A 288,358-nucleotide genomic window follows, 5' to 3' on the forward strand; every position below is an offset into this window, starting at 1 on the left:
TTTTAGCAAAATACTGTTTCTTCAGAACTTTTAGTGACCTGTACCATTTGCATCTGCTTGCCTTCATACTGCAGCACCACAGAGATTGTATTCACTCTTATGCCCTCAAATTGACCACTTCAAACCAATCTACACTCTGCTATGTATAGTTAAGTGACATATAGGAATTGCAGCTGATACATTAAAGGCCTGTTAAACTGGCTGTTGCATTAACTGATATATCTCCTACCTGATGCAGTTGTCTTGAAATCTGGAAAGGTTTCATAGTGCTCTGATACCTTGTGCACCTTCCACCTGAGAATCTCCATACTCTGTGAACTCCACAAAAGATTAAATATCTATATTCTCTAACCAGGCATGTTAAACCACTTCTCATCTGTCTCAACAGCTAGACAGGAACTTCTGGGGAGGAGACTTGTTACTTACCTGCATTCAGCATCAAAAACCACCCTGACTTCCCCTGCCATACCTTGAGCTAAGCTCTGTCACCAGCTGAAGGCATTTGCTGCTGCTGCTGCTTTGGCAGCAGCAAGCCAGCCTCAGTGGGGAAGATTTTCAGCAGCTGAGCTGTCACTTTGTTACCTGATAATGAACTCAGTTTTTCTATCAGCCTTTTAAATACACTTCCAATGGGGGGGAGCCCCCAAACCAGGTTAAGCATTTTCTAAGGTCACAGAGAATCAGTAATAAACTAAGAGCAGAATCAGCTTTTCAAAACTTTAATCACTCCCCCTTGTTCGCATTCCTTTGGAAAGAGAAGCTGATGAAATTTTTGGCCAGAGGACCAGAAAAATTGTTTTAAAGAATATTTAATCCACAAAGCTTCAACTTGCAGTACAAAAAAAGAAATATGTCTGTTTAGAAGGCTGATATCCAGCTGTAGTCCATTTTTCTTATTTTTCGTAGCTCCTTTTCCTGGGATTTAGACAGTTTACATGTCATCTCTCCTAATAATTCCACATGGCTTGTATCTTCTTGTTCCATTGCTGTGACATCTTCCTCATCTGACTCATCCTCTGCTTTTTCACTTTCCATTTCTACTTCATCAGCAACTTCTTCAGCACTGGAAGATGGTTGGAAACAACCCAATTAATAGGTACTCTCACATACTACAGTACTATAGGGGAGAAGTGTCATGCAAACAACTGAGTAAACAAGATTTCATCTTTTTTTTTTTCATTTCAGTCTACCTTTTTCCTTTCAGTCTACCACTATACTTCTCTTGCCATCTCAATTTCAAGCCATTTTTCAAATAGCTCTCCTCTAAGTAAACTTAAAATAGTTTTCTTTCTTGAAATACAGTAGGTAACTGCAGAGCAGGCAGGTCAGCATTATGACAAATGTTACAACATTGCAGTCCTACAGGATCAGAAACATTGGATATACTGGTAGATGGAACAGTATTCAAGAAGGTCATTCTTTTCTTTCAAATCTGAAAAGGGTCACTTGGTCTTAAATCTGCTGCAATACCTAGAGTGTTACTAGGAAAGAAAAAAATTCTTTGGTTGTTTGGGTTTTTTTCTCTAAACATAGAGAGATGTTAAAAGTGTCTGTTCCCTTCTGAGTTCAAAAGTTTTAAGCCTGTTCTGAAGTAGAAAGCACAATTCCAACAAATTATATGGAACTGTTATAATTTCAAATGCATTAATTAATAGTATTAATGCAAGTGTCTGTTGTATAAATATTCCAGATCTATTAAGAGTGAACTGCATGGCAAAACAGTACTGATCTTCTAAAAATCATCTGTTCTAACACAAACTATTCATCACTCACAAATGTAAATGGAGAAGCACACAGTAGTATCATACTGCAATGAAAATAGAAGCATTTAATGCTAATAATACATCCACTGTATAATATATACACGATACAGTGATAAATTGTGGTCAATCTTCAAGGGCCCAATGCTTACAATTACATGTACCTTTAAATGCACAGCCACAGCAGTCACTGCTGTCAAAGTACAAGCTCTGCAAGTGCAAATATTTACCCAGGTCACTGAACTCTCACATTCTTCAGGACTGAAACTAGATGCAAGTTCCCATGTATGAGATTTCTGCCACTGTTCTGTGGCTGTTCTGTTGTGCCATGCAGTCAGAGATCTTGCAGCAGTGGCCAGCACAAGGGGGCAGAAGCCAGGACACATAAGAGGCTGTTAGGGCAGAACCAGGGCACACTCAGGAGCTGGGATAGTTCCTGGGTGAGCTCTGGCCCTGTGAACCACCCACTCGCCTGTGTGGCAAATCCACACCAACAGCTGACTGCAAGGACAGGCTTTCATCCCTGGCCTGGCAGAGTTTAATGAAGCACTTTAAAGAACAGATGGCACAAAAATGCAATCCCTGAACTGGCTTCAGTGTAAGTGACAAGATATTAATCCTAATAGAAGACACTGTCATAATCCCTGTGCCTGCATTCCTTTGATCCCAAAGGAGAAAGCTACAATTTTATATACCTACCAAACTACTCTATTAAATTGGCATTAATGCACTGTAAGCCAAACTCAGATGTGCTTACAGTATACACTTGTATGTTGTAGCTTAATTAGAAATGACATCTGAGTTCTATACAAATTCTTAAGATCAAGCTTCTAACTTACTGGTGTATCTAGAAACTGAAACCAATAATTATGCAGCAAGCCATAGTAATTTCAAATAAAGTTGAGAATCTACTATTTAACCAAAAATAACTAAAAAGCCATTAAATCCCTGGAATAAAGTTAAATTCATATAGAACATTTGAGTGTAAAAGGCAGTGTTTTGCATATAAGCACATTATGAAAACCCAGCAAAAATAACAGCAACAAAAATAGCCAATCAATACACTAAACAGCCGGACCATTACCACACTGAAGTAGTCTACTAAATTACTGAATAGATAAAGAGTTGGAAAACTGCTTTTGCACTTCAAACAAAGATTGACATAATTTAAAGTAACTCTGATAACCAAGGAGAGTTCTTGAACTTTTCTTACCTTTTGTTCTCTTTGGAGATGAGCAATGAGTTAATAAATATAGTGCAGAGGAAGGAAGCAGATGGCAAAACGTGTGCTGGAGTGTGCAAAAGCTGCAAAGATAAAACAAAAACTTTATGAAAGGCTTTGTTTGTCGTGATTTTGCTTATAATTACTTCAACTGTAATTACTCCTACCTCTTTGACAGCAGGTGAAGCTTGCTCCTGCTTATTATGAACAACTGGTTTTCCAAGGTCTGTATCCTCCTGTGCTTGCTGACGTCTGTGCTTTCCCAGCAGCACACTAAATGGTGTCATAGGAAGACTTTCTTCTACTGCCAGCTTGAAAAAATGTAAGTAGAATTTTAGTGTCACAAATCTATTTCCTTTTAAGTTACCAAAATTCAGAATAAACCCCAGTGAGAAAAACCTACCCTCAAATTTAACTCAACTGAGCTATGTGGCTCTTTGTACTCATTCTCTGTCAGGTGTCTGGAAAGAATCCTGCACAGAGGGTTACAAAACTCTCCAGAATCTGGCCCCAAGAACAATGGATTTTAGTTTGCTGATCTACCTATTAACTTCCAAGTATGGAAGGTGGTGCCTGTGCCATAAAACCAAAGGATGGGTTTTCTGATTTCACAGAACCAAAAGATCATTTATACTCCAGCATCATCTGCAGAGGGATGCAAATGGGAAGCAAAACATGGCACCCTGACTTTTGGCATTTTCCTGCATCAATATACATTAATCTGAACACCAGATTATTTCCCCACTCTCTAAAGAAACTGCTTATGCCCACAGTCACACAGCATTTTGTATTAGAAAGATACTAACTTCTACTTTGATCTACTTTATCTGACCAACCAAATCAATCAAATGCTGCTGTTACAGTTTCAACTTCTTAGAAATGAATTTAAAAAAAAAAATCCAATTTCCCAGACTACTTCTCTACATAAATACATACTGGAATTCAATTCTGGAATTCCTTCTCACAGGTAAATCACAATTGACTGACAACTGTTCATCCCCACTAGAAAGCACAGTTCAGACACACTCAAGGTTCCAAGTGTTACAGAAACCAAGATAAGGAAAGAGCTTATTTAAACATTTTGCTTCATTTATGTAAGCTGAATCTTTTAGAAAAGCATTCTTTCTTTTCCCCCAGGGGAAATGGAGAGCATCTCACTGATACTTTAAAAAAAATTTGTACAAACAGCACTTCTTGTCAAAAAATAAACCAATCCAGATTACTGCCCCTTCAGCTAAGTGCCTGGGACTCCAAGTAAGGATCTGGTGAGCATTTTCATGACAAAAAGGAATTTCAATATGACAATATAACCACCACCAAATTTTGAACTGGCCTGCCCATCTCAGTCAGAAGTTCTGTGAGAGGTACCTGTTTGCTTGATGGTGTGAGCCTTTCTTCCAGAGACTTCGTGCTAAGTGTCATTAGCTCCTGAAATACAGAAGGATGTAGCACAGTTATCATATGTGAAACTGCTTTCTATATTTCCACAGCTTGCCTACAGAAGCTTCCAACTGGCCCAAAAGTTTTATCAGTCAAGTGGAAAAGGCAAAACCATCTTTTCCTCTTTTGTAAAGAAACTGAAGAGAAGCAAAAATGGACCTAGAGGTTCTATAGGCTTTTTGGGAAAACAAACAAAAAATCCCACACCCCCATCCAGAAATTACAGGGAAACAAATATCACATAGAACATTTGAATAATCAGCTTCTAGGGGTTTAAATTAAACAGCATAGGCAATGTTCCCATGTTATCTAGTGCCTTGTATCAATGAAGCAGCATAAAATTATTCACAAGAAGAGTAGAAAACCAGTAAATAATTTTGATCTTAGGCTATTTTGGCAGTTAAAAGCTTTCAACAAAGCACAGCTTACAATGACATGAAATCAAAAAAGGAACTCCTAAGCTCATTAGCAGAACTCTGAATTCCTATCAATCCATTTTAAAGAAAACAGTTTTTCCCCAGGAACCACCTACCAATTACTATTCCTTACTTGTGTATCTGTAAGAAAAAACAGTTGGGATTTTCTTAGCCAAAGGTATTTTTCTGAGCTTATAATTTCGGGTTCATCTCTTGGAACGAAGGCAGCAAGCAGGATCTTTTCTTTACAAAGATTTCTCTGGATGTAGATTGGCCATGGCTCACTTGGTTTAAACACAAACACTGCAAAACCAAAAATATCTTCTTTTTAAAATCAGGAAATTCTTACACTCCTGGCCAGCTGTCAAAGCCCTGTGTATCACAGCCAGGAAGGCTGGACAGGACTGCTTCCAAGCACCAGTTCACAGGCATATAACTGGATAACTTTACTCAATAATAGAAGGGACCTTTCACAATACTCCAGTCCAGAGAACACACTTGGAAATTAACATTTCTGTAGGAAGAATTATCTTAATGTCAGAGCTCTAAAATGTAGCGGCACAGTTCTGCATTTACAAGAGAGGGTCAAGAACATTTGAGACCCTCACCCAGAAAGTGTGGTTAATCCTGAGATATATCCTGTACCTTAAACTACCTGCTGGAAGAAAAGGTAACACACTTTATCTGAATGCTGCTGTCAGATATGGCTCAGTTTCCACAGGTGCAAGTGCACACTGAACTCCCTCTCCAGCTTTCATGGTCTGAATTCTAAGAAAACCTTTTCTAGGAATTGTGCTTCCCCAGTTTTAAATTCTGCTGATTATGACTTGTGAAAGAAGGCTTTGTACTTACAGCTGGACTCTTTGGAGAGCCATGAGACTGCAGCAATATGTTCAGAAAGGGGATCAGGCTGCAGAACTACGACGTTGAGGTGGGCACTCCACTCCACTGAAAAGCAAGCACGGCAAGAGGCAGAGGTGAAAAGGAGCCAAACAAAAGGACAAACAAACAACACACAGGGCCTTAGCTGCTGGAAGAGGCAGCTCCACTCATTCCCTGGTGAATAAAAACACACAAATGCTACCAACTCCTACACAAGTGTAAGAAATACTACCTGTTAGTGGGTTATCATTCACTTAACCTAAGATTTATTCTGCACACACAAAGCACGTGCACATGGACAGGATACTATCCTAAGTATGAAAATAATCCTATTTCCACAGAGCATTTTGTAGTGTGTTAAATCTGGAACTGAACTAGAATTATCTCAAGGTTTCACAGTAATTTCAAGTAATAAATTACTCTAGCAGATGTTCAAGCTGATCTTACATGCACAAGTGAGCAGGTTCCAGCAACACAGAAAGCCATAATCAGTGGCACCAATAAGGTACTTGGAACATGTTAGTCTCCCAAAGCAGATGTTCCTACAGAAGTAAAAAGTCAAAACAAATTAGTCACCTTCAGAGTTCATCTTTGTTCTTCTATGTAGCAGTTACTTACAAGTCACAAAAACCATTTAGTTATGATTTAGTTTCAGTATCTAAATCCAAAGTTTGCTTTTTGCATTCACCTCTAGTGGCATGAAACTCCACACACAACTACCACATAAGTCTGATAATTTAAAGTCCTTACACATTTAAAGTGTAAGGATTACATGTTTTACAGCATTCCAATATAAAGGAGGGGTTTAAAACTCTAAAATAAATTACAAATCCATACATAACTGTAAGAATTCACATTGGGATTGGAAAACAATTTCATATTTAAAGAAGCCCTACTATTGTTTAGGAACTAGAATGAGAGAAGTAGTTAAAAAAGGGTTAGAAGCTACTCCAGTTGAAGAAAGCATGTGATTTAATTTCTCAGTCTCTTGTTTGAGAATAACAGAACACCCTTAGGACTTTGCCTCCCACAATTTTCCTCCACACCAGTTTCAGAGTAACATTTCTCAATTTCTAATCTTAGAGGACCAACATAAAACAGATTTCATCACACAAAAGAAAAGCTTATAAACATACACACAGCACATGGAAGGGAGAAACCTCTGTATGCTGCTATGATTCTTTGTGTCAAGAGTCTTTAAAATATTGTGACCATACAATGTTGATGTCTTTTATCATGACAGCATACAATGGAACATTGCTGGGATAGTCTGCCAGGAAAACATGGATTTTTGAACAGAGATTACAAAGGATCAGGATATGTATTTCATAGTACAGGTAAGATCATCATGCATTTATGGTTTATTGATATAATTTCCATTTGCATGCATGCATACACAAATAAAGAACCAACTATTTGCATTTACACTTTTTCAGGACTTTGATGTACCCCTGGATTAATGGGGGAAAAGAGAAGTGCTATCAACACACTACTTGTGTGCCCCATGGTACAGATTTAAGCATGGGAGGTACAAGAGAGATAAGCAAGTAAGAAGGAATTGCAATGCTCAATCTTATTTTAAACCCAACACCTAAAAGTCATTTCAGTCTTTTCTATATATGAATTTAAGACTGATAAATTCAATGTTTATGTGTATATGTTTATGAACATATACAAGGTCTTGGACAGCTATGAATGGATTCTTTCTTTTCTGAGAGTTCAAATGAGACGTAAAAGAGCAGATGAAAAGTGTACCTTATATTTCCAGGTGGATGGCAAAATGTACACTTAAGATCCCAAGTAAGTGAATCCCATACAGTGACAGTTCCTTCAAAGCTAACAGCAAGCAAAGAGCCATCTTCTGAGAAGCAGCAGTTCGTGGCTTGGTAGTTGTGGTAGCTGCCTACAAAGTCACAGCTCCAGCTCACACTCTGGTGTGCTGCATTGAATGAACAAGCCAGTTAATTCAAGTCCATACATGAAGAAAAAATAATTCAATTATTACTGCAAAACAGGCTCAAGGCAAGGCAGTTTTCTTTCACAATTTTTGAAGAGTAGAGTGAATCTGTCCTGTTCTAATATGAGAAACAGCTGGTAGGGTTTTCATTTGTCCTCAGCTTTGCATTTGAACAGAGAACCTTGAGACTGACATGGTACAATATTTATGCTTAGTTTGCCAACTCCATTACCTGTGCTCTCACACAGGCAGAGGTTAGGTAAAATGATATTCAAGTAGTTTCTACACTTACTGTTCTGGAAAAATGGTTCTGTCATAACTCTAGCAAGAACACAGAAGCATTACTCAAAATCTGAACACAGCTTGCATCTCAGTCCAACAAAGCTCATTGTTCGTTTACAGAAGATCTGAGGATCACCAAGTGACCTACCAGCGTGCTTCCTTCTGTTGGTTCACCTGCCACTGCATTCTGTTTGCACACCTTTCCCACTGCTGATAGTTACCAGAAAATAAACTGGAGCAATGTGATGTACTTACCACATTATATACATTTCCCAGTATAAAAATTCCTACAGCATGCTTTTGAAACATTTGAGTAGAATGAGGAAAAAAAGGGAAAATCACCCTATGCTAATTTACCCTTTATATAATGGCTACAAGTTGATGATTAAAAGACCTGCCTGTAAAAAAAAAAAAAAAAAAAAGCTAGAAAAGATTGAGTACTTCCAACTGCTGCATGGCACCATCTAGGGGCCCAGCAAGAGACCTGCTGCAGTTAACACACACCAGGGTGAACTCAACTGAGGAGCTCTTGGCTAAACTAGTATTTGCTGCAGAGAAGCTGCAGCATGTCAAGCCGTCCTACCTGAGCATTCCTACTCTGCCCCACTGGGCAAATACACCACAACACAGCCACCACTAATTGGTACTTTCACATATGCCAAGAAACAGAACCCTGTAGTCACCTAAAATACCAACACCCTGATTGAGGGCAGTCAGCAGATACAAAACTATTTTGTGGAAGGAAAAAAAAAAATCAAGTTTCATCCCCCAACTGACACTATACTCAAGATCAAAGTATCTGCTCATTAAGTTAAGATATAATTTAGCTTCAGAATAATTTATGAAAAAAAGCAAAACCAAACACCCAGATGCCATTGGGGAGATTACTACTTATATAGTAAATGACAAGGTTTTGTCTTTCTTCTCATGAGCAGCCACAGTTGAAGGATAAAGAGCTTGGAAAGAGAAAGTCTGGCAAAGTCTGCCAAATGGAAACCCTAGTAGCTCAAAAGTACTTTTGAACATGTTCTCACCTGCCCATGAAAAGACAAACAGATTACTAAACTGCACACAGTTCAGCAACACCACTATCACAGCTACTTGGGAACATGAAATGACAAGACAGCCAAGTGGCAGGAGAAGTGCCACTTCACTTAAGTGTGCCTGATACTGTAATAACATTTAAATAAAGGGACATTAATATGTTGGAAATCTTCTGTATTTCACATCCAACGGCATACAGAGCAATGAATAAACATACACAAATGGAGTGTTTGAAAGAAGTGAACATCAGTATGTCTTTCAAGAGGTTAAATTTGGTTATTAAAAGTATCTCAGAAATACCTAAATACCCATTCTATGATGTTCAAGTACCTGATGGAAATGAACTCTGAAGTGGTCGATATGTTGAATCGCAGAAGTGCTCTTATTTTACAGTAATTCAGCTCAAACAGTAACTATACCCTGCTCCTTTGAGCAGGAGTCTCAAATGAAAAGCCAATCCAGAGGACTGACAAAAATCTATTTTCTCAGCATGGAAAAAACATTACCACAAACAGTTCTTTAACCAATGAACACAGGCTGCCACTCCCTTCTGCAGCAGCTTGCCAAGGTCTTTGGCTATATCAGGAACCCCCAGACCAAGCTAATACTGTGTAACTACAGCAGAACTCCATCACAGGATCCTCAGGAGAACACAATACTTCATGCAGCAGAAGCAGATCAAAGCAGGGGACTAAGCAAATGAAAGTAAGGTCTTGATTTCTACAGCATGACTTCAAATGGCATTGTAGTTAATTTCCAACTCAGTTTATTCTTATGGTTCTATGTTACAAGATGAAGTGGGTTATTTTTTGGCCATGCTTACCTTCTGGATCAGAGTCTTCTACCATCACCCAGACTTTAAACACACAGTCTCTGCCAGTTGTTACCAGTATGAGAGAGTCATCTCCCAGTTCATCCATGTCACGAAAGCACATGTCTGTGATGTGGTTGTCATGGGGCGTGTTTATTCTGGTGTTCAGTGCAAAGCTATAGGAAAAGAAAGCAAAAGCTTGCCATTCTATTTCATTTGGAACCTGGGGAAGACTTCAGTTCAAGCTGATTCTGGAATGGCTAGGGAGAAGAGCAATCAAAGGAATTTCTAATTAAGACAGCTAAATGGTATTGCATTAAAAGATCAGATTTCCCCAATGGCTTCCATACAGTAGCCCAGCACCAAAAATTATCAGTAGGCAAGCACCTCTGAAATACTCAGCCTGAGCCCCGGGCAGTCTTTCCAGTACTTAGAAAATCAGTGGTTGATCTGTGTAGTAGCTTTCTTTTGCCTTGTTTCTTTAAGAAAATAATTTGTAGTCAAAATGTAATTTTTTTAATAGGAAAATTAAGGAAAGGCTATTAACCAGATGCATATGTTAGCTAAAGACAAAGACCAACAATAAAATTATGATCTTCTGAACCTCTGGAGAAGGACTAATCAATTAATGATGGATTACACAGAGGTGGGAAAACTATATGAGCTACAGAGCCATCCTGTCAGGTCCATGATTTTTAATACCAAGAAAATATGTGAATTTAAGTCCCATGGTTACCCATAGTCTCTAATTACTGTAAGTAAAAGAGATCCAGAGCAATTATTTCCTGTGTGTATTCAGTGCAACTCTGTGCTCTGCTGCAGATGCTGTAGTGTGCATAGTAACTTCCCAGATCTGGAAAAACTCTGCTTTTGCAAGGCACCATCTGTGCAGGGATTTGTGTGACTGACAGTTGGAAGGCCAGCTGTTACCATTACCTCTGTGTTTCTTCACTGTAGAACCACAGTTTCAGCTGCAGCTCGGGGTCAGCCACCTCTTCACTCTCCTCCACCGTGGCCAGCCAGGTGCCCTGAGCGCTGAACGCGACCTTCACCAGGTCCGACTGCTTCAGGCCCGCCTGGTGGATGTACTGGCGCTGCACAATGTCCAGCTGCAAAGCAAGGCCACAGGGTATTGAAAACTCAGGTGGAGCTGGAAGAGATACCACTCATGAAACCACAGAGGAAGGATGTTCTGAGGGCTCCAGGTAGATGTGACTGGGCTGTGGCATGAAGAAGTATGCCAACACGTGGGGAAAGCAGAATTAGAGCACGTGCATTCCACAGTGATGCAAAGTGTAGGAAAGAATGAAAAATAATTTGAAGGTGCTTTACCTACAAATTTTTGACATTTAACAGGATAGCACATTGTTTTAGAGTAGTTTTTTCAGTATCAAGATTTAGATTTGCTTAGCACATGAATAGAGATAAAGCCAAGAACATATCAGCCTGGAATCCAGCCCTGTGGGATAGCTGCAAGGGTTTTTCCCCCATTTGCCATATTAAGTCTTCAAATAAATCCTGATGCACAAGTTACTTGACTGAGTAAGTAAGAGTTTTGGTACAAGCCCATCCAACTTACACTGAACAGCTGTTGGTCACTCTGGAGGGAATAGAACTGCAAGTGGCCTGGCTCTCCATTCAGGACCAAGGCTTTGGTTCGAGGATCAACCACCAGGCCAGTCTTGATATCCCTACCTGGAAACAAAATTCAGGTGACAAATGGCCAAAGCTGTTAAGTGACACATTCCACCCTCTAAGTGGAAGACAAATTTTACTGCACTTACTTTTGATTAGCCCTTGAATGCTTCTGGAAAACCTTAGGTTGCTGTTGATTATTGAAATTCCTGAAAGAGAAAGCAGACCAAGTCTTGCAAAAGGCACACATTTCATGTAACCATCTGTACTGTAAATGTATATTTTCCCAGTTTCCACCAAGGTGGAAAGCCAAGTTACAGCAGTCACCAAGGAAATTCACAGAACTGATCAAATAGCAAAATAATCTGTTTTTTTAGATCGTTAATGAAATTTTATGCAATTCTTAGTTAATTCATCCAAAATCAAGAAAATAAGGCTCACACAGATTTGCATTTCCACTGAAGTGATACTAGGATGTGTTTTGGCTTACTGTTGTCTGTGTGCAGGGTGCAGCAGAGAGTGCCATCAGAGGACATGGAGATGCACTCGATAGGAGACCCCAAACGAGGCAGGAAATCCTTCTGGCATGAAGATTCATTGTGCCACTGGACTACAACAGATTCAACTCCACCACTCAGCAACCTGGTTCCTTTTCCAGCAACAAAATACAGTTAAAAGGTTTTGCTTAAAAAGAAATAAAATCAGCAGCCTGTATCTTTATAATGACAGACAGACATGAGTTTCTCAAAACTTTTTAAACTCAGAATGAGAAGACATGCTTCTCATTATCTCCTGTTACATTGCTAGAGAAACTTGGATTAAGTAACAGGAACTTGTGTCTACAATGAAATTTAAGCAATGCTTTGGGAGCAGTAGATCCATCACTTTCTGAATCAGCTGGATATTTGTGTTAGGATATGCATGAATTGTTCTCCTGTAAAAAGTACTCTGCAGTAAGAAATACCTTAAGAAGAATAGTTCAGATCACACAATTCAGAAAGAAGTGTAGTATTTCTGACAGCAGGTTTGGGCTCAGACAAGACTGGCTTGTTTTATTTGGATGCAAGTAAAACTGGCAAGAATTCATCAGTACTATTAATGAAATGGAAGAGGAGGGAGGAGGAGTGGAGGTGAGGGAGAAGAGGTGAGAGAAGGGATTAGATTTTTCTTTCTACGACAAGAGGAAGATCTTTGACGTTATAAATGCCAATCAAAATGTATATAAAAATAATTAATTTAGTTTTTATTTCAGATCTTTCCTGGATACACTTAAAATTCTAGAAATTAACTTGTTAGTAAACAGAAAAACTTGGAGCTTCTACAGATTCTTCCTTGTCTAATGCAACACTTCAAATTTGCTAAGGTTTTATTTATTTGAGGGAGATTTTTGGGGGTTTTTTGGTAGGGTTTTTTCATTGCCTTGTTTTGGTTTTTATTTTTCTTTTACTCACCCTCCAAAGAATAAGCCAGATCCATAACAATATCATGATGCCAGTGCAGTGCAGAATATGTGTACGCTTTCTTGTGGTGGAAATTCCTCCTGTGTGGAGAGGAACAAAACAATTCTTTACTCACAACATCAACAACAAAGCAAACCAAAGGAAATACTGAACTGAATCAATTATATCATCCTGTCCTCTAACTTCTAGACTAGTTTATCCTACACTCAAGTGATGCAGAAGGAGGGAAGGAACCACACTACAGGTTTTCACAAGCCTCCTGGTCCACACCTCATATTTTCGATGTACTGAGCAATTCAGCCCTGGAAGCAACTTAACCATGTAGTGTTTTTAATCACATATTCCACTGATGTGCTCTCTTTAGGACTCTACTAGCCCATAAAGAGTTATTTCAGCTGTTCTTGCATTACCTTTTACACCTAAGTTTAGATTTAATGGAGCAAGACTTAACACAGGCATTTTTTCCACCTGACATATACACTGTCAGCACTGCAAGTTCATTGCTCATTCTGACTTCGGAAAATGGCAATGCGAAGGACAAATTAGAGTGCTTTGCTCAGGTTTGACTTAATTCCCACAATCAGAGGAGTTCATGGGATACACAGTTAACCAAAATGCACATACCAGAGGCGAATTTTTCCATCAGCATGGCCAGTTGCAATGCAATCCTCTGTAGGATGGCACACAACACAACTGAAGCGATTGTCTCCTCCTTTTGTCTTCGCTGTACTTAAAGAAAACCTTTAAAAGTTAAGAAAGGAAATTTCATTGTAACAGTTACGTTGGTTTTTCTAAAACAGATCTTCAAAAGGATCAGCTAGTGCACATAAAAAATAATTCTGATTAGAAAAATCAAACATTTTCAAGTTGTTATGGCTACATGCACTCTCAAAAAATAATGACAGACTTATTTTCCTCTTGATTTCCTTAATTCTTCACCTTCAATCAAGGTGAAAGAGTTTTTGCTTCTCTTTCTCTCCCTCTCCTTTTCTCCTGCTTCCCTGCCACTACCTGGGCCCTATCCAAACAATGTCACTTATTTCAGGTCAGCCTCAATTAACTATTTAACTGAAAAAATACATTCCTGAGCTGCAAAGGTAAGGTACCACTGCCACTGATCTGCTCACTGTTCACTTCTACAGGAAGCTTCTCATATAGTAACTACATCCCCTCCAGCACACATCATGAGTTAAAAACCATTTAGGATATATCAGACTGAATGAATACTTGACATTTTCATTCTTATTCTTACCTGTTCAACAATTTCCGTTTAAAAAAGTAAACTTGGAGATTCACATCCTTCACTGATACCACATATGAATCCTGTTAAAGTAAAGCCATTTAGGACATATAGATTATATTTTCACACAAGGAAAAAATAAAGCACATTTCACTACAAAATACTTTACTCTGGAGACAACATATAAGCTGACGTTGAGTAAATACTTTCCCATTATAAGTGTCAAAGTTTCTTTTTTGTTTTTGTAATGTTAAAAAAAGTATAGTTCTTACACTGATTCATTTACTTCCAGTTTTGTTTCAGTGCTGCTGTGCTTTTTATAAAGGCATAAACAGCATAGAGTTCATTTGAGAGGAACTAAAAACCACAACCAACCAACACCCAGAGAAGAAAAAAACCCAGATGTGAACATACTTCTCTTCCAAATGCAATTTGCTTCGGTGACACACCAACACCATCCAGAACCACTGAGAGCTCCTTGCCTTCCAGATCCTGGCCTGCTCCTTTTGTCAGCTTAACTGAGACCAGCTGGTATGTATCTGACCAAAGAAAAAACAATCTGCCTGAAACCAACGGCAGTACTGAAGAACAAGGACCAGACAGCGGGTATCAGTGCAAGTGTAAGCAGAAGAATCCAAGGGAGGCTGTACAGTATTTGCTCTTGCTCTGAAGTAGCAATATATTATAGTACACAGTAAGGCCAAGCTGCATTTATTGCAGACAAAATTCCATTTAAAAATACCTAGGAATGCTGTGAATAGGACAAGTACATTTGTGGTAATAAATGCCTAAGGTGGAAGAATAATCCCCAGCACTCATACCCAACTTCAGTAGTGTAACCTGAACCTTGGTGAGCACTGCTCAAAGATGAACTGCATCTATGAGACTACATCCATGCAGTACATGCTTCAGAAGCAAACACAAGCACTCTTCTAGGCAATACTGGAATGACAGATGTCACAGAATGAGAATGAAAGAGGTACAAACTGCAGTACTAGACACCTGCCACAGGATTTAAAAAAGATTTCAGAATTAACTTATTAAAGCCCATTCTTGCAGCACACTGCTCACTGCTGGGACAGTAGCACAGACACAGAATGAGATGACATGGATGATGATGTATTTATTGCAAACAAAATCTCATTAAAAATGCCTAGGCATGCTGTGAATGTTTATGGTATTACTGCCTAAGGTGGGAGACTAATCTCACAGACACAGAATGGCTGAGATGACATGGATGATACTGCCTGTACCGTACCTCGTTCACCCTTCTTTGGAATGACAACAAACACCGAGTCCTCAGCACTAGCAAGTGCATACAGTGCCAGAAGTTTGGATCCTACAGTGAAAGTCTGAAGAAAAAAAACCAGAAGGAAATCAACAATTAGTACATTTGTGTGTATGTCTTTAAAATAAGGAAATCATGTCTTACAGAAAGGTTCATGGATTAATTAAAATTCTCAATTCTAAGACAAATACAGCTTTATTCTATCAAGGACTGATACAAATGTTAAAACAGTACTAATAAAATATGAGACATCAGATTTACTGAAAAGCCTCAGGACACCTTATCCCTAACACAAAGGCACACCCAGAGGTGGGTATTTAGCAGAAAATATGAGCAAGAGTAAGCAGCCCACATCTCAAGCCATTGGACCAATTCCTACTGGTGTACCCCAAACTGCAGAACATTTCCCAGAACTACCCTGGACTCAAAACTGCAGCAGGTAGCAAGGTCAGTATGTCAGTACATCTCCCACCTTCTTCCCTGAAAGGATCTGCATCATTATCATCATCATCATACATTCTTTTACTGCCATAATTAGATGGGTTTTAGTTGTATTCATAGTAGAATCTCAGACTGATTTGTGCCCATGCTCTTAACAGGAATAACTCAACATACTTTAATGGGAATGCCATCCATGAAGTCCCACAGCTTAATGGTGCCATCGAGAGAGGAAGAATAGAGCTGAAGAAGAAAAACCCAAAACCAACTGTATAAGTAATAGCAATATATCAAAGCCAGATTCCACATAAAATCACAACCAGGTAACTGAATAATAAAAAATTCAGGACAGAGACCAGCTCTGTGCTGACTTCAAATAAAGTGCAAACACAACACCATTACTCTAGTTCAAAATGTACATTGTCACAAAGAGTGAATGCACACATACCCACCATGTGAATATGTAATTTTACAAAGCTAATATGTAGATCTGTCCCTCTTGGTAAATAAGTCTGATTTATATCCAGACACCAAAAAAGCCCAAGCAAACTATGAGCAGGGAAAGCAGCTGGGGGCAGAGGGAGCCACTGGGCAAGTTAAAGGGATTTAGTCACATGTGCATCACTACCAGAAAATACAGAAGGGTATTTCTAATCTTCTCACACGCTTCTTTTACTCTTTCAATCAATTTCAACCGGAAATTGTGCTGTATTTCCGTTATGTTGTCATTCCATTCAAGGAGTGCAATCCAGGTGACATTTCACGTTTGTGTTTGTCGGAAACTGACATAGCTCTACCCTTCTTGTCAGATTTCAGCGAAACATCAGCTCGACGATGCCCTAATCACTCCCGGCCCCTTCCCAAACTCCAGCCAGCCCCGGGACAGTCCCCGCGGTGGCACATAAGGGTCAGGGGCAGCCCGGCCACCCCCACCGGACCTCCCCCCGCAAACCTGCATGTGGTTGTGCGGGTTGAGCTGGATGCAGGTCACCAGGTCGGCATGGCCGCACAGGAGCAGCAGGGTCTCCTCGGTGTTCACGCTGTGCACTTTCACGAAGTCCCCCGAGGCGTACAGCAGGTACCTGCAGGGGGGAAACGCTGTTACCCCGGCCCAAGGGGCCCGGGCGCCCCGCGGCAGCCGCAGGCCGCGGGGACACCGGCGGGGAGAGCCCCGCCCGGAGCTCAGGAGCCCTCCCGATCGCGGCAGCCCCGGCTCCCCGTCCCACTTGCTTGGAGTCGGCGGAGAACACGGCCCTGGCGCCGCGCTGCCCGCCGCCGCCGCACCGCACCACGCGGAGCGCGCCCGGCGACACCATCTTGTCCCGCCGGCACCCGCGCGCCGGCCCCGCCCCGCGCCGATTGGCCCCGCCGCCGCCGCGTGCCGCGGACGGGCTGCACGCGCGCCCCCTCACGGAGACACTGGGGAGGCGCAGGAGGGGAGCGGCCCCAAAATCGCCTCATCCATCAGACGGAGCGTGGCGCCCAGCGTCCAGACTCTCCCTAAACACCTCTAGGAGCTGCCACCTCCCTGGGTAGCTCGTTCCAAACACTTTCTCTGAAGAAATTTTTCCTAATGTCCGACCTGAACCCCCGCTGACACAGCTTGAGACTGTGTCCTCCCGCCGGTTTCCGGGGAGCAGGGCTCGCCCCTCACCTGGCCACGGCCGCCCACCAGGTGATTTTTACGGGGCGCTCCGCCCTTCATTAGTGCCCCTGCCGAGCCCCCCTCAGAGCTCCGGCGACGGCGGGGAGTTGTGGAGCTTGTGGGCTTGCTGCCCGTGCCCCACTACCTCAGGGTTTTCATCCGAAACCTCCCCTGGCTGCTCTCCGCGGCCATTCCCAGGATAAAAGGCGGCCGGAGAGATGGGCAGGGCTGTGCCGGCCCGTGAGGGGCTCTGCCCCTCTCACTCCCCCCGCGCACTCCGGTCCCTTCTGGCCGCAGCGCCTGGCACGGGCTGCCCGGGCACTGCAAGGGAGAGTCCTTGCAGTCCTGGAATTGCGCCTGTCTGAGGAGAAAAATGCGCTAACTCCCTTGTTTAAGTGAGCAGAAAGGCTGAGCAGAGGAAACCGATGGGTAAGCTTTGCTAAAACCCCCCTTGTTTGTCGACTTGGACGAGCTGTGGGTTTGCTGAGTTACTGAGCACATCGTGTTCTCGTATCTGGAGGAAAACCGCTGTCAGAATCAATGCGAATGTCTGGAGTACAGTGTGATTTATGGTGTCTGCGCCCTTCACTGCTGCTCCGGAATAGCTATTGCAGTTCTTGCACAGCTGTGTAGTTTTGGCGGCTGTTTAGGCGATTGAAGGTATCTCTGGTATGCCTGTAATTGGTTTTTAAACAGTCGCCCTTCACAGACAATAAGAGGGACAGGTGCGTTATGAGCGGGTAGTAGTGATCATCCCGCTGTGTGTCCCCCTTTTCTTCCCTGCTGACTGAATCCAGAGGATTGTGCAGGGACAGTAGCACACACCGTGGAATGTTGTGGTCATAGGGAGCTGGGGATGGGTGTGAGAGGGCATAGTACGCCTAGAAACCTGGCTGCCATTCTCAGATGCTTTGACAATTAATCAGTGCACTCTCTCCAGAGCTGAGAGCAGAATTTACTAGTGCTGCCTAAGTTGCAGTTGGCTGCAACAGTTGTGTCGTGCTCTCATTTTGGTGAACATTTTAGAACCCAAAGGTAGATGCAACCTGGTGCCCCTCCTGTGTGGGGCATCGTGTCCAGATCCTCAGTCACAGGCACTGAGTAAAGCCAGAGTTCTGTCAAAGGGGGAAAACACGAGGTATCCAGGAAAAGCCAGTCCCTTTAATTCAAATTATTATGTGAATGGGACTCTTTTGTCAGGTCTACACTAAATGTAGTCAAGTTTTGATAAAACACAGGAACTTGGCATGTTCATCCTTTCCCTTGATGAATGAGAAAGGCAAATACCTTGTGCATCTTAATGCATATGTTTTTGTAATGCACACCTTTTTATCATTCTTGGAAATCTGCCATAAGCTTTGAAGCTGATAAACCATGTAGAGATCAAGACTATCCCCAAACATATATCCTAGAGCAGAAGCACAGAGTGATAAAACAAACCTTATACTGCCAGCATCATGCAGAGCACTGTTCCCCCACAGGACAGCCACTGCTTTCAGCACTGGCTTTCTCTGCTTCCAGCAGCACAATTAATTCGATTTTCCTTCCCACACTTCAGCAGAAAACCCAGTAATGCAGCCACAGTTAATGTGATTTCAGTATCAATTTCACTTGTTAGTTATTATATACAGGGTTTTTTGAACTATAGATGCTCTGTGTAATTGTTCCAAGTAAAGCTGCCCAAAGTTTTTAGTAGTGCTATTCTAAATATGAAACATTTCTGTGAATTAGATTGGGTCACTCTGGCAGAGTTTAAAATACTTTTGTATTAAAAGTTAAAATTGTTGCCATAAATTTGTTAGGAAAAAATGAATAATAGTTGTAAATAATAATATATAATATAGAATTATTATTAAATAGTAAACACACACACATGGTATGTTAAAAAAAAAAAAAGGTTTTTTAGATGCACTCAGCCTTTTAGTTCATTGTCACAACCTATATTTTAAGTGTGGTTTGATGCACAGGTGTATAAAAAACCAAAACATACCTGTACCTGTTTTTGGAATTTGAGGTAGTAGAAGATACTGAAAGTATCAGGTTTGTGGTGTTCAATGGAGAAAGGAGCAAGACTAATCTAACCTGTTTGATTTTATTTGTTTGAAGTGGTGGCCTTGTATGCTTTTCCTAATTTATTTGTTTAAATCTACATTTCCAGTATACAAAATTCATAGGTTTGTCTGTCTGCAGAAAGTTGCGTTTGTCTCTCCCAAAGTAGTGACTTGATTCAGTAAGGATTCTAGTGTATTCAGTTTGTGGTTCTTTAGGAGCAATCAATCAATAGAATGTAATTGTAAATAATACAAGGTATATTTTTGCAAATTTTTGAAAAAACATATTGCAATGAATTGAGAAAATAGTTCAGAAATCATAGCAAATAGTATTGGCCAAAGATTTGTTTGCATTTAGAATTCACTGTGTGACTGTGTAAGTAATTACAGGTAATTGTGTTAAGTAATTACTAGTTGGAGAGAATGCAGCTGTAGTTCTGAGACATCTATTTTTAATGTTGTAAATAAAAATAGAATAACTTTAAATATGTTACCAACTTAGATGGAAATCCTTCCAGGCCAAGAGGTGAGTTCTTTCTAAACAAGTGTTACTAGTGAGGTTTATGTAGTCTGCCTAGTCTGTGAATTTCTAAACTGTCCCATCACTTGTGTAATCCCATGTAAATAATACAGTGTAAGAGTGATTAAGGGAAAAAACCATTGTTGGCATTTCAAGGAAGCAGAATGACTGTCCTTAAGGAAGGGACTGTCCTTAAGAACAACAGTGCCACTGCAGTTCGTTAGGTCAGTAGTACAACACAGGACAGATACCTGATTTAAGATGCTAACTACATTTCATATTTGATTTGGTTTTCAGTGAGTTTCTTACTTTCCTGTATCCTATTTGATCTCAGCCTTGCTCCTTAATAGAATATCCAGCTCTGTATCCCTGTCTGGAGCCTGGGAGCTGTGATCTATCACTCCCCACACTCTGCTTTCACACTGGGATGTTGACTGGCCAGCATTTCAGCATGGGGCAAAGGATCTGGTACATTTCAAAATCTGTTCTGGTTGTAAGCTCCACCACTGGTCTTGAATGGCTTTTTGTCTTCCATTTTGTGCCCTTCTCAACCAGCTTGTGCCTGCAAAGAGGGTTCTGAAATACATGCCTTCTCTAAGGAAATCAGGGATAAGAAGGCTGCTTGTTTAACAATGCCTTCGTTTAGGAGGTGATGTGACTGACTCAAATAATTATTACTAATTTGCCTAAGTAAACAACACAACGACAATGTACTCATATGTTGACTTCAGTTCAGGGGATATATTTATTTGAAGGGAAATTACACTGTTTTCTTTGTGGTAACCAATTTTCCTTTGCTGAAAGAAAAATTAACGTGACAGAGATGAGAACAGAGTGCGCGGCAGGAAGGCGTGGTGCTGTGGGAAGCTCCTGCAGCGGGGCACATCCATAGTGTTCAAGCTGGCAAAGCAGCTCTGCGGGGAGGGGAGGCTTGGTTTATGGAGAGATGGTACTTATAGTAACCCATTATAGTAACGAGTCAAAGCCGCCGCCGGCGCTAGAGGGTGCTGGAAGAACGACTGCAACATGAACAACTCCGTGTTTGAAGCGCAGAACCCCCGAAAAGGGGAGCTCGCCAAAGGCGCGGTGCCCCTCAGAGCTCTCTGTTCCGAGCCAGCCTTGCCGTAAACAGCACACTGGTGTTCTCCTATTGGATCCGCTGCTGTCAAAGGGAGGGCCGGCACCTTGGAGAGACTGTTGTTCCTGTTTCCTTAGCAGTGCTCAACCGGTGATGGCAAAACAAGTGTAAACACTTCAATCACTTTTTCAAAGTTTTGTTTTGAAACATCTCTAAATAGAGGGACTGAGCATATGGTGAGAATGAGTAGAAGCAAACTTGATAAATAGAAATTTGAATCTTGATAGGGATTCTGAAGTTGGTCTTGAAAATAATTTCATGTCTGTATGTTTTGGTGTCTGATAAATTATGAAGAAGTAAATAGTACAGTTTCAGTTTAATTTAAATAGTTGCTTTTGAAAGTACCTTTTTCTTTTGAAGATTATAAGACTGTTTAATACTACAGAATTCTTGATTATAATGTCGTCCCATACTAGTTTGACTCTACAAGTTCTTTAAGTACTTTGGGAATATTGGCCAATAATTACTGAAGTACATTTAGTTTGATGATAGAGCTGTTTGGAATTTTTGTTACCAATATTTTAAGGTAAGGAGATATCAGTTACCTAATAAGGAAGTAATGACACAGTGAGAAGCCTTGCAAGTAAATAAAATATGAGAATTTGACAACAAGAATTCCACTGAAATTTCTTCTCATTTCATGCATTCCTTTTTTTTTTAATGGTCAAAAGGGAATAGGATTTATTTTCTGACCATTTCTAGTAGTTAGAATAGAAAAAGCTATAGCATATGACCGCAGAAGCCCACCTTAAGGTGGTGTGAATGTACTTGACCTTTTCTTCATTTGTTGGGTTGTGCCTTTCCCTTTGGAAAGGGCATTTTGTGGAGATTTGGTACCAAACATGCCATGCTAGCACAACTGTGCTTTTGTATCCAGGTTGTGAGGAGTCTTTGAGCCTTGCTATGGGAACTCTGTATGGTCCTGTGTATGTGTTGTCCCAGATGGTGGTTTGTACCAGCTGTGCATCAAATGCATTTTCTGCATCTGTGTGTGCCTTACACCAAGGCAGTCACTGAAGAGTCAGGGTTTCATCTGGAGAAACAAGTGCCTGCTAGATAAAGTGCCAAGGGGCTTCCAAATTACCCCAACAGACAGTGTTGATCCATGTGCGTTTTACAGCACTTTTACCTCATTGAAAAGCAGAGATGATGTCTTGTACACATCTGTCATGGCAATGCCAGTCAAATCCCATCACTGTTAACTGCTTATTAATACCCGCCAGGTGTAGAGGTGTGATGCTGATTTTGTATTCTGGTGTATCTCCTCTATTCTGGTAAAGAAAAGAAGCTCTGAAATAAATAATAAGTATTTCCTAATTAGCTGTGACACACACAGACTTTAAGTTACTTTATCAAGAAGGTACTGGCTACTGCTGGATACCTTTTCCTTTTCACAAAATTGCAAATGGAGCAACTCATAACAGCTGAAACAGATGCTGAGTAGTCAAAAGATAACCTGAGAAGCCAAACAGAGCCTGCACCTCTGACTTCCTTCTGAACTGAAACTGTTCAGTGCAAAGTCTCTGCTGTAAAAAGACAGACATACTCTAAGTATATCTTATTGTATGTGGAGGTCTTCCTTCATGGGTTTGTTCTTTAAGCTGTGGCTGTTAGTAAGCAAGAATAGAGTTCAAGGCGAGCAGAGCTAAAATGGGTCTCAATCTTATTTACATCAAGCAGCTGCTGAATCTTAAGTGTCCACTGTCCCATGTCTTTAATTTTTTTTTTTTCCTTACCAATAGCAGGGGAGACAAAGCTTTGTTCAGCTAGGGAAGGTAAGGGCTGCAATAGTTGCAAAAACATTCTGGCTTAAAAGGAGAGACTCTCAGTCTTTTAAAAGCTTTAAGCCTGTAGTCTAACAAATGTTCACAGCCTCTCCTGTGATACAAACCAGCTGTAACCATGCATTACTGTGTGTAAACAGTGTTCTCTTGCTGTAAGTGTTTCCAACAACAAAGCAGGACATACAAGCTTTACTGTTCTCTTCTCAACTTGTGTTAATTCCCTATTACTGAAAATCACCCTATTTTTAAAAATCCTGTCCCATTCTTGAAGCCAGCAAGAGCAGGGGCCAGCGCTGGATTGCATGTCGGCTGGGATTGCATGCCCAGTGACAGGCTGAAAATTGGCCTAGGAGACTGGGGTCTTGGTGCAGCTTTTAGTGTCTTTGGGAAAAGTCTCATTGCAAAATCTTTGAGCTCATGGAAACAATGTACTTTTAATGCATTAGTTCATAACCACGGCCCTACTTTTCAAGAAGCAATTCATTGAGCAGGCATAGACTCTTCTTTTTTTTCTTGTGTTTCATTAATTAACTCTAAAACATTCCTTACTGGAGGTGGTTATCTTTAATGGTAGTTATCTTCTTTCCTCAGAGAACTCTGAGAAGAGCCTCGAGGGTTCACAGATCAGAGTTAGTGATACTTCAGAACTGGTGGGTGTCCTAAGTAATGTAATATAATAGGTCAAGTAAATATCTGCTTTCTCTTTTCTAATACTGCAGTTAGCAGGGTTACTTGTTTTTTTCTTCTCATACAAGAAATGTACCCTCTAATTTTCCTCTGCATTTTGCACTGATGCCTTGGCATTGTAGCATCTCTCTGACACAAAGGGGCTGAATCTAAAGGGCGAGTGCCCTTTACTATTCACACGTCTCCTCTGAGATAAACAATGCCAACAGAACTCTAGTTTATAAGTGTGTTCAAACTGACGTAAAATTAATTTCCCAAATTATTTCCAAGCACCAAGTCCAGATGCCTATTGCTTGGATTTTTCTCTTGCAGCAGCTGCAGAGTGGATTTTGTTTTTTTGGGCGGTTGTATTGAGTTTCATAGCAGGGAAAACAGTTTTGTTGCCAAATGGTTGTTACCATGATTTCTACTGAAAGAAGGATTTTGGAGGGGAGAGTGAGTCCAAACGTGTTGTTTGTTTCATAGTTGTGTGTTATCTTTTAATGCACAGTGTTTTTAGTAGTCTGGGTAAATGCTGCTGCTTTAGCTAACAGGAAAAACCAATACAAACCATGATGTATTCTGAACTGGGACTTCAACTGTTAGAAACAACAGTCAGTCATCATGGAATAGCTTTGTATTGTAAGGCCTATTGAACTGACCGGCATAAATTAACAGGAGACTGTCTCCTAGCTTGCATGCAAGTAACAGGTTGTGTGAAATGTGGTTTAGGCATTATCCCCTCCAAATTTTGTCTTCCCTTACCCACACATGGCTGCTCACTTGTAGTGCTGCATACCTGCTCTTAACATTCTCAATCTGCAGGCACCAATTCTACCTAAGGATCTTCTAAAATGGTATGCACATCTGTTAAATCCTTTACATGCCTTTTTTCTAAATTTACTGGAATTTGGTAGCTGGTGGAGCATGGATTGCTTTTGGGTTAAGGATTATGTTGCCTTTAGCAATTGTTGATATAATCCATATTGCCAATATTCTGTAGCTTCAATTTGAGTGGTTCTTTTTTCTGAAGGTTTCGGGTTCTCCTGGCACAGTGTGCTCCAGATCCGCACAGTGCACTTGGAGGGCCCTGAGAGAGTGAGAGCTCATAATATTGACCTGCCGTTGATTTTGTGACTTAGAAGAAAGGTATTGCTCCAGTGAACTAATAAGGATGGCACTGTGTTTCTGAAGGCAGCAGCAGCAATGTCTTTGCTGTCTTCAAATGATGGCAGGTATTATTGAAGGATCCCAGTCCTTATTGAAGGATCCCAGCATAAGCAGTTCCATGAATTTCTTGTTTCATGATATTCCTGAAATGCATTCTTGTAGCAAGAACGTGGGGTTGCTACAAACCATGCTTTTGGTTCATCTGAAGAGAACACTGTCAAACCCTCCTACTTTTAGAAGTCACAGAAGTGCTGGAGTTTACCAGGTGTTAGATACAGTTTGTAGTTAATTAAATGGAGGTGAGAAAAAAGGGTCTATGCAATGGAAGCATTTATTGGGATTACTTTAGTATTGTTCACTAATACTAAATCAGTCTCCTGTTCCAAATTATGCTTAAGCATAGTTTTGCTCTCTTTCTGTTGGACTAAGAAGTCTTGTTATGAATAAACACCTTAGACTGTATTGTTTTAGGGCACCTTTCTAAGTTTATGCCAATTTAAATTCTTTGTATATTGTGGTAAAAGTAATCTTAATCTGATTACCCTAGGTGTCCATACTTGTTATTTCTCTGAGAGAGACTCTTACTGAGATACCTGTTCTTCTAAATACTTATCCAAAGTTATTTTGGTTGCAATCGTTTGCTTATTTGTCTTGATTCCATTTCTTTTTTCTTTTCATGTAAATACCTTCTCCTGTCTTGACTATGTATTTAATTTGTGGTTTGCTGTGGATAAGTTAATACATCCTCAAGCTATTAGGGTTTCTATGGAAGATTTTAGTTTGGTCTTATTACTTCTATTCTACCCTCTTTGAAGGTAATTCATATAAATTCTTGTGGCATGTTCTGTGTAGTTTCACTTCTAGATTCACAATTGCCTTTCTTTATCTTCAGTGCTATTCTGCTTGTAAACTGCAGTAAAACTATTTCAGGTTTTTTTTGTGAAGATGAGTGTGTTTACTGTGCTACTTTTCATGCTTAACATACTATTTTTTTCAATTTTCAAATTGCTTTCTTCCAAATTCAAATCTTTCACTAGTTTCTTGATCAGTATCTGAGGTAAATAAACTGCCACACCCTGGAAATTTCCTCTGTCTCTGAAGAAAAATGTCCCCAGAACAGTTCACAGACTGGTGTATGGTGTGTCCTGATGTTTTGCTGCCATTATAGGCAGGTGTCTAGGGAGCTAATGCCCTTTAATTTCAGCAAGATCCTGCCATTTGAGCACTTCTGTCAGTCAGATTGACATACCACACAGGTATTTCCCATCGCAGGGATGAATAAATAAGATCATATTTGACATTTGTGGATAAATATTTGGCCTCTACTCTTCCCTGAAACTTACAGGTGTCATAATTTAGGAGAACTCGTAGTTATTGGCTGTGAAAGGCTGGACAGAGCTCCTGCCAGAGCCATGAAAATCTCCTTTGTCAGCCAGCAGACAGGCTGTTGAGCAACTTGAGACCCTCCCTTCCCACTGAGACTGGGTATTGTGTTACTGCAGTGCTTCCAGGCACTCCTGCATGGAGGAGACAAAGCCATCGGAAATGTTTGGTCTCTTACATGATGGTATAGGAGCAACTGCAGAATTTGGCTGGCAAGGCAGAGTTTGATAAGCACTGAATCTCTCTATAAAACAGTTTGTTTGTTAGCCAGTTGATGACTTCTGTGGAGTCTGTGCTGCTCAGTAACTGTCAGGGCTGAGGAGCAGGACCAAAGGTTATAGTTTGCAGGTTAAATAATCCTGTCTTAAAGAATGTGCAGTTTATGAAATACTCAAAATAATCTAGGCTGTCAAAGCGAAATAGCAAAGGTATCAGCAATTGACTTTTTCTGGCTGAATTTTCTTCCTCTGTTGAGCAATATGGTCTGTAGACAAAAAAAAAAAAAAAAAAAAAAATTCTGAGAGCCCCACAAGAGAGTGGCTGCCAAATACAACAAAGGTTTCCTGTGCAAATCTAGAGAGCCAGGCTTCAGTCAGCCTTGTGGCAATTGCTGGAATTTGCTTACCTCTGCATTTTGTTTCACTGGGTGTCTTTCAGGCCCACAGGGGTAACCAGTTTTAACTTTGTGAATTGTGAATTTTCAATTTAGATGGAAAAAAATGCAAATAGTGTTAGAGAAAACCATATTAGATGGTTTGAGCAAAATGTGGTTTCCTTTTACTTGTGCCATTTATTACTAAAAGCCCACAAGCACAAGAACTCTCATGCTGTTGTATTTATAATCTATTTCAATGGGTGGTGCTTCAGGTTCTTCCTGTTTTGTGTTACTTGAAGACTCGAATATTAACTGGTGCAAGGTGATTTCTGGGTATCACTCTTTCATGATGTTGGAACAAGAAGTGTTTTGTTCCCCACTAGCACACCTTCCTAGTGGGCTCTGCTGGGCAGCTACCTGGCACCAGCTGCTTCGTGGTGTCATTTTCCTTGTTGTTCTCTTCCTTGGGTACATGTGCTGATGTGTTAAGAAAGATTTCTCACCTGCTTATCCCCCACACTGTGGGTGTAAGTCTCTTCTGGGTTTGTGCAGGAGCTGTGGTTGCGATACCAGTGTGTGGAAGAAACTGACATGTAAGACAAAATAGAATGGAATAAATAAGAAAGTTCTGTGACAAACTCTTCTGTTTGATATGGACTCATCAACAAAAATATTTTTCTCTACAGCATACTATCTGCACTTCAGTGGTAAGCTAGTCTATTTGCTGCCTGGGAAGTCCAAGTGAAATAAATGTTTTATGCTTACTTTGTCACACTTAAGATTAGACAGCCTTTCAGTGTAGATCCTCCTTTGATCCAGGATGCCCTGATGTCAAAAACACAGTCACATGAAACTAAATTGGAATAATCTTGAAACATAATCACTGATGCTTTAATTTCCTTTTTTATTTGTGGATGCATATGGAATAATAATTTTGCTTCATGACTTCAAGCTGAAAGATAGCTTTTCACATCTATCAAGATTTTCCTTCAAATGCATTTAGTCTTTTATGCTTGATTCCTAAGAGGCACATTAATATTAGGAACAGGGGAATGAAAAAGGACCTCCTCAAGGACAGAGGAATTTTTTTTTTTAATTGCTTAATTTTTTGTCTTTGTGTGACTTTGAAAGCTAGAGGACAGCTGAGTTTTCCAGCAGCAAAAGAAGCAGGAGGCATATATAAAAAATATAGGAGGCAGAGCAGGAGAGTCAAGACAAAGAAGCAAAGTAGTGTGAAAATAGAAATATCAAGTTTTCCTTTTAACAATATTGAAAAGGCAGTAAGTGAACAGAGCATATATTAAGTAAGGGGACAAATCTCAGTGTGATGTTACAGCTTTCTGACTTGTTAAGCACACCAGGAATTTGTAGAAAAGAAGGAAAGACAATGTTCAAAGCTGAATGTTGTGAACTATAATTAGTTTGAAAAGGCAAGTCCCCACATTGAAGCTTTCAGACTTAGCAAAGAGGAGTCTTTCCCTTTGTGCCCCATATGAAAGGATCTGAGAAGACTTAGATCAGGAGACAGAAGAGATATTTATGGAATGTCAACAGCACACCAAGAAGCAGTTTGTACTTGTGCTTGAGGACCATCAGAAGTAGAAAGGACTTAGAAGGGCATGAAACTGAATTACTTTCATTTCACCTTTTTTTGTGGATGGTCACTAGCCCAGAGTTCTGGAAATGTGTGGAGGCAGCTGAAGAGATGCTGTACTGCTGACTGTGTATGCTATGTGTGTGAAATCAGAGATCCTGGTTTTCACCATCCTCTCCCACTTCATTAGCCATAAAATTATATATAGTCTCAAAGAAGAGAACTTTTAAACATGGAGAACTGCCAGCCTGATCTTTCAAAAAATAACAAAATTAGCCTATTTGTGGCAGCAAGAAGAGGGGCCATTTTTATCAGGGGCTTTGTGTCCCTCCCAAAGGTTTTTCACTAGCCGTCTTAGTATAGCACCAAGTAGGAACATCTAACTTTTCAGCTTGCACTGAATAATCACAGAATTGCTTGCAATCACACTGCAATTCCATCAAAATGGACAAATTGCTTAAGTACTTAAAGTCTGTTTAGCTTGAACAGGAGGACAGAAGGACATTTATAGAGGTTTATTTCTATATTTCTTGTGGATGATGCAGCATGCACAGAGTGAAGTGAACTTACCTGAGAGGAGCTTGGTGATAATCTTTTTTTAGGACTTTCAACATCATACAGTCTGGAGGAAAATAGCTCTTTTGGTTTGAGGATAATTTGAAAAGCATCTGTTTTCAGATACTTTCATTAGGTCATTCCATTAGAAATGGAAGTGCTGGAAATATATTTGATGGGAATTATGCAGTGGAAAAAGAATGCAGTTGTAGTTTATCTTTAAAATGGCTTTGTATTTCAAAGAAGTTTACAAAAAAAGGTGGGCTTCTGAGCATGCTGAGCAAGTTTGAAGATCAAATTTGTAAGTGAACTTGGTAATTGCATTTTCAGTTCTGATGTAAAAGTGGCATTTTGATGAGCTCTTTTGTTATTCAGTTTAAATTATTGCATGTGGAACTCATTCTTGTATTAAATTAGAATTTTATCTGGAACTCATATTCCTTGAGACTAATGTAGAAGTGCAATGAGATGTTACCTTGAGATGTGTTTTTAAATGGGATTTTAATCATGATGCTGAGGCCATTCTATTCTTTGAGAGCAATTTTCATAGCTGGAGCCTTCTATGCTGACTTGCTGAATGTGGGTGAAATCATGGTGTCAGTGTCAGAACTGGAGCATTCCCTTGCAGCAGACCTGCAAAGAGGAGACAGAGACAGGTCATTAAACACCACCTGCAGAGGGTATTGCCAAGGTCTGCAGATAGCTGAGACCAGCATCATGATTAATGAGGAAAAGGATAGATTTTACACTGAGAAGGTATTCTGGGTCTCTGCATCAAAAGGGTCATGTCAAATAATGCCTTTTTCTGTCATGTAGATAGAAACATCTGTCACTGGTACAGCACATGAGAACAGGGGCAAATGGTGATTGTCTGTAGGAGCTGGAAGTGATGGATCATCAGGTGACTGTGTTGGAACAGCTGGATATGTCTGTAGCTAAGAGAGCTGCCTGGTGCTTGGATATGTCTGAGGAGGAGATGGTGACTGTGTGTTCTAAAGTACCCTTTCCCTCTCAAGTTTTTCAGTTTAAATGCATACCTTCAGTTTAAAATGGATTAAAGAAATTAAAACTAAGAGCAAGTATGATGTTGGAAAGGCTTATTTTCTTATGTAGCTAGGTCAGTATTACAGAGAAGACCTGTTTGCCCAAATCTTGACAGTAGTGTTTCCAGTTTGCTTTCAAAGGTAAAAGGAAGAAAAAAAGGACAATCCAAAGAAAAATCAATAGACAGAATTTGTGTGGTCTAAATTTTTTAAAATGCTAATTGAGGGAGATGAGATGAGAGAAGGAAGGTGCTGGATACTCTGGCTATTAGGGCTAGTATGAAATGAAATTTGAAAACAAATGAAGACAGGAGGTGGACAAATAACTTCTGTGCAGCTTTTGGGTGGTTCTGTAAGTTGTTTTGGGTTTTTTTTTTGGTGGGGGGTTAGGGTTTGTTTTGGTTTTTGTCTTGGTTGGCTTTAGAAATCTTTGTTTCTGTACAAGCTGTTAAAGGTATGGAGTGCTAAAGCTGGGAATCCAAGTGGGTTGGATGCCGGTTTAATTGCTCTGCAACTGACAAGAGTGTTCGACCCCTTGGCAGCTGCCCTGACTTCTGGCAGCAGGCTGAAGGACAAGCAGGCAGAGGAACAATCTGATCAGTTTTTCCACTGAGCTAACTCGCAAGCACCTAATGTTACACACTGGTGTTTAATAAATCAGCTCTCAGAACATGAGTGGGGAGAAGTTACAATTTATGTTCAGCAATAGAATACATGCTTAAATATACACTGTGTAGATACTGATAGCTGCTCGATAGTCACCCTGGCAGGTGCTAAAGGACATTCCTGTGTTTGAGCTTTGGGGAAGTACCTCTCTGATGTACATTAGGGGATCTGCACCAGATCATACTGTTCCATGGTGTTTATTAGTTCACCTTTGTTTACTTATACTTTCAAAATCCCTTTCTCTGTTTTCTTTGTGCCAGCTCCTGCTTTTGGGTTCAGGAGTCAGCCCTGATTGAATGAGTTAACATGAAGTCAGCTCCTAAGTCATCCTCCCCACACTCTGAGAGGTGCTTTGGCATAGAAAAGAGGAGTGGCTGGGGCCACTAATGAGTCATACCCAGCTAGTAAGTAAGATTTATGTTGATAATAATTAAAAGTTAATTGAAAACAAAATAGTGACATTTTTATTTTGAATGCACTGCGCAGTCAAGCATCCTTCAACTATTTTCTAGCCATGTTTTTTAGTCCCAGGAGATCTTACCATAAGTAAAGAGAAGATTGGAAAGAGCTTGCCCTTTGCTTAAAGGCTTAACCTTGCTTTTAAGTTTGTCCCCTGTCAAACAGAGGATCTGCTTTCCAGAATGTGACTCATAATTTTTAAAGAAAATAAAATACTAATTGCTAACTGACAATGCTAATTGCTAGGATATTTGGGAGAGTTTTCTATAAAATTTAAGTGAATTTGTTTTAGTTCTCTCTACACTAAGAGAAGCCTGAATTGTGTGTTTCCATTTGGCCTTTGGGAGTACAGCTGAGACTTGAAAAGATACACTTGAAGAAAAATGTTTTGTCTGGGAGAGGTAATCACTTGTTCTGAACTGAGACCTGAGTGGCAAAATGTGAATGGTCATAGTCAGGAGAAGGGCAAAGCCTGTATGTCACTCTAAATAAATCAGCTCCTCCTAGGTGTGTAGGAAAAAGATTAGCTTGTTCTAGGGTGAAAGGTACAGCAGTGTTAGAAGGAAAGTAGAAGGAAAGGCATTCAGTAGTTAGGTGTTCTGTAACAGTGAAATTGTTGTGGTCCTTTTTTTAGTTTGTGAATGATAATGAAGTACTTGTGGATTGAAAAGAAGGACCATTCTGCTAGGTGTACCTTGCAGGTAGAATTTTGACATGAACAAAACACTGGGAGTCTAGAGCTACACTGGTTAATGTATGTAGTTATCAACATGAATTCATTCTGTCAGGGGGTTTCTTACTTACATCTGTCATTGCATATCCCACATTCTCCTTGTGGTGAAACTTCTCACTTACCAGTATACTACACATAGATTACTTGAGCTTCTAACTGTTCTTTAATATTTTCAGTTTAGTTATTTTTGAGCATCAAAACAGACAGATTTTCTTTTCAGTGTTTACTTAGAACTGACCCTCCCAGAGAGTAAAAGTATCCAGCCCATGTTATTTTTAAGGTGTTGCCTAAACTCATTCCAAAGCCAGTTCTTCAGAGGAAAGCAGAGACATAATTCATCTGCTGAAAAGGAATAACTTTTTTTTTTTTTCAAACTGTAGCGGAAAAATCATTCCCTCATTATGTTAGACAGCCAAGTAAATCCCTGGCAAGTAATTAATCAAAATAATATATCAACTTTTAGTAAGAAAAAGAGAAGACTTGTATTCCTACTCAAGGAGGTGTGACTGCAGCAATAGGGAGAGAATTTGATTGTTGTATGTTTATTTCTGTGGGTCTATTTGAAAATCAGGGTAAAATTTTTCCTTTGGAATAATTCATACACCTACAGAATACCTTCCTATGTTGAACAGGTGAGAGTCAGCATCTTCCAAGGACTTAACATAATGCCATATCAAATGATACTTGTCTTCCTAATGCTGGGATTTTTTTTTTAACCACCCATTTTCCTGGGAAATTTACATGATCTACTTATTCTGAGAACCAGGTTTTAAAACTTAGGATTGCAAATAGAGAAATATGTATATGTGTTCACTTTTGGCTTTCTTGTGTTCACCTTTCTTGTAGGGGTTTGTTACTAATAAGTATTGTGGATTCCCCCACACAGCTTTTTTGACTTCATTGCACTGTACAGCCGTTAGCAATATAAATTGTGATCCAGGCTGGGCTTGCTACCAGAGATGATGCCACTAAAAGTGGGGATGGGAGAAACTGCAATACTCTAGACTGGGATTTTCCTTTCAGGATGACAACAGTAGTGCTGTACTAAGTGGATTCAGGAGGTAAACTGAAACAAAAGTAATTTGCATGTTGCAAACTTCAGACTAGTTTGGTTCTAAAGGCAGTTTCATGGGCTATGCTTGCAGGCATACACCCAGAAGAGAAAGTTGCAGAGAAGCACCGCAGGACCTTCATGGTGTTGCTTTACTTCATGTTCCTCTGCCCTCTTCACAAGCCATTGGCATTTTGCAGACTCTGTATGAGCACCAAACCTTTTACTTTTGGTAGAGAGGTTTGTGATTTTCCAGCAAAATGCTGTTAACACAAATATTTTTCATTCTTGCTTCCACCTCGCTTTGGTCAGTATTGGGATACTTACCCTACACTAATTTATGAAAATGTGGCATTTTAAAAGGGGCATGTAAGTACTAGATACCTGTATGAACAGCATTGGTTTGTATTCCTGGGATATGAACTAAAAATAAATGCAACCAGATGAGTCTTATTTTGCATTTAAGAATGACTTTTTAAAGCTAAAAATGAAATTATTCTTTGTTTAAGGCTCTCAGGATAAAATACAGAACACAAAATACAGTTGTGCTTGTCACTATTTTCTGTCATATTTGCATAGGCTGGGTGATTGAAAAGGTGATATACTGGAAAAATACCAGTTTATGTTTGACCTTTGTATGTGATTGTTTCCTAGCACCTGCTGTTGGCTGAGGTTGGTGTGCTGCCAAGCAGGTACAGCTAAAGAAGTTTTATACCAGTCCCTCTATCCCCAAGGACAGGTACAGCCAGAGGTAGGAAATGATCTGTTCTTGCTGGTTTGGATATCTTCTGACTATTCTGCTGGTGTCACATGCATCGTTCAAGTAGTTTAAAGGAAATTGCTTCTGTATGTGGCTGTAGTGAAACAAAAATTTTCACTATTGTCTTGGCTATTATTTTTTCCAAAACATGTTTGAGATGAATGGGAAGAAAAGTATATGGCAAGCTTCTACTCTAAGATAAATTAGGTTGGTATGTTTTACAAACACTTGAGAACTTTTGTTAGGAAGTTGACTTACAGATTGATTTGTTTATACAATGCACATCAGCCGTAAATATTTTGAATTTTTAACAAAACCAAAGATGAGTTGATAGTTTTCCCCCCCCCCGCCAAGATCTCTGTTTCTTTTGCTTGTTCATTAGAATGCCTTGTTCAATACACTTCACAGTCTGCCTTAAAGCTGTGTCAGTGGCTGTTTGACCTGGTAGCTGGCCATGTCCAGGTGACTGCTGCATTTTTCTTTAACCTATCACTCACTTTCACTCTACCTGGTGTACTATACATTTTGAGAAAAAACAGAGTTAACTCTGCTGCTTTTTCTGCTATTTACAACTGTGTTGCTTAGCTTCCATCACCTGAGTTCAAAGCACAATTGTCCAGGCTTCTGTATGTTTGGGCAAGATATTGACAGAAATAGCCTTAATGAATGTTTTTTCTAGAATTCTTCTAGCAACTCCTTTTGATGACAGTTTTAGTACCATGTATATAATCTCCCTTTTTGGAAACTCTACTGACCCTATGATTTGTAAATCTAAAGTAAAGTTCTTCTGTATTTATCTGTTCTCTGGCCTTGCTGTGACAAAGTGCAAACCCTCATGTCTATGGCATGTTTTTTTAAGTTTAGGGGGAAGAAAGCATATTCATTAAGCATTTGCCAAAGCATGCCTTTGAATAATTTCTCTTCATCTCTTCTCAGTTATGTATGTGCTGTGAAATGCGTGTTTTGTGCATGAAAATGGATTATTGGCAGCTTGTCTTCTGATCAGTATTGTCAAGGACAAGTTTTTAAAACTTTCTTCCCCTTGGTGCAGCATTCCACAAGAGATTCCATTTTGAAGGAACACTGAAATTTCTCCTGTATTTCAGTCCCAGTTTGTCTTAATTAAGCTTTTTTTTTCCCCAAGCAATGGCCTTCTCACTTTTAAATGTAGTCTTACAGTGAATTCAAACTGAGCAGACATTTTTCTCATGCAGTTCTATTTTTTTTTGTGGAGTTTAAATGCTCCTAAACTGTGCATGCTTTAGAATCTACAGCATTTCTCAGTAAAACTGATGACATACATCAAAATCCATTTATAAGGTGATGTAGCTTGCCTCTGCAATCACAAGTTTCTGGTTTGGGTAACAGCTTAAGTTCTAGGTCTGTATGTTTTTTATTTTTAATGGGTCTGCTGGAGTGGCAGCCATGACATCAGTCCAAAACAGAATTACACAGTCACTGGAAAATGCACACTTTCATTAGCCAGCAGTGAAAGAAAGAAAGAGTGTATTAGACTGTCAGAGTTTATGCTGTGGAACAGATAAAAGGCCAAGTGTAGCAACTGCCAGTTAAATAATTTCTAAAATAAGCCAGTGGATTTTTTTTTCAATTGGGAGATCAGTTTTTCCATAACTCCTCTAATCTTCTAACTACAGTTCCTGCTTTAGAAACACTACTGCAAAGCAGAGGCAGCAATACATAATCCAAGTTTTCTCTTGTTAATGTAGTTTTTATTTGCATATGAATACAAATTATATGTATATAATTTATTTTTTAAAATCACTCTCATTGCAGCATGAGTCACTATTTATTGTCAGTCTGCCTTGGTCTGGTGAATTTATTTTTTAAGCCTCTTTAAAGAGCTTTGAGAAATCTGTGGCATCTCAGATGATGCAATCAGGTAATGAAAATGAGAGTGGGGGTTGTAGAGCTGGAAATAACTTCTAAGTATTGAAGACTTGACTTCTTGCATATCTGAAAGTACTGATGTAGGACAACTGGCAACCTCTCCCCTTCTTTCTCAGTCTGGAGCTATTTTGACCTTTTTTTCAGGAATTTTGGAATATTTCTTCTTCAGTTCTAAAATTTAAATTATTTTACAGGAAAATTATCAAACAGCATCTTAGTTCTGTGTGATCTGTCCTACTGTGATCTGTTCTTGTTGCTTTAGCTTCAGAATTGAGACTAAAAGTGAGCGACCAAGGCATTCAAGAAAACCCCTTTGCATTTGAGTTTGGAGTTGAAATTTACTTCTATCTGAATCAGCTGTGACTTGCTCACATTTTTGTCTGTGTTTACAAAGCTTAGTCCAAGCAGGATAAGAAACCAAAAACCAACATTTTTCATCTCACCAGCCTTTGGAACATTCTGTGCTATTTATTACAGCTCTTTCCATCCACAGTGTATTCAGTGGCAAATGACACATAATAGCTAAAAACCTAGTTCTGGCTTTGTAATCCCACTTCTGGTTCCAACAAAAATCTCAATACAAATGTGAATCCCAACTTTGTCACAGGTTTGTAAGAGATCAGGCATGTGAAAATTAGCTTAATTTAGTAACTGAGTTATTTGTTAATTTAGAACCAGCCTTCAAAGATCTCTTTCAAGTCAGACTTGGGAGCTATATGTTTTAAGTCATAGCCTGCTTTCTTGGGAAGTGAAGGATTTTAGGGTTCAAGATACATTGTATGTTTTGTCTTCCTCAATGCGTTTTTGCTAGTTAAAGAACAAGGCTATGTATAATTGTCTCTGGCTTTTTTCTTTTCTTACTACTTTTTTTTTTTCCCCTCCCAAAATAAAACTAATTGTGCACATGTAAAAAAGATGTTTGGAGCCTGATGGACCCTGGAGTTTCCAATCTTTCAACATTTTAAGTATTCATATGCTGTAGATTTAACTTTATCAGCTTTGCATACATACAAGCAAAACTTGGTTGGATACGTACCAGCAACTTTCCAGGACAGTAAAATGAAACAAACTTTTGAACCTCTTTAATGGGCTGTTACAGAGTAATTTTTCTTTCTATTCTGTTACCCAGTTTCTGGCTCTGTGGAGGATTCATTTTCAAACTAGAGTTGCTTTATCTTACTACTATGGCAATTTCTCTCTGTTTCAGAGTTGCTCCACAAATCATTTGGGTAGATTTAAGGTACAGCAAGACAAAATTTGGAAAAGCTTTGTTGCAAGGGAATGAAAAGTTGAGGTTTTTTCCTCACTTAATAGGAGGTATAAAACTGCAAAAGGAGAATAAACCTGGACAAACTGTAGTAGATATTCCAGAAATTATGTCCAACGGGTTTTGATGCCACAAATAGAAATCCAGGAAACATTTCAAACTCTTGTCAGTCAAACAAAAATACCCTGAAACTAACCTTTGAGCTTCATTGATATTCCTTGGAACTGCATTGACAAAGTACATGGCAGAGCAGCTGCCACTGCTTTTTAAATCAGTAAGAACTTTATTTACCCATTGATTTCAAGCATATAAGAAATTTCCTTTCTGGATCAGTTGAAAGCATGTTCATGGGCCTATGTCTCTCCTCCTATAAATCTATCTTTAATATGCGAGCACTAGCCTATGCTTTGCAGGCATGCTTATTTTTCTTCACATATCACCTTCTCTGCTGTCTCCCTTTGCTGTGTTATGACTTTAATTCCAAGTCTGAGGATTTACTAAGCTGTTTTATTGTATGCTTGCTGTTAACACAACTATTCTACCCCTGCTTATGCTGAATCTGCAACTGAGCTCAGAGTTGCTGGCACTTTGCACAATTCTATCAAAGGACCATTTCCTCCCAAAAATAGATTTACTACCAGAATTTCTGGGGAACTGAATGCTAAACTGCCACTACAATAAATGCTTTAAGAGCAAGGAAAATAATAGGAGACCTTTAGTACATCTTTCTATCTGGTTGTGCTTATGGCCTTTTCTGAGTATGAAATAACACGTAGCGCTGTCACGATACAATTTTCCATGACAAAACCTACTGGCAAAGCCTTGGTTTCTGTTTTTGGAAATTATTACCTAATTCTATTAAGTAGGCCATTTCAGACAGATTTAATATTTCAATGATGTGAATAATTATTGCACTAAGAAATCATCTCTGGAGATGAAATGTTGTAGGAGTTCACTTTTGAGAAGTATAGTCCAAGGAGATCAGTAATTAATAGAACTTAGGTCTGTGGCAGGGCCAAATAGAAAAATGAAGATGTATGAATCGTATCAACAAGTATTTTCTGAACAATTAATATTTTTTTAACTGATATATTCATTATTGATTTCTCTATCCAGCTTATTCCCTGGAAATTATGGAGAGGAGATAAAGTTCTGTTGTATAAAAAAGTAGAAATGCCCTGGCTATAGAAAGCTATCAAAATCTGTATGTGCCTGTGTTGCACATTGGATTTGAGAGTCCTTACAAAACGACACATCACCTTACAGATTCCCTCAAAACACATTTGTGGTAACTGCTATTGTAATAGGCAGAGCTTTCTAATATCGGATGGTCACAGAAATGCAATCCAATTCTCAAAAATCTTTTCTTTTATATTTGTAAATCAAGCCCATTTTTAACAACAATGGCTTCTAAGGAGTACCTCTGAAATATCTCTCCACCCTTAACTCATTTATCCTACATCAGAGGAACCACACAGATCTCCTAATACCCAGCTGAGCAATTTTTGGTCTGAAGTCTCTTTCAAACTCTTTAAGGGATTTGAATAAAGGACCTCAAATATGTATCTAATAAAAAATTCTATCATGGCCAAAGGAAATATCTTTTATCTGTGTTCAAATATTCTGTTCTGACCCACTTTCCTAGGCATCCATTAATTGCAGTATTTTTACAGGTGTTAAAGGGTATGACTTTATTTCAGTTTTTTGCAAGCTCTAAACTGAAAACAAAGAAATAATCAATAGGTTGGTAATTAATGTGGAAATAGAAGTGGAACAGAACACTTAGGAATGTTTAATATGCTCAAAAATAATCAGGAGCTGAACTTGTCTGGCCTTCTCTTGAAATAGTCAATTTTCTGTTGTCCTTTGTCGCCCTTATGTGTGCACATCAATGCCAGGTAGCTTTGTGCTTCTCTATAATTTATAAACTACCCTTCAGGTTGATTTTAAAGATGCCTGCTTGAATTCAATGGTATTGTATTGTTCCCTCATAAAACATATAACTCCTTAACAGTAGAGGATACTACATCTATGTAACAAGAAAAATACCATCTGTGGTAGATCACAGAGTAGAACACACATGGTTCAAATAAGGAAAAAAATCCATTGTTTACTAGAATTTTATAATCTGCAACAAATGCCACATGAAACTTGGGTACTTTTTTCAGGCTGCTGTGTCAAATGTCAGGGAGAAAAGCGGGAAGAATGCATGAATTGTGGTAGAAAATCTAGTGTTACATATCTTACCTCTTGAAATATGCCAGAAATGTGTTTGTTTTCAGAAAGGGCAGCTGTAAAGTGGGAAGGAAGGACAGAAGTACTTTATCTGAATGTCTAGGAAGGCAAGCTTAGGACAGCCCTGGGTATTCTGTGCATGTCACTATGTTCACATGGATGTAATAAAGCTTTCCAGGCATGGATACACTCCAGACTTTCATCCTGACCATGCAGTTTACTACTCAGTGCACCTCCTGTACAGCAGATGAGTTTTCCATTGCTATCAGCAGTGTGGTGACATGTACATGGCCACCATCACCCCACCTATTTCATGGAAAGTAACAAGAAAAATTCTATTACATTTCCCAAACTACTTGAAGCAGCTGTGAGGAATTTTTAAAAATTTGATTAAAGTAGGAAAGCTCCTACCTTTTATTGTAAAAATAAAGGTGCTGTTAAAAAAAAAGATATTTTACATTGTCAGGCATGCTGTGTGTTTGTCTTCAGGGTGAGAAGCTTGCAAGAGCAGCAGATTTGGTTTTGTCTGGTAATTCTGTAGGTTTATATGCACTTGTAACAAACTACCCTTGAGCAGGTGTGTATTAGAGAATGCATGGTCTGTTGAGAGAAGGTTCTGGAGGCATGTATCTGTTTTTTTAGGATTTGTTTTGTGTAAGTAGCCAAAAATTGCTGCTGTTACATGGTGGCTAAGTAAGGAATCAGCAGAGATCTAGGAAACAATGTTGAGAATCTAACTTATAAGTAGTGCTGAGCCAGGTGGGTGATACAGGTAGTTAGTAGAAGTGCAATACCGGCAGCTTCTAAAGGCAGTGTGTGTGGGTTGGAGTTTGACTGTTCTTTATAATCCTCATGGTATCATAAGATGTTCTAAGCTTCCACACTTGCCTGAGGTTCCTGGGTGCCCAGAGCACAAACTGCAGGCAGAGTCATGACCTGACTTGAGGCTTTTGTGAACACATATAAGGTTGGTTTGAAAGCAGACTCCAATCACTCCTTGCGATCTGGGAGCTGCCTTTCTGTATGTACAGCTGGAGCTGTCTTGCTGTAAAACCCATCCAGAATGCCGAGAAATTAACATGTGTGTGTTTTCACACACATTAGTGTGTGGAACAGTTGATACCAAGTGCTACATCTCAGCACTGACTTAAAATCATATCCCAGTGAAAGCAATGGAAGACTAAAAATTGCATTGTGTATATTGATATCACACTTAACTGAAATTGGTAAAACTGCTTAAAAAATAAGCACAGTAGACTGAAGTTGGTCTCAGATTATTATTTTTCCTAGAAACTTTTTTAGTTACTACCTATGTATCTTGTTTAATAACCTCTTATTCAGAAGTCAGCTGTCCCACTGTAGAGACTGCAGAGGGAGAAGCAATCTCTGTGTTGCTTTCACAGTGCCTGTGAAAGGATTCTGGTTGACAGCAGTGGAAACTCAAACCTTTCCTTGGCCAGGCCTTCATGCCAGCAACTGCTGGGAAGGGCAAACTTTTCACTCTGGCGTTGTGCCTTTGCCCAGGAACAAACATGTCCTGGTGCAGACTGCAGTTCCTGGGGCCATCCCATGGCTGTCACCTTTCCTGGAGCTGCTGGTGAGGTGTTTGCTGCACCCGGGAGAGCGGCCAATGCAGGGGGATCAGAGACTGCCAGCTTGGTGTTCCAAGCTATGCTGGATAGGAAAGGTCGCACAAAAGCAAACACTTTGTGTAAATTGCTGTTGGTAAGAGAGCAGTCTCTTGTTTTGTAGCAGACTAAGGAGGAGATACAATATGAGTGAGCAAATGTTTATTCTGCTGGTTGAATATGTGTTACAGTTACTGTGATGAGAAGGTCTGGGAGCAGAAATAAGCTTGGACAGCTTCTTTTAATGGAAATTCTTCAAAGATAGGCACTTGCTGGCATTGTACACAGGAATCAATTTAGAATTCATTAAATTCTTAGCTCTTGTTGTAGAAACCAATTTTTACTAGTTGGATTATTTGAAATCTGAAAACCATGTATTATTAGGCTCTAATGGGCCCCAAAACTGAGTATGTTTTGGAAGTGCCTGTGGGACAATGCCAACCCCTCCCTAGTCCTTACAGTTGTTTTCCAGAGACCTGGGTTTATAAGAGCATGCCAGCAAATCCCTTGTCCTAACTATGGAAAGGGTGGGAGAAGGAGCATGACTGAGAGCTTAAAGTCAGAAATAACTACATTGAAGTTTTACAGTCAGGGAACTATTTATTACAGAGAGACTGCCCAAATCAAAAATTGCATAATGATGGGTCCTGAATTTTCACACACACTGGCAGAAGAAAAATATAAATATCGTATTGCAAGAATATGAAAACAAATATGAATTTGTAGTTCAATGCATTATTATTGTCATGCAATAATGTTGAGTTGTGAAATTGTAAGGCGTCTTGGTTTCCCTGTGCCTGTAGGCTGTATCACAGGGAACCTGGTTTCCCCTTGGCCATACTTAGTAGGAGATGTAAAGATATAGAACTCAATTAGCATTAGTAAAGGCATAATTCAAAAAGATGATCTTTGGCACAGAGTGTAAAAGTGCAATATTCTGCAGTAAGCCAACCTGTAAAGCAGCCACACCAAACTGCTGTTGGTATTTCAGGCCAGTAAATAGGAAAAAAAAATCCATTCTGATTGAGTAAACTCTTAGTCTAATGATGAAAATCTGGATGTGAGACAGAAGATAAACCAAAAAACCCAGTCTTTACTGCACTGTAACATGATTTTAAATTATAAACTGCTGTGGGGACTTTATTTGCCATTATTTCTTGCCCAACTCTCTGCTACTGTGCTTTAATTCCCTTATCCCAGTGAATTCCCTCTGTCTTATCTATTATCTAGAGAAGGAGAGTTTTACCTTGTTTTCCACATTCTTTGCTTTACAGTTATTTTTCAAAAGTAATACACACTCCTAACGTAGGGCTTAGAAACTATCCATGATTTAAGTGCAATTCTTGTAATGGCAAAAGCAGTCAGTAAAGTAAGGTGCTATAAACTGTGTGCCTTCTATATTTGCTCATATTTCCTTAGAGCAGGAGCTGCTGCTTGTTAGGGATCAGAGAACTGAAATGTCCTGGCATCTCCTGCAAGCAGGAAAATCACAGACCTTGGTCATGCATCTGCTGAAGTAGCTGTGGTATTTAAATAAAGGTCTGGAAACCTCAAGTAAGATGAAATGAAAATCAGGAACACTTGGCACTGATCAGGCAAACTGTGCTTCATTTTATTTGTCATGCCATTGCACCTCCTTCCCTGCATGTGCACTCAAAATCCTGAATAGTGTTTTTCCCTATGAAATATAGTCCCTTATATGGCTCTGGGATTTCAGTATTTTTGACTGTCTCAATTATAAAATTAAAAAAAAAAGGAAAAAATAAAACTGAAGGAAAAACACAAGCACAGCTCTGTGTTCCAAAACCTCAAGACTTCACAAAACGAGTGCTTTTCCATTCATGGAACTTGCAGAGTTTATTACTGTTTCCATGTTTTTTAAAGATGTGGGGTTACAAAAGTTATTCAAAGTGCCCTCTTTGGTTGGAGGCTTGGTGTATTTCTCTCAATCAGGCTTTACTTGGATAATCACAGATTTTTGAGGCAGTGTTAAATTGGATTTCTTAAGGTAACAGAAACCTCTTTGTCTGAAACCTTCAATTCTAGAAATACCGAAGTACAGTTTAGAGAAAAGAAATAAGAAACATCTGGTAAGTCAGGATGCTGTCTGCACTGGCACAAAGATGCAATAATAAAAAGCCATTTTTTTCCAAGTCTGTGCTTGCAAATAACATTATTACAAGAGTTTGCTGGCTGCAGAGTGCCTTATGGGAACAAGGACATGTTGTAAAGTATTTTGCTGTATGGAACAGCTACATTTTGGAAATAGTTCTCTGTTGGCTACTTGCATGAGAGAATAGTGAGGTTGGCTTATATTTGGGGCAGGTTTGTGCATCTCCAGTTGCTATTTGAAGTAGCAGCTGGTAGCAGAACTAAGGGCAGTGTAAAATCTTAGTTTCTTCCTAGGTAAGATAGTCATACTCTATTGTAATTGGTTCTTCATAGTCTTGAAAAGTCCTATAAATACCACTGGGATCAACCTCCTTGCTGTGTCAGCCTGTCTCTGATATTTGTGGCAGTGAAAGGCTGTGACTGACACGGAAATGGACATCACATGTGCATGTAAAGATTGCATCCCAAACCCTACCTGTGCTAGACTCATTGATACAGATTGGGCTCAATGCTCCATTGCCTAAGGACAGTTTGTTCTGGGCAAGTAGCCAAAAAGTGCTGGCACAGAGGAATTCTCCTGCCCACAAGATAGGGCATGTAGTAGTTGTAGCCATTAAAGCAAGGCAAGCTCATGCCAGACACAATCCAAGCCCTTGCTTTCAGAATGAAACACTTGTGCTTCTTCTAGTGTGCAAGATCTGCTCATCCTGGCACAGATTATTTTAATACTGTTCTCACAAAAATGAGGATCTCTGTTTTAGCAGCAACTGAAATTATTGTGATATGACAGCCAATAGCACCATTTTGGAAAAGTGCATTACAGAAAAAATATTATTAATGTTCTCTCACTTTCTTCTCTTGGCTTTAAGTATGTCCTTGGCATTTTTATAGTTTCATTTCTTTTCCCTGTAGTCAGACTGCTGTGGTTTGGTGCTGAATGGGAGATGCTGATTTATCTTAGCATCAAACGAGCAGCTCTTCAGTGAGGTGTCAAGTGAGACCTTTGTCCCCGTGCAAGATGGTTCTGCTGGCACCAGATGTCAGTATTGGGCTGTGCTAACCGGGCACAGGGCCGGGCACGTCTGGGTGTCCCCCTCTGCCCCAGGGGCTGCAAGTGCCTCAACAGCCCGGGGGGTAAGAGCCTACTGGTGAGGGGCCGTCACCTGCAACTGAATTAGATATGAGAGCTGCTGTCGGATTAGGGGTTCTTTAAAAATAAAATCATTGCTCAAAACAGCGATTTGATAAATTGCATCAACAAAACAACAGCCATTTTGCTCAGTTGATATGAACTGTTGTTATATAGCCAGTTCTAGCTGTATTTTATCTCTAGCTGTTGTAACTATATTGAAAGTGCAGCCTTGATTTCCAAGTGGAAATCTTGACAGATTGTGCATTTATGTTGTGCTAGTTGTTTACAGGCAAATTATTTTTACTAGATACTGATTACAAAGAGAAGAATAATATAAATGTATTAGGTTTACCAAGATGCCCCATAACTTAAAGAAATAAATGGTCATTATTGTAACTGAATGATAGTCCAGGATGTAATGAATGGCACAAAGAATGCCAACTCAACTCATTGAAGTGTGTCTATGTGGGATAAGGAGTTTGGATAACCTAGCAAAGCAGATGTTTTGAGGCCAGTGACTGAATCAAATTTCTGGGTCAGGTTCTGTGTTTCACCTTTGCAGGACTGTAGAGAATTCTTGGCTTGTTGTGATCTATGGGCTGAAAGAGCTTTTGACATAACTTTGCCAGGGAAAAGTTACTCTGTGTAATGGAAGCAGGCTGGCTTTGCTCTTTATGGCCACAGTGATGTGAAACCTTGTGCCAGCATGTTTGGCCATCACTGCTGGTAAAGGATGGCATTCCTACATAGTAGAGAGTCAGAGTTCAGGGTTAGGGATGCCATTTCTTGACTGACACCTTCAGTTTTGAGGGGAGTACACAAATCTGTTTTGAAGTAATTTTAAGGAACCAAAGTAAATCCTATCTGGGAATTGAATTGCCTCTAGAGGCTCCTGTTATCTCTGATCACTGAGGGGAATACAGCAAGCAGTACCTTGGGTTGTATAGATCAGCTAAGTGTTTAAGATTTAATGTGGTTGCTATCTTGTTGTTTAAGACATCTTGATAAAAGTTTCTACTATTGCCTCTATAAAATTGATATTTTCTACAATCGACTTATACAATAGTATTTTGCATTAGGTCCTCAGAAGAGGGAAAAGGTGAAGAAAAGCAAACCAGTAACTTCAGCTTAATAGTACTGAAAAAAGAAATCTCTTTGCTAAGAGGGAATACTGACTGTGAGAGAATTGGAACATTGCTCTAATTGAAAGGAATGCTGAACTAATGTTTGTATTAGAATAAATTACTGGAAAAAAAAAAGAGAAAGTATGAAAACATATCTAGACCACAGAGTCAAAATAGATTAAATTTTAAGAGAACATAGGAATGAACTGGAAATTTCCTGTTATTCTCCTGAGTTAGATTTGTAATAGAAATAAGAAAGTGGTCTTAGCTAGAAATGTATTTCATTCTTGTCTCTCTTTTTTTCTTATTACCTTGAAAAAACAGGATAATGGGCATCAAAAATAAGAGCTCCATATGCCCTAGCATACATACTTTGCTGGTTTATACTTTTGTTGGAAAAGTTCTAATTAATATTTGCGATGTAAATTAGGGTATGAATGATATGAAAAAAAGCTCCAACTTTTTTCCGTGATTGAGAATAGAGGGTACTCCCCAGACTGCCAGGCCCAGGAGATGAACACAGAGCAAAGGGACATGAAGGAATGGGAACACTTGAACTTTAGAAAATATTGAAGTATTATCATTTGTTGTTTGATGCTGACATCCTCTAAAAGGAGATAGTGGCTAACAATAGATTTTAACCTTTTATGTGAATTTATGTGAATATTTATATCAGGTCTTTTATCTGTGCTTTGTAGTAGTGAGAATTCCTACAAACTTGGGCTTTTTGGCAATTATCAAGATTTCTGTCCTTTTTTGGGGGGGGAGGGGAAGAAGACCAAGGGGAGACCAAGCTCAAAAACAGGCAAGGCAGAATAAGTCTATGTCCTGTTATGGACATCATTACATACCTTTTGCAAAATCACCTCAATGACAGCTCAATTTGTCCTGCACCCAAAAGCCTGTACTTCTGCAAGGAAAGTACAAAGTGTTTTATCAGGGTTAGAGGCTGCTTCGGAGATGTTTGCCTCCAAATTTATCCTACCTGTACTCCACAGTACTAATTTAATTCACTTCTAGTCAGTAAAGGTGTTTTTTCTGACACTCCCTTTTCCAAATGAGTTTCTAGGTTGGAATATGCAGCTATGAGTAAGAAAGGATCTGGATACGTGTATTGTCCATTTAAAAGTTGTATTTCATATACTGTTTCATAAACTATCCTGTCAAGGAAAAGCCCCTTACCCCTGTCCCAAACCCCAACCCCTACCTGGGGCTATCTTTATAATTCCTGTCAACCTGTAGATATCTCAAATACCCAATAGTATTTAGCCAGGAGATTGTTTCTAATTTTACATTGCTTAGTCATCCTATCTGTTTATTACTTTTTAGTTCTGTCTGTGATTTGCAGTCCCATCTCTTACACTCATTTCTCTCTTACTCTTTCCTGTTCTCACCATAATACTGTTACAACATAAACTTTGCCTGGTACTTCTAAGGCCTTCCACAAAATAAAATAAAGTCATCAGTTGTTCAAGTATATTCTGACAGTAGTAATTTAAAATATGTTAAAGCTGTAACAACTTAGTTAATAAATGGAAATACTGGTCTATTTTAGAAACACGTAGAAGCCAAAAAGTAGCCACAGCATATATTATAGCTTCTAAATTTTGAAGAATTACAACCTGTCAGTGTATTTCTAGCTGTGTAGTGTGACTGCTATTTAAATACTCTATTTACTGAAATATTCCTGCTTGGTGGTAGTAAGACCAACTGATGCTATGGAAATGGTATGTTAATAATGTTTTGAGAGACAAAGTAATATTTTGAGTACTTAAAAGGATTGTCTTTCTTTAAGGATTTTTGTCTTGATCTACTGAAAAACTGAAGAGCTTTCATTTGTGTGGATTTTGTGTTTTATCCAGGGGAAAAACGTTGTCATCTTCTAGTTCAGTGACACAGATCCAAATCCTATTGAAGTTCAAGAACTTTCTATCTGTTTCTGTAGTTTTTTGCATCAAGTTAAAAAAGAATATCCTTTTGGCTTTCATGCAAAGTGATCTTCTTGTGTCTCAGATCATAAATCTAACGAGCAGTGGAAGTCAGACAGAAGAATGCCTCTTTGTAGGCACTGAGCCATTGTCTAGGATTTTTACACACACTCTTTCTCTTCTTGTGTGCAAGTAATGACTGAGCAGGACTCAGCTTTCCAGGGGGGAGGGCTGATGAATCTCTCCTTCCCCATTTTTTCCTCAGAGAGCAGACAGATCTCCTCCTTCCCCAAGCTTGCCCAGCGTGGTGTCCTCCTAAGAAAGCAAGAATAAGAAAAATGTTTAGCACAATTCTTTCTCACATTTCTTCCTTTAATAAATTCTGTGCTTTATTTTCCTTGTACTGGATTTACTCCAAATTTTTCATCATGAGCTCAGAGTTTTACTTAAATCGTACATCTGTTAAATTAATCTATTTGTGTGTGGCAGACTGCTACAATGATTAATATTGCCCATCTTGGTGTAGACAGTTGATGCAAAGCACAGGATAATATATTTAAAACTGCACATTTCTAACTAGAATCCTATTAGTCATCTTTTCTAGACACAAATGAAGGGTCATGTCTACACTCAAAGTGAGGTTAGTTTAAAAAGCAGACAGAAAATATCATGTAAAAGCTCACCGCGTTTTCAGACCATGCATTGATATATGTAGCTTAAAAAAATTCCAGGGTGTGAGTTTTTTCATTTCTGGAAGAAAATACACATCTTCAAACTCCAGCATTACCCACAGCACTAGTTATGTTTTCCAGGTTGGCTTCCTAGATGGACTGTGGCTTCCAGTCTTATATCTCTGGGATTCCTCTTCAACTACATCAACATCTGGCACAGTGATTTTAGACAGTTTTGTTATTACTTTCCCCATTTAAAATACATATGCCATGAAAAATATTAAAGATTAGTGACATATGTTATCTTGCAAAGGAAAAAGGTTGTGGCTGCAAAACATCACCTGTGCTTTAATGGTTAAACATGAAGATTTAAGTCATGGGAGGATAGACACCCTGATCATAACTTTGATTTATTTTATTTTTCTTACCTCTGAATAAGAACTTTCATCAAACAATAATCAGTGATAACCTAGGCATCTGAGTCAAGCAGAGAGAGCAGTCTGTGGAGTGGAGACACCAAGGAAGTTCTCAATCACAGCCCAGTGACCTTTAGAGGGCTGCTGTGGTCCAGCAACACTGGAAAATGCTACTGGGAACAGAAGGTTTCAAAGAAGGGAAAGTCAATCATGGATCTTGTTCATTCTACTTAAAGATCGTAAAGCAGGTAAATGACCCATGTGTTGAACAAAATTGAGTTTTGACAATGAAAATAATGCCCAAGGTGAATTTGGGGCAGATGGGATTGTGACAAAATCAGCTGACAAAAGGTGACTTCATAGAATTACAGAGTTGATCACTTTGGATCACTTCTATAAGTCTTTAGTTTGCAGCACCCAAATTGCAGGGTTTTGTCTTCAGCCTTAAATCACTCATAAATCAAAACATTGACATGCTATATTTCCATTGCCTTTCTCAATTCCTCCTTTAAAACTATGGCTTTTATAATTTAATTTTATATGAGGCCTGTGCTTTATGATGTCATAAAAGGTAATTTTTACAATTTCTGCCCAGTTTCTGTCAGAGTTTCCTTAACATGTAGCTCCATGTGCTGCAGATACAATTAGAGCTGCCAGAGCTGTATTTTCCTGTTACCAACATGGCTGAGCTGCACATAAAGTCATCTTGCTGGGGATCAAAGACCAGGGGGTTTGCAGGACTTACTCAGAGTCAGCTTGAACTTGGTGACTTCCAGGGATACTGGTAAATAAAATGTCTCTGCCAGGCAGATTAAAGGTTTCTATTTTAGATTATGGAAGAGGAAGGTAGTAGCTAGCCAAGGTTCTGTGTTTTAGTTTAATTGCAATTTATGTAATTAAATTAAATCATCTAGTGCCTTAGAGGTAGATTTCAGAAATTGATTTAAAATTAATAAGAGAACTATTAATTCTTACATTTAACCTAGTTCAGACTGTTCCATAACCCAAAGCAAAAGGGATGGCTTATATGAAATTTTATCTTCTAAATTTTTCATTTCATCAAGTAGTCCTATGTGTCTTTTTCTATAGTCTGAAAACTGTAGTTGGAATTCACCACTTCTGTTGGAATGAAGGAGGGGAGCTAAATTCTGAGTACAGCAGTAAATGTAACTACCTATATTCCTTCCTAACAAGGAGTACCCACTGCCCTGTAATTCAGAGAGGGGTGTCCAAAGCTGCCTATAAACACTTAGTCATAAAATAGGAGTCCCAAACACAAAACCTTGATCTTTTCTTTGATAAGAATGCATCTGAATAAATCAATTAATAAACACATTTATTCCTCCCAAGCTCTCCTAGCAGTTATGCCATTGTAATGTCTTGCTTCCTGCTCTTCCTGCTTGCATTCTCAAAACTTTCAGTACAGTTTGACTTTCTACTGCAGCTTCTCAAGTTTGCCAGAATTTCTGAACTGCAGTCCTCTTTGTAGCTGCAATCATGGCAAAGTCTCTTGTCTTGTGCTCCCCTGAGAGTGCCTCTTATTGGGATTCTTGGAAAATAAATCAGTGACTGTTTCAGCCCACATTCTAGCGAGTGGCCGACCTCTATATCCCTTTGGATAGCTCTGAAGTGACTCACAAGTCTTGTCCAATCCTGGCTTTCTTAGCATTTTTCCATTCATTTCAGTTGCAGAACAGTGTTTTTCCCTGCACTTCGGCTCTGAGAACATAAGGGAATTCTATTTAGCATACATTCAATTAGCTGACTAAATCTCTGCCCCTTACTAGCTTCTTCACATGGCACTTCATTTCCTTTTCCCTGCCATGAGCTTCTGAGGTCAGGCTCTGAGCAAGCCAGGCGGGCATCTCCTGGCTGGCCCTTGTCTCTGTGTGCCAGCAGTGTGACCTTCTTCTGGCATTTCACAGACTGCTGCCATGCTCAGCCTGATTTAATTTACCCATTCGCACAGATGGTATTTTGGAAGAGAAATCTGGCCACGCTGATATGTGGAACATTGCGTTGACAAAACCTTTGTGCTGCGCTGTGGGAAGTTACTCATCTGTTTGCAAAACTGGATAACCCAAGTAAAGTATGCAGCCAGGACATAAGGTTTTAAAGGTACAAAATCCTACCAGGAATATGGCAGACATTAGACTGAGACTTAGTTCTCACACAGCATTCCCAGTAATACCCCTTGATTGAAAACCAGTTGCAGAAAATAATGTTCCATTACATGTACTCCCTCAGCACAGATAATGAGACCTTGGGGGCTGTGGGTTCACCATGACCAGGTTTCTCTAAGTAGGAAACCATGGCATCAGTATTGGCTCCCCACAGGTAATGGATTTCAGCAATCTGCTTCTGTAAGACAGCTTTGTCTAGTCCACCAACAGAGTTCTTTTCAGAGCTTCCATAAATTCTATCTCAGTTTACAATACCTTGTAATTTACTCTATCAAACCGTATGCTTTCTTGTAAGAAATAAAACTGAATGTTGTAATATTTCATGAACTATGAAAATGTATAATTTTCTTTGTATTTTTCTAGTTTTTGGAATTTATCATAGGTGTCATACTTTGTCAGACAAGCAACCTGAGATTTAGAATCATGGGATGATTAAACCCAGGTTACTGGAAGTATTTATTCATCTTAAGATTCACATCAGATGTCTAAGGGCAGATCTAAAAGACATTTAAACAGCCAACAAAATACTGGTTTTGAATGCTTTTTTTCTGCTCCCTCTGAAAGACTTTATAAAGTGAGCAGTGTCAATTTTAGTTTTGTACAGGTTTTGGACACGGCATGCGTGCAGTTGTTCAGGCTGTACCAGTCCCTTGCTCTTGCGCAGAACCTGCCTGAGTCTGTGTGGGTAGTCAGGCTATGCCTGGGGTTCCACTGATGTCAGGTTTGGGTTTTAGTCCTTAATTGTTTCTGGCTATAGCCCAGCCTCAGTTGCTGAGCTGTCCTGTCCATATTGCAGACAAAATCCTGTCAAATCAAGCCAGATTTAAGATCATACCATGTTCCATGTAAAACACAACATCTATCTGCTGTGACAAAGTTTAGCAATCACAATGATGGATTTACTGTGTCATGTGAAAGGAGCAGGTGTCCTGATCTGAGTCCTGAAAATCATCTTATATGCATAAACATGTTTATGAAACCACCATTACGGAGGGGAAGGCTCAGTTGTTTGAAAATAAAATGTAATTTTTTAAACACAATGTTGTAACTGGGAATTTTTACCAGCAGACTTGATCTACTTGACAAGAAAAGATCTATTTTGATGAAAAAGATTGGATCTGAGTGATGGAATCTTTATTCTAAAGGAGAGATTGTATGCCGTAAGTAGCAGAAATATTTTGTGATTCTTATTATAGTCTCAAAATATTTAAGACTCCAGCATTAGAAACTATTTTATTGAGGCTGAGTTAATGATGCTAATACTACCAGCTTCTGGAATTCAATTTTTGTAGAGTTCAATTTTTGTAAGGGGTTACCTGCTTTACATTGTTAATATTAATCTGGCTTTTTTTCCCCTTGTCCAGTTAAAATGACCTACTTTTACTAATTTAACAAAATACTGCTCTGTGATTTCACTGAGCTGAATCCAAGGGCACCGATGGCTTTCTGTATTTTTGGTACCTACTGCATTCTTCCAACTTTCACCTCCATGTGGTGGGTGAAAGAGAAGAGTCAGTGATCTCAAGAAAAAACAGCTCTCAAAGGCACTTAAAAATAAAGATCTGAATGTTAGATTAAAAATATAAAGCTGCGTTTCATTATAACAGCCAGCATTGCATTTCATGTGTTCCACTATTAAATGGAGCTTTCTGTGCTAAACCCCACCCTTTTAAAATTTGTTCTTATTTAAACACTAGAGGTTACTTGAGAGATTATTTTTTTCAAATTGGGTAATGTTTTAGCAAACCTATGCCAGAAAGGTGTGTCTTTTAAGAATAATTAACTGCTGAGAAAAGACAGCTTTGAAAAGGTATAGCAACCTTGTTGCAAAATGGTAATTAAAAATCTGGCTTTACATCTGAAACTGATTACATTTCTGTGATTATTTTTCACAATAGCCAAGAAATGGGTGCTTACTTGTTAGCAAAAATAAATTTCAATAACAGCTCTGAATCATCCAGGTTTCTAAGAGGTTCATTCACAAACTAGGTGGAGTTGAAAAAATGTGCCAGGCATTGTAGGAGCTTTTCCCCAAGCAGTCAGGAGAAACCTTCTTCAGTAGCAGTTATGGAGCAGCTGTGTCAGCTGGAGGGTCAGGGTAGGTGAATTGTAGCCTTGACAAAGAGCTTGGGCAAGTAACCCTTGAATGCACTGTCTTTGACTTGGACTTCTAAATGTGCAAAACATTAAAGGAAAACCCAAAATGAGTCAACTGCCAAGTGAAGGAGTTGATCTCTGTGTTCCTGAGAAGTGATTCAGGTGGCTTCATTTTTTATGTATTTCACTTGCTTTGAAAGCAGCAACAACAAAAAACCCCAACAAACCAAAATTCCACACCAAATCCTATCCCCTCAAAATCCAAAAAAGCCCCCACCTGAATATACACATTTGTGAACCAGATTTTTGTGATATTTGCCCTCATAGAGCTTATTTGTGACAGAGTATCTGCAGTTTCAACTCTTGCCCTCTTATATTTTCCAGAAAAAAAAAAGATATTAACTAGAGCAGTAATAGAAATTGCTAAAACATGTACTTTTATCGTTTTGAAATAATCATAAAGAGCTTTTTTTTTTTGCAAAATTCTACTTTTTTTTTTGGTGGGATTTCTACTTATGTGATAGGACCTGACCACTTGGTAAAAATTATCAAATCCTCAAGATTCCAGAAATCTAGAGGAATGTGGGTGGTGTTGCCAAGTCCAGATAACTGAAAATATCAGTTCTGACCTTGTTTGTCTTTATAAGAACCAACAGAACTCTTCAGAGAATGCCAGTTTACTGCTGTGATAAATCTTGAGGAGTGGAATTTTTATTGATTTCTGGTAAAGATTTTAAGAACAGGGTCTTGCAGGCCAATTCCTGAAGTTTATGAATTAGAGATATGACACACTAAATCCTACAGGTAAATTCCCTATGCCTCTGGGGCTGGTAAAACATCCAGTATTTAGAATACTAAGGGATCAGTGGTAAAAACTATAAAATCAGTAACTAATAGAGTTTTTTTTTGTATGTGCCAGAATTTTGGCACAAAAAATGTGACCAGTTTTTGAAGGGTTGTTTAAAATACCTCTCTGAGTTTCTTTCTGCAGGCCTGTGTGGTGTCACTGAACTGCGTTTACCCAACAAAATTGATTTTACAGGTGGGATATATTGGATCAAAATGACAATCCTGTTTATATAGAGTTTTGTAAGTTATAAAGACATAATTGGGCTTTTTATATGAGCAGTATCTAAGAATGGTTGTGTTTTATTAATTTGGAAAACAGTAAAGCTTGCACAAATTGTTTGCATTAGCCTTTGAAGTCTGTTGTCTTAGCATCTTGAATTCAGCTTTGGCTTCCTGGCTTTGTGACAGAGATGCTCTCTGGAATGATTAAAGAATGGCAGCAACTACACTTGAGCCCAGCTGCTTCAGTGAATCCAGGCTTTGGTACATGGCTCTTATGGCTTCCAGAAAAACTATAATTTAAAATTGGCCAGAATGAGGAAGTCTTGTTTGTAACATCAGTCGTAGTAACATACTCCTTGCAAGTCTCCTGCCTGCTAGAAGACTTGCAGAGTTAAAATTGTGTGAATTTGTCCTCTATTTCTATGAAGTAGAGCAAAAAAAATCTAAACTTTATGCTTATAATTTTTTTTTGTTCCTTCTCTCTTCTCGTAGGATCTTAGTAGGCACTTAAAGCATTACAGTAAGTTACTACAGGTTTGATGCTCTTCCATCCTGCACAGATGTGTGGGTTTTTTTCTTAGCTGTGATTCTCATCAGGTAGTTTGGACTCTTTACTAAGTTATGCAGCAGAGGAGAAAAGAGAAGAGGCTTGTGAAAAGACAGACATTGGACTTTAAGACCAAAAATTAAATGGGAAAGGAGAAGAGAAACTTTGTTATCTCCAAAGGAAAAAAAAAAGGTGGGTTTTTTTCCTCATTTCCTCCATATTTGTTAGGCTATAATTTGCACATTCTTTCACATAACATTTTATTGAAAAGTCATATAAAACATGATTTTTTTTGTTTTGGGAGCTTTCATTCTAAAACAATTAAGGTTTTGCTGTTTTAACTGGATGACTTCTTTCTAAAGCACTTCTGAATTCTACTGGGTTTTATGAGGAAGACTTTCACAGCTGTATGATGAGGTATTCCCATTCAAATTCAGCTGTCGTTGAACACTGAACTCCTATTCTCTGGAAACTTCCCAGAGTACATTTGAGTACTGGGAAAGGGCTGCATGACTCCCTGCAAGCTTGTGCAATGACTGGAACATTCAGATAGCAGCTTAATTCATGGCTTATAAAATCACTGTTTGTGAAAACGATTAATAAAATGTGCTGAAGGAACTATTTTAAGAATTACACTGATGAAAAATTATGAGAAAGCTTGTAAAGAGAGCAACAGCCAGAAAAACCTAAGCAACAACAAAATTCCAAACCAACTGATATCAGTGGTCTGTGGTTTAAAAACAAATAAATGTGTACACCTCACACCCCCCAAAAATCCAACCCAAAACCAACTCAAACCTGAGGTTCTATAGTGTTCTGAACCCATGATATGCTATTTTTAATGTGAAAACTCAAAGTGACTGAATCATGCATCCCCCCCAGTTTAATAAACATATAAGCCAACAGAATATACTTCCTAAAAATCTGAGTACAATTGCTCTTTTTAGATTAGAATGAAAAACCAAAAATTTTGCCTGTTTTATTAAGGGTTTTGTTTTTGCAGTCGGTTTAAGTGTGAACAGACTGTTTGTCTGAACATCCTTGGAAAAGTGAAATTTAATATATATTCTAGAGTGTATTTTTGGGGTGAAAAAGTTTTATAAATACTGCATTCCTGTAGGACAAGAACTCTGTAAAATTAGAAAGGTGGAGAGGGGAATGCAGTGGAGAACACAATGCCAAATCCCAAAGAAGCAGTGCTTCCCCCGCACCCCTTCTGGGCTGGGTATGGGAACTGTTGTCACCTTGAGCTGCTAATCACTTTCTGGGTGACGTTTGCTGACAACTAACTTTACAGTTATCAGAAGAAAATTATTTAGAAGGCGCTTGTAAATTACTCTAGTTCCCTTCTTATATACTATGTTAGTAATTATACACTTATATACTATATTAGTAATTGAACTCTCAGAGTTAAACTGGGAATTAAGTGCCTTTGATGTAACGCATTGAAAACCCATATGGGCAGTGGTCTCAGGGATTTCTGATGCCTGGCACTTTGCCCTGGCTCATGTTTTCACAGACACTCTAGAGATGAGTAAAAGGACACTTTTCCTTCAGTCTGTAAAACGCTGATGGAGCATTGCTTTGGTAGGAAAGACAAAGACCTGTCTATGAATTATGCAGTGGAAACTATATGGGAGAAATTAATACTATAGGTATGACTCTCCTTCTGCTGGGTCTTGGCAGCAGTTCCAGGTTATTCCTGTGCACAAATGCTGTGCGTTACTGACAGAGGGGAAACTTCAAGGCCCCATGCAGGTCTGGAAAATTGCTTTAGGAAAATTCAGTCATGTCAGACCAAGTAAAACAGTAATGCAGGAACCGTAACAGGAACAGCTAAAACATTTGCAGTGTCTGCCTGCCTGGTCCTCTCTTGCTACTCTTCCCTTTTGCTCCTGAGAGCCTGATAGCTGTCAGAATTTCTTGGTTTTGTTTGTGCAACTGCTGCTCACATTCTGATTGGCTTACTGAGGAAAGAAATTAAAAACAAAAACCTTCAGGAATTAAGATGAACAGTTCCCACGGAAAGTAAGAGTGAACTTTAAAAGTGAGGACTAGAGAGAACTCTGACAATTCCTGTCCTGACCTCCTTAATGCTTTGTCTGAACTTCTGTCCGAGTTTTAGTTCAGCAGTTTGGGCAAAGATTGATTTATGACACATGCAGTTTTCATCTAAAGCTGCACTCAAGTCATGAATGGATAGGATAGGATTTGCTTTTGTGATGGCATTATAAAAATAGCACTGTCTGGAAGCAATTTGAAGAGCCCCCGCAACATGAACAGCGCACTATAAAGGCTTTCTGACTTTTAAAATATTTTCTACGCCATCAGACTTAACTCTTCAGTGACTGTAGATGTGTAGCAGTTGACAAAATATGTACAGTGATGTGATCTAGCAGGAGACATGCCACGAAGGACATAAAGATATTATAAAGTCAGAGGTATGGGTATTCTAAGGATGTGAGAATAATTCATCTAAGTAGCCTCCTGAAGATTAAATGTCCTAAATACTTGTGGTGTTTTACTAAATATTATATAAATATCATATTTACATAGATGCATAGAATTGAAATACATGTGTATTTCATACTTTAGACAGATTTTTCATGAATATTAACTGGGTTTGCAGTCCAGAAAATTTGGACTTAAACTGTTGAGAAAGACTGTCCCAAGGGCACTTTCTTTAGAGAGATTTTTTTGTGGGTTGGAAATGCCTTGCTGTTTATACATAAGTGCATGCACACTATGGACATTACAGGTGGGTGTGTAAAACAGCATCTGCAAGCAGTTTGTGGCCAGCTTGAGCTGCGAACTTCCATCTGTGCCCAAGGATGTCACTTCTTGTAACAACACCGAAAAGTGTTTCGTTTGCTCTAAAACTTTGGTTTCTCAATTGCATTTTTAGTATAAATAAAAGATGTGTCTTGTTTGGAAGTAGCTGATAAGATTATTATTCTTAGCTTCATGTTGTCTGAGTTGCTCCTGAGTTGAAGTCCACTGCAATTTCCCTTTAGCTCTTAAAGAAAACTGAACTGTTGGCTTGTGTTTCCTTAAAATTTTGTGTATCTGTGCCAGATGAGGAGATGATTACTGAATATTCAAGTTGCCCCAGGCAGCTGAGGCCACTGTCTCAGCAATTTTCCCAAGCTAAGTCGTTTGTCTCTGTGGTCAGTGAACTATGGCTTATTTCTCTTTTCCAGTGTATTTTGGACTTTAACATACAGCTTTTTGTATTCCTCTTTTCTTAAAGAATCATGAATTGCAGTGTTACTGTGCTGAGAAAAAGAATGGCTGGTGTCCCAATAAAGGCCTGGTGGCTGAGGCAGGCAGGGCCAGTGTGAGGAAGGGAAGCTGCTGCAATGCAAGTGCTCCAGACAGCGTAGCATAGAGAGGGCTTGGATGGAGAGAAATTGATTGCGTGTCTGCATAATCTACATTGAGGAGAACATCTTTCTCCATTGATATGTTGTTTTCCTGTGTGATTGGATAGATTGTCTTCTCTGGCTGAAAAGCACAAGGCAGAAAAACGCAGTATATTAGAGCAAGCCAGAGGTTTCAGGTTCTATGAGCAGGGAAACACATTTCTGGAGGAGCATATCTTATTGCATAACCTCTGCTTAGCAGCTAAAGGAGAAAGCAAGCACTTTCTCCAGGCTAACAACCACTCATGACACGCCTTTTGCTCCGATCTGAGAAGCTCATGAAATAACCATTTACTTTGTACAAGTTTTCCATGTGAGCTGAAAGAATAGCTAGGCTTTATGATTGCAGCTATTGCTTTCATCCAGCGTCAAAGCTGAGTTCCAAAAGGTCTGTGTTTAGTCTCCAATGAATGAAAAAAAAGTTCCCTACTCCTACTGAAAACTCATCTTTTCCAAATAGTTTCTGTGTGAAACAGAGGATGTGTCTGAGCAGTAGAGGTGGCAGCAGTTATGCTATGCTTTGGCTACAACAGGAATTTGCAGAGTTCTCTCTGTCTGGAATCCAGGCTGAACAACCCTTTACTTGACATGCCCATAAGAAGGCAGGATAACAGAAGGAAACCATGTCCCCTGTGCTCCCTGCTTAGGGATGCACACGAGAGAAGCCCTAAAGGAACAAAGCCTGAGTGAATTTCAAAGTGCTTTCCTTTTATGAAATGTTTGCTGCTTTTCGTATTAGCTGTTCCTCTTTATTTATATACCACTAAACCACTTGATGGAGGATATTGAATTAGGAAAAAAATGAGAAAAAAAACCCCTCAATTTTGATTTTTACTTTAAATTAGTTTCTAAGATTAGAAGTGCAGGCATTTTAGAATAATGATTAAATAAATATTAATTCAGTGGGATCTTTTTTATTTGAAAGGAGTACAGAGACTTACCATATGGTTGTGAAAAGATTTTTAGGTTACTCCAATCTAAAAACCAGAATGAAAACCGCATTGTGTCCTTACTGTTCTTCGTACTTGTACAGGAGCAGTTTATGAACCATTGTCTTAGAGAGGTGGGAGTTTTACACAGACCTCCATCAGGTAGAAATAGGTCTGCAAAGAACAAAGCAGCGGGAATCCGTCTCTGGTTGCTCAGTGCTCTTTAACAGCTTTAGCATATGACAGGCAAGTTCTCCATCTGCATTTCAAAAGAGAGGGGTTGGTTACAGCAGTGCCCTGGCCAGATTCCAGCAGGGAACTCCAGAGCTCCATCTGCCAACTCCCTCCTGCAGTTACAGATGGGTAACTCTTGCCTAAATAAAGCATCCACCCACTGCAAACTTGCTCCTGTGCACAAGTACATGCAGTATGCACAGTTTAAGTGTCTTCATGCCTATGTCTAAATAATCTTCTGGTTGTGATAACACAGCAACTCCTCATTGCTGTGTGTTACATGGCATGGATGTTTGACCCCCACCAAATTTTCTGAAATGCCAAATTATTTTCTTTTTTTTTTCCCTCATTTTTGAGCATGATTTTTGCTTTAGAGAAATTTATTTTACTCTCTATCACGTTCAATATTGAGGAGGAAATTGGCAGAAATTTCTTTTGGAACAATGTCTAGAAGTATCAAGTGCAAAGTGAAGTACTATTATATAGGAGCTGGCAAGCTCTGTGAGGGAAAGCAGAGAAGGCCTGGCATCTCTCAGCCTGAGGATACTGGAAGGAGGGAAACCTCTCTCCATCCAAAAGCAGGATTTAGGTTTTGCAGCGGACTTTGATCTTTGAAGACATGTTTCAAAGAAGCAGTCATTGTAGTTTTACCTACAGGAAATCTACATTGATTGTCAGGGACAAACAAAGATGTGTGTCTTTAGCAGGATGTGACTGAGCATCTTTTCCAGTCCTGCATCTTGTCTTGGCTTATTCCAAACTGGCTCCTTTGAACAAGAGACAATAAGAAAGAAACTATACAACAGCCTCCCAGGAAGGAAAATGTTTGTTTTAGTGAAAAGAGGAAAGGAGATGCAGTTCAACAGAGGCTCCTGATTTGAAAGACATTAGCAGAGAGTGGCACAAGGCAGTGTTAGTCTGACACAAGGAACATCCCGGGCCAACAGTTGTGCTGCCTTTTCATTTTTGCTGTCTACATACCAGAGAAATTAAATCAATTTACCCTGAGCACTAGTGTTATGTATATGGTATATACAGGCATTTTCTGACTCCAAAATAAGTAAGAAACATCTTTATTTGATGCTGAAAGTATATTTAATATTACAGTTTGAATGTATGTTTCTGCTGTTACAGAAAAATAACACTTGTAGAACCATTGCCATGCTGCTGCTTCTACATTATTTGTAGTTGGATGTGAGGGAAAATGAAGTTCCTTATCTCTAGTTTTCAATAGATTTCCCATTTCTCCAAGGTTTAAGAAAGCAATTGCTCTTTGGCAGTCAAATTCACAAACAGATTTCTTTGGCATATGTGCTTCTGGCATGGCTGTATGTTGATAATCAATTTCACAACAGAATGAAAATAAGAAATAGATGATGGTAATTTAATATTTCCTTGATAATAAAAGGATTATTCAGTATGTATTTTTGTACCCTAGCCCCAGACTTACGTTAATTGTTGCTAGACGCCTGCAGAATTCAACTATTTATAAACTCTTGTCATTGTCAGAAAAATGGACAGTAGTTAAAAATCTGGGCATATCAGATGCAAGTAGGACTTTCACAGTGAAAGCATTTCACCCTTGGATTATGCTGAGAGTTCTCACTCAAGAGATGCCTGAAAGCTTAAGCAATTTCTTTTTTTTTTCTACTGGGAAAGAAGTTGTTTCAGGCTTATGTCAGAATTCATCCTACTGGGTATGGGAGCAGGCAAGTTCCAAAATCACTTTAAATTAAAAATCAGGCCAATGATAGTTTACATTCCCTGCAAGCAAAAATTTCTCAGTATCCAAATATAGCTTTAAAATACATGGCCCCAAGGAAGGATTAGTACCATCTTATGATAAATATGATTAAATAGAAGAGTCTATTTGAAGTTCTTCTGGAATTTGCCACTCCTATATTTGCACACCTTTAGCTACTCCTGGAGGAAAGTGAGTGAAAGGAATTTTCCTGGGATTTGTATTTGAAAACTTCTAAGGGCCAAGGAGTCTTAAATTACTCTAAAATTTATTTGGAATATGAGAATGTGAGCCTATTCTCTTTTTTGTATTTTATCATATTGCTGATAAACAAAATATTGTGGTATTTCAACAACAAACCCAAAAAAGCTGTCAGTCTTGTAATGCAGTAGAAGGTTTGGGGAAGTATTGAGTGAATGGTTTCTATTCTGAATGCCTAGTAAAATGAGTGTAAAGAATACACAGATTGAATTTACATTCTGCAACAGAATTTTGTGTTGAAGTGAAGGAAAAAACATGCAAGGGCTATCCTCTAAGCAACAATCACAGAGTAAAACTATGAAAAAAAAAAGAATTCTAAAATGTATCAGTTTAATCTCCAGGTTTTGTGAGATGTAGCAGGCTGTGGATCAGGGTCTTGGCAGAAAATTAATGCATTTAAAACTTAATATGAAAATACAGGAGGGCATGATACAGGCAATGAATGTTCAGGAAGTTGTGTACTGTGGTGGTTTGGTAGATGATGGCACTGTGTGGCTCAGTGGATCTTCTCCCTCCATTTGGTTGATTCCTCATATCCCCAGGACTTTTGTCTGAACAATTATTGTCATGGAAATCACCAGGTGAGCAGTTGTGTAAATGATTGGTACCACAGGGATGGTCTTTGGTACAGAGGTGGCATTTTTGTGGCTGTAAAGCTGTTGTAGCCATAGGCATGCTTAAGGGATCAGGAGGTTGTAAGTGTTTCCTTGTTAGATGCTGCCCTCATACTTCTTTCTGTTTGTATGGATTCTATATGTATGTATAAATATGTGTGTGTTGAGTGTATATATTCATGCAGAGTGAGTGAATTTCATGAATGGAAAATTCTAATTGGGCAGCATATTAGGCAAAATGGTTGGAAATTAAGGAGATTCTGTCAGGACAGTAAGACCTCAGGTTTTTATTTTTTTTTTAATTTAACCAGACATAATACTTGTGAGATATGTCATGTTGATAATACTAAAAAATAAAATTTATCTTTTATGAGAACAGACTCAGTTTGAACAGGTATAGATCAAGCTGTTAATTTACTTGCCCTAATTCAGAGAGACAACTTTAAAGCATGTTTCAGCCTCCAGGGCATCTTTTGATGGATAGTTATGACAGTTTATGTACTAATAACACTTGTTGACTAGAAAATAATTTTGAAACCATAGATTGTCTATGTAGTAATCCCACAATTTAACTATCCATCATTGTTGGAGTCAACTACATTTGAGTCACAAGCCTACCAGTCAAAATTTTTATGTTTCTTTATGAACCCTCTGGTCCCCTTTTCTCCCCAGAATTACTTTATATAGTCACCTAAATAAGCTGACATTTATTTTAACACAATTAGGGTAAATAATATTGGTAACTTAGAAAATCAAACTCAAGTAATCTTGGGCAGGGTTATGAGAGATGAAAGGTCAAGCTGGTGTGTACAAGGTGGGTGGCTTTTACAAAATAGAGCAAATTCATTTAAAAGTATAGCTTTAAAAATTCATGACCTTAAAAATTCATTCAGTTTGTTGGCGTCTCCTTTGCAGATAGGCTGCCTTTGACAGCTGCAGACACCATGATAGCATACAGACCTCATATTTACTGTGAAAAGATTGAATAAAATTTGCAATTCTTTGGCACTTCTGCTACTCTTAACGCTATTATAAGTGCTTCTTCCCTCTTGACTGGCTACAGTGTTCATTTTTTACGGTGGAAAACCATGGCTGATGGTGAATCATCAGACCAGCAACTACTGGCCTTGTCTGTAATGATGTAAGTGGTAGTCAGATGCATGTGAAAAGTAGTCATTATCTGAAGCAATGCTGAAATTACAATATTCTAGGAAAAAAAAAATCAGCTGCCACAGTAAAAAGGTTGCATTTTGAGAAGTATACTTAGGTTACTCAGGATACTCTGAAAATTATCATAGAGTGATGTGTCATTTCTTGTTTGAAGCAGGCAGGGTTGTTCATATGTAAGTCTCCTGAGGAACTTCTGAGGATCTCTAGACATGATGTGTTATATTTGCCCTACAATTTTACTATCATGTGCTATACTGCTGTGCAGTTGACTTTTAAGTTGCAGTTTTAGATGTGTCCCTGATGTGTTAAGCTTAGAGTGATCTATATTTAGCAAGTGCAGTGGTTTTCAGGATAGCATTGCTCAAATGTTTTTTGGCATATAATTCTGTCAAAATGCAGGGCTTGAAAGAGGTTTGTGCAGAATTCAGAATTCAGTGCTTGGTGAATGGAAGTTCATTCTTAGCACCCTGAAATTGCAGCAGGTCCAACAGCGCTGAAGATTCACAGCCTATATATTTTTAAACAATGAAGAACAATTTAAATGGACCACATTTTATTGTCAATAAGGTCCTATTAATACTTTAATTAAGATCTGTTCTTAGTCTGCTCCTCAAATGCTTTTTAGACTCAAACTAGAAATGCAAAGCACTTCAGTGCACTGCTAAAAGACTTATGCTTTCTGTTGAGTCACATCCTGCCCCTTTCTTAAAGGAAATGAACACTGGAGACATTAGATTTTATGCCAGCAATGTTTAATGTGAAACACTTGGCCCTAACAGACCTCATTTTCTTGCTTATGCTGATTTTGCAGATTGGTAACTGCACTTATATCAGTGGCGCTAGTGAGATTTCATCTTGGAGAGCAAAGCTGTGTTCACAAAGGGTAAAATGCAATCTTCAAAATGCATTAACAATGGCTTTGGGAAAAACAAGAGTTTTTCTTTTTTTACTCTACATTAAGGTATCCATAATTTCTACACTAAGCTCTTTATGCTGGCTGGGAAAGGCAGTATGAATTCATTACTGTCTGGATAGAGAAGGTTGTTCTCAAAAGAGAGCTTGGAACAAATGTAATGTAATTTTACTTTATTGACATTGGTAATTAGGCACAATAGTTGCTGTGAAGTTCTGTAGGTGTTTTAGAGACAGAAATAAATTAAATTATATATTTTCTGTTTTTCTGCAAATTATTCTGCAGGGATCTGGTTTTTTTAATGAGACAGAGCTAATAATTTTTCTATCATTAACCACACCAAAATGTCACTTTGTAAGATGACTTTAGTTAAATTCTTGAATAGTTTCATGACTGCCTTGAGATTGCAATTCACTTTTTGTTACATGGAGTACAATGTTATTAATAGCCAAGAGAACAGTGTGCTAACATTGTAACACAAATGTCTTGCTCAAATGGAGAATTAAAAATGGGAAATGTTAATGCTGCAGTGGTCTGTGAAGTGAGTTGTTTATGGTTGATCTGTGCTGATAAAAGTAGTCATCAAAAAAAAAAAAAAAGTGAGGGAGAGGTGCAGTTTTAGGGAATTTGATGATGGATGCCTTGAAGGTGGAGAGATGCTCCCTTAGTCTGGAGAAATTGTTGTAAGCACCCAGAAAAGTCTGTCCAAAAGCAACTTAGGAGCAACAATCAGCAGAGTGCATCCAGTTTGTAGCAGCTGACAGGCAGGAGGTGACTCTGCTTTGCTTCCTTCTTGCAGCAGGACAAGGCTCTCCAGCTCCTCCAGAGAAAGGGGCTGTGCCCAGAAGTTCCAAACTTTTCATTCTGGTCACAGTGCAGCGTCCCTTTAGGTTCAGGTTTCAAACTTTTGAATGAATTTTTTAACAGTATTGAGAGTTTGGACACATAATGTAGAGTTTATACCAATTTACTTTTTAATATGTGTATGAGGTTGAGCTCTTGCCCATGTTTGGTCAGCAAAAGTATTTTATTATTTAGGCAATGAAATATGATTGCCACACCTAGTTTAAAATGTTGTAGGTTCTTTTAAGGTCAAGAGATGTGCAAGATAGAACCTATTCCAATTTATTTTTTCACAGAATCATAGAATGGTTTGGGTTAGAAGGGCCCTTAAAGTTACCTTGTTCCAACACTGCCAACACTTTCCACTATTCCAGGTTGCTCCAAGCTCCATCTAACCTGGCCCTGTGCACTTGCAGGGATGGGGCATTCACAGCTTCTCTGGGCAACCTGTGCCAGGGCCTCACCACCCTCACTGTAAATAATTCCTTCCTGATATCTAATGTAAACCTGCACTCTCTCAGTTTGAATCCATCTCCCATTGTCCTATAACTAAATGCTCTGGTTTTTTCCTATACAAAGCTGTAAACCATATTTATAAATCTTAGAAATTTACATTTCTAAACTAGCAGATTTCAAAAGGGTACCATCTGCACTGTTTCTTGAAAACATATTAAAAAGGTTAGACAAGTGAACTGTTCTTTAAAGAAAAAAGGATATTTTAGAACATCTGGGGCTGCACATGTACAAAATAAGGTGGTTCTTTCCTCATCTTTTTCATTTCCTTCACTTGAACATAGTTGTGGAGAAGATTAACCACTCTGGAATACCAGACTACTTTGGTAGGAACATAAGTGATGACAAATGCAGCTATTTTGGGGACTGAAAGCTGCTAATCCATGTAATTGTAAAAACACATGAAACTCCATAACAGCTTTTTTGTATGCTGAAATTAAGATGTCCACTTGCACTTGTCTTTGAGCTTAATCTTAAGAACTCAAGGCAGTCAGACTTCCAAAGAAAAGGAGGTACCTCAAAAATAAAGTCAAAATTTTGGCAACCCATCTAGCAGTAAGTGGAATAGGCAGATTGTGCTTTCCCTGCAGTGAAAATCCAGCTGTGATCCCTGAGGATGTCAGCAGGCAGGTTTGCATTGGCCCCTAGCTAGGCCTGAAAGGACATCGTTTAAGATCCGCTGCATCACTGCAGTCAGAGAATCACCTCCTATTGTCTGCTCTGAAATGCCAATATTTGATCATTTAGAATCTCCTGTTAGAGGGCACACAGCTGTTTCCTTTTATTATGCTTGGCTGCACCATGTGAAAAGGCATCTCTTCTATAAGCATGAGTTGGAAAAAATTCCATCAGAGAATCAAACCTGTCCAACCTGGAAGCATAGATTCTTGGCATAATCTGTCAGTGATGGGTACAAATCAAATTCATTTGAAGATCAGAACTGTAGAAAAGCCAGTTGGCTTCCAGGTTAAAAATAAGGTGGATTGAAGTGACAGTCTATTTAACAACAATTAGTAATAAATGGGGAACAAGATGATCTACTGAAAAATATCTGTAAAAATGCAAATTATATAAAGGTAAATAAGTACTATATATTAGAAATCCATTACACAGATTTTCAGGAAAGAGAAATTACATCTATTTTTACAGAATTATTTTGTGTAGCAAACAATAGGACACAAATTCAGTGAAATGTCACTATAGAAAACAGCGTTGCACAATTGCTACATTTTGTAGTTACATGACAGGCAGATAAATTTCTCTGTCTGGAAATGGCCTTCATAATTGCTGTCCATGTTTGTGTCACTCAGGTGACACATCCAGCAAAGGGACAAGCATAAAAAGGAAATGTCCATAGGGAAATTCTTCACAGAAGTTGGGTGTGCTGATGGAAGAGCAGCCCACATTACACCCTATGATATGATGGTGGCAGGGCTGGATTGTTCATTGCTGGTTTTAAAGGGCAAGAGTATCATCCAATTGCATTTCTCCTTTCACACTAGGACACCATGAGGTAAAACTGAGGGCTGCCTGAAAGAGTTTTGTTCACTATCAATTAGACTTGCAATGACTGAAAATCATTGAAATAGCAGGCAACTGAGTGGAAAGACTTCCAAAATAAAAAGTCAGTTGCTTGTTTTATACAGTTTCTCAACTTGTGTGTTCCCTGTTCACTTGAGAGCATCCACAGATGCTTGACAGTGCAGGAAATGATGCATAAATCATTACTTCAAGGTCAGTAAATTCACTACTGGAAGTTAAAAGTTACTTGTGTTCAGAGAGAAGCAGTAAAACCTTTTAAATAGAGGCTGAAGAATTGAAATAAAATTTGAACAAACAGGCAAATATTCTAATATTATAAATGTGTTTCTACTTTTCTTTAATAATGGATAATTTAAATTTTTGCATTTAAGGGAAACTGTATCTTTGGCTCTTTGGTCTTTTCTGAAAATGAGAAATATCACCATTAATGTGGAAACCGCTTTTTTATGTTTTATGGGAAGCTTTTACTCTGTGTTTCTACAGTTTACTTCAGGTAAAGCTGTGACATTCTGTATCTGAAACTTGACTTTTCTGCCAGCAGCCCACGTGCTCCTGGCGCGGTAGCTGCTCTCTAATTCTTAACCCTTTTTTTCCTGGCTGGATCTGTTATGTAGGCTCTTGGAGGTGGAAAGGAGCAATAGCAGCACAGAGGTCTCGGTGTCTCTGTTCCCCCTGCTTACATCCCTTTCAAACAGCTGTGGTTGCCCACTCCTGCGGGAGCTGCCAGAAGGGATGTAGCATGTTCCTGTCAGGCTGGATAGGTGTTTCACCATCAGGTATTCCCAGTGCTTTGGTGAAATGCATTGAGGCCCAGTAAGCTTATTCATGGAGTTTCATTTAATTCAAGTGTCCCTATTATCCCTCAGTTACCTGCTCCCATTCTGATGTTCATTTCATTTCTGTATGGCAGAGCTGCCAGGACATGGGCACAGTCCTGGGGTAAGAGCTAAAACATTGGCTCAGAGAAGGAGTTAAGAATTTGCTTTTTGCTTCAGCCTTCTGTCCTTATGTAGGACAAGTACAAATTGCAGCCTCCAGAATGGGCACATCACAGCACTGCTCCCCTGCACACTGATGCACTCTGAGATCAACAATCTGGTCATTCCTTCCAGCTCTGGGACTATGAATATTACATGGACACATGGATGCTTTTAGGCACACAAATGCATTTCATAATTTTCTTGTCTCTCTATCTTGTAGTTATTTTGTACCTTTCTGCTTATTCTTTTACTTAACATTTGTCTCAGATGTCTTCTTTACTGCCTGTGGCATTCATCTGATTACCAAGAAATGGGATTTGGGTGCTGAGTCTTCTGGCTCCAAGTCTTCTTCCATCTCTAGCTCAAATGAAAGTGAATTGCTTCTACAAAAGTAAATGCAATAGAAGCACTAAACAGTATTGAGGACAGGAGTAATTTTTTTTTAAAGAATGGCATGTGGCCAGGGTTTTTTTCCCTGTTTCAAGACATAATCAATAACTGCTAGTTATCCCAAAATACTGTTTTTACATTTTGAGCTTGCCCATTCAGGAATGTTAGTGTACCAAATGTAATGAATGGTCCTAGCTCTAATTTTTTCTATTGTTGGCCTGTTCTTTTAACTTTGCCTTGTTGGGTAATTTTTTAGTGTAGTGGTCTGTATTCAGTTCTGGTCCATCATCTTCATTTATCCGGCAAATTCAGTATTTCAAGTTTTCCACATTGGCAAACAGATGAAACTCTCATCTGTTGACTTCAGCAAGCTTCAGTCAAGGCATTGCCAATATTGCATCTAGATCTGTATCTTGTGGTCTGTCATGACATCCCATAATGTGGATTTTCCAATGGTTTCCAACATGCTATCTGCAACTTTTTATATGCAGTTGTTATTGCTATCTTTCCCTTTGCTAATTTGTTAATGTCAGACTTTTTTTTTTGTTAATTTCAGATTTTCAGAAAATTTTATGTTAGGAGCTATCTCTGCATGATAACTAAATAAATTTTAAAAGCCTGAGGATTGTTATGGACACTGTCTCCATCCAAGTCAAACTTTATTGTGGCTATTGATATATGGATATTGGTGTTTTCAGCTGTGGGCAGAAAACCAAAAATCCATGCCCATTTTCCTGTCTGATTTACTTACTGATTGTGTGTGTGTGAAGTTGAAATACTTTTATCCTGGACCCAAGGTGCAGGTACTGAAGCATAAGAATAAAGGATGAAAGCAATTAGGGAATAAACACCACTGCATGGAAAAATACCATTGCACAGTGTTATAAAGAAAGTTATGGAATTGGTCCAAGTATGCAAATATTTTCTAATCTAATTTTGAGTATCTAAAAATGTGCCATGCCCCAAATACAGAATTGTTTTTCCTATTACCTGTACTTGAGGAGAAATAGGGCTTCTTACGACATCTATTTTTAAAGGAGGGCAGCCTAGCATAAGGAGTGTCCACATAGAACACATTATGTTTTCTCTCACCTTAGGCTGCTGTATGTAACCTTGTATTTAAGCAATGTAATCTTTGTGCCAAGTTTAATGCTTAAGTGTCCATGGGAATCTCTCAGTTCAGCAGTAGCCTCTGTGTCATAGTCTTTGAGGTGACATGATGCATCTCAGAATGACATGTTCATCTGTGTGCACTTGAAGAATTTTTAAGTCAGATATCTTCCTCTACAAAAGTAAAAGTACAAGACAACAGGTTTGTAATGGCTTCAGTTGCTTTCAAAAAGTATTATTTTTCTCCTAACTTTTGCATGTTGTCCAAAGGTGAATACGTTTTAAAGTCTCATTTTTAGCCATTATTAACACCTCGCATTTTAAAACATGTTGTTTTACTGTGGAACAATCTCTTCACTGGATGTTAATAAAAAGCAATTGCAAAAATGGAAAGCCGGATGTAGTTATCTCTCTCTCCTGTTTACTTATTTTTAGGTTTTAATTCTGTTTCACACTTTTTCTTTTCATGTAATATATGGCTACCAGGTTAATTTAAAATAGGGTTTCCTTTTCTAGGCAAGTAGTAGACCATGTGTTACTTTTAAGAAACATTTTGGCCGTCCTTTCACAAAACTTATTATTTCTGCAAATTAAAAAGGTTGCTTCTGCAGAGCTTTCTTGGAGTTAGGAATACATTAGCCCTGGAGTCAGAATCTCTTCCTTTTGCCTTTTAATAATTTTCCAGTTGCAATGATTGTCTGCGTTGTTTTTTCTAAACCCTACATATGTAAAAAAAAAATTTCTAATTAAGTGAAAACAGACTGAAATGTGACTCATCCTTCTTTTCAGGGATTGGTTTGCAGATGTAATTTTACTTTCTATAGCCAAAACCTGAGAATAGTTATAACTAGTCTAACATGATATTATGTTTCTGCTCAACTAAATTAAATCTCAATAGTTGTAAAAAAAGTTTAAATAAGAATTATTATCTTTCAGCTCTCCATTATTAAGTAAATTTGAGCACTCCCCAAATCAGTCCTTCAGTCTTGCATGTCTCACTACAACTTTAAAAATCCAGCTGGGAATTTTTGAATAAAAGAGCAGCTTTTATGTTCCAGTAAGAGGGATTCCTGGTGGATGACTGCACAGCTGTACTAACCTCATTGTTCAGGGGAAAATGAGGTATTCCTTAGCATAATGCTCAATTTCCAATCTCCCTCTGTATTTTCTGGGGAACTTTGCTCTGAGACCAAAAAAAAACCCACTTTTAACATTGCATTGCTACAGAAATGCACAGGAAGTTAATTTTTGATACATTATAAATTCTTTGGTTCCAAAATGCTTTAGCTCACAATCTCTTTGCTTGCTTTATTATTTTATTAGCCTGGCTGGGAAAAAAAGACTTTAAAGTTCTTATGTGGGAGGAGGAGGGAGGAGCAAATAGATTAACATCTGAGAGAGAATTACAAAGCTGGGAAATAAAAATAGCTTTTGGGACAGCACTGTGAAGTGACTCAGACTTTTGGTTAGCGACTCAGATGGAGCAGGACTGTGTAAAGGAGAGAGCCAGCTGCTCAGGGATGACCTGGTGGGAGGATGCTTGGCCATCTGATGGAAAGGGGAAATCTCAGGCATGTCTGCTGCTTGAAGATGATGGGATTTTAAAGTCAGATGACTTATTTCATGTTTCTCAGCTCTCTTAATCTGGCCAGAATTGTGTTTCTTGGAATTTGCAGACCTTTGAATGTCTGCAGTTAGGCACTTGCATGAAGCTTGCACAGAACTGTCTTTGAAGCAGTTTTTGGTTTTTGGCTTTTGAGCTGGTTTGAAACAGTTTTGGTTCTCTGTTTGGCTCTGCCCTAGCCCTGACCTCCTTTTAAAGCCCTAGCAGCTTTCGTAGCAATTTAAAGGGATGTATTTGGAACCCTAGTGAGAGGTGGAAATGGGTCCTGAGGAAACAGGACCCTGCCAAACAAGGGATCAATTGTGTCCAATCCCCCGAGCTGCTGCGTTAGATGTTGTGGAATTTCATCACTGTGAGCAGACACCAGCAGCTTTCCTCATGGCCACGTCTCTTTCTGAGTGGGAAAGCTCGGAGAGCAAGAGGTTGAGTCACATGGATGAGCCCTCCTTTGAACTGGTATGTGTTGGGCTGCCAGGCTGAGTCCCTTGCTGTCCCCTGGCAGTGTGGGGACAATGGGAGGAGCTGCACCGCTGTGAGCCACAGCTGTTGGCAGCCCCAGATCCAGAACCCAGAGCTAAGACTAAGCTAACACAAAGCCAAAGCCAAAAAAGTTGATTAGTCTGTTGAAACATACTATGGCTTTTGCAATTTTAAATTATAACCTGGCCTACAGTCATAAAAGGCCATGAAAATGAGCAGTCATTCAAAAGATCTGCAGCTGTAGGAGAGCGTTTTACTCTCAACAAATGTATAAAATGTCAGTTAAGTTTAATGAGACTTAACACAGGTGCATGATGGCCTTGGGATTTCAAAGTATTTCATTTTTTGTTTGAGTACTAGTGATTGAATTTTCCTGCCTGGCACACAGCTGTCTTTCTTACAAAAATATTTATCTCCAGTTAGCCATTTAAACCCTTCCCCATTTCCACAATGGGAACAGAGGATTGCACAGATGAGGGACTGTGCTGATTTCACCTGATTTCCACAAACAAGTTCTGTAATTACTCATTAAGTTTGAGTATACACATAATTATAAAACTGAATGTGGCATTACACCCTTGGCGGGGGGGGGGGGGGTGTCATTCCACAGAAATTCTGCATTCATCTGTTCAAATGTGAAAAAGTAATATTTACATTAGTTGTTTGCTAGCTCTTTACTTTAGAAGTACATTTGCTTTTAAAGGGATACTGTGTCACTCTTAAAGGATATGGAAAAAGTATTCACTGGGAACATTTTCCTAGATTGTTAAATCACAAACTGCTGAAGTGCCTTAGACATAGATCTTCTTTCAGACATGGAGGAAATAGGTGAATTTGTTGAATTCCAAGACCAACAGAGATAACTTGGAGAAAGACTAAGTTCCATAGGCCTGGTGTAGATCATGCATGTTTACTAAAGAAGCAGATCAAACTTCAGTTATGTCTGTCCTCAATAATATTGATAGATTCACTTTTGAATAAAAACAGGAAAAAAACATTTAGAGCATGCTTGTCAGGATAAGTATTGGGCACATATATGTTTAGAGAGGAGTACTGTAGACAAGCCAAGCTAGGGATTAAAGCCTTCCAGTAGTCCCTGCGTAAATGTGAGTGAACAAAAGACAGAACAACTTTTGATATTACCTTCTTATTGACAGTGGAGAATGATTTCCATGAAGGCTGGTAAATATCACAGAGTTAAGTTTCAATAGCACTTACAATAATTGTTTCTGCAGTTTCTTTGACTAATTTCTCACCATCATTAGAAAAACAGCATTTGGCTTTGAGTTTTCTGACATTGGCTGACCTCTGTGTTCAGGGCATTTAGAGCTGACTTGAATCTGACTGTGCAAATGTGACACTAAATAAGCTTGAAAATAAACAACTGCAAACAGCCTTTAGATGAACTGAAGGATTTACTGAAGCATCCACTGTTGTAGAAACTAATGGTTCTTTGGGTACAGCATACAGAGTTTTAAAACCCTACAATAGCACTGAAGGGGTGTGCTGCTGAAAGGGATCCAGCTTCATGAAAATAAAGGAATCATGCTATGATTATTTAGCTGTTTTTTTCTTTCTTATGTAACTTTGGGTAGTGACTTTTTTTGGGGGTTTGAATACTTTAGTTCTTGCAAAAAGTACATGATTTGACCATGTTCCTGTTTATAGAGACCTGTTCTCTGCCAAAGAAAATATTTGTCTGTGTACCACTCTAACTAAGTACTTCCTCTAGTCTATGTGTGTGTTAGGTTCAGCTTGGCCTTCTGATGGTCTCTTGGAGCCTATATATGTAAGATTGTGGGCTTTTAAAATTCCTTGTTATAGGTCTAGCAGCAAATATTCAAATAGCCACTGCAAGATTGTCCTAACAACATTCTATTGAGGTCTGATATCCCCAGGGAGTGTAAAAGGTTCCGTCTACCTTGTTGTTTTTTCTTCTGCCAGCGTCTATACTTTGTTATTTTGCTGGTGACAGGTAAGTTGCTTTCCTTTGCCATGGTGGAAGTCCTATTCCAGGACATGCTTTAGCGGGTCAATGGGCTGAGTTTCTTCTAGTACTGATCCTGAAGCTGTAGTGCAATGAGCTCTTTGTGATCTGTTGGTCCCCCACTATTGGAAATGGCTTTATACTGCAATTTGAGTGATTTTTCAGGGGCCTAAAAATTCTCCTTCATAGGAATAAATAGTATTTTTAAATATCTGTGGCACTGAGGAGGGGTTGGGAGTAACTTTTTCCCCTTCCCTTCTCTTTGTATTTTCTACACATTAGAAACCTCACAAGATTATTCAGAAGGACTTGTGTACAAGCTTCAATCTAAGATTTCAAAAATACTATAAAAAAGAAAAAGAGAAGCTATATTAAATAAACTGGGTCCTGAAGACTGCATAAGCCCTAGGGATATTTGACTAAATGCTGGTAAGAGTTTGCTATATATTTGAGTTAACATCTGCATGGAGCCCTGTGGCTTCAGCGGGGCTTGTGAGATTTTTGACCATTCCTAAGGGAGTCTCACAGGTAAGACTGGGATCATTGTCAAGTTCCTGACAGGACTTCACTTCTGACATGTGTTTGCTTTCTCTTCAGAGGGACATTGTCAGAGGCTTCCTGAATGCAAATAAATTAGGTCAAGATTTTATATTAAAACTTTTCTGTATTCCTGGAGGACTAGGGCTAGAATTTCACGTAAGTCTCTTATTCTTAGGTGTAATTCTAAAAAGAGTTCCAAGACACAGATGGAAAAATATGAAAATTCTTTCAGCTTCATTAAACTTGTATACAAATTGCTATTTTCTATTGCAACATTTGTCAGTAATAATAAAAATATGGTATGAATTGATAATAGCAGATAGTTAAAACTTGCATTCTAGCTGCAAAGGATAAGGTTTTTTAACACTAAGCAAAACCACATACTTTATCCTGCTTGAAATTATCCTTCATGCAATTTAAACTTTGCTCTTCATAGGAGAATTAGTGCATTGCTAAATGTTGGAAGTATAGAGAAGAAATGGAATGAGCATTTTCATTTATGTTTTTTACCTAGTCTATGAGATGTTTAAGTATAAGGATAAAAATAGCCAATTACAATCAAACATTTAATTTCCAGTATCCTAAAATCTGTGGAACATCAAGTACTTGCTATTCAGGCCTCTCTTCCTAAACACGTGATTGGGAGTGTATTTTAGAGACAATATAATGGTCACATTAAACAAACAAAGCCAAACAATCCTTCTGAAAGTACCCTGAATGATTGGTATGAATATCATGATCAAAATAATAACACAATATGAGATACCAATAAACCAGCCTGATCACAAGAAATACAAGTACCTCATACCTATATTTGGTTTTGTGGATGTGCTTGTGCTTGGATTAAGTAAAAAAAGCTTAGTCCAGTAAGTTTGAATATATGTGACAATTAGAAATATAAAATAGTCGCCATGGAATGAAGTGGACAGAGACTATTAAAAATCTGTCTTCCTACTGCCCATGTGCAGAGTGCCCTGCAGTGCCAGGGCTGTGTCCCTGAGCAGTGGGGGACTCAGTGGTGGGGGCTGCACTGCATGGGTGCTTTTCTGCATGGGTAATTTCCCACAGGACTGGGTTTGGTTAGGGGACCCACATGGAAAGCACCTTAGGTGATGGAAATAAGCATGGTGAGAGAGATCTCTGGGGTTTGCCCACATTTTGTGCAGGGCTTTTTCACACATGGCTCAGTTTGTATGGGCTTTGCTCTGTGTAGCAGTGGTCAGATTTGATTTGCCTGCTGAGGGAATGTGGGTGTAATTTAATGTTTCAGCAGATTTGAGGAAGAGTATATGTGACATGCTCTGGTACTTTTAAAGTACCTGAATATGAATAATTTATGCAAACCCTTGCTTTCTAACAAGAACTCTCAATCTTTTCCAGATAGCAAGCAGCCATTAACTGAGGGGGGAAAAGAGCAGTCCAGTTACCTGCTGTGCCTGTTACTTATCTCTGGGTACATTTCAAACCACCCCATCGCTGGATCCAGGGTTACAAGGTGAGGTTGTGTCCATGTGCTGCAGGGCCACCAGGTTTGAGTATTTCAGCTGCTGCCAGAAATGACATAACAAGGGATACAAGAAAATTTTGTATAGAAGTTTTTGCCTGCCATGAGGATCTTAGGGTAGGAGGATTTTTGAGAAGCAAATAAGTTATGCTATTGTAGAAATGTACAACCGTCTTTAAGCTTTAATAACTATTTTCTAAAATGGCTGAGGCTCATCTAAGCTATCAATCTTTAAAAAGGGTAAGAGGCTGATTTCCTGAACTACATCATGAAAGCAATCAGTTGAGGCAAAATAAAGTATATCAGTGAGTATGGAGAATAGATATTCTCTTCCACAATCTGCTTCAGCCCATTAACCAGATGAAAATCCACTTGGTGATGGGTCATAACTTAGAAAATAAGCCTACCTCATAAAGAGTTCTGCATTGAAATAAAAATTTCAAAAAGTTTTCTAAAAGAGCTCAATTTGCACATTTTTTCACAGCAAAAATTAAATGCAAACTTGATGAATTGTTTCTGAGTAAACTATGTTTTCAATTAGCATTTAATGTTTAAAGGGAGTCCAAAATGTGCTCCACACATGCATTCACAGAATCTTAGTGCAATAAGGCTCATAAAAGCTATAAAATATTGGAAAGAAGACAGCATGGAAAGGAAATGGAAAAGTAAAGCAGGCAGAATAAGCCTCTTCTGCATTCTCTATTTGAACCTAGACACAGCTGTACTGACATTTATTTAATGTCCTAGGCTTATAGTTCTAGTAGTGACACCAACACCCCCAGTGCTAGAATTATAACTCTGTTACAGAAATTTTTCTTTATTTCAGCTTTGTGTGAATATGATGCATAAATTCAAGTCTTACATCCCTGACTTACACTAATTCTGATTCCTTTTTTCCTCCTTTTTCTCTATTACATCCTTCCACTGCTGTTGCTATTCCCCTTTCTTTTATTAATTATCCATAATTTTGTCCATGTTGGCACTGTTTTTCCCTGGATGCTTAAAAGAAAGAAATAGAGAATGTCCATGTCAACATAGAAGATACTAAAAATATGACAAGTTTTCATTTTTCATGATTTTTAAAATTGCTTTTAAATTGGGTTTTATGAAGCCCCTAGTTTTCCATGTATCAGATCTTACTACCTGATAGAGGCAGATCCTATTTTATAGAAGAGGACTCACTTTTAAGAAAGAAAATGGCCTTTATATAAATTACATTTTCTTGCTAGAAAAAAAATTGTGCTCAAAAGAATCTAAAAGGATCATTTCAACTATTCCAATACTTTAAAGCAGATGAAAGTTTATATATTAACAGAGTGATGAAAGGATGGGTAAAAAAGGGGTAGAAGCTTCCTTGGCAAGAGAATACATTAATTCAGCAGCTGAAATATTGCTGCTAACCTCAACAGGGGCAATCTTTCACCCCTGTGTCTACTGTTTTAAGTTGGTGTCAAAAATGCCCCAAAGCTATTAAATCTGTTTCCTCTTATTAATTAAAGATATTGAATAATGTATTTTAAGAAGGTTACCTTATACAAAGCTGAGCAATTCCAGTAAGATGCTGAGCAAGCTAAGTTCCTTTTGTCAATGGAGCTGAGGCCTTTCCCAATTTTAAATCGTAAGTAAGTGGAATCAAAAGCACTTCAGTTATCCAGGACAAAAACCAACATGTTTAAAATTGGTGTTTTTCTGGAAAATGTAAATTTAATATAGGGCATTATATCATAGAATATGTTGAGTTGGAGGGGACCCATCATAATCATTGAGTCCAAGTCATGGCCAAGAACAGCACACCCCAAGAATCCCACCATGTGCCTGAGAATGTTGTCCAAATGTGTCTATAGATACTGAACATTCACTAAACATCTGCTAAGGTTTTTTTTTACATGGGAAATAATATCCTGTGTAAATGGATCCCTTCAGTCCTACTTTATAATGTGTATAAAGTCACAGGCACTTTGTTCCATATGGATGTAGTAATAAATGTGGGGTTTTAGGGGGGGAAATATATTCCTTATTTTAGTGGCCCTTTCCCTGTGCAGGAAGACACCCCTTGGACCTGTCTCCACTTCTGGCTTGCACAGTGCTCCATCTGCTCAGGACACTCCCTTGTGCAGGCCACCCAGCATGGTTCCCCCATGTTCCCCCATAGCTCCCTGCAGGCAGCAGGCTCGGGCCCAGAGCAACTGCTGACAAAGTCTCAGTTTGAGCTCACACACATTCCAGTGCATTTGGTTACCTTGGGTTTATCTTACTTGGAAACTTAGTCTGTAGAACTTGATCGGTAACTAACTTTCCTTGGAGCATTAAGTATATATTTTTCTCTAAGATTAATTTTAACATGTGTTCTGTGACTGGCTTGGTGATTCTAAAGTCCCTTCTGGTGTGTACAGGCTTTTCAGCATTTTTATTTTGCTAGGAAATCAGATGTAACTTGGGAGCAATGTGTTTTGCAGGACTGCATTCTGAACTTCTTGCTCATGTTATGGTTGGTAAGAATGTTGCTACAAACTTAAATGTTTTAATCCCCAGGTTTCAATGATGACTCCATCAGCTTTGGATATTCTGCAAATTCTAGGGCTGAAGATCAATGCTTTAAAAATAACAGTGTAATGATAGGGAAAACAATTGGCTGGGGTATTTACTATACTTTGGTCACAGCCTGATAGTGGCCACTGGGATGTTAGCTCATGAGACCAAAATGGAAACCATGGGCTCTTTTCTTACCCAAACTGAAATAATTATAAAGACAGGAGAGCTGAACACAGGCACAGGAAGCATGCTGTGCTGATATGACTGTTTTGCTTCTGCTAGTGGAGGGCGCACACTCTTAGGTCCATACCTTGCACATTAATACAGGTGACTATAGGGCTCCATCTGCAAGGGACTTTAGATAAGAGCATGGGCAATGAGTTTAATTGAGCTCCACATAATCCTCCTGTTCTTTCAGTAGGGTCATTGATGCTTCTTACATTTTAAGAATAAATTCTGTAATATTTCTGAGTATGTGAAACCTGCAGCAATTTAAATTTTAAATTAAAATTCACATCTGTTGAAATAAACAGTAACAGATACAAAACTTAAACGACCATGGATGAAATCAATACATAAGATTTTAATCATGTCCTTAGTTTACACAATTTAAACTCTCAAAGATAGATACAGTGGGGTTTTTTTCCTTGAAGACATTTGTGTTATACTAGGACATGATGACAAGTAACCAAAGAGCTCATTTTGTGCTTGGGGCTGCACTGAGCATATTAATGCACAGTTCAGTGGTCTGAAATCTGTGTTAAGACAAAATAGTTCTACATAGTCTTGGACACGAATTTTAAAACAGAAGAATGAAAATGAAATAATACCATTTTAAAACTGTGGATAAAGTTTAGTGGTGGTGATTAAGTAATCCTGAGCCTCAACATCTTATAACAACTCTATGCCCACAAGAGAATAGGGTTAAAAATAAACTTGCAGCCGAATTCTTTCTTTACAGTCCCATTGGTTTAAGTGATTCCCTAGGTCAGAAAAATTATTATGACTTATGAATATGCTTGTTGGATAGGTCTTTAACTCCTTTTGCAGGGACTTTCAATCAGTGAAAAGGATCAAAGTAAGCTATCTTAGGGTCCTCAGGTAAATTAATTAAATATTAGGAAAAACAGTGAAGGCCATCAGCTGGGCCCTATTTGAATTACAGATTAGCATTTGCCCTTGCCACTTAAGGGGGTAGCTTGCTGTGATCCCTTTGTGTTCTCACTTAATCAGTTTAAATTCTTAGTCAGACAAAAGCCAGCTTGACAATGATTTTGTAATAAAGAATAAAATAATGATGCAGTTTTTCCTGTTCTAGATAAAGAATAAGTGTAATTTTCAGAGGACTTCATGCAAGACTTTCCCTAATTACTTCCCTAATTAATTCCTTGACTTTTTTTGCTTAGACTAATGTTGAGTTTAATTTAATTGAGACATTCTAAAGGAAAGGCTGCCAGTGCCAATAACTTATTGAACTTACTGAGTTTGTAGTTCCTCATAGCAAAAGCCTGTGTATGGTGACTGACATAATCCAAGACTCCTCACTAACAGTTTTAAAGCAAAGTATCATTCTATGTCCCAAAATTAAAAATAAACTGAAACAATATTACACAGGTTGAATGCAACCAAGAAAGATATCTCCTCTATTAGGACTTAAATTCATTTAATAAACCTTCCTACAAAAAGGTTGATGGGAATATTCTCCTACAACTGGGTAGCAGTGTTACTGGTGTAGCATTGTTTAAATCTTTACCTATACTAGTTTTTTTGATGGATTTCTCTGCAGGAAGATTACGATTTTGAGACTGTGCAGTTTGGAATCTAGTCCATTGAAAGTATGATTGAAAAGTAGTATAATATTCCTCTGTTTTCATTCTTGCCCTTTTCTGTAGTTTCCTATTACATTTTCTCATTTTAAACAGCAGAATTTTCTCTCCTTGTACTATGAGAAAGACCTGTATAAAATGGGAAAACTGATTCCTCCTGCAGTAATGGTCTTAAAAGTGCAAAGTGAACACACTTCAAAGGTAGAACTATTTTCCTCACATATATTATTTCAGTCATGTTCTTTTTAATGGTTAATTCCAAGAAAGGGCAAGCATTTTATGTGGACTATATTTTTGCAAGTTAAATATATGGTGTGGAAATTTCCTGCTTTTTTTTTTAAGCTTAGTGTGTGATCGAAGAAGTTATACAAGGTGGAAATTTCAAACAGCACTTACTGTGGATTTAACTGCCTACATAAAACTTGATGGCAACTCTCACATTGGCGTGAGCTCCCTTTGGTGAAACCGCACTGCTTTTGAAAATCTTGCTTGTCTTTGAACAGATACCCTTTGAATTCAGCTAGAGTTTATTTCCAGTTTCCATGAATCCACTGATTTCATTTTGATCTAAAACACTGGTGCATATTCTCATATGTAGCAGATGGCTCACACATTTATGTGAAGATACTTTCTATCAGCTTGGCAGAGATTAGTTTAGAACAGGAGCACTGTCACACTGTATGTAACAGTGTGAAAGGTGAGAGAGACTCTTAAACTCCATTGGAGGGACACTCATGGAGATTGGTTTTTAATTGCTCATATGTATGCATGCTCAGATGCATCTGAAGCTGCTAATTGGGTTTTTCTGGCCTTACTTTGAGATTTCGAAAGGTTTAAGTGTGTGAATTATATTTTAATATATTTCTCTGTCCTCACAATTACATAAGAGTATTCCCTAGCCCCATCTGTCACTCACAATGTGCTTTGACACTTGAGTAATTTTGAATTTTACATTAGACTTTTAGGACAGATAACTTACAGTACTGACTTACTGGCTAAAAGTAGGTAATAGCAGCAAACAGAATATTAGGGAGTATTTAGTTATATATTTTTCCAAAGTATTGTGTCTTGACATTTCTAGGAGTGTCCTAGCTTTGGGAAACTCTCATTTCACTGAGACTTTTTAGAGCTTATCATTGAGCATGCACTGCTTTTGTGTGGAGACTTTGCTATTGTGTTATTATTTCCCTTCCTGTTCTATAAAGATTCTTAAAAGATGAAGATTGCTCTAATGTGAAGCACGAAACAGCTCTCCTGTGAAGACAGGCTGGAGGAGTTTGGGTTGTTCAACCTGGAGAAAGCTCTGGGAAGACTTAAAGTATCCTGCCAGAAGGGGGTCTGTCAGAAAGATGGGGAGACGCATTTTACCAGGGCCTGTTGCAATTGGACAAGGGGTAATGGCTTTAAACCAAAAGAATGTAGATTCAGACTAGGAATAAAGAAGAATTTTATGATGAGAGTGATGAAATACTGGAAAAGGAGTCCCAGAGAGGTGGTGGATGCCCCACGTCTGGAAACCTTCAATGTCAGGCTAGACGGAGCTCTGAGAAGCCCGATCTATTTGAAGATGTCCCTCGTTGTTCCAAGGGGGCTTGGACTAGATGACCTATAAAGGTCCTTTACAACCTTAACTATTCCATGAATCGATTAGAAGGTGATTTTTTAACCATGTCATATCACTTTTTTATCTCCTTTGAGTAATCAGCCACAAATCGGTAGCTGAGGCAATCCTCAATTCAAAGTGTCTCCTGCTGGTGGAAAGAGCCTGATTTTGTTTCCTGCTTTTCCACATTTATTCCTCTACTGAGATGGACTAGACAAAGAGGATTCAGTCCTATGACTTCTGTAGTGTCTCTGTCTACTAAATTAGGTGTGGTTATATACTGTAAGCTGGATGTGTAACAATGAAGGTGGATTGGGGAAGAATCTGTTCCAGGAGTTGGGGCCCAGGATTCTCCTCCCAAGGAATTTTCTTCTTGTGTAAGTTTTCCTTGGCACAGAAGAAAAATGACCTCCAAAAAAGGCTTTACTAGTGAATCCGTGACTTTGGGCTAATTTACGAAATTCCACATTCCTCTGTTCTTACAGAATCCTAAAATCTATGGAAAAAAGTGAAAAAACCTTGGAGCGATGTTGCTACATAAATATACAATATTATTCTGTACAATGTTGGCTTCTCCCCTATTGAGAGGAAGAAGGGAGAAGTGACACTGAGCATACTTGGAATTATTTATCTGCCCACTCTTGATTACTTGGTTCTGACTCTATTCACAGTGGTGCTACCTGAAGATTTTCTCTTGCTCATATCCAATGGAATGCTATCAAATAGCTTAGACCTGGAGGTGAATTTTTTTAAATGAAAAATTATAGACTTAATGATTCTATGTGAGGCTTGTAATAAAACTGAAACCATCTCTAAGTGCAGAACCATGATAAAAGGAAGTATTTATGAAGGGGCAGAAGGGGATAGATTCAATTTGTATCCTTTTCTATTCTATTGTTCATCTGTTTTAGTTATGTGTCATAATTTGGTGGTAGGACCAAAGCAGAATTAGATATGAAGGGCAACTTTTAGATATCACTGTAGGAACCTCTCCTACAGTATTCCTACTTTATCCTGCAGATATCCTATCTGTATCCTACAGATTCCTACTATAGAAATCTCCTAGGAGTGAAATCACAGAAGGTATCTTTGAATACCTCAGAAAAATAAAGTGTCAAGACACCTTGGTGCAAGAGAGTAGGGAACTTCGTTGTTGTTCTCTTTCAGTGTATTTTTATGGTCATCTCTGGTTTTGCTATTCGAGTAGGTTTGATGTAGCATGGCAGGGCTGTAACCCATTTACCTTTCTTCTTCTGGGCATTCTGGTCCTTTGAAGAGACAGAAGAAAACTTCAGAGACTTTAGGATTCTGCATCACTGAGAGGTGCTAAATCATCCTATGATTAGCCAGGGAATTTCCAATGTGTATGAATCCAGGTGAAGATGTTTACTTCAAATAGGATTGTTATCGAACTGGAGCTGAAATAGCTGAACACAGAAAACCTTTCAGCAGATGAGCCTGTATTTCCCTGCAGCAGGTATAGATGACCCCATTCTTAGCTAATGAGGGGATTAGTGACTGAGCTTCCTTTCAGCAGACCATAAACACTGTGGGAAGAAAGAAATTTAACATTCTACTCCCAGTTGCAAGTGATCCACAAAAGAGAGATTTGCTTAGTGCTCACGCTAGAATGCTAATTAAGGCACATTGTTAAGGGCTAAATACTAGGCTGGGGCTTAGGTAGGTTTAGTCAGGGAACAGGGGCAGAGAGCCCTGAAGAAAAGCAGGTAATAGGATAGTTTGAACGGGCATTCTGGTATTAAAAGTGTAGAGCATCTTCTGGTGATTTCCAGCAGTCTTCCCAGCTGGTGGGACAGTAAATATAGAGCACATAGGCATTTGAGGAAAAATTATTCAGCAAAAGAATTCATTTGAGAATAATAATTTCCCTTTGGATGAAGGGGGCTTATTTCCAAGTTCCTGAAGCAAGTTGCCTTATTTTAGCTCTGTGAGTCCCTCTCAAGGGACTGGAGTCTCGTTTGGTAACACAGCGAGGCAGGGGGCAGTTATCAGGGGAGAGGAGGAAATCCTCCTCTGGCGCGCTGGAAGCGATCGAGTTCCTAATAAGGGAATCGGCTCCAAATGGGGCTATACCCTCCATTTCCAGGAAGCGTGCGCTGGGTGTGGTAAAAGCAGAACTTTCTCTTCCTGACAGCTTCTTAAAACTCTGCATTTGCTTGCTTAATAAATGGTCCTGAAAAAGCACATGCACTGCACAGCAGCAGGAAAGTATCCCGCAAGTGTGCTCGTAAAGAGAAAAGTTCAAGGAAGAGTGAAGCCAGCTCTGATTCGGTTATTTACCATCAATCAGACTGTTGCTTGGCAGGGAGTGGGTGGTTAGGAGCCTGAACGAGCTGAAAAGGGGCAGGAAGAAAGTGGAGGCAGCATTCTTCCTATTTAAAGCTGCATCCCCTGAAAGGAGTGTTTGCAGACTGCGCCGGAGCTGGTGCTGAAAAGAGGGCTCGCAGACTTTGTCCTGGAACTGATGCGGAAAGGCAGAACGACTCCTCAGCTGGCTTCATGGTGCTAAAATAACCTTACGATTCTGCACTTTTTGCTGCCCAGGGAGGATACATGTCTAATATCTAGGCATGATGGCAGTCTTGGTACAAACGAGAACTTTTTTCATCCTCGCTGCTTTATTAGGCCGATTTGTAACCATAAAAGCACAAGAAGTGGAAGAGTATGAAGGTGGTGAGTTTCTCTCTACCTCTAAAACAATTATCATAATCTCCCCCTCTTTGCATGCAGTGTGTTTATTGTGTGATTTGGCTAATAAGTGGAGCGGAAAACCTCTGGGGTACGAGAGTAAGACTTTTGCTTTCACATATTGAGAAGGGGGCAGAGAGGGGTTTGCGCTTTGGCTTTTTGAGCGGAAGACCGAGATTTGGCGGCGCTCGCTGCGGGCACAGAGCGGGAGGGGCGGTCAAAGGCCAAGTGCTGCCGCGGGGCGCTCGGGCTGAGCCCCCCGTCCCGGCGGGGCTGCGGCCGCTGGGAAGTTCCCAACAAAAGAAAGGGCTTGGGACGCGGCTGGTGGACAGCTGGGCAAGCGAGCTGGGAGAGTAAACACCGAAGCCTCGCAGGGTGGAGTCGTTTGTGCTGAACTACATCTGCTTTCTCACATTCTTTGTTTTAGAGAAATGCAAAAACGTGGATTCTCCCTTTTTTTTCACCCCTCCCCCTCCTCCTTCTCTTTTCATTTTCCTTTCTTTTCTTCTCGGGCTCGTTTTCCCCCTGGCTCTTGCGGAGGGGCTGCCTGACGCCGAGGATGGCGCAGAGCCTCCCCTCCGCCCCGGGGGCTGGCGGCGCGGGGCAGCGGCGGCTCGGGGCGAGCTCCGTACGGGCAGGAGCGCTGGCGAGCTGCGAGCCTCCCCCGCCCGACCTGCACTGACTGCGGCTGCTTAGTAGCCGTTCATGTTTAGTGCCATTTCAATGCCTGCGGGAGAGACACTGATGGTCAGGAGAAGGCGTAGTGACTGTACTCTTTCATCAGTCGGGATGGATGTCATGATCTGTGTTGATTTCCTGAAATGTGAGCGGGCTGGTGGTGGGACACTCTGGAGCTGTTGTACTCCGCAGCGTACTTCCTAGCCTTCTTATATGTAACACTGGCTTCTTTTCCAAATTATACCCTACAAAGTCCCTTTGTAGGGCATTCCAGCACATTGTAGGATGTACCCTACAATGCAGTTTGCACTTATTTTATCGTGTATTTTTAAGAGTCTAATTTTTCTTGTGTCTGAACTTCTCTGGTGATACACTGGATTGCATAAGTGAGGAGGAGTCAAAGCCTGATGAATAAACCAGTGCAATATTTCTGAAACTTTTGTTCTACAAAGCAAAATGAGACTGTCCTGCCCGGGCACAGCTGTGTGAGAAGTCCCATAGAGGGGGCACTTTATATAAACTTGTGAGTGTAATTCATATACTTGCCATAAAGGGAGGCATATATTATGCATTTTTCAGTTACATGTAATACCAAACAAAACACTTATGAAAATACTGACTTTATTTTTGGTATCCATTTAATAAAAGTTATAGCTTTTTGCCTATTAAAAAAATGGCAAAATTTACATGAGTTTTCTGTGGGGTTATTAAATTTACTAGATTTTTGGAATTATAGAAATTATGGGATAAGCCAGTATTGTAGCAACACGTTCTGGGATGTATTTCCAATGTGCTGATGGCTGAGGCCACTGAGAGGTATGTAGTAAGTCAGAGAGCAAAATATGTTGTAATAAATTAGTGACATCTGTTTACACTTACATCACTTACTCATCTTCCTGTTTGAGAATTAATAGCTTTAGACAAAAGCTATACAGACCCTTTTCCAATGTTCATTATATTAAAAGAAAACCAAACCCAAGCCTATTTTAATGTGGTGTGAGGGTTGGTGCAGTGAAGGTAGAAGTAGCCTGCATTCTACACATTGGTCTTGTTTAATTGCATAAGAAAGGGATTTCACCTTTCATTTAGTTCCTGACTGAAGCCTACAAATGCTGAAGAGTGGGCAGGTTTTACCCTTAGTTTGTCTTGGGTCTGGTATTTGTGTAGAGGACTACCATCAGTCAACATTGTATTTTACTGCAGGTGACTTTGTCTGTAGAGCTGCTTTATTTCTCATTCACTTATGTACTACTTGAATATAGGTGCTACCAGATAAACAAATATTAGAGGTGTCGGGGAAAGCAAGAAAGGCACTTCAGGAAGCATAGATTAGAAAAATCTATCCAGCTTTCAGAAAGGATGTAAATCAGTGTTGTATCAGTCATTTTTCATGACAATCCTAGAAAAAATAAGGGTTGAATGCTGCTTGTCAACTTTAGACACAGTGGCAGAACGAAATAGCTTTTGTGGTAGTATGTTGCAGAATTTATCATAAGGGTGATTGATATTGATAGATAAGTTGAATATAATAAAGCAGATAATACGGTTAAAAAACCTTAATGAAAGAACTGTAATACTTCTTACCAAACATACTGCTTAACTTTTTGTCACTTACCATTCCTGTGCTTTTAAGTAATGCCAGTTTCTTTATTAATTTTTTTTTCCTCTTGAAACCCTGGGAGATTGATCAGTTCTGCTCAAGAGCACTTGGCTGGTAGTGCTACATGGTGCACATGCTTAAAATGCATGTAAAAATGTGAAAACCAGACACTTCCAAACCTATTACAGCAAAATTGCTCATTTTGAGACTGACTGTTTAAATGTGCCTATTTAAAAGTTATTTATCAATAAGATCAGTGCTGCAAAATCCTAGAAGGACTGGGAGATCCTGGTTTTAATTTCTTTGTAGAGACTTAGTCTAGCTCAGAAATGCAACAGGATCAGAAAGTGCCCAGGAGGTGACTGAGAGCTTATGCTGTTAAAGTGCTGAATACCTGAAAGCTCTAAACCTTTCATACAGGGTTTTCCACACAACTGAACAATCCTTCCTCTTTCCCTAGGGCTTGGCATAGAGGGAACTGCTAGCAGAAGCAGGATGTGCTTCTGGGGTTCTTTCCTGTCCCCTTGGGAGCATAAAAGTTTTTTAAAAATAAATTAGAAACACACCTTTAGTGGAAAATCAGTACACTTGAATCAGATTTGAAATTGTGGGAATCACCTTGTTCAAGAAGAATTGTCTGTGCAATTTGCCTGTGGGTGTGGCAGTGGTGGTTTATTGCCACCATTTCTCATATTTCTCTTCAATCCTATACTTACCTTTGGTTCTTATCAGTTTTTGCAATGTACCTTTGTCTGAGTTATATTTTCCTGTCTGCTTCTTGTGGTGTCAACCCTCCTTCAGCTGAGATCAGTGTGAGCCCTGGTATTGATTTAAAAATATCTAATTTGTTAATGTGAGGAAGGAAAAAAACGTCATTTTTTTCTTTAGATTAATGATCTTCTTTGCCTTTTTTGAATTCTCAAGGTCTTTCATTTTGTCTGGAAACCATGCAAGGGAGACAGGAGATTGGACTGACTTTGGAGACACAAACAGTTCAGCTGCTGGAATGGGGGCTGTTAACTGTGTCCATTATCTTGTCACTATCTTTAGGGAGATAAGACCTTGTTACATAGCACAGTACCCATAATGGGGCAAGTGTTGGGAATAAGATGACAAGTGAAAGTGCTCTGTAGCTATGAGAAAGTAAGAGAATTATGGAGTATTTGTGCCGAATGCTTCTTTAGATTTTATGGGTCTTTCATCTATGTAATCTATGTAAAGAGTCCAGCCTTAAGGAGAATGATATTGTATGATTCTATATGAAAGAGGAAAAGCACCCCTGTTTTTACAATAGTCCCAGTTTTAGTGAGGATCTGATAATACTTAGACTTACAGAATTATTGTTTAGGTTGGAAAAGACCCTTAAGATCATTGAATCCAACTGTTTGCACAGCACTGCTTCAGCAGATTGATACTCCAGCTCAGCTTGGTGCTGGCTGTGAACTTGCTGTGATCCCCTGGTGAAGATCATTGGCAAAGATGTTGAACAGGACTGGGCCCTGCACTGAGCTCTGGGGAACACCCCTGCTGACCAGATACCAACTGGATTGAGCTCCATTCACCACCAATCTTAGGGCGTGGCCATCCAGGCAGTTTCTTACCCATTGGACAGTGCACCCATCCAAGCCCTGAGCAGCCAATTCCTCCAGGAGAAACTGGCCATGGAAAACAGTGACCAAAGCTTTAGAAAGTTCCAGGTAGACAACATCCCAGCCTTTTCCTCATCCTATAAGTGGGTCACCTTGTCATAAAAGATCAGGTTGGTCAAGCAAGACCTGCTTTTCATAAACCCATGCTGACTGGGCCTGGTTATGTATGTAAATGCAAATGATAATCCCCTGGTTATGTTGTATTGATTCTTTTTTTCCCCCAAAAGTCGCAGATCCCCAGATTATGACTGTACCTCTGCTCTCTTATGTCTGTACCTCAGCTTTCTTAATGAGAAAGCCTGCATATAGGTATATGTGTTTGGGGATTTAGGCACAGTAAATAATTAAAAAATAGGAATTAATATATTTCTAAACAAGCAGCAAATGGGAATCTAGTATCTTTTAGACAAAGCTATAATTCTGTGGAGACTCACTCATTGAATTAGAAAATTTGGGGTTGACTTTCCTGACTGTAAAAGTGTGGGAAGGATATTCTGCACAGAAATTTCTACAAGAAGACTCCTCGAGAGGATTCCTTCTGTTCAGCCTGAGCAAAACTTTGCTCAAAATTATGGAATACATAAAATTGAGGGTCATGTTGAACTGTCTAGATTAACTTGTAGTTTTTTTGGAAAATACATTGTGATTGAAGAATAATTGCATGCTGTGTTTGTTAGTGCAGGCATTTTTTTTCCCCTGATGTTTACAAATATGGATTATTGCCATAGAAACAGAATGGTCATTTCATGACTCATGTTTTAACATGCTCAGTCTTCACTTCTTGGTGAGGTCTTTTCATCCTTGAAATTTGTTTCAGTGTGATAATATTCTATCAGCTTGATTTGTTCATGCAAAACATGCAGGATTGGTCCTGTTTAACAACAGTTAAATATAAGTTGGTTAAAAATACATGTTTTTTAACTTGCTAATGCTTTAGAAGTTATCAGAAAAAAAAAGCCTACCAAATCCCTTGGCTGATGATAAATGCTCCTAGGAAACCCTGCTTAGGAGCAACTCCTGATGTTGAAGCTGTGTTTACTATCTAGGTAAACTGTAAGTTATGATCTTTCTATGGTTAGAATTAAAAGTGGTCAGCTGGACACCTAACTTGGTTTTTGGTGTTTTTTCAGAAAAGAAACAGATTCTTGTGTGTATGTGCAGGAAAGCAGGAACTGCAAGGGCAGATCTTCATGCAACAATATAATCCTTTAAAAAAACTGAGCAGATGTTCGTGGCCTGTATACAAGTATTTTTCCATATACAGAGGAAAGCAGCAAACTCAGTGCCAAGAAATAACAAACTAATAAAAAATAGTCGAAATTCCAGCTGGAGGCATGTGATCTATCCTTATATGTGCACTGTTTCACTTATGTTTGTCATTGTGACCCTGCACATTTTTGTGTGTAAAGTCCTGATGATATAATATTCTAAGAAATTCTTCTTAGAAAGCATAAATCAAAGTGTTATTCCAGTGGATTTCTCACTTGGGTCAGGGAAGAGAGACTGGACTTGCACTTCAGTTTATTGTGTAGACAAACCCCCCATTCTCTATACAACCAATAAGGCAAACCCAAGTATCCTTTAATGTAAAATGAATAAATTAATCAGATTAACTTGGAATTTCAGTTTTTGACAAAGGCTTCTTGGAGTTTGAACTTTCAGAGCACGAGGAAGGATTGTCGCACTGCCTGAAATCTTGAGCTGCAACAGACCCACCTTGTTCAACCATCCTTGAATGCCCTGGTGAGGCTGTCATGTGCAGAGGGTCAGGTATGATTTGAGCTGGAAAGTAGGATGCATTAATTCCAAGTTTAGTGAAGCAAATGTATTTCTTTCCATGGTATAAAATGAGAAACCAGGTACTTTCAAGCTGGAGAAAAATGGCTCTTAACTATGACAGTCATGTAATGCTTAGAGGAACAGAGGTACCCCAGGGGGTGGCATCATGTATTATTTATGTCTTTTATGTAATCAGTTCATTGTGTATGTACAAATAATACTGTTTCTCTAGATACTTTTTTTTTTGGTCATGGATTGTTCTGTGGTTCTGTGCTTTTCCTAGCTTAAATTTAGAGAAATTTGGAGAGTTAGTGCTGTTCCTGAACTAGAAGAAAGGATAAACCAGTGGTACTGACTATAGGAAGTAAAGTAATTATTTTAATATAAATGGTTATTTTATAATTTGAGTTATAATTATGAAAACAGTAATGTGCTGGAAGCTTTGAATGATGATAAAGCCTTGATGCTGTGGTAATTAAAATATCCAAACTGTTGCTTACAATTATCTCTTCTTAGTAAGCAACATACATTTTTCATAGCCTGCTGTGCTGCCTTTTATTCTGCAGTGAGAAACAATTCCATTATTCCACTATCCCATCCGCATTTGCTGCAGAAAGGTCATGTGTTATATAAGCACAAAGACTAAGAATGATTGTCAGAGGGCCAGTGGTGGGATGCTCCCTGTTCAGGGAGCTTCTATTCATGCAGACCCTCGGCATTCTCTTTGTATCTGCTGCTGAAGGTAGGTCTTGTCTTTGGAAAGCTGTCCTAAGGTTGTTCCTTGGCCATGCTGCTGCCAGCTGAAACTTGTTTGGAGCTTTGGAGAATTTGCATTTTTTTGCAGCTCTGTGTGAGCAGAGAGTGATATAATGAAGTTGTTTTCATACTGAAAAGCTTTCATGGTGGTTTGTGTCTTCACTACTTTTCATTTATAGCCTTTGGACTATGCAGCAGTAGCATGGGAGGACTAAAGAATTAATTTGAATCTTTGTGCCCTTGTTCTTTGGATAATGTGGCTGAATAGAAACACAAACAACGACTCTGATACTGCTGGCAGGAACTCAGAGCTTTGGACATGAACTCATTTAGAGTAAGAACAGAAGAGTAAACTGTGTCCCTGAGGTCTGCTCCCTGCTGAGCAGGAGATGTCTGGCAGAGAAGGTACACAGTAATACAGTATCTTCTCCAAGTATTCTTTGGTCATTAAGTGCTTGCCAATGTCCTTCAGCAAGCTGACCACCTGAAGGGCAGGCTTATGGGCATAATGGCAGTGTAGTGTAGGAAGAGATTGAGGGAGAAAAAGGAAGAGTCATCACTGAACTGTTCGGGTTGGAAGGGGCCTTGAAGCCCATTCTGTCTCACCCCCTGCCATGGGCAGGGACACTTTCCACTACACCAGCTTGCTCCAAGCCCCATCCAACCTGGCCTAGGACACTTCCATGGATGGGGCAGCCACAGCTTCTCTTAGCAACCTGTGCCAGTGCTTCATCCAACACACAGGAGAGAATTTCTTTCTAGTATCTATTCTAAACCTGCCTTCTGCCGGTTTGTGAGTTTGTCCTGGCCCAGTTGCTCCAAGATTATTGTTTCACATTAACATGATAGTGAAAATACAGCTAAAAGCCAGAAGGAAACTCTCCCTTGTTTGAGGAGAACTGTCTCAGGCCAGCTGTATTATCATAGGTACTCAGAGGTTATGCTGAGGGAGCATTTTGTTAAATGCAGATCTCTCTCTTTCAAGAAATCATAGACAAGCTTGATTGATATTAAATCACTTTCTAGTCTGAAATATCATGTCTCCTGTCAGGAAACATCCCAGTAGATCAAGAAAAAATATTTAAGGAAAAAATTAAATCAGAAGCAGCAAACAGAAGCTGTTTTACACTCATATTTTCACAAATACTTTCTTTTCAGGGTTCTATCGAATCTTCAGATCTAATAAAAATGTGCTGAATTGCCATAGTGATTGCTATCCTATGACAGTTATTTATGACTTATTTTCTGTCTACCTTAAAGTAGGAGTTTTTTCCTTCAGCTGGAGTGTCTCATTTTCCAAATACTGAGGATTATTTAGTCATCTTTTAGCCATCTATGCTACTTCAGAAAAATCAAGTTACCCTGAATTTAGTTCATCCAGATTATAATTATTGTTGACAAGTGATATGATCAATAAACCAATAAAGTTTTAGGTTTTTTAAACCAAGTATGATCTATTTTTGGCTTTCTTGCTTATATCAGTGGTGAGCCTCTTGGTAGGAAAGATACCATTGAGTAGCTGGGTTATTTCACTTCTCAAAGGCTCCTGGAGGCTTCCTGAAATTCTTCTGAATAATCCTCAGCTTTCTGAATAAAGCTCTGAGAATAGAAGAGGAAGGGAAACAAGAGGCAGGAATTTCCAGAGGGGGGTTGGGAGTGTGATGGGGCTTGGACCTCTTGAGGAGCCCTCAGCTCCATACAGCTGAGGAGTCATTGTCCTGTTGTGACTTCAGGCTGTGGAAAAGGGGTGGAAATAGTCTGCATTTTCTACTCCTTCATAGTGGAAAAAGTGCAAAGGCAAAAAATGTTATCTCTTTTTCACTGTATTGATTTTCCATTGGAGTGACTTCTTTTACCCTTAAAATTCTCACACCAGCACACATAATGCATGCATTGAAAAACTGTTGGTTTCTAATACTAAAAAGATTTCACGTGCTAGGAAGGGAACACAGTCCTAAGAGTAAATAACTATACTTTAGAACTCTCTGGAATCAGGAGTGTTGTGGTCTGTAAGGATCTCCAGTATATATGCTTACATCTCTAAAGAAAATAACATGTTTGTAATTTACTGCATGGTAAAGATTAAAGTGGTTTAATAGATGGTGTGTTAGATTTTTGTAGGGAATTTTACATATGTGAGTGTGGTGTCTTTCCACTGTATAAGAACTACAGTGCAAGGCAGATGCACCTCGCTGGTGAAAGTAATGGAGGATGATTTCCAGATGTTTAATGCTTGCTTTGGCAAGAGGCAGAAAGGACTGGAACACGCATTGGCGGCAGCAAAGGCAGGGAAGAACCTGATGTCAGAGGCGTTGAGCCTGGTGACAAGCAGAGCAGAACATGGAAAATGGAGCCATGTGGGGAAGGAAGAGCCAACATGACAGTATGGCTGCTGTCACCACACTGAATCTTGGAATTATAGTGGTGCCTGGCAGAGTGCTGGGAGCCTACTTCAGAAATTAGGACTGAGGTTAGACAAGTTATTCTTTAACCTTTTTTTTTTTTTCCTTTTCTGTAATGATAGAAAATTCCATCTAAACCTGGACAGTGAGCTTGAATAACTTTAGCATACTTTGATTTTATATTTTCACTGTAAAGTGCAGAGCCTTCCTATGAATTTGTGCAGTGCAGAGCACAAAGCATCCTTGATATCAAATGTAGCCTTAGGGTACTACTGTAATATACATACTGAGTCATTGTGCTAATAATACATTTCTGGAATGGCATGGATTTTCATGTTGAATAGCTGGCTGGTTTCAGAAGTGGAATCTGGCTCCTCAGCAAAGAAATCTCTGGCTACTGAATCACCTGCTTGCTGTAAGGTTTCAGTAGGCACCTCTCTGGGACTGGCTGTCCTTTTTAGTGTACACACCAACACTGCAGCCTTACCACATTTTAGCAAAAACACTCACAGTTCTTGGTTTGGTTTGTTGTTGTGTTTTGGAGAGGAGAGCAAGGTGAGATGTTGGGGAGAGAAGAGCTAAATCTTGATCTCTTTAGGCTGTGCATGTTTGCCCTTAGGAGGAGTACCAGGGCCAACCAGTGTGAAAGGCGCTGCTTTAATGTTAGTGATATCATTCTTGTGGTTTTTAAAATGAGGGTATGGAACGCTTCGTTCTTGGGGTTGGCTTTTTTTTTTCCTCCAGCTGTTGTCTGTTTCTTTGAGCCTTTCCTGGTTTCCTAGGAAACCTCTGCAGTATGGAATTTATCTATTTTACAGGCAGTTTATTTTTTTGTGTTTGAATGTAATGGAAATGGAAAGTAAATATTTGGTAATTTAAATCTCTCTTTCAGGAGAGTAGTTTAGAACCTAACTTGAGACACATGAATAGTCCTATTTATTGTAATGAGACAACTTATACCTTTATTTTTTTCTCCTTAATGAATGAAAAATTTATTTATTACAGTTTTTCTTTTAAAAGAGAGCAACAAGTTTCAGGTTCTTTTAAGTTGAAGTAAGATTTGATTAGGTAAAATGATGCAGAGGTGAATTATCTTAAATAGAATAGCTATCTTAAATAATTTTTATCAGTTTTACTGACATATTTGCACAAACTCATGTCATTTGGCTTCCTGTCATCACTAAACATCAGTACAGAAGCACAGCCCAATTTGTGGTTTCACTGGAAACCAAGGGAATCTCGGTGGTTTTGGTTTGAGTTTGCTTTATGCTCAAATCTGGCATATTCTTGCATAATCTCAGATATATATGTACAGAAGAACATGGAAGTTAAAGCTTTTGGGGTTCTCAAGATAATCTGTGTGCCTAATAACGCTTAAAAAAATAGATGAACTCCTGGTAAATTTTACATGAAGCTACAAGAGATTCAGTAAAGGCTTAAGTTTGGGACAGACTTCAGCACTTCAGCGTTAGTCTGGAGAGTGATTTGGCATTTGGTGCTTCTAACATCCTGATCTCTAGCTCTGTCTGGAAGAATGCTTTGGGACCCCTAGGCTGGAGTGATGATAGCAGAAGGGAATGTGACTCTGCCTGGAAAGGGAATGCTCCTATGGTCCTGTTTTCTAACAGGATACAGCTGTGGCTTAGTCTGAGTCCTATAAATGTGAGTGAGTGTTGACTCAATGCCATGAGAGGAAACTTTCTGGTGTGACACTACCCTGCCTTTCTTTTACTGGAGCTGGAATCACACCTGAGCAATTCCTGACATGCATGCAATTTTAAAATACCAGGGAAGAGATCATGACTCTGCTGCTGCTCTTCATGTCTGCATCCACATCCCTGCATTCAAAGCCCAAGTTACATCATTGGTACTACCTGCCAAGTAGAGTTCTCTTGAGAAAAGGAGTAAGGCATTCTGCCTGGGCTGCTTTTTTTTTTTTTCTTTTAAGTCTACTTACCCTATTGGTTAAATGTTCAAACTTCTGAAAAGGAGTCTGCAAATATAGCTGAAATACAGCACTGTTTTTGAGCAAAATCTGGTCTGTGGGCTGAAATATGAGTTGGAGTGAAAGCATTCACTCTTAAATGGTATTGTTACCCAGACTTAGTATGCACCAGTAGTCAAATTAGCTGGGGTGGTCTTAGGAGGCAGGAGTATGGTTCCTGGAAATGTGTAGCTTCACCAAATGATGCCACCCGGGCTTTGCTCTTGAAGACAGCTGGGAGACACTGTGCAGCCTACTTACTGTAGGGTATTACAGTAGATGTATAGGGTGTGCTGAGCCCATGTTTAAAGACCTTTACCCAGTTTGTCCTTTGGTTTTCACCCTCACACAAGAAAAAAAGGTCTGGCTTTAATGGATGCCTGTTTTCTCCCAGCATAATCATATAAATCTGAGTCTGGCTAGGATTAATGGAGTGGTTCATCTTCTGACTTTCAGCTGTTTACTTTGAAAGCACAGATCTGGGGCTGCTTTAGCAAAAGGATATGCTTCTACTAAAGTTAGTTTTTAGTTTGCCACAACTGCCACCTTATGCTTCCAGTCACCAAAATAAAAAAATCAGAATTATTTTTTTGCCCCAAAATGGATTTTATTTCCTCATGAGATGGCTAAATAAGTCTTATTTTTGTATGCATGTACTTTCTCTCTCTCTTTCTTTTTATTTCTTTATTTATTTATTTCCCCTTAAATCTCCTCCCTTCCGGAGGCTGAGAGACTGAAATTCCTCCTTGCAGTCTGCATGACTTAGAAAATTCTAAGTAACTTGTTTATACAATGGAATGCAGCTCACAATGAGATGTAAATACCAGCACACTGATCCTCTGGCTTTTGCTTTTGTCTTGAATTATAACTATATATTGAAATGGCAGAGTGAGCTTTAGGACATTTTGTCAGAATCAGGCAAGACAAATAGCTAAGTTTTATGACCCCTTTTGATATCTAACAAACTATGAAGTTTGAAGCTAGATCTTGCTTTGGCCTGGTTCTTTGTGTTTGTCTCAGGAGGCACAAGGCAAGATTTTTTTCACAGGATGGTATAAGTTTGTTAGATTTTTGGGGGGATGGGCATCGTTGGTTTTTTTTTTTTCCTTCCTCCTGGAGTTATTTAGCATAAGGAAGATGAAGATTTGACAAGGGATTTCAGAGCTAATGCAGAAGAAGCTTCTCTTTCCCTTTCTGTGTCCTGTTAAAATAATGCTTCTTGTACTGCATGCCTTGCTCTGAGAAGGCATCAACAAATGATGTAAGGCAAGACTGGCTAAGGCAAGTTTAATAAAAAAAAAAATTGCAGATGGTTCTGGCTGACAGTAGTCTCTGTCACACTGAAAAGCTTATCTTCAGTTTGATTAGGAATAGAATGACAATGTTTTAGGAATACAGATATGAAAAAGAAAAAACATCTGTGTAACTTGTAGGTTATTACAGAGGCAGTTACAGCAATTATATTTTTGTGCAATGCAGCACAATATCTTCAGGCATCTAAAATGTTTCTTTCAAGTCTTAATGAACTAAGCATAGCCCTTGACCCTAAGGGTGATGTAGGCGTGTGCCATTCTCTGCTATACATTTTTGTAGCCCAGTAGGAGATCTGAGGCTGCAAGAAATTGCAGATCTAAATATTATCCCTAATGATAGATGTACTACTAAAGAACACAATGTATTTCCTCAAAATGCCTTTTTTGCTGTTCTAGCTTACACTACTTTTCTTGTTGGTTGCTGTTTTTTTTTTTTTTATTTTTAATTCCCATCCTGTGGGAAACTTGTAGGAGGCTGCAACCAGACCAATCTGGTTTTGGAAATGACATTGTTTTCATGCAAAGTGCCTGAAGGGTAATGTTCTCCTTTTAGTCCAACTAAATGCATAATGAGTTTTCCAGTACCTGTGTTAGCACACTCAGAGCTCTACAAGGACTAGTCTGACATGCTTGCAAAATGCAGGTTTTTGTAGCCTGTGAAATTTCTGGCACGTCATATGTGACTAAAGCTCATGGCATGTGTTGCACCAGGGCTTTAGACAGTGTTTACACAGAGAAACTTTCTACAGAAAGAAATTGAAGTAGTATGGACTCTAATGTGGACTGTTTGGTCAGGGCATGAATATTCCTTTTCTAATAAAAAGGAAAAATTTGATGATGCCTTGAACAGGCTGGTCTATATGTTATGCAGTCTACATAAGAGTATAAAAACAGAACAGAGAGCTGAAAAAACTGAAGCATATTACAGCTCTTTTTGATCCAAAACTGACTTTGCATTTCTGATTAAGGAATATTCTGAGTCATTGGGCATTTGAATTCTCTATTTTCTGAACATGTGAATAGTTCAGCAATTACCTGAAATTAATCAGTTGTGTAGGAAAGTTTCCCAGTCAGCTTAAGGTGTTACCTATGTTCATAAGAAGTTAATATAAGGGAAGATGGTACCAGGACATCAGGTGCTTTTGAGGTGTGATTGAAAGGGAGTATGTTTGTAAAGCCAGTTCTGGAGCCTGTGTGAAGCATAGCCTGGCTCCTGTGTAGCACACTTGTGAGGTGTAGTATAAGTTCTCCTGGTCTCTCAGGCTTGACACTAAAATGGCAGGAATATTCAATTGTGTAGGTCAGTTGCAGGAGGATGTTTTGCAAAAGACTGTTAAGACATTTTTGTTTGCTGTCCTGTTTGAAAGAAGATGCTTCTGTAACCAGGTGAATGATTGGCATCAGGGCTATTCTGCACTTTCAGTGTTTATTTCCATGTGTGCACGTGGGATTTATTCTATTGCCCTTGAGAGAGTCTCAAGGGTAATTATGTTCTAAATAAAGCAGTCATAGGTTTTGTACCTTGCCAATTGCCTCTTCTGTCTCTGTGTCTTTAGTGCTGTGCTCCTCAGAGTGTATTCTTTTCAGAGACAGCTTGCCAATGATCAATGAGGCCTTTTTCCATATTGACCTCAAACTGTTCTCAGTTGCATAAATCCAGGCAGCCACAGTGATGAGGTGCACACAGAAAATTTACTTAATGGAAGGACTTTTTAGAGCTCACAGTGCAGTTAAGTTGAAATTATATAGCAGTTATGGGAAATGCGTGGTTAGTTATGCCTTCCCTCAATTCTGTGCCATGAAAGAAACACTGAATATTCACTCCAAATTTGTTTTTGTTGTAGATTAATTACTTTGAGGGTAAAAAAGGAGAACTAGTTTCTTTAATATGTATCAATTCCCATTAGTGAAACAAACAGAAAACCAGCGCTTGACTGCTGATCTTAATTATGATTCCAAGTTGATTCGTACATTGGGAAAACCAAATAAACATGTTTGCCTTTATAGATCAGCATGAAGGTAAGAAAAGTGGTTAATTTCAAGTTAATGTTTTGAACAGTGAAGTTTTATTTTCACAACCAAGGAGACTGTGAAGTGGAAATTTGATTCTGATATGCTTGGCGATGAACTACTAACCTTAGATATTTTGCATGTAGTGAAAATACTATTCACTGAAATAGTTTGAAGGAGAGCCACCTGTGCAGATTTTGTGTATAACTGAGATGATAAACACTTTATTTGAATCTGATATTCACAGGTTTATTTGTACAAGAAAAATTTTGGCTGAGAAAATGAGTGAAACTTTTTAAATTATTTTTATCATGCAGCTCCCAGGTTTTATTTGTTCACATGGTTTTTATTGTTTCACATGTTTTGTTTTTCCTCTGGTCTGCAGTATGTAGTGCAAATTCAGAGTTTGATAAACAATGTTCTTTGGAAAATTGCTTGGAAATTTCTACCTTTCACTAGAAGAGGTTGGGCCTGATTCAGTGCTGAGACTCAGGAGCTGATCCTGAGGTGACATCCAGGCTGCCGCTGTATGTGATGAGCCTGCTCCCTTCTTTTAGGCTGATACTTTTAAATGCCAAGCCAATCTTTGTAATTCCTGAATTTGACACAGAACCAGTGAAATAAGGGGAAGATACCATTTATTTACTTCAGCTTTCACGAAGGAGGCCTATCCCAGGCTCCAGGCAACTTGCCATCAATTATCCATAGAATTCATAAAAAAGGCAAAACAGCAGTAAACCATACCCATGTTTGCCAACTGCCTTAGCTTAGGGGTAATGAAATCATCCAGCCCCTTGCATTCCCTTAGCCCTCTGCTCCTATCAAGCATTTGTTCCAGAGACAAGCTATGTCTCTATTGGAGTTAAAAATGTACATTTTAATATATTCCAACAGATCATGAAATTTCCTAGTTTAGAAAGCTGGCTGTGCCAAGCTCCTCTTCTATAGACTATAATTTCCTTTCTGAAGAGAGAAGGAGCATCTGGACCTACTCAGTCCCCAGCACAGAGCTCGTCCACGTCAGCAAACTGGAGCTCCAGTGTGGCTGCCCAGGGTCAGCTGTGGGCTGCCTGGAATCTCCTTATTAAACAAGCCCAGAGTTTTGGATCTGGACCAAGCCCCTAGAACTGATCATGCTGGGACATTTGAAAAGTCCTGTTTCAATACCAGAACTCAGTTGCAAAAGGTCATTGATGCATGCTGCAGACATTTCCCTGTCTCCAAGTCTCAGATTTCCAGCGCAAAATCTTATCCGAGCATAACTATGATTAAAAACCCAATTAATGGAGGGATCTGCTTTCATTCATTTCTCCAGTGGACAATGGAATAGACTGGGTTTAACTTTCATGTTCTTAAACTGTTAGTGCAAGATTGTCTTGGTTTCTTTAGAATTTGTTTAGAACTTATATTCTTAGCCACTGACACTTGATAGAAATTTTCCAGCAATTAAACTTCTGTCAAAGGCCATACTTGAATTGTGACAACATAATGTTATAATTTGGCATTAATGGTAGGTTATTAATTTCAGGGAGAGGCTGGTGTGATATCTAATTTTGGTCTTGGTTCTGTCTCCATGGTTCTTTCTAGATGACTGTTCTGACTTCGCTAAGAGAAAGTATACTAACATTATTTTTGGCACTAAACCCCAGGATTGTTGGCTACTGCCATGCTTGGGTAGATGGAGATATACAAATGGGATCCTCAGTACACATTAGTCAGGGAGATTGGAGCAAGATGCTTCCATGGGACAGTAGCTGTCTCTGGACCTGATTGTCTCAAAAACCTCAACCCCAAACCCCACACTAAAAACCCAACCCCCTTATCCCCCAAAGAAAATTCAGCACCAGTCTGGGTTTTCTGGGTTTCAAGGCGCTGTGTTGGCAGCCAAGTCCCACCCAGGATGTCTCTGAAAGGCTTGTTTGAGCAGTGCTGAACCAAGGTCACATCTGCAGTGGATTCTCTGGGGTTGGTTTTCAACACCAAATAATTTTGCAGTATATTTTTCCCTTGATTGCAATTTCATACTTAGGTTACTAATGCATGAAAAAAATGTACCTTCAAGTCAGATCATTTGACTTACTCTCCTGACATTTCTGTTTGGAAGAGGCAGATCTTGGAATAGGTCTTCATCTGGTGTAAATTACAGTGCTACTGTTACTTCAGTGGAACAATTTACACAAGCTAAAGGTCTGTAAGATAATCCAGAGACCAGGTGTACCCCATGTTCTGTGTTTTACCCCATTGGCTGTAAAATGTAATGTATTAATGACTGATGAATTCCTACTGTGGTATTTCTTGTGGTGTGTATAGCTTATGCTGATCATAGTGGGCAGTCATACAATGAAATTCTTATCCTTACTAAGCTTAGCTTGCATGTAAAGGACATGCATGAATTTGGAAATATTTCCTAACCTCCAGGCTGTAATTTGGGGTTAGGAGAAACTCCCACAACGCGCACACACTTCTAAACTGGAAAAACAATTGAAAATGTAGGAAGCTGGAGTTGGCTACTTTTTGGGTTCTCATCCAACACAGCCCTGAAAAGCCTGAATTAAGGTTCGGATTAGGGCCTCATTCAGTTGTTGTGATGTTGTTACTGAGATTCACAGTTCTTTTTCCTAATTGGAGAGCATGAAAAATAGCTTTCCTTCCCTCCTGGGTGAGAAGTTGGGCCCTGGTATGGCCTTGTTTTGAGTGATCAGTGGATCCCATTTCAGGTACCATGTGATGTTGCACAGGAAGGAAGGAGACAGGTTTCAGAGTGTTAATTCCTGCTCAGAAATAGATAACTTAGTATTTTCACTGATACCATTGTAAATGTCTTAAAAGAGGAGCAGATCTTTTTTGCCTGGTCTCTCAGGAGTTGGGCAAGTCCTTGTTAGGACTGCAAGTGTTGCCTCAGATTCTGTGCTATTAGTAAAACTGCTTATAGTACTACCTAAATGTAACTGTAGGAGGCTTGTGTGTGTCTTCCTGACTGAAATGTTTTATTATTTAAATAAAGCATTGGGATATCATCAAGCTTGTGGTCCACTGAAATGAATAAAATTAGGCAAATTATGTACATGTTGCTCTTTTCTGTATGTTAAGTCAGGAAGAAAAGCAACTGATAAGATTAATACCCAGATAAGTGAACATATGAAGTTCTTGAGATCATGTAATCTCCTGGAAATATAGAAGTGTCCTGATTGCTATGGAGCTCCTCTTAATAGACTAATAGGGGCAAATGCTGAAGTGTGTGGAAACAAATCTGCCTTTACATATGTGGGGCAAAAGTAAGAAAAGCACTGACTATGTTGATGAATGGATATTAGAGTGTATCACTTAGAAAAGCAAGGCTTTGTGAATGTTGTCATAGTGAGATATTATTTACTTTTCCTCCCAGTTTTTATGGAAATTTTTAGGAATAACTTATGCTTTAAAATTTATTTCTTTTCTGGTCAAACTGTATTTCCAAAAAAGAGGCAGAAAATAATATAAAACAAATTTAACTTGTTCTGAAAAATTAAACTTTTAATGTCAGCAAATTGAATTAGTAGACAAAAATGTGCTTAGAAGTCAGGCTTTTTACCATGGGAGAATTTCATAACTGATGTCCCTGTGTAAGTAGTCCTTAATACAGTGAGATAAGCACCCCCCCCCCCCCCATCTCTTCCACAGTATCTGTAACTGCTGTCCCTAGAGCCAGGAAGATCTCTGTCCTTGCTGGAGCACTACCATGGATGTTTCCAGTATGCTGACTTGATTCAAAAATTATGTAAACAAGAAAAATGGATATGGAGCCAAAGAATTCACAAGCTGTGAAACTCAGGTGGGGGAAGAGTTGAGCCCCATGTTGAGAGGGGACATTTGTTGTTTCACTGCTTCCTTTCTTTGCAGCATCACACAGCAGCACTGGATTGTTGGGGAGAACTGGGAGGGAAAAAAGGGCAAAAAGGAAAGTATACCTTTCTTTCAGCTTTGTGCTAAATCAGCACAGATTTCAATTAAAATTTAGTGATTTTCTGTTTTTTAAGATCTTCAATTTCTGTGCTACTTAGTGTTCTCTGGAATTGTCCCTGAACTTAATAAGCAATATGGTTGAATTTAAATCATTGTTTAATATTGTGCATTGGTTAATAATATGCCTTGTGTTCCAGAATGAAAATAATCAAGAAAACATACATTAAAAAAAAAATTAATGGCTAGACATGCTTTTGTATTTAATGACTAATTATAATGGGATGAGATGTGTTTTTTGTTTTTCTAAATAACTCTCTTCCCTCCTTTCCCCCCCAGTTGATAAGCATAGTTTGGGAAAACGGAAGTATGAAATATGACACCGACATCAGATTTCTAAAATTTCATTCTGACAAGCATTTTCTATACTTCCATTAGATCCTGACAGAAGTGCAATCAAAATATTTTGTAGCCAGTGCAGAAAGGCAGGAAATACTGTTAATCTTTGTGGGCTGGGTTGTTTATTTTTATAGCTATGGATTAAAGCTCTTTTCTATAGCTGGCAGGAGAACTTATTTGATAATGCTTAGTAACTCGGCATCACATTGGTTTCCATAATTTCCTTTCCATGTATTACACTGCAGCTGTTTCTTTTCCAGGGATCCAGGTATTACACTCTGAGGTACCTGAGATGAAGCTCTTGTTCTGTGTTAACAAGTATCTCTCCTGTGGGTGTAATGGTGGCAAGGCCCTTTAAAAGTGACTTTCTGAATGTTTATAAATGCATTAAAAGTGTAGCTCTTCATTTGGAAACATTTCTGACTGTAAGTACGTTTGTCACTCCAGTGTATGGAATAAACACTGCAGGTTCTGGCTTGTGTTTCTGGAGGGTCAACATAAATGCTTAATCAAAACAACAACAAAAGTTGTGTTATCCCATTGTAAGGGCTCTTTAGTTATGATGAAAGTAGTGTAAGTAACTGTGTGTAGCAGTTGATCCTCTTTTCATGTGACAAATGTTTAATGTGGAGAAATCATATTTCTCTTAGTTATGGGATAAAAATTGTGATGTAGAAAAAATAAGCAGAAGTTATTATGTAGTGTTTGAGAGTAAAATCTCTTCAAAAATGCATCTAGAAAATTTAAAAACCCGCCTGGGGAGTGTCTGTGCATGAAAATGGGGGTCTCCACCTAGAGTAAACTTCAGCACCTTTGAGGTGGCCAGAAGCCATTTTTTCATTTGAAACAACTCTGCCAGAGGATGGAATGTCCTTGCAAAAGTATTCCTGTGAGGAAAGGTACCCAAAGCATGGGAACTGGACAGCTTTGTTTGTGTTTGATAATTGCTTGTGAGATGAAATCAGACTGAAGTGGTACCTTTGCTTGGCTGTTTTCTGTCAGGATCGAAATGTAGTTTGTTCAGGGTGACAGAATAGGACATGTAGTATATTACAGAGACTTTTGTCTGTGAAGAGCAGGGGTTAATCACTTTCTAGTAAAACTGAAAAGACCCCTCCAGATATTTGTGGAGCAGCTCAGAAAAAAACAGATTTTTCTTTTTTTTTCTAGTGGATGAAAGGTAGGTGATTGAATGTATCCTTTCAATACCAGTGTCGTTAATGTTGCATGTGATGTAGCTGTATTTCTAAGTAAAAGATACCTCATTAAAAAAAAGAGAAAATCTCTAAAATACTTAAAAAAAATTAGCAAAATATACTCAGCAAATTTAACTTCTTGTCCTTCAAAATCAGGTGAAATTAAGTGCAGTCCTCTTGAATACTTTTAAGACACGAGCAGAGAGGCAGATAAAATACAGCATTGTTCCTGTAAAATTCTGGGAACAAATTTTTTTCCAGGAAACAGAACTACGTGACTTCTCCCAATGTGTGATTAGGCAAGCAATGGTAAAATGATTACAGAATATTACATAGAATATTTTGTGTTAGACAGGACCTGCCAGGATGGTGGAGTCCAACTCCCATCATAACATTAACACCAAAATCATCATTATTATTATTATGGAGAAACAAGTAAACTGAGTAATAGTTTTCACTCTGATATTGAAAATGCTTTCAAATTTTATAAAAGCTATTAATTTAGACAAATCAGGTGCTAAATAGACTCTAGTTAAAAAGAAATTGAATTTATCTTTCCAGCTTAGTGCAGACTAAGGTCAAATTTCTGCAAAGTGACCTCTAGTTGGCCTGCCAAAAAAAAAAAAAGGAGGAAGGAATGTACTTGATGAGTAGCTGTCCTCACAGTATCTCAGGGTGAATGGGCCTACTATTTTGGAGAGGTAAAGATTTCAGTGTTCTAAATTGGGAGACATGTAGGCCTGAATCTTTGAAAGAAGCAATTTATTTGCCCTTTTTACTTCAGGTCGAGTGGTGGTCGTGCATTATTTCATTAGAAAACAACAATAAAAGAAGTCTTTCCAGCTGAACAACCACAAACAAGGGACAAATACTTTCAAATACTACACATTCCTTAACTATAATATAGGAACAAAGTAATATTATATAACCTAAGGGGTTTTTTTTGAAACTTCAAAGTATTTAATATTCTTTGATGGAAATAATTACATTTCAAAATATTTTATGTAAATTAAATGTCATCTTCGAATTGCTGTTTCATGGTACAATGGAAAAAGATTCCCTTATAATATAAATTTATTAAATAATTTTTTTAAATATTAATCATAACTAAAAAGGTAGCATGCTCAAATCACGTCTGTACATTCGAAATACTTTAGAATGTGTACATAATAGATGCATGGAATTTTTTCAATACAAGTACAGGATCCTGATCTTAGGAGGAGATTGTACAGGACACTTCATAAAGTCTGTCTTTTCTGAATTCATTCAATGAACAGAAAAACTAATCATCAGGAAAAAATAAATTTCAAAAGAGTTATCTGAGAACAATTAGCATTAGTAGTTTTTAGGCAGGGTGTGTGCAAATTGTATCCCTGATTCCATTATTTGTCATGCTACATCAAATGTTTTAAGGACTTCAGAATTAGCCAAGATACTCTGCCTTTTCTCTGGAAGGCATGACATACCAGCAAAATATTTCCAACTTCATTAAAATTTACAGCAAATGGTTCATGTTAATTATGCAAAATAATATCTGGTAAATGATTTTCCTGTTCATAATACAAGTAAAAACAAATTATGGTTTAAGGCTTTAAATAATTTTGCAACTGGAGGATTACCTAATGATTGTATTTGAATTCAAATATCAGGTTTTTGCAAAGCCAGACATGTGCAAGCTGAAACTGGAATGGAGTCAAACCAAAACACAGGTTATTCTACAAATATTAAAAATCCCCCAGCCCTTTGAGTAGGTTATTCAAAAGTAGTATGAAGCTTGCAGACCAGTGCCAGCTACAATCCTGTACAGCATGACCCAACCTGCTGGTGAAGCCGTGTGACAGCATATTTTACCTGTACTTTTGATTTGAGTGTAAAATTGGATAACTAATGAAGATGATGTGATTACAGAGTAAAACCAGCACACACATTTAGAATCACCTGTGCCAAGTCTGTATCGAGAGGGTACCAGTGAACCAGTTGGAAGTTGCATAGCAGGTCATGAGAAATGGAGCCCACAGCAAGGTTCTCAGTGACAGACAAACATCAAGGGAAGTCAGGGAAGCATCAGGAGAACTAGGTAAGGGAATCCAGAGCAGGAGCAGAAGTGAGGGCTCAGGAATCCTGAGCTCAGCTGTGGGAGGATGTATGTCAAGCAGAAAGTAAACCTAATAGCTTTCCCTTATATAAATAGCATAAATAAATATCTGATATGTCAGGATTTCAGTTTGAGGAAGATTGATTGTGAGTAGTGCAGACCTGCCAGAACCTGACACTAAACATGCAGCAGGCCAGGACTCATCATAAAGCTTTTTCTGTTCTCATGACCTGGAAAGGATTTTACAGCAAAATACCTGAGCTCCATTTTATTTATAATTGAGTTGTTTTCTACAAGGTGGGAAGGTAAACTGAGTTCAAACTGCTTGGTAATGCAGAAAACCAGTGTCCCCTCCAGTGTTTTTGGATCAATGCATATGATGAATGCCTGATGCTCTGATGCTGACTAAATGGGAATTTATTAGCTGTGGGTTGCTTTACATTGTTTTGTGTGGCTCTGCAGATGGTTTGTGGGAGGAGGACGTAGGAGCAAAGGTAGGAGTTGGAAAATGATTAGATGCATCTCATACGTGTATTGCCGATGTTAGGCTTTTCTTGAAAACTGGGGAAATGCATGTGCAGTTAATTAAAACTTGGTTACTAATAAAGCATTTTGAAATGGAAAACTAGAACTAAACAAAAAGAAAGAACATTCTGTTGCTGATAATAGTAGATGAGGTAAATGTCATGAAACTAAAATACAGATAACGCTGTGTTGCTCATTAAGATCTTTAATTCTATGAAAAGTTAGCTGCTAAAAGTCTAAACAATGTCTGAATAGTACATTTGGTGCCAGAGATGACATTATTAAGCTTGTATTTTTTTGTTTAAAAGACTGCAACCTCTCAGAAACAATAGGTTAAATGCAGCCAAAATGGGAGGATGTTTTCTGTTTATATGCAGGGGAGATGAGCAGACAGATATGTGCGGTTCTTGCACTGACCGTTCTGTATGAAATCTGTGTTTGAGTCTGACGGCAGCAGAGCAGGCTGCTGTGTCTGGTGTTCCCTGGGGCTTGTTCACACGTGCAGTCAGGTAACTGCAGTGTTCTGTGCAAGGGCTGGGTGCTGGGTATCTCTTACTACCAGCATCAGGTATGGAAGGGATTGGTTACCGTTTCCTTCGTGCATTTTTTTCTTGCGCAAAAAATGTCAGTGGGTTGGGCTGCAGCTGTGCGAACATAGCAAAGGTCTCTTTTTTAGAAGGTCAAGACAAATAAATCAAAAAAGAGCCTTCCTGGATGTTAGGAATTACAGAATTAAGGGTACAGTTTTGACAAGGGACGACTTATAATTCAGAAACATCTTAATGTCACCTTAGCAGAACCTGTCTATAATTTTGACTGACATTTGTAAAATTGAAATGACCTTTTTCTGGAATTCAGCTACGGGTGGGACCCCACTGGATTTAAGGTAAAAGGTGCAAGCGTATGCTTATCTGGGAATCTATTTTTCCTTAATATATTGATTTGTAGATTGATAATCTTCTCTGATTCTGTGGGTCTAAAACAGAAAAATCAGGAATAAACCTGTGTGGTAATGAGGCTGATTTTATAGCTGTCTTCTGTCCATTTAGCTTCAGCTGCCTAAAACTGCAGTGCTTTAATGGGTAGCAGGTACATTGATAATTAAATAATTAAACATCACATATATTGATAATCAACACCAAAGGTGCTTCTGGCTTCATATCAGCCAACAAAATGAGAGTTTGTGCATTCTAAATGCATCTGTGAACTGTTTCAATACTATCAGATAAAATATATTTGAAAACTGATTTTGTGCCAAAGTGAACAAAAAGATAGCTTTGTCCTCAGTGCCAAGAAGATGTGTTTTCACCACCAGATAATTAATGTGCATTTACTCATGCCAGGGTGGAAAACCAGCCTGGATTTTGCTGTAAGGTAACTGTGTGAGATAGAGTTACTCCAGTGGTGGTTGACCTTGTCTCCATTGGGATTTTACTGTGCACTTTCTAATGCTAGTTCTTCCACAGTGAAAAAAAAGTCCAACAAAGGAAAAACTAAAACACCTGTTTTGCACTCATTCGAAGAAAGCAAATTTATATTTATAAAGATTTTTTTCATAGTAATAGTTATCTTAGTCAATATTTTCTTTTCCAAGGAACTGTAATCATACTAGGCAAGAACATGAATAGGGCAGGACTGGTCTGAAACCTGGAAGCCCAGATAACGAGGTTGAGAGTGCCAGGTGTTTCTTTCCTTTCTGGAAGGACAGTAGAGAACTTTAGGGGATGGTAAAGGAATGTTTTAGGGAATGAATGGAACTGAAATTCAAGGGACAGAACATGCTGTGCTGTGGTAAGAAAGGGGATGCAGTCCTGACTACAAACTTCTAAAGGAAATGCTGGAACAGAAATGTGTCAGTATTTCCAGTGCAAAACCTTATGAAATCGTGAGTCATATTAAAAAAAAATTAAAGTAATATTAGCTTTTAGTTGTCTTCACCACTGGTTTAGGTTTTTAGTTGTCCCTCCATGCCTTTTTTCTTTTTTTTAAAGTTACTTTGTGTTTAAAGATTTCCTTTGCATGCTTGGGGCTAAAATTATCTTTCTTTTCATGAAAGATTAAATCCTCATAAATTATATGACCCACAACCTAGAGTATCTTCTGAAGTATCTGAAGTGTATCTTCAGTCTCATCATCAAATCATGAGAGGAGATACAGTAATGTATCCACTATATCTTACTCCTTGGTACTGACAGATGTGATTATGTTTGGATGATATGCAGGGTGGAAATGGGTAGAATTCACATTAAAAAGCAATTTAATAATGGAATAGTTTATAATAATCTTTATTATTGCCATTATGATAAATATGTTCTACTCATGACCAGCAGAGAAATAGATGCCTTCCTGTATAATGGTGAAAACCATGTATGTTAGACTAGTCAGTGCTTATAATTTATTGTCTCTCTGTAAATCAAAGTTTATTTTGAAACTTTTGCCTTTTAATTAACACTTTATTTGTCATTTTGAATTATGCAGAGATATATATTTACTCAAAATAGGAGGGAATTAGAACATATAATGCAAATATTTGATATACCTAGAAATATCTAACCAAACTGAATCTTGGTGTTGCACCATACAACATGATGTAAAGTTTCTAAATGCTTTTTTGTACCCTTGCTATTAGAAATTTCCAAAGCTGTTCACTATGCATAAGAAAAGATGATACTGACCTGACTTCAGAGGTAAATGACAACTAAGAAATAAGGTTCAAGAGTTTAAAAATAACCAGTCTGAAACACTTTCCAAAAAGGCTATTTTGGACTGCACTGTACCTTCATTTTTGTGTATGTGAGAAAGAAAGAGATGCTCTAATGGATTTTTGTCTAACTGAACTCTAGGAAATTATTCTCAGGTGTGAGGCTCCTGTAAGTAAGCATTGCAACAATGATTTCTGAGTGTAATTGATAAAACCTGCCATCCTTTGTGTAACAATTAAATCCACACATAACTAGGGGTTTGATATTGATTTGCCTCAAAGGGCTTGGAAGTTTTCAAGGGTTGAACGCTGTGGTTGGTGGTGTTGGGCTTTTTGAATGCTCTTCTGGTTCTGGTTATGTGAAATAATGTGTCATCAGAGGGGAAACTGTATAGTGGTCTCTAAACCAGTATAAAGAGACACAGTTATTACAACTGTGTGCATCCATCCCCTTTCATTATCATTGCTACCAATATATTGATTTGTGCCTTAGTGCAAGCCATGTATAAATTCTTTATTGGTTATACACACACACACACACACACACACACACACACACACACACACATATCTTGTTGTTATAAGCCAAAACAAATGGGAGGGAGCTGATGTGATCTTCAGTTGTGCTATTTCATCATCTCTAGGGGTAAGAATTATTTGTATAGGAAAGTGCTCTTCATAAAGACCTAGTGTGTTAGGAAGGGACCTTTTGTGGGAATTTTGCCACCAGAGGCCCATTGTTGTAAGTAAGCTCTGTGGCTAGTAACATGTATGATTCTGGGTCAGTGAGTGTGTCAGAAAAGTTAGCCATTTTACATATGAAGAACATTTTCAGAAATGAAAACCTGAAGCAGTCGAAATTTAACAGGCAGCAAACCAGGGGGCTTTGGTTTACTGAAAGGAAAATGCTCCACGAGGGCCTGCTCTGCATTTCCCAGACACACTGTGTGGTGAACATGCAGTCACAACACTGAACAAACACTGTGTTTGTTGAACAAACACATTAAAGGCTTGTTGGAGCTGCTGGTGTGTTCATACTCTAGCATTCCTACAGCTCTCTGGAATTTTGCGCATTTACTATGATGTTCCATTTGCTTTATGAAGTAGATGTTGGCTAATGCCATGCCATGAAAATGGTGTCCTCTCACCACCCAGTTTGTACTGCCTGCTGGCCATGAACTACATTCCCCATTTGAGACTAAAAAAAATCAGTGCCAAGCAAGCAGCTGACTTAGGGCTCAGCCCAGTGGTGCATCTCTGCTGGATTATACTTTTCTCTTGCCATGAATGGCACCATTTCAGGTGCTGTTGACTAGACCAGGCTTTTTCTTTATTTTGAATAAGCCAGGGTAATAGCCTGAAACAGAGAAGAAAAAATGCACAAGCAGTGATTTGTTGAGTGTAAATGGGAAGGGAAATAAACCCTGGCCAAGGGCTGAAAATGAATCTCCTCAAGCTAACCTGGGCCTTCAGACTGATTTGTATTCCACATTTTCTGGATTTAATCTGCCTTGGGATTTAGGAGATATTTTTAAAAAATGGAATAGTTTTCTGAACTCTGGAAGACTGAAGCTTTTTCCGTTTGAAATGGCCTTCCTGGCTATATCTCAGTTTCCCATATGTACTAAAATACTCGAAAATATGCTTTAGTTCTTTTGTAGTATGGTGGGATGTAATCAGTCATAAAGACACATTAAATGTAGATTTTTTTTTTTTCCCATGCTTGGGTTAGTAATTATCAGTCTCAGGAATTTTCCCTTATCACTCTTTCATATTTATTTATTCTCCAAGTACAAAATACATGGGAACTGCAGGGGGCAAGGGTGCAGTGACTGCAGGAAAGGAAACCCACAGATATTTGCTAAGAGCAGCTGATCCCTGGGATAATGGCTTTTCAGCAGTTTTTAATATGTAGGCCCTGAAAATGTTGGGAGTGCAGTGTACTGCAGAGCATTTTAAATCTGCAAATAACCCATTGCTTTTTCCTCTGGCTTTCTTTAAAGCGAGGGGCTGAGGTGCATGTCCTGTATACATCTCAGTTCCCTGTTGGAAAAAGGGGACATCTCCACAGTCCTGGCTGGTTTCTTTGCTTTTATGCCCTGGGTTTTTTGGGAAGAAGTGTCAGGGGCTGACTTAGAAGTAAGCTCATATGTCATCTGGTCAGGGTCCAGGTTTGAAATATCAGGACACCTGGTTTTAACCAGGACACACAGCTGCATTTGCATTTTATGCACTTCATACACAGCTGTAGTTATCTTAGGGGACCTCTGTACATTAATAATGGATACATGAAATCCATTTGGAAATATATTTAAGGAACTATTTAAATAAGTTTGGGTTTAAATGTATTTTTCCTGTTTCATATGTAATTTAATGTGTATATTTAATATATTCTGGGTTTGATAAGCAAATAGTTATATTTGCTTGTAGTTCACAGAGCTATATAAATGATTTTGTGAATTAAAGCTTGGTAGACACATTTATAAGACTGTAAAAGTTGCAATGGAAAAGTGATTGGAAAGACATTTGCTTGATTTGTATTAAGAAATGTATTTGGATTGAGTATTGCTAGAAATTGGTGGCCATGATAGCAACACCAGCCAAACATGGGAAAAAAGAAGTCTTTTGCAGGAATCCCCCTCAATCCATTTTTGTTATCTTCCCTGTTGGGAAGTTTTCTCTCTTTGATGCCTCTTTGTATTGCTACACTTGGATAAATAGAAAACAGATAGGATAAAAAAATTATTTACAATAATATAATATATTCCAAATACAAATATATTGATGCCTTCTCTCAAATTAGTTTGAATTTTTTAAAAATACAGCCCTACCATCCTGATTTGGTTCTGGCCTCCTATATTGTTGTGCTGTTTCTTTTTTTTAACTGGTCAGAACATGAACAAAATGTCTGTTAAATACAGTAAGTTGAATCTGGTACATTTCCAGACTGGCCTATTTGAAAGACAGAAGGAAATTTAATGCATATAAATCCATAAAAAATTCAGAATGAATGAAATCCCAGAGTGATTGTGTCTGTTTTCCATTTATTATATATGCTATCCTGCACAGAGCAGGATATTATAAAATAATGTAATGCATAAGTCATGAAGAAAAATTTTGTGAGGGATTTTAATTCATGGAAAGAAAAAGGAAAACTCTGGCTCACATTCCTTGAAGTCACAAACTCCTGAACAGAACCTTCACCTGAGGACAGCAATGTACATTGTAACCTTGTTTTATGGTGGTACTTCAAGTGAAAAAGTTTGTAGAAGAGATTCTGCATATCCTGCCATGTATGTATCTATTGGTAAACAGTTAAATAATCCACTGTGTCAGTAATTTAGATTTTGTCTTGCCAAACAGAAATTATTATTTTGGGTTGTTAAAAAATTCTGGTTTAGAATCAAATCCATATTTTAAGAATTTCTTTGTAAATGTGAGATAATACTTGGTTTAGCTTAAAGTAGAAGAAGAAATCTTGTGTTACTTTATGCTGTTTACCATTATTGACAAATTTATGAAAGTACTCTTTAAAAGCAGTTGAGGCCATTTCCTAACAAATAAAATAGATCTTGAGCAATGTGCTTGTTAGGTGCAGGGGTGTATCTGATTCAGCTGCTTCAGGTTTCCAGACCATCTAGCAATGGAAAGGGGTGCAATAGGGTTGAGTCTCCTGTTCCCTGAAGTAGGATTGACTGGAGTCTTAGGGATGAAATACCGGAATCACAGCCTGGCTGTGATTAGCAGCCAGTGCCAGAAGATAAGTAAATAGCAGCAGGACATATTTCTCCTCACCATATGAGACAGAACACTTAAAAGGCAGAGCTGCTAGTAAGCTCTAAAGAGAAGAGTCTGGAAAATAAATTCCTGCAGCATCGTTTTGATTTTCACTACATGTCTCAGAGCTTTGAAGTTGTTCTGGCAAGTGATGATTGGTTTGTTGTTGTTGGATATCTCAGCATGTATTCATTATGCTTACAACAGACATGAAGATTGCAAATAAATTGAGTAAACCATTTAAAATATGCTATGTGCTGTAGACAGAGGAAATTTGAGGAATGCGTTTAGTTTTTAAGCCCTCACCACCTGTTTGCAGTACAAAAAAAGCTGATAGGTGCTGCCTCCTTTTTGACCCTAAGTTATGGGTAACTTCTGTGGAGGGATTCCTATAACAGAAAAGTTGCTTATGTCATGGGGTAAGTGTTTTTCAAAGTGGTATTTCAAGCTCCTTCCCCCCCACACACACATGCACACACAGAAAAAAGGTAGCTGTTGTTTGGTGTAGTCAACTTCTTAAATTTTACTCTAAATAATTTGTTAATGGTAGTAGAATTTTTCTAGATGTATTTATTACACTTAATGATGGGACAATTGAAGCAATCTAAATTTACAGAGAGAGCAAGGAAAATGGACTAAAAATTGAAAGAGAAAATCAAAGACTCAGCGTCAGTAATGGTCTGCAGAGGGCAATTTTCATGTGTGTTAAGGTGAAGAGCTGATGCAGAAGATAGATGTGTAATGGAACTTCAGGTTGCAAAACTTTGATCAATGTTTTTTTTTTAGATAAAGTTCTTTGATCTGTGTTAAACCAGAGTTCCTTCTCTGGGTATTTTGAAGTGTTCGCCATGAGAAGCTACAGTATGAGTGGGTGGATCTGGCAGGAAACTACCACTTTCAGCCTAGAAAAATGATCTCCTGTGGCATAAAAATAGATATAAAATGTTGCACAGAAGCTCTTTTGTCTCTTGGGTTTGGCAAGCTTTCTGTGAGGATGGAAATTTATGTGAAAGTGCTTATTGAAGGTATTGATCAGAGGTTTACCAGTCATCCACTGAAGGAAAATGAAAGAACCGCTGTACAGGTGGTTTTGAACCACTAGGGATTTGAGAGCCAAGTATCTGCAATAATTGAATAGAAATCTAAAGGTGCTAATTGAGTTAATCTTACCTTAAACAAACACAATTATGGTAGTTTAAACTAGTTTAAGTCTAGTTACTTTTCAGAAATGCTTTGTTAGAAGGATCAGTTTTAAAGCTTTTAGAACAGATCTTCATGAAGAATGAGAGAATCATTGAAGGATAATTAAGGCAGATTTCAGGGTTTGATTTAGAAAGGGACTTGTCTGTTATTGCAGCACAGGCAATGGTGCATCAATTTCAGAGGACAATATGCTTTGCTTGGTGTATTGAAGAAGTCATTAGTTACCTCTCATTCTTGTCAAGTTGCTTTTGGATTATTTTGTGAGATCTGACATTCCCAGTGGGTCTTTGTAGCCACAGGTCAATGTTTTGGTTTCTGCATTTTATGAAAGTAGATGTCAGTATTTCAGTTGTATTGACTCATGCTGTTGAGATGAAGGCATCCTGCAGAGCATATGCTGACAATCTAAAAAATGTCTGTTTTGTTGAAAATACCCAGTTCACATGTATGAAAGCTTTTACATACCAAAGTGGCAATAAGCATCTCTGTCAGGGAAAAAAGCAGCCAGTCTGATTTAGTGATTAGAGACTAGTTATTTCATAAAGCTTAGTGTGCTGACTCTCCAAGGTGTTCCATTGGCCTGGGTATCCAGGCAGCTCCCAGAGGAGCTGCTGGCTTGCTGCAGCTTGGGGCTCAGCATCCTGCTGGCTAGGTGCCATTCCAGCCTTGCTCTGGGATTTGTGCTGGAACTGCCCCAGGCTTGAGCTCACCCTGCAAGCAGAGTGCAGGTGTGTTTGGAGATGTCCATGGAGAAACTGCATTTGCCTGGGCAGGCAGAATCTCCTCCACAGATCTTAAATACCCTCCTGCTGCTCTCTAATTGACTCAGCAGGAGATGGAATTTATCACTTAGGGCTGCTTTGCTAGGCACTGCAAATTAGGCTCAGGTTGGATATCCATGTTGCCCTGTGTGGTAAGAAATTTGAAAAAATCACTGGTTATGAAAATGCTCAGGAATGACTCTTTTCAACATCCCCAAACCCTACCTGGATTTCAAATCCTGGACCATGTATTCTCACAGGCCATTGTTACTAAGTGAGGAAGCTTTGCTTCCCTCTTTTATTATCTGTGGTGGCATCTTTGGCATTGAGCTAAAATGATTTCCTATTTGTGGAGGTGTTGAAAGGAGCATTATAACACAGATGTGTTAAGGATGAACCTCGTGCTGTTTGAATAACTGCTTAGTGTCTGTGCTATGTATTGTGACTTCAGGTTGGAACTGGAGTTTCAAAAGGCAAACATGGAACAAACATTGCTCAGTTCTATAGATAGTAATATAGATAAAAAAAAATATATATACATACACAGTGAATACAAAAGGTTGGTGGTCCTTGTCTATTTACTACTTTCAAACATAAGTGGTCAGTGAGTGCTGAAGAGGGAATTTCATCACTATGAAGTGATGTTCACTATATGAACATCATATCACAGTATGATGTTCATCTGTAAGCCATGGGATTCATCCCAGAACTTTTCTCCAGTATTTAAAGAATAATTCTTCCTAAGTATTGGAGTGAACTACTTATTCCATAGCAATAAAGGATCCTATAAAATTATATAGTTTGGAGTAAAAATAAATCATGTTGTCTAAATGTAAATATGGGTATGTGTAAACCAGAAATTTCTGTAGCACTTCGTTAAATTTCTGAATGATTATTCACTGGGTTCTTGCATTTGGAGGTGAAAGTAATTGTTAAACCATCCATTATCTGACCCTTTTATCTCATACTTCATTTCCTCTCACTACTTTACCCTCGAGCTCATTATTCTTTGTTTTTATTGATTACATCACTATTGAAAAATGTAGTGTACCTCATTATCCTAGTTCTTCCAGAATTGTTAAAGGTACCTTTTAGCTTTTTGGTGGCTCCTCACCTATCTAGATGGAGAATGTGGTCTTTCAGGGAGGTTCTTGTGGACACTTGGTTCCCATCTGTGCTTCTGGATAATGTCAGTGGGGTCTAGTATGTCTGGTGTGGTCTAATGTCATACCTGTTTGCATGCTGGAAGTCTTGGGGTCTCAGAGATGCAGACTGAAGGGTCTTGTCTGGTATCCCCACTCTCATTTCCTAACAAGACAGAATTTTTATTACTCTTTAGTGCCTCAGTGCTAAAGCTCAGCAGTGATTTCTGTTATTTAGAGTTTGATTTTTTGACATTAAATCAATATTCACATTGACTTGAAACTTTGTCCTATGATCGTTTGGGAGTTTTTTGAAGGCTGACGACAATGTGGTTATTCTCTAATAGTGGTCGGGGATCATGGATCCCATTATAACTTGGGAGGTTGCACTGCCTCTATAGTGAGCTTTAGTGGGTGGGCTTCAGTGATATTTACCTGGATCTGTGGAAAGGACTCAGAGATCAGCTCTAGTAAAAATAACTTCCTTTCCAGTTGTAAGAGTCTTGGAACTGCTGCTAAACCAAGTGTGATGAGGCACAAGTCTCAAGTAAATTACATTATGGATAATAAGAAAACACACTAAGAAATTATACAGAATTTAAATTATTTTTGAGAGAAATAATTTAATATCTTCAGAATCCAATTGGTATGCTGAGCTCTAATTGCATATCTAATATTATTTCTTTAAAAATGAGCAGTGACTGGCCTACTAACATAATAGTTAAGAAAATATTAGATTAGCAGCATAAATTGAAATATTGTTTGAATCATATTTTGAAATGTAATTACTAAGTGCTGTGTAGTCATTATGGAGAATGTGGTTTCTGCAGATGTACCTGAGAGCATGCAGAGGTGATTGATACCAAACCAAAGCTTTCAATTCATTTGACTGCTTATAGAATAAAATCAATAAATGGTGGTGTCTAAGAATTATTTTTATGGTGTAATAATTTCAGTTTGATCATTTGCAAGCATTATTATCAAATGATATCTTGTTTTATATATAGAGATTGTGCATTTTCTGATGATCGAATAGAAACTAACAAGTGCAGGTATTTCTGGGTTTTGTACTCAAACCTAAAGAATACTAAGTCTTTTTGCCTGTTTCAATGGCCAGACACTCAGCAGCTGGCCAAGATTATTTCTTAGAATGGACATTTCTTATTTATGATTAGTCCACAACTGTATCTCACTCAGCAGTCACCTTTCTGATTTGGCAAGACTCTATGAAGTACAACAAGCAGCCTGTGAGCTATGTGCTTTTTTGTAAGTTGTTATATTTGATTTATAGACTGTATGGAGCGTCAACTGCACTGCTCTGCTTAATATCAAGAGTATAAGGGGCCCTGAAACAACAAGGCTGTTTATATTCTTCAAGTGTTGATATCCAAGGAATGCCTCAGAGTGAGGTTTGTGTTGAACACAATGTATTTGTAACTTTGTTAAAATGCTGCAGCCAAACATGGAATTTGGGAGTATATACCTTGCGTTGTTCTTCTAGTAAGGATATTTTGCATTCCAGAACTTTTTTGATGCAGCTCTGTCAAGTAACAATCTTCTAAAATACGACTGGATAATTTACAAAAATGAAGGTGTAGTTCATAGTACCAAAAGAAGTCTATGTTTTGGCATAATATATTTCAAGACCTAAGACTGACTTCTGGTATTTGCTCCTGATTGGGAAAAAAAAATATCAGAAACCCAGCAAATTACACTGTTTCGGTTTTAAATTACTAGATTTCTAGTAATTGGTGAGTATTGTATTAAAACCAAATCAGAATGATTTCTATGTAATATCAGGTTTATCAGGTGTGCACAGTGGGGTGCTTCTGATCTTGAAAGTAAGTTTCTCCCTGTTTGTCCTGCAGTACCTCCACAGGGAAGATTCTCCACGCACCCCAAACCAAACACAAATTTATATCAATTTCTTGTGTTTGCATTTAGGGATTCAGAATTGCAGAGGGGGCTACACCCCTGCTGAAATGTCACAGAGCTACATCGGTCACTCACTCAACATTTTTTCAAAAAAACCCCCAGCCAAACCCAAAAAACAACAGTTTTCAATTTTATGAAAATTGCCTCTTGGGGGAATTTCTCTATCAAAACCCCCATGTATGTAATTTGCATAATATATAATTTAATATTTATATATCTATATAAAGCTATTACCTAGCTTTAGGTGGGTGCAACCTTTGTTGCACTTTGTACATTTTCATGGTTACATATGAGACTAAGTGCAATAGCTCATGGCATCTGATACAAATTTAATCTGTCATGTTGACAGTGCTCATAATTCATTTTCAGTGCCTTCTACAGCAGTAAGAAAACCAAAACAGCCCACCAACTGCAAATAAACCCTGTCAAAAATTCCCCTGTCAAGCAGCGAGCAAATTCCTTGTCAAGAAAGGGTTTGTGATGCAAATATAGGAGGAAATTCAAATACTCCAAAGTTTCTGGCAGAAAAGTAGAGAACTAGTCAATGTGATTTGTAAATGTACAAAGAGGAGCCTGATCATAATTTATTGAAGCTAAAAAGCATTTTTGTAATTTTTAAATTAAGGGGGTATAAACTACAACATTAAATTCTGGGTTGGATCTAGAACACAGTAAGAGGCACATTGTTAGATTTAGGTTTTACAAACGTCTTCAAAATAATTGATTTTCAATAAATAAAGTTAGTAAAAATATATTAAATTATCCCAGGTAATCATCAGTTCTAGATCAAAGTAGTCAATGCTTTTGGGAAGGACAAAGCTGAACTAACATTTTCCAAAATATATCTGAGTATGGCTTTGTTAACTTGGGTTTTGTTTCAGCGGTAATGAAATCCGTGCTGGCTCATCCATTAGACAGAGATTTTTACTGGAATTTTTTTTAGGACTAACCCAAATAGTTGTCTTATCTGTGTTATTTTTGGTTTCTAACAGGTCTTATCCTTGGTTGAGGACTATTCTTATATATAGTAGCTGCATCTCTGGGCATAGATGGTACAGTGAGCATCTTGGGCAGGACAGGGATGCTGTGGGTGGGGCTCTGTGTCAGTGAGGTCACTGCAGCAGTGCCTGAACAGCCACCCGAGCCAGTTGAAGTACAGCCCTGCACAGCCGCTCCTTTCTGTCAGAAATACCCTTACACTCTTTCCCAGGCTGTCCCCCCAAAACATCTCTCCTCTCTCATTTCCAGTGCTAGCTCAAGGATTACTCTTCCCCTGGTTTTTCCAGGTTATTCCTGTTTTATCTTGCTCATTGAGGTAGAAATGTTGCCTGCCAGCTGGAAACTGCTGGAAACAGGGAGGCCTTTTATGGAAATGCTGACACAACTTTATCTATAGCATAGCAATGCAAACCATCTGTTTCCAATAAGATGCTTATTATCTTTTCTTGTCAAACTTATCACTACAAAAATATTTTGCTCCCTTTAATATAAAGGAGTGCAGTTATGGACATGATAAGGAGGAACTTTATAAAGGATGGTTTTCCCTTTTGATACTGATTTATGTGTGTTTATTTCATTGCCAGAGACAAAAAGCCATATTCCTTTTATATTTTCCCAGTTCATCTGTTTTGGTAGTGTTTCAGGGATACAACACAGAGGACCACACTTAGACATGTGTCTTATTCTGTGGCTTTTAAAATTGCTGCAATTTATTGTTTAAAAACTGGTGCACAGGTGACTGTGCTGAAGGGCAGTGGTAAACAGTGGGAGAGTCTGTCAGTAAGAATGTTGATCCATTAACCTCAGTGCAACTCTAGCTCTTCACACAAATTCTGTGTATTTAACGTGTGAGAATTTGTCTGGTCTTCTGTTTTGCTCACTTAATACAGTTCTGTCCGTTGTTTTATCATGCATAAAAGTAAGATTCATGACAACAGGTAGAGGTTAGGAGAGCACAGGCTTTGAAGGATTTTACTTTAAACGTTAAATAAGGCCCTGGTGAATAGAAGTAGAAAAGAATTAATTCATATGATGATACCAACTCAGTGCTGAAGGCCTGCTGCTTCTGGGTGGTCTAGCAGTATCAAATAATTTTATTACATTCATCTCGTATGTGTTGCAACATTGCTGAAAGCCTGAACTCTCACATGAAGTTTTGAAAGGAGCCCGGCAGAAAGCCGTCTCCAAGGAGGTGTTCGTGGTGTCAACCTGTCACATTTCCATCACTGCTCTCCTTAAGGCAGAAGTTACCTTGTACCTGAGGGCTAGTGAAAAGCTGTATTGGAGTACTGGCTGTTCACTGAGTGTTTGGGAGGTCTGGGTGCAGCACACAGGTGAGGCAGTTCTGCCCGGGATGAGATGCAGAGCTCGGTCTCACTGCATGTATGATACAGTCTGGCTCCTCGTTCATATCTTGCCTCGGTGTTGGTACAGATCAGTTGTGTTGCTCTCACGTGTTGTAGCTCCACTGTGGGACATTCCTCCCTCAGAGTACTCTGTCTTGAGCGCTGGTGTGCATCTTTAGTGGGCTGAAATTGTCACTTCTTAAGCCCTGAAGTGCATTTTATTTGAGAAAACTTGACTGTAGCAGCCCTTTAATGAATTTGATTCCAAGCCTACCAACCTGGTAGGATTAGTGATAATATAATATTGTGATGAAATGTTTAGCCTGATTTGCAGAAGAGATTGTTGGCAGTAGCTGCATGAGGCTGTGTTAGCCCAGACCACCAGTGGAGAAGGAGTTAGTGAGGCAGGGCATTGGCAATATTGCATTTCTTCACTAGTGTAAATAAATCTAGAAATAGGACACTGTGTTCTGGAGATTGTCACAAATCTCTTTATGGATAGATGCCAGCTATTTCTAATTCTTTGGGAATTGTCCAATAGGTAGGTATCTATATGAAAAACAGCTCCTGAGCAACGGAGTGAAAGTCAAAATCTTCAGCTGGTGTTAACTGGAGCAGCTACAGATTTCTTGGAGCTGGCTCTTCAAATTAGCTGTGAATGCAACATATTTCCAGCCCTTTTCTTCAAGAAAATGAGTAGTTCTGGTGATTGTGAAATCCTAAAGGAGCTAAAAGATAAGATTTGTTTTAAAAACTCTGCTAAATCTGAAGTGTAATATCCTTGACTGATTAACTGAATTGCAGTACCAGGTAGAAGAAAACACAATAATTTGCAGAGATGTTTCAGTCTTGCTTTGCACAAAAATGCAAGTAATGACCCAGGCAATAAAGCCACCACCTAAAGGACTTGAACATAAATACCTTACAGGCTTTGAAGAACAAAGATAATGGTCTCACTTCTGTCCTGTGATCATAACAAGCACTGGTCTTCACTGTTACCTAGAGTGTATTCCAACATGTTCAGTACTTTGCTGAACTGGATTAATATTTTTTAATTCACAGTAAAAAGCAGTCAAATGATTGTCTATTTAAGGTGTCGTGGTGTACTTCTTGCTTCAGAATTATCAATACCTAAAAAGTCTTGTCAAGCAGCTCTTGAATGGGGAATTGTAATGTTAAAGTGTCTTCTCGGTGTAACACTCAGATGTGTGAGGTGGTGAAGTAAGGCAAATATATGGGTTTTCCTGAGGGAAAAGGTTTCAAAGAAAAAAATTTGGGGCTTGAATGGAAGGGTTGAAGTGAAAGGGTTTTGTGGTTCAGAAAATGAAAATATGTAGGAACCTAAAAAGATAGGAAATGAGGGTACTTTTTGAGGAAAAATAAGACCTTCAAAGACTCTGATGAGCTTGTGATAAGCTAGAGTTTATCTGAACCAAGCAAAACATTACTTGAGCTTCTCCAGGAAATGATTTGAAAAATATTGAAGAGATTTGGTGAAGGGAGTTGCATTATGTTTGTATGCCAAACTGCTGTTTCAATCACAGTATATTGTTTTAATGCAAAGCCAGCAAACAGAGCCCACAGGGCCCTAAAGTGGACCTTTATGTACTTTATGAAAGTCCTGAACTGCAAGGTTAAAGAAGTGTTTGGGATGTTGTTATTTGTTGTTTGTATTGCAGTCTCAAATGCTGCATGAAAGATGCAATTTGAAATGCATTTCTTGTACCACAGATAATCACTTCTAATAATCCCCTGCATTAGAGAGAAGAAAAAAACAAACAATGCTGAAAGGTGTTTATAAGGAGTTGATGTGATGCATCATGTGCCTCTAAATGTAACACAATGATGCTTTACATGGGATTGAAGCCCACTGACATTAATGAGTGTCTTTTGATGCCATTGGCTCTGTCCCCAAAGGTTTATCATTTAATAGCACTGAAAACTTAAGTAAAAAAAAAAGCTGGTTTTCAGCTGGCTTTCTGCCAAATTCTTTCTTGAAACCTCTTCCCTAAGGAAAAAGTATATATTTGTTTTACTTCTATCACGTAAGTTTGGAGGTGGCTAAACTGAGACACTTCCACTGTTAAACCGAGTCACAGGTGTTGTGCAGGATTCCTGGCTTCCAGCTGGTGATTTCCACTTCAGAGCCCAATGTCTGGTCATGTTAGAGCCCAGTTTTATGTCAGGGCTCCCTGTATGGATTATACTGATTACTGAGTGCAGTGAAGGCCAAGTTTTGATACCAGCAAAGTCACATCAGAGTGCCACATACCCTGGATTGTTCCCTAGAAGTGATCTCTAGCCTAATGTTTAAGTTGCATCCCTTAAATATGGATGCTTCTCTCAACCACGCATAGATTTCTATTCTTTTATAGAAATGCTTTGTTTTCTCATTTGTATTTTATGCATTTACAGCAACCTAATTTCAGGTCCTAGCCCTGCTTTGGGAGTTAAGTGGTACAACAAAATGTCAGTATTCAGAGTGCTTTGCTTTCGAAAAAAAATGTTATGGTAACTTGGATGCTGCCTCCTTGGGCTTTTAAAGGCTCATATCAAAGAAACAATAGTAGGGTAAAATTAAAAAGATCTGAAAAATGATGAAGTACTTTTGAACGGAGGAAGTAAGGGAAATACTAAATAGATTAAGTTCAAAGTAAGCAGTAGCTGGAGGTGATGACAGCTGTTTTGTTTTAAACTAGGCATCCCTACTTGAATTTTAATTCATTCCCAACTTTTTAGTATGGATTATTTGCTTGAAAAAGTTCATAATGCTTCCTCCCTGAAGTATGGAATGATGTCCAGTGATTAGGAGCAGGAGAGCCTGCAGAAAAGCCTTTCATTTCCTCTGTCCCAGAAACCATAATCCTGCAGCAGAGCTAAGTAATGGCTGGTATGTATCCATTTATCACTGCTATGCATCTAAATGACAGGGTGGATAGTATGTCTTCTTTGCTGACCTTTTTATTTTCTTTTTTTTTTCTTTTTAAAACATTTGTATGGACCAAGAATTGGGACAGTACCAAAGACAAGTTAAAAATTATATGGAAATAAAAATATGTAATTTTATCCAGTGTGTCATACCGTAACACAGAGTCTCCAGGTGGCAAAGATACCTGTAATTCTTCTTTCACGGGATTTGTCTTACAAAGTTAATTTTGCCATTTTCCACTGTTACATCAAGGCAAAAAAAAAGAAATAGGATTTTACTTAAAATTCTTAAATGTAATGAAGTTATGCAGCATTCTGAAAGTAGAATGAGGATGTTCTTCACCTGACCTGGCTCTGTTCTTCTTCCAGTGGGATTTAAAGTACGCTGGTCTGCAAATATGAGTCTACTTGAAGTCATCCTTGTTGCATTGTAGAATCACCAGCCTGTGCTAGAGGGGAAGCTGCTCTTAAATAGCTGAGTTTTCCCTTGCCAGCCTGGATGATTTGGGGCAACCTTGAAAAGGTCTCATGACTCAGAAATGATGAAAACGATGGAATTGGGTCAGGTCAGTGAAAACATTTTTCCGCAGCTTGACGCTTGACTTAGACTTTTTTTTTACAAGGCTTTTATTGGTGTGAGGTTCCCTCTAGCAAATCCCAGTGGGGTTTTTTGACTGAAATAGGTGATTTCAAACATCCCGAGAATGAAAGAAAAGGTTTTCAAGTTATGTAGCTAATAAAAGGACTGTCCTTGTTATTTCTGTAATGAAATGCTCTCCAACAAAAAAATATCCTCAAAAAATCCACAATCCATTATTGTAGAAAAATTCCTGACCAATGCTAATTGTCTTGCTTTTCTATTCAGTCTTAATTTTTTTTATCCCAAACCTTTCTTGAAATGAGCTGAGCCCTATTCACTTTTACTTACTAACATTGTTCCTTTCACACACTGAAAGGAGGGAAACTGCTTATTGCTTCTATATCTGTAAGTAATAAATAAGTTTAGCTCTCTCTTGGGCATGAGACACATCCAAATCTCTGTCTCTTCCTCATGTACATGTGTGTGATTATCTTCAGGATTACACCTGAAAACTAGGGTGCTCCTTTAGACCCTTCCTCTCTGATGCTGTGCAGAAAGCAGCCATGGTGCCCTCAGGACTGCCAGAGTCTGTTCCATGTCAGCTTGGAACCAGAAGTTGCTGACTGAGCTGTCTGAACTGTGGTAAAGGTAATGGTGGCAGGAAAGAAACAAGAGGCTTTGTTCTTGAAATTTTTTGCAGATTTTTTTTACTTACCATTCTTCTTTTTTACTTTCTTAGAGGCCCAGAATTTCAGCAAATGAATGGCTTTGCTGTACAAACAGTATATTATGAGTACAGCTTTCCAGCAATACCTTCCTACTCCACCCAGACACTGGGTAGTTTTCACTTCAGTTTGAAATGCTGAGCCTGTTGGAATGCAAGGATTTTTAATTATGGAACTGAGTTTTCTTGCTAATTACAAATCTTTATTTTTAGTTGAAAAAGAGGGTGATATTAGCCAGCAAGGATGCATTTAGGGGATTACAGGAGTCCATTTTGCAAACCACAATGTAGAATAGCTTTGTGGAAAAGGCAGGGTGTAATGATAGGTTGCTATTGAACTTTGATGTGTATGGCTTCAAAGAATGAGGGTGTTTGGGCAGCAGAAAGTGTTTCTCTTAGATATAATAAGAGACATCCATATGCATTTTGTCTGACTTCAAAAGAGCTAAATCCTGCAAAACAAGGAAGGCAAACCAGTTATTTTGCAGTTCATTGCTCTTTTACCAGTTAGACTCTGAGTGCTAGAGCATACATGAAACTGGAACAGTGGAAATTGTAAGATTTGGAATAGATGGGTACAGAGAGGAGGAGAGAGAGCTAGGGGCTATTTATTTAATGCATTTCCCCCTTTCCATTGAATTGGTGAAATCTCATTGCCTTCTGTGGGATGATTGGCTTGGTGCACAAGTGAAGCCACTGTTTACTTTTCATTCAGCAACACTTCTGACACCATCTCCCATAGCATCCATAGACAAACTGGGGAAGTACTCAGTATGGTACTGAACAGGTGGATAACAAGGTGACTGATGAACTGGTGGGACTATTGAGTTCACAGAGTAATGGCTGGCAATTCTGAGTCCAGCTGGTGGCTAAATCATGGTGGCATTCCTCAGGGATCAGTGCTGGGAACAGCAAGAGATGGTTATTTTGGAACTGGCTGACACAGTGCAATCTTACCCTGAACTGCTTGTTCCTTGGGCCATAGGTTTCTGGCTGACTGGACAGCCAGGGAGGCTTCTTGTGAATTGTCCCTAGATTTACTACAGGATTCCAAATGGGCTGTGAATGGAAATGGTGTCTTACTGATAATGGCGCAGGAAGTAGCTGAGAGAATTTTCTTCACAGCCAAAATGCTTTATTTTTACTAAATCACAGCAGTCCAAGTCTGTCTTTTGGAAAGATAAAAATCAAACATTTATAGATTCCAGAAAGGGAGCCAAAATAGACTGTAGAATAATATTACATTTTTACTGTGATCTTGCTATTTTAGACTTAAGTTTAGAAATACTATGTGCAGTTCATTATGTCCTGATCGCATTTGCTTAAATTTCCAGTAGCAGCAATTTGGGCAGGGTTTCCACTGTTGGGGTGTGTTTGCTTTCAGAAGGTTTCAACCTCTTACATTTTGGGAAATGTGCTAATTTGCAGGTTTAGTTTTGTTTTAGTTTTAAAGACAATCCCTGCATTGCTGAACTTGTGCGTGTTCAGCAGTGCCAAGCCAGGCCCTGCCTCCAGTGACTGAAACGTGTTTGCTGTGTGTTCTTTTTGTGAGCTCCCCACCAAAAGAATCTGATGTTTCTCTGGGACCAGTCTGTCTTAATGCAAATGAAGTGATTCCTCTTAAAAATGTCATCCCTTAGTCAAGAATGTGCTCCAACGTTTTGCTTATAAAACGGAATGATCTCTGTTGCCTCAAGCCTCTTTTGAGATAATAAACATAATAATTGCCCATGATAAGCACTTTGTTTAGGCTTTTTCCACACTGAGTCAGCAGTAGCTGAACTGACTTTAACCACCTTGCATGACAAAGTCCAAGCAGAGCGTTTGTGACTGTGTGGGCTCCAGCAGAGACCAGGGACCCTGCTACCAACTTTGCCTTTTGACTGATTTGCTCCAACTGCTGAAATCTGCAGTAGTGTTTTCTCAGGCATGCCCTGAATGCCTCTCCATGACAGTCTCTGTGCAGCCTTGGACATTTGGAAGTAATTTTATTTCCCACTGTATGCTGGAGGCTTGAATGTGGTCATCCGAGAGTATTTGTATAAGCACTGCTGGCATATCAGGCACTTAGCTCCTTCCTTCACCCTGTTCTCATGCAGGCACCCAGCAATGTGTCCAGCCAGCCTACTTGTGAACTGAAGTAAAACCAGAGAAAAACAAAGTTAAACATGTTTACATTTAACCTTGTTCATGAAATAACTCTAATGAGTTAGTTTAACTGAGTGCTTTTGAAAGAGACACGCCCAAGACTGGGATAACCAAAAGGAAAGGGCCAGTCTGACTAAATTTTGAGCAAGGTTGCTTCTGCACAGTTTCCTGCCTTGTCTAGAGTGTGTACAAGGGTTGAGTCTTGTTCAGCAGCTCAGGACCAGTGAGGTTAAGATGCAGATACAACACCATGATTTGCTTTTAGGGAATTGAATAGTATAATAAACATTGGATAGTGCTGTGGGACTGGTGAGAGAAAGCCTTTTCACTGGAAGGGATCCCAGTATTTTCTGCCTTTGTATTCAGCATGTGTTGGATTTTGTAATAAAAACATTGTTCTTGATTGTTCTGTGTTGGAAATGAAAGTCATCTAAAAAAAGGCGAGCAAAATTTCTCTTTGCCCTGATGGAGACATAAATTCATGAACGAGCGAGAAAAAGGAGAAATAGGGACCAAACCAATTGTAGGGTAATACTGAGTCCATCCAAGTAAGTGTAGAAGCAGTTGCAAATGTGAGGTATTGATTTACAATTAATTTGGAGGTTTTAAACTGTATCCTAAGCATAGTTTTTCCTACTCAGTTTTCTCCATTCAGTCAAAATTGAAATCACAATGCTGAGTGAAAAATAGATTTATTTATTTATTTATTTAGGCACAATTTTCTGGAAGAAACAAACCCCAGCTGCCAGGTCTAAGAGAGACTGCCAGACACTAAGAGAGCCCTTTACCTGAGATGTCATTTCTTCTCCCAAGTCAGGGTATATTGTTCTGCTGTTGCTTTCTGTTTCTGACTGCTGTTTACAGTTTGGAACTGGGGTTTTCTTATTTGGTGAATATCGGAGGGTGAACTCCCTCCCAGCCAGAAGCAACTGGCCAGATACAGTGTATGGCTTCAGGAAGGCTTCATTGATGGTCACAGCAATTTCAACAATTAAATCTCTTCTTGGGAGCTGACTTGCACCTTGATGCTTCACAGTATTTATTCATACTTAATGGTATTTGTGGCCTCCGCAGAAAAAGCAGTTGAGCCTGTAATTTTCCAGCTGAAAATACATATTTTAAAATTATCTACATTATTTAAGAACCCTGGAACTTTTCTACTTCTGAAGTCTTGTAGCTCCTTGTCTAGAGAGCTGACCTTCTCAATCACATTGAAACTCACTTCGACTTTAAAGCATTCAACACCTTTTATTCTGTGGAATGCTGTTTAAAAGGCTTATTAATTGTCTACTTTGCAAATTATCCCCTAGGATTTTTTTTTTTTTAAGCAGGAACATTGGAGGATGGATTAACCCTCCCCCACCTCTTTTCCTAAGAAAAAGTTCTGATGAAATCTGGTTTCCTACAGGTTTGTGTTTTGAACTTTGTGCCTGTGTACATTCCTATAAGTATAATGCAAGGGATTTGTGCTTACCCACTTTTTTACAAGGGAGGTGGGCAGTAATTTGGAACTCCCTTCTCTATCTAAATGCTTATGTGCACAAAATTGGCAAAATTGTGCACCAATTCAGTCTTTTATTAGTAAAGTATTCCAGGTAGATCCTCATGTATGTAACTGCTTACATAAAGCTTATGTGAATTCTCTCTGTTAATCATTATTAACAAGAGTTGTTTCTGTGCAACAAATGCAAAATAAATTTTGCATTTGTCAGCACTTCTGAAAATATCTGATTTTCAAAATAATTGGTGTTTATATTATAATTTGCAAGTCACAGTAGTTATATATATTAGTATTATAAATTATATATATTAGTATTATAAAAGATAATACTTGATTACTACTCAGAAAAAATTACCAAAAAAAGGAGTATGATTCATATCGGAGTAAATGGTTTTTCCATTGATTTAATAGGATCTGGATCAAGCCCTACATTATTGTTGCAGTAGGTTGACAGTCAAACATTATTAAGCCCAAGCTCCTCTTGCCCCTGTCCTGGCAGTCTGTGCTGTACACATGCACAGCAGTACATCTGCAGAAGGGTTGCCTAGCACCTATCATCTTTCATGTTGATTTATGTCTGCACCTCTGCTTTGTGAGTCAGCAGGATTAACTTTTGTAATTCATATCTCAAAACTCAGCTTTTCATTTTCTAGCTTTTTAAACTTTAAAACCACTGTGTATCTGTGTAATCTTATATTTCCTTATGCTTTTCACCAACTAGCATGAGGATGACAAAAAGAGGATGAGAAGACCCCTGTGCAAGCAGTTTTATTTCCAACCCTTTTTCATTAAATAACTGTACCCCTTCTGTTCCAGTCTTTTTATGTTAAACAATGCAAAAGAATTGGACTTTGGTTACACTATGCATCAAGAAGCCCCTCCTGGCAGAAGAAAGCCTAAAACTGGCAGACTGCTTTCAGTACCAGTCATCATCTTTTTTGCTTTTGTTAGACTGTGTTCTCTGCCACTGTAGGTCTGTCAGCCTCTAGATTCCTTTAATTAGCACATTTGGTAGGACCAGTAAAAATGTGATGAAATGAAGCTGCTTTGATGCCAAATCCTTTTCTTTTCCATGTCATTTCATCTATGACTCAATGCTGTTCATGTCTCCAGAAAACACTCATATATGCAGGTTTTGCTCGGGCCATTTATTTTCTTTAAGTAGGTCATTGAAAGATGTATTCCTGTCCTTCATATACCTGCCATCACCTCATCTGAGGTGGTGGTGGTTCACTGCTTCTACTTTTTATGGTGCACATTTTTGTGGTGTCATTTTTCCTCTTTCTTCTGTCTTTCTTTTTGTCTTTCTGTCTGTCTTTCTTTCTATGTGTTCTGCTTGGTTCCATGTCCAGGCCTTTGCTTTCCTTTTTCCATGTGCAAGTTGGGAACCAGGAATCAGTGAGAGCAATATGGGCACAATAATGTGAAGTAAGTAGCCTTAAACAACAAGCAGCAGTAAATTTTTAGGCATTGCTTTCAAAATGATGTGGTGAAAAATTGAAATTATTTCATATGCTGTCTTTTAAAATCATTTTCCTGCTGTTGGCTTGAGAATTAACCTTGAGAGAGATGTACCTGAAATGAAAACAAGCTCAGCACAAGCAGCCCAGAGCAGAGGAAGCCTTACACACCTGGTCTGTGCACAACCTTTGGCACTTGCTCATGATGACTGATGGACATTGATGGCCATCTAGTGGCTGGGACGGCTTGTTGGGTCCCCTGTACCTTTCCTCCCCTCCCAGTAATTAGTACAGCTTCAGTGGTGACACCAAACTGGGTATGGCAGTGCCTGGTGTGATTTTACTTCCAAGCTGCTGATGCTAGCTTCTGTGTCTGAGGATCTGGTAAATTAGCTGTAATTGACAGTTTGACTGCTGATAAATTAGATCTTTAAAGTTAAACCATACTCCAACACATATAGCAGAAAAAAAAAATGCATTTTACGTACTGTGCTTTGCATTGAAATCTTCTTTCTGAAGGTTGGTTGTTGTGTAAGCTCATGGATGAATGAGTCCTTAAATGTATCATTGGGTATCTCTCCTACCCTCCTTTTTATATTTGCAGACTCCTTTGAGACTCAGTGGGTTTGAATCCTGTCAGGTCTTTAGTCAGGTCCAGTACCAACCAGAGTTGTACTTTTTTGTTGGTAAGAAAGGAATTGGTTAATGGCCTAGCAGATCCTTTTGCCTCATTAAAAATTTCCAAAGCTGGTTCTCAAGCCACTTGGCACCTTATGTTACAGCTGTAGAGGTAGAAAGAGCATGTGATATATAAAGAGTTTGTAACTTGGTCTCTGTGATTAAACAAACCTGCAAACTTCAAGCCAGAGAAGAAATGGTAGAATGATTTCCTTTGCTGCCTTTGCTGCTCTGGGTGTAGCTGGATAACATGCCTGCAGTTCAGGCCTGGGAATAGAATGTCAAAATGTTCTTGTGAAATGAGCTGGCTTTGAAACAGCTGCCCTTCCAGGTTACTCTTTCAGTGTAATGCAGTCGCAGCAGAAAACAACCCCTAGGATCACTGAATGTAATCAAAAGATGTACTGTTGTGTTTTCTGGCAAAATTAGGAGGTGGTAGGTTTTTTTCTTTTGGTTTTGACTTGTTTTTGTTTGTTGTTTTTTTTTTTTTTTTTTTAATTACTATCATATCTGCAATCTGATAAAATTACCATCATATCTTCAATCTGATAGAGAAGCAGACTTCTTAGTAGCTGTCAGAAGTTGGTATGTGCTTTTCCCCCTGCCTTCGTCTGCCTCTTTCCCAGCCATTGAGCAGGACCCAGGCAGAAGCTAGTCACCATCTGGCTCAGCTCTGATTTGCCAAAGCAGTTGCTATGTGGTTTATTTGAAGTTATGACAGAATGCTGACTTTGGGCTCAGTAACTTATAAATTTCATTTATGCAAACTGTTGCTCTTTTGAACAGCACAACGAGTTCTGTGGGTGATATGTTAAAGAAGACATAGACCATATGCCAGACATCTGGGGGGAAAAGGCTAAATATGTCAGACAGTGCATTATGTCATGCTCACAAGGGAGAAATGAGAAGAGTGGTTTCCAAAATACAATCTGCAGTTTGGAAAATGATTCTCACAGTGTCATAAATGGACTGTACAGCACACTTGGTTGATGTCTTTACTTCACACTGAAAACATTTCCTCCCAAGCTTCTGCAGCACCTCTTCGAGTCATTTAGTTTGTTGGTGTGATAAAGCAATTGAAGAGGAGCTGACCTGGTGAAAATTTCAATTGGAGTTTGTGTTAAAAAGCTGTTAGTGATGGCAAGCAACAGTTAATGACACATCTGCTCCCTTTCTTCAAGCTTTGACTTTGATGGAGTAACTGGGCTTGAGATGAGGCACGAAGCTGAAATTCCAAATCTGCTCATATTTATTACTTTGTAATTTTCTGTTTACATCTGGTTTAAATTAGGACAGAAATGTATAGAACGGTGAAATTGTCTTTGTCCTTAGAGCTGTTAATTTTTACAATAGTAACAGGTTTGCTTAAACAAACAATGGTTATGATCTTTGATTAGGCAGATGTGTCCTGTGTATATAATTGGCTCTACTCCCAGTCTTGTATCAGTTAGAAATTAGACCTCTTTGGGAACTTTCAGTAGTGGTTTTAACTGGATTGTCCAATTTCAAAGATATTTTGGAGAGGAGGGATTTCTGTGGTCAGATGGAACTCCCACCCACGTAAGATCAGTCTTCTCTGCAGCATCTCAGGGGTCAGGACAATAATTTTTGGACTGTGAGTGACAGCTTTGCTGCGTGTGACTCAGACACTGTCTTGGCACTCGGATTCTTGGTTTGCAAGTTGTGACACATGGTCTGTGGACAGCCTGGGGATGGTTCTTTAGTTTTGCAGCTGCTTACTCCTTTAGGGGATGAAATATTCATTAGAACAAAATGAAAAAGTCCTTTCTTGCTGCTAGGGCGTTCTGTGAAATGTTGGATACACAAGGAAAACTTTCTGCTTTACTTGTTTTTTGAACTCTTTCTCGGGCATATTTTAATTTTAGGAGAAGATACTGAGATATACTCAGCTCATGATTTAAAAAAAATCCAAACATATCCAGTGTGTTTGGCTACAGAGTAGGAAGAAAACAAAGGCAAAGACTTATATATGATAAAACAGTACAAATGTGTGCCTGTGTGAATAAGTAAATAGAGAGGATGTATGCATATAGTCAGTCCATACTGGTCCTGTATAAAAATAGTGACAAAGGATGGCCTTTCATGTATGGTTAAAATATATAACAGGTACTTTGTATATAGTTAAGATATATCCATGGCAGTATTGTGTGTGTGGTGGGTTAATCATGTGGGGCCATGACCAGCTGGATTATAAAAACTGAACATAAATCATGTGAGGAGCCTCTTGTTACTCAGCTGGACACCCTGTTGCAAGTATCACTACAGTGGGTGCCGCTGTTGCCTCTGGACAGAGGCTGGCTGTCCTGTTTGGAAGATTTGATTCTCCATGCTGTTATTCCCCCATACCAATAAATAAACCTCTCCCAATAAATGGGATGGTCTTTTTTCTTTCCCCCAGCTGCTGCTGGGTCTGTTGAGCCCTGTCCCATCTGGCTGTGTAGGCCAGCAGGGAGCAGGCAGCATGAGCTGTTCCAGACAGAAGTCACAGGTTCTTGACCCCAGTCAGACCTTTGCAATGAGCTGTACTCAGCACTTATACAGGGCAGGGAATTGGCAGGAGCTCCTCAGGGCAGAGGTGACACCCCACTGAGCAGGATGACATCCAGAGACTCATGAGGCAAAGTTCCTTTGATAGTGTGGGGAAATATTTTACTTCTTTCTGATCAAGAAATAGGGTGGTAAAAGAAGAAAGACACATTTCTTAAAAGCCCTTAACATCAGCTTTAGCTATGCTGGTGCATTGTTTTTTTTCTGTGTATGTAATACTGCTTCTCATCTCCAGATGTGCTTTTTCCTTGTCCAGTCCCATTCCTTTGATTTCATAGTTGGAAAATGTGTTGTATATTCTCTTTGTCTCAGGAGAAGATGGTGAAGAAATAGCCTGCACTCAGAATGGACAGATGTACCTGAACAGGGATATTTGGAAGCCCTCACCCTGCCAAATCTGTGTCTGTGACAATGGAGCTATTCTTTGCGATGAAATCCAGTGTCAAGACCTGCTGGAGTGTGAGAACCCACAGGTGCCCCCGGGAGAGTGCTGTCCTGTGTGTCCCCATACACCACGGGACTTTGACCCCACCATAGGTAAGAGCCTTTTCTAGTTTGAAAGGAGAAGCAGCCCAAAGAACTAGGAACCTTGTGATACTGAAGTTCCTAAAGCTATTTTTATGGTGAAAATGTAAGTCTGAAAATAGCATATACTTGGCAGTTATCATCCCTCTTGGGCTGCCCCATAGCCAACTCTAAACAGTTTGCTTTGGACTGAGTCTCATATAAGCCCAAATGGCTTTACAGCTAAAAGTTTGATCTGAAATCTGTCTTGATATTTTGAGGAGGTTGAATTCTGGCTTCCTTTTGTTGTTCATCTGAAACTGAAAGATAAGTATATATAATCAACATATTAAGATATATAAATATTGGATACATAACTATATATAATAAGAGCATTCTTTCAAATGCTCAGTTCAGGGACCCTTTAATAAATGTAAACTGAGTCAATGTAAAATATTTCCCCAAAGTGAAAACATAGTTTTGTGAGATATAAAAGAAGCATGAAGTATTATTGACTCACTATTTGAATGTTTTCTATTATAAACCTTAAAGATTAGGTCTTTTCTTCCTGAAGAGACTTGGATAAAAGAATCCCCCCTCAATTTTCCTAAAAGAAAAAATTTCACCTTGCAATTAAAGCTACATAATACTGTGTATTGAATTATTAGAGCTTCATTCAATGCATAATAATTAATTTCTTCTGGAGATATAATTGCTGTTGATCAGCTTAATATTGAACAAAGTAGAGATAAAGACAAAAGCAGAGACTTGTATAATTGAGCAGTGGAGCAAGATGTGGTGAGCATGAATAAATAGATGGTGCATCCTGCTCTGTTTAGGGAGGCATTGGGCCAACACCAGCCGGGTACACCCAGAATACAAAAACAGTATGGATACATTCCCAGCTTCCTTATTGTTATTTGAGGCAGAAGGATTTTTATGGGCAATGATTGTGGCTATATGGCTCTGAATGCATGCCCATGGTAGTGCAGGTGCTTTCTACTAAAAAAAGGCCAAAAATCCCTCTGTGAACTCTGTCTTCTGAAAAATGCTATGTAATATGTTGTGGATCCATCAACAGTTATTGTTGGAGTCAGTAATAGATCTTCCCTTGACTTTCTGTCATTCGTTAGGCCAGATCTGACAATCCCCCACGAGATACTCTGCTTTCCCAAAGTGTTTTTTGTTACTCTGTGCAATGAGGAAAAAGGCAGAGAATTAGAGAACATTTTTGCACAGTGTTGTGATTCCTCACACCTGAACCAGGGAGTATGTGTGTCCCTGGGAACTCTCCCAGCTCCCTATAGGTAATGCACCATCCCCTCTGCCTCCAGAGTCAGGGATGGCTCTAGCTGCAGCACCTTCACTCAGCTCTTGCTGTATTCTGTCTCTCAGAGTAAAACCACTAATTTCTTCTCTTTTCTTCTTTTGTCCTTTCTCTTAGGTAGAGGAAGAAAGGTAAGATTTCCTTTACTTTTTTTGTAATGTATTACTACCGTTAGAAGACTCCCATGCATCTCCTTGAAGCATATCTCAAAAGATACATATAATCTCTGGTAAAAACATGTAGCTCTTTCTCTTGGCCTTCCTTGGTGGCTAGGAAGATTGCAGTCCACATGAAAAAAACATTGGGAGGTAGGCAGAAATCCTGATCTTACTATGAGAATCCCCTAGCTGACAATCCCTGCTGTCAACAACAAAGGAATTCCAGTTGGAGTAGTTTGGTTGTGTCATCTCTAGCAGTGCCACAGGCTGAAGGAAGGGACCATTGTGTCAGTAGATGCTGAACTGTTAAAGCTTGCAGCTGGTTTTCCTGCTGAAGCTGAGATGCCCAGTGGGCAGGAGGTGGCACTGGAGTCCTGTGTCCTTGCCCAGAGCCATGGTTCTGTGGGCAGCTTCTCTCATTTTGTGCAATTAAACAAAGGGAAGACCTGCTCTTACAGAAGAAATTTTAAAAAAATCCCATAAATAGGCTTCTAAGACAGTAAGCAACTGCAAGAAATAATTGAAATAACTTTTAGGTGATCAAGTACAGGCACTCACCAAAACTCAGTACTCTCTATGCAGAGGTAGTTTATGGAAATAAATGCACTGTACCCACCTTATTATTTATTACTTGATAAGCAAGGCAGGATATTTTTTATTTTTGCAAAGCCCTCTTTTTGCCTTAAATAAACAGTTACCACCAGTAGGTCTAAACCCAGTTATTTGATGTAATCATTGTCAACACATTCAGCTCAAAGAAAAGTCAATTGCCAGTTGCTGCTGTCCTTCACTCTGAAGCTGTGCAATATCATTGTATCCTGTCCCTAGGCTGCAGATGGATTTCTATATCCATGGATTTGATGATACCTATTTTAATTTAGTACCTTGAAGAAATGGAATCTAAATGCTGCTCTAGGCTCTGTATTTCACATTAATCAGATCATCCAGCAACAGAGTTCCAATGTATTTTCTAGCACTTTCTAGCAGTTCTAACAGAAAAGTTTCTTATTTTTTTAGTTTAATTCTTCTTTCAGACAGTATGTTATGCGGCTAGACGATAATGTTAATTTATGGCTTTAATTTAATCAGTGTCCATAGTCATTAAAATAATATGGATTATTTGCCACAGGTACTTTAATTTAGTCTTGTTGTATTTTTAAGGAAGTCTTACATTTATCACAGTCACAGGGATGGTATTGCTGAAACTGGTACTGGTAATTGTACTTGCACTTCTTTTTTGGCATCTGATGTTTTGGTATCTTTTTCCCACAGGGACAAAAAGGAGAACCTGGAATAGTGCCACCTGTAAGTTACTATTTTCTTCATCCATCAGCACATCTTAGAAGTGCACATATCAGCGCTTTAAAGCAGAATTTCAGTAATGAAGTAAATACAACAGAACCATACAGCCTAGGAATGAAAGGAGTGGAATTAAGTATGCTGTTTCACATATATAACATTAGAAGTTCCTGTCATTTGTTGGTTCTTCCATAATCTTTATTTTTATGGTTAGATTTTTGTAGAAGTGTAATGGTAAGTTAGTATCTAGAAAGGGGTGAAATATAATTTCATTACCTATTTATTCCTTTCTAGTGTGAAGACAAACAGATTTAAATAATCAATAATTTGAGCCTAAACAATTGTAATTAACTTATTTATTTAATCTTTTTTAGAGGAGCAGTGATACTTCTAAGATTTTACTCACATTGCTAATAAAAAGACCCCAAACTGGAAAAAGATAACTAGTGCAAATTATATTTACTACATTTTTTCCCCCTTCCCCTAAAAAGCCTTTTAACTTGCTTGGTACTTTAATGTCCTGCCTTGCTATTTGCTTTTCAATACCTGATTTTCTGTAGGGCACTCAGAACAGATGCAGCCATGACGTGTGGTAACTTTAATTATGTTCCCTGCTCTAGGTTTCAGGCATACGAGGCCGCCCGGGACCAGCCGTGAGTATTTTTGATCTTCTGCTTCTCTGATGAGGCATCTGCCACTGCCTTTGTGTTGGGAGGGTGATGTGAAGGAGGATTCTCGATTCTTCCATGCCTCAGTGGGTGCTATCTGCAGAGCTACTGGCTCTGAGGAGGCAAGAAGATGATGGGATGTTTTTGCCAGTGTCAGGTCAGCCCCATGCCTGGAGTGAATGGATGTGTGCTTGTAGCACATGGACATCTGAGGCCCTTAGTGCTGGGTGGATGCTGGAGAATGCCTCTCCAGCAGGAGAGGAGCAGGAGCAGGAGGAGCTGCAGGATGCTTTGTGCTGTGGCTGAGCACAGAGCAGTCCTGGACTAGCAGGGAGGGTGTCTCAAATCCAACATTCAGAAAACCTTTGCTGGATTAACCTGTGAAGCACATGAGAGATGAAGATTTTGTAGATCTCTTTCTCATGGTTCTAATCCCTTCAGGCAATGTCCAGTTGAGAAGAAATATTGAATACTTGGTTATTATAGCTGTTGTCTTCATGATGATGTAAAAAAAAATCCCACAAATTAATTCTCAAATAAGCTTTGGTTTTCATATTTTCAGAGCTTTTTTAACCATTAGGTAGTTTAAAAGAGACTTATTATTTCTTGTCTTTCTTTTAGGGACCTCCAGGCTCACAAGGTCCACGAGGAGAACGAGGACCAAAGGGAAGACCTGTAAGTTATAAAATATCTCAGAAATAAAGTACCTGAAGCAACCTCAAAAGATTAAATGGCTTTAAACTGTCTCTGTGTCTTCTAGAGTTACCAAAACTGTCCTCGTATTTTCCAGGAATCAGGTAACAAAGAGCAAAACATTTGTACTTCATCGTTGCTGGGGTAGATCGAAACGTGAATATTTTGAGAAATGGACAGAGCTTTAGCAGTAATTCCACCACAGCCATACTTTTTCCACCACAGCCATACTCTTTCAACAAACATTCTTAGACAGAACAAGAACATTTCATTCCCTTGATTAGAACTCGATGGCTGTTTGCTGGTGACTGCTGTGTAGCAGAAGCAGTGTGAGCTGCGTGGCTCAGAGCACTGCAGAAAAGACAAAGCTCAGAAGTTAGCAGGAGTTAATATGTGACTACATTTGTTGGTATGCTGGTGAATAATGTAACCAGGATTGCTCAGTGGAAATAAAGACTTCATAAGGGAATTTTGGTGTCTGCATGTGGAGAACCACAGAAAGGCCAAAAAGGAGTGCTTCAAAATACCCCAGATGACATGTTCCTTTTCAAAAAGCTAGCTTGAAGAGCAGAAGCTGCTAAAAGCAGATTTGAGAGTCGAATCATTGTAATTTCAATGTGGATATTTTCCTACCCCTCAGGGGAGAGCAAGCCAATACTGAGGTTAGGCATAGACTAACCCAGACTCCCTTGCCCTGTTTCCAGTGTGTGCCTGTTGTCTGGAGATGGTAATGACGTTGTTAAAACAGTGCAGGAAGTGTGCAGCCTCTTTGAGATGCTTGCAAAGCCACTGCTGCTCTCCAGATCTCCAGAAGACATTTGTCAGAAGAATGAGTATCAAAATGCTTAATAGAACTGTTGGAGTCCTTGTGCAGTTTTGGGGTGCACAGAGAAATCTTGCCTTGAATGTTTTCTGAATGAGGCTGTGTCTGAAGTGCTTTCCTAATGTGTGCAGTATTACCAATGAGGTGCTAAATAAATTCTCATTCCCTGCCATGCATCCCTTGTGTCTTTACACAGTGGTGGCCACAAGCACCTAAAATCCCAAAAGGCTGGGATTTGAGTCCTTTTGACGCAGGTTATTATTCTGCTTTCAAGGAATAACACGGGATTGAGAAGCAGTCAGCTTCTTTGCAAAAGTTCCATCAGAGGTTCTGATGAGCTGTGTGTATGCCAGAGTGTGAGTCTGAGACCAAGAGCACTGAGACACAGTGACTGCTAGCGCAGGGGGTTTATTTTTACTTGTGGAAAAGAATTTTTAGCTCACACCTGCAGTTTATATTATGAAAAAAAAAAACCTCATGGAGCAGATAATCTTGTACAGACTGCTCTTGTAAAATTAATCTAGTTAAATACATTACTGACTGGGGGTGTTACTAATGCACTAAGCACATTTCCAAGCTGTTTATTTATTTCTTCAGATTGTATTTTGTTATTCTTTAAAGTCAGGCTCCTGCTGATTAGTGAGCAGAAAGAACTCAACCTTGCTGTGGATCTCCACCTTTTACAAAAGCAGGACCCTTGGATGTAAAATGGATTCAGGAATATTAGCATACTTTTTACACCAGATTCTTTGTTAGTGTAAAAGTGAGAGACAGCTAGGGAATAGTATGGCTGCATTTTCAGAATGCATCTAGGGAGGGGGAGTTTTGGAGCGCGATGACATTTTAGTTGTTAACAAATGGTCTTTTGAGGACAAAAAATAAACTTGGACATCCTCAGAACCATTCATATGTTTCTCTTTCCATGTGGATTTACACTCAATTTTACTTGCAGTAGCAGTTTGAGTAAATAGAAATTTGGGAGTGTCCTACCATGAGCCGTTTTTTCCTTTTATTTTATTATAAGCAAAACCTTTAATTGTTTCCTGACCAACAGCAGCAGTGGGCCAGAATGAGAAAATTGTGTTTAAAGGGTGCCACCTCGTGGCATTTGTGAGAATGTTTTTCCTTTTCCCTCTTCGTTCTTTTTTCTATTTTTAATTATTTTTAAAATTCTTTTAAAAACCTTATTGACCTTGAACTGTTGAAAGAAAATGAAAGGGATTTTTTCTACACATATAAACGTATAAATGCTGTAAAAGAAATAAATTGAAATTAATATTTTATTAAAAACCCACCAGACTGGTTGTATGCCACTAGCTACCTACATACAGATAGAAACATGCATTTTGATGACTTTTTGGTAATGAGGTATGCAGTTGCATTTTTGCTCTTGAATCTTCTTAAGTGTTGGTGACTAAAAAGTAGGTCCTTTTATAAGAATAATTTTTAAAAGGCCTTTTTCTCTATTAGATTTTGTTAAGGTGTCTTGTGTGGGTATTGAAAATTGGCAAAGACATAGACTTGCCAAATTGTTTATAGCCAACTGTGGTTTTGTGTTTTCTTTTTTTTTCTCTAATGCTTAGCTTTGTTTTCTTTTTGTTTTGAGAACAAACAAATAAGGTATCTTGTTCTTTTCTTCCTGGGGACAGTAAGCACTTTTAGGTTTTGCAGAGTGTACTTGTGTTTATAATAGATATATTTAAGAATGAAGTTTTGTGCTGAAACTTTCTGCTTCCATCCAACATGCACAGACCTTCTCATTTGTTCAGAATGTCATCAATTCAATGCTCCTTCTGTGAGCCATACTAGTTCAAACCATACCACTTCAGACATAAATTCCACTGAAATGTATTGCAGACACAGCCCTCACCTCATGGAAATCCTGGCAATCTGACTATTAATTGTGTCTGAAAAGATGACTCAGTGAGCCAGGCTTCCAAAAGTCTACGTTTAAGGATCCTTAACATGGAAGAGCTAATTCCATAGTCAAGAAATTTTTCTTGCCTTGGTCAAGCATGTTATTCTAATGAAGAAAAATAGTAACAAGCACTTCAAAGTCTGTATTGATGATTGAAGCATGTCTGTATTGGCCCCATTACTACTCATTTTGTTCCACTAATGTTTTATTGGTTGCCAACATATTTAATTTTCTTATACAAATTAAGTTGAGTGCAGTTTAAGTGGGAGACACATTAAAATGAGAGCCACAGGATGGGCTCTAACCTATTCTGTAAATACTAGCTAGAGGTGACTTTAACATCAGGCAACCTTCCCTGCATTTCTGGCATTATAACTGTGTTGAGAATTCAACAGTACTATAAACTGGCTAAACCATCAATGATGTCAAGTAGGCTTTAAAAATCCAGCATTAGTCTAGAGTTTCCTAAGCCTCTGTGCATATTTACACTTACCTGAGCTGTACTCATTTTAGAAGTGAATTAACTTCAGTCTATACAATGTGCAAAGCCAAGGAGTTTTTCAGTATACTCTAGTATGGAATGATAGAAAGCCTGAGTTTCTAAAAAAGCCTCTGATAGAAATTACTGCAGTTTACTTAAGTGTTGGATTCATGATAAATTTCAGTCAATGCTTCTGATCTGAAGGTAGGAACAGAGCTTTAGGGGTGTTGTTTGTTTGAAGATCTCTCTGTAGAAATGCAGATTTATCACAAAGAGGCAGATTTTTGCCAGTTACAATGATTTCTGTGAATATCTTTGCACTCTGCTGGCAATCCTGATTTTCTTTGTAGGGTCCTCGTGGTCCTCAAGGGATTGATGGGGAACCTGGTATCCCTGGCCAGCCTGGTGACCCTGGTCCTCCAGGGCATCCCACTCACCCAGGACCAGATGGAATAAGCAGGGTAAGTTTACATTTGCTCTAGCTCAAAGTGGAGTGTGGGACCAGATCCACATGATATAAATGGTGACTTGACTTTGGGTCCGTGACCAGGGAATGCTGTGCCCACGCTTCCTGTCTCCCAGTCATGAGGGCCAGCAGCTAGTGGCACTGCACATTCTGCCAAAAACTGGGACAAGTTCAATGTGAGAAACCTGAAAAGGATGCACCTTTCACAGCAGATTTTAGCATCTAGCAAAGCCAAACTGCCCTAATCTAGAGCCACCACAAGGGTTCTTTTACTTCCATGAGCTAAGGGATCTGAGCAATAGTACAGAGGAAATGAGTGCACCAAATTAGGAATTTAAAAAAGTGAAAATTAAGCTAAATGAATTAGAAATCACTAATGAAAGAAACTAAAATGGGGTTGATAATACTTCTTGCTGGAAGTATTCAGACAAACACTGAGAAGATTGAGAAATTTTGTGAAAGCAATGTTAACCAGCCTTATAGATACAGACAATGTATTCTGCAAAACTTTTTTCTCCTCCTCCTTCTATTGTATACTAATTATGGTTGATAATTAAATATTTGAATTTGTCAAGTGTATTCAGTTACACATTTAATGCTGTTTTGACACCTGTTATGATTTCTCATTCCATTGTTCCTGAGATGTTGCTGAAAACAATAGTTACAGTGACAAAAATCTGCAATATTCATTTTAGACCAATAGCTTGCAACTTTGGGCAGCATTTCATGACCTAGACACATTTCCCAACAGTTCCGAATCCAGCAGACTCAGCCCAAGTAAATATCTTTAGCACACAGGAATCTCTTAGAATAACAGAAGCACCATAATGGATGCTAGGCTGTTATCCTGCCTAGAATTCCACAGAAAATATGGAAGAAAGGTGTGGCTGGAAATCTAAGACATTTTTTGTTTGTGTTCCTGTCTCTGACCTCAGAGGCAATCTCCAGCCTTTAGAAAATGTGTTTGGGCACCAATCTAATGAGGAACTAACTGTAAATGTTGGGAGGTTTGAATCTATGTTTGAGCTGTTGCCTGTTCTCAGCCCCTGTAAGCTCTGGCCTGCAGTGAATGAAGCTCTGGGTCTGAATGAAGCAAAATAAAACTCTTGATTTCAACTACTTGCTTGCATAAGAAGGAGGGCACTGAAGTTTCTCCCTTCTCTAGCTCATTGGTCTCTGTTAATTGATAGGAACAGCAGTGGCTTTCAGCTTTGCTGGATAAGGGCAAGATGCTTAAAAATTCTAATTTGTCATTATGAAATAAATCAGTTTCCATTTATCTTAAGATATTTCTGAACTTGAAGCATGATAAGTGAAAAAAAAGGAAGCCTTAGAAGACATGAAGGAATATGGCAGTTTTGGTCAAGATTTGTAAGTCATGAAAAAATGTAATTAATTTAGTGAGAGGCTTTCCTCTTTTTCTGGTCATTTTATACTTGTTTAATATTCAAGTGGAAATAGAATAATAAGCATATAATGTATTCACGTGGTCTTTGAAGCTTTTAACACCTCAGATTTACAAGAGAGACAAATTTTGATTTAGTGTTTAAACCAAGGATTGAGCTCTTATCACTGCAAAAGCAAGGTAAATGATGGAGATGTGATTGCATGGATTTTTGCCTTACAAACAAAGCTAAAATGACCCATCTTATTTTTCCAGCCCTTCTCAGCTCAGATGGCAGGACTGGATGAGAAGTCTGGACTTGGTAGCCAGATGGGACTGATGCCTGGTGCAGTGGTAAGACCACATGTGCCCTGTACTGTAAGAGAGGCTAGAAGCGGAGTGCATGTCCAAAAACCCAACAGGGAATTCATCCTCTACAGCTTCCTGTGCCTCTTGAACTTGGATGCGCAGTATATTGTAGTAGAGTTTTGCACAGTACTGGGGGAAAAAAGTGTTTTGCTGTTAAATGACAGCTTCTTCTCCCACCTGTATCTGTCTCTCCTGAAATACAGCAGCTACTAACAGTAAGGGACAGGAGAAAAACCAGCTCCTCTTGAGTCACTGCAGAGTGACTGAAAGTTGTCAGGTATAACACAAAGCAGAATAAACAAATATGTAACTTCTTTTCACACGTGACATCAAATCAGGGACTTTTTGGTAGTAATTAAAAAAATTACTTTCAAAACCAGTTCTTAAATCTATGGCTTGCTGTTTCAAGACAGACTTCTTGTTTCTCCAGCGGGCCCAGTTTTTCCACTGGCATCTCTCACTGTGTAGATATGCCCTTTACTGGGGACTTAATGGTAACACTGCCATTTTCCGCTGTCTGTGAGAGCGGTTTCACCACCCTAAGTTTTCTCTTCTGAAACTTTTGGGGTTGTTTCTTAAAAATACCTCTTTTCACATTTGATATCTTGGAAATAATGTTACCTTCTTTGCTGATATTTTTAACATCCATTCTGAAGGAGACTGTCCTTTAGTGATTGTACTGCCCATGAGTTTGCCCACCTGAATCTTATCCAAGTCCCTACTAGTAGCCTTCATAATCAGTTCCAATGCCATATGAAAGGTTCCAAAGATAATTTGATACTTTACCTTAGGACTAACTTTTGCTGTGATTTCTTCAAAGAACTTTATGATAAATGTCTCTCTTCAGTGAATTTGCTTTCTGAACATAAAATGATTTGTTCCACAAGTCTGTCCTCCTTTGTTGCTTTCATTGTTTTGCTTAATCCTTTCACTCAGTTTTTCTCAAGGTATTGCATCTCTTGTACTGCCTCTTCTCTTATCATTCTCAAATATGATTAAATTTAATGTTAATATATCTATGGACTTACATGGTCAGCTAAAGTCAGTTGGCACTCACTTGGTCTTTGTCATGTTTTGTGACATTCTTTTTTGATTCCTTTGTAAACTGGATAACTGACAGCTGAAAGAATATTTTGTTTCTAATGTTCATTAGCTTTTTTTTAAAGGCCCATTCCTAACTCTTCTACATTTGCTTTTTAAAAATTAGTTAAAAAAATATTGAATTTTAAAAGACATAGGTCTCGAATTTCTATCAAAATGAATTATTGTCTGTTATAGAGACATAGGTCTCGAATTTCTATCAAAATGAATTATTGTCTGTTATAGATATTTTTGTATCCAAGATAATTACTTTCAAATAAGATAATATTTTTTTGTTACAAGTTACAATTAGGTTTGAGATTGTTCCTAAAAGTACCATGGCACTTTCTAAGGGACAATCTGAGTTTTGTGTAACTAACCACAAAGATTTGGAAATCTCTTTTGGTGGTTTGCATGATACATTTAAACATGTCCTTTCATTACTGCTTTTCAGCTTGACTGAGAACAAGAAGATTAATTTATTTGCTCATTGATTCCATTATGAGATTCATCTGAGTAATGACATTCCCTTCAAGTGAAGACTATTCCCATCAAATCTTATTTTGTTACTACATTTTTTTCATGGAGCTGGACAGACAGTTTGGTTATTGTGATTCCAGAGACTATGAGGTTGGAGGAAGCAGCCAAGTCCATATTTTCAGCTGCTAATGAAATTACACTCCTGTGGCTTTTGGACTTTGAAGATTTTATTCAACATCTGTTTGTGTTTCATAAGGCCAGTTTTCTGAGTAGAAACCTTTCAGACTGTAGAAATGCTGGTGGTCACTATCAGGCCATTTTGCCCTTTATGGGGTGAATCTTACTTGGGAAAGGTTGTTTTCTAGTGTGTAACAAGTTGTGTGTTCAACAGGGTCCAGTGGGTCCAAGAGGTCCTCAGGGTCTCCAAGGAAAACAAGTGAGTGCTTCACCTGAGGAGATTAAATTGGCCAGAGCTGAAGGCAGAGCTTGTGGTGAGAGGGGTCTGTGCGTCTCTGGGGCAGTGTCCATCCTCAGTGATTGTGGCCAAATGCACCTTCATCCAGAAGGAAATTTAAACAAGGGCTCTGCTCCAGATGGACTCTTTACACAGGAATTGGCTCCAAAAGAACAGTTTATTAGATCTTTAACACGGTTTTAACCCAACTCATTTTTTAATGAGTGAGCAGCAATGAAAATGGAGACTGTTCTTGCTTCAGTATTGGCATGGTGTTAAGTTTCCAGTGGGGTTTGTGTATGGCATGGGATTTATATACAGCTTGAGGGGTTTTAATATCCAACTTTCACTCCTATGGAAATGTGAACTGGTTCTGAATTAGAATCCAGACTCTCAGCCATAAGCTGTGATTTTCCTGGTCATAGATTTTAAATTATATCCTTATAATTGCTTTTGGAATTTGTAACTGTATTAATCTTTGGTTAATTTTAGGGTGGTGCTGGTCCCACAGGCCCACCTGGTGAACCTGGGGATCCAGGACCTATGGTAAGACCAATAAATGCAAGCATTTCTACAACAGAATTGCAAATGTGCTATACTTTTTAATTTCAGAACAAAATTTTTTTTAGGTCGTGTTGTTTCAGCTGAAACTATTAAGTAACTCCAGTGAAGAGTTGTGGTGTTCAAAGCATGTTGTCATGGATCAGTGAATTTGAGTTGTTTTGAATGTGAATAGCAATGATTATATTAGAAACAATCATTCTCACTTTTCCAGCACAGGCCTGAGAATGGTTGGGCCCTGATAAAACCATACCTGATAGTGTGTAACTTACACAAAGGATGATGAGAATATTTTTTTGAGGCAACAAAATGATTCAAAAGTAAACACAAGAGCCAGGGGTTTGAAGCAAACAGCAAGTGTGATTTTTAATGTTTTGGGTTTTTTTACTAAAGAATCCATCCTGTATTTTCTTATAATGCAATACAGGTTTTCTAGGGTCAGGATGTTTAGAAAGAGCAGCACAAAACTGAGCAAATGTGCTTAGGCATAAAATCTTCCTTTTTCTACATCTGTTTTTGTAAAACCAGACTTTGAAATGGAGTAAATAGATATTTAAGTGATGGTTAAACTGACTTCTCAACAAATACATTAATTTCTTAGGGGCCAGTTGGTTCTCGTGGACCAGAGGGACCTCCAGGCAAACCTGGTGAAGATGTAAGTTTGTTATTCTTTGTATCATGTTTTATTTTTAAAAAAACAAACATTGGCATCTGTGAGGCAGTGACTAACCAGCAGATGTGCCTGTTCTAACTACTATTGTCTGCTTCCCTTTGTAATTGTACTCCTCATTAAATCCAGCATCTCAACTGTGAATCTTGGCAACCATTTCCCAACCCCTCCTTTCTTTTTCTTACATGTCATCATCATATCTAAAGTCTAGCACCATCTCTACTTCTTGCCTCTGTAAGTTCTTAACTGAGAGAATCTTTCTTGAAATCAAACTTAAAAATAAATCACAGGGAGTCACTTGGAGGCATCTCCTCTCTTTTGGGATTGCATGTTGGATTAGAAAAGCTGTAATGGCAGCATACACATGTGTCTGGATAAGATTTTGATATTTATTTTATTTTTAAAATGATAATTGATTATGTTCCTAACTGATTTTTTCTTTATCCATGTATGCACATAAATATATATGTAGAATGTATGGTTTTTATATATTATATGGGTGTATATGTACTGCTCAACAGTAGCCCAAGATCTTACTGGTGGGTGCATATTAGTTGTTTGCAAATCACACTAAATCCATCTGAACTGTAAGTTATAACTTGGAAATTAGTTAGAAAACTACAGATGCCATTTTAGTATAGAAACTAATTGTGTAACAGCTAGGTTCCCATTAAATTCTACAAGGATTTTAAGAATCCTTGGCAACAGTTAACTCTCAGTGCAGGGAAGTCAAATCTTGACACTGCTCTAAGAACTTCGCCCATTTCCTTTGTTTGGGTGTCTTTAATAGCATTTGTGAAGCACTTTGCTTTCTCTCTGACTTGAAACCATTTTCTGAAGCCTGTCATATTCCTTTATCCTGGTGTCCTGAGTGTATTTGAACTGACTGGTGCATGTAAAGGAATATTTGGCTCTGAAGAGCTTTGATTCATCTTCAAAAGATACTTGTTGGTTTCACCATATTGTTTTTCCTATTGCAATACACAGAAAATAGTCACTTTCCTAGAATGAAATTATACATTTAAACAGCAGGAGAGTCACAAGCTACAATGCAGGTAGTTTTAAATTGCTGTTTCAGTGGGAAATAACAGCAATTTGATGTTCTGTGTGAAGATGATAGAAGGTTGACTCATTAATTCCCAGGAAAACCAGGTGGCAGCACCATCTCCTGATGACTGTGATACATTGTGGGCTCAGCCCTAATTTTTCCCAGGTCTTGGTTAAAAACCCTTTGTGAGTTAATGTATCTAATGCACGTTTTCTAGGCATATATGCAGTTGATTTATTTCACTGACATTGTTACAGCAAAGAGAGGCTGCATAATACTGATGTGAATGTCCTCATTTGTTTGAGTGGAAGAATGATACAAAAAGTCCATTTTCAAATCTCCTATTTTAATGTGTTCCTTTTCTTTTCTCTTTCCTTAGGGTGAACCTGGTAGACCAGGACAAGCCGGTGAGCCTGGATTTCCGGGATCTCCAGTAAGAGCATGATTATTTAAATTGTAGCAAAATAATCATATGTCATCATGTGATACTGATTCCTTATTGTTTCATACTGTTGTGACTGATCAGTATTGCTTTTAATTATGAGCACAAAGTTCTGCCATTCAGTATCTGAAGTCCCTGTCTTAGCTCACTCCTAGGCTCTAGGTTGGTGTTTGTTTTGTTGCTGAGAGGATAAATGTTGTTATCTGAGATTTCAGTTCTAAATTCATGTTGCAAATATTCTGACACAAGGCACTTCTGTTAGCCTTTCCAGAGAAACTTGGTAGGAAGCTAAGTGCAAGAGAGCTTTGGTTTAATTGCTAAATGTGTTTTGGTAGCAGTTTATCATGTTTCTGGACTGACATATTCTGAAAGAACAGGTACAGTTTGCAGGTCTGAATTTCTAGTTCATTTTAAGTGTTTGCTCTGAATTTTGATCTCAGCTTAATTAATGTTTGTCCATATTAACACTCAAAACTTGACCTGCCACTCATCTAATTATGTTACTTTTGTTGAATTTGAATTTTGATCACACAACAATATAAATGATAAAGCTTTTAATGCCAGTGAAAATGGGAATAATGCTGACAATAACTTCAAGGCTTGTATCATCTGTGAGTTGCTCAAATGCTGTTCTTCAGTATGATGAAGGTGAAGGAGTATTAGCAATAGTAGTATTGCTGCTGCTCTTATCCCTATTAGTTTATCTGCAGAATCAGGATTATATTTGTTTCTTTTTTTTCTTTTTCCTACCTAGGGCCCTCGAGGCTTTCCTGGTGCTCCTGGTCTCCCAGGTCTCAAGGGTCACAGGGTAAGAGTCAAGGTTTTTCTTCTGATATGGATTATAGTTTTGGCAGTTTTAGAATGAAGATTTTTCTTTGTATCTGTGCAGAATTTGCCTACACTACAGATGAGGCAGCTGTAGCAGAAATACTGGCATTTGAGAGAAAGAGGGAAAATCAGTGCAATTCCCCTTTAAGCTGACCTTTGTATTACATGCTCCAGTACTTTTTTGCTCTATTTCAAATGTTCTGGGAATCTGGAAGGAGCTTGCATGAGCCCTGCCAAGCTTCAGGAGGCGCAAACCTGACAGTTCTCTCACTTTGTTGGCAAGTCTTGCATTAGGGTGGGGAACTTGAGAGGTGGATATGTTTGCAACATGGAGTGATTACAAATTACCAAGTTTTCTGGCCAGAATTTTACTTCAGGGAGGAATAAATTGGTTTCCTATGGCTCAGAGCCTCCTCCTTGTTGTTTTAGGATTTTTTTAAAAAACTTTTTTGTTTTAAAAAGGAAACCCAATCCAGGGAAATGTACCTTGTACAAATGGTTTCCATTTAGGAAATGTTTAAAAACTTTATTCCGTCTGTTTTTTTCTTCTTTATTTTTTTCTTTTCTTACTCTTACCACCTCAGATCCATTCTTAATACTTTAATATCAAGTTACTTTAACAATAATAGTGGGAGTGCTCTCTGTGTGTACATATATAAATACAATTTCTTTGTATTTTTATAACTTACAGGGATTGAAAGGACTTGATGGTCCAAAAGGTGAAATTGGAGCTGCTGGAGCAAAGGTATTTTTATGGCCAAAACAAATAAATGATTAAGCATGTTTTGTGTAATACCAAAATCCTGAAAGGCAGGAGATCTTTTGAACACAACTTTGTACCCTCTCTGACCTTTATATGGGGGATAGAATTCAAAGGTGCCAGTCCCAGCTACAGCTGGGGCTGCTTTAGGTCTGTGAGGGATCACTGGGTGAGCTGAGTGCTCCATTTGTGACATGTTTGTAATACTGAACAGCAGAGTCTGTTAACAAAGGGCCCATGCACATCTTGCAGTTCTCCACTTGGACAGTTCATGGTTCCTGTTGGTTCTATGGGACCAAGTTGAACATTTTTGAATATAATCAAATAAAGCAATGCATAACTAAAACCTGACTCTCCTCTTTTAAATTGTGATAGATTGGCTTAAAAGAAACAGGCGTTGGAGAGGGGATGTATTGTAATCAAACAGACTGTTTTATTAGTTTATTCCCAGAATTTTTGATCTCCATTGGCACTGCACCACTCTTACAACTTCAGATCAAAGCAGTGGTAACACAGGATAGCCAGCTGGAGTCAGTCCTTTCAAGATAGGTTAAAAGATGTTTTAAAAGAGAATAGACTTTTTTCAGACTTTTTTCAGACTTTTCCACTTTCATCAGTGCTGATGCTGAAATATTTTTGGCCTGGCATAACTGATAATTGAATGTGGGAGAGAACTATTCCTTTAGATTAAAAACATAGTAAATGAAGTGAATCTTCAAAATCTAAATTTAAAAGTGAGATAAGTAGTTAAGGAGAGTTTCTGTAAGAAAATATTTTTTTCCCAACATTGCCTACCACTTTCTGTGGTGGCAGCAACAGCAGCAGTCTTGGCAGAGAACACATAAACACTGGGAACACATAAACATGGCATTTCCATCAGAGTGGGGGGCAGTGTCCTTGCCAGGTGTGATGCACACAGGTACCTGTGCAAATCTGCCCCTGAGGTCCAACATGAGCACAGAGGACAGGGGTGAGATGTGACTCCATTTTCCTTTCACCCATTTCTCTAATAATTTCATTTCCTTTCCTAGGGAGAGTCCGGACCGACCGGAGCCATGGGTCCAACAGGTCCTCTAGTGAGTGTCACATGCATTGGGTGTTGCAGAAGTGATTGTCTACTGCCAGTGGGAATTGCAGGGCTTTGATATCTGCATGTGAGCTCATGGAGCTGAACTTTCTCTTCATGAAGGCTTGTTTTCTGTTACTCTGACAGTGAATTTGGTCACTGTAAGCTGTTCCTCCGCTCCATTCACAGACATAGGTAATAATGATAAATCAGAAGGCCCTGCAGACACTTGGCTGTAGGTGTGGTGATGGTTCCCAACTCATATAAGTGTAGGGTGATAGATTTTTCTTTTTTACATGTTGATGCCTCATATGGAGTGATTTCAACATGAGAAATACTGGCTGGGTTGCTCTGAGGTAGAACTGGAGTAATTTAGATCAAGAATGAACTGGATAAGAAGACCAGAGGACAGAGGGTTTTGGAGGTTACGGTGAGGATAAGTATGCATGACCTGGAAGTGAAATGGAGAAACTTTATTTTTAAATAATTTTCATTCACATGTGGTTTTGGACAGCTGAATATGCATGAGTAGTGTTACATGACCAAAACTGACTCTCAGCAGTGCTCCTGGAAGTAAAGCCTCTTTCTGATATCAGATAATGGCATCTCTCTGTGAAGCACTATGTTGTGTGTAGAATGTAATATCCCTGAAGTGGAATCTAATTTGTGAATGAGATTTAGTAGAAGAAGTTGCATTTTTGTTACTGGTAAGTATAGAAAGAATTTATTCTAATGTTTTTAAAACTGGAAATACTGTTGGAATGGAAAAACAGAAATTACAGTTTATTAAATTTCCACTGGGCAAGCCTGTGATGCTGTAAGGATTTTTATGAGCTGCTACTTCTTTTCTGCTGCAGGACAAGATAAGTTACTCCTGCAGGAGTGAAAAAAGCAACCTTTTTTTTATTCTGACATGATGACCTCATGAATAATGCACTTTTTGTTCTTTCTTCAAGGGACCTAGGGGAATGCCAGGAGAAAGAGGACGAATTGGACCACAGGGTGCCCCTGTAAGTAGAATCTTCCTTCTCTCTTGTAATTCCTCTCTTGTTAACTTAAATTTAAATCCCTGAGCCTGAAAGTGTTAGTTCATGTTGCTTGCTAGTCACTTATGTTGTGAGTCCTGCTACAGGGCTGAATAGTTTTGTGGGATGACATCTGTGCTATAAATTTTAAAAGTTAAGAACAGTTTTAAAATGAGAGTGGTAACTATATGGTAACTTCTCATAGCAGAGTTGCCCATGAGTCCAAATACCCTCACAGCACAATTTTCTGGGATATAAAAATGTCTTCTATGTTTCTGTTGGATTTCTTGTGAGAGATTATTTTCAGCAAAAATTACTGAACGGGAAATAATGTTTCAACTTTTTCTGGAAAAAGGTTTAAAATGAAAGTTAAGATTAAGTCTTTGAATTCAGATTTTAATTTAGGTGAAATCTAAAAATTTAATTTCAGATAATAAGGCTATCTTAAAAAATTTTGATTTTCAGCAAAAAGAGAGATTATCCTTGACATGAGATCATATTGTAATTAGAACTTTCATCCTGCTGCTTTTATATACAGTGTCAAGTATTGTTTTTCTGGCATTTCTCTCCATGACTGTTATATGATCCACTTGTGTCATGTGCCCCATACAATGATACTCTCAAAATATTGTCCTTTCTGAAAATCGAGAAATCCATTAACTCAAATGGGAGCATAATTTCTTCCAGAAGTTTTCCATGCCAGTGTTTGGAGGAATGTGCAATCCGTCATTATTTCGATCACCTTAGTATATATAGTTTTATCACAAATGCTGACAATAAATAATTAAAAAATAGGCAGAGTTCTTACAAATACTCAGTGTTTTCCATTTTCCTGCCTAGGGTGGACGTGGCCAGCATGGTATGCCTGGGAAGCCAGGCCCAATGGTAAGCGATTGGTTCTCAATCAACCATTTTTTCTCTCTGTATTTCCACTTGCCTTTTGACACTACCAAAAAAAAAAGAAAAAAGTTGGCAGTTGCTGGTATCAGTTAAGTGCACCTGGAATTAATTATCTGAGAATGATTCCTAGTTCTACTCATTTTAGTTTTAGTGCTGCCTTCTGCAAAATTTTCCTCTGTAGTTTACTTCATCTAAAGGTTTTCATTTGCAGAGGAGTTGGCCATAGCCTCTCCTGGGGAGGTGATGCTCTGCTGCCCTTATGGAGCCCATATGGTGGGGAGGAAAGTGCCTCAAGTGCATGCACTGCAATATAAAGCAGTTCATAATTGCATGTTATCTTCCTTCCTTTGCAAAGCTGGCAAATGAAGCTTGTTGTCAGCAAGAAGAAAGACACTCACTGATAGCACAACTTGCTCCCTGCAATGGTTCTATTACCAGATGTGTAAAAGGGCCTTTTAATTAAGGACAGTCCCTTTTTGAACTGAAGGACAGAGGCCTGTGTCTGAATGTCTGCCAAGCTGAGAAAGCCTGGCTTGCAGGGCTGTTGAAGTTCTCCCACCATGGCAGCAGGGCTGCAGAGGAAAACATGGCTGTTTACACTCAGACTGTCAGTGTAGCAATGTTGGTTTTGATCCTACAGTCCAATCTCTCTGCATTTGCAAAATACATTTGTTTGAATTAACATGAGTCAGGGATTATTTCCCCACATACAGTTAATTTTGTTTTGCTTTTGCATGTGAAAACTGGTGATGGTTTTCTATTTGTGCAAGGCCAACATCCACTTTAAAAACATGGTATTTATGTTTGCTTTTTTTTTGAGAGCATCACTTGTAGGATATGGGTAACAGCTGCTACCCATTGATATAGTCAGCCTTTACCATTTTGTGGTCAGCTTAGAAAGAACCAGAAACCAAACACAAAACCCAACAACCAAGCACACCAAAAACACTGCACCAGAAAAACCCTAAACAGACCTGCTTGCAGTTAGAATTTCATTTTGTGCATACTCTTTATTTACTTGAAAAATTCTGAGAAAAATTCATTTACCTGTGTCATCTTAATGAGCAGACTGTTTTATTAAACAAATTATTAAGAAATAATTAACTGGAATAGAAGCTCAAAAGATGAGTGTAAGGGCCTAAAAGATACACAACTCAATTATTTAGTGTATCATGAAGGAAAGGTTAGTTGTTAGGAGAACCTTTCAAACAAAGAAATTTTTTTTTCAGTATTTAAAACAAACTTTAAAGTTAAAAGAAGCTGGGTGGCAAGTTGTGAGGTTTTACATGAAGCTTGTAATTTTTCTTTGGCATAAAATGTGAACTCAGCTTCACTGGACATGATAAGTGGTTGGCTAATATTTTTGGAAAATCCCATGAAGTGTCACAAGGGAGATGCTCATCCTTAATGCACGTGTTTCTCACTGGAGAAAGCGTTAATGAAATGTGTCATTATTTGGGTCAGTGCAGTGGTACAGCTTAATTCTGGAACTCTTCCTGCAACAAGAAAGATTTGGCAGACATTATTTGTGATCCAATAAACTGGGACATAGGTTTTCAAAAATATACTTGGTGAGCTGTTGCATCAGTTCTGTAGAAATCCAGTGCAAGGTCATGGCAGAAATGTTGTCTGTAATTAATGCTCATTGGGACAGATTGTTCTGGTTATGGTTGTCAGGAGAGCTTTATTACATAGAACATTTTTTCTCAGTATGAATCATATTTTACAAAAAGAGAGAAAATCAGGAAAAGATAAAGAGGAATTATCCAATGTTGCAGTGAGTATTAACAACCACTGTGTGCCGCCCTCCCAAGCCTTTGGAATACAGTAGAAAGTTGTCTTGAATGTCTTGAACAGCACAAGAGACATTATGGAAATGGAAACATCTTTGTCACTCTAGCCCTGAAATTTTGATACAAGGTCTAGTGATACAGCTTTCAAATTAATTTGCCTGTGAGTTTAGGAGTCTTAATTCCCATAATTGTTCACTGTGAATTGTGTGCATTGCCATTCAGGCATTAATAGCGGAATCAAGAGCAGTAGCTTTGCTGAAGTCAGCAAACACATTATTAAATAACTGCACCATAATTCCATAAAATGTATCTATATCTCTTAAAAACCTAATATTTAGAGTTATTCTGGTTTTGGTATAAACAAATGTTTTATGACAAAAAAATACAGGTAATTCTAGACCCACCTTTACCCAGTGATGAGATACTAATCTGTGTGATCTAAATCACTGAATTACAACCTTGTGTCTGTCTTTTCTAGGGACCACTTGGTATAACTGGGTCTCCAGGTTTTCCTGGTATTCCTGGCATGAAGGTAAAAAAAAAATGAGAGTGTCTTTTAAAAATGTATGACAACCTACAACTAAAAATGTGTACTAGCCTGCACAGAGCTCAGGCTGACGTGTGTACGATCCCCAGGAGCTGCTGTGAAATCAGTCTTAAGCAAGACCTTCAGACAGAAGATAAAACCCAAAGCCAAATGAAGCAATTGCAATTCTCCACTGTTAAGATACTTTGCTTTCCTTTTTGCTCGTGTCAGGGGGTGATGATGACTGCCACACTGTGCTTCAGGAATCTTCTCCAGAATATTCAAAGAATTGCAAGATACGTTGCTAGAAGTGAGGTTGTGAGGGCAAGTCAAAGACAATATTGGGGCAGGACCTTCTATTGCTAAAACTTCTAGTTTTGGCCAAGAACACTTTTTGGGATGATCTAGACTGGTAAGGGGTTAGTGTCTGAACCCCAACAGAGATGTGCAGTTCATCACAACAGAGCAAATTACAGGTACTACCTTTTGTGGCTTGCAGTGACTGGGCTGTGAAATGAAAAACTTTCATTTGTTGTAGCATTGTCTATGTGGCACTTCCCTCTCTTGCTTTGCAAGAAAGTGCTCTTTTAATTTTTTTTTTTCTGGCTTCTTAGCCTTGAGCCAATGTCTTCAGAGATAGAAAAGACAACTCATACAGCTTCCTTAGAGTTCTTATACATGCCTTGCATCCAGCTGCTCCTCTTTGTCCCTTTCTTTGCACTCCTAAAACATGAAAAGAAAATGTTATACAAGAAGAAACTCTCAATTGGTCAGGTAGCCAAGATCAGCAGATGTTTTTGTGTTGTTGTGAAGCTGGCAAGATTCATGACGCTGTTTGGAAACAAGTCTTTATAACAGTATCAACTGTTATAATCCTAGAATAGCAGGTTGGAAGGGGGACCTCTAGGACCATCTGCTCCAACCTTTCTTGGAAAAAGCACAGTCTGGACAAGAGGAGTGTACAGTTAAATGATAGCCCTTGTACTGCATGTCATAAAATGTTTTAGTATGGCTCAGCATGATTTTACCTAAGGAAATGTTTAAAAAAGCTGTCACATGATGAATCACTTAGAGGTTTTGAAAAGGAGAAGTTACCTTCCAGTTTGATCATCAGATGATGTAAAATTGTAAAATTGGAAGAGTTGAACTCATAAAAGCTCAGCAGATTATACAATGAAGATGTAGACTTGTTTTATGAAGATGTGATGTTAATAGCCATCAGTTCCAAAAAGTATATTTCCTATATAAAATTAAAATTCAAAGAAGATACTTGGAGGAATTTTTTATTATCCAGTCTGATCTTATAGGGATTTGATATTTAATGTAGTTTTTGTAACAGTGAGTTCATCTGTACTGTGCAAAAAAAAAAAAAAAACAAACCAATAAACCAAATCAACCAATACCAGATGTGTTGCCATATCTAAATCTTAACAGCCTTGCTGTTAATGAAGGTAAAAAAAGGCTTGTAAAATCACACATAGTGGGATTTTAGAGAGACAGGTCTGTTCTTGATTTTGTTTGGACTCCTGGATAGTGCTGCTTTTCTGCAGTTTCTTGTCTTGTATACATTGTGAAAAAATCCTGTCTATACTTTTAATGTTGGCATTCACCTAGAAATAATAGAAAAAAAATTAGGTGAGTAAAATTTCATTTTAAGGATAATAAACTATTTTGAAAGTGAATTGTTTTTCTGTTATAAGCTCAGTATTCCTCTTGAATTAATTTATAGCATTGCATTTTAGAGCAAAATAATCTGAAGTTGTTTTCTCATGTGGAATCCTAGGGTGAAGCAGGTCCAACAGGTCCTCGAGGTCCTGAAGGTCCTCAAGGGCAAAGAGGTGAAACAGGTCCTCAGGGCCCAGCTGGGTCGCAAGGTCTTCCTGTAAGTACATTGAATTGAGCTCCTCAGTGCATGCTCAGCTTGTGCATGTTCACCTGTCTGTGGGAGTTTTAGTGCCCCACCTGACAACAGAGTTTTACTCAAATTACCTTTTTTCCCCAAGGAAAAGAGGTCTCATTCTTTTTTTGTGCTAATTTTATTGACAATAATTCTTTGTTATTTTATTACAAGTTGGAAAACTGAAAGTTACACAATCTCAATACAGTCTTAATCTTCAAAGTATTTTAAAACTTAAGCTTAAACATAAGATCTTCAACATTAAAATTCACACTAACTTGCATGCTTTATTGCTCTTTTTAGCATTTCCATATGTTGCTGCATTTATTTAATAGCCTTTATTTTCTGGTCTTGTAAAGTGGATAAAATAACTGTCTTCTGCTTTTGTGATTGATGCCAATCTCATTAAAATGACTTTTAATGATTGGTACCTTATCTTTAGGGTGCTGAAGGGACAGATGGTTCCCCTGGTGCAAAGGGCCCTACTGTAAGTAATCATATTTCCTGTTGAAGAAATTGTATAAGTTAATTTCTTTTCTTTCCTTGTTTTAATGGTGTTTCCTTACTGTGCTTGCTGTTTGTATTTGTAGGGATCTCCAGGCACTGGAGGCCCCCCTGGTTTATCAGGCCCCCCTGGTTCCCCAGGACCACAGGGCAGCACTGGCCCCCCCGGGATTCGAGGCCAGCCGGTAATGGGGTCTTTGTCCCTTTGGGAGTTGTTGTGCCTGGCATGTGGCACTCCATGGAGCTGAAGCAGGGATTAGCAGTGGGCTTCCTTAAACACAGCAGTAGCATACTCAGATCCTGTGAATCTGCTGTGTATCCAAAATACCACTACTTTGAAAAAGAAGTGTGTTTTTATAAACCTCGGAAAAGAGATTTAAGTTTTTGTCTTGATAACATAATAATAAACAAGCATAATAAGGGTAAAGACAAACCATTATAAACATCATATTATACTGCCTACAATTAGTGACTAAACTAGGAAATATTTGTTTCATGGCATAATAGAAAGTGAGGAAGTGGTTTATGCAGACTTTTAACTTTACTGGTGCTGTTCATGTGTTTGTTTTCAGGGAGACCCTGGTGTCCCAGGTTTCAAGGGAGAAGCAGGACCCAAAGGTGAACCTGTAAGTCTCCATATGCTTTTTAAGATGAAGAGGAAACACAGAGGCTTATGACCATGTAACTTTTGGGATAAAACCAACTCTGCAAATTTTGAGTTTGTTTATCAACCAAACTTCAGCTTTTCTTTCTCACCAGTTAAATAATCATGTATTAACTGACAAAAATATAGAGGTGAAGTAATAGTTTCTTCACCTTCCTCCTTTGAAAATTTCTATTAGTCTCACTGAATTTTGACTCCTTTGCAGCCTGACAAAATACAAGTTATTGTGGGTGATTATAAGAAGCAGTGTCCAACCCAACTGCAGAATTACAGTTTATTAGCTTATAAACATTGTAAAAGAGAAAAGCATATGCTGAAAAGCTGTTATTTTTAACTGATCCAAGACCTAACTATTTTCTTCTCCTTTATTTGGAAAAATGTTTATAGTGTCCAGAAGACAGTCTGTTTCAATATGCCTGAGAAATGGGGAGCTTAACAATGGTTTTTAAAATAATGTTTTATTCTCACTAGGGCCCACAAGGTCCCCAGGGTCCCATTGGTCCCATAGGTGAAGAAGGGAAAAGAGGTCCTCGAGGTGATCCAGGGTCAGTAGGTCCACCAGGTCCTGTTGGAGAGAGGGTAAGAAATATAGAGGAATAATATATCTTAAGAGATGCACTGCTAAGCTGAAAAACCTTTTGACCTGCCCATGGATGTTCTTACAGTTTGATAGTGGGTGTAGCCAAACCTTATTTTCCTAGCGTAGTTACTACTGTGTGTTGTTTTTTTACACTGGACACTTTAATGTGGAGATTCAGTGCCCAGGATAGTATGGTAGGAGAAAGGATGGAGATAGGACAAGCTCATTTGCAGACTTTTTCCTACACCTGCACCACTGCTCATCTTGGCTTTCAATGAGGCTGTTCACACAGAAGGAGCTGTCCAGCATGCATGAATGAGACACTGATTTTTTTTACCATTCTTAAGTCATAAACCCACCCTCCACTTCCCAAGTTAAAATACTGAAGTAAGAAAATTGTAAGGAAACGACCTGAATCTTCAATCCATAAATCTGGTCCTTTATTTGTAATAAGCTATGTAAAAATTAAGATAATTGTCTCATATCTACTGCTTTTCCTAGGGTGCTCCTGGTAACCGTGGTTTCCCAGGTTCTGATGGCTTGCCTGGACCAAAGGTAAATTAAATTAGAGTGTCCATCTTTTATTGTGCAGTTTGTTAAATCTTCATTCATCCAGACATGTAAAAAGAAGTTGTTCCATTAAAAATGTCTGCTTCTGGGCAGAAAGGCAGATGCAATTTACAAATGCTAAAAAGGGGTCTGAATGTTTTGAGAAAAAAATTTTTTTGGAAAAGTCACTTTCAGTTGCCATGATGCTCAGCTTTGCTTGCTTGTCCCTGGCTCAATGCCCTCTTGTTTTGAAATGTGCACAATAAGTGATTGACTTGTTCTATTCCTATATTGCTTTATATATTGCTGTGTAGGAGGGGACTCTGTGCAAAATTGCCTATTCTTTGTGTGTGGTGTGATTTTCTAGACTTGTCTCTTTAAAAAGATGGGTTTATCTGGCTTTCCTAACTGCTCTAACACTTCCAGGGAAGTGACTCACATAGGCATTTGTCTAGTACATCTGTAAATTCCTACCTTCTTGGTAAAATACAGGCATTCTAAAATGTGTATGTAAACTTGCTTTAAGGAAGAGAAACTTTTAAATGGCAGTTTTGGGGAGAAAAGATAATAATTAGGAAACTAATAATAGTAAAAATATTGATTTGTAACTTTGCAAAAATAGGTCCTTAATAGAAGATACTGTTTTATTTCACCTGCTCCTCTGTCACTGTTCTAGCTGTTAACAAGTAGCTCACTGGTGTCTTTCTAGGGAGCCCAAGGAGAGCGTGGTCCAGCAGGATCTTCTGGACCTAAAGGAGGTCAGGGAGATCCTGGACGTCCTGGTGAGCCTGGCCTTCCAGGTGCAAGGGTAAGGGACTGCTGGCAGTGCCCTATAAACTGGGGTACCTTTCATTTTCCAAAGGCAGCATGAATGTTGGGGAATTCAGAAGCTGTTATGCAAGGGCAGAGGGGTTTCAGTGGGGCTAAAGGCCAAGAGACCTGTCTTTATTTCCTGTTGATGGTGGTAAGAACAGGTTTTGTCTTAGAAAAAGGAGAAACAGCCCTGATTGAGCACAGCTGATGCAAAGGAAGGACGTGTGTTTGTAAAGCACAGTTGCCAATGGTAACGTGGATTGAAGGCCAACCTTCATTAAATTGGTGATTGATAACACAGAAGACTGAGTGGTACATATCACCTAGAGATTTTTTTCAGGAAAATTATTGGAGGACAATTCAAAATATCAGAAAAAGGGGATAAAGGGAGTAAAATGTGATATAGATCATGGCAGAAATTAAGATGAACCTGTGAGAAGCTCAAGAGGTGTAAAGCAAGAAAGAATAATAAGAAGAAAAATCAAAGACAGTGAGGGATGAAACTGTAAAGTGAATAAAAGGATGAAGACCTTTAACATGGAAGTTTGTACTATAGCAGTAATCAAGCATTTCTTTGGAATTTTTTTATGTATCTTGATTGTTATAGAATTATAGACCTAACACCAATACTATTCCTGCTTTTAGGGTTTGACAGGAAATCCAGGTGTTCAAGGCCCTGAAGGAAAACTTGGCCCCTTGGTAAGTGGCAAAAATAAGTCTTTGCAAATAATGTCACAGTAATTCAAAGGTCCCATCTCATTGAAATTGCTTTTACTAACATGAGTTTTCTTTATTTATTAAGGCTCATCTTCTCTTTTGATAGTTCAGTTTACATTCCTAACTTCAAAATTAGTACCAATAACATTTGTTTAGTATTGTCTGTATCACAGTGCTTCTTGCTTACCTGCTGCATCATTTATAAATGTTTGAATTAAATATTTTCCTAGTTGTTGCTTTAAGGACACAATAAATTATTTGTACATGATTCAGTTCTAATAATTGCATGGTGTTTGTTAAATCCAGCAGTATGGCTATTGTTATGTCTGCTGTAAAGACATTTTGGCTGATAAGTGAAGCCCCAAGCCAGGTTAATGTTATATTCTTTATATATAGAAGCATTTTCTTGGGAATAATAAATTCATATGAATAAATATATTTAGACTTTAATGTGGAAAATGCTTTGTCTCTGCAGGGTGCTCCTGGGGAAGATGGACGTCCAGGTCCAGCAGGTTCCATAGGAATCAGAGGTCAGCCAGGCAGCATGGGCCTTCCTGGGCCAAAGGGTAGTAGTGTGAGTATGGCAATCTCTTTTTGACTTTAACCATATTTGTATATTTTATGGGTGAAAAATATCTAAACCTGGTCATTTTTATTTCTGCAATTTAGGGTGATCCTGGAAAGCCTGGAGAAGCAGGCAATGCAGGAGTCCCAGGACAGAGAGTGAGTGTGGCTGTTATTTGCAGTGATTATGGAAAATGGTGCTTTTCTGTTATGTGTGTTCACTGCACAAGATTTTTTCCCCTGTCATTTTAATGTAGGGAGCCCCTGGGAAAGATGGTGAAGTTGGCCCTTCTGGTCCTGTTGGCCCACCAGTAAGTCAGTTTTTGCCTCCTTGCCTGCCTGGTACTCCATCTACTCACTCCTCTTTTGGCTTCTATTCTTATCGACCTTCATGCCAGTTGCTGATTCCAAGCAAAAAATTCCAAGAGCATTTAAAGAAAAATTGCCAGCTTTGTATTTAAAGATATATATTAGTAGTTTAATTCGTTTTACTAACCATTACAAAAGTGCAAGGAGCAAAAAATTATCATAGTAATTTTCCCATATTTCTTTTTTCTAATGGGACTGAGTGTTTTCCTGCTACCAGAGAACCTTTAGGGGAAGGATTTTAAAGAAATGATACACTCTTATTATACCTTTTATGTAGGCCATCGTGTCCTGGGATAAGTAAAAATGTATAGCAAATGAATACCTAATTGAAAATATGCATATTCAGAGAAAAGAAAAAAATTTGGAGCCTGCCTATATTCATCTTATGTTTACTTATTACTTCTTTTTGTGTAGGGCCTGGCAGGAGAAAGAGGAGAACAAGGCCCTCCAGGTCCTACAGGGTTTCAGGTATGTGCATCCTTTTTTTTTTTTTTAATTAAAAATGAGCAGCCAAGTCTTTATCAACTTAAATTGGAGAAATTCAATTTAAGTGATGTATAATATAACTTCAGAACTAAGGCAAGCATGTTCAGAATAATTAATGATCCATAACTTTCATATCAGCTGTGCACTAAACCAAACTGGCAAAGGCTTAAACACTAGCCCTGTATCCCTTGAGAGGACCTTCGATGTCAATCAGTTTAAATTTGAAAATTTTCCAAAAAGGTTCCAAATATGTAGCAAAATAATTGTCTTCATAATGAAGCATTAATTAAATCAATATCTGTTTATAGAGAACTTCTAGGGCTGAGAGGTCCTGCAAATGTTGAAGAAGGGCTGCTATCTGATTTAGAGAGGGGGAAACACTTTGGTGCAATATTCATGTAACTCTTTCCTTTGGGAATCTCTGAGTGTGCCCTTGTACTGAGTGCACTGCAACATTCGTGATCTTGGTGTCCTAGTTAAGTCTGGATTTATATAACTTTCTATCATGTTAGTAACCATTTTATTTACTTTCACAGGGCTTACCTGGGCCACCAGGTCCTCCAGGTGAGGGAGGAAAGCCAGGTGATCAGGTAATGTATGTGTAACAGAACATTAAAAATAATACAATTTATAAAGTAGTTTTATGTTTTCTTCTCTCTCTAATTGAATTTCCCGCTCTGTTTCAAAATACTTACTGATTGATGTAGTCGGCAAGCTGTCTAAGAACTGCTTTGGCATAAAATAATTATGAGAATCTGTGTTCTTGGACTGAGCTGCACTATCACCTCTTGTCATTGACAGATAGGATTTAGAACTGGCCATCTACATTCACAGTACTTTGGGAATAAAAATGTTTTTCTCTAATTTCCATAACTATAAAGTTATGAATAATGATTTCATTCTAATGGTGAATTTTGTTCTTAGGGTGTGCCCGGAGATCCTGGAGCTGTTGGTCCATTGGGCCCCAGGGTAAGTGTTTTCTTTCAGGGTTTAAATATTCATAACAGTTCTCTGAGGTTGGAAGTTGATGCATGACATGGACTTTAACAGCTAAAGTCAGTATTTGACCTTTTCCCCCACCAACACAATGGTTTTAAATATGGGTATGTTTTAAGATAGTTTCTGTAAAATCTACCACCTTTAATGTTTTTGTAGCTCCCGAAGTGGTGTTGAGTACTAGCTGCTAAATTATTTGGTTTATTCTGTGAATTGAGAGTTTTTAGCTTGCTGAGCAACATATTTTCCCCATGTCTAACAGCAAAAGAATAAAGCTAGTTTTTATTTAATCAATTCTCCTAGAATTTGTTGCTCTACTGCACTTATGGTGTATTTAGGATTTTGTCTACCAGAATTCTACCCTGCCTTGTAAATAAATGATAATCTTCCATTTTATAGGGAGAACGTGGCAATCCAGGGGAAAGGGGAGAACCAGGTGCCTCAGGACTCCAGGGTGAAAAGGGGATGGCTGGAGGCCATGGTCCTGATGGCCCAAAGGTAAACTGAGTTGAGATTTGAATTGCTGCAGTGATGTGATGTATGATTTTGCTCATTTGCATGAACATTAGAGAGAGATTTTTAATTATAAATATGAAAGGCATCTCTGTTGTATAAGGAAGGATACACAATTCCAATTATAACAATATTAAAAATTTGCAAGGTACTTAAATGTTGAGAATTCACAGTAGAACTGGGCAAAGCCTTTTCTGAACTGCAGAAAACCTTCTAGCAATGTTCTAAGAGCCATGCCAGTTTACACAAAGACACTTGGCAGGGCTAAGCAGTTAAAAGAAAATGCTGAAAGCTTCATGCCTGCATGCATGTATCTGCTGTGGATGTGACTAGGCCAGCAAAGTCAGGTCAAGCAGGGAGTGCCTCTAGATATGTGAGACCTGTAATAGACATGACCATCTCTGCCCCTGGAAACTTCTACCTGTACCTAGTTTCTATACTAAGCCTATGTGACATCAAGGTCAAGGCAGAAAGATTCTCAAGCTTTTTTTTTGTCTGTTTTCATCTCCAGTATGCACTGATTAAATATTAATGTATTTGGAAGAACCTACAGTATTACAGTTGAACTTCCTGAGTAACACAATGGGAAAAGAAAAGTATTTGGATGTGAATAAAGTCCAAATTTCAGATAAAATTATTACTTAAAACTGTACCCCAGAGACTTCAACACAAGGCACAACATGTTCTGCAGCCTGGAGACAAAGATGCTTCTCAGATGAATAGGCAAAAACTTGTTTTTTGTTCCAGGGAAGCCCTGGCCCTAGTGGGACACCTGGAGATCCAGGACCACCAGGCCTTCAGGGCATGCCTGGAGAGAGAGGGATTGCTGGAACACCTGGCCCTAAGGGTGATAGAGTAAGTGTGTTTATTGCTGTCCTCCTGAGTAGCATGGCCTGTCCCTTAACACTGCCCTTATTTCAGGGTATGACCTACTCAGCATTCAGTGCCATAACTGGAACTTTCTGGGTGTTTTCCATAGGGTGGCGTAGGTGAGAAAGGTGCTGAAGGTACAGCTGGCAACGATGGGGCAAGAGTAAGTACATCTGTCCTTCTCTTTAGACCTGCTCTTCACACACAGTTTGTGTACTGTGCTAGGGGACTCAGCTTGTGGAGTTAAACACTAAGCAGTGTTATCATGGTATGTCATACATTTACTGTCATTACCTCACTCTCTGAATCTTCAAGTTTTTCAAGACTGCAGTGCACAACGTTTTGGGGCGTCTGTGTTCCAAGCCCCTATTTGGTATCATCAATAATGCAAGTTAAGAACTCAATGGAAAGGTTTCACAGTTCATTTGGGATTCGCCTAAGTTGACTCTAGTAAAAAATAGGAACAAATGAGCAGGCAGAGATGAATAGGCAAAATGCAAAGCTTCCAGATCTCAGTCTTGGACTGACTCCCTTTCCTCGTCTCCATCAAGTTGCCCACAATCTGTCCTAAATTTCACAGGTGAAAATTCCTGCCAATGTACTAAGCTTCACATAAGCAGTAAGTTGCTGGCACTTCCAGAATGTTTTGAATCTCCACTGCATTAAGGTCTATAGTCTGCTCAAGATGTGTTCAAGATGCATTGAACACACTCTGCTACACAGACCAACTGTCCAATAATCTCAGTTGCGCTGGGCTTTCTTTATATGCACTGACCAATTTTCCTTCCCAGATGTTGATGTTTTTACATGAATTGAGAATATATCTGAGATTCTTGGGTTGTGAAAATCAGTTGGAGTACTAGCTGCTAAGTTTTTGGAAATCTGAGGTACAGTCAAAATACAGGGATCCTGTCTGGACTACATTTATTGTTAAAGAGGAATAATTTTTTTGAGAAACTTTACAGAAGCTCTAATATAGTCATCATCTGTGAGCTGGAATTGGTTATTTAAATCAAGCATTATCCAAAGATACAGAGCAATTCTTAGTAATTGTAAGGGATATTTAGAGCTTATGGTAGTTAATGAACAGGTGAAGTAATGGTGAGCTGAAGGATCATTATATGGGGTTGGTGGTTTTGGATGGAGAGTTTGCAACCTATTTGCCTGCCTTATGAAGAGATAAAGGACATTTTTGAGTAGTTTGTAAGATCTAAATGAATCTTCAGAAAAAATGATGGATACTTTAAAATTAATTTAAAAAGTTAAATACTAACATAAAAGAAACAGAGTACTGTGCAAGTGGGGAAAAAAGACTGGATTCGTTTTTGAGAGGGTAAAATAAAGCTGGGTGTGTTTTTTTATATCATTGGCCTTATTAATGAATACTGCATAAGGCGGATGATGAACTTAGAGAAGAAAGAGAAAATGAAGGAAAGCAGATCTTTTATGGGGGAGTTTGGTCATTGGGAGAGGAAATGCAAGTCAGTTTTAGATTAAAGAAGAAAAAAGAAGTTTCCTGAGATAAAGTAGAATTCAAAGGAATGAAAAGGGGAATGGTAATATATGAGAAGTTTTAAACTGTCTTTTTTTGGAGCATCACTTTTCTAACTTCCTATCATCTTAATTTGTTCAAAAGGGTCTCCCTGGTCCAATAGGCCCAATGGGTCCAGCAGGTCCCACTGGTGAAAAGGTAAACAGATTCCTTTCCTTACTGAAGTTTCTTGATATTATCAGACTTCATTAGCTTTTTAATGACCAAACAAGTTAGTTACTTGGGAAATGAAATTCTTTAATTTTACTTTAAGGGTGAACCAGGTCCTCGAGGTCTAGTTGGTCCTCCTGGTTCTCGTGGAAACCCTGTGAGTAAACATGCTTTTTTTTTGTCTGGTATAAGTTAACAATACCTAATGCTGATCCAAACTCCAGGCATTTTTCTTATTTGCTGATATATTTTCCCCTTTTTTTTCCCCTTTCTCTCTAGCCAAGTGTGAAGTTCTTGTTGCTGTGCACTTGCAAAAGTATTACCAGATTTTCTTCCTGTGACCTATACTTGTTTTAGGGCAAACTTTATAGAGTCACCCTCACTTACCTCACTCCTGAAACTATGCCACCACTTGTAATTGTGTCAATGTTTTTAAAAGCATGCCCCTAGCAGATACCACTGCACATAAACAAATATTTAATGGGCAAAGCGCAGAGGTAATCCTTAGTTCATCCAGTTATGTAACTCTTGTCATCTTCCATCTATTAGTGATTTGAAGTATTTTAAGGGTTGACTTCAATTAGGGAATTAGAGGCTCAGCCCTTCTAGATCCTTCACACTGCTTGAAATTGATTATGTCCCTGTCATAAATCAGAACACTCTTATTTCCAGTATAACTTGGAGCAGCTTCCACCCTTTTAGGGAGTGCTGGAGTTGGCAACCTTCAGCTACTTCTTTTCCAAGCAAATGTTGAGTGGAAAGCTCAGTTGAAGCCTGTTGTGACCTTATAGAAGAGTACATCTTTGAACCTCTGTGTTTTTTCCCCAGTGTGATTGGAGTGGTAGGTTGAATGCAGTGTGTGCTCTTTGACCATCCCTGGAAGGGGTGGGTTGTGACTAGAATTTCTCCCAATGCTGTTTTAATACTCACTTGTGCCTTCCATCTCTGAATTCTGAAAGCTCAATATAGTCTTGAACACATAGCAGCTTTTAACATCAGAGCTAACATCCTCTATTTTCTGATTTAAAGATCATTTGATTCAGATTAATAGAACAAAAGTATAATGACACTTATGATGGTAAATAGTTAACATCCTTTGTGATATATTGAACTGTAACTGATACTATCTGTAGAAAGATGCTTGTTAAACACAGCTATTTCAATTTTTCTGCCCAGGGTTCCCGAGGAGAAAATGGCCCAACTGGCGCTGTTGGTTTTGCTGGCCCCCCGGTATGTGTTTTGGAACACTAATGAGTTTCTTTTCCTCATGCTTTGACACACTTCATTTCCTTCATTATGAATAATATTGTGGTGTTCTGGTTCAGGAGTCACATTTTTGCTGCAAAAAGAGCTGGTTTTTTCTCCCATCAGTATATCAAGTGAAGGAAAGGGCCAATAAGCACCCTAGATAGTTGAAAAGTGGTTTTCTTGTTAAGATTATGTAATTGCTCACCAGATTTCATATTTTCATTAGTATGTTATGTTGCTCCTTTGAGATTAAAATGAGGAAAGTTAAAATGTGTCTACTGAAGGTAGCAAAGATTTCTGCCATGAGTAGTGAAGGCTGGAATGAGGTGATGGACCAGATGGACTGGAATACCCTAAGCTTTCCCACAGCCTAAGTATCCTGTTTCAGGATCCCTTTCACAGTCTTGCACCTGCTTCCCTTGATGGGAAAAAAAGCCTTGAAAAGGCAATGTTTGTTTTGTAGCTGCTGAGGAAAATAGAAAATCTAAAGAGAAGAAAAATGTGAGCTAGATAAGTAAAATATTTAAAATGGAAATAGTGGCTTCATAGAATGTTTAGAAAATGTCATGTGTGATCTTCTAAAGACTATGCTGAATCGTTAAACAAATACAGTGTTTTCGGGACTGATTTTTACCCCTGGTATTTTTATTTTTACCTTTTTAAAAATTCTCTACAGAATTATTTTGTTAGGAAAGATTTGGTGTTGCCTGCCCTGATGTTTCTTCCAAATAATTTTTCTTATAGGGCCCTGATGGTCAGCCTGGTGTGAAAGGTGAACCTGGAGAACCTGGACAGAAAGGAGATGCTGGATCTCCAGGACCACAGGGTCTTGCTGGGTCTCATGGTCCCCCAGTAAGTACAAATAAAATCCTCTCAGAACCAGTGACATAGGCTGATCTTGTTCATTAAAAAAGTTCTGGATGTTCATTATCATCCCTCTCTTTCTCCTTTCCTTTTAGGGCCCTCCAGGTGTTCCTGGTCTGAAAGGTGGTAGAGGAACTCAGGGTCCACCTGTAAGTCATATTCTGTGTTGAGACCTGGCTGATAATCTAATACAGAAGTTTTATGTGATATGTGTATTATTACTTATCTCAGCCTGTTTTTCAGTAAGTAAATATAATTTGCTCAATAATTCAGCCAAGAACATTTGAGGTAACTAGTGCTGTGTTTTTTTTGATAAAGATGGCATTAAAAAGGGGCTTTTTTTTTTTTTAGGGTGCTACTGGATTCCCAGGATCTGCTGGAAGAGTTGGGCCTCCAGGACCTACTGTAAGTTAATTATCATTTTCCTAATAGGTATGCAAGAAAGGTGAACCAGTGTTAATGGCCTAATGCTATTGAAGAGAACAGTTTCTCAGCACTGACTTCTGTGACTGATTGTTTGAATCATTAAATAAAGCTCATGAGTCTTCAGCTTGGTCCAATGCCTGATAGTGGTCCTAAGCTTTCCATTGGGTTTAGTAGACTTTCAAATTGATGCTCAAATTGCTCCAATGACTTGAGTGCTTGGAGGAATAAAAAGCCCCAACTTATATTTTCCTCTGTATTTTACTTTTTGTCCTTTTAGTGGCAGCTGAAATTACGACAGTTTTTGGGAAAGAAAGAGCCTCTACTGGGCTCTCTCATTGGTAGAGTTACTCATAAGTTCCATTAAAATAAACTCAAACCCTCAAACACAAAATCTCTTCTGTTCAAACATTTTCAGGAGCACTATAAAAGAATACTATTTGTGGATCAAGTGGAGGGTTGACCTCCACACAGAGAACTGTGTCATGCTTCATATGCCTTTTAAGCTCTGATGATAAAAACAACTTGCAGTCATTGTAAGGTTATCAAATGTGAAATTTATGGAAAACTTAATATACACATGAAGTCTTTTAAAAGTATTTGAGAAATGAATAAAGGTCTGTTGAAACACTAATTTGTACCATGGAAATGAAAAGTTTGGATGTGGACTTTAGCTTGATGATATTAGAAAGAATGGGCAAAGGTGAGTTTTCTAGCTATGGTTATATACTTGAGGTGAAAGAAAAAAAACAAAAAGAGAGACAAAATAAAGTGTCTTTTAAATGAGTGAGTTTGGAATTGAAAATTGGGGGGGACATGGGTGGGACTTGGACATAATTTGTATTGATTTCATTTCATTTATTTGATCATAAAAGAGATGATAATAGCTTTTAACTCATTCACATTTGTTAGACTCAGAGCGTGTGTTTATAGTTAATTGAAACACAGTCCTGAGAATTTTATTGTCCTGGTCAGAAAAGGGCCCAATGTAATGATGTGTTTTCATTTTTTTAGGGAGCCCCAGGGCCTGCTGGGCCTATTGGTGAACCAGGAAAAGAAGGTCCCCCAGGTCTTCGTGGTGATCCTGGTTCTCATGGCCGTGTGGGAGATCGAGGACCAACTGGGCCTCCTGGTGGCCCTGGGGACAAGGGTGACCCAGGGGATGATGGGCAGCCGGTACGTCCCTTGACTATCCCTCCACCAGCTCCAGGCTTTCTCTCATTGTTTATTGCTGCTGACATGACAGTGACCTTGCTTTCTCTTCTGTGGATTTCAGGGCCCAGATGGCCCCCCTGGCCCAGCAGGAACTACTGGTCAAAGAGGAATTGTTGGAATGCCAGGACAGCGAGGAGAGAGAGGCATGCCTGGGCTCCCGGGGCCTGCAGTAAGTGACCGCCAGGCCATGTGCTACTGGCCTGGGAATTTCTGTGTGGGATTTGCACTGTAGTGCTCCTTAGCATGAGGAGAAAGCTGGAAAACTCCAGTTGCAGGAGTGAATTGAGAGAGAATAGTAAAGAACTTATTAGTAAAGAACTAATCTCATTCAAATGCATGAGGTGGAAGGTTTACTTCCTTTTTGTTTCTGCCATAATGGAAAGTCTGAACCTGAATTAAGAGTAAGTGAGTAATAGCATTAAGGCTTTTGTCTAAAATGTTCCTATTTGACTTCAAACTTGATCCCTGAAAAAAACAACCCCACACTCTCATTTAGGTACGCAAATGTCACTTGAATGTGAGTAAATACACTGCAAGCATTGTTTCATAAATTGTGAACTACAGCCTTCCAAATTGCCACTTGAGCTCTCTTTGCATTCATGTAGGATTTATAGATATTTGTTGGATGGCATAAGGATCCAGTAGATAAAGCAATTAAATAGTAGTAAATCCATTAGTAAAAGGATGGATATGGACAATCTGTCATTACCACTGGATCCATGAAACCACTTTATAGGTAAAGTTCACCAGAAATTTTTCCAGGCTAACAAGGTTTGTTGGTGTTGAGACAGAAAAATCATGTTAATTATTTCAAACTTCATTATATTTTTCTGAAATCTAACACACCATACCTATTGCAGATAATGACATCAGACTTACTGATTTATCAGTAACTTCTTAAAAATACAAAGGATATTAAGTACGTGTTCAAATTATGTAAGAACCTTTTCTTTAAATATCAGGATTTTTTTTTCATTTCAGTCTGGCAGTAGTAGTTTGGCAGGCAGCAGGTTTTTAGTGCTTTCTTTTTTTTTGTGATTAAAATTTTAATATTGTTTTTGTCATTTATTTTAGGGTACTCCAGGAAAGCAAGGTCCCACAGGGCCACCTGGTGACAAAGGTCCCCCAGGACCTATTGGCCAGTCAGGTGCCACTGGGCCTGTAGGTGAAGCTGGTCCAGAAGTAAGTATTACAGCATTGTAGCATGCAAGAAAAGACATGGTCATTCTCCTTGACTTGAAGTTAGAGGTGGAGAACAACTTTCTAATTCCAGAGTTAACCAATGGCTCTATTTTTATTCCTTAACTCCAGGGACCTGCTGGTAATGATGGTACTCCTGGACGAGATGGAGCTGTTGGAGAACGTGTAAGAATATATTCTTTTCTTAATTTTCTTCTTCAAACTCCCATTTTATTCTTGACTTATTGTAGATTTTCTTTTCATTCAGTTAACCTGATGGAGAGCTTGTTCTGAAAGTGTATCCCAGCTTTGAATATAGTACCTCTCAAAGCTGAGGATGCCTGGCTAAGAGGCTTCCACAAACTCAGACTTGAGTTCTTTTAGCAGGAATATCTTTGTAGGTTGCAATTGCTCAAAAATAAACTGGCAGTGTTACAGTTTTGTTGCTTTGGTCTAGACCAGTCCTCTTTAGATAAACAGTTGAAATTCTGCTTCGCAGGGTGATCGTGGTGAACCTGGCCCTGCAGGCTTACCAGGTTCTCCAGGAGGTCCAGGAACTCCGGGTCCTGTTGGCCCTCCAGGAGATGCAGGTCAAAGAGGTGAAACTGTAAGTGGTGCTTTTTTAATAAATACTTTTTATATCAAAAACTATTGTGTATGGTTTTCATGCCTTGCCTCACATTCTTTCTGTATGCAACCTTTGTAGGGTTCTCGAGGTCCCATGGGTCCCCCAGGCCGTGCAGGAAAGAGAGGTTTGCCTGTAAGTTGCCCATGGTCACTGTGGTTTTGTCTGAGATACCACTGAGGAAAGTGTGTGAGGAATTAGCACAAATGAGAATACCAAGCAGAGCTTCACCTTGTGCTCTGGCTGCAAGTGGGTGCAAGTAGTTCTGAGCTGCAAAGCTGCACAGATAGGGATATTTGTATTTGGATACTTCAGTAATGCTTTGGAAGCCTCTTTATTTGGAGCATGTTGCTGACTGGATAATGGTAGGATCTGAGTTAGCAAATGGCTGGAGTCTGGTCTAAATAAGGGGTAAGGACATGAATACTTAACAAAAAGAGACGTTTTTAGATAAAAATGGCAGAAATACAACAAAATCACCTGTTCCTATTAAAAAGCCTTAATTCAACTCATGAACTTCCAACTTCAGTCTGAAAAGGAAAATAAACAAAACTCCTCTTTTTTATGTTACATAAGTCTTTTACAATCCAAGCCTGGAACAGAAAATTAATTGCAAACTTGGGAAATTCAAAACAATGTTGTGCTGTCCCTAAGCAGATGTCATTTGAGAGACAGTAAAGTTTATTGAATAGTTAGTGATAATGATGTCATAGATAAACTATTTGGAATCTGGCATTGAGAAATTTAGCGTGTAATTTGGGCTGAGAAATATAGAATTGAAAACAGCAGCCACGTTTTGCAATGATTTTTGAATTAGTGTAAGAAGTTTCTAATTATCAAAACTAACAAGGAAATTGTGACAGTAATAAGAACAAGGTATTTGTGCTGCCTGGATGTTTTTGTCTGTAGTTAGGGAGTGTAACTTCAGTTGTACTTTAATCATAATGAAGGTGAAAGAAGCTGTGACAAGTAAAGATGCAGCCTGGATGATTTAATACTGAAAATGTGCTTTATCATAATTTGTCTGTAAGAGATCCCTAATATTTCAATCTCATTAACAAAAATCATTTGCCATATACAGTAAGGTGAAGAAATACATTGATATTTAAAAAAATCGTTTTCTAAATTATTTATTATAATTTGTACAGTTCCATGGGTTTTTTACTGTATTATGTAGCTAAGTAGAGTAAACTGTATTTAAGCACAGCACAGTTTTCTGCAATTATTTACTTATTCTTTGGTAAAAAAATTAAGATTCTTTGAGCAGCCTCAACATCATCATCTTTTCCATCTTTAAAAGGGAAGGAGGTCTGAATCCAGTGTCTAAAGTCAAATGAGAGAATTTTGAGGCTGGAGTTTTTTTCCTATTTCAGAATTTTACATTTCATCATTGATATTTACAGGGTCCCCAAGGACCTCGTGGTGACAAAGGTGACAATGGAGATCGAGGTGATAGGGGCCAGAAAGGACACAGGGGTTTCACTGGACTTCAAGGCCTTCCTGGTCCTCCTGTAAGTTGTTCTGATTTTATTATAATTTTGTTTGCTTGGTACTTAAATGGTGTATCAGGAACATAAATATTTAAAGTAGAAAAAAAGCAAACTAGTAGTGTTTTCCCCACAAGGTGTTTGAATGGCCTGGTGTCTATACTTGCTAATATTTTAAATGCAATTTTAAAATACTGTTGCAAGATGTGTGTTCTATTCTTGTTCCCTTTGCAAGGCCAATCCCTTACAGTTAATGACCTGTCAGCACAAGATGGTCACTAAAGCTCGTAGTTTGAGATATGCAATTTAGAGTGTGAAATGCTTTTTGGCAGTGTTTGAATTCATTAGAGTCAAGGAACCAAGTGCAAAATCCCAAAGGACTGTGAGCATCTCTTGCTAGTATTTTCAGGAAATTTGTGATTTTGCTGTCAATTGAATGGAAATTTCATGGAAAACTTGTTTTTTTTAAAAACATTTATTCATTATTGACATAATTTATTATGGTGCTGTGCAAACGCTGGAAGTTTCAACACACAGGAAGAGCAGTAACAAAGAGAGCATTACACCCAAATCACCTTTTCACTTGGTGATAAGGCTGTCATTTACTCTCTTGTAAACCACTCTGATTATAGAGACCTTGAAACCAGGGCTTTTCTAGAGAAACAGCTTTACAGACAAGCACCAGTAAATTTTATTCAGCTACTAAAGGATTAACATAAAGGTACCACCTATTGTTTATGTACCTTTTAATCCTATTCATACCAAATTGTGTGTATCACACACTAATGCCTTAGAACTAAAGTAATATGCTCTAAATGGCACAATGATAGAATAATTTCTTCTGTTTAGGGTCCAGTTGGTGAACAGGGCAGTCCTGGCATTCCAGGCCCATTTGGTCCCCGGGTGAGTACAACTTCTAAGGTTTTTCTTGCTTGGGTTTTTTTTTTTTTTTCTTTCTCAGATGTCTATTTCTGCATCACTTGGATTTCAATGACTTTTATTGACTTTGATATAGTATGGTCATTACCATAATATCTTTTGCTGAGACATCACCTTGTTTAATACAGTAAAGCTTTGTCATGAGTGTAGTTTTTTTGTAGATAAAAATGTTGGTTCAGAATGACTGCAGGGCTGCAGTCTGTTTTTACAAACACCTTTGCTGCAGCTGATACAAAGCCATGCATGTGGCAGCTCTGCCATTCATCCCCCATGTATGTCATTTACTTAAAAATAAAGGAGAAATACTGTCTCTTGGGAACATCCAAGGGAGGCATCTACATCTACCTCTGAGACTGTATTTGAGGGTGTACAGAAGCTACTCCAGTCTGTGCAGCATCTGGAACTGATCTCACTTAAATGGGATCAGTTAAGGAAAAAGATATACATCTGAGCCAAGTTATATTATCTGAGGTGATTCGCTTGAGAAGAGCAGCTTCTAAACTGCCTTCTTATTTTTACAGAAGAAGAAAAAAGGTGATTTTTAAAAGCTTGGCAAAAGACACAAGTAATCAGATTGGTTCCTGACAAGTGGGTTGTTTGCTTATAGTGGGTTGTTTTGTAAAACTTTGTTATTAAATGCTGAAATACATTCCATCTGTCTCCTATATTTTCTAGGGTCCTCCAGGTCCAGTTGGTCCTTCTGGAAAAGATGGAAGTCCTGGTCCACTCGGGCCAATTGGGCCTCCTGGTGTTAGAGGGACTGTGGGAGAAGCTGGACCTGAGGTAAATTAATGGGAATATGGGGGGAAAGGTTATCTTCAAATAATCAGATTCTTTTTTATAGTCAATCACATTATTTTCTTGAGCATCTATGAGCTCAAGACAAATGATAAAATATGGTAGTTTCTCCAAGAAACATCAGAGTAACTGCATTGAAAGGGTTAATTTCTTACTAATTTTCATCTTCTGAAGCTGGGATGATTCCAGCCTCATCCACCTGTGCTCTCCTTAGGCTGAGCTGGATGTAGTTCTGTGGGTGGCTTACTGCATCCTGCTGGATCTGTGGTTCAACACAGCTGTTTGGCCACTTGGGTCCTAAACTCTAAGGTCCAAGCACAGGCCAGCAGTAGCTCAAAGCTGGCAGTCCCAGAGAGTGAGCACAGCCACCTGACTGCCAGCATCCTCCTCCACTGTGCTGTGTGTTAGGGAGATCCTTCACTCCAAATCAACAGCCCAAACTCTAACACTGAGCCCAGCTGACCTTCATGCTGGGCTGAGGTTTACAGACACTAAAGCAGGAGCTGATTCACTCCTGATGAAAACTGGTTTGACCAGTTTGGAAAGAGTCCTAAACCTTGCTGAATGCTCCAGGCACATTCCATGTGCACCAATTCAAAATACTCAAAAAAGGGTAGTTCAACTATTTGAAAAAAGATAAATTAAAAAAAATAGGGAATTTGTGAAAAGAGTGATCTGTGTGGTTATGTGGAGAATTAAAAAAATTGATATTGCTTATTTTGTGGAAGGGGTAGAACAAAATCATGGGCAAAAAAAGGAAGGCAGTTTTTGCTGACTTTTTGTCTGGTAAGACATGGTGTTCCCTGTGTTTATCATGTGCTAATATTCGGCCTATTTCATTTGAATTTCTGCTAATTATCAGTATCTCCACTTCTGCCCAGACACTAAGAATATAATACATCTCTATCAACTGTGTAAAGAAACCACACAAGAAATATCACATTCCAATATTTTTAGTTTTGCTTTCCATGGGGGCTTTCATGCAGCTGTAAGTTGGAACTAAAAAGCAAGAAATAAAGGTTGAGATTTCACTTTTTAGACACTGTGTGTTAGTTTGGGTGTGTACTCTTTATGTGCATTTGGAGCATGAGTTGTGAGTTCTGAAGTAATGACTCTCAAAGGAAAGGCCAGTTCTGATCCACCACCTGGTGCAGCAGAGCATCAAAATTCACCTAGGGGTACATTACAGACTTTGTGCTAACAGAGAAGGGCTAGCAGGGTGAGATGTTTATTAACAGATATCTTCTCATGTGTCCTGGTTCATGGTGACAGAAGGACCTCACAACCCACCATTTGGGAAAATTTACTTAGTACTGCTCTACCAAGTAAGGATGATGTAGATTCTGTCCCATAGAAGGACCAGAGTTCTGTGGCCAGAGAGCTCAGGACTGTGCTGGATAAATATAAAGTTTCTAGTGCTAAATTTTCCATCCAGGAAAATGATCCTGAGGCAACTTAGGGGAAGCAGGAATTTTAAGAAATAAAGTTGTTAGGGATCTGAACAAGGAGGGACAGGTTTAATAAAGGGAATGAGGGCATTCCTTGTAGACCTTTTCCAGCTATTAGTTTTAAAATCAAGAGTAAGAAATAGTTAAGCAAGGCATTAAAACAATCAGAGAGGACATGATGCAGAGTGAATACATACCTCACGTGCAGTTCTTTGAAAGGTGAATTCTTTATATCTGAATTATTCCCTGTGCTTTAGAGTGACTGGCCCCAAAGTTTTGGGGGGCTTTTTTGGTGGCAGGCTTTGCTGTCATTGGGCATATTATTTACTCTACTGGACCTCTGTTGCCTTCTTGTTTTGAACCTTAGGGCCCACCAGGTGAGCCTGGTCCTCCTGGCCCTCCAGGGCCCCCAGGCCACCTCACGGCTGCCATCGGTGACATCATGGGACACTATGATGATGCCATGGCGGATCCACTCCCAGAGTTCACTGAAGATGAAGCAGCCCCTGATGACCACAATAAAACAGACCCAGGAGTCCACGCCACGCTGAAGTCGCTGAGCAGCCAGATCGAGACCATGCGCAGCCCCGATGGCTCCAGAAAGCACCCGGCACGCACCTGTGACGACCTGAAGCTGTGCCACCCCTCCAAGCGGAGCGGTGCGTGTTCACACCTCTGCTCTGGGCCCTCTGCCTGCCTCGTGTCCAGCATGGCCTTGGGCACTGCTTTGCACTGCTGCAACATCATTCTGCTTACGTCTTCCCAGTTGTTTCAAAAATCTTTGTGATATAACAGAGTCACGTTTTATGTTCTTTGCAGGTGAATATTGGATTGATCCTAACCAAGGATGTGTTGAAGATGCTATAAAAGTGTACTGCAACATGGAAACTGGGGAGACCTGCATTTCTGCCAATCCATCCAGTGTGCCCCGCAAAACATGGTGGGCCAGCAAGTCCTCTGACTTAAAGCCTGTTTGGTATGGCCTTGATATGAACAGGGGTTCACAGGTAAATAAATACAGTCACTCTTAAGAATGGGCTTCTGTGAAGCTTGTTGCCTTATGGGTTGGAACTTCATCTGCTGCTCTGAGCAGGTTCTGCTACAGTCACAACATTATACCTGTTGATTGACTGGCTTATAGGCAATTGATTGTTAGTATCATATAATAAAGATAGGAAATAGCTGGGAAAAAACAATGCAAGTGCATCTAATGCAGGATTGGCTAAAGCAGCCGACTGCTGGACAAAATTATCAATTTCTCTATCAGTCTTCTACTAAATCTCTGTCTTGTCCGTAAACAACTGTACTTCTACCCTGACACATAATTCAGATCCCTGCTGTTTTAATTGAATTCTAATCTTCCTTTCAGAAAGCTCTATACTGCTAAAAATTATGAAAATTACTTTATAAATTTATTTAAAATAAAAAGTATGATTGTTATTATATGATCGGGTTGAGCCATGATGAATCCATCAATCTCTAGGCAAATAAAATTTCACTCTTTCTGCTGGGTTTTTTCTCTGTGGTAACTTCTAAGATTAGGTTTAATAAACCTGAAAAATAACAGAAGTTTACCCTATGCAAAGTATATAATTTATTAACTAGTTTTTGCCATTTTTTTCCTAGTTTATCAAAAGCACAGAGAAAATCTTCAAATACTATTTCATACAACATTATTATCTTTAAAATCAGTATTTGGCATGTGAAAAAGAATGCTGTTATCAACTGGATTACTAAGAACAGTAGTGGCAAAGATGACAATAATGGCAGATGTTTTTAAATTCACCAACTCTTAATTTCAGTGTCCTGTAAGTTGACTTATTTCTTTATCTCCAAAGTTTGTGTATGGGGATACAGCTGTCACTCAGATGACATTCCTGCGCCTGCTGTCCAAGGAAGCTTCCCAGAACATCACCTACCTTTGCAAAAACAGCGTTGGGTACCTGGATGACCAGACAAAGAACCTGAAAAAAGCTGTGATTCTGAAAGGAGCCAATGACCTGGAGATCAAGGCAGAGGGAAACAGCCGCTTCAGATACACTGTCCTGCACGACAGCTGCTCTGTAAGTTTGGGGGCTTTGCCCAAGAGGACTTTTGTGCATTTTCACTTCTCTCTTGAATTAGAGAAAACACCCATGCAAGGAAGTAATTAAAATTCTGCAGGATTTTGTAATGAATTGTAGACATAACTGATCAAACAGGGATTTTGCTGTGATTCTAGCTTCACATAATAAAAGTCTGGACTATTTAGTGGCTATTTGCAAATTCCTTCTTAGTGAGCATACTGGGATACATATCTTGGCATTTTGCATTTCCCAGTACTTGTTTAGCTCTGAGCTGAGTGGAATCATACAAACTGGTGAGATAACCACAAAGTTTTGTCTGCCAGATGGGCAAGATTATTGCAGCAGTACTGTGGAGGAAAATCCCTGAACTGGAAAGGAAAACTCTCCATAAAATTTCATGGTAGGCACAGAAACCAGAAAGTAGTAGATTTTTCAGAAACTTAGCAGTTTCAGCCAAGACCGACATACTGGCAAATATTCCTAAATCTAGTCCTGCACCTGAAAAAAGTTAAGTATTCTCTGTGCCTTAAAGTAAGCCCACAATTTTGGGTCAAGGCACACATTATGAACATGTAGAGAAGAATTTCACAGCATAAGAGAAAAATCAGCTCTGATGTGTCAGTCTGGTAGATCTGCTCATTAGAGACATTTCAAAATAACCTAGGTTATTTTGTGCAGTGCAGACAGCGTAGCTCAGTGTTACTCAGCAAAGGTGCAGTGACACCCTCCTGAACAATCATACAACTGACTCACCAGTTGCACTTCAGGCTGGTTTTAACAGAGCCCTGGCCTAATTTTCATTTTTTCCCCCCTTCTTTTCCCTTTAGAAACGTAATGGGAACGTGGGCAAGACTGTTTTTGAGTACAGAACGCAGAACGTGGCGCGCTTACCCATCATCGATATTGCACCGGTGGACATTGGCAGTACCGACCAGGAATTTGGAATTGAAATTGGGCCAGTTTGCTTTGTGTAAGAGCAAGGGGGGAGTATAACACACTACCCAGTAACAGCAGCAGTTAAACATGAACTTAGACTGATTGAAGTTAATCCTGAGACTCTTGAAGTAATGGCTGATATTGGATCAGCACTGTATATACAGCTCTTTCTAAATGCCCGGCCTCCTTTTGAATATTTATTTTACTTACAAACCTTCTGTTTTCAATGATTGAAACCAACTGTTTAGTACAATTTTAAGAGGATTGATGACAACCTTCTAAAAGTAATATGAATCCTTTTCCTTGGTTTTGTTTCAAATTATTTTGACATTTCCAGGTATTCAAAATAGATAGATTTAATGTGGAACTATGTAAAAGCTCTAATGATTATTTCTTTTGCTTTGATGTGTACTGAATAACAGAAAAGTAGAGCACTTTTGTGAACTGTTGGCTGTATTTCAATCATACCTGCTCCCTTTACCCCAGTTTGTGTTTCTATAGTTGCCATTCACAGAAATGTGTCTTTTGTAAAAGAAAATCTCTTCAGACAAGACCATCTTAATTTGGCATTGTTTTTCTTGCACTTTTCTATGTAAGTCTGCTCAGAAGAGTGATCCATAGCCATGGTTAATTTATGAAGTAAAAATATTACTGGGGTAAATATGAGTTTTCATTAGGGGTGTCCCATATCTTTAAGGCTAGATTTCACTTCTCACAATGTATCTGTGTAATTCAATTAAATTATCCTTAATCTTCAAAATATGTTTTAAACCCAATACTTGTTAATTTTCCAATATTTGCCCATCTAAGAAGCCATTACATATCAAATTATTCAGATGTCTTATATATGGTGCCAATTTCTGTGTGTTGCAGACCATTCACATGTATACCAGACCAATTGCTAATAAAGTTTAGAAATTCCTTGGTTTTAGCTGACATCCAGACATGCATCACCAGTAATTTGACTTGCTGGCCTTGAGTTGTCAAGGCAGGAAAGTACCATCATTTCTTAGCATGAGCTACCTCATCTCTGGAAGTTGGGATGCAATTAATATTCCTGGTTTTCTTTTAGGTATTAAAAGGTGCTATGCTTCTGTTGTTATTTCAAGATAGGAGATAGGCAGGGCAAAAAAAAAAGCAACAAAGTGATGGTGCTAAATGACTCTCTAGAAGGCTGATGAAATAAAGATGCCTACTGTCAATGTCATGTTCAGAGCTTAGCTGTTAGGCTTGCAGTGTTTGAGAGAACAATGTTACAGTGCATTTATTTGTTGGTCATTCAGTATATAGAATGTTTTGTACCTCCAACATGCTTTATTTTGTAAAGTATGTGGGTACAAACTTACTTAGGTTTTTTGTTTCTTTACTGCATCTGTGCTCTCCACGTTTTTTTGTTTGTTCCTTAAAAAAAAAAATAAACAGCTGGGGCTCTCCCTAAAGAAAAGTCATGCACATAGCCTTATTCATGTATCTTTGCAAAGCATTTAATTAAATACATGCTTCTTGCTATGTAAGTGGTTTCCTTTTTGTAAAACTCCTTCCAGTGTGTTCATTCCATATCAGTTCATTCCCAGGAAATTAAAAATAGAAGTACTTGATTGTTGTTTGGTTGCTGTTTGCATAAATCGTTTGCAAGGCATTGTGAAATATTTTGAAGACAGGAGTATAGGAGTATTTGTAAAGTACCTTCTGTATCAGTTTTTACAGATAGGTGTCAGTTGTATGAAGGAAATAGCAGGCCTAGAAAATACTCATAGATAATATTGTTTTAGACTCCAGAGAGAATTTTTATTCAAGAGTGAAATGTGATTTGGCCAATTCTTAGTTGCAAGGGAGTTAACACTGAGAGGAGACAGTTTCTGGACAAGACAGAGTTGCATTTGTAGTGAAGCAGGCAAGAATTTCCCTTTCCCCCTTCTAAAGGGGCTTTGCAGGTTTCTAGGTTGTCCAGATGTGTTTCCCTGCAGGTAAGGGGGAGGTAAGGGCTGGGAAGTCGATAGGTTCATGCTGATCTTTTCTGTTTGCTTTTACTGCCCATGCAGGAACTTTATGATTTCTTTCTTACTGACCTGAAATAATTTCTATAAATATGTGACTCAGGGGTTAATTTACCATACTGGCTCCTAGAAGACTTTTAGATAACCCTAATTTCAGTGTAAAGGCTTGCTGCAGTATGTTCAAGCAAAGGTGGCTGTGGTCATATCTCTACAGCACATTTCTCCAGATGCACAAAATGAATAACATTTGGAGGATAGGTTTATGTTTGTAATTAGTTTTAATCTCTAATTTTAATCAAGTATTAAAATCCATGTTTAATATAAGTAGTTTGTAAGGTTGTTGAAGAAGAAGATTATGAAAAATACCTTTTCTTTTCTTTTCAAGTGTCTCTTTGCATCTCTACCTCCATATGAAGTGTGCAGTATTTCCCCAGCCAGGTGCTTTGAGCACTGAAAAAGAGCTATAACTAGAGAGCCATCTGAGGTAATATTCTGTAAAAACCAGAGAATCACTAAAGGAAAGTCTGCTCTGAAGTGCAAGCTCTCAGGTAGTTAGCTGAGTCTGTAATGCAAGTAGTTGGACATGCTTTTCTCTTCTCTTGACTCTGTTTAGAACATACTTAGATATGCACCTCTCTGCCTGCTTTTGTATTCCTCAAAGTATTGTAGAATCATATGAGGAAGGAAAAAACAAAAAAGTGTGTGTGGGGCATTTTCTTATCCAGGTAACATGGCATAGCCTCATGTAATACAGCTTTAATTTTGTGAATGAGCTAATAATTTGTAGTTTATGAAGTAGCATTAAGTAAATGTCAGCTATAACATTTAGTGCAGTTCTGTCTTAGTGACAAATAGCTTCAAAAATGGTAGAAAAAAGGCACTTCAGAGTGATTCAAATAATATAGAGTGATTACAATAAAACAGTATCAGACACTGAATTTAAATTAAATTTGAGTAACAAGAGTTGGTTCTGTTTTCCTTAACTAACCTGTCCTCAGGAAGAAACAAATCCCAGGACTGCCAGCATTGACAGAAACCTTCTCTTGGTTTCTCAAAAGCAGTAGTGCAATATTTATTTGGCAACCATTCATTAAAAACTCATCTAGAAATTAAGTTCCCAAACTGCTTCCCTGACTTCTGCTAGCTTCTTTGTGGCTATGATAAATAACCACCTCAAATTTTTCAGCACTAAAAAGGTTCTGGAGGGCACCAGCAGTACTACATACAGTAGAAGAATGTACCAAGCAACACAGAAATCTAACAAAGAAAATGTCATGGCATTACAGCTAGAAACAACACAGCCAAAGTCCACAAAACAGCAAGAAAATGGAAGATTTTTCTTCTCTGCAAAGGCAAGTAAGGAGTCTAAAAACAGTTCAAGAGCAAAAAGCACCGTTTTTCTTATTGTTGTAGAATAAGAGCCCCTATGGCTTTCTTTTATCTCCTATAACTGCCTGAGACTGAGCATAGTAATTGAGCTGGTAAACACTCAAATAACCTATGGATATTTTAATTACTTTTTCAGGAAATGCAGGCTATACTGAAGGTTTAATACTCACTGGACAGTTTTTTCTCACTGAGAGAGGATTCCAGAAAGAGTAAAACAATTGCAAAAGGAAATGCAAAACTAAATGGAAATGTAGAAATGCTAATGAAGGAAAAATATTCCCTGCAAGTATACAAATATCACAGAGATAACAAGGTAAAAATTAGAACATTAGATGGTTTCAAAAATCATGAGAAAAGACAAAACTAAATCAGCAGTTCAATAGCTGAAATAGAAATGCCTTAGAAGCTGTGAATTTGCTGCTCATTCCTGTTAGGCAATTACTGGACAATATCTTCAGAATCAATAAAAGAGAAAAAAGCAGTTTATGGTTTTTCTAAAAGCCAGAAGAGAAAGGACACAATATGAGAGTCAATGGCCTGTGCAGAGCTCAGGAAAAACTGAGCAGAGTGGTGCAAATATCAAAACTGAGAAGTTTTAAGGTATTGCACAGCACAAGAGAGCTTGATTGCTGATCTGTCTGCTGTGCTCTTGGGGTTCCATGTTTTATCCTTTGCTGGGAGAAGGTCTGGAAAAGTACAAAGGTATCGGGCAACACTACTCTGAGCAGGATGCTAAAGAGTCCATTTTTAACTCCCTCCCCATGTTTATTTTGTGCACATTCCTATTTCCTTGCTGGTGGAGTTAGAAGGCATCTTTCTATAAGCTCTGGCTTAGGTTTGGTTATGTTCTCAATATCAGAGAGTGGTGCAAATGTTTTCATTGCAAAATTAGTATTTTGTTTCTTGATTGAGATACTACTGTCCATCATCCAGAAAAGGCTGCAGCCTTATTCAGGGATGTTTGTGCAGAGAGAAAGAGGAAAAACAACCAAGAAAATTCTCATCTGCCAAAGTACCACAGAACTGACTTTTGGCCTCAGTCAACTGAGTGAAAAGAATCTGATACAAACCCAACCAAGCATAACAAAAGAATTTAACTACAATTCTAGAAATGCAGTGAAATATTTCTGCATGTATGGTATGGTATGGTATGGTATGGTATGGTATGGTATGGTATGGTATGGTATGGTATGGTATGGTATGGTATGGTATGGTATGGTCTTCCCTGCCACAAAGGAACATGACAATGACAGAAGATGGTGATGACTGCAGGAGCCATCACTGTAATCCAGGAGCCTCTTCCCTCTGAGGAACAAGCTGTGTGATTCCACGCAAAAATCAGAGAAAGTCCGAGCATTTCCTTCTGCCATATTTCTGGGGTTTAACTCAGCCCCAAACACCAGACACTGGCCTACTCCTCAGCCCCCTCAGTGGGGCAGGGAGGAGAATTGGGGGCATAAACAAAGTACAAGATTAATTGGATGACAGAAAAGGAAAAGAAAATAATGATAATAATTCAAATTTACAAAACAACTGCATAGAATGCAGTTGCTCCCCCCCAGTGACCTACAGCCAGCCAGTTCCTGAGCAGTGGCCCCTGGCCAGCTTCCACCACAGATTTATGTGTGAGGATGACTCCATATGGTCTGGAATGTCCTTAGGATCAGCTGAGATCAGCTGTCCTGGCTGTCCCCTCCCAGCTCCCTGTGGTGCCCCAGCCTCCTGGCAGGGCAATGTGAGAAGCTGGCAAGGCCTCAATGTAAGCACTGCTCAGCAGCAGCAGCCTGTTAGCAGCATGATTGTCATCCCAAATCCCAAAACAGTACTGGGAAGAAAATTAACTTTATTGCAGCTGATATATATCAAGTCAGCCATTTCCTGCTAGGAATTTGATCCCTGCTTTACAGATGCACCCAAACTGGGAAGAGGAGTGAGCAGACTTTTCCAGGTACCTTGGAGATGTTACAACAAATGCAGTGAAGCTGAAATGCAAGTTGCAATAGGAAAATTCACAAAAACCCACAGAAAGCACATCTTCAGTGCCTCCTGGAGTGACCTTTAAATGACTGCCTTCTCAGTGGATGTGGACTCAACACCAAAACTTAAACTTTAATCTAGAGATGTCCATGGCTAAGGGGTATACTGAAGGGAGAAAAAGTTTGGATGAGCATAGATTTGCCAGATAAGACTACAGGATTAAAAAGAAAATAAGAAAAAAGAATACCAGTGGCTTTCTCAGAAGGAGCCAGCTCAAGCCAGAGGGGCTGCTGTGATGGGGAAGCAGCAGTGTGGGTTACAGTCAGTCTTTCTAGACAAGACTCTAGGGCGAAGCTATTGCAGGATGAAGAGCAGTTGGGAAGACAAGACCCGCCAAGATTTTGTTCTGGTGGACTTCATCCATCCTGGAACAGCAATCCCACAGTGTAGTGTGAGCTAGATTTTGCTTCCTCCTAGAAAACAGGTAGGCAAAATCATAAAAAGCATCTCTTCATCTCCCAAATCCTAAAACCTGCAATATATCTTTATCTTCTAGTACTTTAAATAGAAGAATCTACAGATTTTTTTTTTAAGATCATAACAAGATATAATTGAAGACATCTGATTACAATCTCAAGTTGAATTAAAATGTTAGGTCATGATAAAAAAAAATTCATACACTTCTGTAGCTTAAAATTTTTGCAAAATTATGTATCTCATTAATCTTCCAGAAGAGAGGCACTTGGTTTAAATATGGAATTTGCCAGACCCAGCTTCTTTTCTGGTGCAAAGAGCTGGATATTTCACTGAGCCATCAGGCTTTTGGTCTTGGTTGAAATTAGAATGAAATCTGCATTATTAAGAAACATTTTCTAATTTAATGACTACAGTAATGCTGTCTAATTGCCATAAATAATAGCCAGTCCTCCAAAAGAGCACCTTCTCAAGTCTGTATGAATAACATGCACCTGACCAGGAATAATGGACCTTAGATTGTCCTGGTGAAGCTATCAGGAAAGCCATAGCATGGCAAAGCATTGGGAGAACTTTCTTCTTTAGTGATTCAAAATTCTTGTAGACAGCTCTTCCTCCAGGTTACTCCCTGCAAATGGAGGCTTAATACTATTTAGCTGAAACCACAACAAAAGAAGGGTTGCAAATTGGACCCAATGCTTTTTTAAAAGTTGATTTATTTTGTTTTAGGAAGGAAAGTGTTTCACAATTTGCCAGCTTCCAGAAGAAATTTCTAGCAGCTGCTCAAATCCAGAAACCATCATGAGCCCACTCTAAGTGCTGCTTTATCCTTGCCTGGCTTTAGGTGACAAATTACTGGTGGGAGAGGGGGCTTTGGGGGGTTTACAGCAGCTGGCAGCCATGGTGGCCAGGGAGAAGCCTTGCCTGTCTCCCAGGGGAAGCTGAGGGCGTCACCCACCGAGGTACAGCTGTTTACAATTTGGTTGCAATTAGGGCCTAATCAGGTAGCAGTTTTTCACTTCGGCAAGGGCTGGCTGGATTGTTGTCATGTTCTAGGGGTTTTTTTACACGTATTTTTGTAAAAAACAACAAAATGGGATGTTGTAGTAGTCTCTGTGCCACAGACCATGGGATATTCGCGTTCACTGGAAGAAAGACTCTGGTGTCCTACAATAGAACTTCACCCTCAGATGACAACTTGCAACCGGAAAAGCAAAGTGCCAAGGTAATAGCAAAGGCTAAATTAGTGATACTTTAAAGTCATTGACATGTCCTGAAAAACTCCTTGAGGAAGGGCTTTTTCCTCTTGTTTCTTTTCTTCTCTCAGAGAGCCATGGGAATATGGTGCTGTGAAGTAAATGAGATCAGCTGGTGTAACAGAATGAGGAGCTGTACATCAAAATTAGAGATTTCTTGTATCAGTTTTATTACTGTGTGGGCAGCGTCTTTCCTTGTTTTTTCCTGCCTCTCATTCAGCTTCATGCCTCTCTTTCAGCTACGTGGACTACAATATTTTCTTCTTTTCTCCGAGACAGCTTGAAATTTAAATGCTTGAAAGCAGGTGTTGGTGTTTTCATCTAGATCAGTTTATACTGAGCAGTTCTGGAGGTTTAAAATGTAAAGCAAACAGGGAATTCATGGCTTCAGCCCTCTCAGGGTGAGAGGCTTTATTCAACCAACCTTTTTGGATTTATGCACCTCAGTTTTAAACTAATTGTTTACATTTTTATGGGTTTGTCCCTCTATGGAGGCAAGTAAAAAGTCCAAAGAGTAATTAAGAGCAAAAAACTATGATTTTTTTTTTTTCCTGCTGTAGGGTGAGGGCCCTTAGGTTTCTTTGCTCCCCTTTACCTGCCTGAGACTGAGCATAGTAGCTATTAGACTCATCATCTATGGATATTTTAATGAATTTTTTTTGGGAACTTGAGGCTATACTGGGGGTATAATATTCACGAGGCAGTTGGTCTTGCTGAGAGAGGATTCCAGGAAGACAGAGGATAAAGCAGTTGCAAAAGGAAAAATTAAACTAAATGAAAATATAGGAAATGCTAATGAAGGAAAAAAGATTCCCTGAAAGTATGCAAATATTATAGGAAAAACAAGGTAAAAATGATATTTAGACAATGTTGGTATTATAGTTTAAAAATCATGACAGTGGGTAACAATCAGCAATTCAAAGGCTGAAAATTATAGTAAAATATATAAATAAAAATATATAGTAAAGTATATCGTAAATATAAATATATATATAGTAAATATATAGTAAAATATATAGAAAAATATATAAATATAGTAAAATGATAGTTAGACAATGTTGGTGTTGTTTAAAAATCATGACAAAGGGTAACAGTCAGCAATTCAATGGCTGAAATAGAAAATGCCAGAGAAACTGGGAATCCATAGATGTTGTTGTCCAAATGGTGTGCTTATGCTAGAAAGAAATGTATAATCTTGGATTATTATGTGCAGTGCACCACAGTTTGCTTGCCGGGAGTTGAAAGGTTTTGTTGAAGAGTGTGATTTCAGTCAGGTGCTGCAGAGTTCAGAATATCCACAAGGAGCCTGTTTGGGTAGAATTGCTGTCTGATTACCAGGACATTTAGACTGTTTTTAGCCTGCCTGTTTTACCTGCTGTCATGCTATTCAGACCTTCAGCCTATGTTAAAATCAGAGGTAATGCTTCTTGATGTATGAAATAGCTATGAAAGAAACATGAAGAGTGTGATGAATTACAGCTGAGAATCACCTGTGTTAAACCCTGCCCCAAGGGAGAACTTGGTGCACAAAGGGAACACCTCAAACAACAGACCAGCTTGCTTGAGAAGCAGTTGTCAGTTCTGTGAGGAACTGGACAATATCTTTAGGAACAGCAAAAGAAATCTGCTTTTTCCACAAGCCAATGAAGAGGACACTGGGTGAGGAAGGAGTCACAGGTGTTTATAATTTGTTTACAAGTAGGGTCTAATTAGATAGCAAAGCCCTTCTGATGGAGAAGGGTTTGCTGGATTTCTGCCATGGTTTGGAGTGTTTTAAACATAATCTCAGTTTTAAAAGTTCAGAAAGGAGATGTTGAAATAGTCCCCATGCCATGAACTCCAATATAAGAAAAAGCTCTGGTGTCCTGCAAATGAGCTGCACCTTCAAGGACCTGTAAGTAATTGGAAAGGTGAAGTTTCAAGGCAATATTGAAACCTAAATCAGTGATTTAGGTTTGATTTGCACTCTTGGTGTGATTCAAGCAACTTTTTGTGGCAGTGTTTAGTTTGTTTGCATGTTTGGGGGTGGTTTGGTAAAAAATGAAGGCTTTTATATCAAGTAAATATTTTGTGGTGGTCTTGGTTATTTCTTTGTGTTTTCTACAAATGTTCCAGAAAATCAACTTTCATTAGCAGAAATTATTAATGGAAGACTTGATGAGTGTGTGTGTTTTAGAAAGCAGCTGCCAAAGCTTGAGTTTTAAGGTTGAATCATTGTTCACAGCTATCCACCCAGCCCCCGTAGCACTGGGGGTTGCAAAGGCTATTTGCTTCTGCCATGGCAATTAAGAACAGGTGTTTCCAATGCATTTTTCCACCAGTCAGCGTTCCTACCAGCTGTTTTCATAAAACTCCAATCAAAGGCTTCCTACCATGTAATTGATGTCAGATTATTTTGTACATGTAACTTGCATTTTCCATAAACAGTAGTTTATTTTCACCATCAAATGAGGAGGTTTCCTGCAAGAGCCAGTACATTTTATATGAATTGTTGGCACTGCTGTTATATTTTGCATTAAGTGCAGTCATGCCTGTGGTGCTGCTGCATTTGTGCTGTTTGGGTCCCCCCTGAGCATCACTGTTTTCCTTCTGTGTGAGTGTGTCCAAATTTGCAGCGCCAAAGCAGGGCAGTGTCTTAGCTCAGTCCCAAATCTGGTGGGATTTCTCAAAAAACAGCATTTCTTTGTTCATTTATTTTTCCTGCTTGAGCTAATCAGAAAGTATTCTCTGAGGTTGCATAATCCATATTGTCAAAGAGAATGTTTAAGAATTGGATTTTTTTAATCCCTAGTTTTTGTTATCTGATCTTGTTGTAGAATATCTTTAATGGTCCTGGGCTGTGCAGTAATGATGTAGGGACAGGCTCCTTGCTCCATGGGAAAGGCTGAGAGGCATTTTCAGCATTTGACTGTGGGAGAGCTTTCCTGGCCTGTGCTCCGTGGTGCTGTTTAGTCCATTCTTCTGGCCTCAAGCTTAGGCACTGACAAGCTACTGTTGCTCCTTAAATGTTACTGTGGTTACTGTTACTCCTTAAATTTTTGCTAAGATCTGGGGATGGCTGAGTTGTACAGCTCCATTGGCCATAAAAAGCTTTGTCGAACTGCTGGTGCTTCTGGCCTACCCTGTGGGAGCCTTAAGCCCTTTATTTAAACTGCCTCCTGAAAGGTTGGTAGCCTGTGACTGCCTGGATATTCAGACTGAGGCAGGTTTCTTGGATTAGGGAAGGTTAAGAGCTTCTGTTTTCTCCAAAATGACCTGCCTTGGGGCACGGGCCTTGCTTTGGGTGACACTGTCACATCTGAGTCCCTGCTGACAGAGAAGCTCCCTGTGCTTGCAAATGTGACCCACTGGATGGAGAGGAGTAGAAAAAGCAAGAAAGAGAAACTTTCATAGTATGACACCATAAACTGCATCCCTTAGGATTACCAGGTTACCTTCAAACAGAGGAACTGATCTTTGAAAAATCATAGTGGTACCAGAGTTGTGTCCTGCCTTGTTCATTTGTTTGAACAAAGGTACAAAAGGTAAAATTAAAAAATAAGTCAGTTTTATGAAACAACAAGAAATTTTATTAAGATATTTTATTATGTGTCTCTGTAAGGAATAGACCAACAACCATATAAAAGCTTACAAAGATGGTTAACCTTCAACACTATAAATGTGTTAACGTGACAGAAGAAATTCACAATTTTGCATCTTTATTGACTTTTACAGAGTGAAGGGAGAAAAATTCTCAACTATGACATGCCAATGGCAATCTTTGACAGGAGACATTTACAATTGCTTTAAATCCTTTTACTTTTTGGTTTTTTGAGCAAGCCAATAACCCTGACTTGCAGAGTTAGGAGTGAAAAATACATTAGCACCATCATATTAGTCTTTTACACTTCCCTAATTTTAGTGGTCTTGACCAGCAATGACAGGAAAGTAGAGAAGCACCTTTGACAACAGAATACAATCCAACAATAAAATTATGGTGACTACTGACATTAAGGTATTAAACTCTTAAGATAAACTGTACCTTTCACAGCTAATCAGTACAGAAATAATTTTGTACCAAATGAATCCCCGGAATTGACCACTGGGTCCAATGCATTTTGATTGAATTGATTGATTTTTGGTTTGACTCATCAGACACATCCCAGTTTCTGTCCATGTTGAGGTAGTTGAAACAGGGAGGTCGTTCTAGCTTTATGGACTGCATCTTGAAAAAAGGGTAAACTTTGGTACTGGGAGCAATCAGTGCTTTGTAAATTGGCTAACATTCAACTAATAGAACACAGTGTTGTTTTATTAAGTGTTGAAGTTTCAGTATAGCACCACGGAGACATGTTTTGAAGATGGAATTCGGTAAAAAAAATAGAGCAAAAAAAAAGCATTTTTACTGTATTTTGTGTAATAGCAAAAAAAAACCAAACCAAAACCCTTGATATCAAATTGATTTTTCCCCCAGAAATTTTGTTAATAAATAACTGGGATACAGATGGGCACCTGTACTAGCTGACAAGGCTGAAACAAAGGAGCACAGTTGGAGTGTGAATCTGTTTGCTGGGGTTTCAGAAAAAGCAGGATCTTTGATTTATAAGAAGCAGACTGGGCCAATGTCCACGCCAAATTCCTGATCAGGACCACCAATATCTAATGGTGCAATATCGACCACCGGCAACCTCATGGTCTTGCGCGTCCTGTATTCGAAAACTGTTTTACCCCACTCGCCAGTGTGTTTCTGTGAAGTTGAAGAGAAAAGAAAAAGTTGTTAGAGACAGGAGTGCTGGCCTATGTGGCAGTCATCCCACAGGTTATCAGATTTCAGATTTCCTATTTCTGCAATAAAAACCCTCTCAGGCTATTGAAGACTGGTTGCCATCTCTGTGGAAATGACCCCAGGAGGGAGAACTCATGGACAGCATTAGTGTTGTCCCATTTGTTACTGAAAAGGCTGCAGGTACTGTCAGACCAGCACTCTCAGGGATGTTCCTGCTCCCCTCCACTACTTTCTGCTTCAGTAAAGCAATGCTGGATCTGCAAAATGACTGTATTTGCCCCTTCCCATAACCACAGCCCATGGCTTCAACCATGGGCTGTGGTTTGGTAGTGTTGGTTTGGTATGACTCGCTTTAGAGTTGACAGGGGATAGATGAAAACTTGGTGGCTGTGACTTCCCTGACATTGACTCTAAAGTAAGGAGATACCTGTAAAGCACAGATTTAAATGGAAGTGCACCTCACTTCCTACAGTTGCTACAGGAATTGCACTTCTGGTGTACAGAATGTAGGTTCTCTCTACTAGCTGTAGCTGCATCCTTTCCTCACCCAGACCATGCAAAGCTCTCTTCCTTTATTATGGGTCTAGTCCTCTAGAGGGAATTATTTATTACCTACAGCACTAAATTCCTGTTTACTTACAGTGCAGCCATCTTCCAGAACAGCATATGTGAATTTGCTGTTTCCTTCAGCCTTGATCTCACTTTCTGTAGAGCTCATGAGTTTCAGAGCTTTTTTAACATTCCCACTGTCGTGGTCCATGTAGGCAATGCTGTTCTTGCAGTGGTAGGTGATGTTCTGTGAGGCACGGCTGGAGAGGATGCGCAGGAAGGCCAGCTGAACTTCGGAGACATCCTCTGGGAGCTCAGGATCTCCATAGCTGAACTGCAGAGTACCAACATAGGCAAGAGTGTTTGTTCAATCATGTCTAGGCTCAGTCACATCAGGATTTTTTCACATACTAATTGTCTCATTCAGTTTAATTTCAGAATGATTTTTAGTGTGTTGTGTATGTTTTAGTCTGCATAATCTGGGCTGTTAACTGTGCTCATTTCTCACCTGGAAGCCTCCATTCATAGACTCTCCAAACCAAACGTGTTTCTTTCCGCTGTTTCCACTGGTCCACCAGTTTTTCCTTGGCACAGTCCTGGGGTTAGCATTGAGGCAGGTCTCACCAGTTTCCATATTGCAGTAAACTTTAATAGCATCCATCTTGCAGCCTTGGTTAGGATCAACCCAGTACTCTCCTAGAGATAAGGGTAAATATTAAGGGATTTAATATATATGGAGAGAACCTGACTGCATGATGGTAATCCTTATTTCCATGAGAGATTTCTGAGCCAAATCAGGAAATGTACTAATTTTGACAGAAGAGATGCCACAGAAAATAAGATGATATAAAAAGATAGTGAGTTCATGTGAATTTTGTAAAGGAAATGTAATTTGGAATAAATTTAGAACTTGTAATGTTTTTCTTTTTCCCCTAAAATGGTTTAAACATATGTTCACTTCTAAAGACATGAGTGGAGTTGAAGTCAAATATATATTCTGTGTAAATGCATAGTTAATTATATTTAAAACGGCTTTTACATTTATCATCTTTTTCATGACATTTGTTTGACAAAAAGTCAAATTTTTATGGAAGATATCCACATTTAAATTCTCAAGTTAGAAAAACCAAAAAACCAAAACAATGCCCAAGACCTGCTACCACTGGTGAAAATAGAAATAGAATCTAAACATACCACTCTTGAGCTCGGGATGGCAGAATTTCAGGTCTCGGCAGTTACGAGCTGGATTCTTCCGTGACCCATCAGGACTAATGATGTTTTCAATCTGGTTGTTAATTGATTTCATTGAAGAGATGATGTCACCCAGATTGATATCGTTCTCCTTGGGCTCATCTCGGTACTCATACCCATAGGAAACAGGACCTTTCTCACCAGCACCCAGGGCAGCTGCACCACCACCACAACATGGGCCAGGAGGTCCAGCAGGACCAGGAAGACCAGGCTGCCCTGGTGGACCCTAAAAAAATAGTGAACAGGTTAAAACAGAAAGTCTGTGTGGGCTCTAGTCTTAAAAAATGGCAATTCTTACACAAATATGTAGTTTACTTATTCATTAATTAAACAGATGTATAAACATCTGTTTAATAGATTTTCCCGGCATTTATTTTCTTAAAATTGTATTTTTTTTCCCCCTCATTTTGTCAAGTTTGACCCTCTTTATGTCTGAGCTTTGAGAAGGAACCCTCTCCAGTAAAATCCAGAGAATGACCATTTCTTGGCTTTAGCAGGTGACTGTGATAGTGACACCTTTGCAGCTCTGGCCTCTCTAGAGTAGTCTAGGAACCCCATTCCATGGCTTCCCAGACCCAGAGGGAAACTGAGAGGAGGAGATTCCGGTGTATGCAGAAAAGTCAGTGATCAGCTGAGACCAACACAGCACCCAGTGCATCAATAGTTACACCAAACTGCAAATGAGCTGCGTGGCTTTGGATTTAGCCTTGGCAGATAGATAACCTCCTGTCACAAATCTTGTCCATGAAATAGAGGGTTCCTGAGGGAGCTGTTTAGAGTTGAGCATCCTGTGTTTCATGAATATTCCCAAAGATTTGCTTGTGTGAGTTTGCACCATTTACTTACAGCAGGGCCGCTTTCGCCTCTGGTACCGCGGGGACCGGGAGGACCAATTGGACCTGGGTAGCCACTGGTACCATCTTTTCCAGGTGGCCCAGCTGGGCCTGGGGGACCCTGGAACAATGAAGAACACAAACAATATGGTCAAAATAGTTTATCAGATAATTCAGAAATACTTTGTGAGGTGTTTTCAAATATTTCAGTATGATTTATCAGGTGTTTCTTCTTTCTTCAGCTGCTGTCTGTTAAGATGGCCAATTAAATATTTTGTCAGTATCTATGTATATATTAACTAAACAGTCTGAATTTTCCTTGCAGTTAGGCTGAGTAAGGAGTTTTTCTTACCCTTGCACCTGAAGCTCCTGGACCTCCAATGGCACCTTGTGGACCCAGGGGACCCTATTAAAAAAGGAAAAGTCAGTCATACATCTCCTGGTAATATCTTGCCTTAAATAAAGACATTGAAAATGTCTTCAAGATTATACAAAACACATCCTTAATAAAAGGCTATGTCAGATATGAGAGAATGGTGGCCATTTTTTAATCAGAAAAAAATACTGAATGTTCTCTTACATGTTTTCATATAGAGATGTGCTATCCAAAAATGCAAGAAAGCCAATTGACACCAATGAGCTTTGGATGAACCCTAATATTCATAAAAATACATAGCTATAGCCAAAGTGCTGCAGTTTTAATAACATTACCAGTAATGTTATTGAAATAATTTGATAAACATTCACGATTTCAAATACATTTACAGATTTGTTTTGTGTGTGCAGTGCAAAGATCTAAGCCATTTGTTTAAAAGTTCTCTATCATCAAATGAGAATTTATCATTCTTTTTCCTCATGTGATATGTTAGAGTCCAGGTTCTATTGTCTTGTTGAATAGGTTGGTGCCATCTTTGGTATGTTACTTGAGTGAGCTTTGGTTTCTTGATTCTCACTTGTATCATGAGGGATATTTGTAGATTTTTTAGAATAAATCCCTTCTTAAACCTTTACTAGTCATAAATATCTATGGCATGCCTGTCTATTCTTGCCCTTCAATTCTCTTAGCTATGGTCAAATGGTAATGCATGTTCATGTACAATTCAGTAGTTTACAATTTCCTGCCCATTTTGCCCCAAAAAAGATACATGGCAGAAGAGAGGTATTTGGACTCTGAGTAGCTTTAGTTGTCTGTCTAGGATAGATTTCTACAGACATAGGCATTCCAACCCCTACTTTTCTCCTTCCTGATTAAATGAGGAATAGCCTGATTATATTATAAATGAATATATAAGAAGTTTTTATTGAAAGGGTTGTACTAAACCCATCTTTACTTCCTAACAGCTTCTTCCAGTTCTTTAATTATGCTTATGTCAGGTTGATTCAGGGAATCAGGATTTTGAAACATCTGACAATCAAATTTTCATAGATTGCCATCAAATTAGCTAAGGTTAATTAAGTACTTGGGGCCTAAACACAGAAACTAAGATCAGCTGTAATTCCCAATCCAATGCAAAATACTCACAGGAGGACCAGGGAGACCAGGGGTACCAGGAAACCCTCTGTGACCCTTTATGCCGTTGCTGCCTCGTTCACCAGGTTCACCTTTATCACCGCGAGGACCTTGAGGACCCTGTAAGGGTAGATTTGCAATAAAAGGAGGATAGAAGGAGATAAGAGCATTGCCCATATAACAGGAAATAGTGAATGGATGACATCACAAATACTTTAGATATGACTTACAGCAGGACCACGAGCACCAGCAGGACCAGTAGAGCCAGGAGGGCCAGGTGGACCCTGTGACATGGTAAGAATGAAAAGGTGTGGATCACTTGGAACTGCTTAGCCCACCTCTTTATTTTCAGATAAGCTGTATGTTCACAGCCAGCAGGTTGGGAAACAAGGGGAAGCTCCACACACACTAGAATCAGCAAGAATCCTGGCCAGGCCATTTTTGTAGGAATGTCAGCCTTTCCCAGCTGTCTGTAGGCACTGATCTGTACACAGGCACTACAGCCCTTCTCCCCTCTCTCAGTGAGGTGCTCACTGTGCTGGTGTCAGCGCTCCTGAGCTTCCAATTGAGGGCTTCCAAAGTTACTCCCTTAGTTTAAATAAATAACACATTGCTTGTTCTGCATGTGCACCAGATGGGATGGAAATTAGGACAGGGCCTGGTGGGATGATGTGCTTTTTGGCATCCTACGGAGTACATGAATTTTGAGCTTAATTTCTAAAAGTTGTCAGAACATAAACTCTGAGATGTCTTTCTCCAGGATATTCTTACAGAACCAGTCCTTGATGTCAAGGAACTCTGCCAGTAACAAACTCTTCAAAACTTCCTCTCTATTCCTGCATGAAATGGACTTTGCATAGGAAGGGTATGTAAGTAAGCAATAACCCATTTACTTTGGTCTTACCTGAAATCCTCTTTCACCAGATTTTCCAGGTGCGCCAGCATTACCTGCAGGTCCAGGGTGACCAGGGGGTCCTGGAGGGCCAGGAGAGCCACTTTCACCACGGTCACCCTGTAATAAATATCATGTTTTTATAGAACTCAATATAAGGAGTATATTCAATTTAGCAGAGGAGGTTCAAGGAACAAATTACATAGCATAGAGATTACATATTTTCCATGTAGTACATGTCTCATTTATTGGGCAGTCTAAGGATGCTGGTGATTTCTTACTTTGCCTCCTGGGGATCCGTCACGTCCAGGCAAGCCATCGGAGCCAGGGTTACCCTACAAAACAGAGTGGCACAGTTTGTTCATAAACTGCATGACCAGTAGACATCTTGTTTCCCAGTAAGCTTGAACAATGCTCATCCAAGAAAGAGTTTTCAAGAGAGAAGTGTTCCTGGAGGTGGAGTGAATCCTAAAAGACCTGTAAGACCTGCATTATTTTGTAGGCAGTGCAATTCCAAGCAAGACAGGCAGAGAAGGGGATAGCAGGGACAAGAGGCTACACCTTACACGAGAGCAGAATCTGCCCAGGCCCCTGCCTTGTGAACCTTAAAGCATATTTGCACCCAGAAGCTCCCATTTGTAACTCCAAAGGAAGCAAGGAAATCCCATCCACTCACATCTCTGCCAGGCTCTCCAGGTAAGCCTCTTTGTCCAATAGGACCTTGGGGACCTGGAGCACCGCGTTCTCCTGGGATACCATTGGTGCCTGGTTTACCATCTTCACCCTAAACAGAAAGGGAAAGGATTCCATTGCAGATAATGTTCTTAGGAGATACCAGTGCATTTTGCATCTTATTAACTATGCAGGGACTTCAAAGGAGACCTAATGAAGTGATGGGCCAATGTGGCTTTCCTGGTTGTGAGGACACAAAACAAGAGATAAAAACTTGGCCAAACTGGTTTCTTTTCATTGCTGGTAATATTCATACAAGGCCATTTAATGTTCCTCATTAACTGACAACTAAGAAATAATAAACAGGTATGTCTCTTATGCCGAAAAAACAATGGCCAAAGCTGTTAACCAAAAAATGCTGGTCTATCACTATATTAGTGATAACATACAAACCAAGCCTCACCCCATCTTTCCTGAAGGGAGTTGAGGGTACTTTTCTGTTTGGGTCATAATATTTCAGCAAGAAACACTTTGAGAATTAAGCAAGGGTATACAGCTAGTGGTAGGTAAGATTATGACTTGGATCTTGTACCCAGGAGAGATTACAGCTTCCTCCTCCTCCTCATGACCCTCCCAAAGTGTGTGAAGTGGGTAATATACTCCTAGATAATATAATCTGAAAGACAACCTTGCATCCCACAGCAGCTGGATACCAGACGTTTCAAAGCCTGATCTTATGCATGTAAACACAAATAGCTGTAAATTCCCTCATCTCTGGACTAGAAAGCATTCAATCCCCCAACATCCCCAACACATCCATTACTTTTTGTGTCTCTAAGCTATTTTTAGCGCTTTTTGCCTCTCCAGGCTAATTTTAGCAGCTGTGTTAGGGTTGTGTTAGTGTTGAGGCTGTGGCTGCAGTGAAGGGCTCTCACCTTGGCCCCTGCCATCCCGGGTGGGCCGCTGGGGCCACGCAGGCCCGGCAGACCCGTGTTCCCCCGGCCACCAACGATGCCTTGAGGACCTGGCTCACCTGGAGCGCCCTGTTTGAGAAAAGGTCACTGCAGTCAGTGGGAGCACCTTCAACATTCCGTAGGTGGCTGCTTGTTCTGGACAGACATAATCCCTGTCTCCTGGTGGAACAGTCCCTGGCTGAAGGGACACTTACCCTTTCTCCTCGAGCTCCTGGGGGCCCTTTTTCTCCGGGTGCGCCGGGCTCACCTCTGATTCCAGCAGGTCCTGGACCCCCAGGAGCACCAGAACTACCGGGGGGTCCAGGAGGCCCATCCTTGCCTGCAGGGCCTGCGTTACCAGGGGGACCTGGACTACCCTGTAAGGAGTTTTAAGAAGGAAAGCGTGAGCTGCACACATGCACTGGCATTGGTCTCATGAAAGCCAGCCAAACCTGAGTCATTGCCTGAAGGCAGATTTAGGGTCCAGCCCTATGCGCCCAAATCTGATCTGGTGTTGTAAGAGAATCCTTTCATGTATCCCTTTCACAGCTGGTGTTTTTTATCCCTGCTGTCTGGACATACACCTGCACATTTTGGATGCCCAGTGCCTGTAGTGCATCCAACACAGGGTACACATTCCTTACTCATGGCTCTACCACAGAAACTGGAAATAGGCCACAGGCCCTTCTGCTTTCTTGAATCACTCCTGCCATATGCCTTTAATATGGTGTCTTGGACATGTGCAGAATGAAATGGCTTTCATTACAGTTTTAACTGAGCCAATGAATGGAAAGAATTGCATTCACTCTAATGGTACCTTAATTAAAATCCTACTTTCTATTCCATACCATAAGGAGGGTAAACTCTTTTTTGCAGATTTTTTTCCTGAAGTACAACCATCATATTCAGAATGTATATTATATTAATATATGTCTAAGTGTATCCACAAAGTAAGACTAAAAGAAAAGGGGGATAAACCAACTTACATTGTTACCAGGGGGACCAGGTAGACCACGAGCACCAGGAAAACCAGCAGCACCCTAGAGGAGATCAATACTTTTAGCTGTTATTTTCTGAAAACTGTAAAAGCAAATTGATTTTTACATATCTGCTGAGTTTAAATTATAGTCATATTTTGTTTGAAACCTGAATTACATGTCCTGATATGGAACAAAAAGTAAAAATTTTTTTTTTTTTGTAAGAGGAGGTCACATACTCTCCTCAAATTTGAGTTAATGGGATTTGAGATAGTTAGCAAAGATGGCAAGTAAATTTAATAACTGTTGAGATAAGCCATTGTAGATCTTTGGGTCATTGTGTCAAAAGCTATTTTGGCACCTTATATTAAAATCAATGTAATCCAGATAACTAAAGACTTCTACTTTAATTACTCCTTCTAGAACACTTTAAATATTCTTGAACTGCCAATACTATAGTCATTGAAGTACTTATTTTTCATTTAGGTCACATTTGTTGTAATAAATAGAGGCATTTAGCAGTGACTAAGTTGGAGAGATACTCACAGGCCCGCCAGGAGATCCACGGTCTCCTTTTATTCCTTGGGGACCAGGTGGACCCTACATGGAAGGAAGTAGATAAAGCAAAGGATTTGATAAAGAGTAAAATTATAGGAAGTGTCATTAAGTTTCAGACAGTTCATCTCCTTGCACTTGGGCCCACTGAGGCTGAGGGAGGGCTGAAGAAACCTCTCCATAGCTACAAGGAACAGCAAACACTTACTGGGGCACCAGGGCCACCCTGTGGACCAGCTGCTCCAGGGGGTCCGGCCTCTCCTCTCAGACCAGGGGGGCCTCTTTCTCCTTTCCCACCAGGTTCCCCATTTTGGCCCTGTAGAAAAATTATAGTGTTACATTACTACTCAAAAAAGCAGATGATACTGTGACAAGAAATGCTATCCAGGCACTCATCTGAAGGGAATTTAAATATTAAATTTTGTGAATGCAGTTGAACTCTATTGCCCTACCAGTGCAGGAGGGGAAGGACAAAGCCATGCTGCCCTATGTGTGCCTGAGTCCTGCAGACACTTACTGGGGCTCCAGGGAAGCCAGCAGGCCCAGGAAGACCTTGTTCTCCTCGTTCACCCTGTGGAAAACCACATGTCAACAATGGAAGATGTTAGAAGGATAAACTTAACTTTAAAAGTTAGAGTATACTGCTATTAAGGCTGCTGAAGTTTCTTTGTCTTACCAGCCCTTTGGAGGAAAAACCCCAAACATCTGATCCAAAACAACTTTTGCTCCAAAGTGCTAAGCACAACTCTACAGGAATTAACTAATAATTATCTAAAATGTGGTAAACTTAACTCAGCTACACCTGTATGAGCCCTGAGTGTTCAACTGAGATGCCAGAGTGTTAAATATTAAAAAAAAAAACAAAACAAACCAAAAAAGAGTATTTTTGAAAGTTTACTTAACTTTAAATCAAGATGGACATGACTTGCCCACACTCCTGCCTTGCCCTGTCACCACAGCCCTCTGACCCCTTTGCAATGTTAAAAGCCCTGATTTTCTGAAGCCTTTAGTACTCTTAAATCCCAAGAGTCAACAGGAGCTGAATGTGCTTGGTTTATTTACAGCCTAAGCCACACATATTGCTGATAGGTTTGGTGCAGCACTGATACCTACAGCAGGCAAGAGGAGCCAGGGTGAAGTTACACAGGAAGAAAAGTTCTGTCACTTACAGGACCTCCACGGGAACCCATCGGGCCAGGGGCACCTGCTGGGCCAGTCTCTCCCTGCAGGGAACAAGGATGGTCATGGCGTGTTTGTCTTCTTCCCCTGAGACAGCCACCCCTGGGACTCTTTACAGTACAAACCCCATTGTGAGGATGCTTTACCTTATCTCCAGGTGGGCCAGCAGGACCAGGAGGGCCAATGGGACCTACATTGCCCTAAACAATTGGAAAATGAGAAAATTATGTATCTTGTATCAAAATATGACATTGTTAGCTCTTCTGTTTTGATCAATAGTGTTTGTGTTTCAGAGTAAACAAATTGCCCAAGATACTTAAATGAAGCAAGTGTACAGCGCCAAAGTGCATTTGCACACCGCGTTTTTGAATGATGCTCTGAAATCACACCATTTTGCAGTGTGAGAGATCTCCAGCTGAGTGATTCCCTTTTTTTCCCCCCACCATCCAAACCTAATCCAAAACCACCTGAAATCAATAGATCTCTTTCACTGGTATACAGTAAAAGTGACCTGTTGCCCTAATTTTCAGTTAGACAGTTGATCCACATTTCTTCAGCATCTCCTGACTAGCTCAAACTTATTTCCTTCTTGAAAATTTAATGTGTACCTTATGGTCAGAAATAATTTTTTTATATTTCCTCCAACTCAACCAAGCTGAACTTCTATATTTGTCATCCCTCATTACTTTCAAGTATATACTGCCTGCAGGTAGTGACTTGACAGATTTGATAGATATATATATTTCAAGTGTCTGTTTTATGTGTATTTGCAATATAGATGTATAAATATATCATATTTAGTAACCTATAGGAATATTCTGTATGAGAATATTTACTATCCATGTCTTTTTGTGATTCATTATAACATCAATCAGATAGATTTTCTCTTTCCCTCAAAAACATGATTTCTTTCCCTCTAAAACTGTCACAGTCAACTACAATCGTTCTCCAAAAAATTCCATTACATTTACCCAAGGAGTGGTAATCACAAAAATCAGTATTAGGGCTAATTTAGTTTACAAACCCAGTTTTGCACTGCTGGAATGAAACACAATGAGATTACAACTGTTGCTGTTGTAGATAGTATTATTCACTGTGAGGTTACTCCTGTTCTAAGAGCTGGCTGTGGAAAGCTGATGGATAAACTGTTGGATGTTTAAATACTCACTCTCTCTCCTCTTGCACCAGGAAGGCCGTCAGCACCTTTACCACCAGGTTCTCCCTAGGAAGTTTAAGACATAAAAACCATGAGCAAAAAGGAAGCATGAGGAGGTGAGCCTAAATGGGGGGACGGATCTCATACTGAGGGTCTCTCAATAGCCAGGTTTTCTTAATGAAACTGGGGATGATTTTTGCCCAGTATTCAGCATCAGATGTTACATTCTTTGATGAGGAAAAAACCCCAAATTGAGTCAAAATCAAGTCCAGGCCAAATTGCCTTCCCGTGGCATGGACTATTCTCATCATTAATTAGATTCATTAGAACTGTTTCGATGTTCCCATCCCCCAAGAGACCCAGTGCAGCAAAATATCTAGCATGTATTAAACTGAGGGAAAAAATCCCATAGTTTTCAACATCTAGAACCCACATCCCACTGCTAAATCAACAGTGTTGCTACACAGTCTGCACCTCTGAAATCAGGCCAAAGTGAAGACATGGACAAACCCAGTGCCTTGTGGGACACTAACATTAAAGCCACATAAAATCAAAAGTGTGTGTGTATTACCCTCTCCCCTTTTGGTCCAGGGCTTCCAGAAGCTCCTCTTTCTCCTGGCATTCCCTGTAAGCCTGGCAGTCCTGTGCCTCCAGGGGGACCAGGTGGGCCAGGAGGACCCTAAGGAGTAACAAAAAATAATTAGAAAAACCAAAATTAACTCAAATGGTAGAAGAATAGCAGAAAAGAAAGACATTCTGTGGGTACCTTGGCACCTTCTGTGCCAGCAGGACCTGGTCCACCTCTTGTTCCAGGAGGTCCTGGAGGTCCTTGTGCACCACGTTCTCCTGGGATACCATTTTCACCCTGTGATAAAAAATAGGTTATTCTTTGTTTTCAGACACATATTTTATTAATTCATTTATGTCATGACAAAAATCACTTTATTATTTACCTTAGGGCCTGGGAATCCAGGTCCTCCAATGTCACCTTTTGGCCCCTGGTTATGAGAAAATAAATGTAAGTTAGCCATGAACTTTACTTAGAACATCTGCACTGTGGTTGGCACTGTGTTGGCACTCCTCTATTATTCCCCCAAATCAGACTTTGCTACTCTGAGGAGAGCAGAGAATTTGAAAACATGATTTAGCAAGAACTTCTCATTAATTTTTTGTTAGTTGAAAAAAAAAAAAGGAATTGCTACTTACTGGTTCTCCAGGCTTTCCATTCTCTCCAGCTGGTCCTGGTCCACCAGGCAATCCCTATATGAAGGAACAGCATTGTCCATATTACACAGATAAATTATGCCTCTTCCATCTTCAGATTTTTGATTTTGACACAAAGATGTGTGGCCAACTCACTCCTTGAAATTTTGTCAAGTGGTCAATCGGTTATATTCTATTACATTCAAAATATGATGATATCTGGCACTCCAATATAAATGTTCGGATACCTATTTTCTTTTTTTAAAATTTTGTGGGTCTGTGTTAGTCTATTAAAAATAATCAGAAAACAACAAACACACAGCACCTGGAGGCCAGGTGGGCCTGCTGGTCCTGGTTCTCCTCTCTCTCCAGAAGCACCCTAGAATCAAACAAATGAGGAAGAAAATCCATGAACTTGCCTGAGAACACTTCAACATTCAAACACCTCCTCACCATCTTTAATCTACACCTCCTTATTGTGACCTGATGGCAACATTGCACAAGCTCAAAAACCAGTGTATGTTGGTGTTGTGGTATTTGCTCTTTTCACTCCAACTTTTAGATATGATTCAGCAGACACATTTTAACTTGATAGGATTTTGAAATGCCATAAACATTAAAGGGGGCAACAATACACTTCTGCTTGAAAAGACCAAGAGCTCTAAATTGACTTTTCATTTAAATCTATACCAGGTATACCTGACTCAAATTTCTCCCACCAAAGTTTTGAATATTCGTTCATTAAAACAATGGCAAAGAAGAGCTCTTTTATTTGTCTTCATAAAAGGAGATTTCTTTTTGACATTAAAAATGTTTTCCTTCTGCTAAATTCCCAGTGTAGATCTGTAGCTGCCAGACCCCTGATCATTGCCTCAGATGGGCCCACCACACTTACAGTAGGTCCTGGAGGACCTGGAAGGCCAACATCACCATTCTTCCCAGCAAGACCCTATTCAAAGACAAAATTAGGCTATGGTTAGAGAGTGGTACCACTTTTGTAAGACTCATCAAGTTATTATTAATACTGTGTCATTATTAAACAAAATATTTGCAAAACTTACTGGTGGTCCAGGTGGTCCACCAGGGCCTCTTTCTCCATTCTTGCCTGGTGCACCCTTACAAAAAAGAAAGACTACATTTGAAATACTTGTTTCTGGTCAGTGGACAATTGTCTAAAGCAGCAGCATGAGATAGCCCCACTATGGAGCAGTTTAGTTTAACATTTGACTCATCAAGCATCAGCACAGAAGAGGAGAAATCCCACTCACCTCATTACCCTTAGGACCAGGGAAACCCATCACACCTGGCTGGCCACGTGGGCCTGGAGGGCCAGGTGGGCCAGAGCGTCCAGATTCACCCTGATTGCCCTGGGATGAGCAAAAAGAAAGGAAGATGTGGCATCTGTGAGGTGAAATGGAGCAATTCCCAGGACTCATTCAACATTGAGTGAGGGGGAGACACTGTTCAAAACTCATTTTGTGTTCTGTACTGCAACTGTGGCCCACCTACTCTGTATTTTACACAGTAACAAATGACAGAGTTTGCAGGCTGCTCTTACAATGATGCAGCATAAAAAGGGCTCTGGTAGTCAAAGCAAGCAGAGAGGAGGGAACTAATCTGGCTGTGATAACAACCTGTCACGTGGATACTGTGGGATGAGGGTAGGGTTGGGTCAGCAGGAGGACTGGGATAAAATATTTGCACAATGTACGTACGGGAGGGCCAGGCTTCCCATCGCTTCCAGGGCTTCCTGGAATTCCGGGCAAGCCCTGCAAATTGAAGGAAAAAACAAAGAGTGTTATTATTCAGTTTAAAATGCACATTATGAAGTTTCAATTCATGACTATAAATATATAAAAACTATTCCTTGTTATCATCCTCTTTAATAAAAATTAAAAGTCTTTCCATTTCCCTCAGCCTGTGAAGGGGGAAAATTGGAGAAAGTAAACAAATTCTGTCATTATGGGTTTATTGTTTTTTCTGACAGTTGCATATATAAGCAAGGCACGAGACATTAATCAACTAGCACAAAAATTTCCTTTCATTATGTGGGAAGCAAACTATATTTAGATGGAAAAAAAAAGGAATTCAACAATTCTGACTACACACCTCTACCTGAAAGCAGCACAATGTACAACACTTTTTCATTAACTTGTTTAAATTTCTAAATATTAGTTTTGTTGTATTTTAAATAGTTCACTTTCCTCGCCAATAAAATCTTGCTTAGCTACTAGAAGCCTGCAGCTGGGCTTTTGAATGTCAATATATTTGTTGTCTGGAGTTGTTAGTTCTTACTACAGCTCCTAGAATGTTGTTCCATGTACACTTAGATGTTGTCTGCACAATAGACCATCTCTGAAATCTTACTGATATGTACTGTAAAAAACTGACCAACAGCTTGTTTGCTCTAATTAAAAATAAACAAAAAATATAATACTTATATATATTAAAATACTTAAATTAATTTCTAATTTAGTTATTTAAGCATTTAAGTCTACTTACATAATAACTGAAATAGAAACATATTTAAATAAACCCCTAGATACCTAATAGAATTTGCTGAAATGTAAAGAGCTAATGCAGAAAATCACCCAATGCTGACTCATATTAAAGGCGTTTCTCATGGCAGGGCCTGGCATGCTCTGGGAGCCTCCCAAAGCCTCCTGACTCTGTTGTGGCAGTGTCCTGGGAATGGCCTGTGACTCTGCTCCGTCACCTGTCCCACCATGAATAGATGTTACTACTGCCTAAAGGAACTCATAGAAAGGATTTCTGGCTGGACTCCTCTACCACATCAGCTCAGATGAGTCATCTCTAGCAGAATTTATCCCATTTTCTCAGAGATGTCCTGTCTTACTCTCATTCCAGGAAGACCTGGGCCTCCGTCTTGTCCACGCTCTCCTGCAGGTCCACTGGGGCCAGGGGGACCTGGGCTGCCACGCTCACCTGCAGGACCCTGGAAAGAGATGTGGAGATTCACAGCAAGGGAATCAGCATCACATAGAATCTCAAATTGTCCATCCAAATTCACATGGATTCTCCAAAACTTTGGAGGACAATTTTGGAGGAAGATTTATACCTTTTCGCCTGGAAGTCCATTGCTACCGGGTAGGCCACGGAAGCCAGGGGAGCCCTGCCAGATAGAAAACAAACTTTATGAAAAAATTATGAAAAGTAATGGGGGAAAAAAAAAAGATGAAAGTGGCATTTTGTTGTAGCAAGAAGGACTGCAGACTATTTTGTCTTTGATTGTAGTGTTCCTGTTGAAATTATAGCCTGTCCTCCTTTATTTTTAGCTCATCCTGCATCATTAAAAACCAAAAATCACACTCAGTATTGACAGTTATTTTCCTCTAATTCAATACTGAGAAGAGCACTGTTTTAATATTTATTTGCTACTATCTTTATAAAAGAAATTTGAATTAAAAATTTCATTTTGCAGCCCTTTTTATATGTTTAGTATAATTAATTATACTAAAATTAGTTCATTATGCATATTTGGTTTCCTCATAGCTTCAGCAAATATTGCAATCAATTATTAAGACTTACAAATAGATCTGCACAATTTCCTTTGTTTCTGATGGGAACAGAAATCTAAAATTTGTAATGATGTTGCTATTTATTTTGTTGAATAAAACAATTAGTGGATTCCTCCATGAGAATTAATAAATTTTTGGAAAATTATTTAATATAGTAGCCAAAAAACTTCTTTAGAGTTGAAATATTAGAACACAGAAGACATCCTGACAATATTGTTGCTATTGATATTGAAGGTGTATTAACAATAGAGATGTTAACATAAAGACATATCTTGGAATGTAGAGAATTTACATTAATTTCAGTTTCCACAGCAGAAATTCTTTTGATTGTCTATTTTTGTTAATTGAGGAGTAATTTTGATTATTTGTTCCCCTTGTAGTTCTTGTAGTTTATGATTGCTTCTCAGCAAGTTGGTAAAACTTCCAGATATGTAAGATCACTGCTTCTTCTATATCAAAAACTGAAATAAATTCATTTTTTTCCCAACTGAGATAGATCCAAGAGCCGCAGTTCAGAGGAGAAGCTAGATAAGAATTCTCCCGAATTTTGTAACCCAGTTTCACATCTGAAATTTGCTAGAGAAGATATATGGAGCCAAATTTCTCCTGGAGGTGTTTTGAACTTCATAATTTTCTATCTCTCTCTTGGCTCAAAAGTTCATGTACCACAGCTCACCCTTTCTCCAGGGGTACCAGGTACTCCGTTCTGCCCGGGTTCTCCATTTGCACCTCTCTTCCCTTCCTCACCAGGAGGCCCAGGAGCACCTGGGGTGCCGTTTTCACCCTGGCAACAACAGAAACCAAGCCCATCAGTGAGTTAGAAGTCTCCAAAAAAACAAATAGGTTTTGTATGGGGAAAGATTCAGGGTTCAGGCTTCCTTGAAAGAAGTCTCTGGACACATTTTGAAATCACTTACACGCTCGCCTTTTGGGCCTGGATCTCCTTTTGCACCATCCTTACCAGGGTCTCCCTAAAAAGCAGAAAATCCCATTAAAATTATGGCTTGCAGCTGGGTATCATTCTGGAACTACTAGAATGTAGTAGTGAAATACTAGGAAGTAGGCATGATATTTCAAATTATTGGCTCCTTTTTTTAATTTCTCATTCTGTGAAGGAATCAGCATGCACCGGCTGAACCTGTAAGTAGAAGCCATGGGACTCCTTTAAAATGCAGTAAAGGAAAGAAGTGATACAATCTTAAACACCAACGAGTAAAATTTGATGTCTGGTCCTGAGCTATTTCTGACATTATTGAGTCTTTTGTTGAAAGTCCCTGAGTATTTTCTCTGACAAAGAGCTACATGTGGTGTAAGGCTGTAAGAAAAGGGCCTGCTGGGGTAAGTGACAGTGAAAGACCAGGTACAACTCATGGGGTTTAGTGGACTGTGGACTCAGCCCTTGGGAATAAAAACAGGCAAAAATAAGATTGTAAAACAACAGATTTTATCTGATGTAGCCAATTTACAGAAGCAGTATCTTTGTTGTATCTGAATTGGTAGATAATTTAGGAAAGCAAATAGGTATTATCCCCATATTTATGTATAATCTTTATATACAGCAATACCTATATATATTAAACAAAATATTTGATATATTTACAAAAATAATTGCCTATTTTCATTATAAAAGAATTTATTAGACTATTTCAAGTGAATAGGAGAAGATCAATGTGGTGTCTTTAATGGTATCAGGCTTACTTCTACCATATTTGTTGGTACAACCAGTGTAAAGATCATCAGTAACTCACCGGACTGCCTTTTGCCCCAGGGTTTCCACTTGCACCTGGAGGACCTGGAAGACCACGGCCTCCTGGCAGACCAGGAGCACCAGGAATACCAGAAGGTCCCTGCAGAGAGAGAACAACGGACAGAGATGAAGAGAGAGTGGCATTGGTGGACTCTACCCAGTCCAAACAGTGACCCTCACCAAGAGAGTGCAGCAATGGCAGAGATGTGGAAAGTACCCACCATTTCACCCTTGTTGCCAGGGCTTCCAGCTCTTCCAGGAGGGCCCTGGAAAAAAAAATTTAACAGAGTAACCAATGCTGCTAACCCAGGACCAGAACAAAGGGCTCTGTGAAGAGCAGGTGACACAGCATCTCTCAGGTCCCAAGTGCTATTGATGTACCTGAGGCCCAGGTGGCCCAGCATGACCCTGAGGACCAGGTTCTCCCCTCTCTCCAGGACTACCACTAGCACCAGCAGGACCAGGAGGACCAGCTTCACCCTATGGAAAAAAACAGTAAAATGAGAAAATGAAGGCATTGTAGTCATCTCCAGGGCAATCAGCATTAAATTAATGGTTTCTACCACTTAGTGGTGTTTTTTTGTGGGCATTCATGAAGGTGATGAGCATTGGGTTTGTCTCATGCTGCATATAGCACATCTGTTCCAGGCTTGCAAATAGTGTAATAGCAGCCAGGAAAAGCAGGGCTCATAAAATAATGATGTAGAGTGACATCAGCTGAGTAACTAGAGAAAGGACCAAATCCCATGTAGTTATGGGTCTTTAGTTAAATACCTTAAAACCTGGAGAGCCTGGAAATCCTGCAGTTCCAGGGGGACCTGGGGGACCCTTAAAAGTGAAAGAAATACTATTAATGCAAAAGTTAAAAGCCATATGGAATTAATCTTAAGTTAAAAAAGGGAGTCTGATTATGAGATTTTTCTCTGAGTAAGGAAACACCTGGAAAATAGCAAATATAAATCATGCTGTAAAAGATGAGATTTGGCTAGTCCTAAAATATCACACCTACATCTTAGTTACCCTGAATTTTCCATGTTCAGCTGAATTTCTGTGTTTTAAATTTAAAAACATGAAATCTATCATTAGGGAGATTAAGTTATAAAAAACTTCCAAAATTTGTTCTAATTATAAAAAAAGAAGGAGAAAAGAAAGCCAATACAGCTTTTACACACCCAAGTGGACATGCTAAGGTTTCTAGGCAGATGGGAAAGAAAAATGTTTGCCAACTCCAGACAGCTGAAAAATTTATTTGATAAGATCATTCAAAATTTGATCTTCATAAAGTGCAGCAATTCCATCCATCTATATGTTCTCTGAGAATAATCTGGGTTTGGATTTTTGCACTTTCTGACTTACAGTGTTAGAGCTCTCCTATTGCCCTGTGTCCTTTTAGTATATTAACCAACACAATGAAATATGCACAATTGAAACACAAAAATTGCTCATTTTTGAACAAGTGCACCCCAATTTTGAGTTTGCTGGCACTGCAGAACATCTGCTAGAAGTAATTAGACTAAAGCAACACAAATACTGAAAGTCAAAGTTGCCTTACAGGTGGGCCTGCTGCTCCTGGAGATCCATCTTTGCCATGGGCACCCTACATAAAGAAGAGAGGTATTAGGTACAGAGCACTACCCTGGACACACATCCCTGAACCCACATCCTTTCATGTACATAACTCTGGGACCATATTTTTGTGTCTGTTCTTTCCCACTAAGTTGACTAAGACTGAAGGATTCCTTAAATGAGAAATTCCAAAGTAATAATTAACTAAATATTTTGTGAAGGAATAGTCAACAATTTACGTGACCTGCACTGTGACAGGAAGATGTAAAAATACATTCCTATTAAATTTCTTAAGGAAATAACAGCTACATTCACATTGTGTGAATAAATAAGATTGCAATAGATGTGTATTTCAAAGTAACAGTTACTTGTGATTCACATGAAAGACTAAATTTCACTCCAAAAACCTGATGAACACTGATGACTTAAACCCTGTTGCCAGTCTTATAGCCATATTAGACCAGACCCTCTGCTCAGGTAATGCAGTGTCTGCACAAACAAGGGGCTGGCTGTAAGCTGCTTTGCTGATTGTGTTGAATGCTATGAACTAAGAATTCCTTCAGAGAGAGGGATATACCCTCTAACCGGTCAAAGGGGAATTTTATCATTTCCCACAAGTCACTTCTGAGATTGCATTTTTTCCCTCACTCTACTGTCCCCTGCCACTCTCTGCTTCCATTCCTTCTCCCTGCCTCTCTTTGCCAAACCCGAATTTATGCTGAAACACTGAACTCTTCCTCAATGTGTAATCTATTCATTGCAAAAAGCAAAACAGGAAACAAGATGGTGAACGTGTTGTGGGTAGAAGTGTTACATCTTTAATTGGGGACTGAAAAGTTTTCATGTGAGATTTTTTCAGATGCTATATAGTTTTTTACTCCTTTGTATTACAACTGCTTTAAGGAAGTAGGGAATTCTCAACATATTGAATCCAAATACGTGCTGCCTCTGGATAAGAACAATGTCTGCAATTACTTACAGGGCCACCGGGATTCCCAGGTCTTCCTCTTTCTCCAGCTGGACCTCTTGGTCCCTAGAAAATATTGTAAAAATGAATCTGTTACATGGCTTCTGAAATCAGATGGCTGAGCAAAGAGACATTGCTCTTATTTGTGTAACTCACTGTTGTCCACTGCAGGTGGTAGAGTAATTAAAGTTAAAAGGATGAGGAACAACTCAGCTAACATTTAAACACTCCAGGATGCACATATTTACCGGTTGGCCTGGTGCTCCATTTACTCCAGGAAGACCAGTTTCACCCTGTTACAGAGAGAAAAGAAATGAACTTTGGTGAGAACATTTTTTGGTTTATTCAAGGGGAAGACACACAGAAAAAAGCCTAATTTGTTATCCCTTTCTATGGGATGCTGGGTGTCCTCAGCATGAACTGAGTTCTGAGAAGTGTGAACAAATGTCAAATCAAAAATTAAACAGGAAATAAAAGTCAGAAAGATTCAGATTTCAAAATACTCCTCAGGAAAGTCAGATGACCAAGACTTGGCCCTTCATTTTGGTATCTCATGTTTATTATGGCTGGAAAATAGGGACATGATGTGGTTCTGAATGTCTAACTCCTTTGAAATGATTAATATTCTTTTCATGGAAGTATTAAATGGGTTTCTTTAATGCTTATTGTATTTTTATTATTGTTTAAGATGCAAAGCACAGCTATACAACATATAGGGTTTATAGGGTCATTACTCTACCCACTTAGAAAGATGACTGTCTAGATTTTTACCTTTGGACCAGGAGCACCACTGTCACCTTTGGCACCATCTTTTCCATCAAAACCCTGTGGGAAAGTAAAACCATATCTGTGAATTGTATTCCTCCTGCATTCTGGAAAACTTGATTCCTCTTGGCAAAATATTAAGCTCCCAAAAGGGGCATATTTTCAATAATGAGTGGTATCAGCTGTTGGAATCCTTCTTGGCGTTAGGGAAAGAGCTCTACAACTGAGGCAACCAGAACAACCTTGAATCTTTGCTATGGAAGTTCAGATGACATTGTGCAGAAATTAACTTTAATTCTATGAATCAGTCTTGGGAATGATGCCTGGAAGATCACAACTGTGCAACACCATCATTCAAAGAGAATAACAGTCAGTTATAATCAATATACTCAATACTTACTCGTTGGCCTTTCATCCCAGGCATCCCAGGCATTCCAGGGTGTCCTTTGTGACCCTAAACACAGAAATATAGAAAGATTAATAAATCAGGTAGTTATTGTATGAAGAACACAAGCCAATGTTCACTGTGTGTTGTGTTCATCTGACTAACTTGATGTGGGAAAACAAAACTTATGATGAGAAGACAATTGTTATTGGGAGATTTTCCATACCGGTAATCCAGGGATTCCACGATCTCCATTCCTGCCTGGTCTTCCTGGTTCTCCCTGTTGAAAGAAAATATATTTTTTTAGTATTTTGTTATTGCTTGACTTACTGGCAAAGCACCACTTGAGGTAGAACAAGGTGAGTTGGAGTAAGGAGGTGAAACTTCCACCAAAGACAGTGGTGGTCTCGCAAATCCTCTCAAGGCGACAGTTCACTCTGTCCCTGCCTTCTGGAAAACAACTGCCAGAATTTATAAACTCAGCTTTTAACAAGATTCTGCTTAATTTCTAAGCTACTTCAAGACAACCTTTAGCAAGAGATGATCCCATAAAACTTATTTTTCTTAGAAAACACTCAAAATGGACACAAGCTGTAGATGTTTGCACCTTGGCTGGTACTCCACCTGTTCAGAACTCCCAGCTGTGACACAGGCAATGGTGCCAATGGCTCTAAGTCCCATAGTAAGATTTTAAGGGAGCAGAAAGCTACCACTACTATTTGATTTTCTTTATGACTGCTAATTTATTTTGCACCAAATAAATTGCATGTTTCATGATTATGTTTTTTTTAAATCAATCAAATTGCCTGCTAAAATTGAACCTTTTATGGAATAGACAGATCTTACGTAAGACAAATTTACTTTCTTGAAGACATGTTGTCAAATGGAGAAATAGGGAGATGCTAAAAATTCTCAAATGCAATAATGTCCATGTCCTCTGTTGTCTTGCAACTTAATGAACTTTTTTCTTCCTATTTATCAATAATGGGATGAATAATAGTTAACTTACGTCTTTTCCTGGTGGACCAACTGGGCCTATCATTCCAACAGGGCCTGGAGGTCCCTGTAGAAAAGTAATGAATATTAACTACAATAATAACAAATATTAAGTCTTCTTCAAGCTGAAAATGCATTAGCCATAATAAATACCTGTACATTTGACATGCATCATAATGAACAAATAGGATAAACTGCAAAATTTCCATACACTGCAGAGGTGACACAGGTTCATGCTGTTAAGGTCATGTCTAACATACACAGTGACACTGAATGGGTACATACGGGAGGGCCAGGTTGTCCTGGTTCTCCAGGGGAGCCCTGGTATCCAGCAGAGCCCTGGAATGCAGCAAAAAACTCAGTCAAGATGTGAGCAGCTACATGCACCATTCCTTGGTGCAGTTACATTTGATATAATTATATATTTTATATAATTTCCCATAATTGTAAGGAAAACTGTAGTCAGATCAGTCAACAAATGACCAAAGGTGAAATTACCAGAAACAGGTAGAACATGCCTCCATGAAAACAGAATTAATCTGCTCCTCTAAAAGGAGATGGATGTTGAAAAACTTAGACCCTTGGTGTGTTCACTGAATGTGTATCTCACTTTCCTTTACCTCCTGTTAATACTTTGCATGGATAGACATTTGGGAATGTCAGCAGGATGTCAGGCAGTGGCATGTTTTAAAATAATGCTAACTGATAGCCCATAGTCTTGCAGAGATCTCAAGGGGTACACAAGAATTTAAGCCCCCACAGTATATTGACCTCATCTCTTGAGTGTTGGTGATGGTACAGCCCAAGATGACATTTATACATAAAATTCTTGAGCACAGTGTCCAGATTTATCAGTTGGAAAGGTGCTTAATATTTATGACAGAGAAAAGGAGGAGCTCATATAAAAGAATACAAGATGATTATGAGAAGATTATTGTTACTTACAGGGGGACCTGCATGACCAGGTGGGCCAGGGGGGCCACTGGGGCCAGGGGGTCCTGGAAAGCCACTCTACAGCATAGATTAAAAAACAGTAGTTACATTAATGTAATATAGCTATGAAGCTTAATATAGTTGCAATAGCCATCAATAACTGTGAAATAAACATTTTACGTAATTAGTTCAGAGAATAGTCCTTGGTGACCTGCACTTGTTGCAGTAAAAAGGAAGCAGCAGTATATTCACACAGTGGTGAAGAAATTTATTGTCTAGTTGCCCCTTCAGAAAAGGCTTCACTGGGTTGCTCCTTGCAGGCTTGGCTAATCTACTCCCAAGGTATTTTCAGAGCTGCAGCTTTTCATTTTTGAGTCCCAACTGCCCTTCTCTAGACCCCAGAGGGACGCTCAGAACTCTGCTTTTCAGCTGCCTGAAGGGGGAGAATAGAAAGTAGAACTGAATTTCTGTTAGACAGAGAAAATGAGTGTCAGCTTCTCTGCCATGTAACTGATCTTAATTAGCCCAACCCTAGAGATTCCTCATGACGTAGAGATACACTGAATTAAGGCTGTACTTTTGTTATAGTCAATAAGGCAACCATTTTCACCAGTGAAATATTTTCTGAGCTATAACAGCACTAAGCCATAAGAAAGAAAAGAGGTCTTATCTAATCAAAACATGAATATTTCTACTTCTTGTAGCAACAGCCACAAAAGCATTTGATACTGCAAAACAGAAAACACAAGTTTGCACAGTGATCTACTGCAGCTATAGGGGTTCTTTAAAAGAAAGCTGTTGTTAAATTAAACTCTTCATGTGTTTGCTACAGCCAAAAGAATCACATATATGGATGATATGAGGATCACTGTGTGCTGCAGTACTGGCAGAATATTCCATAGTTAATACTGCACAGAATGTGTTTCACGGGATATTGTCATATTGTGTCAGAAAAGGTCATGTATTACAATTTCATGAACTTAATTTTCATAATACAAGATTATCAGTACTGCTGTACTATACTGGCATATGTAGGACAGTACACTACTATACTACAAAAAAAATATTAATTCACAGTTGTCTTTTGCCTAAAAAAGTTGCCACATTAATATTTGCTATTTTCTAAGAGAGAAGCACAGCAAGAGGCAGAGCTGTGAGGGTTTGGGAAATGGGGTTGCCTCTGATGTGAACACAATGAGCAGTCCCCGTTAATTGTTAGTACTCATTTGGTATAAGGTCACTATAGATCCAACCAGAATTAAAGCCACCAACTCATCAACAGCAATCAATCAATTAGACATATGGCTATAAACAAATGAGATCTAATCTTTTTCGAGTAACACACTGAGGAGATAAACTGATAGTTAGGGGTGGGCTTGCTGCTAGAATCTCCAGACTTTGAACAGATGAGCATCCTCCAGTCAGAGAATGTGCACTGGTGGAAAGAGACAAACACAATATGTGGAGGTTACATGGGCAAGTGAAGAGGAACTGTGATGTGAAGCACAAAATCAGTCTACAAGCGGTGTAAAGCCATGGGAATGCAGCAATGGAGAGATGTGTGATTGAGGAAATACGAGGCACGGTAACCACACACAGCCAATGTTGGTGCTATATTTTATTGTTTTGCTAATATTCCAAATTATTTCAGTTTGGATATTTATTCATTAGTACTATTTATATTAAATTTGATAAATTTATAAAATAATAAAGAAATTCGTCTATGTAATGAAAATGATAAACATTATTTAGCTCTAGTGATTTCAGCCACATCTGCCTATAACTGCTGGTACTTGCTTTGAAGTCATGTATGCTATGATGCAATTTAAAAGCCTTTATGACCTGAAAATATACAGAGAACCCTGAAGCTGTTCTAGGGTGCTCAATAAAGTAGTTTTTGCTGGTTTTTATTAACCCAAGTCCAGGAGTCAGAGCACAAGAAATCACTAATCACTTTCAGGGAAAAAGCCAAAATAGAAGAGTTAACCACAGTTGTTAACTGAAGGTGCCTCTGTTACAATCTGCCTGGTTCAGCACATCCCAAGTAGCAGAAGGTAGATGGTATGACAGCTGTGGGTGAAAACTGTGAGGAGTGAATGTGAATCAATGAATAAACAAGGACAAAAATGGATGGTTGAAGAAAAATGCATGGATGATCATATTAGCAAATGAAGGAGGTAGAAATAGATTAAAATGAAGGTGAGAAAATAGTGACTATATTTCAGGAAAAAGAGCTGCTGTGATTAGTACACCTTATTTCACAAGATGATCAAATGGAATTCCTCTTGTCTCTTCCCTCCATTTTCTTGGAACTGCCTTACTATGCTACAAAATGGGATGCCCAAACCATGTTATGCAGAATTGGGCTGTAAATAGTGATTATGCTTAATGAAGCACAGCCAATTTCCAGTAGCAGCAATTCACCACACCCTCTCTGTAGCAGATTGCCCGAATCGAGAACACTTCATGTTGAATATCTCTAAGACCCAGTGCCTAAAAGGAGAATAATGAGGTGCCACATTCAGATTTATATTACACATGAAACACAGCTCAGGTACAACTCTTTGAGGCAGTCCATGCTTTTTCTCACTTGAAAACCTGAAAATCTTGGACCAAGTCTAGTAGGCAGATACAACATCCTTAGTACAGAGTCTGAGTAGCTGTGGGTAAAAAAAAATGGTAATTGTAAAAAGAAAAAGTGAAAATATTTTGAGTTTTTGAATGAACAAATTTTATAAGAAGGGTTTACTCACTTGTTATCAGGCAAGTTTGATTTGTGGAAAAGTTAGCATGTGTGGAATATCATAGTCAGTAAAGACAAATGATACTGAGTGAGTGAAGGAAGATTAAAGGCAGTGGAAGAGGTAAAAATTGTTGGAAGGAAGGGAAGAAATTAATTGAAGAATATCAAGTAGATAAACAAAGAATGTACATGAGACAAAAAAGGAAAAATATTTAGGTAGTGTAAGAAGGTGAATCACAGACAGAGATCAGGAAAAGGAAAGTAAGAAACTGAAGAAAGAAAGTGAAAAATAAAAAAACCCCAGATCATCTGTAGCCACTTTCTAGAACAGTGTTGCTGAACAAACTGGTGCCTTACATCACATTCAACTTTCAGGCAAGGATTAAATGAAAACTTATATTGTTAGATTAAAAATCAGGATACACACACATCCAAGGTATAATCTATGAGCAGAAAATGTGTTCTTTAAAAAGAAGAAAGGACAAAAAAAAAGCTTTATCATCTTACAATGGGTTGTGGGTACCCGATACCAGCTCCACCAGCCTTCACATCATAGGAGTCATACTGTGGAGAAAAACTCTGTAAAAGAAATAGAGAAAAAAAGAAAGAGAAAAAAAAAAGAAAAAAAAAAAAAAGAAAAAAAAGAAAAAATGTGATTGCTACAAACCAAATAAGTATTTCTTTTACAGTAGTATGGCAAATGCATGGAAATAACTAATTTGTATTTACTGAGTAGTACTAGCTTGACCTATAGCTGCCATATATTTACATAAGAGAAGCCCAAACAGTGTCCTTTCTGAGGTCATGGTGACATTAGCTCCCCAGGCTGGGCACATCCATTTTTCTTCTTGACAGCTGGGCCTCAGCTGAACTACAATATTACCTTTCTCTTTTACTCTGGTTTGACTTCTTCTTAGCTTCTTTCCCCAGTTTCTCTGTCTCATTTCTGTTGGACTTAGTTGTCACTCAAGGAAGTTGATGAAATATTTTATGTTGCTCTAAAGAGGACAGCTGTTTATTATTAGTAATATTATTATCATTTTCCTGATTTCTTTTACCTGAGCCTAATGAATGACTCATTTCACATGAGCAGACAGTCAAATGATGTGGCATTAGTGGAGTGATGCATTATTGGCCCACAGGTGGTTGAGCAGGAAGGGTTGAACACGTGCAGTGTTCTACCTGTTCCCCCAAAGCACTGTGGATCTGGCTCCTGCACTGACCAGGTGCAGGACTCCTGTGCTCCTGATACCAACCCTCCTGTCAGGATCCAACAGCCCATCTTTGATACACTGCTGGAATGGGATACAAATTCAGCCTGTTTTCCTCTCCTGTGTTTGTCTCTCCAAACCCCAAACCAGTGTCACAGGTGCCTACTGGTAAACCAATGCACAGCTCAGTCCTGCAGAGGTAATCCCTTTCAGAATTAAATAAAGATGAGACATCTTTTCTCACTTTCTGGCTTACCTAGGACTGGGAAGCATGTATGGAAGTTATAATCAGTGGCCTGTATTCAAAAGTAGCAATGATTTTAACATACATTTTTTATCAGTTTTGTGCTAAAGAAGTCTCATTTTGTAAACCTGGTCTTGGTGGCCTGCATGGATGACAATGTCACCCTGTAACAAAGCACTGCTGGGGCTCAGTGGTAATTAACTTCGGTTACAATCAGCTCTCTTACTGTGTGTGCCCAGCTCTTCTGAAAGGACTTCAGCATTCAGTGAGCCAGAAATAAAGAGGCACCATGACAAACAGTACTTGCATGGCACTTCCCTGCCAGCAGAGGAGCAGTGCTTCAGTCTAGTCTTGTTGGAATGTTCTGTTATTAAACATGAATTGATGAAATATAGGAAAGTAGGAGACTTCCTGAACTATTAAGCTTATGGGTAAATCCTCCATCACACTCTTTCTGGTCATATTATTTATGAGTTACCAAAGCCCTTCAGCAGATCTACCCCCAAAAATTTTAAAAAATAAGGTAAGACACAATTTGTGCTCCAGAGAAATTCTATGGACAAACGCCCAAAACAACAGCAAAACCCCACCTACCACCCATCTCTGTTTTCCCAAGGCACAAGTGGGATGGATGCCACCAAAAGCAGAGCACCTGGGAAGGTGCAGGGAACAGGCTCCTACAGCATTTCTTTGCGTGGCTATGAGCACCAAGGTAGAAGCTGAACATAACAATGACTTACACCTCCACTTATACTGGGACATGACTGGCAGATTCCAGGGGGCCCAGGAGCTCCAGGGCTCCCTGGCTGTCCTGGTGGGCCAGGGGGACCATTTCTGCCTGGAACTCCAGGAGAACCCTGCAAAGACACAAACAGAGCCGATACAGATGTTGTCACTTGCCTCCAACTGCAAGGACATTGAAGGACAAACCTTTCCATTCGTAACAAAGGCTGTGTGTCTGTGGTGGAAAACCTCTCCTAAACAAGGCCACAACCAAATATTCAGGAAACACAAACAAAATTCATGCATGGAAACACGTGGTTAATGGAGCCTTATTACAACTGATATATCATGAAACACAACAGAAATATTTAGCAGTTCAGTTCCTGAATCTGAAATTATTACTGCTAGTAGAGTCTTAAAGATTTTTTTTCCTCCTTCTGTAAAGAAATATAACAAAATATAACAAATGTGATACAGTTTGGACTAAACTCTGTGTTCTTTCAGTTTAAATTTTTGAGAGTGTTGTTAAAGCTAAAGTTCTACTTCGCAATAACTATATGGTACAGTCCTGCTGCAGACAGTTCAGACACCATGAAAGCAGGATATCTTAGCAGCCTGAATGGGATACATAGCACCAGAGGAATGGGGTCTTGATTTTGTTTGTTTCCTTGGGGAAAAAAAAAAGCTGCACTTACAGGGTCTCCCTTGGGGCCTCGGCTGACTACTCCAGGAGTCTACAAAAAAAAAAAAAGGAAAGGTAATTAAATAAAAATAGAACCAAAATAAAACATAAAAATTGCACACATAAACAAGAGCAAAATGCTTAAACATTTGATATAGTTTTCTCACATGACTGCCATTAATGCTTATTCAGTATATTTAAAAGCTGTAGGGTTTATAGTCAATCTACTATTGCTTGGATCATTCATAGAATTACACCTCCCCTAGAGGCAAGAACATGGCACTAATGAAGTCAGCTTTGCCATTGAGTGCAATAGGGACAGGATTCCACTGTGGAATGTTGTGATAGTTTTCTTGTATCCTTCTCACTCCAGCATGTGAAGTGTGATGAGCTAATTTTAAATTCTCAGATCTACTGCTGCAATTTATTTATTTTTCAGTTATTAATTCAGTTACAAGGTACTGCCTGGATTTTCAATTTTTGTGTTCAGCTGCTACCTTCAGTAGCAAAGAATATTCAGCTGAAACAGTCTCGGATCTTTCAAGATGGCATTTCCCTCTACACCACCCAAGCTCATCAGGACAGCTTCCAATGGCCTGAACAAACTCCTGCATCAAAGAGATAGGCTGGGGGAAGAGTTCCCATGTTCTTCATTATCAGGAAATCCAGAACTGAAGAGTCTCTAAACAAAGAGAGGGAGGTGTACTTGAATCTTCAGCATGCTGAATGATTGTCTATACCAATCATTTCCACCTCTCAACATGTTCAGTGAAGTAGCTCAGGGGACCCTGGGAGCAGTGGAGTACTGCTAGTGAGGTGCAAGTAAGACTAGGTGACATAGCTGTGTGTGACATATTCCATGTGTAAATGTGCTGTAGAGCTGCAGAAATGCATCTTCTCTCTCTTCCTCACATCTCTTTCACTGTCTTATTTTCTAGATAAGGATTTTTAACATGTCTGTGGCAACCTAGGTACTTGAACAGAACCTCATGGATCTTTGACACTGGTGAAATGTTCAGATAAGCTGAAAGCTCAGTATAGCTGGCTCACTCACTGAAAGACTTAGGCAGGGGACTTGGCATGTACTAACATTCTTATTTTCCTGAGGCTAAGTTGCTGCAACTGGTTTGTATAATGTTGGTGTCTATAAAAAGATGGTGATAAATTAGCTATGTACAGTATAATCACCTTTCCTTTACAGAAGATTAAGTCGGCAACAACCCTGCAAAAGGAAATTTACTCTGTGATGATGTAGAATTGAGTTGATAAGAAATGCAGACTCAGAGATGCTATGAAAGTTCTCTAATTTTCTTTGACTCTGTGTTGGCATTATTTTCATGGATATAGACTGAGTATGAAGTCAAAAATAGTGTTTGCATTATTCTATGCTTTTACATAAAATGAAAAATGTAATGCCTAGTTGATGCCCTCTGTCCCTTTCTACTGTTTTCTCCCCCATTGTCTACACAAAACTGAGTTGGAAGACTTCATATTATCAGCTGCATTGTCCCACCTAAGTATTTGCCTAAATTCAGAAAGTGGCATTGAAAAGAAAAGCATTTAAGAACATCTAAGCCAAAATGAATTGGTGTTGACATGCATCAAGAAGGCAGCAGCACCAAAGAAACAACAGTGAGAATAAACTTACTCTTGGAGGTGGTGTTGTTGTTTGTGGACAAACTGGGCAGCACTCTCCAAAAGGGATCTCTGGGTTGGGGCAGTCCAGCTCCTGATCATCACAGATGATGTCATCGCACAGAACAGATCCCGAGTCGCACACGCAGATTTGGCATGGCTCTGGTTTCCAAACATCCCTGTCAGCATAAGCCTGCCCAAGATGGGTACATCCTGTGACTGGAAAGAGAGACAAAATTGTGTTGGATATTATTTCAAATGTGTTTTCCAAATTACAAATGAGTAACATGAAAGCTGTTGGATAGTTTGTTTAGTTTCCTGGTTCATGCATGCGAAGTAAAAGGCTAAATGCTGCTCTGCTCTAGGGGATCTGTTACATTAACTGTAGGGTCTGCTCTGAGTTTATAAACAGACATCAGTGGAAACCTCCTGGAGCTGAGCCAAAGCCCAATTAAATCTCTGATAATCTTCTGTCTTGAGTAATTTTAGTGTCAGACAGAATTGCTGTCTAATTAACAATTGAATTCTCTGCTGCAGCTAAAGAGTAAACGTGCCTAAGCTCTCCAGCAAGAGTGCCACTGGCCCCATGTGCCAACAGGAGCACATGGATGTGGGATAAGCCATCTGTCCAGCACCAACCCCTGTCTCCAGCATTTTGCATTAATAGCTGCCACCAAAGGGCTTCAAAGAGTTTTTTGAAAGCCAGTGTATGTGACAGATCTGAAAGAACGCTCACGTTAATTGCCCAAATGGTTTGCAATTATTGCATCAGCTGGCCTGCTCAAATGTTACAAGTGTCTTTTTTTTCAGAAAAAAAGATTGTTCATCTGTAATATTCATGGCTTTGGGAATTCCTTCCAGCAGCTGTTTTACTGATCAAACTTGTTATAGACTATGAATATGAAAAGACTGACAAAAACTGCCTTGACACATTAAATTTTGGGTTGGTATTTCCTTAGAAAAACACAATCCAGAAAGCCAGGTCATTTAAGAACCCAATATAAAATAACACTAAGAGCATCTAATTTGAATTTTACAAGCTCATTTTAAGTTTTGTAGATGTTATTAGAAGTCTTAGATTGCAAATATAAGTATCACTGAATGTCATGAATAATTTAATAAGTTTTTTTTCATGGATCATTAAAAATAATTCAGTTTATAAAAACAGCATTCTGGAGAAAGAGCTATTTTTGTGCCTACATCATTCTTAAAACTTTAATGTGAGGATAATTTACCTACTATACACCACCCTTCAAGAAGGAAAACAAAAGGACAAAATACATAATTCAAATCTCTGACATAAAAATTGCCACTGGCTCCAGACAGAAATTCTGAATATCATCAAATTGTAATGGCCACAATTATCTAGTAGGAGACTGAGCCCAAATTTATTGCAGTTTGTTCCTCTGGGTTATGCAGTCCCCTTTTTTTCCCTCCCTGCATCTTTAATCTCTGTTTTTATCTTTCCACCGCTGCATTAGCAGCCTGGTCTCTTTTTTCCCTTTTTCTCCCTCTCTGTATTTGTGGGTGTTTATTCCCATTCCACACCGATGTTCTTTGGCAATGTGCACACTTAGGTGTGTTTCCTCTCTTCTCATGCTTCCTCTGCATTTCACCTTTCCCATAACGCATAACTTCCCTTTTCATCTTCTGCAAATCCTTTCATTTTGTACCTGAGCAATTCCCCTTTATTGCCATGTGCTCAACTGAGCTTAGTTTACCGCTGCTCCCTTCCCACTTTCTCTCAGCTGGTTTTCCCTGATGACATGGACCTGACATTTTCCTCTATTTCACCATGGAATTCATTACCTCCTATGAGATCTGGAAGGGAAATGGGGAAAACAATCATGGCTCCCTGAGGGGAGAGCCAGAGTGCAGATCTTGGGGCAGAGCACTCCATGGGACAAGAGGGTTTATTTTCCCAGTTTCAATCCTACTACAGGTTGTCCATGTCCATGCACACCGTCTTGTGCTATTTTTGCACTTTAACTATAAAAGAAGGAAACTGGAAAATATTGATTTGTTAAGGCTGGCACTTCTTATAGTTAAGAGTTGATTTTCATCACTATTTTGATTAGAGCAACAAAGCTTGAAAAACCCTTTCCAGATATTTTCAAGCCAATAATTTTTTCTTTGCCTGATATCAAGCTGAGATTCAGTATTTTACCTTCCTTTGACAATACAAAATCATCTAATATGGAACACCTTCCAATGACATATGAAAACTCCCTCCCCTCAGACATTCTCTATCACTTAGAAACTCAAATTTTCCTTTTCTGCTCTTTTTGGGCCTCTCTAGAAACTTCGAATTCTGTACAAGAGAGATGGAGAAGAGCTGCCCATATCCAGGACAGCCTCCCCCCCCCACCCACATGTCCCAGGGTTATGGCATCAGAGGATGCTTCTTCAAAGTACACTGCCTAACAATGTGTACCTTTGAATAGGGTCTAGACCTCCTTCCTTGATCTGCCAAGCTAGAGCTAGTTTCTCAAAATGTTGCTTGGCTTCCCAGTTCTCACCCCACAGAACCATATCCATGGATCCCAGGGAAATAATCTGATTCTCTGCTTAGTGAGGTGCTGACTTTCTGAAAGAATCTTCCTCCTTTTCACAAACCACGATCTGGCTGTGGGCACTCAGGGAAAAACAGGCTGCCCAGTCTTGACAAGGCTAATGACAAATGTTTCCTGACAAACAGGAAGGCTGAAACGTAGAAGTGAAGGATTATGAATGAAATCTTTATAGCCTCTGAAGTGACTCAAGAGAAAAACCAAATCATAGAGTGGCTCATTGCACACGTGGAGCCCTGGAAAGCTGTGTGCTGTGGGAGGCAGAGCCTCTGCAGAGCTGCTGGGGAGGTTAGAGCCTGTAAGCCATCCTGAAGGAGTGGTTGGATGTACCCTGGAGAGCATGGATGGGCACAGATCCACATCAGCCAGAGCAATGGACTACTCAGCTGTCACTCTGCTTGAGCACCTACCAGCTCCATGGGTTAAAATGCTCTTTTCATTTGTAACCATAATAAGGAAGGGGAGAAATTCCTTTTTTCTAGGGCAAGTCATAATTGTTAAATAAAAATACAGTTGTATGGACCTAAAAGAACCTAATACTGTTTCTGTTTGCATTTGTATATACAGTTATATGAATTGCATACACATATAGAGAGATGTATAGCATACACACTTTTCTGTACCCAGAAGATGTGTTTGATTAATTGTAATATTCTGGTTTTCAGCTTTTTCATCACTTTCTTAGCCTTTCAAAACCACATATTTTTAACTATGTGTTTAAAACAAGGTCCTTATTTACTAGGAAATTCATATCCAAGGATTTGATGAACATTCCTACATCAATTTTTTTCATAATTCTTACTTCTTTTTCATTGATTTGTTTTGTTGTTTTGGTTTTTTTTTCAGAGATGTGATCTTGCTGCTTTACAGCAAAGAGGACAGCTCCAATGAGGAGCAGAAAAAGGCTGTCTTTCCCCTATTTCTGCACTGCTAGTTAATAAAGATTCTGTTTCCAGGACAGAAGCAGAGTCTTTCCTCAGTGCCCAGTTTTTCACATTGTGAATACTTACCTGCCATATATTATTCAAAAATATAAATAAAATCCGTGGAATTTTAATAATATGTCACAATGCCTGATAATTTTACATTAAGAAGGAAATAAAGGAGATTTCTCTGCATTTTTATAAGCTTGTCATTCAGTTATGCTACAGTAGATGGCATCATTTAACAGGAAGAGGACAAAAATGTGAAGACATATGGATATAATGATATTCATATTTGCTTCTAACTTTCTGGACATTGTTAAATGAATTAAGAAATAAGCTAGGAGAGCTGCAATGAAAACTGCTGTGGCCTTTGGCAGAATGAAAGTATTAAATAGATTTCCAAAGGAAAACTTACATCTGGGAAGACTTAGGGTGTTAAAGACACCCCCTCTGTGCTCAGATGTAGATCTGTGTGTCAGCATGTTATGACATAATGCATTTTGCATTGCTCATAAAGATTAACTGTTAGCTCCAAAATCCTTTGGAAAGCTGATTTGTGCTAAAGCACTGGTGAGTAACATATAGGAATAATGAGGTTATAAAAAAGCTGACTTGTCTGCTTCTAGACTTGTGGTATAACAGCCACATAGTTGCCTTAGCCAGCTTTTCTTATTGATTCCTACACATACCCATTAGCCTGAGATTTAAGAAACATTAGATCCCAACAGTATTTGTCTATGGCAATGCACAATCTTATTCTTGCTCCCAAAGCCCTAAATATGATGGCTGTACAGCACCTCACTTCTGTGGCACTTACTGCAGTGCTTTGGTTGAAGCCCTGTCCATCTCTAGTGTACTGTTCTAAAAGTTTAATATTTTAAAGCCTGAATTAATTTGAAATTATGCTGTTTACCAAGCACTCATGTTATAGGTTTTGCTGTGTGTAGCACTTCCCTGGGCCAGGCCAAATACTGAATAAAATAAAAAAAGGCAAGGCAATAATTTTTGTATGTTGGTTTTGAATTATTTCCCATTCTAGGAAGACTGGCAGCTGTCCATAAGCAGACCAATATTGAAAGCTGAAAGGAAAATCACAATTTAGTTCCAAAGGACCTATAAGTGGGGTACATAGAAGAGCCCAAATGTGTGTGAGGAAAAACACAGATGGCCATTGTCATATGGCATGAAAGATGACGGATGTCACACGGAACATAATCCCAATCCCAGTGAGGTAAAGGGGAATTTCTTATCACATGAGAATCTGACCGGCTCTGTAGTTGGTTTTGGCTTTGCATTTGTGCAAGCACCATGATTATGACTTAACCACAATTTTATGGCAAAAAGAAAATATTTTCTAATAGTATCCTCAAAAACCACAGGCTTTTCCACTTTGGACAAAGGCAATGTCCAGCTATTGCATTAGTAGCAGACTCACATATCCCATTTACAGAGATGTGACTAAAGGGTTAGAAATTAAAAAACATCTTGAACTTGTCTGGTTCTGCCTCAGTGAGGGCAATAGTCCACACAGGGGTGACTCACGATCCTCCAGCAGCTGCCTGATGATGGCCTGGGAAGCAAAACTGAGGAGCTTTGGTCTGTGAGAATCTGATCACAAACACAATGAGTCAAACAAACAACTTCTGCTGTACTTAAAGTGAATCTGGTAAAGGCTAAAGCACCAAGATGAAGAAGGTCTTGCCTCTAACTTGGACAGAATTCAAAGCCTGATGAAGTTAAGAAGAGCATTTGTGTTACTCTTTTAACTGTACAAAGCCTGTGCTTCCTCAGCCTGACCTAGTTTTGGTCATCGCCTTTGCAGGATGAGTACTTCAAAAATTGTTTTACATTTCTTCTGTAGTAAATACATCTGTTAACTGCATATCCCAGCACTGTCTGATACATTGTTTAAGCAAAGCACAAAGTAGAAGGGAGATATGTTGTCTATTTTCAATACAATCATTCTCCCCTACTGGAGTAGGTGGAGGAATCCACCCCAGCATGTGCAGCAATGCTGCTTTCCATTTCCTGAGCAGAAAAGAATGCCACAGCATCTACCTCGAGGCAAATGGTTTGGGCTCCCTGTCTGGTATTAGGATGATGTTTACAAGAAACCCAAACACACTCGTTCCATCCCATCATTAGTAATGGAAACAGGCAGGCTCATAATGAATGAATTGGCTGCAGGAGCAGGGATGGCCTGGTTTGTTGGCATGTCCGGTCAGTGCTGAGTACTCGAAAGGGCTCAAACCCTGTCTGGGTCGCAGGAGTCAGGAAAAGAGGCGGAAAAAAAAGGAAAAGAAATGGTTTAATCAGTTGGGGTTTTTTTCAACTGCCAAGGACCTCAAACATTCTCTCAGCTGGAATTGTCTTAAACAGCTAATTAATTGAATCCATTTCACACAGTGCATGAGGATATAAGGGCCAATTTAGGTATCCATACATATTAGGATATTTTCAGGTTTAATAGTAATGATGAAATATTTTTTAAGGCTTGTCCACATGTGATTGGAGGTAATGAAACCTCCATTTATTAAACCTAAATGCAGACTTAAACACCTAAATGTTGACCCAGAGTGGGTCAACCATAAAAATCCATTGGTGCCCTGTGACCTGTAGAAGGAAAAGCTGCTATCAGATGGAATGGAAAAAGAGCATGAATGAACAATTCACAGACTTCTCAAGTTCCACACCAAAAAGGACAGCTACATCCTGTGCTTTCAGAATGAAACTGAAGCTTTCTTACTTCTAGGGATGCTTGTCTGCCAAGAAAGCTGGTGTTGGAACAGTTCTGCTGCTGCACTTGTCCCAGTTTTGCCCTTTTCTCAGATGCAGAGTAAGAAAGAGAAAGCTGCTTAAAAGAATGCTGGTTAAGCATAATACTGTACTTGTCTGTCAGAGGTGTTGCAGGATGGAGTCATGTGCTGTTTCACTGGCAATGTACAGAAGAGTCAGGATCCTCAGGTGAAGGATCCTTGCGTCACACAGCCAAACTGTCCTTGCTTTGGGACCCACCCAGTCTGTATGTCAGATTACAAAATAAATAAGAAAAAAGCAGGCCTGCACTGGTACAAACAAGTGTTTGCATTTTAAACAGCTCATTCCTTGTTCCCTTCATTCGTCTTTATATGCTGCAAATGCCACAACCTTTCTGCAGCCTTTAAAAACTTTAAGAAATATCAGGATTAGAATATATCCTAAGCATATTTGTTACCAAGTAAAACACAAAATGCCTCTATTTCCCCTGCAGATTATTGGGGTTTTTTTCTAATCTTCCAAAGTGTGATTTAAAAACTCTAATTTTTCTGTTTTAACTTCAGAGGTTTAGGTTTCACAAATTTCTCTACTTGGGCACACATGCTGACACCCTGGAATGATGTTCTTCATGCAACTTCCAAAGCTCACCCTGCCACGGCAGTGCAAGGAAATCATGACCAGAGACATCCCACCAGAGATGTTGTTACACAATAGCCTCCCTGCTTCAGCTGGTGTCTGGCACGAGAAACCATGGCAAAAGAACTGGCTTGTTTCAAAACTGGTAATAAGCAAACAAAGTGCAGGGTGGTTTCTCTGCTGGTTTAGTTGGGGAGGGTTGTTTTTTGGCAGAACTGTCATTTCAAGCTGAGTCATACAAGGGGCAGGATACAGCAGACTGCTCTATATCTATCACCTTGCTTCTTTCTTGGGGCTGCCCAGAGAAATGTTGACTGTCTGTTCCTGAACTCATAAAAGCCATGTTGAGGAAAAACTTCTGCTGCATTCAAGAGACAGTTATACCCTTTTTGTTCTTAGCTATTCCTTGACAGCATCACGGGCCAAATTGCTTTTTGCATGGGAGGAAGATATTTCTGAATAACCATCTGTATCGAGATGTTACTCTGGGATTTCCTCTCCAGTTTCCCCTCTCAACAGGCTGACTGTGACTGTGCTTCTGTCTTTTTAGTAGAGATCAACCTCTTTATGCCATAAGCTGCAGAATTCAGATAATTCCTCCATGATTAAGGGTAACCACTGCCTGATCAGAACCTCCCTTGATTTTACTGGGCTTTGAATCAGACCTAAGAGTTGTTAGCTTCTAATCATTCTGGTGGTAACTGAAGCTCTTCAGTGCCTGACAGATCAAATCTTTTACTAAAGGTAACATTAGCATTAGAGCAGGACACAAAGTAAGAAGACATTTCATCATAATTCAGTGCAGTCAAAGCCTTTTAGAGGGACCATTGCATCATACTTCAACTACTCTTCAATTACTGGTAAAATGCCTCTGAGATTTTTCCATCCCCTCTGTTCTTACATTACAATATTTTTTGGCACATCACATTTTGTGCCATGTGGTGTCATGCTAAAAATAAGGAACAGGCTGCAAGAACTTCATTTGTGGCTATTTAGTTGTAGTGCTGGCATAAATTTTAAAACTACTCTGCAGAAATATGATTTTAATGTGCTTCTTATCGTTAGAGTGAATGATACCAAATTCTTCCCTAAATACTTATGGCTTCATCTAAGCAAAATTGGACATAAATCCAAGGTCCAATATGATTTCTGATGATTTAATGGGTTTATTAGTTTCTTTAAACATGTATTCTGCTCATTCCTTGGGCAGTTGATGAAGACTTCTAGAGTCAGAATCCAAGGGTCAAAGTTATGTTAGTTTTGAACACTTGACCACTTGCAATTGTATTCCATAAGAAGTTGGCCTAACTTATTTCTAAAGAAAAGTGATAGTTCAAGCTCAACATTACTAGAATCAATTAATGGGAAAAATTTACTAAAATAGAGTGCAAGATTTTGCCAAACTTAAAAAAAAAAAATATCAGCCCCAAGGTGTAGCTCAAAGACATACTCCTGCATTCCTGATTTTAGCTAGGCCCAGGCAGAATTTATGACATTGGAGGGTTCTTTGAGACATTTCTTGAATAGGTTTGCCCTGGGAAGACTAAAGAAAAAACTGGAAAAGTCATTGTGCACAGGTTTCCCAGACTCTACAACCACTCTGACAGATCCAAAACATCATGAGAGAGAAGTCCAGCTTTTGATCTGATAAGAGAAAGGGAACAAGTGCAAATCAATAATTGTTGAAGTTTGGTCCACATAGAATCTCATTTAAAACACTGAGCTATAACTCCTTAATTAATGATGCTTTAAGCTTCTGGCATGATAAAACCTAAACATTGTGTGGGGAAAAATGTATGACTTTTGTTTTGCATTGTCTAAATTTGTAATTAAAACATTTTTTGGCAGGTAATTAAAATTTCAAGTGGGACATGATCCTCTCCCCTCAGCTCTGTGAGAGAGTGAACAGATTTATGCAATGCTGTTTCTGTGGTTTGCCTTGGAAGAGATCAGCCTGATTCAATGCTTCTCTCCTGAGGCTGAAGCAGATGGGAAATGTTACAATGGCAGTATAATACATGTGGTAATATCATTTATATTTTCAGATACCTTGGACAAAGTCACCCCAATATAACTCAACAGCCATAATGGATTTACATCTGAGATGAGTAAAGCAGCAGGGGGGCAAATTCTACGCTGGCCTAAGTCCCTGCACGATTTTATTGGTTTCCCTGTAATTTCAGAAGTTGGAAGTAAATGAAGGATTTCGTTCTTGCCTTTCATATTCCAGGGAAGGATTAAAGTGCTCTGGCATACTGTCTAAAGAAAAGAATCATATCTTTGACTGCCAATAAATTAAGGGTATTTGTAATTCAGAAGGTTGTGGTGGGGTTCTAAATGCATAGAGCATCATTAACCTAGATTCATCTGCAAAACAGTTTGTATTCATTCACTCCTTATTCCAGTTTGTACTAATTCACCCCACATCCATTTTGGACAGTTCGTTGGATATGGATGGCAGTATTTGAAATTCTTCTTAATCTGCCTCATAGAGGATATTAAATGGCTATTTGTACACTGGATACAACGCTCTTATTGTCAGCCTCCTAGGGCTACTAAAGTAAGTATTGTGAGGGTTTTCTCAGGGTACCAAAGACAACTCAATTTTGGCGACATTTTTAAATATCAAGTTCTATGCCTGGCCATTTTTCAAGCACAAAGACCTACGAATCTTCCTAACTAATCCCCTTGTGAGGTGAAAATTCACACTTTTGGTGCAGTGAAGAGCCTGCAAGAAGAGATCTGGCTTTTTATTAATATCAGAGGTCAGCAGTCTTGCTACTTAAGTGGCTGCCTGAGGCCTGGCACACATTTAGCTCTCCCTGCTCTGTGCAGCAACAACCCCAGCTGGCACAGGGTGAGAATAAACAGCACCACATAGCCCAGGAGGGCTGGAACATCTGCAGCAGACACAACCTGATCCAGCACAGTTTATCTGCTGCAGCCCTTAAAAGGTATGAGTGGAAGAGCCAGAGCCAGATAAAAGAAAACGCTCTGCACAATTCACATTTTTGATTCTTCACTGAAAGACATTTACAGCAATCTTTCTCTCTTCAGCTGCTCAGAAATAATCAGCTGGACTAGAAAACCTCTCTTCTTTCTTCCCTCCGCTCCTCCATATTAATGCTATTCTGTTCATACAAAAAAGAGGGAGCTACAAAGAGGACCACCCTGCCAACAGCTGAGCCACCAACAGCCTTAGAATATTGTGCAAAGAATCTTCAAAATGTCTGAGAAGATTTCAATTACTCTTTTCAAAGATTTGCAATTCCCACTACACAGCCCATTGTTTGCTTTCACTAGGACATTCCTCTCTTAAACAGCTGGCACAGAATGACTACTGCTCTGTAGGGAAACAAGCAAACACCATACAGTGGATTAAAAGACAAAACCAGAAAAGCCGTAGATTTTTTTTTTAAAGAGGCTCTCATGAACATAAAAGTGTTTTCCAAGAAAATATGAATCCTATTTTTGCTGTTTATAGCTGAAGGAAAGCATGGGGGATGTAGTTTATTCTCCTTTGATGCTCAGCATGGCAATTACAGTGAACATCAAAGGAACAATGAGCCATGCTTCCCATATTTCCCATTAACTCTGTTCGGATGAGCAATTGTTTCTGTCTCATCTCTTTGAAAAAAAAGATGTAATTTTGTTCTTGCTTATTTTCCTAAAAGAAAATGGAAAGAAGGAAAAGGGAAGAAGCAGCACAAAGGGAAAGAAAAGAGAAAAAAAGATGTTTGCTGCAGACAGCCTTCTAATGCACCGACTGGTCACTGGGCGTGAGCTGCAGGGAGCTTCAGTGGGAACTGATTATGTCCAGGAGTTTTCCAAGAACTGCCAGAGCTGAATTGCTGTGGGAAGTATTTTCCAGACAGAGATCATCCTTTCATATCTACTGCTGCAAAACGTGCCTGGGTTGTTCCTGTGATTCTGCTGCCCCTTGCCACACTGGAGTTGGGAATAAAGGGGTGCCTGAAGCTGCCCAAGCAGCCCAGGAAAGGTTTGCACTCAGGATGAAAGGTTTCACCTGATGGGAGAGCAGAGGTGACTGCTCTCATCCCTCCAGGGTGGGATGCACAGTGGCTTGAAAGAGAAATACAGCAGCAGAAAGGGATGTGTCTCCAGTGGTTGTGGATAACTTTGCATTTTGCCAAAGGCCAAACTCTGCTAAAGTCTTAAATCTACAAGTCACATCCCTCATTTCTTGACAGTCATTTGGGTGCCCTTTTAGCTGTAGGAGAAGGCCTAGGCTCTCAAAACAAAAAACCACATTCAGCCTTGAAACACATATATTTTCATTAACCCTACATTCTTCCTGTTCAAAGTCCTGTGCATGCTTTCTCCTTCCTGGCAGACATCTCTTCATGGAGTACTCGAGTGAATCAAAGCAAGACAAAAATGTGCAGACATTGTTCAAGGAGGTACCATTTGCATTCTCATTCTGCTAGTTCATGTTTAAATGAAGGGTTTGACATAAATGGGGGAAAATGGAAGTAGTCTCTGAGCTAATCTGAAAGGAATCTCCTCTGCTAAACTAAACAAAGCCAGAAGTCCCAGAGCTGAAGTTTATCCAAACTAAAGCCAACAAACGGTTGTTGTTGGAGGGGGTTATATCATGTTTTCCATTGTCATGTTGACATGAAACAGGCAGAGGCTTCCACTTTGCAAACTCAGAGACAAGATTGGCTCTGAAGTGAAAATAAATAAAGAGAAGCAGTGGTTGGAAGTAGGTTAAGTTTCCTCTAATCAAAATTCAAAGAACCCTTCCTATAAAAGAGAAGATGAAAAAAAATAATGACTGCTTGAAAATATAAATGAAAAATACAATGTACTATACCTATATGTGAAAGATGAGCTACTCTACAGCGAATGGTGAATCTCATTCCTCCTTGCACAGTTCCAGCATTTAAGATAGGGTTAGTAGACCTCCCCCTGTCTCTCTTGTAGTTACAGAAGAGATTTTCTGATTCCAGTAATTCTTAATTTTTTACTTGGAGGCTCTCTCTTGATTAACCATGGTCAGAAGCAAGGCAAGGTTAATATTTGAATATATTTTTTTTAATACAGTCTCAAAGCTATGTGAGAAATATTAATAGCATGGCCACCACATACAAATATGTAAATCTTATTTCCCTGAAACAAAGTCTGACTGTGTTGAATGGAGAAAAATCAGGAAATTCTGTGGGAATTCCTTACAGATTTTTCCAGTGACAAAACGTCCCTTGTCAGGGAAGCCACAGAGAGGACAGAAAGGAAAGCTTCATGAGCCCTGTGCATCAAAAGATTGAGTGGAAGAAAATCCTTACAGAAGTAACTATCCTGCAGCAGTCACCAAAGCTGTGGGAAGCTGCCAGCAGTGAGCCACCACACAGCACCTCTGCCACAAACATGGTCCCAGAGAGCCAGCTCTCCAGGAGGAATCCACAGCATCCCCTGGGATGCAGGTGGGCAGCACGCTGAGGGCCAGGGCTGCAGCATGCTCTGCACCCAGCCATGCTGCCCTCAACAGCCTGACCTGAAGTCACAGAGGTAAAATAACACTTCTTGCACTCATCCTGGAGTAGGAATCACATCTGTGCCCAGATCTCCTTCTGTACAAGGCGCATCACCATGGATATGTAGAAGCAGGGATAGGCTGGCAAAGTATTGCAGCAAATAAATGATAACACAGAATTTTTTGTTCCATTTAGGGTTGAAGGTTATTTATCATCTGCCAAAACCCAAAATCAGAATGTCTCAAAATTATAGACCATTGGTGGTAGATACTGAATTATAAACCATGTTAAAGTCATGTAATCTACAATTTACCAGGCTACAACATGGAGAATGGGCTAACAGTGTTGAATCAGAACAGATTTTATTATACCTTTCTCAAGTCTGTTTTATTTTTTTGGGTGCTGCCAACAATAAATTGAACTGTGCTCCATCATATCAAACTGCAATGGTGTAGGACCCTAATCCAGTTACTTTAGGACCATAAAACCCCCTATTTGTTAACAACATATCTTTGCCCTTGCCAGCAATTTCCCTTTTCTTAACTGAGATCTTTTACCCAGTTTCTTAAACAAGCATGACTAAAGGACAGCCTAATCTGGAGTATTAATGGTATGACCATTGCACTAATATCTAATTCTGTGAGCTTTGACAAGTTATTACTGCAAACCAACAAATTAAATCTTGCAACTCTTACAGCAGCTGTGGCTTGTGCTCTTCAGCAGACTAGGAACCTACCACAGAAAATCAAGAGCGATACAGTGCTCCAGGTGCCCGCTAGCCTGGGAAAGTGCACTTTGTTATGGTTTGCCTTTCCTGGTAGGCTGAACCTTTCAACTCTGAAGAGGTTGCTTTTAACCCCAAATCCTAAATGCTGCTCTGCATCGTTTCCATTACCAGCCCTCAGTATGCTGCCCCAATTAGGAGGGCAGGCATGTCCCATTTTCTGCAGATTTCTGATTAAAACAAAGTGTGAACAACAGTAGCATGTAACTGGGACAATGAATAATGGAACAGTGTCTGTCTTGTTTCTCAGCTAGCCTGTGGAACAAAAAAGTGATGGTAATTTCTTTTTTTTTTTTTTTTTTTGAGCAGCATTAATTACAACTATCCGCCAGCTGTTGTGTAAGGCTGGCATCAGCAGAGTTTGCAAGTGACACCTGGCTGCTTATTTCAAACCTCAACACTTTGGCAGAAGCTGGAAGAGGAAATGGGATCTGCTTGTAATCTGCAGCACTAAGAGGAGAGAAAACATAATGACTCTGACCGAGGCATCAACAGTGAGGTTTCTGCCAGCAACAACACCCTTCTACCTCTGTCTCTTCCCCCTATAATAAAGCAGGGGATGTTTCCAACTCCACCTCCTCTTTCAGAAAAATCAGTCTGTGTAGATTTGGTGATTTGGTCTCAAGTCAAAAACAAATCTGGAAAATAATGAAAGGGTTATATAATAGTCTCATTTTCCTAAGGCTAATGTGTTCCAGGGGTGTGTGATATAAAATGTGTTTATGAAATTTGTCATATTTCCAAGAACATATATATAATGTTTGGAGGGGGTGGATTCCCCAGGCTTTCATTTAGCATGATTTTTCCAGACCAGAAAGGAATGTTTCAATTTTCCTAAGCATAACCTTGTCTGCTGTGTGCCTGGTAAAAAAATAGCGAGGAAAAATGGGAGAAGAGGAGCAGACCCCAGATAGTTCATTGCTTTGCATAGTCTAGGTTACTTACGATGGTTAATTATCTCTTGGCACACAGATGTGCATCATCTGGTTTTACTGTCAAAATTCTGGAGGGAAACCTTTCTGAGTTACCAAAACCTTTGAGGAGGGATAGTTCTGTTGTTAGCACTACCCTTAAACTGGAAATTCATCAACAAAGAGCACATGTGTGCAGTGTTTCATACAGCTAACTGCTAAACATGACAGTCTGGCAGTCTCACAAATAAACTACATCTGTACAGTACCCATCCACTTCACATGCTATCCAACCTTTCCCAGCTAATAAAAAAAAGAAAGCAAAATGGCCAAATCAGCTGTTTACAATTTTTCCTGAAATATCATTATTTTCTCTGGGATCAGAAATGGATGCTCAGCAGGAAAAGTCATTTGCACGCTGCCTCCTGAAACCTACATGTAATGGTTATATATCATTTTAAAACAGCAATTTGCAACTGAAAGTAGTAGAAAGGTCAATAAGTCTTGTCAGAGAGATTTTAGCATTCAGCCATTACCTCAGAAATGAGTTTCCTGACCAAACATCCAAGATAATACTTGCATTACAAGGAAAACACTAAATTACCTTAGAGCAAAAAATTACTTGGAATAATTCTGAAGGGTTTCTGGCATTGCTGTCACACTGCTTTCAGAGCAGTAGAGTTTTCCTAATGACCTCAGCGAAGTTCCTCAAGGACCGGAGTGTACCTGTGAGAAGAGTCCTTCTCTGGCTCACTGAGGTGTCCTTTAAGCATCACAGATACAACTGAGACAGGCCCAGATCCATCTGACTTCCCTTTTGGCACTGACGTGAGGGCACTGTGGATGTGCTTCCTTTGTAGGCAGGGGGAACTGACAAATACCTCCAGTCTGACTAGCTAAAACTTATTCTGTCTTCTGGAAGTAGCTGTCATGATTGCCTCTACAAACTCAAGATAAATGGATGAATGCAGGCTGCAAGGCTTAGCAAATGCTTTCACAACTTGGGTGGAGAACAGATTTCTTTCCTGAAGAAGCATTCTAATATCTTACACTCTTGAGTAGTTTAATATGCAGGATGTAAAGGTGCCTTCAAAGGGTGGAAACCAATGTACATTGCTGGACTCTGAGTCATCTGTCATGTCCAGAAGTCCTGGCTTCGTGTCCTGTCAGCCATCAGGGGGCATCTTATCTTGAACACTGGCAGGGCTGGAAAGCCCTGACACACATCACAAAACCTGGATTGTGTCAAGGTGATTTCACCTCCAGGCTAAAAACACCCTGGTGGGTTACAGGGACATACAGCTTTTGAGTTCACAGAATATTTCTTGTTGCACAGTATCCCGATCTCAAGCTCTAGAAGAGGTTTAGCCTGAGGCTGTACTCAAATCTCCATTCCAAGCTATTACAGCAAGACAAAGAAACACATAGCCCAGGGGTACATCTGACTACCCTAAACTCAGTGTATACTGAGCAGTTTCCTTAATATCTTGCCAAGTCTTGTCTCCTGGCAGGCTTTCCTAAGGAAAATTTTATATTGACTTACATTTGATACTAACCATATAAACATTTTTCTTGACAAGAGAGAGCATTTCAGCATGTCTGGAAATTCTCTTTTCAGTTGTGGAAAATTTGGTTTCCCAGTCCATTCCCTGCCCTGCACATGAATTAGTGATACGAATAATCAACTCCTTCAATTATTATTTTCTGTGAGAAAAGCATATTCAAATGTGTGGAAAGAAGCATTCTAAAGTGAGGAGAGAATCCAATTTTTAAGGGATAACTAGTGATTTATCAGTCTCTCTGTGTAACCTCATCCCTGTAAATAGTATGGAAGTTAGCCCAGTAAGGAAATGTTACAACACCATGAAACAGGAATGTGGCAGAGAAATGAGAATACTCATTCACACTTCATTTGTGTATTGTTCTTCTACCCAAAATTTACCATTTATTGAGTCAAATATATGTTGCACCTCAGAAATAGGTCCAGGGATATGACTAGAGTGAGGGAAGGAGACCTGGCACTGAGGAGGGGTTTGTTTATGGAGAGAAATAAAATTGATGCTCCTTCTCTTTATACTGGATTGTGTCTTAGTGCTTGTCCCTCTGATGATAGACCCAGGTATATAAAAGAACACTTACTGCATGTTAAATAGAAATAATATATATTGTCTGCTGCTGTAAGCAGAGAAAAGTCACAGTACACATTTGCTCCAATTTTATAATTACTGCCTTTTATAATCTTTACTGAAGATTTTAGGAGAGAGAATTTGTATACGGCAAAGCAGAAATAGTAAAGGATCAGTTCACAGTAAATTCTGTTTACTCTCTACAGCATGTATTCATTGTTTGTTTGTTTTTTTTTTTCTTTTTATAGACACTTAGGCTTAGCCTGTGCTAGGTGAGGGGGGCTGGTGCTGCAGAGACTTCTGCCTGCTTTGCTCATGCACAGATCCTCCTGAGCTCCAAGTGCTCCAGTGCAGGCAGGCTGCTCCTGGTGGAGTCACTCACCCCTTGGGAGAGGTCCCTGTCCAGGTATGGTGAGGCAGATGGGTTTGCCATGAACTGGCTCAAGTAATTGTTTTCTTGATGTGTGACATACAGAGTAGTGTAGGGTGTGATTTTAAAGGCATTTGGCTTTCCTTTAGAGCACTACAATTTCTTTGGCTGCTGCTCGTTGAGTTAATTGTAAGGTTATTTCTTGCCTCTCTGTAGGAATAAATAAATTGCTGATCTTTCATATTTACGGGAGAGAAAAGTGTTTTATCTTAAGGAAGGACTGGTTTACAATATCTGGCAAGCAGGAACTGAGCACATCCAAAAAAGGTCAGCTGTACTTGTGGAATGTCATCTGTTTAACTTAAATACTCATACCACACTTATCTTCACTCTAGGTTGAATTCTTGTGTACAAAGTACTTCTCTCCCCTCTGAATTCCATGTTCAGTTGGTTTTCAGTGTTCCTGCTCTCTGTAAACATGCACACACACACTCACATGGACTTACACATACCATCAACTGCTAATCAGTCTCGTGAAGGGCTGAAACAGCCTGCAGATGCCTGATTCAAACTATTGCAGATGAGGGAATTAATTTACCCTCCTGTTCTATGCCAAAGTAAAAATTCTGTAAGCTGACATATTTTCATGTATCACTCTTAAAAACTCCTTCAACAAAACCATTCAGAATTTTAAGGCTTTTTTTTTTGCACGCAAATTGTTGAAAGAAACCCCCATGCTGCCAGTGTAAGACAAACAAGCACAAAGGAGAACTCCAAATAAAATAGCTGGAAGCAAAGACTTATTCCTTGTGAAAAAGACCTTCCAGGCAGCACGGAGCTAACAGTTATAATGTTATTCCAAGAGTTAAAAGAAATAGCTTAGAATCTCCTCAGTGTCTGTAGCAGGAAAACAAGTAAGAACAAGAACAAATGCAGGCAAGGCAGACAGCACTGTACAGTCCTTCTAACTTTAAAGAAAGCAAAGCAAAGAAAAACCTTTGGGATGATACTGCAAATCCCTGCAGCTTTCAGCTTCACCCTTAAACATCTGACTGCTGAATTAGTGAAGGAAAAGTGTTCTGGTGAGGTTCGTGCATACACACTTCTGACAAGCTATTAAAATTATTGGTAAAAATAAAAATAAAATAAAAACATGAAATCATAAGAAGCTTGAATTACTCACCGACTTGTTGTGCCAAAATAACTGAGGGTTGAAACACGGCAAGAATGAGCAAAGTTACTTTTTGCACAGAGCTCATCATGTCTAAATATTAGACATGAGACTCTCTGTGCAAAAATAAAAATGGGGGGGGAAGAAAAAAATCTGTTCAAAATAGCAACATCGGTTGTTCCCTGCCCTTCCAGCACCGGGCCATGTACAGAACTCAGCCACAAGCATTCCCCAGCTTTGGCCTTAAATAGGAAAAAAATTGGCTTACTTTTCTTTTCCACCCCCTTTACTGAAACATGAGAAGAAGACCCATCCCCTAACAGTAAATGAATGATTAATATTTCTCTTGGCTTTACAGAAGACTAAAGTCAACTAAACAAGATACAAAGCACATCTGGAACTTTTGTGTGCGTACGAAACCCATGCTGACACTGTATATGAGCAGTTAGTGTGCACTCTATGTGACATATATGCACGTGAAAAAAAAGCCCCATGCCAAAGCAGCCGGGGTAAAGCATTTTTTCATGTTAATTAGGAGTCAATGGGTAAAACCCCAAGAGGATTTTTAGTTCTTAATGCTCCCTAACAAAGATAAAAGGTAAACGGAGGTGTAGCTGCACAGACTGAAAGAATCCAGAAGTAGAGAGGCAAACCTGGGTATTTCTGCTAACGTGCAATCAGAGTTAATGAAAGGAAGTTCTGAAAATCACACTTCTGTTCCAGGACTTTTCTCACCATTTCCATCTCACAATGTGATTTTGTGTTACCTGGGGATAAAGCAAACATTAAAAAAAATTATGAAGAGAACAAGATTGCAAATCGCAAGCACCAATCTCTCAAACTACATCTTTTCAAGTAATTCAGTTTGATGCTGTCATTACAACATTTGAAAGGAATGCAGAACATTTTTTTTTGTCTGTTTGCTGCTCAAACAAGAAGGTAGAGAGGACAAAAAAAAAAAAAAAGAAAAGAAATCTTGAAACTACTAATGCCTTTAAAACCTAGTTATTTCTTTGTTCCACACAAAACTTTACTGAGAATAAGATCAGAACACACAAACTTGTTTTCCAAATCGGATGGTTTGAGCAGGTTTTGTTATGAATCTAGTTTTGCTGGGAATGTAGCCTTAAAAGACCCCAAAGTGAATGCAGAAAGCCGCCAGACTGGACATCTCTGCTCAAACAATGATCAAACCAATTGCTGCTCTCAGTCAATCAATCTGATCCAGGTCATATCCTGCAGAAGTGCTCATTCATTTGTTCTCAAGTGCTGCTGAGATTACAGTGACCCAGGGAACCATCCCTCCTCCCAATAATTCATGAGTGCCACCAACTGTCATCCAAAAAAGGGGCCCACACCTCTTATTTTGTGCATCACAAAATAAGAACAGCCTGAAGTTTAATCTAGTAGGTACTGGATCTCGTTGCAAAACCTATTTGTCTGAAATAAATTTGCACTTGAACTGAAACACCTTCTTCTGCTGGGGTCACCTGAGGTGGGGCATATTGAAGCAAGTGTAAAGAGGTCTTGAATAATTTGATATCACTTTTAACATACTCTGAGCATTTCTTCTGTGTCTTAAAGGTTTATAAGGTATGAATGCCTCGATACATTCCAAAGGAATTACACACCACATTTTTTTCCCTGGATCTCCCAATACTCCATGCTGTCACTGTTGCATTGGCAGAACTATTTCCTGCAGGTCTGGGTTTTCATATCTAGGATTATATCACTTAACAGGTTAGGTTATTTGGTTTATAGCATTCAAGAAGCTACAATAAACAAACAGATAACCAGCTCCTGTTGAGCCATCCTAGAATATAATACAACAGGCTTCACATTTTTATGCAAAGTTCTGGAGTTATGCTCAGAACATAAGATAGAACAAGAAATAAATCCAAGAACCTGGATTTGTTTGTCTCTCTTCAATAGAAATGTACAAACAGATCAAACCCTGGATAAAAACCATTCTCAGCTACACAAGGAGAATGAAACTGAATTAACTGTTATCAAGATTGCATGCAGGTCAATTTTCTGTAACAATGTCTATGTGTTTGCCACAGTGATTGTTTAATTTTAATGAGGCCTAATCACTGTTACTTGGTTAAGTGTTCACATGTGAGGAAAAAATATAATTCATTCAAGGTCTTTGACTTAAAGACATTTTCACACTGAGTTCTGCAAATTCTTTAGCCTGTTTGACCACAATAAACATTTCTTTAAATTTCTTAAATTGAAGCTTTGAAAATAAGAACACGCTTGGTGACTCCCTTATTTTCACTCATGCTTGCCTTCAGTTTTTACACTACAACACTTGTCTGAGTAAAATTTAAATTCTACCTTTTCTGGATTGTCCACCTTACATATTATGCTATTCCACAGCTAGATTATGAACCCAAAATTATCCCTAACACCCACTATTTGCCATAGGCAGGGGAGTATCAACATGTGTGCTTGAATTTGTACAGAAATGAATCCTGGGGTTTCTGTACAGAAGCATCAACCATATCTTTGATGATTACATCCCATAAAAGCAATAACCCTTATGTGGGTTCTGCAGTATTTGCTATGATTCAAGGACTAATGCACATCAATGCTCAGCTACATAAAAATTCCTCGTCAGTGTTACCTTCACATAATAGTGGTTGTAGAATTGATTTCATAACCCTAGCGTGAAACTCCCTGGCAATTGCCACTTACTGTCGCAAGTCAATTTCTTCTTTTACCATTTTACTTACATGGCCTGAGGAGGCTGTGGCACAGCAACATTCCTTGAACATCCTCTGCACATTTTTGTTCAAAATTTTCCTTTTCATATCCTCTGCACAGAAACGGCTCCCCTTAAAAACAGGTTCTTGAGTCTCAAAGGAAATTTTTGATTATTTAGTAGGTAGCTCTTGTTTAATACTCATCTTAAGAGGGGTGCAATGTCTAGGCATCTGGACTAAATTGAAAAAGGTATTCATATCAATATTGGTGCACCTTTGATGGAAGAACCTGAAACAATTGCTTGTAAAAGTTATTGAATGTAATTGTGCTCTATGGTAGACAGCATAAAAGAGGTGTAGATCCAAACTGTTGGCTACCTTTCCAGCAGATGCTGGAATTTTCCTGCAATCTGGGATTCCTTGTGGATGTTTGAGTATTGTGGTTAGTGACATTCTGCCTAAGAAAGACAAATGAGAGATTTGCTTTTACATATTTATCAAGTGACCTCCTGTCCACCTTGCCAAAAGTTCAGTCCTTAAGTAAGTAAATTATATAAGTTGCTTTAAAAGTTCCCGAAGTTCTGGCCGGTAGAATCAGTTGGTAAATTTCCTTGTTTCTGAGATCTTAATCTGAACTGAGAATCTTCAAATTTTACCATTGCAGTTACTCCTATACCAGCAACAAGATAGTTATATTTTTTGTTCTGTGTGGATTTTAATGATAGTAAAGAATCTCCTAATTTTAAAAGGAGTGTATTGTTTCACAGCAATAAAGCACGGTGAATAGTGCAAATAGGGACAGAAATTACAGTGGGGCAAAGACCCCATAAGAAAATCTGAGTCTAGAGCCACTAAACAAAGAAAACCCCCAAAACACAGCCACATATTTCTCAACCATTCCTGTTTGTGAGCTAGAAGCAATGCAAACTATGACTGATGCCCTAATGGACTATCGCAGGAATGAAGGCAGTCAAAGCATTGAAATGGTTTTATTCTTCTCCTATCGTTCCATTTTCACTGAAATTTTATCCTAGGACAATGGGAAATCAAGTTTTGAGACCCAGCCTCTTGTTCTCACGTCCTCTTTTTTCAGCTTTGCACATTCTCAAGGTTTCCACAAACTAAAATTCTCTTTTTTTTCCAAAGTCCTGTGCAGATTAAATAAAATCCTTCATCTGAGTCATGTTGGGAACTAACTGTGTTACAGCACAGCTGTGAAGGCTCTTAAGGCAGAGCCAACATTATGACTGCATACGGGTGAAGCAGAGACAGCACCCACAGCATTTTCTCTTCCCAGCAGGAGGGACAGAAGCCAAAGCAGTTTAATGACCTCTGGGTGTACCGAGTGCTGGGGAATTTGACATCCATGGCCAGGGCGGGGTTTCTCCGTACTGAGCACGCACCTTCTCCTGTCGCCAGGATGGAATCCATTAATTCAGACCTCTGGCTCCACGCCTTTGTGAGGGTGCTCCTCCTTTTCACCGAGGTGGCAAAATTATTTTGAAAGGAATCATTTCTTCTCGTCTCAAATCCAGATTTCCACTTGGCAACTGGAAAAAAACCCCAGATCTGCACTTAAAGGAATAGCATGGTCCTATGCACCTAAGGAAGTATTTGATGAAACAGTTACAAGATTTTCTGTCAGGAGAGCGTCTCATAAAGGCTTTTGTGCTCTGCAGCTTGTGGTTGTTGGACATCAAGGTAATATAGGATGGCAGTAAAATATTTATAAATTTAAGAATAAACTTGGTTCTGAATTTGTGCGTATGCTTAATTTTATACAATCACAAAAGAAATATTATTTAGGTATATGTCTAAACAACAAAAAACGTTTTAAATTCATCAGAAGAACAGTCCAAGAATGAATTATCATAAAAAACAGGATATCGTTTTGACCTCGGGGATGGTGTAGAAAGTAGAGGTACATCATGTAAATCACTCCCTCTTGTTGGCTCTGCTCAAATCACCATTGCTCCAGATAGCACATGTGTGTCCCAGAAGTGCCCAGATTTATTGTACTTCAGCTATTGGTTCCTATGGTACCTCACCATCAAAAGGTTCCAGGCTTCAGCAATAGCAATCCAGAAGATTTTAGGAGCACTTTTTTTGGTCACCCTTTTAAAATTAAAAAAACCCAACAAACAAAACCAAAAAACAAACGAATAACTTTAAGACATGGCAAATATATTTTAAAAACCATTGTTCCACATTTTTCTGTTTGCTGATTTATTGTTTTTCTAATGAGGGAATAAATAATCTTGTTTGAATTTACTAAAGAATAACAAAAGGCCATCCGTACTATGACTCATCCATTAGAAAAAAGAGAAAAGAGAAGAACACAGGATTAAGTGTTTTAACTCTTGATCTGTTCAATATTAATGGGCTGGGAAGCAAAAAAAATTACCAAGGTAAAAAAAGAAGAAGGAAATCTTGAAAAAAACCACAAGATTTTCTAAATGAAGGCCACTGGAGATGTACAAGGTCAGAGACCATTGCAATACAAGAGTCTTCCACTAAAAGTGAAATCCCAGTTTGAAAAAAGAAAAGAAATAGCAGTCTTCAGGAATAGTCAGCCCAGTTTTGATGGTATGAGGCAGGTATGACGTTCTCTGCTGGACTGTAAGTGTTCCACATGTCCCAAAGTGCACACTGATTTCCTAGAAAGGAGAAACAGCATCCAGCTGCTTTTCTGGAAAGAGGGGAAGTGTACCACGCTGGGGCCAGCCCTGCTGCTGCTCACGCTAGTGGACAGCCCAGAGGGCTGACTGCGAGGATTCTCCTGGCGTGTATTTGATGGGATTTTTTCTGATCTGTGACCTTCTCACTTTCTTCTCTCTGCTGTCAACTCCAGTATCCTGTCACAGAGCCCACTATACCTCTGCTGTTGGAAACTGGTGTCAATTATGAATTCATGTCATGCATGGGGCAACAACTTGGGAGCCTAATTTAGATAGATGGGTTGATCTGTTCTGCTTTTCAAAGGCAGCTTTTAAAACACCTTTCCTTTCAAGATGAATCCTGTCCTAAGACAATTACATCACCACCTCCTATTTGAGAGTCTGAGAGTCTACACCAACAATATCAAGTATTAAAGTAATATAAATAGGTATGCAGCTATGCTATATTTTATGATTAAGTTTTATATGGGCTTGCAGGTTTTATCTTAATATTACAGAACACAAAACCCTATTTCAAACAGATCAACTATATGTCAGTAGAACTGTCTGGGCTATGATAGGAAAGGGGGGAAAGTTTTCTTAGATACACTGAGTAAAAAGATACCACAACCCCATACCCACCCTGCTGCCAAAGTAGTAACAAGCAAGTTGTGGTATGCTCTGTTGGCCAAGTTCAATAGTTAGGAAGAATCATCAGGAGAACCAAATGAAAATACCAAACATTCATTCATTTTCATCCCTGCAGACTCTGTGCCATGAAGAGTGGTAATAACATAATTATGTTAAAATTTTTACTTGAAACCCTTATGTAAATTGGATTCAAACTTTTCTGTGAATCAGAAAATTGTTATGCCTCATTCAAGATCCACTTGCTCTTTGTTTCTTAAAGACAAGGAATGTTTTCTATGTCCTTTCATAAAAATTGTGTCTCATGGAAAATAGAAATAAATATAATAGGAGAAACATGCTTTTTAATTGGAACAATAAAACTTTTTTCCAACAAACAGCTTTGAGGTGTGAAATCTTCTTACTCCTAATATAAGAATGTATTCTCAGCACATCATTTTCTACACACATGGAAAATTCAGAAAAGTGCCTCCTCCAATTTAATTAATTAAATCCTTATTTGAATGGTATTAAATGTCTTTTTTTTCCAAATGGCAGAACAGTGAATAGGCTGCTATGATTACAATGAAAAACAGCACTATTAGGCCAGCATTGTGATTACAGAAGAATACCGTAGTCATGATTTTGAGAGCAAAGAATTGAGAACATGCCTTAAATGAAGACACATCCCATCCCACCTTCCCAGACCAGCTGAACCCCTGTCCTCAAAGGGATACTCCACCAAACTCTGGCTGGAAATCAGTCAAGCTCCAGGACCCACACCAGTGAAGAAACCTTGCATGCAGAAGATAAGAAGAAGGAGCAGTAGAAAGAATCTCCTGGTGAATGCCACTATGCCCAATGAGTAATTATTGCAAGGTTAGAGATCTGGTGTGGGTGACTCCCTCCTGTTGCTTACAGCAGTGGCAGCATTCAGCCAGTTCAGCTGGCATTACAGGAGAGAAGCAGAGTCTTGATTGCAAAGAGGTATTGGGAAGAGAGGACTATACAAATCCCCCCTCTCCAGGGCAACTCTGCATCCTACCAGCATGGAAAGACTGCCAGTCCCCTGCCATCCACCCTGCATCTTCCCCACTGGCTTCTGCTCCTTCCCAAGGCCAGGAGAACACACAGCTCTAGGGAATGCATGAAACAAGAAGACACGTACGCAGGACTGAAAGTCTGACTTGTTGTTACAGACATCTCGGGTTCTTTGCACTACAGAAAATTAAGCCTGTTTCCATTCCCAGAACTTTTAGTGCTGGTTTTGATTTAGGAATTGCACTTCCTAATTTCTAGAGGCCAGGAGGTCAGGGTTGTTATTGTACTATGTTTCCCATAAGCTGCCCTCCTGTGAGTCTCCATGTTTTGCCATTTTGAACTAAACTACTGCATACCATGAATTTTCCAGCTCCCAAGGTATCACCCATGACCATTATAACTACTCAGAAAGGAAAGATTTTCCATTGGAAGAGCAATGAAATGTCAAATAACCAGCTACTTCACACATTTACCATCTACAGAGGTCTGAGAACTTTATCAAGTGCCATCCTTATGTTAATCAAACAGGAAACTACAACATAAAGATGAGAAAATATTTTCTAAAAATACAAAACAAATACATGAGCAGAATAAGCATGAGCACTGGTCCCAATCCAGTGCCACATTTAGTGAATTACAGTTTGTGGAGATTGTCAGGTACTTCAAATTCTATCCTCACCAGCAAGAGGACACTCACCATTATTCCTCAGAAATATAACTGGCATTCCCATCAAACTCTTGGTACTTTTGGAAACAGAATTGTGCCACCAGGGAATGAAAAAGTACAACATTCTGCAGTATTACACTGCAAATTGTTTAGTCCTCTCCCACTGTTCAGGTAGTGCAGATGCTCAGATTCAGCTCTTCTATAATTTTGGTTAAACTTCTGAAGAAAAAAAAGGCATTTCTTAAATACAGATGAACCACAGAACAAATGTCTAAGAATGCATTTAATCAATATTCTTATAATGGTTAACATTTCTATAATGCATGTGGAGAAGCTACAGGGAACTTCACTGCTGTTGAGGTTTATGTTCAAAGTTTAATTGGCCATTGTAGTACAAATATGTCAATGAACTTACCAATTTTACTGATACAAAAAATATCAATAAAAATGATAAATTAATTTCTGCCCCATGCCTGTTCTCAGTAAGTGCAATTCCTTCTGTTTTCATGATTTGCAAAGACTGTTCTAGGGAAACAACAGAAAAAGCCAGAACATGCATGATGCTTTCCATCAGTATCTGTTCCAATGCTTTTTAGCCTGGGGCAACCTCAGGATAAAGTTCTACAGTAGCCTCCTGCAGGTGCGTGCGTGCCCATTAGCCTGGGTGTGACACAAAGCAGGAGCCCTGTAGGTTATTAAGTATGAAAAACATACCGACAAGAGTACTTACTTGGTTCCACATTGCAAAAGAGAATAAAAGATCCTTTCCTTTGAATAGCCCTGCAGCTGCCTCTTACACACCCCTTGCAGGAAGAGGTGAGTAGTGCCTGGTTCTGGGGAGTCAGGGCTGCTGTGTCTGTGCAGGAATGCACAGCAGCACCTTGAAACTTTAGTGGGAAAAGGAGCAGCAAATTTGCCACATGGTGTACGTTGTCACATGATATAGTTTGTAATATTTAATACTCACCTCCTGCTGTAAAATGGTGAAAAGCCTGTGTGTGGTATGCCACTGTTGATATTAAGGACAAGGGAAGATCATGGAAAGGTTTATGAACTTCTAGTGGGATAGATCCTCACTGTCCTCAAAGTCAGAACTGCTTTCTGTGTAAGCAGCTGCTGTTGAAGCAGATACCCTCTCCTGCCACACCTGGCTGCCACAGGTATGCTCTTCAACAGAAACAGGAGCAAGGGCATACATCCTCAAGAAACATCAAGAGAATGAAAGCTGCACAATATATTTGGTGAGAATATGCGACACTTATGGTGTATGAAATAAAAATTGGTGCCATGTGATGTTATCACCAAAAAAGTTTTGAGTGTCAGGACCTCCATTTAAAAAAACCCTCACAAATTATGTCATAGGAAAGCCTGAATTTCCCTACCCCTCAGTGCAGATGATATTATGATAGAAAGAAGACAGTAGTACAAGATGTATATGTTCAGGGCAAATTAATGCCACCATCATTTTAGTGTATTGTGAATTTTACCTTAGACTTCTAATAAAGATGGATGAACATAGAGCATGCAAAATTTCAGCAATGGATTTTTTTCATATTATGTTTTCATTAACTTGAGAATAAAATGTCATGTAGGTGAAAAAACAACATATACTTAAACCAAACATTTCCTATATGCTAACATGGGAGTAGGAGTAAAAAGGGGGTCTTTTTTATTAATTTTTTTTAAAACCTTTTCAAAGTTGCAATAAGGTGTCTTTTCAGAGTTCATCTTTAAACCCTTATTGAAACACTGTTTTCAAACAAATGACCTTCATGAAAATTCACATCATCAGTATCTTTGAAAAGTACAAAACTGTCAGCAGCAACACTTAAGTATTCATAAGATGCTTTTAATGTGGTACCCGTGAAAGTACACAAGAAGGGTGGACTGCAATTTCCACTAAGCAAAGAGTAAAAAATAATTCAAACCATAAGAATTCAGAGAATTTGACCTTGAATAACTTATAGTTATCAATCTAACAATGTGCACTACTTTTTCTTTGGACCCAGTGCTTTCCTATTTTGGAATACAATGAGCAAGGAATCTTTAATCTGTTCATGCAGAGCTAATGACCCCTCCAAAGAGAAAAAAAACCTATTAATACTTCCCAGAAATTTCTGCATCTGGCTCTTTCTGGAACTGATATTGAAGTATAGCATTCTGATATGTTTCAAGCAGAAAGGAAACTTTGAAGATTCTATTTAAAATAAATCAGAATTCCAAAATATATAGATGTTCACTATGCAAGTGTTAAAATAGATAGTAAACATATTTATAGACAAACCAAGGTCTTTTTAATGAACTGAGTAGTGGAAAGAAAGCATAAACAAGCAAGAATTTTTCTCTTTTTTCTGTTTCTGTGAAAGTGTCAGGCAAAAATGGCAAGTGAAAGAAATTCTTTCACTATAGAGTTATTTCTACCACTTCAGCAATGGGTGTGGGAAACAATGTTAGTTATTAACACGTAAGTCAGAAACTTGAATATATTAAACACCATACGAATATCACAACTTTATCACGCCAACACTAAGACACTTCCCACACTCCTTATCATTGAAGTACTTTTGATTTCCCAAGAGTTACACTAACCATATCTAGGCTGGCTTGATCTCCTTGGGAATCCAGGCTCCAATGCATCTGAACTGTGCCTTGATGAGCACAAAATAAAAGATTTTTTAAAAATCACTATCAATTTGTCTGGAGAGAACAGCTACTATGAGGTAGAAGTAGGACCCCAATACATATTGTCTTATTCACAAGAGGAATCTGTGAGAATCTGCAGCTCTCAAGGCTCCTGGATTGTGAATCTACTTGCCATTTTTTACCTGCTGCATTCTCTTCTTTTAGAGCTTCTGATCTAGTTCTCATTCCACTTACACATCATTTAGTTAACTAAAAGCACTGGGATCATCTGGAGTCCAGTTGGACAAAAGGAAAAACCCCAACAATGCGACTAAAGAGGAGCTATTCAGACCTGTGGCAGCTGAAGAGCCTGCTCTCCAAAGCCCTCACCCCTGTCCCCAGGGAGCCATAAAGAAGCCCCACAGCCAGCCAGCAAGGCACAAGCAGGACACTCCGCTTCCACTACTTGGCTGACCCTGCAGGCTCTCAGTTATCTTCAGGGAATCAAGAGCTAGAAGCTGCTTGCTCTTTTAACATTTCTGAGTTTCATAGTCATCACACTAATGATTTTGTTGTAAACTACTTAACACAATAAAAATTCAAGGAAAGCTAAATTGGTGCTTCTTTGTGTGCTGCAATTTCACTGCAAGTAGGTTTGTGGCATAAACAGAGAACTTTTCCCCAAAGAGTTTACAGTATTTCTCTTTTTGTTTTGCCTTGACAATTACATCAAATTTAAATTAATTACTCAAGTTTCATGCTTTTAGCATTAATTTCAGATGTAAGATATGCTTGTGTTTTTACAGAGCCCTCAATTTTTAAGCCCGATGTACTGTAAAATGGTCTGCACACATGTGATATTGTAAAATAAGTGTTGTAAATTGTTCCTTTGCACATTATTACAAATATTTTGGATATTTTCACCAGTGATCTTTATCTTTAGCCAGCTCTGTTTCTATGAAAGCATGTTTGCCTGCCATGGGTTACTATCTAACCTCTGTTAACTGGGCAGTTCTGCATTTTTGATCTCCCTTCAAACAGAACTAATCTTAAACCATCAAAGCAATCACCCATCTAGACAGGTAACTAAAAACTTACAAAGTGTTAGCTGCTCAAGGAGAGAACTCTCAAGGTGTGCAGGATGGGTGGTGTTGGAGTGAGCAGGAAAAGGGATGCTGGGATTCTGAGACAGTTGGGTTTTGGGAGGAACCAGACCAAGCAGTTTCAGAGGCAAGAGGTTGACATTTGAGCCACGGACTCTGTGAATGGAGAAAACTGGAACATCAGATCACATGAGGACAGAGCAGAAATGCAGAAAGGCTGACACCTCAGCCCTGCCAGCCCTCCTGGAGCTTTCTGCTCCATCAGCGCCTCTGTGGGAGCGTGCTGGAGGAGCTCTGCTCCTGTCTGCTGCCTCCAAACTCATGAGGCAAAGCCAGCAACAACAGAAAAGCATATTTTCTTGACATGACAACCTCCACCCATTGAACTGAACCAGAGTCAAGACATTTTGGCAGGTTAATAAATAAAATGTATTCTGTCTGAAATAAGTTAATATAAGAACTGATGCATCTGTGCTCCAGAATGCACTCTGGAACGAGATAACCCTAGAACAAAAACACTTTATGCACTTCACCTTTACCCTTTGCTACTTAATGCATACAGAAGCTTTGGGATTTGTGAATTTTGAGTTTTAGGAAATTATCTTAATAAAAGGACCTTGCAAATCATGAGTAGTTTTTAATTACATTGATTTTTAGAATGATAAAATGACATATTTGAGTTTCAGGAAAATCTTATTTTCTTAATTCATAGGGCAATAACAGTTATACTTTCCTGCTGATCATGTGAGCCTTTTAATACATTTTTATGGTTTTAGCATAGTCTCTTGGACCAGAATTAAAAAAAAATAAATTAATCTACATTTACCTGAACCTATAATTCCATATCTTGAAAACAAAGTCTCATTCAGTTTTTCCTCATGACACAAACCATCCTTTTTTTAAAAGTCCAACTTCTTTAAGGTGTAACTTGCCTTTCTGCCTTTAAGAGTATTTTTACACTTAATATGCTTGAAATAAATATAGTTTTATATAATTTATTTTATTATAAACTGCCCTTTCTTTCCCAAGATTTGGCCTGTTTCATGAGATGACTGCCTTGGAAAGCGTATTTGGATGGCTAAGTTATTTTCACAGTTGCTAGCTATCCTTCCCCAATTTCTGTGTACTTTGGGAAGGACAGGGCCTGGACAGAGTCACAGCTATGAGAATTTGAAAAGCAAAAGAACCACCCACAAAATGAGCAGCCACTTTAGATGTTGCTGCAGCAGAAGCAGAGAGGTATCAATCTGTCTGCCAAACTTTTACCAATCCAGCCTTGTAAGCAAATTTCTGCCATGTCGGCCATGTGATCTTCTTGAAGGACACATGTTTATTTAAAAGATGCTTTGATTTTTTTTTAATATGGCAAATAAATTGACTACATGCTGCCCAGAGATTCCTTTTCTAGCTTGTGCAGTTTTTTCAACATTTGTTAATAAATTTATCAGGAGCAGAAATAATGTGTGTAAACTCAGGGATTATTCTAACTCACCTGGATAAAGTGGTGTTTTTGGTGCTGCAGACATAGGTGTATGCAGTAACACGGAGAGATCTTTATGTTCTACAATAAATGGACCCTAGCTTCTTTGACAACGTAAAATTAATATGTTGATTAATTAGTCACTGAGCAGTAAAATCAGGGTGCAAGCAGGTTAGGAATTTGCATTAGATAGAAATATTTTTTCTCCCCAGCTTTGAAAATCCCTCTGATGATCGGAATACACAAAACTAAAGACTAATTGTGTTGAGGAGTGTTTGCAAAAGATGTTACTCATTTCTCTGGAATGTTTGGATTGCAGAGCCTTGGTCCTGGCCACATCTGTCTTTTCCATTTTGGACTGAGTTTTACACCTCTGCCCTCTTCATTATCCTGCACTTTTATTTCCATCTTCAACAGTCCTATTTTGTATTTTTTATTCAGATAACTCAAGAATAAATGCAACAGATTTAAAAAAAAGTAAAATATTACCAATCCACCATTTCCTGCAGCCTTTTCAATAAAAATATCCCTGGTACTTTTGAATGAGAAAATTTCAGACTATTGCTGGCTGAACTTTCTGAGTGAATTAAAAAATCCAGGTGACTAGATCCCTAGACTGCATCTGCATAATTAGTTTCTGTCTCTGCTGGCAAATAGGAAATGATTATTTTGTTTACTATGCTTAAAAATTTATTTCTTCCCCTGAAACACCCATAGTAGTATCTGGACATAAAGTAAGTCTTAACTCCTCAGTTTTTGGTTTCACACTTCATCACGTTGGTCTTCACTAATACTATAATCCTCAACTGGCCAAACATCTCTTTTCTTACAAAACATTCCACTGCCTTCATCTTCAGAGTTATTTATCAAATGCCCTTCTAGTACTTTTACCTAGCTCATTAAAAACCACTTTACGGGCTTTTTTTGTCCCCTAGCTTCTGTAAAATGAAGCAAAGGAGCAACTTTGAGACACAACTTTTTCTGCATGTCTACAAAAATTCCCACTAATGCTTCTCTTTTGTGAAATTCTTAATGGCAGAGAAGCACAAAAATTTTACAAATATACAAAAGCTCTCACAGAAATTATGACATTGGTCTTAAAGCATTTTTATTCTTTTTTTGGGAAAGTGAAAAATATTTTCCTCCTGACCTCTGTACCAAATAATAAATATTTTGTAATTGTACAGAGAACCTCCTTTACTTTCCAAATTGCTATCTACAGAAAGTATGATCAGAGCCTCTGTATGGTCAGGAAAACTGTAGACTTCACCAAAGAAAACTATGTAAAGTTTATAAAGTCCCATGAAAATTGATACATATGGAAAGTTTGCTGTAAATTAAGTTGGGAAGACCTATGTTGAGAAAAATTTGAATCTTCAGTGTTCTGTTTATCTGATACTGAGGCTTCAGTGTTTACTTTGCATCAGTCTGTGTTTACAGTGGGTTTGTGGACATTAGATTAGATAGCAATGAGATGTGTAAAAGCCTGGGAAAAAATGAACAGTTGAATTCTAGTTCCAGAAAACATATAAACTGTCAGTAACTTTTGATACCATAATGACCAATAAGTACATGTTATTAAGTAAGCTTCATATATTTCAGCTTCTGAGTGGATCACTGTGGGGTTTTTTTGTGGTTGGGTGTTGGGGTTTTTTTCAGTTATAGGGTATTCTTTTTAAGGCTATCATATCCAGAAGAGCTCTTGGTCTTTTCCCCAGAGCCAATAAAAAAAGGGACTAGAATTCTCAATTTGATGTTCTAAATTTATGTCCATTCTCAAGTATAAAAAGAAGACATTTTTATCATTATAACCAATATATTAGCAGAACAAAGTTCAAGATTACTTGATTCAGTGGAATGATTGGAACTAAGTCTCCTGATTTCTGGGTACTTCTTTCAAGGTAAAAACAGTATTTTGAAATGAATACCTCTTGGTTCCTGTTGTCAAATCCATTTCCCTTGCTCTCATGAAGACCTAATAATCAAGGCAAGCTGGAATTTAATCTTAGGAGAGGTTGTAAGCAAGTAAATTGACAATGCAACAGTTTGTAGAAATTCTGTGTTTATGTAAGTTATAAACAATTCCTTGTACAAGGTATAATTCAGCATAAACATCTTCAGACATTTAATGCGTTTTCTAACCATGTGTAGAAAATATGTTCACTTATACAATATTTCATTTATGCTGGTTTGTGGGGGTTATTTTGTTGTTTATTTTTCAAGGCTTTTTCAATAGTTAAAGAGATCTGAAATAAAAGATAAAGTGTTACTAGGACATGATATGTGTCCCTGTATTAGGAAATAGATGTGGTGGATAACAAGCAAAACTTAGAGAAGCGCAGTTTTTAAGGTCTTATATCCTCAGTCTTGAAACAAGAATAAGAATCTCCAAAGAGAGCCTGAACAGTTATTTAGAGAACTAGCAGCATTTTCTACATTTTGAAACAGAACAGCGACAGCTTATTTGCAAGTGCCTTAAAAGAAGGAAAGAGGAAAGAACAGGCCCTGGAGATCTATGCAGATGTTAATATACTAAGGCATTTGTATTTCCTCTACAATTTTGTAAGCACAGCAGCAGAAACTTTGGACCTACTATGGACATCCAACCATGAAGAGACATTTCTCTTTGGTTATCCAGAAACCTTATGCCCAAAAGGATTTTAAGTAGCAAACTCACTTTTATAGCAGCTCTGATAGATCTTCTGAGGATGTTTAACTACCTTGGACTTTGCTACATTGATGAAAAGTGTTTTGGAACTTAGTTTTGAGGACTAAATCTCATGAAGATTCCACTGACAGAATCAAAGTAATTGTAAATCAGTTAAAATCTGAGAAACATCAGGCCTTGTGCAGAGAAAGAGCTGAATCGGGAATGAGATAGCATGGGAGATGGCCTACAGAGCCTCATCATAACAATATTTGACTTCTGGAAGACAGGAAAAGATTTAGTCTGGGAATGTTGTCAATAAAGGCAGAGCTCTGCTTAAAAAAAGAGAAAAGAAAAAAACCAGAAGAGAGACAAAAGTTCATGTTTCTGGACAATTCAAACTGTCAATTTTACTCTGTTCCCATATCTAGAACTATGCAAGTTCTTATGCAAATGAATCTGATAAACAATTGAAGAATGAGCTTCAAAAGTTGCTTTTTTTTTTCAGTTCCAATGTATTTTTAGGCCAAAATTGCTGGTTGTGATCTTAGTCTGAAAGGAGAATATGCAAAATCTCCAAATCTTTATAGTAACTGAGATGAACAAGACATGGCGAATCTTCAAATGAGAGCCTTTCTCCACCAAATTTTTTGACTGAGCTGATAAATCCTGCTTGCCTTTGTACATGGCACAAAAAGGCAGTGGGCAGAGAATTAAATTTAATTAAAATTAAATTTAAAAAATTTAAAAAGAGAAATAAAAACTGCAGCGCACAATCATGCACTGGCAGATGTGTAAACGGGGTGACCTAAAAAGCCCTTTCCACTTCTAGTGTCCAAAACTTTGTGAGCTTTGTGAGAGAGTATTTTTTTTATTAAAAAAGCCAACTGAAGATGAGTTTGCTTGGAAAATGAACAATTTTTTGTAAAAGAGAGGAATAATTCTCCATGCAGGCTTGTGAGCTGTTGACACAGCATTTGACAGCGTCCAGGGCAGTAGACAGCTTCTCTACAGGCAGGCCAGAGCAGAGGGCTGTTTTGACAATAGTTTTTAGCAAACCTAGTAAGTGTTTCCCCCATATGCTAAAATGGGCTTCTTAAAATCTGCTTCCACTTTCTACTGCTTATGTAGCTCTTGAAATATGAACTGAATATAAAGATGCAGCACTCAGAAGTCTGATCAACCCTCAAAGAAAAGAGCTACAACTACTAGGTCATGCTAGAGCTCATTCTGTACATAATTTCACTGAAAGGGAGTGAATACATTACTAGGCATTACCATTTACCGCTCCTACGTGATACTTTTTTCCCCCTCAATTTTGTAAAGCAAAGGTCTAAATGCTGCTGGCAAGGACAGCAATCTTCACCAGAGATAATGAGTGGTTTCCTTTCTGGTTTCTTTTTAGATGCCTATGTAAAGCCAGTGCTGTCAGATGGGGCTGTTGTGCAGCTGTGAGCAGCTACAGAGGATGTCAATGCACAGTGTGCAGGTGCTCTCTGTACGGACTGAGAGTGGGGCTTCCACACCCTCTGCCATGAAGCAAGCTGCTGCTGCTGCTCAGTTTGGCAAGAAACAAAACAACTTGAAAGACTTCTAAAAGATATTAATTGAGAAATCAAGATTCAGAGTTTCAAAGTAATAGGATTACATTACAAACCCATGTATCCTATAAATATAAACAGTTAAATTAAGGCTGCTTTTGATGAATTTAGGGCAACATGATGCAGTCTTAAAGGATTGTAGTAGGTCCTAGACCACATGTTTTCTTAGGGGAAGTGGGATGCTACCTAAGGGAAAACTTATTTCCTGACAGCGTGGGTAGCATTAGGTTTTATACTGAACCTTTTGTAATGTTCTGTGTTGGAGAAGCCAGGAAAAAGAAATTACAACTCAGCTTTGCTAGATAAGTCCTTGAATTAATTTCTTTGAATGGTTCTTCACAAGGATTGTTAAGGAATTCTGGTAGGACTTTGGAAATTTTGGTTTTTGTAAATGTATGTTTTACACCAGAAACAATCTCAGCATTTATTTTTGATCCCTTAGGGTATGAGAGTTACTTACAAAATCATACAGATACTCACACTTTATAGTCCAAGAATCAGGAATGAAAAGTAAATACACACTGCTACAAATTATTACACATGGCTCTAATTTTTCCAAGACTCCATGATGGGGTAAAAAAGACATGAACTAATCCAATGGGTGATATTGTAAAGCATTACACAGAGTACCAGAAGCAACAGAAAATGAAAGATGATACCTTGTCTCACTTCTGAAGCTTGACTGCATGCAGGATTACAGTACATGTGGGTATTAAGCAACACTAAACCAGAGGTGAAGTTGAAAAGATAACTTGACAATGGGAGAAAAGAATGTATAACCCAAAGGGAGCATCAGACTTTGCAAAACCTATTGCCTTAAAAAACAGCTGTTGTCCCAGCTTGGTACTAAATAGCCATAAAATTTATCTAAAGATCAAAAGAAATAGACCTGATATTAAAATGCAGACATAATTTAAACAACAAAAAATAGCCAATATGGTGTCTTCTCTCAGACATATTAGAAAGAAGTTTCAAAACAAAATGTAGTTAATTACAAAATCAGTTAAGTAGTTTAAAAGTAGAACAGGATTCTTAACTAATTCAAAAAACAAAGGGCACAAGACCTATGAGCAGCTTACTACCAAGCTCAACTACTTTTTGGAGCATGATCACACTACTGTGAAAATTGCAGCTTTCCATATTCTCAACTGCACACCATTTAACCAAAGAGTTTGTTAAAAAAAAAGAAAGCAAATAAGGCAAACCATCATTAGCTCTTTAGACTTGCACAGAAAGAAAAAGAGAATGAAATGGGTCTACTTGGTAAATTGAAAGAACAGGATTAAAATCTTTTCTGAATTACAGACTTTGGAATGAATAAAAATAACATACTGTGCATATTTATGTGGTCTGTGTCCCACTCTCTCTCTGTTTCCATTATAGATTTCATCTGCTGTTGGCTTCTATGCAGGCAAACTGCTTCATATCTGCACTGAAGACAAATTCATCATTAAAAATTACTCTCCTCTTTTCTCTCAGAGAAAGCACTTCAATTTTATTCTGTTTCTTAATATTTTAATTTCTGAAAATTCCTATAATTGTGAAAAACTAAACTATATGCTATTTCTACCTAACTCCACAGATAACAGCAACATTTTAAATACTCTGGCCTTGCTCTTGTCATAACAGCAACATTTTAAATACTCTGGCCTTGCTCTTGTCACCATTAACATGATAGACATAAAGCCCTACAAAACCTATGAACTCAGTGCATATTTTATTCCTGCAATCATAGATACACACTGACCACATGATATACTGTAAGAACTCAATAATGAAAGGGACTGTTTTACTAAGCTTCAGACAGACATCCAGAATATTGACTGCTTTATGTTATAATAACTATTCATTATTTGTTTGCATTTTCAAGTAGTCCTAGAGTTGCCCAGTGAGATTATTAACACTTGTAAATTTAAATAAGCCATCAATACTAGATGCCTGGATATTTATAAGGGAAAACACCTGATTCATAAATATTTATAGCTATTTAGGATTAATACATGGACCACCATTCTAAGTGTGGCCTTATTTCATGAAGAAACAAAGGAATCTAAGTCACAGATAAGAAAACTGTTTCTCTCCTATGCAAAACATCTTTGTAAATTTGGGGTGTGCTATGTCCAGCTCAAAGGAACCAAACTGCATTTTGTTAAGAGATGGTTCTACAGAAGTATCAGGCAGTTGCTATTTAGCACTGCATTAATCAGTCTGGCAGCTGGGTCACTACTTCTCACCCCACCTTTCCTTCATCAAAGGTGTTACACTGTCAGAAACATAATTTACTTCATTAACACTGTCCTTTTACTGATGAACCACTGTGCATCAGGGAGTTTGCTGCAAGATGTGGTATGCATCACTTAGAAAAAGAACATTATTTTCCCTATTCTGGATCAGACTAAAGGCCCTGCTAGACTAAAATCTAGTTTGACCAGTGACCAACTGCAGAATCCTCAGGAGGCGTCTTAGAGCAGGACAATCAGAAACTGATACTCTCCCGGAGTAATACTGCTTCTAGCAATTTACAGCTAAGGGATTTCCTAAGAAACAAGCAGTGTTTCTGTTTTAATGTCTTCCAAATGTGATTTTGCTCTTTTTTTTGGTTTATTTTCCTTGCAAGTTCTCTGGGAAAATTCTGAACCTATACAAACAGCATTCAGAGCATCCCATGGCAAGGCCCAGGGCCTTGGCAGTTTGAATTTCATTGTATTGTGTGAAGAAATAATCCTTTTGTGTAGTTTGTTACTGGCATTTGCTAGTTTAATTCAATGCCCTCTAGCTCAAGGCAGCACAGAACTATTCCTTATTTATCTCTTTCATTCTTCTCATTATTTCATAAACCACTCAAACTCTTTCTCCAGGATTTGCTCTTGAGGCTGGGGAGCATTGGTCAAATTGTTGTTCTGGAACCAAATTGTGATCTCAAAACCTCCTCTGCCAGCTGAGAGACACAGGCATGGAATTGCTCTGAGCTCAGACCCATGGACCTGGAGAGAAACAGAATGTGTCCCTTCCCATCTTTCCCACAAAAGAGTTTGGCTTGTCACATGTATGGTAACTGTTTTGTTGACAGAAGAATGATCATTGTGCCAGGGACATGAATTACCCTCTGACTTTTAACATAAACTTTAAACTTACTGAAAGTAACAGAGGCAGCTGGGCAAGAAATAAGCCGAAAAGGATCAGAATATTTCATGCAGAGTATACCTGACCTTGTTCTTTTCAAAATCATAGATTTTTTTTTCAGTTGTTCTTTGTACTCTTGTTTTTTGAGCATTGGTTTTTTATTAATCTTTAATAATTATAATTCAAGACTGTAGGACTTTAAAGATCACATGACTGCTTCAATATGTTGCATAAACAGAATGAGTTTGGAAATACCACTAGAATGCCCAGAATATTTTATTTTTCAAAATTTAGTCTTTCAGTTTCAGTTGTTGGGAATAATTGGGCTGAAAAGGAATCAGCTGCCACATTCAGCAGACTATACCAAAACAGAAAACAATAATTTTCTGAGAAGAAAACCTAACAAGAAACAAAACTATTGCAGGCTGTGTATTTAAGCATCATAAAAATTTCTTTCACTCTCTTTCAAAATACTTCCTCTCTTTTCATTTGTTGGTCAAAATTTAAATTTCAGCGTAGTCATAAGCTAAAGCTTCAGCAAACTTCATTCATTCTGGGCATTGCCTCAGCTGTAGTACATCCTTTAAAAAAGTGTGTTCGTAAACAGGTATGGATATTTCAGGTCCAAACCTTATCTGCTTCAACTCAGTTCTCCCTTTCACACTCAGCTCCATAAGGTGGCTGTTTTCTGAGAGGTTTCAAAACCAAAATGGTATTAAATATTAGACAATTTTAAGTAAGCAGAGAATCATCCCAGGCTCTAAAAGATGATTTATCAAAAACAAGTCAGCCATCATCACCTAACCTGCATTTTTCTACATTTGGCCAATTAGAAATTAGTATATACAGAAAGAACAAGAATTTCAAAATGCTGAATGAATAATGAGGCTCAGATATCTGTCAGCAAATGGATTTGCTTAATTGCAACTTAAACATTAAGAGGTGTGTAACTGTAGAATTGCTTGTTCTTCCAAGGTTGTCAAAAGGGCTAATTTGTTTACATAAACCAATGTTCCTTTATTTTTTTATTGAGATTGTCTACAGTAAATGCTTATTTTCCTCAAAACTGGAAAATAAGATTGGAATTTTTTTATGGCTAAAATTAGGAAAAAATGCTATAGGAGTCTAACGGATTACAGAAGATGTGATCCTTGGCTTCTGATATTGTAAATAAAAGATTATGTTACTGCAAAAATGTTGCAGGAAAGAAAATATACAGGAGTCCCGTGCTGGCAAGGCATCATAACAGCAACCTTATACTTTCAGATGTCTTAAACAGGAAGTTTATTTGCAAGAGGAAAACTTCAAAATTCTCATCTATTACATGACAATTAAGAGCCCATTTCCACAGGATGTAGTGGCAGCCTTAATGGTAATGTCAAAATAATTAAAAAAAATAAACTGTATCTTAATTCTATATGAGCTACAGGAATATAATGTTAACAAGAAACAAAAAACATCTCTGTCTTAATTATATTCAAAAATTTTCTGTGTAATCTTTCAAGAGAATAATCTTGACTCACATTGACCTTGAATTCCGTTCCTCAGGTCTTGCATCTGAATTTTTCTCTCCTCTGTCTTCAGGTTAACATCCCAGGGAAGCTGCATATACCTTGTTTGGGTTTGTCTTGTTTAGCTTTTGTATATTTCCCCTATTTCTGTAAAAGCAAGAATAATATTACATTTACACAAGGTCCTAGCTCAGCAAAGCTTTTGCACTTAATATTAAATACCTGAATAATCCCAGTTAAGTCAGGACAGTATTTCATAGAAGTGCTGCATATGGTCTAAAGCTGTGCCTTCTGGATTTTCATGCAATGTGTTTTGGCTAAATTTAACATAACCTATTAGGTTAAGAGCAATGTTCTAAATTGAATGTTTATTAGGATATGAGCATCTCCACACAAAGAAAAATATGTGTACTAAAAGAATGGGACTCATAGTCCCATCATGATGTGGTTTCACTAAATATTTTGTTGGATGTATCAGTGACAAAATCTGCAGGAAGAATCAGTCTACGGGAATACTCTGCTTTTTGTGTGCAGAAAGCACCAATGCTGGACTACAACACAGATTATCAAGACAGTTACTCCTTTGAGCTCCTACAGACATTGTTCTCTGGATAGGACACAATCAGCACAAAATACCAGCGCACAGTCTAACCAGTAAAAGGTGTCCTTTCCTATTATTATTCTTCAGTGTGTATCTCAATGACACTAAAAAAGGAGGCAAAGGAAAGGACTGCAAGAACTATCACAGACTCATGGGATATCCTAAATTTGAAAAGATCCACAGAGAACATCGAAGTTCAACTCCTTATTGTAATTGATAAACTCTCCATATTGTAATTGATAAATTCATAATTGTCTATGCTGTTATTTACAAATATACACAAAAAATAACATGGTCTAAGAGTCTTGAGAATTTCGCCTGGTGTTCCAGTCTGGTAAGCACTTGACAAAAAAAAGTTGTGGTAAAAAGGAAGTAAAACCCTATGGATTTCTGAATGGTAAATTCAGAAGGGAATTTTTCTTTAGAGAAAAGTTTGTATACAGCAGAAAAAAAAATTTTCCTCTCCATTTAGTCCAAGGTTTTTGGGAAATATGTTTTGTGAAGGCCAAAACACAGAGACCAGGAAGACTCAACAGAAAGGTCAGTCATGAGCAGCAGCAAGAGTTTCATCCGAGAGCCTCCTGTTTTGGAGGACTCATTGCTTCTCTCTCTCCCCACTGCAGTCATTTAAATCAAACTGTGTCAGCTGCATGGCTGCCATCCATACATTCTGGCTTCGTAGGAACACGGACTGCTGACTTGCCAGAGACGTGAGCTGAAGTGTGGGAAGGTTTGTGTCTTATAAAATGGTTCAGCTGTGCCAGAGAAAAGTAATAGCCAGAAATCAGAGGAGTCAGTGTTTCTTAAAATGAATAAAGCAGGGAAATACCTGCTGGAGAGGCCAAGAGCCCCTGATAGCCTCATTCATGCAGAACTGCAAGGCTGTGATATGAGCAGCTCTAGCCACAGCACTGGTGGCCCAAGAAAGTTACTATCCTCATTTTCTGTGGGGTGCTTCTGGATTATGCAATCCATATAACAGCTTAAATTAATGAACTCAAAAGTATAATTTAATAATGATTTGGAAACTTGGCAGCATCACTAGTCTTTTATGTTTTCTTAGAGGCCAAAGTGGAAAGGCTGGGACTGCCATCATGAACTTACACCGATTTTCAGTGTGCCTTCACTGTAGTATCTCAAAGCAGACACATTGATAATTCTTACTGTAGTATCTCAAAGCATATAAATTGATGATTCTTCTAAAGATCTGTGCTAGAACTAGAAGAATGGAAGAACCAGGAGTTAAATGGGATACCAGTGCTAACCAAAATATCAGGCAAAACAATAGACATAGATGCTACAGCTTCCTCTCAGGGGTGTGCTTTGTTCCTAGCAAACTCTAAACTGAACACCATAAAACTAATTAGGATGTTGTCCATGGAACTCCTAAAATACTAATGAAACAAGCCAAATTTAAGCCAATCTTTTGTTTTATTTCATCAATCAAAAGTTAGTCTGAACTATCGTAGATTTCTGAGAGAAAAAGCTTTCAGAACAGAATTCTGAACATAGGGAGTAAAAGAGGATTTTAAGGAAAAAATGGGTCTAAAGAAAGAAAGCAGAAGCAAAGATAGAGTGAAGGAAAAGATACCAGGAAGTTTGAACCATTCAGAAGACTTTTTATTCCACTGAAGACTTTAGCAAGTCAGTCTTTTACATTTGTAATGGATGGGACATCTGTTACTTTTTGGCCAAGCATATATGACATCAGGACAGGAGAAAGCAAGTAGAGACAATTAGAGGAAACATAACTAAAAATACTTACAAAAGATGTATCCAAGTATGGAATAGCAACACGGTTGAATAAATAAATAAAACACATTTCTTCTGTATTTTGTTAAGTGATGACTGGGTCATAGAGAAGTACGCATAGAGGATGGCTTTAACATTTATAAACTGGCATAAAGGATTTAGTTGTGAATGGAGTTTTGTCATGAAAGTACAAAAATTACAGCATCATAGTTTTGATTCAGTTACAAAATAATCAACTGCCCCATGAAACACTGTTAGAAGTCCAATTTCACCTTTTTTTAAATGTATCTTCACAGATGATCAAACCCAGGGCAAAACTGAATAAGCTTTGTTGTGTGACAAGAGAAAGGAAATAACAAAAGGATAAAAAAATAAAAATCTTATTTCCATCCACACCCTTATCCAAGATATGGAGCTAACTTCCAGTGTGAAGGATGAATGCAGCATCCAGTTCAGTCTGACAGCCAGCAGTTCTTAGTGGCTTGAACTGAATCATGGTCTACTGTAAAAGTATGGAATGGCTGCAAGAATCTGTCTCAGTTTAGAGAGAAATGGAATACCTGAACAGCTTCCCTAACCTGAGCAGAGCCAAACGTCTGCCCACAAATCCTTACCCCTGCATGGATTTCCACTGACATCACTGGGCTGTGGAGGTAATTGTCTGTGCAACCAGATTTATCTGCAGGTTATGGGCCAGAGTTCATGTCTACTAGGCTGTCTGGTTTGCTATATTCATCTGGGAGACCTTTCAGTGTTGGAATTAAACTTCACTGCTCAGCCCCTAGAAATTTTCCCTTCTTGTTCTTCTCCAACTGAATTCATGGATGGAAAATGTCAAATAGAACAAGATTTTCTCAAAGTCACACTTCATGAGGTAAGACTTTGGTCTTATCTGATGCCTGCTGAAATGTTGCTATGTATATAAAAAGACAGTTACATAAACAAAAAGAACTAAATTCAGATTTAAACTTTAAAGAAAATATTGAAGAGGCATGATAAATTCTACAAATACTCATTCAATAGCTAGGCTTCACCACTTTTGTTAAAAGATCTCCCTGAAAAAAATTCTAGTCCTATTGTTACTTCCTGTGTTTCCAGCAAGGCAGTAAATCAGGATGTGTTACTTGAAAAGTTAGTTAGAGAAGTCCAAGATATGTGATAGCATTTGCAGAGATTTGGCTCATGCTTAAATTATATACTGTATTTAAGCATTTAAGAAAGAGAGATCCATGCCATGATACACAATAATTTTAAGTAGCATAAGGAGAGAGAAGGTATTTTAAGAAATCATTAATTATGATTGTCATAAATTTGGAAAACAGTTTCCTAAATGACAAAATAATACTTCAAGAAACCTTGTCTTTCATTTCTGCTTGAAAACCCCACAACCAAAAAACCCTATTAAAAACCACTCTTCGGGGTGGCTTACTTCTATTACTTACAGACAGAGTGTGCTAATGAGAGAAAAGAGAATAGAAACATTTAGCTTTGAAGATCTGAGCAGTTTTACATTCCCGAGCATCTTGCCTATGATTTTAGGGGGTAGAAGACTTCCCAAGGGTTTGACTTGAACACCTAATTTCTCCTGTAGTGGAATATCACCAAGGAGTGTTTCTGTTTTCTCATTATGAGTATGATAATTTTTAGTAAGTAAGAAGGCAAGCAATAAAAATTATGGCTGCATTTTTAGGGAGACCAGGAAAAAAATGCCAAGAGATAATTAGAATCCTGTACTGTCTATGTAGCACAGATCCCTTTAACAAATACCTTGGTCAATCCCAATACTTGCTATTCAGGCAAAAAATTCTAGCATTCATGGATACCCTGACTGACTCTTCACTGTCTCTCAGGAATTGTGCTGTGCAGATCACTTGGAAGCAGTAAGGGCTACTGTGCAAGATATGAAGCTTTCCTCTTGTTGATTGAGCAAACAGTACTTACATTTCTTCTGGCTCTGGACCACACCCAGAGCAGTCTGGGTGTGTAACTTTGAAGGTTCATGCCCTAGTAGCTCTCTCCTTCTGGCACAGGCCTGGGTGACTGCTATTCTGCAAGTGCTGCTCTTCCTGTCTCACTCCCATCTGGCCAACAAGTTACAGAGACTCAGATTGCCAGATTACAACTGTGTGCTGTGAAAGTGTGGTTTTTACATTTAGGTTGCTTGGCCCAATGTTTCTGTCATTCTCCAGTCACAATAATCATGAAAGTTTGAAAAAAACAGAGAATAGAAGTGATGGTTATCCTTGGCTGGTGTAAGAGCTTTCCTGTACTTCTGCAATGGTTACTTTTAATGGCAAAAAAGGCAATAAAAGTTGCAGTGAGTGGGAAATCACATGCAGAGGTACACATAAGCCACAGGATTCACACTTACGTTATATTCCAGTTCCTTACCATACACATTTGAGAATCTTTAACTCAGTGACTCAGCTCATGGTGAAGCAGAGGAGAACCAAGACTTTCAGTTCACAACACAGAACTCCATGTGAAGGTGACAGTGCCCATCTATTCTCCTTTGCAGTAAAGAGACTTAATGAAAATTACAGTGGTGATGAGCAGGAAGGCACTGTGAAGGCTGAAATCTGTCTCTTGCACTCTGTTCCCACTCACATGGAAGAAAAAAACTGTCTCACAACATCAGATCTGACATAACTATGTTGCCATGAAGAAGCACATCAAAGCAGCAGCTGTAGCTTCAGCCTGGTTCCCCCTCATGCTTTCTTCTGATGTACACTGGGGGGTTGTGGGGGTGACTGAATGCAGAAAAATATGAAATGCTGAGAGAAATGTGTGATATTTATTTAGGATATTCTAAGGGATGGAACCCCAGACTATTCTTTTTTTTGCCACAGATGCCTATTTTCACTCAAATAGTTTTAAATTAGTTGCTTTGTCTTTGTCACCTTCCATCTTGCTTCATAGGAATTTCATAGGGTCTGCCTAGATCCAACACAAATCAAGCAGCCTCATTTCAAAGTGTCATTGTAATACTAAGCAAGACTGACTACTGAAAGAAAGTACAGTTGTTAGTGTGTACTATAAAAAACCCAACCAAACATGACAGATTCTCTGAGAAAATTTTATATTGGGTTTGAGTGGATATAAGCTCAGAGTACTTGGAATTTTATTCAATCAAATTCGGCCACCCAAGAAAGCGTGAAATACTGAAAGGATGTGAAACAAAGTTCTTTCATTCCTTTCTCAAATAATTATCAAGAAAAGATAGGCTAATACAGAACAGATGCATGCATCTGTTCAAATGCTAGAAGCAATGGCTTGTATGGCATTGAGAAGCTAAATAAGAGAGAAGCTTGATCTCAATGTTCAAATAGGTGAACTATATAGGCCAAAAATTCAAAGTGTTGAACAAAATGACTGAGACAAAATTTAATTCTAAGCATCTTATTGTTTAAATAGACAAGAGAAAGAGAAGAAATGAAGAAAAGTGCAGAGGAGTAAAGGAAACCAAGATACTTAGAAACTCAGAAATAGCAAGAAATATATGCAATGGCCTAAATTAAATGGTAGTTTTGCCTGTTTTACATCTGACATTATAAACCCTTATGTAATATTGAATCATGCTTAAATCTAGTAAAATTAACTTTTTGTTCCAAGTAGAGAGCTATGGAATACTTAAATGTAAACAAATTAGACATATTTCTGATTTATTAAAAGAATGACTCTTGGTGTCCCACATGGCAGCATTGAAACATGTATTTTCCACAGAGAGGCCTCATTTCAAGGGGAATAAATAATGGATCAACCTAAAGAGATTTAAATCAATATTAGTTCCAGAAACAGAAACAAGAAATTTTTTTTTGTGCCCCTGAAGAGGTCTTTTCCAAGCTAATGCATAAAAATAAGTGGTTTTTTTTTTTCTTTTCTCACAACTTGAATTACCTAACAGACTTTAGAACCAAAAATATTTGGGTAAAAAACAAAAACAAACTCCCAACAAGAAAACAACCCCAAACACACAAAACTCCCCCAGAAATAGAAAATGCTTTGCTTGAAGGAAATTAATGTATGCTGAAACTCAGGTGAAATAACATAAGCTACAAAGGAACCAAGAAGTCACTTCTCTCACTCTGGAAAACTCTCTGTGATTGTTTGTATCTTGAAAGACAAAATCATGTCCTAGAAATTTCGAATCTTGTTTTAACAAAAATTTTACTTCAAACACTCATAAAAGATTTCACTGGATTTCATTAGTGTCCATTGAAATTATGAGGTCAATACTGGGCTAACAGGACAGTGTAAAAACAAAATTTGTCTAAGAGCTTGACAGCTGCAGCAAAGAAAGTATGATTGAGTTTGGATGGCAATGTCACTTCAAAAAGAACTGTTTTCCAATATATATGGTTTACATCAATATCTATTTTAAAGCAAACAAATTTTCAGAAACCCAAATGTTGCAAAGCCCGATCTTTTATTAAGACTGATTTGGGTTATTGCCATTTTAAATGCCAGACAGGTGGATTTTAACAATTTTAGTGCCTTTATCTTAAATAATGATTTATATAACTTAAAGTAACATTGCACTTAATGTTTTCTATAAACTTAATTTTTTCTATAAATGTTTCATATACACATTACTTTTTCTTATCGACTATGCAAAGAGAATTACAAACAGAAAAAACACTTTATTCACATGAATGTTATTCTCTCAGCAAAGGAGTCTTCCTACTTGCACAAATGGCAAAATTGTGGAGACTCCAGCAGGACTAAACCAAGAGCCTTTGGTATATGGAGAAAAGCACTGGAAAGGCCCAAGGTGGCCAATGGTGAAAGTGTCTCCCTGGAGGAACAAAGGCATGAGTCCTTTCAGGCTGATAAGGAAATGGAAAGCTCATCTGCAACACTCTACCTAACACAGCAGAGCCCTCCCTAGAACTTTTAAAAATAAACCTACATAAACAAAAGTCAAAAGAGCTCCCCAACAGAATGTACGTGTAGTCCTGCACATGTATTCCATATAGTGGCAGGCAATTCTTCTGGTCTTGTTTAAACTACCACAACTATTACAACTTTAAAGCTCCCAGCTTCCTAAGAACGTGGTATATGTGCTCCTAGAGCACACACTGCACTGGGGCTGCCTTGTGTTTAGTTGTTCAGCTGTCTAGTTCTTGGAGCAAAATCAAGTCTGGGTAGAAAACAGGCTCTGAGCTATCCAGATAAAGGCAGTTCTGGACATGCAAGGAAGCAATGCATAAGGCACATAAGGAACTGTAATATCAAGTAAGAAGATTACTAGGTGAAAACTGGCAGCTCCTTTCACCTTTTCTTTTCTTTTTTCTTTATGGAGTTTTGGCCTCAGAAGGCTGCCTTTACCCAGGATCTTTCTTCTCACCAGGGGTTATGTTAAGCTAGTTAAGATGATAGTTAAATTCTGAGGCATATGAGCCTGTGCCATCAGCATAGTCATTAGAGCAACACTTGAGGAAAGTCTAGCACCAAGGCAAGGAGCAGCAGTTTGAAAACCTGGCACTATTTCTGTTTTGCCTATATGGTAAAGGTTTGGTGCCCTGTGATCCTGCCATCCAGCAGAATTCAGTACCCCAAAGTCTTCCAGCTTCCTCCTGACATCAGCAGGCTAGGTACTGAGCAACTCTTCCTAAGGAAAGGAAATACTTATTCATATTTCAAACAAAATACTTATCTTTTAACCTGAGCACTGGAAAATTAAATGAATCCCCATCTGTTACATGGTCACACAGGTTTACAACATTTTTGCATGCTTCAAAAAAATGTCTTCTAAACTGTGCCTGCAGTTTTAAAACTAGTATTTGATATATGGGCATATGCAATACACAGCCAAAAGGGATAGAGAAGCTTACATTTATGAGATGACATTTTAGAAATTTTGATGTGCTATTATCATATTACTCTGAAAGAAATCTTGTGCATACTCAAATAGCTTTATGCAACTGGACCACATAAACAGCCTAAAGTCCATTGTCATGTTAAAGTTTGTTCATATTCTGAGCTGACCTCACAGTGAAATTCAAAATCAGAAAGATTTAGAGAGCTTCGAACAGCCCTCATATAAATCACACAAGCCTCTCAAACTCTGTAACAAGCATTGCTGGTTCAGGAAGCTAAAGTGTTTATTTAAAGCTGCATGTACATAAATGAAAAATTCAGACCATATTAAATACCCTATTTCATATCCTGCTTTGCTAATCTATTGTCTATCTTGGATAAAAATAACTGTTGATTTACTTGTTGAACTTTGCTTAAGACATTCCAGGCTGAAGCTAATACCACAAATAATACAAAATATGAAAGATAAAATAAGCAGACTTGAAAAAAAAAAGTGCTCAAGACTTTGCATTTTCTTCTCAGAATTAGTCACGCAGAAAGTGGTCTGATTCTCGAACCATGTTTTTCCTACTCCTAGCCAAATCAACAATTTGCATTATTCCTAGTGTTCAGCCTGTGAAGCAGAGCACACAGATGTATGCCTGTCAGCTTTTCCAGTGCAACACACAAATATTTTCCTTCCAGAGAACTAGGTCCTTGACTCAGTGTCTTAGCAAGCAGACGTTATTCATTATAACACAACACAGATGTAATTCAGATTTCATTTACATTACTTTCATTCAGTGAGTCAAGCTGCACGTTTAGATGAGCAGAATTCCATGCCCATAATATGTTTTATGGAAAAGAATGGAAAATTACTGAGGTTTTTTAAGGGTTACAGAGATGGCTTTTGCAGCATGCCTAGCATAATTGCACCTCATTTGAAGACCCTAATAATGCTGTTTGTATGTATTTCTAACAGCACTGTGACATGTAGATCATAATGTTGGAGATAAAAGTGTGTTACCCCACGCAACCTTTGCTATCATTATGCAAACAACAAGGTTATTTCCTTTCCCTTCCCTCAAGACCATTGAATAGTCTGGGTGGGAAACTATTTTGGCTTTGCTTCTTTTGCCAAAGGCTTATAATAATGATGGATAAAATAAAAACAAGAGCAGAATTAGTAGCGAAATTATAAAGGATAAAATCTAGATAAATTTTTGTTTTTTTAGGTAAAATTCCTTACATCCAGCAGAAGACTGGGTTTAGCAATGTTTGTATTACCCTGTGTAACTTCTACAGCCCAACCATCATATAGTGGGTTTAAGGCATTTCCAGCCATGACTTTGAATAAAACTGGAACTTCATCTCTATTAAAGTCAAAGTAAACACCACCCCTACCCGCTGCTCTTATTTGGGTTTGATTCAATCTGCCTTTAATCAAGGTCTCCTTCAGCTAAAAGACCTTAAGCAAAGTTGGAAAATCTGAATTAATTCATGAGTATTTGTGCCTAACATGACATCAGTGTGTAACATAAAATAATTCACCTTCAGTGAATTTTATAACATTTCTGTGCTTCCACTCGCAAGTATGAGAACCAACATTCCTATAATGAAAGATATGAGGAACAGGGTTTGAAAATGACACTCCAAAACAGTTCTGAGAAGATAGACTACAGAACCCAGCATCAGCATTAAGATGTGCACAGCTGGGAGCAGCGTGAGGCACAGCTGTGACTCACTGCTTCTTTGGACATCAGCTAAAGCTCCCTGAGCCTCGAGGCTCAAGGTATTGGATATCAACTGTAAAACAGCAACCACCAAAGATGGTTCAGGCTATCTGAGAGTCTCTGTAGTATCAAAGACTTACTACTTCCAGCAAGGAATTTGGAGGTATCTTAAGCTGTGCTGCATCTCCCAAAAGCAGCTGCTTGCTGTCCACCTCCTCCCTCTCCTGATGGAGACAGGTCTGACTCTAAGCTGCCCCCAAAGCATTTTCCCACTCTGCAGCACATCAGAGCTCCCACAGAGCTCCCTGTGAGATAGGTACAAAACCATGCCAAAGTCCTGTGTCATTTTAGACAAGCTGCCACTTTCATTCTATTCCATGCAATACAGATTCATGGAATTTCAGGAGGGGATGCAGGCCCAGAACAGTTCCATAAATGCCACAGCACTAAATTTTACTAGTCTGAAGCACAAAATAGGGATTTTTTCTGGGTGAGGATCAGGTAGTGTCAAATGTTCTCCAGTACACCAGGCACCTCTCAAAATCAATAACAATTGTGTAGTAACAATTGTGTAGCTGCTAACAATTGTGTAGTAACTATTGAGTAGCTGCGACCCTGAGGTCAAGTATTTCCACCTAAGTATCAAAGTTACTTCATTTAAACCAAGGGGAATGATTTTCAAATCTCCTTATGCCAAGGACAACAGCTGAAAACTAAAAAGATTGAGTGGCTGTTCAAAATTCTTCTGAAGAGTGAAAACCTGCCACGGGTTATCACCTTCAACTATGAACAAATGTGAGCAATGTGTACAACGTGCCAGATGGTCCCATCAGGTCTTTCAGGTGAGGGAAAGACAGAATTTAACCAAGTGTTCTTTACACCTGGAGGCTGTAGATGCTGCGAATCATGTCAAGTATAGCATGTGCCACAAATGGGAAGGATCAGTATCATTCCCAGGAGAGATTTGGGTGGCTCATCCTATCAGAAAGGATATGGAAAGTGTGAAATAAAATGGTAATTATTTAGGAGAGATAGTAACTCAGAAGTGGGGAATCACCTAAGTTACAAATCCATATTTTATCATTACTATAGGCCGGTGAACAATATAGGAAACTTCCTACTGAAACCAAGCTCATAAATGTAAGTGAATGAATAAAACAACCAACTAAAATTCCCTGAGGTTCACAATAAAATAGGTCAATTAGTGAATTTATTACTACTATTAAAAAATATCTTTAAAGAGACCTTATACCACTCTTCCCTTATAGGAACTCTATTCTACTTTCTCTGCCTATTTTAACAGTGTTAATATTAAAAGTTCTGATTATCTAAACATAGATAGTCATCTATAAGATGCTAGAACTGATTTCTAGAGGTCCTTACATTTTGTCTTAAGTAAGCAAAAGGAAATTAACTCTTCAAGACTTAGGATTTTTTGCATTAAATTTCTATATTTAAATAATGCTCAATACAGTGACTGTCCAAGCTGCAGTTCAATTTGGTCACATATAGCTAGTTTAGTGTATGAAAAACAAATAGTGAACAGCAAAACCGTGTGCTAATGCCCCTCAGGAGCTCAAATAGACTATCAGTCCCATCTCCACTTGTATCTTAAAATTCATATAAATACTCAGACATTGAGAGGTTAACAAAGAAGGTCCATAACTGGTAAGACCCACCTAGATCAGCCCTGAGTCTTTGCATAAAATTTGCTATCTTTGAAATAATTAGAAAAAGAAAACTTAAGAGCTACATTTTCACAGACTAAGGTGTAACCTCTCAACACTCAAGGTTATTTTCAGAGGAAAGATTTGATGTAACGCTATTCTTCAGTCTTCCCTGGCAGATATTTTTTCATGTAAGCCTATAATCCAGCCTTAAGGATTGGCAAGCAAATGTTAAGTATGCTGTTACCTTTTGAGGTTTAACTTATACAGCCCAGTAGAAAAATTTTTTTCTTTCTTCAGGTTTGTTTATCTTTCATTAGACAGCTTCTACAAACATGAAAAGGTGCTGGCAGAAGTTCCAAACCTAGATTGTGTTTACTTCTCCTTCTGCAACTAATCAGTCTTTGGATGAGTCATAAACTGTGGGATCCTCTGTCACTCTGGAAATCTGCATGTCCTGGAATGTCTTTGGAGTTTTTTAATTATAAAAATTAACCAAGTTAAAGAATTCTGAATTTGTACTGACTGAACTATTGTGGGTTACGTGGTAGCCATCTGTCTTTTTGTGGGAGGTTGCCTGTTCATTCATTCATGAAGATACCTTGGCCTCCTGTTGTACTCTTGCAGAAACTGTATATTTGGCCAGTGGGTCACAGTTAAACACTATATTCAAGATACAAAAAAAAAAAAAAAAAAACAGGGAAAACCAGGCTTCCATCATACAATAAAACTTCTGTAACAGATCAGAGCTCCAACTATTCTGACTTCCATCTCCCATACTTGCTGGTGTCACTTGCTTCCAAGAAAAGCATAAAGAATTCTTGCAGGGCAGCTACAGAATAACAGACCACCAAATTAATCTCTCCTCTTGATTTGACATTGCCAAAGCTTTGTTTATATACAACTTTATATAATTCCTTCCAAACCTTGTTTCTTGTTGTGCTGTATTGTAAATGTTTTGATAGCTGTAAATTATTTCCAAGACTATCAATTAAAGTCTATGAAAAGTTTATCATCCTTCGGTATGTTTTTTCCTGAAATTTTAAGAAGAATATTTTGGGAAGCAAATAAAGTATAAATTCAGCATATTGAAAACTGCCTATGATAAAATGTCATTAGTAGCCCTTCCTGCATGCCATGCCTATATAACTGAACAGAATGGAAGTGGGTACTCAATTTCCATTTTGAACACTACCTGTTCCTACATTTAACAGAGTAATTAATTCACTAAGAGCCTACTTTCATTAATTTATATATAAAAAATCTTTACATGTGTTTCTAGAATGCTTAAAGCATTACCAGTTTAACAGTAAAAAGGGGAAAAATATGAATACTTTTATTTTTTTGTGCATATATCAGATGATTCTCTGTAAGAACATCATTAAACAACCCACTAAAAGTCACAGGTATCCTTCTTTCAACTGCTTCTCTTCTATTGAAACAATCAGAGCAAACATGTTGGTTTACCTCCACTACAGTTATCCGCCTCAGATGTATTTCCACTGCCTTCAGTGGGCACTCTAAAGAGGGTTCTGTCCTGCCACTTACACTAAAGACATGGGGCTCCTTGATGTAATTTTTTAACCTAGTTATATGCAAACCTTCTTATTTTTTCAGTTGCAATACTCTTTTACATTGCCTTTGTGGAGAAGATTAAGTAAATTTGGTATACAGGCATACCAAACACCATGAAATATGATGAAAAAAAATTAAATTCATTCAAATTCCCCTGCATTAAATACAGAATGAAATTTAAGGATCAAATGAAGGGATAAAAAAAATTAATTAGTTACAGAGTACAATTGTGAATATCTACATTTCCATGTAAATTGAAGCACACACTGACTCAGCTAATGTACTTTTTGGAGTGTCATCCAAAAGAATTGATTAAAGTTATCAGAATTACACACCTGCATCTTTCAAACAGACTCCTTACCAAAAAGTTGTACCATTCATCTTGTCAGAGAAACATTTGGGCCAAGGACTCTCACAGCAGGCAGATGATTGATACTTGACAGAAAGGAAAGGGTGTGATATTGACAGCAGAATATCCTCTCATGGATCTGCAGACCTCAAAGGGAAAGTATCTTGAGTCTGATCTGAATGAGCCTCACTCCTTAAAATTGTAAGAAGCTGAAAAACATATGGAGAGACACATTAAAGAGACACTGTACACTGAGAACTTGATATTTTAGCAGGCTGTATTGCAAACCTTTACTATTTTAAGGTAAAAATGAATTAAATTTCTGGTAGGTTTTCCTTCATTTGGAAAGAAATCTGGAGAATCTGAAGTAGTTAGAGATAGATATGAAGTGAAGAAGGTGACTCACTGCTATGGAACAATGGTTAGCAAATGTCATTTTGGAGCTCTGAAGATCCTAGAGATAGGAATCTGAGTGCTACTTGGCTTTTCCTTCAACATAAACAGATGGGATACAGTACAACATGCTTGGATTTACTCTTGCTAAATCACTGTTTCTCTCTTGAGAAACCTTTTTTCCATTGGATGACAGTCTTCTTTCTGTTCACAAGCTTTGGTCTTTCTTTTCTTAGGTTGGTTCATTGAATTTTTAAAAAATTAATTTCTTTTCCATCAAGTTCCACTTTTTTTTCTTCATTAATACTAAAATGCTTTCAGCAATCTCCTTATCTTCTAATATATTCTCTACTTATTCCAACATTTTTTTTGCCATGCTCCTTAGGTTAAAATGTAGTTTTAAGGAAAGAGTTTAGAAAAGCCAGGCATATACAAAGGAACCCACCAGAAACAGAGTCCCACTTTAATCATGGTACCCACAGAAGCCAAGAGAATGCAACAGTAGAGACTGGAGAGCAGCAAGTTTCATTCCTTTTTCTCCCCAGGGATTCTTAGAAGTTCTATATTTGAGATATCCCTACTTTTCTAAAGTTTAACATTCACACCCTCTTCTCAATCTCTCAAACCACTCTTATTTCATAGAAAATAATTGAGTACTCCTCATTTAAAACTTATGCCAAAGCTTCCATCTGCATGCTGTGTTTTTGCCCTTGCTTCCCTGTACTTCAGAATAAAACATCTCCTTTCCACAAGTGTGAACAGAACTTAGGTGGCCTGCCAGAAAAATTCTTAGTGAAGTAGGTTTGGATCCAGGAGTAAAAAGGAAAAAGCACTCATAATACCTTGGTGATTGCTTTCTTTTTTCTCTAGTAAACTTGCTCTCCTTCAAATCCAAAGAATACCTTTTTATCCACATAACTTTCTGTAAGCTATGATTACTCCCACAGTAGATCCTGAGAACTTTCTTTAAAAGGAAAGCAGATGAATTCTGAACAGTGTTTCTGCTTTGCCATGTGACACAGAAATTATTTTTCTCATGAATTCTAAGATACTATTTTAATGATTAAACAAAAAACCCCTGCATTTTAAAAAAATTATTCATTTTATTAAGCATTCTTGATAGTCTCCAAACTTACCTAAAAACCCCTGGGGTCCCTGATAGAATTTTTGAATCTATTTTTATCCAATGGTTACATAAAATGACCAAAAGTTAAACTCAAACATGAGGGTGGAATCCATCACCCACACTGGCCAATAGGTCAGTTCCATTGACCTCAGGAAAGTATGATATGGTCTAAAAATTGGCTTTTTAGGAAAAAAGAATTTAACTTATGAGAAGATTAATTAGATTTTAGACTAAAATAAATGGATAGAAGTGATAACTTCCTCTTCTAAAAAGGAAGATATTCTCCTTTACATGTGAATGCTTCTTGGTGAAAATGTTTTAATACATTTCTTTTAATAAATTATGGCCCCAGTGAAGCAGTAGACTAGATGTAAAAGAAAGAAAAACTGAGTCCTTATGGACAGATAAATGTTTATATTGAAGAAGAGATGCATGTCTGGTACAGTAGTATTTCCTTATCAGGTTGATATATTGCTAAATTAATGCTTCCTTTTGGGGTTTTTTATCCCCTCCCATGTCCCCTCCTGCTTGGCTTTGTCTTTTATAAACTGTAGGTCCATTTCCCATTTTAAGATCATGTTAAGTCACCCAAAACTGACAGGACTTAAGCGTAACTATTCGAAATAAGTACACCCTCAAAATAATTCTAAATATATCTAATTTTACATATAAAAATACCGCCATTGCTCATAGCAATAATGTTTTACAGAAGAACTTTTCAAGTGAAGTAGATTTTTACAATTAACATGTATTAATAGGAACAATTATGCCCCCTAAACTCTTTTGTGGAACAGCCCCTAGTGGAAAATCAGAATTAGAATGCATGACTGCATTAAAGAAGTATTCCCATTTAGCCTTATTTTGCTCCACCTATTTTAGGACTTATCTCTTTTTATAGCTGTTTAAAAATAAGCACCACTTGTTTACTATAACAGAGAAAAATAGAGCAACCAATAGACTAAAACAAAGATAATAAAAAAGGCTGGAGAGTTTGTATTTAAAAGCGTAACTGGGGCACGCCAACATCTGTAGAGTTGGGTTTTCTTTTCCAAATTCCAACTGGCTGTGCTGGAGAAACATACCAATGTAGCATCTTGCAGAGGATTACTCAGAGCCATGGAAGTCACACCAGGTAGGACAGAACTACAAACTATCCATTAGATCTTTGCGCTCAGGATATCTACTTGTGTCTATCATATTATCTATTTATGTATCAATTTATTGTTGCTTCTTGTACTTGCAGAGATTTTTGTGATTCAGGCTGCCCAGTAGACAGCTGGGATTTAATTTTTCTTTTCCTTCACTTAATTTCTAAGCATCACTGGCTGCATTCTCATAAGCTTTTGTGATTAGAGGGACCAAGATTGGTCTCCAGTTTTGCCAAAGTACTCAGATTTCTTTCTTTACACATAAATTGCTTTTTTTGGCCCCCTCTTTCCATCCAAGGCTGTTATAGACCACTTACACTCTAAAATGTTACTCTGTAGTCTCCTGATGAAAAATTTAATGCTCTGTGGTTATTACTGTCATTTTATTTTACTAGTTACACTTTTTTTTTGGTTTTTCGGCTAGCAATTTGCAACTGCGAGCATGAGAAGATTTCTGCATATCCAAATGTCTGCAGAAGATAAGAGGACAATCTGAGGGGAGGAAGGTCTGAATTCCAAAGGCAAGTACCACAACAAATAAAATGGGTACAGGTGTTGTAAACATCTCATTTCCACTGGTTCATGCCTGCACAGCACTTATGTATAATGCTAATATCAACCATGGTAATGCATATGTGTTTGTTAGCCCTTTGGAAAAGTGCAACTTTCCTAATGGTCTGTTATCCGAAATGAGCTCACCACAAAAATACTTCAGCTGCTTTTAGCTTTGGGAGGAATGACCAGAGCATGGCTTTTAAAGATAGTTCTGAAAAGACGACTGAACATCACCAGCACCAGTCTTTATTCTTGGATTAAATGAGTTTCTACCTGCTTCCATCTCTTCCTCAGTTCAAGAAGTCTTTTTTCACTTAAGGTCTGGTACTTTCCACAATTATCAAAGATCCGTTACATTTGCATTATTTTTCCTTTCTTGCATGCCAAATAAATGGGAATTTGGACTCATTCTTATATAATATCTCCCCCAGCTGCCATTTATGAATTTTTTTCAGAAGACCTGTGTATGTTTGCTTTGAAATCCTTATTTTCTCCTAAACTCCCATTAGACTTTCCCTCAGGTCAACGTATCATGTCTCATTTTTGTCAAAGCTTGATCATACTTAAAAAAATTCCTGTTGCTGTAAATTCTTTCATCAATTTTACAAACTTAGTGGTAAATTTTGAAAACCTAACCCATTCCACCACTTTTGTTCTCTGACATTTGATGAACCTACAGATTGTATTTACCAATGTTCCCATTTAGTCTGGAGATTATCATTCTAGTACTATTTACTTAGTTTTTCATCTGCTTTCCCTTCACTCTGCGTCTCCCCTCAGCAGTGTCTTATTCTACACTTACAGAAAGTCTGAACGAGAAGGCAATGACATTAGCCTTCTAAATTTGTGGTTCTTTGGGAAAGTTGAAAATGTCTATTTATTTTAAACACAGCTGAATAATTCTGATACAGGATCAAAGAGCTAAACTGAGTGACACAGACACACAGAGAAGACATGAATCTGCAGGCACCTGTATCCATCTGACTGGCTGTCCTGATCATGGTTGCATGGTCATGCTGCCTCTGAACTCTCTGCATCCTTGCCGACAAGGCGTGAGTCTTTCTTGACTTAGTTCAGCGTGCAACCAGCTTGTGAGAAATCTCAGAGGAGGGATTTCTTGGAAATCAGGATGAGAGTAGAAGCACAGCAGCCAAGAGTCAGGCTGACCTAGCTTTAAAAACCTTGCATTTCACATGTGAAGAGGCTGTGTGAGGTCAGCCCTGTGCTGTCAGCTGGAAGTAAAGAATCATCAATCCACAAAGTGAACAGATCTTGTAGGTGCTCCATGTCTAGCTCTATATAAAACCAAAATGACTCTGTTTAAATCACTCATAGTTTTTAATTTTTATTTCCTAACCTAATATGTTCTGCATCCCATAAATAATGTTCCTATCATTTATAATGTGTTGTAACAGAACTCTGCAGAAAGAATTTTAAGCAAGAGAAGATTTTGCTGCCTGTGGTATTTTGTAATCTCATTGTGTTGTTTCTTAGCAGCATATGTGTTATGTAAAGAATGCATTTCTGCATCTTATGCTTCCTTTTTGGAAGATATTACAAGCAGCCAGTGGATACAAAGGCACTCTCTCTTGACCAGAGATAGACTTATTATTGATAGACTACTGGAGGAAGCCAAATTCAGGGCTGGATTATTCTCAGCAGTACTTGAACCAACTATTTTTTTCTTTCATTCTTGAAATATCTCAAATGAAAAACCTTCCATCACTTTCTGTTGATTATACACCATCACTAAAAGAACCCAAACCAGTGCTCTAAAAGGCTACAAAAATCAGAAGTTTTTGTTTTCATCTTGAGATCAAATAATTTATTATGGATGATCACAACACTTCCATAGCAGCCATTTTATTCTTTGAGCCACCATGAAAGAATTTTCAAATTTTGGGGTTTGGCTGACCTTGTGCAATTTAAAAGTTGAGCCCATTTCTCCTATTGTCATCCTTTTGACAAAGGAAGCATAGTAATGGTGTGACAACTCCAAGGAAGCAATCAAGAAAGCACAGTAGAATTTTTCCTAACAAGTACAAACCAAACAAATCTGAAAATTAAGCTGATTTAAATTAAAGAATTTTTCTTCCATGCAGCTGTGTTATGGTAGAGGGTCACTTTTTTGGTAAAAAAATTCCTTGTTCCTTGTGCATAAATACCAGCTGTGTCAAGCATCTCCAATCTACAAACATCAACACCATAAAAATGCAAAATGAACTCAATGAACATCAGACATGTAATTTCGTTTTCTTGACAGTTTTTCAAATTATTTTTCCCTACAGATCTCCTCACAGAACAAGCAAGCTTTTTAAAAACAAAAGCCTCTTTTGACTCTGAGATTATATCTTTTATCAAGTTAAAACAAAACAACCAAAAACTCCCCTTGTCCTCAGCTAAAGTCAGGTTTAAAGGCCAGTACAAAACACATTTCCCTCTGTGGCGCTCCTCACACTGATGCTTTAGTTTCTAAGGGCTGTCTGGAGCTATTTTTTCCTGTTTCAGACTATGCCTGTGTGGCATTTGCTTTGCATTTTGAAGAGAGGCCTGACTAAAGCCAAAGAAAAATCTATGAGAACAGTTCCAGCTATGCACAGCAGTACTGTGCTGCCCTTTGCCAAACTGAAGCCAGCTGTGCTGACCACTGGAGAACATTTGCAGGCTGATCTTTGCTCTGGGGAAGTAACCACAGGCTTCCCACCTGTGCTAGAACGAAATGCAGGAGTGAGCAAGGGGCTCGCTGCAAACCCTCATTCAGTGTCACCCAGGTCACAGCTCTGCCTGCTTCCCTTGCAGAGCTGAAGAGGGGGCAGCTCCCACAGGGAGTGGTGAGGAAAACCTCTCCACAACATGATGTGAATGCAAAGAAGTTTTATGGAGCTTCCTTGGCAAAGGTCAGGCAGCTGTGCTCACATCCACTCCTTCCCTTAGTTAGGGCTTATTTTTATTTTTTCTGATGAGCTCTACAAGTGCCTTACAATATCAGTTTTCATCTTACAGTCAAAGGAGGATAATTCAAAGAGCAGCTGCCAGCAGTTTTACTTCACACTGGCCCACACCTAATCACTTTATCATACTAATCTGCAAGAAATGTTTCAGCCAAGAACTTCAGGCCCAAACCTGTTGGCTTAAGCTACTTCAAAAGCCATTGTTTTTACCACAATGGCTTCTGCAAAAAATTGTGCTTCCTAACATGATTGCTCTTTGAAAACATATTCCAGCCTGCATCACCTTTGCACTGAGTTTCAGTGGATTGATTAATAGGTGGCAAGTGATGCCTGGCCACAGCAGCCAATGGCTGTGCAGAGCTGCAAGTTAAACTTGAAGGGTCTTGTTTCAGAGTTTTAACCATCATCCAACACTCTCAGAAGCTCTAATTTACATAAATTAGAATTATCCATATAGCACTGCTGTTTCTTGAACACTCTTAACTCCTTATGTCAAGGAAATTTTCCTGATGAGGTAGCAGTGGAAAACACAATGCATTTATGATGCTGATGCAGAAGTACAGATACTGCCCTGCCCAAGGGCTCACAAAAACATAGACACATCTCAGACCATACTGGTAACATCATCTTGATCACATCTGCACCAGGTGTATCACCACACAGTTCCACTTTTTGAAGTTCCACTTTTGTACACTTCTAGCTATTTAAGTAGAAATCATCCAAAACAAAACTCTCTCCAACTAGTATGGAAGCATAATAAGGAACAATCTTGGACAACATGCTTCTTTCACATCTGAAAACAAAGCAAAGAAGAGGAATAATGCTTATTCTTTGAAAGCCTTTCATGTCACCAAACTAAGGCACAAAGTGTGGAAATTTGGCAGGACATGGCCTAACACATTTCACTTTTCTTGTGAAAACCCACCAAAGCTTGCTGAACACAGAAACATTTCAAACACTAAACCTGCACATGTTTATTGGGGTTTGCTTCACTGTCATTACTCCAGAGACTCCATCTGTCCCTGCTTCGTTGTCATTACTCCAGAGACTCCATCTGTCCTGGAATCTGGCCAAGGATCCAATAAGGATCCTCTGCAACCAGTCTCTGCAAAGTCATGGCACTGAAATGAAGTTTTTTCAGACCTGTATTTTCAGTTATTCATACTAGTCATTGAACTGCTGTTCCAAATAATTGTTATAATCCTTGTCAAACTGTTATCAACACCTCTGCAGGCAACACAGTGTCCAGCATGGCCTAATTGATCTCAATCTGTGCAAAGACTCATGAAGAGGGTTCCCATGTGCTTGAAAGTCCCTGTTGCGCCAAGAAAACATGAACTACTTGAAATATAAGCATGGCCCTTGATGGTTCTGTGCTCTCTTCTTCAGGAAAGTATGGGAAGATTTACAGGGACCATCTGGTCCTAGTTTTGTTCTTATCAAGCAGCAGAGGCTTGTGGGCTCTTTTTTTCTTTCTTTCTTTCCAGTTGTCTCTGAGTGACTCATCCACTAATGTTGTTTAGCCACAGCTTTTTGTCTTTGCCAGAATGTGTTTCCATTGAGCAGTGCATGAATGGGGGGGGAGTGGGACGGAAGAAGAGCTTAATTACATCTCCAGCTTTGTATGTTTTCTGCAACAAGCCTGACTGTTGTAATAACAGTTATATCAAAAAACCTTCATTTAGCTTTTCTAAATAATATTTGCCCAAGTTTCAAAAGCCATGGAAATAGTTCAGGAAATACAGAAATGGGTCAGGAGAGAATTGGGTCAAACAAAGTTACTTAAGTAAAAGGGACTCCACCTTACTGAGAAATTTTTTGGGGGAGAATTCATTAGCAAAAAGGAATGGATAAATTTTGAAATTCCAATGCCTTGATGAGGTCACCCTTGATGAGAGTCACAGGAAGAAAGTTTTGGATGAAAATGCACAGGAAGGGAAGAGGAATTAAAAAATCAAATAAAAAGTGAACAAGTTAAAGGTGGAAGACATTTACTCAGTAGAGAATACTAAATATTGTATTAATTGAAAAAGTTTCCCATCCTCACACATAGTAAGTTAAAATGGCTCATCATCTATGGATCATCACATTTCAGTAACTTCTCAATAGTTAATAAAAATATTTTTTGCAAAAATAACAGTAAAGACCTAGAAGATGGAAACAAATATTAAGGCAATTTATACTGTATCTCATATACAACCTACATAAAAGGCTAGAAACATACTTTAACATACTCTAAATGGTTACTAAAATTATAAATAACAGTTACTGATATCAACTACCATGCAGAACATTGCAAAGGAAGGAAAGTTTGAAGCGCTTGAGAATTTTCTTAGTGAGAGATGAAGAAATCATTTTCTACAATGTGTCAGTTTGGTTTGCCCTGAAAATGGGGCCGTTCATGCACAGAGACAGGATGTAGCATCCTCAGCAGAGGTTTACACAAGGTAAATCCCTCAGCCACCTTCCCAGTAGGCAGTGGGAGTCACAGATGGGTATAGCTGCAATGTTTGACCACATAGATAGAGCAGCAAACTACTCAGTGAGCACTGTGAGTAATTCAACGCAGCTGAACAGTTGATCCAAAACCTCTATTATTTGCATTTAAAAAATAATTAATAAAAAGCCCATAGGACACAGTGCCAGATTTTTCTTGTCAAGCTTTACAGCAAACACAAGTCAATGCTACCTTGCCAAGATATTCCAAACTACCTGGTTGTTTCAGTTGCCGAAGCTGACATAAATAAAAAGCATAATTTATGGGAGCTGCTGCTTACCAACCTCCTTAAGATCAAATTGCATAAGACATGAACTTAATTTTCCTTTTTTTCTGTGTTTTTGCACATGCACAACACACCACAAAAAATCCAAACCAACCAGTCAACCAACCAAAAACAAAAAATAAAATCCAACAACCAAAAAAACCCAACAAAAAACATGCCTGGATACTTTGCAGAAGTCATGGAATTGTTTTGGACAAAACTGGAATTAAGTCAGCCATTTGATTCAGAAGCTTGAAAATTAACAAATTTCTGAACAATTTGCACTACTGTTACCATGCATTTATGTTGTGATACAAAATTGATATGTTACCACACTCTGCAGGGTAAAGTAGAATTCTTTTAAGCTAGATATCCCTGTAGTTGGCTCTTTTGTGCTTCTAAAGGGAGTTCCCAGCTAACAGATGGCAATAATTTAAAAACAGGCATGTGACTGGGCAGATAAAAGGAACTGGCTGTATCTGCAGTTGAGAAAAGATCCTGTGACACTACAACTTCTGTGCCTGGGAAGGGCTCTGCCCTGCACTTGCCGTGCTTGCCTGACTGTCCCTGCTGCCAATCACTTTGTGCCATCACCAGAACCTCATTTACCTTGGCATGTACTGGGGACATGTATTGGAAACTCTTGGAAAGAAGACTGTTCCTCTTGGCAAACTTTATGCTACCACTACCACCGAAATATGAAACACACTGTATAAACTATTTACACACATACAAGATTGGTGGGACTAAACTGATCACTCTGCTGGGAGAAGGTCTGTTTTGGAGACAAGAGCTTTACTGATGACCAAACCTCTGGGAACTGCAAAGCAGTCTGCACAGTAAAGTGCTATTCAGGAGAAGGGTTGCAGTTTTTGAGATAATAAGGTCTCTTAATTAATTAGGACTTAACAGGGCTCACTGATACTGGAACGGTTAGAACCCTTGCTTGGTGTAGCAGCTGCTCCTAGGAATGACTTGTTATTCTGTATCAGCTGTGTGATGACTCTGCCCTGGTCACAGCACACGTTTTTTTAATCCAAAGACTGGCCTAGTACACTGCAGCTGGCTTGAGAACACTTCATCTTCTACTGCAATCACAGAGAAGGAAAATTGTCCTCGCTTTGGCTGATGCCTGTAAAACATTGGTTCCAGATAACTTCCTTTCCTTGGATAAAACATTGTGCTTCACTTTTACAAAATTTGTTTAGAAATGTACAAAATTTGTCAGGCAAAATCACAATGTCCTGCAGCTCTGTTTGTACACAGCATCAAATTGAGGCCTCCCTTGTTTTGGGACATGGATATCATGGAGGCATGGACAGGCTGCATGAGGGTCCATAGGTACACAGGATTCACCTTAGGCATTGTCAGGAGATAAAACTTCAGCTACTGTTGTGGTGAAAAAGCACAAATAGATAGTATTGCTCAGACACTATGGTGGCCAAATGTACAGAGATGGATGAATTGTTTTAGTTTCTCCCTGTTTCCATAATTTATCTTTTCTACTTCTGACTACTCCCTCCATATTTTTCTGTTTTTTTTTCTTTTAGTTATTATATATACTGTTGTTCTGAAGATTATTACAAGATTTGCTATTGTTACAAACTCCTATATTTAAGTATAATTTTAAATTACCCATACCTACATAGCATTTTTAAAATTGTACATTCAATCTGCAAACTTTTTTAAAAATTTGTTTCCCTGCCTTTGGCTGCTTTGTAAGGAATATTTGTCAGTATTTTTTGACGTGAAGTGTTACACTGAGGCAACTTTTTCCTTTTAGAAAATGTTATTTTCAGACAGGTTTTGATCATATTCTACAGATGAGGTTTATATAACTACACTATTCATTTTAGAGGTAGGTAAACAGAAAGTTGAAGCTCACTTTGTCTACCCATGCCAGATATAGTAGTAAAATATTTTATATGTACATACAACTGACATGTTTTTGACAGAATGGTTCCTCAAAGAAGGAGAATTTGCTTTGGCCTTTGAGCAAGAGCTACATTAAGGGGTTTCAGAGATTTCTTTTCACTGATTGACTCATTAGAAAACCACCACTCCATCTGACTGACTAGCCAGTATAAAGGATGCTCTATTTTTAAAAAAAATCTAACATAACCTTTTCCATAAAACTGTACTAAATAATTTAAGTCCCAATAAATAACGATACTTTAAGTGCTTCTCTCTATATGTTCCTGATCAGAACCACTGCAAAGTCCCTTACATCTGAAACACAAAATCCATCTGCTTTCATTGCTGCTGCTGACTCACCGTGAAATGGCTCCCAAGAGGAACAGCTGTAACACAGGGAATCAGGAATGGGCAGGACAATCAGGAAAGATCACAGTTGGGATGGGATTGCTGTACTCCGTGTACTTTCACATTGAAAGGAAGACAATGTTTTACTAGCTGCAAGCACCTTGCCAACAGATCCTTTGTAACATTTTAGGGCACTGCTTAGGAACTAGTCAACTACAAAGCTAAATCCCACAGGCATAAATCCTAAGGCCTCAGGCAAGTATTTGCTGGTTTTGGCAAATTTGTAGTGGTTTGAAAAAAAGAGGTTCACAAAACAGTCTTCTGAGATTCAGAACATGTTTAAAAATGCAACCAGCTGATTAATTGGTGAGTGTCCTCTCTGCACAGGCTGTTCGTACTGATGAAAGTCAGCCACTGTGCCAAATCCCACCCAAGGCATGTTCTGCAAAGGTCTTCCATCCTCCCTCTGTGTTCTCAGGCATCATTTGGTATCTGCACAAAACAGAAAGGCTGCAGTTGCATCAGTCTTCAATGACCTCTCCGTTATACAAGAACATTGGAGGAAAAAAAGTTAAATTCTCCAGTTTTTAAACATATTTGTAATGGTTATCAGCACATCCTTAAATCTGCTCATTGTAGTCAAACATAAGAAATCACACTTAAGAAATCTCTTTGTCTATTATTTATGCTTATCATTCCCACAGTGATGAAATTCTGCAGACTTTTGATTATTGGGCTAGATCCAATTTAGGAAAATCATAACCAGCAGACTGTTATCACCAGAGATGACCTCTTCATGTTGTTACTCCCTGCAGAGGGTGCAGCATCAGGTTCATTCTGGTGGGTATAAGCACCGTCTCCTGTGGTCCAATGCCCAGCCCAGGGAAGAAACAGATATAAAATATATTTGTGCATTTTATGTAGGGATGCAGATTTCGTGGCTTAGGAGGAACAAAGCTTTTTTGTAGGTGAAGTGGTTTTAAATTTATATTTTATTCCTCAAGATTTTCAAAATTCAGAAAAACATTCCACTTAGTTCCAAAACTGGATGTTTAAAAATAGGAATAAAAATTAATTACATCCTTATTTAAAAAGGAAATTCACAAATATACACATTTTCCTCTCTAACTTTGTCCATCTTTAGGACTCCAGGTCATTAGGTTAGTTAGGACTACATTGTTATAGCTTGAAAATGTACAAGTCTTAGAAGAAAGAGGGTGATGACATAGGAGACTTGATAATACCATGCCATATTCTGAAAGCTTTACAGAAATCAAAATTTAAGTGCAGAAACCTACATGAGTAAAATTTGCTGCTGGCACAGACAGAACACAAGAGGTGAGACAACAATACCATCCTGAAGATCTCACAGCATGGATTCATACAACTGAGCATTCCAGTGTAAGTGAACAATAGCATTTTGGACAAAATACTGCCATGTCCAATCTGCACAAATCTGAGACACAGAAACAACTCAGATTTCCCCAAATATTTAAATTATATTTTTTTCCTCTATGACCCTTCCTTTTTGTTTCTTGGAGAATGTATCTCCTACAGTAACTGCACAATTAGAAGGTGTTTTCAAGAACTTTTGGAAAACTGTGTTCATTCAAAAAAAAAAAAGAAATACAATACAGTTACCACATTGCAGACAACCCATTACATCAAAAGGGAAAGTCTGAAGCAAGAAGCCGAATTCCCTAAAGAGTTACTGGAAAACACAGAAGGCATATGCCCATTTGGGATGTGAAAGGGTTTGCAGCCCTTTCCACTGCCAGAAAGGGAGTATCTGACAGAACAAATGAGGTGTTCCCTAGCAAAGACAACCACAGTTAATCATGAAAATATTTTCCTGACTATGAAATAATAATGTGGTTTTAAAGTATCCAACTGATAATGGTAATAACAGCTTTCTATTAGGAATATGCATGTTTTTCATGGGAACAAGCAGAATAATTCTGCATAAATCTTTAATTTCATGGCATAGATATCTATATCTATCTATCTATCTATCTATATCAGCTTCACAGAAATACATCAACATTACTTGAATTTTTTTTGAAAAATTATCCATATTTAAGATCCTGTAAGCTCACGAGAACATGTTAAAAGATATCTTGACTGGTCAAAAATCTTTCTACAGCAAGGCTTGAGCAAATAGGATGTGCTGCCTTCAGACACAGAAGGCATAAGCTGCTAATAGAAATTTAGCCTTTTACACATCAATGCCATCACAGTTGCATCTTGGTATTCCTCTCTTTGTCATCCTTGCCAGTTGTCTGCTGTTCCATTCCTTTTCTGACTTGGTCCTAATGGTTTTAGTAAGACCTTTGCCACTGAATTTAGTAACCACCTGTTTTTTCTCTTTAGAATTTTTAAGAATTTTAGCAACACCTTTTAGTATTACTGTTTCCAGTAACTTTTACTGCCCACCATACATTTCCCATTCTCAGAATTGTAATTCTGGTCAAATCAAGGAATCTTCCTCCTTTCTTTTTCCCTGCACATATTCTTCAATCCTCATGCATTTCTCACTACCTTCACTCTGTCAATCTCTGTGCATTTATAGACACTTTTCTCTCTGATTATAGATAATTTTTCTGTCTCACTGAAAGGCTTTGCAGAATATCCAAGATGCAACTATTGTCTTGTTTTTCTGTCTCAACATTGCTGAAATATGTCTTTGCCTAAATTCATCTCCCTAATGTGTTTTAGATTCAGAGTTAAGCTCCTTCTGCTTGTTTACAGAGCAGGTGGAACATGCTGCGTTTTCATCACAGTATTTACTAAATCCTTACATTAATCAAGCAGTTTACAATTCAGTTTACAATTTCACATTAACCACCTTATTTCACTTTTTTTTTTTCAGAAGTCTTTATTGGTTTTGCTTAATCTGGTCTTTATTTTGACAGCTCTTCTATAAAAACTTACTACAAGGTACTGTGAGATTTTGCTTGGTTTTGACTGTGTCTCTACAGTTCAGCATCCCATTGGGTGCATTCATCAGAATTATTACAGCATTACTGATGAGGTGTATGCTGTTCTTTTACCAAGTCTTAATTATGCACCCCTTAGGCTTTATTTCTGACTGCTGAAAATTACCTGTCTGATAAATACTGGAAGTACACAGGAAAAAATAGAACATGTAAGTCTTCTTGTTTCTTTCCCCCATTTTAATTCTCACATTCAATCTCTTGGGGAATACCGGGGTTTCTTTCTATTTATGTTGCTTCTATTTAGCCCATTATGACTTCAGCTCTCCATGAAGCCCACAGGAATAGTTGGGCCTTGAAGTCTTGAACTTGGCTTTTATTTTAGGCCTGCAGAACATCATCTTACATTTATACAAACAAATTCAAAATGTTTACCATCTTAGCAGCTGTTCCTTCTGAATGGCTGTTGCCAGAATGGGTGACTTAAATTTATATGCATTAAAAAATAAAAATTAAAAAAACTAAAGATGAAGTTGCTCCTTCCCCAGTGCTTGACTAATTTGCAGCTGCTTTATTTCTTGACCAAAACCATAGTTTCTTGATGTTAAAGGCAACACTTCTACTTCAACAAAATTGGAGCTAGGCAAATGACTCTTGACTCTTCCTTAGAAACACAGGAAAAGGACGAACCACATACTCAGTACTTCCAGCATGGAGCTGACTAACAAGCCAAACTACGACTTATTAAACCACTTCAAGCAAACATTTGGTGCAAATCATCAGTGATGGAATTTATAAAAGTCACTGCATCCTACACTCATAAGGAAAATACTGTGCCACTAAGTCATTGACAAAAGACATACAGAGAACCTGCTCCCATTAATTAACAAATATTAGAAAAATACCTAAGTCCTGTAACAGCTTGATTTACATAACAGCCTTGATATTTACATAACAGCCTTGGTATTATCTGGCCTCATGCTGGAAAAATTCCTTATCAAAAGAATTCCTTAAATTGTGATCATGTTATCCCCATTTCCCAGCACACTGGGGGTGTTTCCAGAGCCAGT

At 38.7% G+C, this 288,358-nt stretch overlaps 3 protein-coding genes across 3 annotated transcripts; 1 reads left to right on the top strand and 2 right to left on the bottom strand.

Moving 5' to 3' along the window:
- Positions 1-732: 732 nt before the first annotated feature.
- Positions 733-17,219, bottom strand: WDR75 (WD repeat domain 75). The gene is made up of 21 exons (XM_084209126.1): positions 17,106-17,219; positions 16,828-16,957; positions 16,053-16,118; positions 15,408-15,501; positions 14,564-14,688; positions 14,162-14,232; positions 13,534-13,650; positions 12,901-12,989; positions 11,940-12,098; positions 11,599-11,658; positions 11,394-11,509; positions 10,751-10,923; positions 9,827-9,990; positions 7,476-7,659; positions 6,168-6,262; positions 5,691-5,786; positions 4,972-5,141; positions 4,351-4,410; positions 3,150-3,293; positions 2,974-3,065; positions 733-1,063 (listed from the first exon to the last, which is right to left on the bottom strand). The coding sequence occupies exons 1-21, from the start codon at positions 17,189-17,191 to the stop codon at positions 859-861; spliced, it is 2,496 nt and encodes an 831-aa protein (XP_084065252.1). The 5' UTR covers positions 17,192-17,219; the 3' UTR covers positions 733-858.
- A 66,076-nt stretch (positions 17,220-83,295) lies between these two features.
- On the top strand, positions 83,296-179,873 carry COL5A2 (collagen type V alpha 2 chain). Its single transcript, XM_084209016.1, has 54 exons — positions 83,296-83,459; positions 132,563-132,787; positions 134,199-134,212; positions 135,512-135,544; positions 136,159-136,191; positions 136,828-136,881; positions 140,472-140,582; positions 142,248-142,325; positions 144,292-144,336; positions 144,847-144,900; positions 145,517-145,570; positions 147,013-147,066; positions 147,830-147,883; positions 148,595-148,648; positions 149,695-149,739; positions 150,686-150,739; positions 151,595-151,639; positions 153,926-153,979; positions 155,757-155,855; positions 156,313-156,357; positions 156,461-156,559; positions 156,947-157,000; positions 157,510-157,617; positions 158,120-158,173; positions 158,877-158,975; positions 159,626-159,679; positions 160,173-160,271; positions 160,367-160,420; positions 160,519-160,572; positions 161,045-161,098; positions 161,653-161,706; positions 162,041-162,085; positions 162,512-162,610; positions 163,373-163,480; positions 163,605-163,658; positions 165,132-165,185; positions 165,301-165,354; positions 166,374-166,427; positions 167,190-167,297; positions 167,405-167,458; positions 167,661-167,714; positions 168,747-168,908; positions 169,009-169,116; positions 170,022-170,129; positions 170,259-170,312; positions 170,626-170,733; positions 170,833-170,886; positions 172,155-172,262; positions 173,088-173,141; positions 173,853-173,960; positions 175,791-176,082; positions 176,243-176,430; positions 177,262-177,486; positions 178,317-179,873. The coding sequence occupies exons 1-54, from the start codon at positions 83,357-83,359 to the stop codon at positions 178,461-178,463; spliced, it is 4,491 nt and encodes a 1,496-aa protein (XP_084065142.1). The 5' UTR covers positions 83,296-83,356; the 3' UTR covers positions 178,464-179,873.
- A 9,320-nt stretch (positions 179,874-189,193) lies between these two features.
- Positions 189,194-238,103, bottom strand: COL3A1 (collagen type III alpha 1 chain). The gene is made up of 51 exons (XM_084209381.1): positions 237,908-238,103; positions 220,163-220,368; positions 218,528-218,566; positions 217,850-217,966; positions 216,162-216,233; positions 212,924-212,989; positions 212,264-212,317; positions 211,992-212,045; positions 211,209-211,262; positions 210,998-211,051; positions 210,604-210,657; positions 210,081-210,125; positions 209,845-209,898; positions 208,852-208,896; positions 208,074-208,127; positions 207,681-207,779; positions 207,521-207,565; positions 207,301-207,399; positions 206,470-206,523; positions 206,229-206,336; positions 205,093-205,146; positions 204,871-204,969; positions 203,729-203,782; positions 203,282-203,380; positions 203,075-203,128; positions 202,909-202,962; positions 202,339-202,392; positions 202,017-202,070; positions 201,764-201,808; positions 201,577-201,675; positions 201,382-201,489; positions 200,823-200,876; positions 199,801-199,854; positions 199,645-199,698; positions 198,993-199,046; positions 198,684-198,791; positions 198,467-198,520; positions 197,930-197,983; positions 197,159-197,320; positions 196,926-197,033; positions 195,995-196,102; positions 195,600-195,653; positions 195,331-195,438; positions 194,657-194,710; positions 194,439-194,546; positions 193,269-193,322; positions 192,930-193,037; positions 192,027-192,309; positions 191,341-191,528; positions 190,924-191,166; positions 189,194-190,244 (listed from the first exon to the last, which is right to left on the bottom strand). Exons 1-51 carry the CDS (start codon positions 237,984-237,986, stop codon positions 190,098-190,100), a joined length of 4,383 nt encoding a protein of 1,460 aa, XP_084065507.1. The 5' UTR covers positions 237,987-238,103; the 3' UTR covers positions 189,194-190,097.
- Between the last annotated feature and the right edge of the window lie 50,255 nt (positions 238,104-288,358).

This window comes from Fringilla coelebs, assembly GCF_963513975.1.
Source record: "Fringilla coelebs genome assembly, chromosome: 7".
In the NCBI taxonomy this organism is placed as follows: Eukaryota; Metazoa; Chordata; class Aves; order Passeriformes; family Fringillidae; genus Fringilla; species Fringilla coelebs.

Excerpts from the sequence above, each read along its gene's own strand:
- COL3A1 (XM_084209381.1), bottom strand. The coding sequence starts at position 237,986 with ATGATGAGCTCTGTGCAAAAAGTAACTTTGCTCATTCTTGCCGTGTTT. Across the intron at positions 212,046-212,263 it reads CAGGACAACCTGGCCCTCCC|GGACCTCCAGGCCCTGTTGG; the intron begins GTATGTACCCAT and ends ACTTTTCTACAG. Across the intron at positions 204,970-205,092 it reads ATGGACTTCCAGGCGAAAAG|GGTCCTGCAGGTGAGCGTGG; the intron begins GTATAAATCTTC and ends ATCTCTTTCCAG.
- COL5A2 (XM_084209016.1), top strand. The coding sequence starts at position 83,357 with ATGATGGCAGTCTTGGTACAAACGAGAACTTTTTTCATCCTCGCTGCT. Across the intron at positions 160,573-161,044 it reads CTGGTCCTGTTGGCCCACCA|GGCCTGGCAGGAGAAAGAGG; the intron begins GTAAGTCAGTTT and ends CTTTTTGTGTAG. Across the intron at positions 177,487-178,316 it reads TCCTGCACGACAGCTGCTCT|AAACGTAATGGGAACGTGGG; the intron begins GTAAGTTTGGGG and ends TTTTCCCTTTAG.
- WDR75 (XM_084209126.1), bottom strand. The coding sequence starts at position 17,191 with ATGGTGTCGCCGGGCGCGCTCCGCGTGGTGCGGTGCGGCGGCGGCGGG. Across the intron at positions 14,233-14,563 it reads AAATTGCATTTGGAAGAGAA|GATTCATATGTGGTATCAGT; the intron begins GTATGTTCACAT and ends TTACTTTAACAG. Across the intron at positions 12,099-12,900 it reads TCTGGCTTATTCTTTGGAGG|GAACCAGGTTGCTGAGTGGT; the intron begins GTGAGTAAAAGA and ends TTGCTGGAAAAG.